Genomic DNA, 288,358 nt, shown 5'->3' with positions numbered 1-288,358 from the left:
GTATAGACAAATCGTACAAAATCGTACGAGTGAGGTTGTACAAATTTGTACGAATCAGCCACCTCGTAAAATACGTATAAATTGGTCGTGAGATAGCGTTGGACACTAACCACAAACAAACACATGCACACAACACCGGCTTTATTGTTAACACTATATATTTTGATTTAGCATTCTACAAACTCCTTTTTGTCAAACATTTCACCTGAACAGCTTTTTCTGTGTTTGATATGTAATTCAATGACATTCATACATTTTTAAGTGTGTCTTAAGCGTCCAAATACTTCTGGGGCTGCTGTATGGAGACAGAGAGACAGAGAGATGTGCTCTTGGGCTGGTGAATTATTAAGGATTACTAATATGTCCTAAAATGTCTCTTTGCCCTGTCCATTAACAACCTGTCACATCTATTCCATCCCTCACTTACACTAACACACAGGATAAAGGTCAGAAAGGTCATGCTGGTGTCCACCTGGTGGATGAAGTTATAGTGCATATCTAAATGTGTGTGGAGGTTTAGATTCTTCTAGAGTTTCTGAGTTTCTCTCTGCTTTTCTTTTTGGGCTTTTAGCTGTATCTCTCTCTCTCTCTCTCTCTCTATTTGTCTCGCTTGGCTTCGTGCCTGCCGGTCTATCTCCACAGCCGAGCTGGTCGTTGCCGCAAGCAACGAGAAGCTGTCATTTCTTGTTAACATCTTTGCAGTGACCATGTTCCTTGATTAGAGCTTGTGTGTGTGTGTGTGTGTGTGTGTGTGTGTAGGGGGTGTTAGTGATGGTGCTCTTCTGCCCCCACCCGAAACTCGCCCTCACCCCCCCAAACACAACCCCCAGAGCTAGTCTTAAAGATCAGTGATTTGGTCAATTGGCCTGGCACATCCTATAGCACTCAAACCCTGTGACACGCCAGCAGACCAGTCACTCACACAGACGGTCACGGCCGCCCGCGCCAGCATGTGTGGAGCTGCAAGTGACGCTTTCTCAGAGCACATATGCACCAGTTTATGATGGAGCGAGGGACAAAGACACGAAATAAAGACCTTGAAAAAGATAGATAGATAAAATGATAGAACGACAGACAGATGGATCATTAAAGATAGATAAAAGACAGACAGATAGATAGAACGGCAGGTAGCTAAAACAATACATAGAATGATAGAACAATAAGAGATGGATGGATGGATGGATGGATGGATAAGTGAAAGATGGATGGATGGATGGATGTACGGACAGACAGATAGATAGATAGATATCTATTAGAAAAATAGAGAATGATAAAGAAAAAATAGAGATTCTGAAACTTTTTGACACAAATTTGGCAAAAAAATCTCAACATGAAAAGCAGATGTGTGCTAACCACTAGACAATTGCAGCACTATCTGAGGCATCATAGCTGCTCAAAGAAAAGAAAATAAAAAAGCAAAAAGGCCTCTTAAAGGGATAGTTCAACCAGAAATGTCAAAGAATTCTGTCAATAATTACTCACCATCATGCCATACTAAACCCGTAAGACTTTTGTTCATCTTCAGAACACACGTGTCATGGTACTCTCATGAACATGCATCTATGTCTGATACGGAAGAGAAGAAAATGTTGAATATAGTCGTTATTTTAGTTTTCTTTGGGCTTCATAACATTACGGTTGAACCACTGATGTCACTATTTTTCACTATGTTTCTGGGCCTTGGATGGGTAAGTAGCATTGCTGTCTGTGGAGGAGCAGAAAGCTCTTAGATTTCATCAAAAATATCTTAATTTGTGTTCCGAAGATGAACAAACGACTTACAGGTTTGGAACGACATTATGAGGGTGAGTAATTAATGACAGAATTTTCATTTTTGGGTGAACTATCCCTTTAAACAAGCAGTAAATTGGCAGAGCTTTTAATGAATGTTATTTCAATATGTTTCACTGAGAAAGATGCATGCAGATACAGGAAAAGAACAGGACTACAAACTGGCAAAAGGCGAACAGAAAAAGGGCAAAGGGAAAAGATAAAGAGAGACCAGCTGAGAAACACAGACGGAAGGCGGACAGAGAGGAGAGAGACAGAGTGAGTAATACTGCAGCATGGCTTCCCTCTAGCTATAGCTTCTTGACTTGTTTATGTATGGCGGAGAGAGGGGTGAACATATGGTGTACTAAAGCGTGGACTTGTCTTCCCCACACCCACAGGGGGTCTGTCTCCCTGTATCACTCACGCATGAGCAGACAGGACAGGGCGCTGTTTCCTGCATCTCTGTGCCCTGATTATCTCTGCTGCCTACTACATTTTGTTCAATTCGTTATCCAAGGTCGCCTTTTCTTATTTTGCAGAAGAAGAAAAAAAACACATGTACATCACAAAATATAACTATAATAGTTTCCTTGTATTATCTCAAAGCTCAGGTTGAATCCCTTGAACACTGTGCAACCACCAGTTACTCGTGCAAACACTCAAAACTCAAGAAAAATATCATTTTATATATCATTGCAAGGCAAAAAAAAAATCACTTAAGCAGCAAAACTTCAAGTAAATATTTAATTATCATTTCTTAAATTAAGTTTATATATAACATTGTTAACGTTTATATTATTGTTTGCATAATGCATACCAGTTTATTTCACTAGTTTAGTCTATTAGTCTGTTTCAACAGTCTAACTATCTTGCGGTAGGTTTAAAGTTAATCCGTTTTAATGCAATGCATCAGGAATCAATAAATAATCACTTCAAGGCAACTGCTTGATTCTTCTCCAATTCAAATTATTATATATATATATATATATATATATATATATATATATATATATATATATACCATTTTTACAAGCAGCAACACTAGACAGATGCAGCACAGCAGCATTAAAATACCTTGTTTAGGCCAAATTCTGAGGAATCATCACACAAATCTACAAAGAAAGAAATCCTAGAATGCATTGCAACAATCTGAATTAAATTAATACAAGAGTATGGATACATGAAATCAATATTTAATTTTTTTTATTAATAATAGTAATATATTAGTATATAACAATAAATAAATACATGTTAATATTTCATTAATAAATGATATCACATCATATTTATGTATAATAAATACATAAATTTTCATTCAAAACAGAAAAATATATAAGCAAATTATAAATTTCATTTATAAGCTAAACTGCATAAGATAATGACTTGTTAATAAATAAATAGAATTTCATTCCAATCAGAAAAAATATCAACTTAAATATTTTTCTTTCAGTAAAAAATATTAAATATCATCATAACCCAAGATAAATTTACAATAAAATTGCATAGGATAATACAATGTAATATCAGAGAATAAATATATTTGACATTATAGTAAATAACTAAATATTTTAATAATTAATACAAATTTAATTAATACATTTTTTCTTACTTAAAAAATCAGTCTTATTACATTAGAAAATTGCTAAATAACTGAAAAGAAAAGTGATGATAAAACAGAGAGAGAGAGAAAAAAAAGAGAGATGTGTGTATACAGTTTTTTTTTTTTTTTTTGGTTTAAGCATAAATAAATGTAAAAAAAATTAGGAGTATGAAATGTAAGCTTAATTCAAGATCTGTTTGTAACAAATCTTAGTGTTTCTAGAACACACATCATGCAAGGATGCATCAGACCAGCACCGCTGACACACAGATCGAGGAGAATTCGACAGGAACACACACACTCACTCACACATGACGTCCCTGAAGGTCGAAGCATTTACAAATACACGCACACACAGTTACTCCCTACAGGTCAGTGAATTCACACACAGCCGAACCCTGCAGGTTGTTTGCTGCTCGCACACACACACACACCACAGCGACACACACTCTCACCCTGCAGGGTGGGCTGATTGACAGCTCTCCTGATGGCGGGTGGCAGCAGCTGATGTTTCCCCTCATTTCGTCTTCCTGTTGCCTGGGTCAGGTGACACCCACAGGTGCAATGGTGAGCATCCCTAGAGCTCTGTCGTTCCACTCACATACGGCTGTGTGTGTGTGTGTGTGTGTGTTTGTGTTGATGTTTATATGCATGTGTTTGTCTCGGAGGAAGTAGGGGGGGTCAGTTATTCATAGATCAGAATCACAGAGGCAGAAAGCAGATGTTACCCATCACTGTCAGACAGACGAATACACTGACATTAACACCACACCAGCTACAGATCTAGTGTCTCCACCGCTCCTGGCCACACATACACTGACACAAATGCCACTTGGAGTTGACGAGCGAACACTGCTATTACTCATACTTACATGTATGCTATTTATGTAAATTGCTCAAATGTTGATTGCTGTCGGTTTATCATATATTTGCAACATCTGTTACGCTGATAGTCATGATCGAACTGCATTTCTTTCTTTGAAGAATGCTAGTGGTGCAAACACTTTCACCGTATGGATAAAAAACAAGATATTTTTCAAAATATCTTCTTTCATGTTCCGCAGAAGAAAGAAAGTCATACAGGTTTTGGAATGAAATGAGGGTGATTGACAGAACAGTCATTTTTGAGTGAACTGTGCCAAAAATGAAAATTTGCTGTAAATTTACTCACCCTCAGACCATTTGTATATTATTCTTTATTATCTGTGTCCTGTCCTGTTGCTGTCTCTCTGTTGCATTGTGGAGCTTCTGTCACTAAAACAAATTCCTCGTACGTGTAAACATACTAGGCCAATAAAGCTAATTCTGATTCTGATTCAAGGTGTAGATGAGTTTGTTTCTTCATCAGAACAGATTTTGAGAAATTTAGCATTTCATCCCTTGCTCACCAATGCATCCTCTGCAGTAAATGGGTGCCGTCAGAATGAGAGTCCTAACAGCTGATAAAATCATCCAAAAGTTATCCACACCACTCCAGTTAATGAATTTATGTCTTCTGAAGTAAAAAGTTATGTGTTTATAAGAAACAAATCCATCATTAAGGCATTTTAACTTTAAACCTTCACTTCTAGCTAAAATAATAGGAGTCCATAATCCATAAAAACGCTTCCTCCAGTGAAAAAGTCCATTGCCTGTTGTCCTCTCTACCTAAATCTACACACATATTTGTTTAGGACTATTCTGGACTGTTTTCACTTGTAATCTCTGCTTGATCTGTGCATATTTCTCTCCTGATTCAGACGAGACGACCTTTTCCACTGGACAAAGCAATATTATGTATAGAGGACTTGTAATTTAGCCAGAAGCAATGGTTTGGTGTTTCTTACAAACAAGCAGCTTTTTGCTTCGCAAGACATTAATTGATGGACTGGAGTGGTGTGAATTACTTGTGGATTATTGTGATGTTTTTATCAGCCGTTTGGGCTCTCATTCTGACGGCACCCATTCACTGCAGAGGATCCATTGGTGAGCAAGTGATGGAATGACACATTTCTCCAAATCTGTTCTGACAAAGAAACAAACTCATCTACATCTTGGACGGCCTGAGGGAGAGTAAATGTTCAGCAATTTGTTATTTTGGGGTGAACTATTCCTTTAAGATGTCAGAATTCCATTTGAGAATCTTTGATGATTGGTTGAAAATTGAAATCAGGTTTACACCTTCTTAACTGACAAAAATCTGGAATGATTGGAACTACGAAAGCAGAACCGTTGTGCGTTTCTGAGCAACAACAACTTGATTCCATTCAAACAGGATGCTACTCGAAGGGCTGTTCCAAACAATAAAACAACTGAATCCCTTTTATATGACTGTTAGTGAAGTGTGCATATGATGGCCTCTTGAAGAACATAATTTTGCAGGTTATGGACAGTGAATCCTCATGCAGGCCTTTGGATGGACAGAAATGACACACTCCAGCGTTAAAGTGGCCATCATCAGGAATGGACCCTCGTGAACAGATTCTATTGTTCACTCTTGCTTGTACAGAATAAAAAACACTCATGTGTAATTTAAAAATTCTGGTTGGGATGGTTCACTTCCTGTCCTTTAAAGCTGATATTTGGAATTTGAATGTAACAGTGAATTTTAAATATCAACAAAAGCAAAAATTCAAATCTAATCAGGTAAAGAATTGCTTCATTCTACTACTGATTAAAAAAAACATATAGAGGGATAAAAGGAAAAACACAGAGAGGGAGGGGCAGAGATAGGAGAGGCAAAGAAAGAAAGAAGGGTTAGTTGAATAATTGATATTTGCTGAGAGCGATATGAGTTTTCTTAATGTGCCTCACAGCATTAGCTAAGAGTGCCGCTGTTAGCATCCAACACCACAGGCCAAAAACAGACAGAGTCCCAAAAACACTTCAGCCGTGTGCTTAGTCTCACACACACACACTCTCACACACACACACACACACACACACACACACACACACACACACACACAGGAGCCCTCCCTAGAATATAAACTTATGCTTTATACTTATGCATTTAAGTGTGATCTTAATGTGTATGAACAATCACCTCAGGAACATTTTACAGACAAATGGTGAAAAAGTGAGGGAAAAACACAAGACATACAATTATTAAATAGTTAGAAATTAATAGTTTTACTCAGCGAGGGCATGTTAAATTGATCAAAAGATTTCCATTTCAAATAAATGTTCTTTTGAACTTTCTGTTCATCAAAGAATCCTGAAAAAAAGATCAGTTTCCACAAAAATATTTTCAAAATAATAAGAAATAATAATCAAAAAATGTTTCTTGAGCAGCAAATCAGCATATTAGAATGATTTCTGAAGGATCATGTGTAGCTTTAAACCCTTAATTGTGAGGAAATAAAAAAATAAATTGTAAGAAAAAGAACTTAATACAATAAATTAAATCAAAACATTATTTTATTTCAGATAATTGGCAAAGCAACATTTCTCTCTTTTTTAGTTTAACTTTATGTACTAAAATAACTAAAACTTAATTAAAATTGAATGAAAACTATATAGAATTTTTTTTTAAACTAATTAAAAACAACAAAATTAGTAAAACCTTTAACATTAAAATATCAACAGAAAATACAACAAAGAATAAAAATTTCAAAATTTTAAAATAAAAACTGTAATAGTACTAAAATAACACTAACACACACAATGGTTATGTAGAATTATCATTACACTGACTTATTATAAACTATGCATAGAGTTTAGGACCAAATCCTATATATATATATATATATATATATATATATATATATATATATATATATATATATATATATATGTATATGTGTGTGTGTGTGTACCTACTTAACGTGTGTGTGAGTGAGAGAGAGAGAGAGTGTGTGTGTGTGTGTGTGTGTGTGTGTGTGTATAATCTCCTTTGATAAATTTGTTGATATTAAAGTAATGATGTGCCCTGTGAAAATCTATAACTGCACAGCTGGATCGCTGCATTGACCCAGCAGCATGTGCCTGTGCACGTGTGTGTGTATTGGCCTAAGGTTGCTCTCTCTGACTCATAATGAAGTCGAGCTGTCATGCTCACAGATGCCTGAACATACGGACACACAATCTCCACTTTATCTTGAGGTTCATACACACAGAAATACAGTTCATTATCTTCAGGTACACACACTCATGAATCAGTGAGTGAGTTCAAATAATGTAGAAAAAAAGCCCTCAAGGAATTTTTGTTTTTTAGTGCTCAGAGGATGCTCTTTCATAGCTCAGGACACCCTGTGCGTTTCATTTAAGTACTTTGATTCAGTTGTTTCTTTAGGATAAATGAAACAGACACAAATGGGACTTTACAGTGGCTCAGATCCTGTGATCTTGGATTAATTTGAGTGCAAGATGTTTGAGTTCACATTGCAGATTTATTGTGACAAATCTGAGCACAGTTCGAGATATTTCTTCCTAAACTCCAGAGGAGATACATGTGAGATTAGCATCTTTTCTCAGATGCAACTCCTGAGTTATTTTCTTATTTGGTATTTTTGTCTTGTATCTAAACGTTCTTAAATCAAGATAAATTTACTTGAGAAGCAAAATGACTTAAGTCTTGTTTCAAATGTAACATGTATCATAATTAAGTGAGTTTTTGATTAAAACAAAGTATTTTCTATTAGTGGGGTAAGAAAAATGCACTTCAATCAAAAGAAAAAATACTTTTAAATTTTTTTCAAATTTATACATTTTTTAGAAAACAAAATTAACAAAAACAAATTATTTTACTAAATTAAATTATGATTTATGATATAATTATTAAATTATATCTTACATTTTTTTTTACATATTTGTAATATGAAGCAAAACAAAAAAATACTAAGAAAGAAAATATTTTTTCCAATGACTGTGAATATATCAAATATAAATCAAATGACTTTGTAACATTGAATAATATGTACAAGTCATGTAATTGACTTTTATGAGAAATGTTTTACGTAATTTTTGAATAACACCACAAACTGATATTGTTTGGAATGTCATGACAGAGAGTAAATGACAGAAATTGTCATTTTTCGATAAATTGTTCCTTATAAACACCCTATATTTTGCCCCTAACGGATGAAGGGTCTCTCTCTTTCACCTACAAGTTGTAAGTTTAGTATAATATAGCAATATCATAAACGGAGTGTCTATTTACACTAAATGCAAATAGCCCGCCTTGTTGGCAAAGGCTATTTACACTAACTCCGCCCACTAACGTGTGATTGGGTTAGTCAACACTGAAAAAAAGATGATAATTCAGCATCAGTTTCAGTGGTGTGTAGATGATAAGGCGCACGCTTTTTGACGGGATCAACCCGAGTTCGAATCCGCCTTTTGCCAAACTTTTTTCACCCTTTTCAAATCTCATAATCACATCAGAAAGGCATTTATTTATAAGTGTAGCTTTAATGCCTTAAAGATCAGAAAATTTATTTTAATTTTAAAGAAAAGTAGTTAGTAGATTGACATTCTCATGTGTACTAAAATAATTAATAAACATGAATAAATTAATAAATAATAATATGATACTGACATATTTAAAAAAAACTAATAAAAATGACAAAAGACAAACAAAATTACTATAAGTACAATTAAAATGAAAATGGGGGGGGGGGGGGTGATGTGACTACAGTGAGTCAATGACAGAAATTTCATTTTCAGTTCATAAACCTTATATTTCGCTCATAACAGAGGTAGGTTTCTCTCTTTCACCTATAACTTGTACATTTATTCTGTCTTTCTCAGTCCCCCTCCTCTCTCTCTCTCTCTCTGTTTCTACAGATGGTTAGCCCTACGGATCACGCTGTCACAGTTCATCTCCTCTCGTGTGTCTGACAGCACGCCTGATCCTCCAGGAAGGGCTCAACCCCCTACAAACACACTGACATTTCTCAAAGGACCTGTGCTCATAAACACTCACAAACCATCGCCGCTCTGCTTCCGCCTGCCACATATCGCTCACTGATGTGATGACATTCGCTAATTCCCCATTAAACCATCTATTTAATGTGCCCAAAACAAGGTTGCACTGCAAAAAATGTTTTAAACCCTTTTAAACTATATCTATACAATTTCTGTACTGTATAAATATAATGCAGTATATAACAAATTCACTTTGAAATCACATTTTAAAATTTTATTTTTTTAGTGTTACTTACTAAACTAAGTTGAAACAACACTGAACTGAATAATGACACTTATCTTATCAAAGTATAGTTACTTTGCAGCTGGAATTGAATTTGTTTCATAATTAATTTTACAACATTATTTCCTGTTTATTAACGTGAATCTGCTTTGAAACGGTTTTGAACAGTGTATAAAAAAATATGTATACAATTTTTGTTGTATAAATATAATGCACTATATAAATAAACACTTTTTGTCAATGTAATGTAACTGAATTCAAATTTAATTTAAACTTTTAATAATTATTACTATTACACTCTCTGAAAACAAGTCTTAATATATTATGCAATTTTGCGTCTCAAATACATGCATGCTTATTATGATCAGTAATTTTTCAGGAAACATGACAAAAATAAAGATTAATGATCATTTTGTGAGCTGAGACAGTTGAATTTCTACCAAAATCAATATAACGACTAACTTCTATAAATAAAAATATTAAAATAATGATTTGACTTGTACCGTTCTCATTTGTAAGTCACTTTATAATTTTTACTCTACATTTTGAATGAATGTAAAAAGTACTTCATTACTATTTCATTAACATCATATCTGTTTCCTCAGAGACACACCATGAACTTCTCACAGATATGTCTTTTTTAACTATTGCAGTCGTGAGTGAATTTTGTGGCTAGTTTGTGTTAAAGATATTAAATTATGCAGGTTGTGGAGAGAAACCACTGCACAGACTGACCCGACCACAAAAACACTGATGAGGACCGTACTGAACCATCTCAGAGACATGGATGGAGTTCTTTGATTAGTCAGAAAGCTTATTTTTCATCGCTACTTCCAAGCTTTCTACGTCCAAACCATATATATATGTTATGAATGATTGATGGTGTTCGGCCTTTATTTACCGATCCGTCAGGCACTGTTAGCAGTGCACATTAAAACTTGATTCTGCAGCTTCATGCTTTTCTACAGACACAAACTGGGTCAAACCGCGAATGCAGACTGAGAGACTTAGAGACAGAAGTCTATACGGTCAGGGACGTTTCTGATCGAGACATTCAATTCCACTCCAATACCCAACTGAAGGAATAGTTCACTCAAAAATGAAGCATTTAATCACCTTCATGTCGATCCACACACTTTTATTTTTTGAGTAATCTGACATTAGTGTTGAAATTTAAAATTGTACTGTATTGCTTGTTAAACTTACGAATTGTTAATATTATTAACACATTTTTAATTGATTTTAATTTCCTTTTGAAGCAAATGAATATATTTGTTTTATTCTATTTGTTTTATTTTAATTGTTAAATCTTTTTTGCACTGCTTTAGGCAACATTAATCTAAATTAATTTAATTCAATTTAATTTCAGTTGTATTTTAATGAAAATTTATGAAAACTTTTATGCACTGCTTTGAGGGATATTTAATTTTAACTTATTTTATTTATGAATAAACTATCACATTAAAGTCAAAATTATGTGTTGACACTTTTGCACTGTCTTGGGCAATATTTATTTTATTTTTGAGTAAATTATCAAATTCATATTCAAAGTTAACTAATTCTATTTAATTTAAATAGTTTTATTTTAATTGTTACCAAACTATTGCTTTTGGCTTTAATTTAATATAATTTGATTTAATTGTTAGTAAAGCTTTTTGCATAGTTTTGGGCAATATTTAATTTAATATTCATTTAAATATGGTTTTATTTTAATTGTTAAAAACTTTTTAGTACTGCTTAGGGCAATGTAATTTAATTTAATTTATTTTATTTAAAACTTTAATTTAATTTAAAGCTTTATTTTAATTGTTAATAGAACTAATTTGTACCACAATATTCATACTGCTTTGGCAATATAAATGTACAGGTCCTTGCTACGGCAATAAAACACACTAAATTGAAACTAAACTCAGACACAATTCCATAAAGGGCTGTGACAAGGCTGCTCAAGTTTCCATCAGCGACTTTAAATTGCACTCCGGCCCAATTAAGCAAACTGTCCCAGTACAGCGAGACTGAAGAGTCTTGACTACTCCTTAATGGACTGTACCGGGCCAGTTTCCTAATTTGGACCCACTTGAGCTTGTGCCAATAGCAGAGGAGGCAGGAGGGGCCTGTGCCTGATTGTACTGCCCCAAGGCATCCCTCCTAGAGAATATATATATCTGCCTCTCTCTCTTGTTCATCCATGAATGTATGAGAGTGTGTGTGTGCGCATCGCTCTCCCCTCATAAAACACCCGAACACACATCACCGGCCGCCTCTGGAAGGGAACATGACACAGACGTGCAGCAGGTAAGTCAAGCCGTTATCTGCGGATAAAAGTTATTATGACGTAAGAGTTTACAGCTGTTTAGAGCAGATTAAGCACTTTATGAGCAGTTAGTGTGATTGTGATGCAGAACTGAAGCCTTTCTGTGTTTGAATGCAGCGGTGTGAAAAAAAAATTCTTGATTCACTTTTTTTGAAAAGAAGCTCTATGGGATTATTTTATGTGACATTAAAATAATGCAGGATCAAATACAATCCATATTATGGATAATGCATTGTATATTAAATGTGTAAAATAAAAATTCAGATGGTTCACTTGTGTTATTATATAGCTTATAATATCTAAGGTTTTGAGTTAAAAGGCCAATTACACAATCTAGGAGTAGTTTGACTGTTTGTTTTCAAATTCAAAACTATCCTAAAATAGAATCGTTTTGTGAATTCTATGCGCAAAACAAACATTCCAAATGTCATATTTTTGTTATAAGTGTTTGTGAACAATTGAAGACCATTAAACTACACTTGAAATACAAAGTAAAATTACAAAAGCAATTATAAAATTGCAAAAAACTGTTCTTAAGACAGGTTTTTCTTTATTTTGAATTTTTTTGTTATTGTTAATATAAAACAGTCGGGCCACATTGCCAGATTAATATTGGGGCAAGTTGTCACATGGGTTTCAAATGCTGCCATGGCACTGAATTAAGTACAATACTTGTTATCTTTGTTACTGCTGTTTCATTGATTGTTTTGCATTTCATACTTGTCCTTCTGTTTAAATTTTGATATAAAAATCTATTATAGGCTGTTGAATGATAAGTTCCATTGTGACAACTCACCCCATATAGTGTCCCGTCACAAATGGTCAACTTAAACTGTATCTTTGTCTACAGGCAACAACAGCTTTTTATTGAAAAATGTATGTATATATATATATATATATATATATAATTTTTTTTTAACCCTTAAAAATATTTCAAGTTTAAAGTGTAACATCTTGCTCCAGACTCTTCGAAAGGATGCTATACATTAAGACATAAAATACAATATAAGCTTTATTATATTGCTAATAAACATGAAATTGAAATTGGATGCAAATTGGATTTTAACATTTCTAAAATTTCTAAAGTAATGCCTTGTTGATTATAATTTTAAAAATTAATTTTAATGATTAAATGTATTATTATTATCATTACATTTATTTAAATTAATAATTAATAATAAAATTATTTTAAAAATGTATTTTTTTGGACATTAGATATTGTCATTTAACATTTTTATTAAATGTTGACTAATTTTTTACATAAAATATGACAAAGCTGAAATTAATTTTAGATATTGTTTATTTTCTAGACCCTTCATCAAGAGTTATATTGAGAAAAAATCATGTGTCACCATCCAACTTATTCTGCTGAACTACTGTGGAGGTACGAGCCACCCACACACACACACACACACGGACACAAAATTACAACACATTCACATGTGCTTCACACAAAAGAACAATGATCTAATTTCAAATAAGAGTCGCCTAAAACTTTAAAATGCATTGCATGCCGATATATCTTAGACAGACGATTTGCTTTCCAATCAATCATCTGTTGTGTTCGCTGTTATAGCCCTGTGTTTGTGTGTGTTATCAGTTCTTGGATTTGTCGTAGCATGTCGATGCTTTTAGCAAGCGTCCCTATTTAAGCGAGGCAATACATATTTAACACACAACGATCAGAGTGTTCATGTGAGTGTCATCGACCAGCGTCCAGCCGAACCCCAAGGGCCTTAAAACTAACACACCACAAAGAATGTCCCGCAGTGAGAACAACTCTAAAATAATTGTATTGATTAACGCTAACAGCGCTGTTTGAGGTCCAGTTAAAACCAGAGAACGGGTCGAGGAGGGGGACGTAACCGCAATATGACCGAAACTCACTCACACACACAATGTTCCTGTAAATCATGCAAAAAGACGATGGTAAAACACTGGAGGATTTGCAGACAGACAGATTGCGGCAGATCATTGCAGATGTGATTTCATTCTTTCTTTGAATCCTGTAATAGATGAAAGTTTGGTGAAATTCATCGCCACTCGTCTTCTTTAAACCGAGATGACTTCGGGCTCTCATTGTCTCAACACCCTGAGATACAAGCACCAAAACTCATGCCTCACAGCGGGACATTTCATCCTCCCCTTCATTTCCTGTCTGTAATCTGGTCTATTTCTTCATTTTTTCTCTTTTTTTGTTCTCTCTTTCCACCCAAAGCAAAATGCCAGGAGCAAATAATAAATAATCAAGAAATAAGAGTATTTTTATCAGAGAGGCATTTGAGTGATATCTTGTGCTTCTCTTTTAATTATGCCATAATTTAATTGCTTTCACTGTGCCCTGTTCTTAATGCTTTTATTAATAATAAAAAATGATTAGTTAAATTACATCAACTTACAGTTTAGTTGGTTCTTTCTGAAAGACTGTAAAAATTAAATAGTTTTGATTAAATTATTTTCTATTAAAACAGACGTGTAAGAGGGAAAAGTAAATTTAAATAGAATTCTAAAGATAGAATTTTATATAATCTTTGCTCATGATAGGGTTTTAACAAATGTATGATTGTTAACCGTTAATATTTAAAATAATTAAAACTTATATAAAAATATTTAAAAAAATAAAAATGTAAAATATTTTTTCAATGTCTTTAAAAAAGACGTAAAAGTATAAATTATTTTTCATTAAGGAACATCTGTCAATAAAATAAATATCTGTCAGAGCAACAAAAAAGATTATTTTTAAATAAAGATTATTATTTTTGTTGCTCTATAAAAACTAATGTTAAAATAAGCAGGAAAAAATTTAAAATATAAATATAATACAATAAAATAAAAATATATAAAACTTAATTAGTACGATTACATTTATATAACAAATTTGAAAAACAATTCTGTTCATCTTAGAGTTTTTAACTTGTTTATTCGAGGCATTAATGCATGCTTCTATGTAATAATTTTGCATTAAAATTGCATTAACCAAACAAATTGTGAAAAGTGCTATAAAATAAAAAAAAATCACTTGACTTAGTAAGCATAGTATGCAAAAAAGTAATTGTAAGCAAATCTCTAAAATACAGTTATTCAGTCATTCATTTGAATTTTTAAAAAAAGAAAAACTTAAGTTTATTCTTATTTGATTCATTGAAATGTAGGATAAAGTCATTCTTTCTTTGATTGTAGAAGACAAAGAGTGAGAAACACACTGAGGCTGTAAAAGATAAAAAACTGCACAGGAATGATGAGATACAGTGTAATGTATGAGAGAGACAGATGACGGTCGTGGACGGACTGATAGAGCGGGTAAAAGAGCAGTCAATCTGCCTTGACCCACATTCCTCCGCTAATGATGCCCCACGGGCGTGATGCCAATCTCTCATTAACACACATACACGCGGGCAGCCTCGCGTCCCTCTGCCCTTTGTCAGGATGTGCCTACAGCTGACCTTCAGGGTCCTGCTGTAAATACAGGTGCAGCCGCCTCCAGAAACACACACACACACACACACCTCGCCGCTGCAATGCTGAACATAACGAAAGATGGCAGATAGAGGACTTTCGGCACTTCTAAGAAAACCACAACATCTCTCATCATCTCATTCTCTTTGCTGAAGTCTATGTGAAGTCAAAACTGACTCGATTTACTTTCTTATGATACGTTACAGGTCTTCTTACGAACAATTCATCAGTGCATGTTTGCAGTTTTCTATCAAAATTATGTAAAATATCTAAAATGACTTTTTATTGAGTCATCAAGCCTTCTCATTTTTACAGCCGCCTGACACTTTTTATCATCCAAAATATATTTACATCGTAATTAATATATTGTTCTACATTTGTCAATAAATGTCCAATTTCACATTATGAAATTAAAATGGGTTGCAAACATTGACGTTACCTGGCTAGCTTTTCTGATCATTCAAATATAAATATTTATTATTATCAATATATTTATTTATAAACATTTTATATTTACAAATACATATCATTTTTACTGTTATTTTTAATATTGTAAATTATTAAATGTAACTTAAAATATTACATTATTAAAATAAATATTTTGTTTACCTGTAATAATTCTGTAAATCATTAAATACAATCATTTAAAATAGTATTAAATTAATAATATTTGTAAATATATTTTTAATATATTACATAATTACATTTAAAACAATAATGTCCAAATGTGTCCAAATTTGACGTTTTTTAACCCTTTGTAGTAGAAACATGATTTTTTTTCTCATTTTTACCATTTAAAATATTATTACATTAATAAAATAATATTCTAAATTAAATATGATAATTTGAAATATTAAATTATTAAAATAATATAATTGTTTAATAATGACATGACATTAAATGATTTAAAATATTATTAAATTGTTCAAATATTCTTTGATAAAATTCTAAATGTAATACTTCTACTAATAACAATAATCATTTAAATATTTTAAATGATTAAAGTAATAATATTTTATATTCAAAGATGTAATCATATATTTTCTTGATTTTCTCAACAGCTGAAATCTGATGGCTGCGTTCCCAGTCCTTACCAAAAACAAGTTTGCAAGTTTCCACACACAATTCATCCTACAAACACACACTCAATGCAAAGCTGTCCTCAAATGCAAACATAACCATAAGCATACAAGCTCCTCAGATATCCAGCCTTGAGAGAAACCCGTTTTGTGACTGTTTTCATATCGCACCATGTCGAAGGACGACTGTAAGGTGGGCTGTAAACACAAAGAACGCAAGCCCAAAAAGCCGCACTACATCCCGAGGCCTTGGGGCAAACCCTACAACTACAAATGCTTCCAGTGTCCATTCACCTGCATGGAGAAATCCCACCTGTACAACCACATGAAGTACAGCCTGTGCAAGAACTCCCTGTCGCTGCTCATCGAGTCCGACTGGCCGTACAAAAAAGAGCAGCTCCAGCTCCGGCTCCAGCAGGGCGGCGTTCGCTCAAATAGCCCGGCTAAGGGGCACTCAGAGCGGGTCACGATGTCAGACGAGCCCTCGCATTCGGCGGCGAGTCTGGAGGAGGGTGAGAAAGGAGAATCCGAAAGAGAAGCAGAGAAAGATGAAGACGTTTTGGAGACAAACTCGTCGACGGTTAAGAATCCTGAATCTGTGGATTCGAGAGGAAGCAAGCGATCAAAGCAAGAAGCTGAACTCGTGATGGCCGACATGTTCTCGCTCGAGGAGCAACTTTTACGAGCACGTTCGGTCGAAGTGGAGTCAAAACTCAGACACTATAAATTGTCTAAAACGTGTCTTTCTGGACCAGCTGCTTTGCTTTCAGAGCAATGGCGCATCTTAAGCAACCAGACATCTGGTGCAAAGCCCAAATCAGATCCGGTGGCGTCTTCTCTGCCTTGCTATCCTCCACCGGCATCAACAGGTCAAATCGAATGCCCTGAAACACCGGGTTTCAATCTGTCTTTGCTCGGCGTTGGATATCAATTGGCTCCTGGACTCCTTTCGTACCTAAATCCAGCACTTAGCTTACCTGCCAGTACGGTGAACACAAGTGCACCGCTGCCGTTCCTGGCATCAACCCATGCACGAAGACACTCAGAGCGACCTTTACTTCCTCCTCACCTGTATTACCCTTTCCTCTGCGAGCACACTTTCGGAGCGACGCCTTCCTCGACATCCTCTGAGACCGGAAAGCTCATCAAAGCGCCAACCGTTAGCCTGCCGGCCCCTTCATACCCTCCCAAACTCAACCTGTGGAAGGTCCCAGCCCTGCGGCCCACATCCTCGCCCGCGACCTGGCCGTCACCCTCCTGTTCCTCCCCAGAACCGAGCCACGGCGAAAAGGAGAGGATACGGTCCAGGGAAGGGAAGAGCAGCTGGCCGCAGGACGCCTCCTTCAACAGAGAGAAAAGTCTGAAGAGAACTGCGGCATCCTTGGACTCCCATAGAGCACCAGTAGAGAAGAAACCAGCTCTTGAGTTTGCCCTCGACTCTCTGAAAAACATTCACAAATCTACGTCCATCGCCTCTCTGATGTCCAGCAGGCTGCCCATAAAAAACAGGTAAGATGACAGGACTTTATTTAAAACCTGTTGCATTATAAATATACACATATATTTTAAATAAATAATAATAACAATATATTAGTATTAATAAACATGTATTATTATTATTATTATTAATAATAAAAAATTATAATAACATAACCCTAACATACATTATATATATATATATATATATATATATATATATATATATATATATATATATATATATATATATAACAAAAAATATGTATAAAATTGTAGAAGTTTGTGTGTGTGTGTGTGTGTGTGTTTGTGTGTGTGTGTGTGTGTGTGTATACACATACACACACTTCTATAATTTTGTATATATATTTTTTGTTTATAATTTTATACATTGTTATATTTTTATGTATATTTTTTATTTATAGAAATAATTATTTATAATATTAAACATGAATTATGAATTACATGAATTGTGCATTATAATTCCATATTAAAATACTGAGTTATATATGCAGTATTATAGTGCATTATATAATATGCATTATAATACTATATTTTTTTTTAAATTATCACTGCTGTGATTGTGTGCAAGGGATCTGCAACTAAATAATAGCTTTTAATCTTTTATATCTGCCTTATGTTCAACTGTCCCAATACTTATGCTCACATCAATGAGTGGGATGAACTCTAAAAGTGCTGTTCTTTTTATTTGGTAAAACATGTATGTGTTGAAACGGCTAATAATAAAATGTGACATTCTGTAGTTTTGTCTCATATTCATCTTTTAATCATATTTGTAAATGTCTTGACTCCACAGCCAACAGAGCAATTTTGTCTTTACTGTTCCAATACTTATGGAGGGCACTGTATATATAAAAAACACAAACACACACTCTCTATTAAAATTAAATTTAGCTATATTGAAAATTAATATGTTGAATATATATATATATTTATTTATTTATTTATTATATACACACACACACACACACACACATATATATTTATTTTTTAATGAATTATTTCTTACTGAATACATAACCTACTTTGTCTTTTATTTTTATAAGACTGTCTTTTGACATGCTGTTTTTGCCATTTTAAAAAGCTATAAACTATCTGACAGTGTTTAAGTGATTTTATCATAGTTAAACCAATATTGTGGAGATACTTCACGTTTAGCCTAAGTACACCAATTACACCAATGTTGAAAAGCACTGTAAAGCATGACCTCTTGTGCTTATTGCTTTAGAAACTGTTACTACAGCTTTTTTATGAGAGAAAATAAGATTATAAGAACAGTTTTAAGATATCCAGAGAAAGACATACCAGATACACTGCATCTATATATAAATATACACACCAGATGCATTATATCTGGGATGTATTGCTTGAGTGTTCTCTCTCTCTGTGTACTACATGCTCAGATCTTGTATTTAGATACAATTAAACTGTGTTTTCACAGCCCCCGCAGTGACGTCTCGTCCCCGCCGCATATGTCTGAGCAGCTGGAGGCGAGACAGAGAGGAATGGAGAGAGACACAGACCCAGCAGCTGCGCTCCTGCAGGACTTCAGCACGTTACTGCAGGAGTACCAGAACACAGAGCAGCGCGCCGCATCTCTGCCAGAGCAGTGCCACCTGTGGGCGCACCTGGGAAAGATCCGGTCAGAGCTGTCGCACATTCAACAGGCACTGGAGCACACAGCACGCTCCAATGAAGGGCCACTCGATCTATCCGTCAAAAAAGACTCAGTGGGAATCACGAACGTCGCCGGAGACATTCTAGGAGAAACAAAAGACACAGGAGATGAAAACTGCACTGAGACAGAAGATGACGAGGAGGATGATACATACGATGGAGATGCGGTGGAGCGAGGAAGCGGTGTTAAAGAAAGCCAGAAGTGCTCTCTGGATGCACTGATGAAACTGAATCCATCCCAGGTGCCTGGGGTGAAGACAGAGGCGCTGTCTGACGCCGGGCTGGCGATTCGGCCCGGGACGGCTGAAGCTCTGTGGCACAGCAGAACCACGAAGTGTGAGGCCGACTCAAGTGTCCTTCTCTGCTCCAAAACACCCAACAGACCGTCGTCCATTCAACATCTGGACACGCTTTGTCCGACCAGCCCATTAACAACCACGACACACTGGTCTAGTGAACATGAGCAAGAAAGAGTTACACTACAAGATAAATGTTTGGACACACTTGGCTGAATTTATGCTAAAAAGTAATACTTTTACTCAGCAAGGACGCATCAACTTGATCAAAAATTACATTAAAAACATTTATAATGCTGCAAAATATTCCATTTCAAATAACTGCTATTTTTTATAACTTTCTATGCATAAACAAATCCTAAAAAATAAAATATATCACAGTTTATGCAAAAATATAAGTGTTTTCAAAATTGATAATCAGAAATGTTTCTTGAGCAGCAAATCAGTATATTAGAATGATTTCCGAAGGATCATGTGACACTGAAGACTGGAGTAATGATGCTGAAAATTCAGATTTGAATCACAGGAATAAATGACATTTTAAGATGTATCATCATATTTACCAGTTATTTGAGGTAGCAATAATATTTTGCAATTTTAATGTTTTTACTCTATTTTTGATCAAATTAATTTGAACCTTTGGTGAGCAGAAGAACTTAAAAAAAAAAAAAATACACTGTATAAAACACTATATGATTTATAAAATAAACTGTGAAAAACGCCAATACATAAATAAAGAATCAAGCACAGACCTAAATCAAGCAGCTTATGCCAAAAAGAACTAATGGAGGAAAATATGAAGGACAAAATACATGCACTGACTTAATGATCACAGTCATTTAATGAATTATTAATCCATGTATAGGATGAGGATGAAAATCAAACCCTTGTTTAAAAAAGGGTTAAGAAACTTCAACTGTATTTGTTTAGTATATTATGTCACATTTTATTTATTTTGCATTTATTCACTCAGTTCCTCCATAAGTTTGTGTTCCATAACTTGTTGTCTTCTATAATCAACGTTTCAAATAAGATGATTGTTTAAGATACTGCTAATCTCACATTACTGTTTCATCTGTGAATTTTGTGTTCATTTAAGATGCATAAAATGCAATAAAATTATCAAATGATATTAGTGCTTGTGTGAATGTCTTTGCTTCTGCATTGCAAGACAGTGGTGAAAAAAATAATTAGGTGAAGTGTGGTTTACAGTATGACTGCATAATAAATACAACCGGACAGATTGTGTAAAAGAGGTTAATGTTTCGGTTAGGAGGGCTGTAGGGTAAAGCGGTTTGCTCTAATACGTGGTGATACGGTGCTTACAGGTATACAGTATTGTTCCTGACGTGTTGCTCTGCTGTGATAAAGGTGAACTGTGACCGTGAGCTGTACCTGAGAAGAAGCTCCTCCACACTGAAAGGTCAAAGCTGCAAGGACGAGACGGTCGACGGGCCCCAGACAGAAAAACCGAACGGCGACACACCCCGAACCTTTCGCCCGCTTTCTTACACATGCATCTGAAAGGTCACCTGCCACAAACACAGGTGTCAAAATGCAGCTGGTCACCACAGACATGATTATTATTACAATTCTGCTGCCAGAGAATAAACTATTTTATAAAATAACTAAACTGATTGACATTTACTAAAATAATTTCTAGTTTCTAATAAGAAACACAAAAACTGAATAATATGCAACTTAATAGTGACCGGTTTAAAAATATAAATATTTGCACAGTAATAAAAACACAAATCTTACAATCTACTTGCACTGTGTTCAGAGTTTTCATTGCAAAACAAATCTAATTAGAATATTTTTGCTAAATATGTTCTATACTCTTTTCAATAACAAGTGTTCGCCGATTCAATAAAATGATTAGAGACTAATATAATTTGGTATGGAAGGACCTAGATGTGACATCATCTTCATTAAGTTAAATTAAATAGGCTAATGCAGATTAAATATATACACACACAGGCCTATACATAGGCTAAACTAATTTGTTCATTACGATCAGAAAATATTAACATTTAAAATAGCCTACATGTAAATACATGGGACAGGAATATTTCAACAGGCTGTTTATCAAACTCTGGAATATTTTCATGTTTAATTATTCAGTAATAGCCCTAATAATAATTTGTCTTCATATTAAGCATCAATCTTCCCTGACTGGACGACTCTTGTGGGGAATATGTGCGGCTCAATCGTGAACTCTAGTGGGCATGAAGTGAAGCGGTCCAGCAGTAGCACTTTTTAGATGTATTTTCACATGAAACGGCTTATTGTACATTGTACATTGGCTTATTGTAAAGGATATATCACTTTAAACATGTACAAACGTCTCTGCGTAACTGTGCGCGCATCTACATTTCTAAAACTTAACAAGTTTCCCAAACACATTAATCGCGTTACATAAAATGAAATTAAAGCCACAATCTGGAGCCACAAGAGATGACATTTGAACCATTAGAAGCATATTTCTGTGAAGCATGGTCTTCTATGAGCCTGTTATTCCATCGCAGTGCAGGAGGAGGCGCTGCAGGGATTAAAGCGCAGCTCTCGTCTTATTCTCAATAGTTCACTTAATTTCTTTAATATATAACACAAGCTCTTCATTGACAGTGTTGTCACAAAGGCGCACAGTACAGTTGATTAAAGTTGCAAAATGTTTGTTATCTTTTTTACAGTCTATGGTTGTGATGGAAAATGGCATTACATGAGTGGCGCAATCTTTGGATAAAAATGGTCTAATTTTCACACACACACACACACACACACACACACACACACATAAGGGGAAAGGGAAGTGGTGTGTGGCCAAGTATGGTGACCCATACTCGGAATTTGTGCTCTGCATTTAACCCATCCAAGTGTACACACAGTAGTGAACACACACACACACACACTTCAAAAATATGAACAGACACTGCAGTTGAAATACAGTGAGCTTTTACTGGTTACTTTTGTGAACTATTAGCCTACTTGCGGGCCCTTGCGGCTTTGTAAATCATTAAAACAGATTAATAGATTATAGAAATTGACATAACTGTGTGGATGAGGCAGTGTGAGATGTTGCACCTGATCAGAATCAGTTATCTTGTACCACTAGCACATCTCCATTAAGCTCATATTTGATGGTGTTCCAGTCGAACATGTTTCCCTTCGGCACATACGGTTCCTGGTTTGAATAAACCGCCTTAATCTGACTGCCAGAGAGAACATAGTCCCACATTTTCACATCTGTAATTTCTCCTACAAAACTCTGCTCTGCATCAAAGCCACCAACATGTTTATCAGCGTCTTGGCCGAGCAGGATGGTGCCACCAGGACGGATTGAGAGACCTTTTCTATAGATCTTGAACACACTGCGACGTCCATCCACCCAGAAGGCAGTGAGACCAGTCTCAGATTCCCAGGTGATGCACAGGTGGGTGTGGAAGGTGGAGAGAGGAGGCAGGTGGAAAACTGCTCCATTGCCACTAGACTGAATATACAAGGCCACACAACCGTCTTTCTCTCTCCACACACTGAGTTCATCAACCGTGGACGTACGGTAAGTGAACAGAATGATGTCCCTCGTGACCTGGAGCTCCGTCGCGACACGCATGCAGAGTGTGAATGCTGAAAGACTCAGTGGCTTTTCAGAAGTGAGTTTAACAAAGCTGGTGTTAGTCTCGGTCGGAAACAGAAGCACTTTACCACCGAGACCCACTGCAAAACAAAACCAGAATAAACTGTAAAAAATGTGATACCTTCAGTAGCCGCAAGTGTCACAGAGAGCAGACAGAAAAATGAAACCACTGGCATCAACATCATGATTCAGGTCTGAAGAACAACAAAATGATTGCACTTTGTTTGTAAAACAAAAAAGTATAATTTTGTCTGCATTTAAATAATGGAGTATATCCTCTGACTGGTAAAATGCAAAAACATTACTCCTAGTTTAATAGATCAATTCTTCACTGCTCCATTGTTAAATTAAATCACATTTTATATGTGTGAAAGTAAAACATTATTTTTAAAAGACAACGCTTAAGCTTAGTCCCAGACTAAAATGCATGTGAGCTTCTCTAAATGAAAGCAATCACACTGACAATTCTTAAAATACGTCAATGCCATTCATTTGTATCAAGATAAGGCACATTTAAAATATATATATACACACACTTAAATGGCCTAATTCTGCCAGTGAAACCAGGCCAAAGACAGGCCAACGTTAATACTTACAATGTTTAGTGTATCTTATATGAAAGAAGAGCTATTAGAATAGGGGTAGGGTTTCTTCTTTTTCATTAGTGCATTACTGGAGTGCAAAGCATCAATGCTTAGGTGAAAATAAAACTTAACAATAAATACTCAACTCTCTGTTTCGGAGTGCCACAGCTCTGCAGAGTTTAGCGTCATCCTTAATTAAACACACTTAATTGAACTAATCAAGCCTTGAACCAATGGGCCTGAATCAGTACACCTGGTCACTTAGTGTGTTTTTATCATTGTATTTTTTAATGAAATGCTGAACTTCATTTTTTTTTTTTTAATTCAACTTCTATGCAGTTTTTGATGAACTTGTTTACAGACTATATGAGAAACCATATGGAGCATGTGAGCTAGCATTTATACCATAAAATAACACCACAGGACTGTTTCACCCAAAACTGAAAACTTCCTCAGGCTATCCATGTAGATGAGTTTGTTTCTTCACCAGGACAGATTTTGAGAAATGTAGCATTACGTCTTGCTCACCAATGGATCATCTGGAGTGAATGGGTGAAAAGTTCAATTCAATTCACTCCAGCTGTTGCACTTACAGTGTGGGTCTGGGACAAGTGAAAAGCATTCAAATTTACATTGTGAATAAAATGACTTTTTCAACGAGTTTTAATGAGGAAAAAGCCTGGGACATATGAGTTAAAGACCCTCAGGTGTTGTTACTATTAGTTGATACCAAATTGTATATGCCAATCAATCCAATCGTTCAGGGCTGCGTTTCCCAAAAGCATCGTAAGCTTAAGTACATCGTAGACCCACTGAAACCAATACAGCTATGATCAATTTAGACTTAAGATGCTTTTGGGAAACGCCTTGGATGTCTTCAGAAACATCTAAAGGACTCCAGACATCTCATTTTTCACTTAAACTGTCTTCACATCAGATAGACAAAGAGCAAATACAGTTTATGTGAGAGTAGCAATGTGAAAACCATCAGGCAAGCTAAAGCAATCCATAACTCCCTATTCCTAATTCCTCACAGATTTAGCTTTCTGGATTCACATTACAAAGCAGCTTAACAGATGCCATTCTAAAATCACATCAAGATTCTGTGCACAAAACAATTATCATGTGTGTGTCCAGTTCAGCACACCAGGATTAAGACTATGATCCCATAAACAAACACACACACATAAAAACAGACACACACTATTATACAGATCTGCACAGCTGTGATGTTCAATCCCCAACAAATCCCTCAACTCCAGATCTGCAATATCAAGTGAAAGTAGACCTTTACAACACATATCTCTTTTTGGACTAAGTATACTTGTGCCATGGTAAGATCTTGTTCAGGTATTTGACACATGCATGCAGCGCTGTTGCTGTTGCTGTTAACTAAAAATAAAAGTCTTAAAAATTACTGGTCAACAATTAAAGTAAAATAAAATAAAATGAAACATTTAAATTGGAAACGTTGCCTTAGAAACTAACTAAAATAAGTCCTTATAAGTAAATAATAAGTAAATTACTAAAACTAAAAATAATAATAAAATGAAGCTATTTACTCAAAAAAAAAAAATTTCACTCAGAAATTGCTAGTAAATTTCAGTTAAATACAAAGAAATGGCAAATCACACACTGAATAGACATGAAATTATAAAGGCTGAAACAGTATTTTCTTCCAAAAATATTTATTTACCAAAAAAAAAAAATTAAGTGTAGAAACATTTAAAAAAAGAATAATATAAAAGCATATAACAAATTTTCTGAAACTTAAACTAAAATTAACTAACAAAACTAACTAAAAAAATACAAATAAAAGCTAATTCTCATTATAATATATGAATTATTATACAATTATATAATATATTATACAAAAATACTAAAATAACACTGGCAAAAAAAAAGTCATGAACGAATGTAAATGTTAAAGTAAATGCTAAGCACATTTGCTATTTATTGTGTAAACTATCTTTTGACTTCTATCATTTTTATACTGAACTAATAATATTTATCTAAATCAAAATTTTGCACTTTTTCCACATTTTAAAACATTTTTTAAAGTCATTTTCCATTTAAGCATTATTGACTGCATTGAAGGCTGCTGATTTTACTGTACTTATGGACACAATCTAGATTTTAAGACATTATTTAGGCCATATTTAGATCTTTCATATAGTGAGGACTACATTTGGCCCTCACAATGAAAGCAAAAGAAATGCACACACTCATGTTTAACTATCTAAATGAGGACACAGACTTTCAAATAAACTCAATTCCTTACCCAAAAAGAAGACTTTTGCAATTAAAATGACTTTTTCCATTTGAACACATCCCCAAAGTGCTCAAATTTGGGCCCCAAAGCATTGCTAAGCAAAAGCACGCACAATAACCTCCCGACTCCTGCCGCATTCATACTTTTGAACTTTTGCACACAGACGGTTTCCTTGAAAACTGGAGGAAGGAAAGAGAGAAGTTGGCACAGTTTCAGGTAATCCTGCTAATCTGAACAAGAGGTGCCACTTCACTGAGCAGGACGCTCAAGAGTCCCACAGTTACACTGTGTTTGCGCTTTGGCAGCCTGACAGAATTGGCGAATGCTTCATTCACTGACACCCATTCATAAGTATCAAAGTGTTAATTCACTGTAGGTCGGCGTGTTAGCGTGCACCAGTCATGCGCGTTCAGGCAAGAGTTTATCCTTCCTGTACTAGCGAGGGGTCACTCCTGCCCTCAGCTGCGGGGTCAAAGGTCACACACACCCTCTAATTAATGTTTCCTGTTTAAGGGGGTGTATAAAAACTCCCTGTCCTGGGGAGACGCTTTCAGTCACACCGCTCGAGCATTCACACTGCTTTATTAGTGAAGCTTGCTAAGACAAGCAGCTCTTTTATTAGTGCTCATATTTAGGGTTAGTGATTTGGACAAACCCCAGACCCTGATGATTCAATTCTGTGTAAAAATGCCTTCATCTGATCATTATTTCTGGTCAAAAATTATAAATCAATATACAGAATGATAGGAACTGTTTTATGTTTATGTTCAGGGTTTTTAGTGAAACAAAAAAAACTGTAAACTGTAACTGTTTTTATAACATAAAAATTAAAATGAATAAAAACTTATTAAAATGAATTAAAAAAAACATAAAATGTTTTTGAATAAACCCTATTGCCTGACAATTAAACTCTGTGTGAAAATTATTTTTATTAAAATCATGATGCAACATACAGAATGATGAAAAAGTTTTATTTTTTTACTATAGAGAAAAAAAACATTTTAAAAATACATATACCGAAAAACTTAAATGAATGAATTTATAAATTACTCAAATTAATAAAAAAAAAACATTTAAAAAATGTATGCAAGCTGCTTTCTGTGATGGGATAAAAAAAGACTAATTGAAACTTTATTTCACAATTTCTGACCCTGGACCACAAAACCAGTCTTAAATGTAAATTTTTTCAGAATTGACATTTCAAAGCTGATCACATAATCTTTGAATTGATGTATGGTGTGTTATTATAGGACAATATTTGGCTGTGATGCAACTATTTGAAAATCTGGAATCTGAGTGTGCAAAAAAATCTAAATATTGTACTTTTTCTATTTGCTATTTGTATTTTTGTAAACTTGAGGGTTTTTTTTTTTTCTTAATTTTGTTGGACAGTCGTACAATACATTTCACTACATGTCGTACTATGTATGTATATGTATGTGACAAATAAAATTTGAATTTGATATTGAGAAAATCTCCTTTAAAGTTGTCCAAATGAAGTTCTTAGCAATGCATATTACTAATCAAAAATGAAGTTTTGATATTTTGTACATTTCTTACCGTAAATATATCTTCATGGAACATGGTCTTTACTTAATGTCCTAATGATTTTTGGCATAAAAGAAAAATCGATAATTTTGAGCCAAACAATGTATTTTTGGCTATTGCTACAAATATACCCCAGCGATGTTTTTGCTGGTTTTGTGCTCCAGGGTCAAATTTGTACATTCTTCTCACAATTCTAAGTTTATATGTATGACTTTGTTTACAGAATTCTCATAATTCTCTGCAAGACATTAATTCTGAATTACAAGATAAATTATAATCATCTCACAATTCTTGATTTTTTTTTCTTTAAATTGCAATTTCCACTTCTGAGAAGAAGAGCTGTAAGATATAATATATTCTGAGAAGAAGAATTGATAGATATTGATGATAATATATGATAATAAAAAGATAATATCTTTTAGAAAAAAGTCAAAATTTTGAAATAAAATGTGTGGTTGGAAACAAAAACTGAACTGCAAGATGTAAAAGGCTTTTTTCCACTTTTGCTCAAACACATGCATGCAATCACATCATTACAACTTTATTACAATTAAAACACACTGTGCACATAATTACACACACTCATAAACACACCCATGAACACAAAGATGGCGGGATTCATTCACATAATGAGTGAAGGGAATTCCCTCTAAAACATGAGCCCACCTCCAACACACACACACACACACACACACACAGACAGAGAGAGAGAGATGAAATTAAATGATACACTCTTAAACTCAAAGGTTCCAATTAGAACCAAAGATGCTTCAAAGCCTGGTGCCACTTTTTCCCATTCTCAAGAAAACCATCTACTATTAGTGCCTTAAAGAAGCCGGAGACCACTGATCTGAAGAACCTGCGTAATGAAACATCAAGAACGAAAGACACTTGTATGACAAATAACCAGCAGATGCAACAAACCCCTTAAGTTAAGATGACCCTTAGTCCTAACACACAATTACACCGGCATTTCTTAAGGGGTCTGATGCAACTGTGCTCAGATAATTAAGAAGAACGCTTCAAATAATTAGGAATAATTTGATTTCTAAAGCTGAACCTTGAGAACTAATAAGAACATTCACAACAAATTTCTTAGAAAGAAAACTATTCTTAGAAAAGTGATGTTTTAAAGTTAAAATAAATCAATATAAATTAGTTGACAATAAGCATATGCATGCATTTTATCCCATTTCATACTTTCATTTACACAAACTATTTGTAGGAATGAAAACTCAAATATAATACTTCAGTACAAATGCAAGTGTTGTTATGTGGTGTATATTTTGCATTACTTTTTTTTATGATTCTTTGGTGTAACAAATGATTTTTTTATAGTACAAATATACCATTTAACAGGAAATCTGCATGCATTATAATTAAAAACATAATTATAAAAACAATGCATTTTTAAATGCTTTAAAACTGTTACTCAAATACAGCTGTAATTTGTTGAAAAAGCTAATTATATGTGACTGAGATGACCAAGTCAGACAAGAGTTTCATCATAAATTACACATTTCTGTTATATTATCACTTTGAAACAACTTCCAGACCTGCATAGGACATCATTTAAACTAACAATTCCTGATTTGTGTATTTGTTTGTAGTAAATGGTTCACACGGCACAAGCAAGTCCAGTCAATTGAGTTTCCACTCTTGTACATTGTAAATGTGACAAAGAGACTCTTTCAGTTTGCAATCTTTTCAGTGGTGTTTTCAGGACGAGTGGAGGAGGCATCTCTCCCCCGCTGTGTCTGCAGCGGTGAGCTCCTGTGGGGCTAAACACACAACACACACACACACCGCCGTCTAAAGTGTGTGTTTAGCCCCTGAGGGAGGCGGCCGGCCCGATGAATGAGAATAGAAATTTTGGAGGGAACTTCTTGTCGAGTCAGAGACACAAAACACACCCTCAAACACACACACACACTGTTGTGTCTGGTCAGACAGGGGTTTGACCCTGAGGGCACAGTGTGTGTGTCACAGATGTGCTATCAGTTTCCCTCCAAAATGTACTGATTTACAATGTATCAATGACAATAGAGTCAGTCACTCGCACAAGAGGAGTAACAGGCAGAAAACGAGGGCGAAACAGAGTCAAACATCTGAAATTCTCTGTTGTTCTCGCAGAACAAGCCTCGCTGTCAAACTTTATCACCGAAGGCTTTCCAGCTGTCAGGACATTCAGTAGGATGGCGAACTGTTTGCATTTTCATTTAATGATTGGGAATAAAAAATACTGGTCAAATTCTGGTCAGTTTGGAATAATTGCAGTAAAAACAGTGATATATCATTATAATTTGAAACAACTGCTTTCTATTTGAATATATTGTAAGATGCCATTTATTTCTGTGACGCAACGCTAAATTTTCAGCATTACTGCAGTCTTCGGTGACACATGACCCTTCAGTAATCATTCTAATATGCTGATTTGCTGCTCAAGAAACATATCATCAGTGTTGAAAACAAATGTGCTGCCTTATATTTTGTGGAATAAATGCTTTAATTCAAAGGCGTGAAAAATTACAACACCAGACAAAAATACTGAAAATTCAAAACAAATGACTTTTATATCAAAATCAAGTTGCTGTTGAAAATGTCTCTCAAAGTGAAGCTCAAATTGCTGATGAGGACATTCAGTGTGTTACAGTCGCCCGTCCGTCTCCTCCACTAGATCTGCTACATTACACGAGTCTCAGTGTGTAACTCTACACTATTAATGAAGATCCTTTGAAGAGCGTAAAGTCTGTCCAGGTAATTGGTGTTAAATGAACAAACACATCTAGTCCTTTTGAAACTTTTGTTCTCTAAGAACAGGTTTTCTTGTAGTGCAAAAGATGGGAAAGTAACGTTAAAATGGAGAGAAAAAAAATGTATATAAAATAAATAAATGTATATATATATATATATATATAACAAAATAAAATCAAGTATCAAAATAGGCATACAAACATGTAAAACAAAGTACACAAACTAAATAAAAATAAACAGAAAAAAATAATAAAACAAAACCAAACATAATAAAATAGACATATAAACAAAACAAAACAAACAACAAATAAAAAAATACACATTATATATACAAACATACAAAAAGTATAAAAAACCTAAACTATTTTAAACTAAAATAAACAAAAAAAATTATTAAATTAAAAAAATGTACTTTCATTTATGCTTCTCAGATGCAAAACAAAAGAAAAAGAAAATTGCAGTTATCTCAAAGTGATTAAAAATCTCTAAAATGTCTTAAAATGTGCTCAGATTTGTCAAGGTATCTAAAATCAGTCTCAAATTTAACTCAAAGGTGTCTCATAACATTTTCCCAGAACCAACTGATCTGAACTGCTATATTCATTTTATGGCTCTATAATTTTACTGTATGACACCTACTGACTCGTTATGTAACTACGTAACTGTATAGAAACCACCTTCTGAGCCTCCCAAACTATAAAAAAAACAACATCAAAACAAAAAAACTGTTAAATTTAGGTTGATTTAGCGACAACCTAAATATGAGGTAAATGAAAAACAGTGTTAAGCTTGGGATGTAGTTGATTGTGTCTTTGAAAGTGTGTAGATGTGCTGATGCATGTGTGTGAGGCTCTTTCAAATCTTCAAAAAACGCGGCACAGCCTGATTTCTGATTGGCTGATAATTAGATAAATGAAACGCACAAACAAGTGATCTTTGTGTGAGTCGGCCAGTGTGTGTGTGTGTGTATGTATGTGTGTGTGTGTTTGACTAATGATCTCAGACAACACAAACTCAGGGGTCAGTCGGGGTCAAGGCAGGAGGTCAAAGGGCAGCTTTTCAAAGCCACTCAATCGCACTCATATCATTAAATCGTGACATGCTACCATTTACCTATCCGTAAGCAAGTGTAATGTTTGTGCAATTGTTTTCACTCATCAATATGGTTAGTCTTCCTGCACTTCATATAGCATCCTCTAGTTTTTTCAATCTCAGCTCATGCATTTTAGCCGATCAGCTCTTTTGTGCTTTTATTGATCAACTCACACACACAAACACACACACACACAAATCCCCAAGGAATCCCGGTCAATATATTCCTGAATTCCTCAGGAACTCAGAAATGGCGGTAAAATTATATTTTGGCCGCGTACTGACTCAAACTGACTCTTTCAGTGTCTCGTCTTTGTATGTGATTCACATTACCATCACAAATGTCAGAACCTCGCTGACCTCATCACAAACGCATGGACAAAATAAGGCGGCTGATTAGAAAACACATACATATACAGACACACACACACACACACCAGCGAGGCTTCAGTTCTGAGTTTTTGTTGGTAAATCTGGTGGAAAACTATTTGGCTGAATTGAGAAGAAATGCCAACACAAGAGCTGCAGTTATGAGGCTCAGGATCAGGCGTGACTAAAGCAAATAAATGCTTGTTTTATGCATTTTGCCTTCATTTACAAAATCATGTCTAATGGTTCTCAAAAAAGTTGGAGTACCTTTTACAAGAAAATACTATTTTGAGCTTTCTACTTCAAAATTTCTTGTTAACTCAATGTGTTACTTGCAGATTTTTAAAAATTATTTATGAAATTTACTTGCAATTTCAGAGTAAAAACTGTTTAAAAGTGAATCCTATCAATTCTATGATCTTCTGGTCTCTTTCAATGTGCATCTGTGGGGGGTTCACACTTGTTTTATGGTCCAGCAGATGACAATGTTGCATTTATGACTGTGTAAATAATAGCACATCTTTCCTCAAATAAACACGTTTTGAGGAATCATTCACAATCACGGCAAGACGACGCACACTCAACTTAATACTATAGCTTTAATAGATACTAACGCTTTTCTTAGTGAAATTCTAAGTAATTAGACTGTCCTATTCAATGAAGACATGATTACTGCTTTCACAGAGGTCCTTTACAGCTTATGCAACACCCTATGGTCTATTCCTGCTTTGCTTGTGTGAAAAGACCACCAACTTACTAGGAAGTCCCTGCAATGACGGGTCCTATAACAGCTGATAAAACTCTCACATGCATGCTGCATTTTTAATAGACAAAAAAATGTAATGCATCAATACTACACTTTCAAAACGCATGAAAATGTTTACTGGGTTAAAAAGCTCAAATGCAATACATCTCCTACTGGAGTTACAACTTGGGTTATTATAGGGTTATACACATTTTTGTTACCAGAAATAAAAAAAATACATGTATATGAAAAAAAAAAAGAATTAATGTGATTTATTTAAGCTAGTCGCCAAAGCAAAATATTGAATTTTCATTTAGTTTAACTTGATGCGCTACAATAACTACAACTGAAATAAAATTAATAAAAAACTATGTACAAAAAACATAAAATATAATAAAAATGACAAAAACACACAACAAAATTATTAAAATATGAACTAAAATTTAATTAAATTCAAATGAAAAATAAAAATCTAATTCAAAATATTAATAAAATCTACAATAGTATGTTTTGCTCTTAATAATGGTATATTTAGTCTTTTCAAAACTTCCAGGGGACAGTATAGTGCATAACTTGCATTTCATTGAAGTATCTTAGTCTCAGATGTTTCTCCCAAAAATGCTGCGGAGACATAAAAACAGACACAACCGAGTCAGTACTCAAGCATAATGTAAGAGCAGAGATATTGAGATCTCTGACTTTTAGCTATCTTGGAAAATCTAAGCATATCATTGGAATCTCTTTTGAAACTCTAAATGAGATGCATGCGAGTCTTTCGCTCAGCAGGAACAAGCAGGACACTTATGCAAAAATGTGTCTAGGAGAAACAACTGAGATATTGAAAAGCTCTCATTTGTGCTATCATGATGATGCGGCCTGTTTATACAATCCTGACTGACTTTGGTCTGAAAGGACTGAAGATATTTCAGACGGCGATGTTGATGGCAGGGGGAGGAGAGGAGGCTCTCAGGGGTCAAATTGCACTGGCATGTGTTCATTGTTCGTGAATACGGCTGTGTGAGCGCGTATGCAAGAGGGTGTGAGCTAATCACGCTTAATGTGAACTGACACACAATGAGAGAGAGAGGAGTCGAGACGCGGAGAGAGAGAGAGAGCACAGAGATATCCGTCTGAGTCAATGAAGAAGAAAATGAGTGAATGCAGGAGGGGGAGGGAGAGAGGATGGGAGGATGGGTGGACACACTTAAACTGATGAGATGCAGAAATACGGCTTTAGAGAAAGAGAGAGAGGGGGAGAGAATGATGAGACACGCAATTAAACCGAAGGAAAACCCAAGGAGTTTTTCCAAGTGTTTGTCATGCTGTGTATGAAAAAAATACTGCAAGATAAATAAAAATGATGCATTAAATGGATCAAAAGTGACAATAAAGACATTTACAATGTTACAAAAGATTTCTATTTTAAATAAATGCTGTTCTTTTGAACTTTCTATTCATCGAAGAATCCTGATAAATGAAATGCATCACAGTTTACACAAAAAAATGAAGCAGCACAACTGTTTTCTACATTGACAATAATCAGAAATGTTTCTTGAGCAGCAAATCAGTATATTAGAATGATTTCTGAAGGATCATGTGACTCTGAAGACTGGAGTAATGATGCAGAAAATACAGCTTTGATCACAGGAATAAATTACATTTTACAATACATTCACATAGAAAACTGTTATTTTAAATTGTAATAATATTTAACTGTTTTTAATGCATTTTTAGCAAATAAATGCAGCTTTGGTGAGCAGAGGACTTTTCATAAACTTTTGAATGCCAATGTCCTTTGACTACACATTATAAACCCTTTTTTTTTTAATGATTATGCATAATGCATGTTATTGTATTTAAATTTAAATTATATAACTCTTTTAGGGGAGTAAGGGAAGGAAGGAAGTTTTCCTTCTTTGAAATTCTGTTAATCCCACTGGATTTGCAGACTATAAGGATTGTAAAACTGAATGCAATCTAAAATCAGAGGATGTACTGCAGCTGCTTGTGAAATCGTTTCTTCATGATTGACAGTGATGCGCTAAAGCGAGGTTAAATATTTCTACAACCTTTAAGAGGTAAAAGAGTAAAGAAACACGAGCACACAGCTGTAGAGCGCCTGTGAAAGTACACTATTACATGTGTGTTATTACGAGAGTGTGTGTGTTTAGAGTCGGTTGTGTGTACGGAGGATTCGCTTTCGTAACTCTCCCGAGCTCTCGTTTACACACTCGCTCATTTTCCCGAAACATCACAGGAGTTCTTTGACAAACTTATCTAAATGTGCTTCTGCGTCACTTTTGCTGTTGCTTAGGGTTATGGATTCAAACTAACTGCTAACATCAAGTATTGAACAGATGCAACTGCATAACTGTAATGAGACTTGCAATTAGAGACAAGCACCTAGCAACTACACAAAATACCCTAGCAACCACAAAAAATGCACTTTAAAGGCCAAAACAGCCACATCACAACATCATTTTTGAACAGGCAAGCATCAGATATTTTCTTCAAAAGTGTTTAACAAATGTTCTATTTTTAAATTGTGGCACAGCATTAATGCACACATGAAAGTACACTTTTTTTTAATAATGGTACATTTTAATTCAAACTACCAATCAAAAGTTTGAAGTTAGTATTATTATTATAAGAAATTCAAGCTTTTATTCAGCAAGGATGCATTAAATTGACAGTAAAGTGACAATAAAGACATTTATAAAAGATTTATATTTAAAAATAAAAGCTATTCTAAATGTTGTTCTTATATATATTATATAATATACAGTGGTGTGAAAAAGTGTTGGCCCCCTTCCTGATTTTTTTTTTTTTTTTTTTTTTGCATGTTTGTCACACTTTAATGTTTCAGATCATGAAACTAATTTAAATATTAATCACAATAACACAATGATGCTGAAAATACAGCTTTGATCAGAGGAATAAATTACATTTTAAAATATATTACAATAGAAAACAGTTATTGTAAATTGTAATAATATTTAGCTGTTTTTAATATATTTTGATCAAACAAATGAAGACCTCTTCTTTCAAAAACATTAAAAAAAATCTTATTGATACTAAACTTTATCCACTCTGCACAGTAATAAAGTGAACCATAAGCCAAAATGCATCACATAATGTTGCACCCGGTGTTATCTCCTTATGGTTTTCAACAAATGAATCAAAAATGTAAAAAATACAGGCTAGACGAGCTTGAGTTGAATCCTTTGTAACTTTACACACAATAGAAGTGAAGCTATAAACACAATCTTTCTGCCCTTTCTACTGTGTGACCCTTGTTCTAATCTCACTGTCTCTCTGTATCCTTTAATCTTTCCATTATAACAGCTTACGAAGTGCCTTCATTGAGGAAACACACACAATGCTGTATTTGCCGGCAAACCCCTGTGAGAGAGCTGTGAAAAATGACACTGTTGTTCTCATTGCTCTTTCTCATGTGAGTGTGTGTGTGTTGGTGTGTGTCGAGAGGAAAGACCGCAAACACAGCTGGATCAAGATCTGATGAGACCATCACTATCCCACCCCCAAAAGCACACAGAAAACGATAATCGGACTTGAGAAACATGCTTGAATGAGGGGGAAAAGACTGACCAATCACTTCATGGATCGCCGGAGAACCGCTGATGCAAAACAGTCATTCAGAGCTGAAATAAAGTTGAAGCAAAGCTGATTTGTTGATAGACTGATTAAATGAATGCTTATAGAAATATATAACACTGCCCTGCATCATATTTGCTGAATCAAATCCAATACTTGCTTTTGCTGATTCAAAAATAACTTGAGCATGTCCCTTTTTCACAAAATATGATGAATTTCATAGATTTTTTTTGCTTTCCACAACCATTTGTAAGGTAAAGAAATCTTATATTATCCTTTAATCAGCAGAAAAACTGCAACAGAGGTATAATTTCTCTCTTATGGAAGCCTTTTTCTGCCACTATTTAAAAAAAATCTAATAATTCTGACTTTTCCTTGCAATTCTGTGTTTATATTTCACAATTCGGACTTGGTTTCTTGAAATTCTGAAGGAAAAAAGTAAGAATTGCAAGATATAAACTCAGAATAATGACTTTTTTCTTGCAATTACATTTTTTTTTTGGTTCTGCCATGGAATAAAAAAATGCTAATTGCTACTTTTTATTTCACAATTCAGACTTTTTTTTCTGATTTTTTATTTATGTATTTGTTTTTTGTTTTTTACATATATGAATGATTCTGAAGACATTATTATTGTGCCTAATCCTGATTTCCACTCCTTTACCGTGTTAAATGTAAATGTTAATTTTGAATACCTCTTTCTGTCATTAAAACATTTGACATTTGGCTGCTTTTGTTATTTTGATGAGTGTCTATACACTGACAATCCAAACATAGCTTCACCATATTTCTTCATTTGCAAAAGGTTTATGCTTTTGGTGTGCAAATATTGGAAAAAGAGTCCATTCAAGATTCAAAAAGTCAATTCTCCTGCTATGCAACACTGCAACACCAAACATGCACATGCACATACATGCATATTCACGTTTGCTTTCATGTGTCTATTCTTTGAAGTGGCCACCAGAGAACAAAAGCCTCACTTTATACACAGCAGATCAGCAGAGAACACAAAACACACCTCAGCAGGGCTACTGGACATCAGGCTTTGAATATGTCAAAGGTCCTGTCATAACCACATCAAAGACACACGCTCACGTACGCACACATGCACACTATCCATAAAGATAGATTGCAGTGGTGATACAAAAGAATATTTGATTTGCTTATAATGCAGTGAGATGAAAGAGTCCCTCAGCATGGGCCGAACGGAGGGCAGGACGTCCTGCAGAGAGCTCCATTTACCCCCAACCACCACACCCATCCCCCTGGTCTTTGCCTCTCTCCATAAATTTAATAGCCTAGCACTGGAGTGGATTTATCATGCATTTATACGATTTCATCCTAGTTCTTCCCAACTTGATTCAGCTTTGAGCACTTCTTGCAGCCTGCTATTCCATTTTCTAGCACTTTGTCCCCTATTTTTAGACAAATATTCCATCACAAACATATATTAATCATTAGCCATCTTTAATTGGATTACAATGTATAATTAAGATTGATTGGATTAAAATGTAACTTTTGACTACAGGGTCATTTAAAATCCTTTAACCATGTTAATTAAGCTAACTGAAACTTTTTTTTTTAAGTATTTTCTCGCATTTCTCTGAAAAATTAATTGATTCAACAACGAATTCGAACGTTTTGTTTGTTTGTTTGAACCGACTCTATGAAATGATTCTTTTAGAACCGAATGGCATTTGTTTGTAAATCAGTGACTTATTTTTACTTATTTATGTATTTATTTATTTTTAGCAGTAAACAACACTGTGAGTTTGGGAAAATGCTGTTTGTAGAAATCATGAACTTTCTGGATTAAGAATATTAATCATAGCCTACTTGGAAAAACTACATTTATTTATTTTTATTATTTATTTTTTTAAACAATAAACAACACAAATACAACCCATTTTATATAACCTAATTTGAAAACAAAGACATAAACAGCGATTTGGGCTATGAAAACCCTGTGAATCATTTAATCGGTTCACTGACCGAGCCGCGCGAACCATTCGATTCGCTAAAATGATTCGGACGCGTTTGCCAACAACGTGTTATGTTTCAAAATCCTTCACATACATTCAGGCTGATTAAACATTCTTCTGTCGTTTTCCTTTACCCAGTGTGTGAATAGAGGAGATGCCATTCATTGGACTTTAACTGTGGAGAAGCCACGCCTCCTGCTGTGGGCGGGGTTTAAAGTTTGGTCCAGTTCTGAAACTCTTGCGCTGGAACTCAGTCAGTCTCTGCTCCCGCGGCACGGACTGATCTACAGAAAGAGAGGGGAAGTTTAGTTTAGACAGATCAGTGTTTTAGATCAGACAACAGCATGGAATCAGTAGGATTTCGTTTAGTTTAATTATAGATTTGGAAAAGCAGCGAAGAGAAGGACTTTACGCACGCACCTCTCTGGAGAAGCGCAGTGTCTCTTTACGCGGTGATGGAGGTTTGGGACTTTAGGAATTTTGCGCTTTGGATTTCATTCCTGACGGGTTTCACGATGGCCAGTTACTCAGAAGACCAGTGCAGCTGGAGGGGAAGGTAAATATTACCAACATGCAGAGTTACAGGCTTTATATCTGTTGATTTTTAAATAGATTGCGTATTATGTTTACGTTTTGTCCCAGAATGCATTGATTTTTTCTGCTATCTTGCATGATTTCTGTGCAATTAAAAGTGTGCAAAATGTATGCAATTAATTACAGTAAACATAAGTAAAATATTTTGTATAAATATAATGTGCAGTAATCATCTCTTACATTTGTGCATGAATTGAATTGCATATCTATCTATCTATCTATCTATCTATCTGTCGTTCGTGAATATTTCTAGTCAGTGTAATTTGAATAGTTTACGCAAATGCGCAAAAAGAGTTAATTAAGCGCTTCGTTTGTAAAGTATAAGGAAAATATAATTATAATGGAGTAAATAGGTGCAATATGAGGGTTGCAATTCTAATGCATGTTTAAGGATGTTTCCACTAGTGCAGAAAGTTTAAATGGCTGCAGTTAAAGTAACCAGTAACCAGTAGGGGGCGTTAACCTTTTCCTGCAACTTTATGCATGGGTCAAATGACTCAAGACTCAAGTTTTGAGAAAGCAGACCAAGAGAAATGACTGTTTTTCTGCTTGCACCTCATTTAATGTGGATCAACTGACTCATAGAGGTTTGGCATGCTCAGATTTCTCTGGTTAACCTCTGCTGGTTTCCATCTGTGCAGTGGTCTCTCTCAGGCGGTGAAGAACGTGGAGCAGGTTTGGTTGAGGTGTGCGGAGGGCTCGGTGGAGTGGCTGTACCCCGCCGGAGCGCTGCGTCTCACTCTTTCGCCCCGACTGCCGTGGAGCGCCATGGGTCCCGGCGAGTCCAGCAGGAGCCCGGTGTCGGCCTGCATCAAGCCGGATCAGCACTGGGGCGGGGCTCAGCTCTACCTGGAGCGGGATGGAGTCCTGGAGCTTCTGGTGGGAGACGAGACCTCCAACCCGGCCCGTGTGCGCTGCTTCAGTGCCATGCCTGGAGAGCGCCCGGCTCTCTTCCTGCAAGCGACGCCTCACCAGGACATAAGCAGACGCATCGCTGCGTTTCGCTATGAGCTGAGAGGCGATTGGACGGCGCAGCCGTCAGTCAACACGGATCCAATCGGCAGCGAAGGTGAATATTCTGGAAGATACAGCAGTGATTTATGTAACATATAGTATACAATGGTTGCAACCAAATTAAAAGCTATTTCATGCAACGACAACAAACATTGATTTTAGTCAAATTTACTTTCAATATTAAACAGAAATGTTTTCTGAATTTAATATTGGCCCAAAAATCATTTAAAATTTCCAAAAAATTACTACTAGCAACTCTTCTGGACTTTTAGGATCATCTATATGGGGTTGTTTCCTAGTAAACGAAGCCTGAATGTTTCTCTAAATCTACAAGAGTTGATGGTTTTGCAAAAAAGTGCAGTGTAAATGCTACAAAACTATGCAAAAACACTTATTTTACAAAAAAATAGTTTAAAATATTAAACACAAAGTGGGAACTAACATTTAGTTAGTTTAATATCTGCCCAAATATAATCTAAAATTGCAGACAAACCAACTCTTCTGTGCTTTTAGGACAATCTAAACAGATTAGTTTCTGAGAATTAACCTGCAGGCGAATCCTGAATGTTTCTGCAAACCTGTGAGTTGATGATTCTGCAAAAAAGAGCAATGCAAAGCTTTGAAACTATGCAAAAAAAAAAATTTATTTGACTAAAGAGCATTTGTAGATTTTGGAAAGTAAAAAACTGGGAACTAAAATTTAACAATTTGATATTATCCCAAAAATAATCCCAAATTTCCAAAAATGACTATTACCAACTCTATACGCTTAGGCTCATCTACATGGGTTCGTTTCTGAGAATTAACCTGCAGATTATGTTTCAGCAAACCTGTGATAGTTCTGCAGAAAAGTTCAGTGCAACATTATGAAACTATGCAAAGTAGGAGTATTAGTTCTCCGAAAATAAGTTGAGTTGGAGTCGAGTGACCTCTGGGTGGAGAACGAGAGGAGCAGCAGACAGACAAAACCAGCCATGAACAGAGCATTCATTCAAACTATAATGAGACTTGAACTTTAGAGTAATGCATTTCAGAGTAGAACCACCATCTGAAGACTTGTGCTTCTCGAAAAGCACAAACAAGCACTTTTCATGTGGATCTGTAATTGTAGCACTGCAGTTATTTAAATGTAACAGGTTTCAGTAATAGTTTTAGGTCGTCTCAGCTGGGAAGCTCCTTCCAGCCAGTTGTGAGAAGCGGAAAAGCCAAGAGCGGAGGGGGAGGGAGAGAAAGACAAAAGCTTCGTATGGGACGGGGGTTTGTCTCCATAGTGAGCCGTTTCGGAGACCTGCATGAGAGCGCAGTCGCTGTGGTAACGGTGGGGTGGGGGGATAACCGGACAACTGAAAAGCGGATCTTTTGTTGGGAGTTTTGGGAGCAGAGAGGAGACAGGGAAGGACGTTTAAAAGTTTTAAAGGGCCAACAACTTTCTTTCTCACACCCACACAGACACCTGTTGCTGTTTGAGAGCACACGGCATGCATTCGATAAACTTTCAGGAATGATGACTTTAAATAGTGCTCAACTTTACGTAATGTTCAACCATTATGACCGACATTTAAGGCGCAGGATGGCCAATATAATGCATGTTTTTAACAATACAAATAAATATGATGTACATACACATTTTTTAATTGAACACATTGTAACAGTTTTTTATTTACTCACAATTCACTAAACGTGAAAACAACTTAAAACCATAAAAAAATGTGTTACTTGAAATAAAGTAAAAATTAACTGAAATAAAATATTTAAAAAATTTGATTTATTTTATTTCAGTTAGTTGCCAAGGCAACATTTCTCATTTTTATTTAGTTTAACTTGATATAACTAAAACAAAATTGATAAAACCTATAGACATATTTAAAAAACAACACAAAAATGCAACAAAATTACTAAAATATTAACTAAAATTAAAAATATAAAAACTAGTTGAAAATATTAACAAAAATGTAATAGTATCTCAATAATCACTAGTATTGATTCAAGAATGTGTCCAAAAACATTAATTTGCTGTGATTTAAAAAAAAATATCACAAATTAACTTAAATACACTATAAATCTTATTTAAAATTATATTACAATTACATTTAAATTGATACATTTAATAAAATCTTAGACTTGAGCTAGGACATATTATTTAGTGCAGCCTATTGTCTCAAATTAATGAAGCCATCTACCCTGACTTGAAGTCTGACAGTTTTATTAGAAACTATAGTTAACGTGGAAAAACTTTGTAAACATATTTACAAGCATCCTGCATCTTCAAAATGACACAAACTTGAAGAATGAGAGACGGTTTGGTTTCTGTGTGGGTGGGTTTTGTGAGATCAGCTGTTCGGTTTTCTTACTTTACTAGCTCATACAGATCAGCCAGATGAAGGTTAGAGAGGAAGAGGGAAGTGTTAGGATCTTGATTGAGGGGAAACACACCTCTCTCATGAGCTTTGATCAGGTGACGTGGCTCACACCTATCAGGAGGTCATTTATCTCCATCACACATCCACCGAAGAGCCGTAAAGTAACTGCTGCATGTTACGCCTCATCTCTTGGTGTTCCTGTTCTTCTGTGTCTCATGTTCTTCTCTTCTCTTTCTTTCTTTCACAGGAGCCTGTAGGCCGTGCAATAACACCGAGATCCTGATGGCTGTGTGCACTAGTGACTTTGGTGAGTATTTGAATTGACTTTTTGTCTGCTTTTTAGGATAAATGTGCTTTTATTCCAAGCAATCAGCAGGACTTTTCCACTAAATTGTGTAAATGACTCTAGGATAGAAAGAAACTCAAACCTATAACCTTCAACTACCGATACATTTTCTAGTGGTTTAGTTAAAGATCTGGAGGTCACCGGTTCAAACCCAAGCCCTAATTTAGTATCATTAAGAAACTATCATGTTTTTATTAATATTTTGAATTAGATTTTTTATTTTTTTTTATTTTAGATATTTAGATAAATAATTTTTTCATTTTCATTTTATTTAAAATTTTGGTCATTTTGTTCCACTTTTTTGTATTTTTTTTTCAATTATTATTTTATTAGTTTTTTTTAAATATGTCTGTTGTTTTTATTTTATTTTTTTCAGTTTTAGTTATTTTAGTACATCAAGTTAAACTAAAAAAAAATATTTTAGTTTTAGTAGTTTTTTGGTTTTGCTATTTTTATTGGTTTAAAAAAATATATTTTATTACATTTTATTACAGTTATTTTAATACATTTTTTATCGTTTTTATTTTTTATTACTTATTAATTTTAGTTGTTTTAGTAGGCTACGCAAGTTTTTTATACTTTATTTTCATTAAGTTAACATTTATTTGAAATTGTTATTGCTTTAGAGGTTTCTTCACACTAGGTTACTCTTTGCACTCTTCTACTGTGAACTGCTTTGGATAAAAGTACATTTCTAATTTATTCACACCAAACCCAATTGGCATCAATCCAGAGAGTTAATTTAGCATCTTCCGATTGAATTTTCTGGTTTAGAAGGAAATCGTAAAACAACCGAAGCAGCAAAAGCTCAAGTCTGACACTCATTACTTATAATTCTAACAGAGTTTCTGTGTTTTTAGTTGTTCGAGGAAACATCCGTTCAGTGGATACAGACTCAAATCTGAAAGCGGCAGTGATCAAAGTGAGCGCGACGCGGGTTTACCGGCAGAAGTTTGCACTGTTCCCTGAATCCGGGCGTCTGACGCGGTCGGGCGAGATCCGGACACCTCTGCAGTGCGGCGTTCGGCCCGGCGCTGGCAGCTTCCTGTTTACCGGCCGTGTGCACTTTGGGGAGGCGTGGCTCGGCTGCGCTCCACGCTATAAAGACTTTCTGAAGGTGTACGAGCAGGCCAAACAGTCCCTGATGATCCCCTGCACTCTGGTCAACGACTGACGGGAAAACACGCTCACGCGCGGGCGAAACTCGTGATTCTGTCGCAGAAGATCTGAGAAACTCCTGAGCAAATGATAGAAACACAGACAGAAGTTTAGGAGAACAGAGACACTGGAGGAGCAAATCTCAGCAAAGATCACTGGATCAAGATGGATATCTGAAAAAGGACATTTGTGTGTCCATGTCTATCTAATTCCACCCAGATTTGGGGTCCTAAACTGGGCCTCTTTTCTAAACTCAGGAAATCTTGTCCTTGGACGCTTTGATATGAACATCATATCACTGAAATATGTAAAGTCCTCATGATGTTGAGTTGGTAAATAAGCTGTACGCAATGCATGTAGCACAGTCGTCTGTTGCAGTATTTGACGCCACAGAAAAACATTGATTTGTCAGCCTTTATATGAAAAGAAAATGTTTAAACACTCTGTTTTTGTATTGAGAGTATATATTTTCTTTTATATATATATATATAAAAAGCAAGTCTATTTTCTAAATTTGCACTGGTGAACGGAAGGGAAAGATGGCGATACCTGGATGCTGCAAGCACTGAGAACCAAAACGGATCTATATGTAGCATAGCAAAAGATGTTTTGTATAAATATATATTTCTATAATATGAAATCAGCTATGGTTTATATGCTAACAGGCTGAGGATAGCATGCAGCTAACATCAAGTAATGAAAACAATAGCAATAGTGCATTAATTATTTGGTGTCTACAGATAGCATGTGCTGATTACCTCATGGTTAACTAGTTAACATGGTTAACGTCACCACTAGTTTGCTTTGATGTTGCTAAGCTGATATAAACTTACCGTCACATTCAGAGCACTTTTACTCTGATGAAAAATGTTTTTATTTTCAACGCTGCATTCACACTGACAGCGATTTGCATCTGAACGACATTCAATTTCTGTTAATTTACCATCTAAGTCTTTTGCATTTAGACGAAGCTGAGCAGTTCAACTTTATGCAAATGAGCAGCGGTGCAATGACCAATGGGAGAGCAGAGTGTAAAGTCATGTGATGCTGAATATTTAATTGCTTTAATCTGACAGTTAAACTGTTGTCAGTGTGAACGCACATGAACAGGGTATCCTCGCAAATCTGGATTTTATTTGTTGTTTAAATATATGTACATCTTTATATAATCTATAAAGGGTCTGAAATATCGTCTCTTGCTCTCAGACTCTCTGTAAAGCTTGACAACACGCTCATACTGTGGACTTGTGTACCAAAACATTGACTGCTGGTCTCAGGCAAACACTGTCCTCCATCTAATTCTGCTTATCTGCTATTGTCTTTATTTTGTGCTTCATATCCATTTTTGTCAGCGATGTATGTGCACTAAACAAATGACCGGATCAACCAAATGTAGAGAGCGAGCCGAGATGCGAAGCTGCCATATTTTATGCTGCCAGTGTTTGTTACTAATGTCTTTACAAACCAATGTGACTGCTGGGTGTAAAATATATGTATATGTGTGGATATCAGTGTATATAAGATGTTTTAGAGTTTTAAAACTGGATGATGAAATATTCTGTTAACATTGTAGAGGTTGTATGAAATATTGGTTAAAAAATATACTTGTTTATAAAGAACAAAAATCATCAAATTTGCGTTTGTCTGGTCTCTGAATTACTTAAAGTAAAACAAGGTGTGATATTGTAAAAAGAAAAACCTGAAATAGATTATTTTCCAATATGAAATAGAAAATTAATTTAAATAAACCAATTCAAATTAAAATAGATACTTTTATTTAGAGCGTAATGTGAATATTATCAATATACTACATTACTGTTCAAAGATTTCAGTTTGACTTTAATGTTTTTGATCACTAAGGCTGCATTTATTTGATCAAAAATATAATAAAAATTTGAAATATTATTACAATTTAAAATAACCATTTTCTATGTGAATATATTTTAAAATGTAATTTATTTCTGTGATCAAAGCTGTATTTTCAGCATCATTACTCCAGTCTTCAGTGTCACATGATCCTTCAGAAATCATTCTAATATACTGATTTGATAATTTCTGATTATCAATGTAGAAAACAGTTTGTTTGTGGAAACTGATAGATGTTATTCTTCAGGATTCTTTCATGACTAGAAAGTTTAAAAACAGCATTTATTTGAAACAGAAATCTTTTTTTAACATTATAAATGTCTTTACTGTCACTTTTGATCAATTTTATGTATATATGAGGAATTTCTTTAAAAAAAAAACTCTGTGCTGTGCTGCTGTCATAGGCAATGTTTCACATTATTATTATTATTATTAGCATATGTATAACCTTATAATATAGTTGTAAGGTGAATAACAGGAAAATGAGGAAGGGTGTTGGTGAGCTATCGAGGGTGTGTGTGTGTGTGTGTGTGTGTGTGTTCAGGTGTACAGTGTGTGTATGTTTGAGCTCCAGAGATAGAACAGGAAATGAGCGCGACCCAACCCGCAGACAGGAGCTCTCTGACCTGGATTGTGTCCATTTATATCTACACACACACACACACACAGGATCACAAACTGCATTTCAACCACAAAACTCACAATTCAGCTCGATCTATTTCTGATACCAAAATAGCTCTGCAATACATTTCTAAATATAAAAGAGCACTAATAATATATAACGTGAAAAGATTGTAGATGTTTGACATTCTGTCATTATAGATCTTCAGAATACATTGTAAAAAACATTTTTCGAAGTATGTTTTGCAATACTAAAAACTTACTCCATACAATACTATTTCAGTCTGTCTACTTAAAATTTTATTTTGACTGGAGTAATGATGCTGAAACTTCATCTTAGATCACAGGAATAAATTACATTTTACGATATATTCCACTAGAAAACAGATATTTTAATTTGTAGTAATATTTCACAATATTATGTTTTTGTTTTCTGTATTTTTGATCAAATAAATGCATCCTTGGTGAGCAGAATAGACATCTTTCATTTAAAAAGCTTACTGACTTTTAAACACTATATAGTATATTAGTTGTGTATATTACTATGTTTGTCTAAAATGCAGTAGTTTTGTTGAGAATATTCATGATTTATCTTCTGAAGGCTGCAGATCCCTGCGGCGTGTGTTAGCATGCTGACATAACACTTCAACCCCCCGGAGAACACGACTTCTCCAGGAACACACACTTTTGTTCCTTAAGGGTCTGCAGATGGCCGTAATCCCATTCAAATGCGGAGGGAAGCCCAAGTGTGTGTGTGTGTGAGTGTGTGAGTGTGTGTGTGTGTGTGTGTGTGTGTGTGTGTGTGTGTGTGTGTGTGAGTGTGTGTGTGTGTGAGTGAGTGTGTAGAGCTGAGCTCCTCAGGTCGGGGTGGGCAGTGCCTTTCTTATTTCCTGCCAAAAAAATGACCCTAATTATCACCTCAAACAAAAACAATTGGAGTTACACAGAAAAGCAACATCAAAAACATGATCATATAATCCTAAAAGTCACGACATTAACAGCGTGAACAGACAGTTTTCTTCCAAGATCCCAACCATTAAACCTTTAGCTTTACACTTTTCCACCTCAACTTCATAATAATTTTGAAATCATAAACATAGTCCCTCTCCTTTTCTCCTGCGTTCACTCAGCACTGGTTTTAAACCATGAAAAATGAAATTTGTTCTCCTACTATTAAAAACAACACATGCTGTCACATGTCTTCCATCTTGCACAACACACACATATCAGTCAACGTCAAAACACATTAGCGTTTCATGTCCCTTGAGCTCCAGGCGTCTTGAGAAACCTCTCTGAGAAAAAACATTTGACTCATGTTACTCTTGCCACAATATTTCGATAAATAATAAGAAACATCGAACTAAATCATCCGGGACAGAACATGCAATCCAACTCCATTAAGAGTTCCCTAAACAGACCAAATGAATATCCACGTTACTAATCTTAACTACTGATTTAAATGTGTTCATTTAGCAGACGCTTTTATCCAAAGTGACTTACAAATGTGCAATACATGAGTGATTCGTCTTAATTAAAGCTATATGAGATTGTGTTTTGGTTAAAAAAATCTACAATTATAATTAAATATTAGTGATTTAATGAATGAATAATAATAAATAAATTAGTGCTGTCAAACGATTAATCGCATCCAAAATAAAAGTTTTTGTTTACATAATATATGAGTGTGTACTGTGTTTGTTTATTATGTGTATATATAAATACAAACACATTCAGTATATATTTGGAAAATATTTACATGTATATATATTTATATATATATATAATATAAAATATATTTAATATATAAACATAACATATTTTTCTTAAATATATACATGCATGTGTGTGTATTTTTATATACATAATAAATATATACAGTACACACTCATATATTATGTAAACAAAAACTTTTATTTTGGATGCGATTAATCGCGATTAATAATAATAATATCAATAAATCATGCAATTAATAATATAATAAAATAACAATATTAATATGTACATGTTTAATACAAAATGTAAAATAATATTATAAACAACATGAATAATTAATGTAATTAATAAATAATATATGCACAAATATGCAAATATCTTAATATAAAATCTAGAAATACATTTTTATAAATATATGTAGTATAATATAATATAAAATATCTATCTGATGACACTCTGTATTATTTATTAAAATATTGAATTTATGTGAAGATACCTCAGTTCATCCTATAATCGTTTGACAGCGCTAAAATAAATACATAGTGATATTAGGGTGTTATTTCTTAGTACAGAGATGAGAATAGTGTGTTTTGGTTAAAAAAATTACTATGATAAAATCGTACATGCACATATGCACAAAATATCTCAATTTAATAAATAAATATTGATATTAATGTGTTATTGTGTATCACAGAAATGGGAAAATATTGTGTTTTGGGTTAAAAAGACAGTACTATAATATAATTTAAGACTAGGGTCAATATTTGCAATTAAAAAATTTTATAAATACTGATATCAGTATATTATTTTGTAGCACATAGATGAGACTAGTGTGTTTTGGTTAAAAAATGTACTATGATATAATAAATTATTTTTGATTTAATTAATGAATAACATAAGTACATAAACAAATAAAGTGTGGCACAGACGCACACTTTTTTCATTATTTATTTATATATAATATAATTAATATTGATATTAGTGTGTAATTGTGTCGCACAGAGATGGGATTAGTGTGTTTTGGTTTAAAAATGTATTTTATAAAATAATGAAATATTTATAAAAATAAAATTAAATAAATACAGAGTGTGTAGTTACAATACTAACCAGCCAAACCTTGAGCTCTCAAAATAGCTTGACTAAAGGGAGACGAGTTGAAAAAACGGTCATTATTTTTGCTGTTTGGTGCACAAAATAAATGCAGTTTAAACCTAATATTATGGTTATTTTACAATATTTAAATCAACCAAATGGTGCACTAATAACTGTGATCCTGACAGGAAATGTGACCTGCTTCTCAGGTCAGAGAGACAGAGAAGTGTTTGCTCCTGAGATTCAACACAGTTTTATGCAGCTACACCTGAAAGCCATCAGTGCCAGCCCGAGGCAGATCTGGGTGCTTCCCTGAGGTACGATCAGCGGCTGTGATAATGGGCAGAATGTGTGAACACATGCAAATGGACTGTGAGAACAGGAACTGAGCCAAAACATGAGGAACGGTCCAGATACGGAACGGCTCGTTCATGTGAGAGAGAAAAGCGCCTGCTCTTTGTGTGGAGCGGCTACAGGAGGGCGTCTGAATTTTGTCCCAATCATGACACGGATTAAAGCACAGAACAGAGTGTGGGAAAAACTCTCGGGACCCCTCCTCTCCCTCTCTCAAACCGCTCAGCGTGTCATTTCTCTCTATCTCTCGGCTCAATCTCTTGATGTTTCTCTCAAACTCTTGTGCTTTTTTTCCCTCTCCTCCCCGCAGGTCCTTTTTCCACCCAACTCTTGCCTCTCTCTCACTCCTCCAGGCGCAAACTCTCTCCGAACGCTTGAAATCAGCCAGCAGGTGCTTCTGACAGAGCGAGAGAGGGAGAGAAATGAACATTGAGATTACAAATGACTACTAAATCAACATTTTTATCAACAAAAGAGCCATTTTTAGCTGAGCGTAATGAGAAAATATATATATTTGCATGGATTTATTCATTTCGAGTGGTGAAAAACACAATTTCCAGGTTATCAATATGACAATGCTCAAGCTAGCATGACAATTACAGTCATTTAAATAATAAAAAAGACTATTTAAATATAAATTGTATGCATTCTGGAAAGGTAAAAGTTCATTCATGTTGTCTGGCTCTCAGTCTGTCCTTCTGAATTCACACACTCATTAATTTGATAGTCGAGTTCTGCTCAAATTCCTCTCTCACGCGTCCCACATTCTTTCGCCTTTGTCACTTTTTTTCTTTCCTCAGTCTCACCCCTCCCCCAGCCTGTACTCATAAATTACTGCCGTTCACAAGGTTTGTCCCGTCCACTCACACACACACACACACGCACGCACACACACACACACACACACACGCTCTAACACGGCCTGCCAGAGTTTATTAGGCACATATCGCCTGAGCAGTAAAGACCAAACAAACGACTGAAGCAGCGGTTCTCATATTCAGACTGCATGCAGGTTTAGAAGTGTGAAGAACTAGCTGCTGCAGATGGACCCTGAGGCCCAGCTGGAATATTATTTGGCATTCTGAATTTTCCCACTGCTTGTAGTATCAGACACACATTCCCCAGCAGATCTCAGCATCACTGTGGGCTCAGATGATTCATGAATGACTACTGCATGGTGAAAACTACTATATTATACTATACTGATGTTTCACTGTTTATGCAAATTTAAAACAATATTAAAAAGAATAATATCAATAAATCATGCAATTAATAATATAATAAAATAACAATATTCATATGTAAACATTTTAATACAAAATGTAAAATAATATTATAAACAACATGATTAATTAATTAAATTAATAATATAATATGCAAATATTTTAATATAAAATCTATAAAATAATATATATATATATATAAAACGTCTATCTGTTGACACTATATATTATTTATTAAAATATTGAATTTATGTGAAGATACCTCAGTTCATCCTATATTACAAACAATAATGATAAATAATATTTTAATAAGTAATCATAAAATTTGAATATTAATATAACATAAAATTAATAAAATAAAATATTGACAAATATAACATACATTTATTATAAAATTATTACTTATAATGCTATATATTATTTTATAGTTTGATAATAGTTTGATATATACAGTATATACAGTGTATATATATACCATTAATTCAATTCAATATAATAACAAATTAGTGTATATTTGTATATATTTACATACACAAAATATGTTATGTTTGATATTGTTTTAAGCATAAATATAAATTAAATATATTTTTATGTAAATCATATATACAATAATAAATATAAATCATTATTATTTCAATTAAAATCTGCCTAAAACGGAGAGGTAAAGAGCTGAAAGCACTTTGTTCTTCGTCTTTCTTTCTCGTTCCCTTTGCTGTTATGTTCTCATGATGTCAACGTGCCTGTGCGGATGCCACCCAGTGTGAGCTGGCACACAGTCGGCCGCCCAGCCAACCCCCAGCAATTACCCTCACTACCCATAAGCCCCTCCCCGGCCCTGCTCCTTTCCCAGGGGTTCAGGGGCCACTGTACTCACTACACCCCGTTTCCCATACGCATAATCTTGAATTTTCTCCCCCGGCTCATAAAGAGGCGCTCGAAGCCTCTCAGTCTGCAGCCCATTTCCCAAACACTCTCCCTTTATCTGCCAAGCCCACAGCCTCTCTCTGTCTCGCTCGCTTTCTGTCTTTTCCACGCTCTCTTTTTGCGGATAATCCGTGCTATTTTTTTTCTTTCCAGTAATATGCTTTCAAGTTTTCCCTGCAGTATTTCCAACTTTAAATTCCTAGGATGAATTCGATTCTCATTCAGGTTTAACTTTCTCTTTGAAAATGAAGGTACAGGGCAGTTTTAAATTTTATAAATTTGAAATGTTTTATGTTAAACGTTTAGGAAACAAGTTTTATAGTAAAAAAAATAAAAAAATAAAAATATTTATTTATATTTTTATATTCTTTCTATATTATATATTTAGATTTAATTTATATATTATTTTATATAAAAAATTCTATACATTTTTAAAATAATAAATTCTATTAAAAAATACAGAATTTTAGATTCTAAGAACACTAAACTAAAACTAAAATGAATGAGGCATAAAGTGAATGAAATGCCTCTAAGCCTGAAAAACACTGATACGACTAGCCCATGAAACCACTGCAGTTGATACACGTCTGTCACTCAGTGTTGTATGTTTCTCAGGGATCAGCATGTGTGTGAACTACATGCTCTGTAATGAAATGATCTTAACCCGTCAGACAATTAATTGTCAGCAGCCTTTCATTCTCGCAGCCCGGAAAATTGACATAAGCTTTACAAACATTCCACACATAGTTTCTCAGGAAGGAAGAGCAAATTCAATCACACACACACACACACACACACACACACACACACACACACATACACACACACACACACATACGTGTTTCTAAAGGATTTAAACACATGCTGTACAAGTCATATTGCTGTTGCTTCATTTTGATGATTCAACTATTCAATTCAATTCAATTACACTTTATTGTTGAAATTTCTTCCAACATTTGACTTGCTATAAATCTAAAACTATAAATAAATAACAAATTATCAATCATTACAATAAACTATTTAATCTGAATCATACGTTAAGTGCAAAACCCAAACTTCTTGAAATGAGACATTTGTGAGTTTAGCATTAAACAGTAAAAATGCAAATGACGGCGTTAACGAGTGTTTACATGTACAACAAAACCCTGATAATGATCAAAAATCATCTATTCTATAACCCTGTTTTTAGGGTTTGCATGCAAAAACCCATATCACAAGAAAAAACACCTGAACGTAAACAGACAAGATAAAGGTGTTTACATGCTAAACAAAATCTAAATGTTAAGAGATTTAAAATGATTTAAATGACATTTCATGTCTTCTGGTGTACGATGTGCATGTAAACACACTTCATGATTGGCTAATGCTGTTTATGATTATTTTAATTAGGTTTAAAAAAGCTTATCACACCATTAGTTTCATATTATGAGCTGTAATTACTAACCAAATCGTGTTTTTTGCAGGCTGTTTAACAGCATTAGCACTATTTCAGTGGTTTATCTCATAACCGCCCTTGTTGATGGATTTACAGGGTGGGTGGAGCTTAAGTACTGCACTATAAACGTTGTTGCTGACTGATTTACAGAGTGAGGAGGGCCTATTATGTCCTACACTGTATTTAAAAAAACTGTTGCTTTTGATTGATTTGTGGAGTGGGTGGGGCTTGTAAAGTCCTGCACTATATTTTAACAATTGCTGTTTCTGAGTGAGGTGTGAAGTGGGCGGGGCTTACATTATTTTATAACTGCTATTTTAGAGTGACTTTTGGAGTAGGCGTGGCTTATGTAGTCATGCACTATATTTAAAAACTGCTGCCTTTGATTCATACCTGGGGTGGGCGGGGCTTATGCACTGCTGCACTATATTTCATTACTGCTGCTTTTGAGTGATGTGTGAAGTGGGCGGGGCTTATGGGTTCTTGCACTATTTGATCTTCCCTCCTGTGATCCCAGCAACCTGCGCAGCCGTGTTATCTCCAGTTTATACCTGCACAAAGACGCCACACTTGAGCATCACATGCCACCTAGAAAGTCATTTCCTTAATATCACAGGTGGGTGTTCAAATACCTGCCCAGGTGATTGTCCACATACTCCTTCAGCTCAGACACCTGCTCCTCTGCAACCGTTGCCCTTGTGATCAGCTGGGCGCGCTCCCTCTCTTGAACTTCCTGTTGGAATTTTACTGTGTTTACCAGAGCAATGATAGTAAAGCTGTTTTCATGGTTACATGTGGGGATATTTGTGTGTGTTTAGACAATATACTGCAATGTTTAATAGTTATCAGTTATGGTTAATTAACTTTAGTGGTTTCTTGCGGCAGGTATTTGGCCTACCATGGTGTCTACTACTAGTATCCCGGATCAACGTCATTATAAACCAATCAGATTTGATCTTGCTTGAATACGATCATTTTTTATGAACCAATCAGAGTTTTTGAACCAGTCAGAGTCCATCAGAGTTTTTGGCTTGAACCAACCATTTATGTTGGTTCCAGGACTAACTTGCTATTGGTTACCTGTGTGGAGTTGGTTATTTCTCTGATCTGCTTTTGAACATCATTCCCGGCATCTTGAGTTAGTCCAACCCTGTAGAATTTTTCAACAAAAATACATAAGCCAGTAAACAGTATTTTTACACATAACTCTGAATGATACTCACCTCTGAGAAGACTCTGTTGATAGAGCCATCTGAAATACCAAGCACATGATCAAGTCACAGAGCTAATCCATTAAATAACACACACACACACTCACACACACGCACACACACACACACACACACACAAACACACACCTGTTCTCGAGCCAGTTTCAGTTGGCTCTCCAGGCGAGCTTTGTCCTCTCTCAGTCTGTGTAGCTCTCTCTCGGTCTCTCCTCTCAGTTCTGTCCCAGCGGGACTGAAGTGGGCCTCAGGGGGTCCGGCCTCTAAAGTGTGTTCAGGGAGTGCCAGGATCTGCTCACGTTGCAGTCTGGGACACAGAGACATTACTTATCAGACCAAATCAGATATAGTGTGTGAGGGAGCAGGTTTCGCTTTAAAAGTATTTGTATTTTAGATTTAGCCTAGAATAATCATTTTACTGAGCATGTTTAATTTTCAAATAAAACTTCATTAGTATTTGATGACATTTTAGGTTAATTTCATAGTTGAAGCCACTATTAACTAAAACTAAACTTAAACCAAATTGTATAGGTCAAAAACTTGTGAATCCTGTGCTAAATGAACACATGTACTGTTAACTGTAAATAGTTTGTATTAAGAGCAACAGGTGCAAATCAGTGGATGTTCAAGCACCTGTAAGCAATGAGTAGTTGTTGATACGTGTTGCTCAGACTCTGTATGCGCTTGCGGTGCGTTCTGACGGCTTTAGTGAGCTGTTCCTCTCTGGAGCGATGGGATGTTTTCACCTCCTCCAGCATGGACTCAACAAACCCCTTCAACTTCTGTCCCAAATCACCATCACCGGCTGCAGTTACACACTCCTACAGCACATTACAGGACTCTTCTAACATCAGTTTGTTTGAAAATACATCAACTCAAGAAGCCACTATAAATATGTGTGTTAACCATACGTCTGTTGGCTTGTACACATACTGTAACGTCCTGAACGTAGCGTGTAAGTCGTGCCCTGTACTCTCTGTTGAGTTCCTTCAGATGATTTTGTAGTTTAGAGACCTCAGCCTCAGCCTCCTTCAGCTGATGTTGAGAAATAGTCAGTGTCTGCATGTAGAGGGAACAAATCAGCAGCTAGAAACACATATGTGACCCTGGAGCACAAAACCAGTCTTAAGTCGCTGGGGTATATTTGTAGCAATAGCCAAAAATAGATTGTTTGGGTCAAAATCATTAGGATATTAAGTAAAGGTCATGTTCCATGAAGATATATATTACAACTTCATTTTTGATTAGTAATATGCATTGCTAAGAACTTCATTTGGACAACTTTAAAGATGATTTTATCAATATTTAGATTTTTTTTTGCACCCTCAGATTCCTGATTTTTAAATAGTTGTATCTAAATATTGTCCGATCCTAACAAACCATACATCAATGGAAAGCTTAATTATTCAGCTTTCATATGATGCATAAATCTCAATTTCTCAAAAAACTGACACTTGTGACTGGTTTTGTGGTCCAGGGTCACATATACAGCATCTTCTGTGTGAATGAGTGATACTATACTGACTGCAGACTGCTGGGACAGCTCGTGTCGGGTGTTTTGAATGGCTCTCTTATTCTCCTGCTGTTCTCTCCCCATGGCCACACTATGAGAGAAAGATAAAACACACATATGTGCACACATCGGCTGACCTTCAGCGCCCACGCCTCATGACTAAACGAGCGAACACATGTATCAAAGCCTCCCCACTCATAAAGATAAAAGCTCCACCACATCACTCCTAATGCAGCAGGTGCACAGAGTTTGGTTTCACTCGGACAAACTTGGAGCAGACACCATTGTACCCTTTTCTGAGTGTGGCACTGACTCTGTGGTCATTTGTGATCAGATTTCGAGGGGAGGGTCTATGATTTTATGACTGTTATTTTAGTATTACAATATTATACAAAGTATATGCTATCATAGTATTTACCCATATTTTGAATTTATTTTTTAAGCTTATAAATATATAGCTTTTGTTATAATTCAGTCTTTATTTTCATTTTAGTTTTATTGTGTCATGTGCTCGTTATTTTTATTAGAGTTTTTTTTTTATATTTCTGTTTAGCTTTATTTATTTTTTTATGTCAGTTTTAGTTTTAGCAATTTTAGTACAGCTAGTTCCCAATGAATAATTTCTCATTTTCATTAAAAAATTTCCACCTAATATTTATATTTTATTTCAATTAACTATTTCAAACATCACTTACTATACCAACATGTTTATGAAACTCTAAAAGTGGGCAAGCAGCTGTTCGGTATATACAACAGATGTTTCCAATTCTCATTGTTATTTTAATTGAGCACCTGTTGTTTGCTGAACTTCAGGTGTGTGTGCTTCACATGATCTGTGTTGCTACATGTTGATATCAGACATACTGAAGATGTTCCTTGAAATCTTTTGCATCCTTTACAAATGTGCTTGCCAATCAATTTCAAAACCCTAGCGCAGTGTATGATTGACAGGCGAGCATTTGCTCTTTTGCTATCGTGGTCGTGTACACATGCACAAATGTGGTTTCAGTGATCACAAAACATTTTGGGCCCCATTTCACGAGTATTTAGTGCCGCCCACTAGTGTTTGGTAACCCAAGATGGGTCAAAATCTGAGCAGATGTCATGGTGTGTCTCACACTTTCTCCTCTAGCCGTCGTTGGTGCCCCTCGTAGCTTTTCCTCAGTTTTTCTAACTCGTCTCTCAGGTTATTCTGCACTCTCTGCATTGAAAAACAACATCACACATGTATAAAAAACACCATATTACAGAAAAATGATGGATAAGCTCATTACAACAACAAGAAATGTTATACTTGATAAATATATAGCGAATCTCTGCTTGATTATTTATCTATAAACTATATTATTGCCTGGATATTTATTAAAAGTAGGAAAAAAATAAGGGCATCCAGCTTTATCAGTTTATAAATACAGTACAGTCACATAAAGCAATATATCCTATATAGCAAATCTCATCAGCTTGACTGTTTATATTATCACAAAATGTAAAAATATTATTGTCCAGCTCTATATATATATAAAGTCAGATATCTAAGTACACCTTACGTCATCGGCATTCATACAGTATTTTGACATAAAGTGATATATGCTATGTAGTATATCTCAAGTATCTGATTGTTCATATTGTCGCAAAATGTAACTATATTATTGCCCAGCTTTATTCTGCTACATGCAACTATAAGGCATGAAGATTTTAAGATATTCTAAACATTAAATTCATGTAAATCTGCTTTGAAACTATGTGCATTGTGAAAAGCAATATACAACAATTAAGACATTGACTTGACTTGAAAAACTAGGGAATATATAATAATATACTGCTGATATTCTTACGTTTCTTTCCAGTTGGCTCTTGCTCTGTTCAAGCTCCTCTGGCTGTTAAAACAAACATCAAAAACACTTCAAGTTCATTAAGAAATAATGCTGTTCCCCTTTCATTTATAAGTGGATTTATAAAGGCAATCATTACTATTATCACATCACCCTGCGTCATATTTGCTTTCTGAAATCCAGTACTTGTTTCATACTAATTTTGGGGTGCTGATTCCACACTTTCTCACTAAATATGTTCATTCCATAGCATTTTTGCTTTCGATAACCATTTGTAAGGTGAAGAAGTCTTGTGTTATGCTTTAATCAGCAGAAAATCTCCAACAAAGACATCAGATTACAACTATTTATTCAATTCTCAGCCCATTTACACACGTATGAATGATTTTGAAGACATTATTTTATCCCTAACCCTGATTTCCACCTTTTCTGCTCCTTTGCAGATTCTAACATTCTACATTTTGAATACTTCTTTTTGACATTTGACTGCTTTTGTTATTTTGATAATTGCATTCAAGCTGATTCATATTGAGAATTCGAAAAACTGCGAGAAACTTGACGTGATGGAAACTCAGCATCATCAAATTAAGAAGGTAATATTAGACCTTTTTTTTCAAGATGCAAGGCTGTGTGATTGTTCATACATTCGGAGTGTGTTCAGCTTCAGAATTAAATTGAATTCAGTCCCTTCTAGAGCAACGCACATTACTCGAGGAAGTATCTGATGAGGATGAGCAGGTGTATGTGCGTCTCACCCTGACTCTGTTGTGGGACGTCCTGCTGAGCAGCGCTCGAACCCTCTCCACCTCCAGAGTGTGTCTGTGTGTGCGCTCTCTCTCCTGCAGGAGCGTGTCGTGTGTGTGTGCGAGGGCGAGCAGCTCGGCGCTGAGCTCCTCTGAGTGTGTGCGTTCTCTTTCATAAGCACCACTCAGCGACAGGAAGTTGCTCTTTAGCACGGCGTACTCTTCGGCCAGGTCACGCTCATTTCGCTCAATGACTTCTAAACGTGCCGATGCTGCCGACACTTCCTGTCTGAGCCGGTCACACTCTGTCTCAAGAGACGAGGCGGTGCCCTCCTGAGATAAAACCTGGGGATGAAAGCATTCAATAAATGTGTTAACCATTACTTTGCTCATCTGTGTGTATCGCACGCACTTACCATGTTTTTCAGTTTAAAGATCTCCGCTTCATACTGCTCTCTTATTTTATTAGCCTCAATCTGAACATCAACAAGGTCTTTTGAGATCTGAAACACATACGCATGAAATATGAACTAATGCATCAGACAGATCCCATATTTCCAGGTGCATTTCAGATCCTACCCTCAGTTTGTCTTCCTCACACTGGACCAGTTTGACTGACAGGTCGCTTTTTGACGCAGCCTGCTGGCCCAGTTTGTTCTGGGCTGAGTCTAGCTTACTAAACAGCACTTCATTTCGTTCCCGCAGCTGTACCTGTATAGAAATCACAACATTCAGTGTTTTGGTTAAGTGACCCCCAGTATATGTACATAAGTTTAAGATTTTATTTATAGTAAAATTATGAAAATGCATAAAATTAAATGGTTTTATGCACTACTGTTCAAAAGTTTGTGGTTGGTAAAAGTCTCTTCTGCTCACCAAGGCTGCATTTATTTGATTCAAAATACATTAAAAACAGCAATTCAACTGTGAAATAATAATTCAAATTAAATTAAATCGGTGTAATTTATTCTTGTAGCCAAAGCTGAATTTTCAGCATCATTAATCCTTCAGAAATCATTCTAATATGCTGATTTGCTGCTAAAAAAAAAAAAAATCTGATTATTATCAATGTTGAAAACAGTTTGCTGCTTCATTTTTGTGGAAACTATGATCGTTTTTATTTTTCAGGATTTATTGAGGAATAGAAAGTTCAAAAGAACAGCATTTATTTGATATAGAAATATTTTGTCTTTATACTGTCACTTTTAATCAATTTAATGCATCCATGCTGAATGAAGGTAATCATTTCTTAAATCAATCAATCAATCTTAGCCCAGACTTTTGAATGGTAGTGTATATATTTCTCAATTACCCTGATTAAAAACCCTGGCTTTTTACAACCCAATTATTTATAATGCATAAAAGAGAAATATGAATTTATATAAACTTTATAAACTGACATTATAATTGTTTAATAGCCTATTTTAACTACTATAATAAAAAATTGGTTAAACTTAAGTTAATTCCTTTCAGATGACAAGAAAATATCTTACATTTTCTTCAGTCAGAGAGCGAATTTGCTCCTGAAGTTGGTTAATTGAGCTCTGTTTATTCGTCGAGTCCATGTTCTGCAGCTGTCAGAGGTGTGTTATATCTGGTTTCTATAAACATGAGTCTCCATGGGCGTTCATAATGAACCTCACTCTCTGAGAAAGCTCCATTTGGCGTGTGAATCAAAGTAAACGATTCTTTCAGATGATTCAGTTGAATCATCAGAGTTGCTTAATTATTCAGATCCTGTTGATTAGACATGATTATATCAATCAACATTCGATGCTATTTCATGAACATGTTAAATATTAGAAATACTGAACACACTGAAAAAATATATATATATACAGAGATGTGCTGCATCTGCTCAACAAATGTTTTCTAAACAAATGAATCATTAACAACATCAAGTGTCAGCACAATATAAGACATATATATATATATATATATATATATATATATAGCCTGAGAAGCAGGCTATGGCCAAATCAGAAACAGCACTTCCATTGCCAGATCAGATCGGTTTTGTTGTGGAAACAGTTTTGCTGAATTGTTCTTTCTGTTTGGTAACTGAACCCCAGCAGCAGTAAACGTCTTTGTCCACTTTTATGGTTAAATACTAGTTCAAATTAATACTAAATTTATTAAACTCGAAATTCAAAATCGAAAACTAATGAAAGTGAAAATATAAGTCTGGCAATGCAATGTTTTGAATGAGTATAATGTTACGAGATGAAACATAGCTGCAACAAACTGAACTGAAATTACAATTAAACCCATTATCCATAAAACTTACCTCGAAAAAAAAAAATCCCCTTTTGAGACAAACTGGTGGGAAAAACGGCTAATCAGCGAAGATCAGGAACAAATAAAACACATTATGAATAATTAAAACGTCTTCCACAAAATACACAAAGCACTTGAACATTTAATTTTGAGAAAGGTAATGTAATTCACTCAATATGATTACGTAAACGTAGAAAAATTTATTAAAATGTATACAAGATATATGATACAAAGATAGCAGAACAAGTCTGGTCATTAAATAATTTGTAAATTGTACAAAATGACTTAAATATAATAGTCGCACGGCATTCTTGTAAAAAAACAAAAAAAAACACACATCACGTACGTAAGTGCATTCTGGGTATTCGCACACAAGCTACTCTACTTAAGGCAACCTGCAACGTGGCTTTAACAAAATCACACACCTATCAAAGACGTCCCATTTACTAGACTGGCAGTCCCATAGAAATATGGCACTTTTTTTTAAACCAAGACTCGAGCAGGCTTCTGTAGGCTAGTCGTGTGCGTTTTGTGTGCATTGAGAAAAGTATGCGATTTTCTCCAGTTATCTAGGACTTCCTAAGCAAGTCGTTCTCTCAATGATTGATGTTCTCATCTTCCTCCACCTCTTCATCATCCTCGGCAGCATGGGTGTTCGTCTCTCTGTAGACCAGACGGACTCCAGCAGCGTTCTGTAGCGCCTCCAGACTGCTTTGACTCACGTACAAGCTCAAGTTTATGCTGGGACGCGTTGATCTCAATTCCTCTATTTTACTCCAAGCCTAATACACATACAAAACAATATTTACTCAAAATTCTGGAAACAGATGTTAAAGAAATAGTTCATCCAAAAATGACAATACATTATTGACCCTCATGTCATTCCAAACAAGATAGTTTATAGCGACCAAATTTGTTATTCTCTAACTTTTGGGTCCATACAATAAATTTGTGTTAGGAACAGACTGAAATTTATGTTTTCAGACCTGCATAAAGTCTTCTGTTTTCCATAGAATAAGAAAAAAACAGCATTGAGAGGGATGTAAATGACATGAGGGCAAGTAAATAATGGTGAACACCATTCCTCCTGAGTATAGCATGGCTATGGTTTCTCTTGAATACTAAGGGGGCTTCCACACTGGCTAAGTTTTGTTGGAACAGTTCACATGAGAAACTGGTAATGTAAAAGCTGTCATTCGGACCCGGGAGTGCACAGCGGTATATCACATAACACACTATCACATTTCTATAATTCAAAACCGTTAAAAGATTGTTAGGCTGCATTAATTAGGTCAATCGGGAACACTTCCAAAAACACCCGATGTACTTGTTACATCATTAGAAGAATGGCATCTACTCTAATATTAGTCTGTTTCTTTATTATTCTGAGGTCACCGTAGCCACCCAGATCCAGACTGTGTCCAGATCAGATGGTGGATCAGCACCTAGAGATGACCTCTACAGCCCTGAACGTCAGCGGAGACCAGGACAACTAGATGAGCCCCAGAGACAGATCCCCAGTGAAGACCCTGTCTCCTAGACGGCCATCGGGACAAGACCACAGGAACCAGATGAGTCCTTTGCACAATCTGATTCTGCTGCAGCCTAGATTTTAACTGCTAATTTTGTCTGGCCAGAGGAGAATGACACTATTTCGACACACTATTTCCCCGTCTAAATACTGTAAAGCTGATATAAAGCCACCCAGTTTTATATCAAGCTGATGTAAAGCTGCTTTGTCACAATTTGCATTGTTAAAAGCGCTATACAAATAATATGGACTTGACTTGGACCAGAGCAATGCGTCTAGTGTGAAAGCGCCCTAAAACACAACATACCTGCTGAAAGTTGCCATGATGGCAGTAGTGCTCCACCAGGAACCCATACGCATCTCCAACACGCACCGCAGGGTCCAGATCCTTCTCTTCCAGCAGAGACTCACACACACGCACCGCTTCCACTGGATCCTCCTCATGCATCCTACACACACACAAATACATGTACAGATGTGACCCTGGACCACAAAAGCAGTCATAAGTAGCACAGGTATATTTGTAGCAGTAGCCAACAATACACTGTATGGGTCAAAATTATGGATTTTCCTTTTATGTCAAAAATCGTTAGGATATTAAGTAAAAATCTTGTTCCATGAAGATATTTTGTAAATTTCCTACAGTAAATTGATCAAAACTTAATTTTTGATTAGTAATATGCATTGCTAAGAACTTCATTTGGACAACTTTAAAGGTGATTTTCTCAATATTTGGACTTTTTTGCACCCTCAGATTTACAAATAGTTGTATCTCAACCAAATATTGTCCTATTCTAACAAATCATTCATCAACGGAAAGCTTGTTGAAAGGTTTTGTGGTCCAGGGTCACAAATGAAATAAAATAAAACAAAAATACTCCTTTTTCATCAGTACCTTCTTGCCTGAATGAATTTCTTGACGAGGCCGAGTCTGTGTGTCAGTATGAGGAGTTTGCTGTCAGCCTCGTGATCCTTTGCTTTAGTCAGACACTTGCACGCCTCCGTCAGAGCGCCATACGCCTTCTCATAATTCTGATAGTCGTCAATTTCCAACTGTGTGCATTCACAAAAATAGGGGTTCCAGAAATTGATTTTCACAGCAATGCCAAAGAAGAACCATTTTTGGTTCCTCAAAGAATCTTTCAGTGAACAGTTCTTAAAAGAACCATTCTTAGTGTGAAGAACATTTTAATAGTCTCTAAAGAACCTTTTACACTATAAAGAACCTTTTGTGGAATGGGAAGGTTCTATGGATGGTAAATGTTCTTCACGGAACCACTAATGCCAAGAAATGTATTTTTAACACTGAGTAAGATATTATTGCATGGTCAGTTTTCACAGTACCGTCGGACACACGTTCTCAGTACCTCAGCACAGGCCTCATAAAAGCCAGCGAGCAGATCGAGCGCACGTCCTTTTGTGTAGAAGCTGATGATGTTCTTCATGATCTCCGGGTCGTTCCTCCAGTCCAGTGACTGCAGGTAGTTGGCTGCCATCACGTAAATTTCCTTCTGTCTGGAAACACCTGCGAAAAACACTATTTTCTCGGTATCGCCGGATTTCAACAGCGCTCGCATCGCCTGTCAAAGATGAGAACAAGAACAGAGAAGAAAACTTGATATCTTTGCATTTAGACAAGCCTGGTGAAAACCTATTTCAGGATAAGTGAAGATATAAATAGGCAATAAATAAATATAAAATCGCTGGTGAAAACACATGCCTTTTTTTTCAGAACTAGTGTAGAAAATTGATGGGATAACCATCAATTCTATTGCTTGGCATCATTACACATAAATATCTGGCTGCAAATGCAGTGAATCAGAATCAAGTATTCACAAGAGCCATGTTATAAGATTACGTGAAATCTTTCTGTATGGGCAAAATGAAAGCGGTCATTGATTAGCCAATCAGCTGTTGGATTGTGCACAAGTCAAACCTTGATCTTGTTTCCAGCTTGTGTGTATTTTTTAGTGGCTAAGTGGTAGTTGCCCTGCCGCATGCAGCAGTCTGCGATTTTCTCCAGCAGCTCCTTTCTCCCGGCCTCAGACAGATGGGACGAGTCTTTTGGCACCGTCAGACTTTCGGCCAGATCTTCTGTGATGGTCAAACTCTGGTCCAAACACAACTGGAGCGCCTCATGGTACTACACACACAAATCCATATGCATACAGTTACGAAACACTGTTGTGATTTCTATGTAATTCTACTATTAGGGAATGACAACTATAAAGTTTTAATAATCATTCTAATAAAAACAGAATTAGACCACAACTATAATGATAATGACAAGAGGAACGATATGGCTGGCACAAATTTTCCCGCTGATGAATGATAAAAACATTGAAAGCCAATCAGAATCCATCTTGCTTCAAGAGATTGAGCATTTAAAGCAGCAGACAACAAAACTGCAGCTTGCACTTAAAATAAACAGAAAGTTATTGTGAGTTACAGTTATTGTTCTTGTTGTAAACTGCCTTTTTGTTCGGTTTGCATGCATGAATGTCATGAATATGAAATGATTGGCTGTATGAAAGCACATGGTGTGTTCACCTTTTTGGCAGCCACCAACAATTCCACAGCTTTCTGGTACTGAGCGTGTTTTATGAAGAAATCAGAGCAGCGTGTTAGTAGGGCAGGGTCACTGTTTTCATTCAGGTCCTCTGCGATCAGCTGCAGAGCTCCAAACTGCTCTGTGGCAAAAGCTAGCTCCAAAGCCTTAGACACATGACCTGCCTGGAAAGGTGGAATGAAGATGTCTTTTATAAGCGATCAGCACCACCTAGTGGTAAAGTTGTACGGTGCATAAACTTGTTTGGGTGTACCTTATGATAAAGCATAACAGCTCGGTCCATGTGCGTTCCTTTCTCTTCATAATACATTGCCGTGTCCATCATGTCCTCTGGATTACTAAGCAGTGCCAGATTCATGAGCTGCTCGTCCAAGTTATTCTCCTTACACAGTCGGATGGCGTTGTTATAGGCTTGTGCGCGTGTGTAGAAGTGCACCGATTGGCTGGTTTCATCCTGTCCCTCGTACTGCCGTGCAACGTGATAAGACGCTGCTCTGTTGCCCGTCTCATTGGCTATCTCACTCGCCTGTCAAATGTATAGATCATTGTGAAGCATTTGGTTCATTTTGTTTTGGACACAAAGAAAACTTCAATCAACACACCTTTTGAATGTTTCCTAGATAACAGTGCACGCGCACTTGAGACAGGTAGTCCTGAGCGAGGTCGTAGTAATGCAGCGCAGCCTCCATGTCTGATTGGCTCTCTAGATAATGACCCCACCACTTGTACAGTTCCCTGGCCAATCACACACCAGACATCAGAGAATATCAAAGCCATGTCAGACTGCAGTGACCAGAATCATGAATCAATAAATCAAACTCACTTGTCCTTCATTTTATTGATGTAGATCTCCAGCGAAAGATTGTCCTCCATCAGCATTCTCGGCACTTCAAACCGATGTGTGTCTGACTTCTCAAAACTATAGAATGGGACAGAAAAGAAAAGAGGTTTGTTTATATATAAACAAACAAACAAAAAACTACCAGTAAAAAAATTGTTTTTTTTACTTTTATTAATTAATTTTATTGATACTTTTCAATCAGAGATAAAAAAAAGAGATTACAATAATTATGAATTTTGAAAATACTTTTTAAAAATATTTTTGAAAGACGTTTCTTAATCTCACCAAGGATGTGTTTATTTAATTAAAAATAAAGTAAAAATATTGTGAACTATTATTATAATTTAAAATATCTGCTTTGTAATTTAATATATTTTAAAATGTTATGTGATGCAAAACTGAATTTTTATGCAGCCATTACTCTGGTCTTTAGTGTCACGTGATCCTTCAGAAATCATTCTAATTTGATTTAAAAACATTCAAAAATCTTAATTATTCCAAATATTTGATTGGTAGTGAAAATTTAGGGAGCAGAATTTTTTCGTAAATAAATACTGATACTTTTATTCAGTAATGATGTATTAAATTGATCAAACATGACAGTAAAGACATCTATTTCATGTGACACTGAAGACTGGAGTAATGATGCTGAAAATTCAACTTTGCATCAAATAAATAAATTATATTTTAATTTATATTACAACAGAAAACAGTAATTTTACATTGTAAAATATTTCACAATATTACTATTTTTACTGTATTTTTGTACCAAATAAATGCAGCCTTGGAGAGCAAAAGCCTTAAAAATGTGACTAACCCCACACTTTTGAACAATAGTGTTTATACTATAATAAAAATGACTGATATTTGTTGGATCTTGGATGTGTCTGACAGCAGGGATTGTGTGTGAACGTGACACTCACTACGCCAGCGCTAGGTTCTTGTCTCCCATGGCCTCCAGGTGTTTGGCGTAGCTGTAGTAAGTGGTTCGGAGGTGAATGCGGTCGTGCGTTTCTGCCGTCTCCACCGCCTGCTGCCACTGACCTGCCGCCTGATAAAACTTATTCAATAAATCAAACCTCCCGCTTGACTTATACAAACGCTCTGCATCCTCCTGCGAAAAAAGAGAGATGCTGCGATAAACCCAAACGTTTAAATCCAAATGTTTAGTTCTTGTTATTGTACTAAATGAGACAGAGAGGCTCCTAGTGCTCTAGGTTTATTTAGACAACGCTGTGTTTGTGCTTGTGTGCTTTAAACACGACATGAAACGTCATTCACAATGTATTCAGCTTCCATAATGTGACACACCTCAGAGTGAGACATATATATATTACATAAGAGGTGAATTTTGTGTTCGTGTCATCTTTAGGAATGTGTTTATGTGTCTTCTTACCAACATGCCCAGCTGTGTAGCCAGAACGGCCACCTGCGCCTCCACCTCCGGCTCTTTTTCAGCGTCCCTGAGAGCACGAGCGGCCCGGGCGTTTCCCATGTTCCCCAGACACACGCGTGCCACGTCCAGACGACGACTCTTCACACACATCCGAGCCATGTTCTCCCACACCGCCTCGCTGCAGATGCACATACACACACACACAACATACAAAACATTCAGTTCACTTCAAAAGCCAGAGATATCTCAAAGAAGGCCATAAGACAGAAACACTTGAAAGAAGAAAGTTTTTAAAACTCATCCTAACAGTCTTAAAACAGGTTCCACAGTGGCCCTTTGAGTTGCTATATGGTTTTAAATCAACTGTTTTTTTAAAGCAAAAGTATATAGAAGTGTCTCTAAAGAACTAGAGACTGTTTCCACGCTTTTTGACTTGTTACCTTCCATGGCTTTTCTAATATTTTGTGATCATTGAATGAGATTCAGATGCATCCGCTAATGATTCACTCTCAGACCGGTTTGTAAACTCAGCAAGAAGATCCTTGATCTCAAAAGTCAGACATTATTATGGCTCACAAGTAATATTTACTCTACATAATCTCTGCTGTAAAATATTTTAATGGCGAGCATAACATTAAAGATGTAATTCAAGTTCAATTTGTTAACTACTTTAGTTAACATCAACTAATAATGAGAAATACTGTACACTGTATAAAAAAAAAAAAAAAAGTTGCACAAACTTAAACGTTTACGGCAACCAGCTTCAGCAGATTTTTGAGTTCTCAACTTGTTGTTTTAAGTTTATAAAACTTAAGTTGAGAGAACTCAAATCTCCTACAAAAATAAGTTGAGAAAACTCAAAAATCTGCTAAAACTGGTTGCCGTAAACGTTTAAGTTTGTGCAACTTTTTTATTTTTTTTTTATACAGTGTACTTCTAAATCATTTTCTAATCTTAGTATTAATTTTGAAATTTACTAATACATTACTAAAATCAAAATGAAAACAATGAAAAGTTGTTTTTATAAGCTAAAATGAACAAAGATGAATAAATACAGTTACAAATGTACCGATGATTGTTGATGTAAGTTATTGCATCAACTAACGATAACTAATGGAATCTTATAGTAAAGTGATGCAGAATTCTTTATTGGGAAGATTGTATTTAATTCCATTATAAAAATTCCCTGATATTTACATGTTTTTTGTAACTTTGGGGACCCTTTAGAAAAAAGTTTTTTTTTTTCTTACCTTAAAAAGGTTTACAAAGATATCATGGTTTAAATTGATTTTTTTTTTGTCAATATTCCAATGACATTTTTCTTGTCTTTTTTCTCAAAACTTCAGATGCACCACTTTAAAGTGTGGAAAGTGCATTGAAACAGTGAGAGGGTGTTCAAAGATGATTTTTAAAGGGTGAGAGGATTTTTTAAAGATGATATTTGTGGAAACTCTTCACACTTCAGCACTTAGCAGCTGCTCTTTGAGTGTTTCTGCTGTTTCTCCCTCCGTTCCACCTCATGAGCGAACCGTCCCAGCTATGCATGGAATGACCCCATCAACACCCAACACTCTCTGGCCCACATTCCCTCTCTCCCACTCGCTTGGCCCTTCGTGCCCTCCCTGCTTTTTTTATCCACTCCCATCTGGTCTTTATTTATCCAAAATCCCCCCGTTCTTTCCATTTTTTCGCTCCATTCGGCTTTTAGTAGTTACAGATGTGGGCTGTTTATTAGAGCTAAGCAACAGGAAATTCCCTGAATATTTGGGGGCCCAGAACTGGAAAAGACACAACAGAGAAGTAGATAGAGAATTATGATAAAACATGGAAATAAAGTACATTTTTACATTGTTCTGGTTCTGTCCTTTTAGAGAGCCATTCTTAAAAGAACCATGTTTATTAGTTTGAAGAACATTTTAGTAGTCTAAAAGGACCTTTTCCCACTATTGCATTCTTAAAAATAAAGGTTTCAAAAGGGGGTTTGGCAGTGATGTCATAGAAGAACCAATTTTTGGTTCCTTAAAGAACATTTCAGTAAACAGATCTTCACCATTTTTTCTTAGTCTGAAGAACACTTTAAACAACTTTTTACCACTATGAAGAACCTTTTATGCAATGGCAAGGTTCCATGGCATAAAAAAAGAACATGCTTAAAAATAAAGGTTCTTTGTTGGCATTGATGGCTTCATGAAGAACCTTTAATCTCCATAGAACAATTAATTCCATAAAAGGTTCTTCACTTCAAGAACAATTGTTCTTTTAAGAACGCCATAGAAGTGGTTCTTCAAAATGGTTCTTCTATGGCATCTTTGTGAAAACGGCCTTTTGGAACCTTTAATTTTAAGAATGTGTAGAATGGAAAGATTCCATGGATGTTAAAGGTTCTTCACGGAACCATCAATGCTAATCAAGCACCTTTGTTTTTAAGAGAGAAACTGAACTTTAACATATAAGTGTAATTAGACCAAAGATATCTATGATATTTAATCTCCTGCTCCATTAATAAGCAACTCACTAATTCAAAGAGAGAAAGAGGACGGGTGTTGCATTCTGTTCTGTCTGCTTTCCTTCCAGGAAACACATCCTGTAGCTGGAGTAACGTGTTTGTCACCGACCGAGAGAGAGAGAGAGAACTTATTCCCAAGCACTACTACCCTCTCATCCCAGTCCTTCTGAGCTTTTCAGGGATAAAGCACACACATGCTCGCACGTGAACATGGGAAACTGGTTAGGACGAGTAATCTGAGATAAACGAGCGAGGAAAGAGTGTGGGAAAGAACGAGGAACAGAGACCGCATCACGCAGACATTCCTCAGCAGGGAGACGAGGAGAAAAAAACCAGCCAGCGCACATCTGGAGAAGAAAGGGGGAGGAACGGACGGGCAGAGATCAGCAGAAGAACGGAGCGATTTAACGAAAGCGTGTGTGTTTATGTGATGGCCTTGGAGGACCAGCGTGCAGCCTTACGAGCAGCAGTGACCCCCGACTCTGAGGAAGAGGGTTAGAGAATCCTGTCAAGACTCAAGAATGAGTGGCGATGTCCTCTAGCTAACCTCTCACAGCGTTCATGCCGCTCTGCGTTTCTGAATAGTGTGCCCGTGGACGTTTCAGGAATTCAGGCGCTCCGGTGGGTGTATGGCCGTGCGCAGACTGGTGGTGGTGGCGGCGGCGGTAGCCCTGCTTTCTTTGGTGCTCAACAACTTGGCGACGTTCAGCTCCAGCTGGGTGCTGCAGGTGCTGGAGGACGGACGGCGGCGGAGCGTGGGGCTCTGGAGAGCGTGTGCGCATGAGGACACACATGCTCACGAGCCCACAGCCTGCCAGAGACTCCGCTGGGGCTCGGAGCTCGCGGGGTATCAGGAGTCACGCAGCACTGTCAAACGTGAGTTTCCGGCGAATACATGCTAATACATGCCTCTGCAGTAAACTAATTTCTGCACATTTTAATGCACTGATACCCTTTATTTAACAGAGAAAGATAACATTTTTATTAAAATATATTTTGAACAGATCATTAGGTAATGTGCAATCAAACAGAAATGTTGCTAAACATAAAAATATAGAATTTCAGAGCCAAGCATGATTTTGTAAGCATATCTAAGAATGTCTTACTGAAAGTTATTGTGATGTAGAAAAGCAATGAAAATATGACTAAAAATTACATGTTTAGTACAAATACTGAAATACATAGAAATGTCATACAACTCTGATTAATATATTTTTATATGTTTTGATGTTATATATTTATTTACACACACATGTAATAATAAAAACTAAAAGTATATAAATAATATATAAATAATAATAATAAATATATATATATATATTTGTCTTATTATTCTTCATTTAGAAATAGTTTTATTTATTGCAATTTATTTAATTTAAGATCATTACAAGAATCTGTGATTACTCAGAAAATCAACAAGACAGTTTGCCAAAAAATGTCAAAATGTTTACAAATTTCAATGAACTGCTTTCATATGAATTGGCAGCCTTAAACTCTTATATACAATATTTATTTCTTTAAATCTGGATTCTAGATTTCTAGAGCTCATTTTTATTTAATTTGGCATCAACTTGATGTCTGGCTAGTATTAAACCATGGCAACTATCACTGGATGAACAAGCAAGCAGAGATTTGCTGGCCTGTATCATGCAGCTTGGCACGTCTGTCCATCTATCCTGATTTAGAAATAGGAAACGGATAGACACAGTGAAGGATTGTCTTTCAGGAAGTGACACCCACATTGGCACAGTTGTGTCTTATGGCCATCTGCAGCTGGATCTTCCTTACAATGATTCAGATCCTCTACCTACACACACACACACACACACACTCATACATGCTCATACATGTATCTGTGAATCAAATGAGTCACTGAATCATTTATGAATTATTAGAGCATTCATATTTCTGTTTTTCTGATTGCAGTTCAGTTTGACATGATGCGGGCATGTAACCTGATGGCTACGGTGGCTCTGACCGTGGGTCAACTAATCTTCCTGTTTGGGTTACTAGAGATAAGCCACATTACCCAGGATTCTCAGTGGTGGGAGGAAGCCATCGCTGCCCTGTTCCAGTTAGCCAGTGAGTGTTCAAACCCGCTTCTACAGTCGCTAACAAACACTAATAGCCCCTTTGAGGAGCGTCAAGAAGCCTGACACAAACACCACACCCCCACCTTCAAACAACACATTAATTCTTCAATATCAAGCCTGTCCTCAGAGATACGGTCTCTATTGTCCTGTGTTTGTTATTCTGCATTTTGGGAAAGGAAAGATGGAGCTTTGAGGATCTGTAACAGAACAAACATCAACAAAGCACAGCGGCCTGAAGCTACACACAATTCAACAGGAAACAACAGAGTCCTGGCCAAAGGCCCGCTCACAAATTAAATCCGCTCCAATTTGGGATGTACGCAGGCCTGCCTCTTCAAAACTCACTGTTGACGTCCCATGAAAGTGTGCTGGCTGTGATGTTATTGTGTGTGCTTGCTGCATAACTATACTATCTGCATAGATGTTTAAATGTTAACTTGCATACTCTCATAAACACATGCTCGTTGATGGACTATTAGTGAATGGACAGTTGGTGTGGTAGTTATTATAGAAACACCCAGAACATCCAAGCAACACCCTAGCAACTGCCCAGAACACCATAGCAATGACCTAAAACACCTTACCAACCACCTAGAACATTCTAACAACTAGGGCTGGGAGATATACTGGGCGATAGGCATGATTAACCAGTAGAAATTTGTCAAGCGGTAGAGATTTTGGACTATCGTCTTTATCGTGCTTATGCACTGCGGTGCGCGTGGTCATGAAAATGTATTGTTTGCACACATTTTTAAGCTTTTTTTGTGGTTTAAAAACAATTGATTTTAAGCCTTTTAAATGCAAACAACAGCGCTATATGCACATGCAGTCTGTGAGACCGTTTCAGAGTGCGTAAGCATTTTTGTTGCTTTATTGGCCTTGAACGATTAAATACACTTATGTGTGAAAATGCCCATCTTTGCAAGTATCCCCGTAAACACAGTCATTTAGGTCTTAAATGGAAGTAAACAGCTGAGAAAGAAAACGCATGTGTAACAGTATATTGGATCCAGGCAGTTCTTAAAGTGACAGCAGTCTAATTTTCCTGCTGTCTGTCATTCATGTTAATCAAACAGTGAGAGAAAATCTAAATTACTTTTGTAACTTTAATAACGAGAAATTTAATTTACACAGTGAAAACTATGCAGTGTCTTTTTGGTGGACTTTTGCCTTTATTATGATAGGACAGATCAGAGCTGACAAGAAGCGAAGTGGGAGAGCGATAAGGGGGCGGGATCGGGACACCCATATTGCGAGCTGCCCACAAACCTATTGGCCTATATTTATTTATTGTAGTTTTATGCCCTATCGCTTGTAATTAGTTACTTATCTTCAGTGAGCTTGAGTTTTTAAAAAATTTTCATGCTTGTATTAGATTTTTCTGTGATATTGACAGTGGTGACCAGGGCCACGTTATCCTAATGGGCAACATGGGCTGCAGCCCAGGGTCCCCCGAGTCAATTCTCTTTAGCATTTTATATAGTATTGCCAATCGTTCAGTATAATACAGAATCGTCCAGTATTTGCAGGCATATGCCGTATGACCATCTAGACCTTACAAATAACAAATTAATGATTATTTTTCCAAATCATTGTTTGAATTGTGAAAGTAGCCACTCAAGGAAGGCTTTAAGACCCCCCCAAAGCTGTGTAAGCCCAGGGCCCTGCAAAGGTTTAACATGGCACTGGTGGTGACAAGAATTATGAAAATTCTATGGTATCAAAAACTTTGATATCATAAAAACCTTATTAAAAGCAAACTAACTATATTGTGATCGTGATATAAAATTACTCCTATCATGATATAAGATTTTGGTCATATCGCCCACCCCTACTAACAACCACCAAGAACACCCCAGCTGTGTCCAACTAACCACCTACAAAACCCTAGCAACCATCAAACAATGTTATTACAACCACTGAGAACACCCCAGCAACCACCCAAAACGCCCCAGCGTTATGGAAGCACTCATGTTTTATTCATTCACTTTGATCACAGCGGTTGTTTTCTTAACCTCAGGTCATTTTTTATAGACACTGATCATTTCCTGTGTAAGATAATGAGCTCTAGATAGTCTTGTTTTAGAAAAATTATTTTCAGTTTCAGCAAAGCCGTCCATGGCTGTGTTTGTGCTACAATGGTCTGTTACTTCTGAAGTATATCAGTCCAGCTAATAGTGCACAATGTGTGTGTTGTTTTAAGTGTGACAATAGTTATATTTAGCTAACGGGGGTTCAGAGCACCAGTGGCAACCGCACAGCTCCAGAGAGCGACAGTCAGGCGCCAGGATATCCCTGCTCAGGACGAGGAAGTGTCTGTAACTACCTGTTATGCAAACCCAGAGCCGCAGAGGAAAGACGGGGAGGGGGAGTGTGACAGTACAGAGGGGGCCAACGAGTGTCAGAGTTATTAGACACGGACTTCAACGGGAATTGATGATATTTTAAGAAGTGCAGACCAATAGGGAAGAAAGAGATGTGGATGTATGTGACTCCACGGAGGAGCATGTTTCATCAGGATGGGTCTAGCATCTCCCACAGTGTGTGTGTGTGTGTGTGTGTGAGATGGGTGGAGGAAACAAGTGTCTTGATTAACTGTCCCCGCAATACTGTGTCTGTTTACACAATCTCTAGGGACAGACTATGTCTGACAAAATGAAAACAATTATGTCCTCATACTGCAATATAAATTATAAACAAGCACAAACTGCTTCCATGAAGTAAACCAATCAGATGCAGGCAAACCATCAACTCCTTATAAACATCCATATGTACATCAGACTTTCCTACTATATTCTCATAGTTTAAGTGCACTGACTAGATATTCACACAATGGTGCCAATGACCAGGGACATTCCCTCAGACACCTTAATCACAGCACTAAAGGACACAACGATGACGGCTCAAGGCTAGTTTGTGGGCCATTTAATTTGAATCTAAAGTACTTTGTGTTAATGAGAGTGAAAGCTTCAAGGGATAGTTCACCCAAAAATTTCATTTTATCACCAACAATCATTTTATCGCCCTCATGTTGTTCCAAACATGTAGAGTTTCATTCTTCTGTTGAACACAAAAGAAGCTATTTTAAAGAATGTGGGTAACCTAACAGTTGCTGTTAGCCATTGACGTATATTTTTTCTATACTATGAAAGTCAAATGGCATTTCTGGGTAAAGTACCCTTTTAATACAATAATAATACAAAATACAAAAATAATTTAATACAGATTTATACATCATCTGAAAGCTGAATAACTAATCTTTCCATTGATGTATGGTTTGTTAGGATCGGACAATATTTGTCTGAGATATATCTATTTGAAAATCTGGAATCTGAGGGTGCAAAAAAAATCTAAATATTGAGAAAATCACATTTAAAGTTGTCCAAATGAAGTTCTTAGCAATGCATATTATTAATCAGAAATTAAGTTTTTATATATTTACGGTAAGAAATGTACAAAATATCTTCATGGAACATGATCTTTACTTAATATCCTTATGATTTTTGGCTTAAAAAAATGTATAATTTTGACCCATACAATGTATTTTTGGCTATTGCTACAAATATACCCCAGAGACTTAAGACTGGTTTTGTGCTCCAGGGACACATAATTAATAGTTTTGGATCAAAAATCAGATTAAGCCACTTGAAAAGCTGTTGTAAAAGGGCAATATACACACAGATTTGTGACTGAACATCTTGAAATCTGTATTAATGAACCGTACCACAAGTACATTATTTGGTAACTGTAAATAACCTACTGTCTGTGAGGCTAATGAACATTTACGATCAAAACATTAAAATCATATAAGATGCAATTATTATACACTGAAGTTCAATGATTAATTAAATTAATAAATAAATAAAATAAAAATAAAATGTAATTACTAAATATTGATATGCAGTGTGACCTGTAGGATTTAAATTATAGTAATGAATTAAACAAAAATAAAAGAGGACTTACAACTTCAAGCATACACTGAAACTGAAATCAAACACTTGTTCACCAATTCACCGTTAAATACATACTGAATGCCACACGACTGCACTTTTTGAATACTTGAAAGACTGAAATGTATTTCTAAAATTGGACAAGGATGGACATATGGATGTGATTTGGATCAGGTCTGCAAACGTCACATTTTTCATGGGTGTTTTTTCTGTTAGACTACAAATAACTAAACAGATCTGAGAGGGTTTTTTTCTGGATAAACTAAAAATAAAAAAAATAATCCAAGAATAAACAGTCCATGAGAAAGCAAGTCAGAGAGAGAGCAATATGTGAAGCAGAGAAAAACATCTGTTCCTGAATAAATTTAATCGAGCCTGTTGTTGTACATCATGTTCCAGTTCAATTATACAAGTGTGTGTAAGAATCGTCTGATGGAACTGAATGAAACGGAGGGAAGGAAGGAAGAATGGAAGGATAGAGGAGAAAAGGAAGGAAAAGGGATGACACTGGGCCAAAAAAAGCTGCATTCAGAATAAAAACAGAACGAACGCCTCGCTCGCTCTTGTTTCTGCCTAAATAAAACACACACACACACACACGTGTAACGCGATCCGAATCCTGTGACTCTTTCCATTTCGTTGCTCTCCTGCCCTGAATTCATCTCACATCCTCTACAATCTGCATTTCTGGGAATCTGCTGTTGTGTTTTCAGGCCGCAGTTATTAATAACACATGTGCTTGGAGTCTTTACAGGAAGCGGGAGACGTACTACTCCTATTAGTCAAAACCAGCCAAAACCAACTCGATTCAGTCAAAAGGGAAGAAGATTGAGCTATTATTATGGTCGTGATGAATTAAAGGAATGTTTCGGGTTCAGGCTCTGTGGTCAGATATGTGACATGCTTTCAAAAACAAAAAAAAATCATTCGGATTGTAAAAAACAAAAACAAACGGTGTTTTTAGAAATTTAATTTCTAAATGCATGTTACTGGTTTAATTGTGAACAGTTACTCAATGCCTTTTTATAATATTATATCTAAAATGTCATGACCAAGCTTTTTAAAGCATAATTGAGGTTTTCTAAAGAGATATTTTCTAAAGTTTGGTTGTGATGAAAATGAAATATGACATGAGATCAGACTTTTTTCTTTTTTTTTCATTAGCTGCACATTTTTTTTTAAACCCTTCTGAAGCTCTTTCCTGGTTCATTAAAAAAAAGATTCTCTAGAAAAAAAAAAAGATATTTTAATTTTAATAAAAGCCAAATTTAGGTAGAATTGGATTTGTTTTATTCTATATAATATTAATGCTGATAACTGGGACATTAAATTGACATTTTACTGAATTAAAAAAATATTAATAGTAAAATTAATGCTGTATATTAAAAGTTTTTAAAAGCATTACTCTATTTTCTAAATGCATGTATCCCATAAATTTATGATTTCTTTAAAAAAAAGGATATTTAAAAAAAATTGTATATTCCTTAAAATATGTTCTAGAAATCATCCTAGAGGATAGAAAGTTCCCCTAACTGAAGAATCAACAATCAAATCAATATATATATTTTTTTTATTTAATTTCTATTTTTACTTTCTTTCTTTTTTTACCGCTTTTTTACTCTTGTTTAACTCTCGGTCAAAAATAGCAGCCCTACAAAAAAACATTTGAAAAAGATTGAATGCAAGATATGGTGATAATACAGCATTATGAGAGATTTATAACCAACACACCAAGCGTTTTCAGCACAGCACGCTGTGACGCTTTGGCTGGTTTTAAACCATCTTCTGAAACACTTAAGTCCTGTCTCTCTCTCTCTGCAGGTTTTGTGCTGGTGATCGGTCTGGTGACGTTCTACAGGATCGGCCCCTACACTCACCTGTCCTACGCCTGCTACTTTAACATTGCTGCTTGCTTGTTTGCCACGCTAGCGGCCGCCATGCTAATCTGGAATATTCTGCATCGCCGTGACGACTGCATGTCTCCGTCGGTCATCGTCATCAGCCGATCTCTGACCACACCCTTCAGGCCGCGCCTAGACAATGACTATGTAGAGTCGCCATGCTGACACAAAGACACACCTCACCTGAGACAAAACACAGGGTGGATATTTAGACGGACAGACATAAATGCACATGGAGAGGATTTCTATCATTTGAAGTGAAACTGATCTCCTGGGTTTCATGCTTAAGGATGAGGGCAGTGATCACGTGACTGCAAAAAGTGGATTCGGACTGAATGGAAGACTTTTGAAACGCATTTAAACACAGAAGCAGCACTGTGGATTGCGAAGAATACAACAGACAGATAAAGATCAAGCTGGATCTTGACACGCTTATGTTCATAAGTGCACTTATGAGAAAGTAGAAGCACATTCGTATGCACACATATCTGTTATAGTTCTACGAATCATGGAGTTTCAGATTTCAAAAGGAGTCCAGGCTTTGAATTTTGCTCCCAGGTCAATTGAACACAGTCCTTTACAGGCCGGAATGGAATCTGCACTTTATACATGCTCTCTGCTAATTGAAGGGGGGGGGGGGGGGGATTCTGGACAGATTTAAATTGAGAAATTTTACATGTCCAAACATTTTTTTGGTGTGTTTTGCATAAAGAAACCAAGTCTATTTTTAGAAACATTGCAATATTTTGCATTATGACATTCAATTTATTACATATGAGCACATTTGCCCCACGATTCTCAATATAATGTGTCCAGATGCTTTACTTTTGAGCTTTTTTTTATTTTCTTAAATTAAATTAACCAAAATATGCTAAATTGAAACCATGCTTAATTGCTTCATTTTGTTTGAGCAAAATTGAATTTCTTTTATTACTTGTCACATTACTCCAAAATATTTAATCTACCAATGTGAGAGGGAAATCATGGAGATCTTTTTTTTCAGTAATGACAACTGCAGGGAAAATTTGCTTAATTAATTACAATGAAAATTTGCTTAATTGCTTCATTTAGTCTTTTTTTTTAATTATTGTTTTATTTATATATATATGACACCCAAATATGGTAAAATGTGTTAAACAGAGTGAGAGCGTTATCAAATTATTCCAAAATATTAAATTTATGCATATGTGAAGGGAACGAGATGGAAATCTGGAGGTGCAGATTCTATGCAGGTCTGGTCATTTGGTACCAAAATTATTTCAATGACTTCTGCATGTGCATTCATCTGACAATTGACATCTGATATTGCATAATCTACAAGATGCCAATGAGGAAACTCTGTATAGTCACCAATACGAAGGAAATGATCTGAAAGTGATAGACTGGAACTATATCAGTTCAGTAAACAATAGACTTTAATATTTGCTAACCTGTGCCTGTGGTACCCATATATGAGTATAATATAGAGCTATATTAAGTATATTATTAAAATTTCACATTTCACCCTGAGTGGGACTGGTATAATATTATTAAAGAAATAAACATAAAGCCATTCAACACTCAAAGGGGATTTTCTGGGTTTGACTTTGTATGTGTGTGAGAGAGATCGGTGAGCACAGAAGAGAGTCAAGGACAGTCTGAATGAGAGGAAATGAACGGAGACACACATTATACTCCACTGTGACCCCTGATTCCAGACTGACACTTGAACGACGATAACATGAGCGTAATTCATTACATGCACAGAAACTATTGGCACAAATAAGGGATAGCTCACCCGAAAAGGGTCAAAGAATCATAACAATTTTGTTTTTTTACACAAAAGTATGAAACAGCACAACTATTTTCTACATGATTATTCTAAGAAATGTTTCTTGAGCAGCAAATCAGTATATTAGAATGATTTCTGAAGGATCATGTGACACTGAAGACTGGAGTAATGATCCTGAAAATTCAGCTTTGATCACAGGAATAAATTACATTTTAAAATATATTTAAACAGTTATTTTAAGTTACACAGATTTGGAATGAAAGGAAAGCTTTTGGGTGCACTAATCTTTCAAAGGTGAAAGGTTAAAGGTTATATAATCATATCCGACAGTCCGTGCCGCAGACAAACCCTACAGGGATCCGTCACAGTTCTTGAGAATGTGACTGTTAAAGATAGGCATCAATAGATTACTCAACTCAAGCTCTTTTCCTCTTCTCGCCATTTCATCTGTTGCTAAAATGAACTAAAACAATACAGCAGGAATGTACAGTACACACACCCCATACAGTCATGGAAATCTGTGTCTTTTACGGTAGTGCTCTCATACACTTCGGCGTCTTTTGGGAAGCCGCTACACACACCTACATATAAACATCAGTAACCTTACAAGCACGCGAAGTACAATTACAATTCCCATTCTAAACATGAAACGCACACACACCCTTCCCAAAAGCCGCTTCTGTACATTTCATTCGAACAGGGAGACGGCAGTGTGTGTGCGCGACTGTTTAGATCACTGTATCCTCTCTGGAAATATGACAGGGAATGCATTTTGATTCTGAAATCAATGTCAGCACTCATATACAATATAAATACCTGGCTCAACAGCCATTACCTCATTTATCAGTGAGAAATCATTTATGATGAAGATCTTTTTACATAGCATCTCCCTTTTCGCTGGAATGGACGGTAAATGTAATCATGCCATCTCACACGTCCGCCACATACACCCAGACCGCAGGCAGCCAGAGCACATGGGTGTTTCACTCACTCACAGTGACTCAGTCGAACACAAGGGGAATATCCGTGTTTTAAATCCTGGTAAGCTGCCTAACTCGGAAGCACTTTTAATTGTGATTAACCAAGAAATTTACCGAGGCATTAATTGACCAGTATTTCATTTTGAGATGACCAGTACAGTGCTGTTATTATTAACTAAAACAAAAATGATCAAAAATTTTAAAATAATATACAAATATATAAATAAAATATAAATATTAGATTAAATAAAAATACAGAAAACTTAGAAAAGTTGCATGGCAACTAATGGAAATAAAATAAGTTTAAGCTGAAGTTACTAAAACTGAAATAAAAATGTAAAACTAATATAGAAAATAATAAAAATGAAACAAACCCCTCCTGAAAATATAGAAATAAATGATAATTTACAATATTAATAAATACTATAAAATTATACAAATAATACTAAAATAGCACTGGATCAGCAACAGCTAATTAGCTTTCTATACGAACATTATATTTTTGTGAATTTTAACCAGCTTTATTTTAGTATTATTTATATACTATTATAGTTTTTATTTTGAATGAGCTTTTATTTTTCTATTTTCTATTTTCATTTAAGTTTTAGTAATTTTGTTGTGTTTTGTGATTTTTTTAATATTAGTATTTATATTTTCTTGATATTTGTTTTTACTAATTTTAGTATTTTACCTTCAAAATATATTTTTTTTCAGTCAGTGGCCAAGGCAGAATTTCTAATTTCTAAGTTTTTAAATTTCTGTTTTTTTTTTTCATTTCAATTAACTGTTTTTAATAGTTGTATTTAACAAAAACACCGTTTTTGAGTAATCAGCAATCGATCAACCTGCTCTATATATATATTAGTATCGATCAGTACAATAGTTTTTTGCCCATTTGATTCATGCTCAGAAATGCTGTCTATGAAGGCATTTTATTATGCAAATGACTGTTATCACAAACTATACACTTATCTAGTCTTTGATACACAAGCACAGAAAATAAGCGTTGACATCTGAAGGGGCCATTCACACAGAACACATTTTCTCTTGTAAAAACTACTTTTAACCTGACACAGTGCCTAAAAAATGCAGTAATCAAGTAAAAGATGCTGAAAAAGCAGCAAGACACAGCGGAATGGTCAAAGACGACCGTCTAGTGCATGTTCAGATAGAAAAACAATTAAAAAGCAGTGCAGTGGAACGCAGAAAGTGGCCGTAAAAGCACTTTCAAATGTTCAACCAATCTGATTTCTGACTTACACATTCACTTATTATGTACCTCATCGCTCTGGTGCATGATGATGAAGATGCGAGTGCATGAGTGTTTGTGTGTGTACCTCTTGATGAGTTTGATGGCTTTAAATGCTTCGTCCATGTCCCCTATAGTGAGGTAGAAGCTGAAGTTCAGCATGGCGTCTCGGGTCTGTTTCTCGCAGCTCTCTAACCCCACAAAGTCTCGGAGGGCTCGCCGTACCACCATCTGAGGGGACGAAGGCACCTGGGGTGCGGCGGAGGGAGTCAAGACCACCTGATCTCCACTCTCACCCAGCTGAGAAGACAGAGAGAAACATTTTTTAAAGATACACCTTTATCAAAACGCACACACTCTTTGTAGATTATTGAAACAAATTCAAAAATATGAATGAAAAGAGGAAGAGTGATGTGTGATGATTCTTCTCCCAAATGACTGCTGGGTAATTGTGAGGGTACTCACATCAGGGAGAACGAGGCCTCCCCTCCGAAATAAGAGCTTAGCAGTGGCAGAACAATCAGAATAGAATCAGAATGAGAAAAATAAAACAATGCATTCAGAAAAAATAAAGTAAAAGGGTGAGAAACAAAGCTGCATACCGAATGACAGAAAAGCATGGAGAAAGGGGAATGAAGGGTGTCTGTATCTTGTGTCTGTACCTTGCAAATATAATAGTAATACGGTGTATCTAAAGCCAGTAGAGAGAGCAGCGAAGCAGGTTTAGGCTGTGAGTCCTGCAGGAGGAAACCGTGTTCCTGTGTCACAAAGAACGTCACCACCAACACATCCTCCTGCCAGGAAAGACAAAAACCTTTTTAAACACTTTAACTCAATTAATGTATTCGGGTCTATTTTGGATACATAAACATTTCAAAAATAAAATGCATAGTTTTTAGTATGGAAACCACACTGAGGCAAGACTATGAAAATAAACCATTCAATTTTTTCTGATTTTTAAAGACTTTTTAAGAGAAAGACAATTTAACCAAAATGTTATATTTTTTGCATTTGTGTCTGTTCTGAACCAGGTATAAACTTATTTTAAATAGACAAAACAACAACATCAAAAAAACATGCAGAAGGGTCTTTTTTCAGTATTTGAGTCAAATTTGTCTCGCAAATTATTTTGTAAATTATTTAGCCACTTTTCCACATACACTCTTGGGACTGAAATTTTTTGAAAGTTAGAGAAGCTTAAGTTTACACTGCACTAAACTTCTTATTTTATACAAAATATTCTACAAAATAGGTAATAACTAATACTAGCCAAAACAAAAATCAAGTTCAACTAATAAAAAAAAAAAAAAAAAACCTATAAAGCTGAATCAAGTTTGAATCAACTGCTCCAAATTTGAAGCTGATATCACAAAAAATGAGGTTCCTATGAGATTTTATTTAGGCACTAGACCAAAAAAAAAAACGAGTGATGGATTGTATTTAAGCTTTTAAACCATACTTAATTTAGAATTACTTAAATATGATTTAAGAAATAAAAAATATATCAAATAAAATAAATATTAAAAACCAAATTAACTTCATATTCATTAGGTTGTGTTTTACCTTTTCTATTTGTGATTGGCTGCTGCTGTGGAGGTCAGAGTTCACGGGAACTGTTTCACACACAAACAGGCGCGACTCGTTCTCGTCCCAGAACTGAGAAACAGGGCAGCGGGCGGCCAACTCCCCCTCACATCGAGTTCTTAAATTCAAACACAATTTTTCTCAAAGAACGTCCATTTATCTTTATCTGTGTTCCTGTGAGACCACACAAACATAGGCACCTTTGACTGTCCTCAGACTGTGCGAGACTGCTCTCTGGCCTCCCTGTGAAGAAGTCGAAGTAAGACAGCGTGTCCAGCTCGATGTCATAGAAATACACTTTGTTATCCGGCCGCCCGTTCACCTACAATGCACAAAAGACAATTATCTGTTATATCTGCTATATACATATTTTGTAACACCTTATAATTTTACTTTTCTTCTTTTCAATAAATATTTGTAAAAAATAAGGGATCCAATTCATAATTTGCAAGTCATAATTGGGTTTTGACTGCAGTTCAGTTATAATATTTGATCTTGGTCGAAAAGGAAAGAGGCTTTTGCATTACCATGCATCCAACTTGTATTTCAAAAGAGCAAAACTGTCTTTTTTTGTACCTGTGTAATAAGGATGCTCAACTGACTTCCGCTGGCGTTGCATTTGACTGATCTCAGAGCGCCCAGGTCAGGAATGAGCTCAGAGAGGTTCTTCATGACACCCATGGCTTTGGCCTCCCTGTGCACACAAACACACATGTATTATACACACATGTATACATTTACACACGTTTGAGTAGATTAGTGTGTGTTTACCTGCGCGTGAGGTCAAAGACTCTGACGTGACACGTATCTGTTCCCACAGCCAGGTAAGATCCACACACACTCAGGAGTGTCGGGTTTCCTTCCGCTTCAGAAAACACCAACAACTGCTTCACAGTGCCCTGGACATTCACACACACACAAACATACACTTAGAAAACACAAACTTGAAAATGTAAACAGTCACTGTGTAAAATGTGTATTTTGTGCGTGTGTGTACCTGCGGCGTGCGGATCTGGACACGGTTTGGTTCGATGGTATAAATGTTTTCTTCATGTACCGCAAGAGCAGGAGACTCACACTGGAAAGAACCTGATGATAAAAACAACTAAATTAAAGAATTCAGAAAATGACTTGGTTTCTGTTATATGCCATGACATATAAGTAGGTTCTGATTGTGTGTGGTCCTGATAATGTGTTGTCTGGAAATATCACATGTGTTTATGGTACCTGTGCTGTGTAGGGTTTGTCCTGATGGCTCGTACACAGTGATATATTTCCCGTTCCACACCGCGACCATATCCTGTACAAACAGATATGAAAATAACGTAGAAAAATTTTAAATTTTAATTAATTTTGCAAAAATTAATAAACATATACATTTTATTGCAGATTTTAATATATCTTTTATACATTATAAATGTTAATTTATTTATAATTATTTAATTTAGCTAAATTAAAAAATATGTATTTAATCTTTTAAAATGTTAGAGAAAAAAATACATTAACTGAGGCAATTTAAATATATAGCAAACTGTTGTTATGAAATATTATAAAATACATATATATATGTGTGTGAAATTTAGCTATTTTTAACTGGCTCAGTTATTTTCCTTTCTTTTGGTCGCATTTTATTTCATCACATTTTTCACAGTGATTAAATAATTTAACAAAATTATTTATTGTTATTATTATTATTATTATTATGATATAACATATATTTAAATAAATAATACATAATATATGATTTTGTAAATAATTTAGCACAATTGGACATTTTTTATAATAATATTAATCAGTTTTAACATTACTCTTCTTTTCTGTAAAAGTTAGAAATAAATTCTACTGGTTCTGGTCATGTGGCAATAAAAAAAATATTGTGTCTACATTCATCATATGTTGTGAACAATGATGCTGTCTTGTGGGTTTATGGTAAAATCATTGGAGTACATTTTCAGAATGAGGTGGAACTAGAAAAAGGCTGTATTAAATGCTGCTGTGTGAATGTGCCACATTAAATGCATCTTACCTTGGTGACTTGCACGGCTCTGATGTGTGTGTCTGTGTGGAAGGTGATGTGTATGTTGGTGTTGAAGTTGGCCAGGCTGAGCTGTGCTGGTGTGAGCTGCACTGCTGCCATCTGCTGGCTGTAATGAGAACACATCACATGCTCTGACAGGATCACCACACAGCTGCTGCTGCTGCTGCAGACGGCCAACAGATGAGAACTCGAACCCCACTGCAGACAGACACGGGGAGACAGACTTCAACAAACTGAAGCAAGAATCAGAATTATTGTCTGTGGTATCCAATAGCATGTCACACATGATGTTGTAAATATCCCTAAATATCTAAAGCCACTGCTCACTTGTAGCTGTGAGATGTTTCCTTCCACCTCTGCTGGTGTTTGGAGTTTCCAGTGTATTTTCGTGTCTCCTTTCTGATCACTCACTGTCATCATGTGCCACAGAGCAACACGACCTCTGCTGGTACCCGCTGCAAGAACTTCTGCAGATGAAAACACAAAGATCCAGATTACTTCTGAACAGAAAACACACTTGTAAAATCACTTAAATTTGTGTTTTAGCAGATGCCTTTATATAAAATGACCTAAACTGTATTAAAGATATACATTTCATCAATACGTGCATTGCTCTGGGAATCAAACCTATTAGCGCTTTTGTCTTTTTGATAAGAATTTGCTAAGTGAGAGACAGGAAAGACAACAATGTTAAAAAAAAAGATTTCTGTTTCAAGTAAATGTTGTTCTTTTGAACAAAGAAAGAAAATACAAATCAGCACAACTTCGAGAATAATCAGAAATGTTTCTTAAGCAGCAGATCAGTATATTAGAAAGCAGGAATAACTGTTTTAAAATATATTCAAATAAATACAGTCTTGGTAAGCATAAAAGCCTTCTTTAAAAAAAATACAAAATAAAAATTCGTAGTGATTCCAAATGGTAGTGTTGAAAAATTATTTCAAACTGAAAACAATACAGAAACTCAGGCAGTATGTGTGTGTACATTGCTCAGAGTTGCACAGACTTGTAACAGTGTAAATCTTACGTTTCGAAGTGCAAAAGGAAACACAGTTGAGCAGTTCTCCTTTCTCAAAGCCCAGAGACTCATCCAGCGTCAGAGCGTAATGATCATCCAGCTCCACATCCCACAACCTACACAAACACACACACACACACACACACACACAAACACAACCACCATCAGAACACATGCAACATCTCAGGGCAACTGCTGAAAAACTATACAACACTTTTATATACAAGGTTTAAAATAACACTCACACAGACACACACACACACACAGAGGACTAAAATTTGTTGTTAACCTAATGTGTTGTTCTCCTGATGCTGTGATGAGCAAACCGTTTTCTGTCCACACAATGTCTGCGTGCTGCCCACCTCTGCCACTGAGCTTCACCTGTACATAAATCAGGGTTATTATAGTTAACTAAAACTAAACCATAAAACCATACCTTTTTTGTTACTTGAAATAATAATAATAATAAATGTTAACTAAAATAAAATATTTTTAAATATTTCCCATTTTCATTTAGTGTAACTAGATGTACTAAAATAACTAAAACTGAAATAAAATGAATAAAAACTATATAGACATGTAAAAAAAAAAAAAAAAACTAATAAAAAATGACAAAGACAACCAAATTTCCCTCATTTGCATGTGAATGGCAAGACATTGTGAATGATGTGTACAGTAAGGAAGTGCTGACACTTTCCTTAAAGGGATAGTTCACCCAAAAATGAAAATTCTGTCATCATTTACTCACCCTCAAGTAGTTCCAAACCTGTATGAGATTTGATGCATTATCTCACCATTGACTTCCATATTAGGAAAAAAATATCATGGAAATCAATGATGATTCTTCAGAATATCTTCCTTTGTGTTCAGCAGAACAAACACATTCATACAGGTTCGGAACTACTCAAGGGTGAGTAAATGATGACACAATTTTCATTCTATCCCTTTAAGACAACAATCTACTAGAATGTCATCATACTGGGGGAGGTTAAACTGTGTCATATATGTAAAACATAACATACTCTTTGTATGGCAGAATCTGATTGAAATCTAAATACTCATGAATGCAGTATATGTTGTATTTGGTGACCATTGTATGTCTATGTCTGTATACGTTGTTCATTGGAAAACAATAAACAAAAAACAACAACATTACTAAATGTCTTGATGTATTAATAACTACAATTAAAATAAAAACTATACAGACATTAAAAAACAAAACTAAAACAACAATTTTAAATGCAAAAACACAACAGAACTAAAACTTTAACTAAAATTAAAAGATAAAAATAAAGAACTTGTCTGGTTTTTGTGGTTTTATTCTGATATCTAATTGGACAGACATATGAGGTTGGATCTGTTACCTTACTGATCTCCTGAGCGACTCCTTCCGGTCCAAGACTGAACTGAGAGAGCAGCAGTGAGTCTGTTACCACGGCGAGAACAGCCCTCCTCTTGGAGTACCACATCTTCTGTACCGCACTCTCAACGGACAGCAACGGCACACTCCGTGCCTGCTCATCCACACTGTACACGCTCCCTAAATAACACACACACACACGGTTTGAACGAAACCAGAGCAACTGAACATCATGTCTAAACATCCAGTCACCTCTCACCATCCGCTGTACTGATGCAAAACACCAGTCCTTCCTGTGATCCCAGAGCAAACGCTCCTTTATTGCTCTTCTTCCAGTTAAACATGTCCAGAGCACTTTCATCTCCGCTGACAGCAGCACGGGCCAGCATCGCCACATCCCTACCAATAGAAACACACACTGTATGTCAGATAGTGTGCATATAAAAAGTAGCAACTCTTGTGAAAAATAATACTTATGAAAATAATATACTTTAAAAGGATATACTTAAGTGTGTTATGCGTTCTTAATTTCAGTTAAATTAAATTAAAATAAAATGTATTATTTAAATTTATATTAAATGCAATTAGCTAAACTAAAGTGGGCTTTCATTTTATTCATATTATATTATCTGCAAGTACAGTTTTTTTAAAAACTTTTAAGATTTGAAGTTCACTACAGGTGCACATTCACTACAATTAAGTAAAAATATCTAATAAGTTTACAGTAATCGCTCAACTGCAATACAAGAGTTTGACGTACTATGTACACATACTTTCACAACTCAAAATTTCCTCTCTAGTCCAGCTAGAACTTGCACTGCCACTAAACTGTTGAGAAATCATTATGGCACTGATGTGAGGGTAAAATGAGACTCACTCTGTAGGTGGTGGAGGTCTGAAGATGCAACACGTCAGTGGTTTACTGTAGTCATGTTTTATCAGAGGAGATCCCTGCAGTTTCCCTCTAGCATCCATCCTCCACACCGCCATTACACCTGCCTGTAACACACACACACATAATTTCACCTCAGTGCATATGAACCCTAAACATCAGCATTTATTATATTACATAGTGAAATGTGTGTAACCTGATCTCCCGTGACCAGTCTGCTGCCATTTCTGCTCCACTCCAGCACTGTGATGCAGGCGGTGTGTGTGTTGTTGGGCAGGGGTGTGTGTTCACCGGACGGGTGTGAGAGGAGCATGGTCTCACCCATTTCCCATCCCACCGCCAGCAGGGGTTTAGTCGGGTGCCACTGCAACAACGAGGGGCTGAATCCCCGCTCCACATGACACAGCTCAACATGCTCCCCCTAAAACACACACAAACACACAGATATTCCAGAACACATTAAAGCTCAATGTCATCACTGACACTATTTCATGAAAGAATACTGGATAACGTAAAATAACATTTGAATTTAACTATTAAATGTTAAGTGAACTATTAAGTTTGTTAGGTTACAACTAAAATGATTAAACAATACATACACTACCGTTCAAACGTTTGGAATGATTTTTTAATGTTTCTGTAAGATGTCTCTTATATGCTCACCAAGGCTTTATTTATTTGATCAAAAATATTGTTAATAGTTATGAAATATAATTACAATTTTAAATAACTGCCTTCTATTTGAATATATTGTAAAATGTAATTTATTCCTGTGATCAAAGCTGAATTTCCAGCATCATTACTCCAGTCTTCAGTGTCAAATGATCCTTCAGAAATCATTCTAATATGCTGATTTACTCAAGAAAAATGTATTCATATTATCAAGCTGCACTGCTTCATATTTTTGTGGAAATGTTTTTTCAGGATTCTATGACGAATAGAAAGATCAAATGTCTTCAATGTCACTTTTAAACAATTTAATGCATCTTTGCTGATTAAAAGTATTAATGTCTTTTTTTTCCCTAACTCCAAACTTTTGAATAGTTGTGCATCGCGGTTTCCACAAAAATATGAAGATGCACAACCATTTTCAACATTGATAATAATCAGAAATGTTTCCTGAGCAGTAAATCAGTATATTAGAATGATTTCTGAAGGATCATGTGACACTGAAGACTGGAGTAATGATGCTGAAAATTCAGCAATGCCTCACAGATAGAAATTACATTTTTAAAAATACTGAAATAGAAAACAGGTTTATGAAATTGTAATAATATTTGACAATATTACTGTTTTTACTGTATTTTTGTTTAAATAATTGCAGCAAAGACTTTCAAAAACATCTTACAGACCCCAAACTTTTGAACAGTACTGTATTGTGTTACTGAAAAGTTATATTAATGTATAACTGCATAAAAAATCATCTCTCACCTGTTGCAGGTAAAGATCCACGCAGCCCCCTGTGGAGGCGTTCACAGAGCCCACGGCCAGCACACACACACTGGAATGCCATGAGATCAGGACAGCCGCTCCACTGCTGTCAGGGGCCTCGACACGATGATCAAAATACACAGCCATGACCTACAAAACTACAGATATAATGATCAGACTGTATTAATATCATAAGGCACATTTTACAACAGCAACCTAACACTGACAATATTGATTGAGAACCTAAATATGACCACTACAATATAAAAAAAGCACTCTCTATATAGTTTACATAACACATTTCTGGTTAACATAAATTATTGTGATGGTACTATGGTACAGTGAGGGTCAGACGATGATACCATGGTATTTTGAGAAATACTATATTTTTACTATATGATTATACAGTGGTATTTAAATGATAATCCGAGGCACTTAACATAGCATAATACCTAAAACCATGTCATTACCATACTACTATGATCAAAAACATGGTATTTTTATGCAAGTGTGACTCCTCAAAGTTAACGGTTTGCTGCGCTGATAAAGTTGTAGATAAGATGTATTTCTAAAGCTGGGGAAACTATTGTGATGCTATTTTAAGCTATTTCAGCGTCAATGGTTAAGTGTAATGGTAAATGTTGTTTACATCTGTTTAGTAAATCTGTCGCTAGCTCTGTTAGCTAATCCACACCGAGGCCTGCCGCTTTTAAAACCTTTCAAATAACGACTGCTTAAAGAATTTACCTGGGAGCTCTTCCACTCAGCACTGCCGTTATGCCCGGTTTTTCGCGCAGCATATGTATGATTTAGACAATAAAAAGATGAAATTAGCCCTTCGATGTTTACGACGCGCCTTTAGCTGTGAAGCGTCTTTTTCGGTTGCCCAGACAACCCCAAGAAGAAGCGCGAAGGGGCGGAGCTAAAACGTGGGCGCTGCGTCTCAACCAATGAGGTGAAGCGAGTGGAATGGCTAATGTTATTATGGTTTCAGCACATGTGGGGGGCATTAGGGTAACTGCAGCTTGATTATTTTAACTTTTATTTATAATTTGAAAAGAGTTTGAAATTGAATTGAAGGGGAAAACAGATTTGGTAACCTTTATTAATGCCTTGACAGATTTGGTGACCCTGCTATAAAATGATGCTTTGTGAACAGAAGTCTTCAATGTCCCCAAAAAGCTTTTTATTTTACAGTCACTAAACATTAATAGTACAAAAATAACACAGTGCATGAAATCTAAGGAACAATGCCATAGCAATTAGGCATGCATCATGTCAGGATCATAAAATCTTCTCCAGATGAGTGTGAGATATTGTCAGCCCTCCTCAGGTCTCCATATCTGGGATCTTCAGTTGAGTTTTGAGGTTTTTGTCTAGCAGCATTAAACTCTGTACCGCCAAACTCCTGCAGTCTGCGTCACAATCATTCTCTGCCACATCTGCACATAATAAAACGTTTATGAATAACATATACATACTCAAACACATACAGAGTCAAACAAGCGCTGTCTACCTGCTAGCCAGGCTCTGGTCTCCATCAGGTCATCGCCGAGTTCTGTGAGTAAGTTCTCAGCAGGCATGCTCAGAAACACAGAACAGACAGCAAACATAACACCCCTCCGCACCATCCTACAGTTAAACCAGAGAGAGAGCATTAGATGTAGGCATGAAATATAATGCATCCTAGAACACAAACTTACTGGTCAGTGTGGAAGCGCACGGCCCAAACAAAATCCAGCAGAGCTCGGCCCATCTGAGACACAACCTGAGCAAAAACATCAGTGATTATATGAAGTGTGCATCACTCCTAATAAGGCTGCACCATATGGAAAATAAATCAAATTGTAATTTTTCTGATTCTAAATTGAGGTTTAAAATGCAATTTAAAATTTCAGGTTTGCTGTGCTTGTTTGTAGAGCTGCCAAAATGTTGTGATTATATATCAATATGACTATAAAATAATAATAGATATAAATAATATTATTTCTAAATAAAAATATAAAGATTCAAAATGAAAACAAAATAAGAAATATAACTATTGTAATATTTCACTGTAAAATAAATAGTATTTAATAATAATATAACAAAAATAATAATTTTATTTTACATTATAACGTTAAAATGACAATACTGATATTTATGGCTGTCTTCATTTCTCAGTTTTCAAACTTGCTCTTCTATTTGCATTCATAAAAAAGCTAAATTACTGCATTTATTTCCAAAATGATAACTGCATGCTTATGTGTAACATACTGCAGCATGTTTAATTCTGCATAGATTATGTAATGCATATTGTGTTTGTGTATCTAGTACCGGTGCATTGACGGCCAGGTGCATGAGCAGCCCAAGTGTGTGCAACAGCCTTCCCAGCACCAGATGATCACTCCCCAGAAGGTCAAAGGTCACCTGCGGCCTATAACAAAACATGAAATCAGTGCAATAATGTAATACAAGCTAAAAAAAAATGTGTCCATGCAAACAGACCTGTCATAGCTCCTGAGCAGCGGGAAGAAGAAACATCCAGCGACCGGAGCGTAACGGTTGGGAACGGCTTTAACGGATTGAGTCCCACCCTGAACAAAATGAATTAGACATCAATATTAGACAATTTCATTGTTAACGTGTAAAATGCACCTTTGTGAGGGAGTCTCACTTTGCTAATTCGCCTGGTTTTGCTCTGGATTCGTTTTTCTACGATCTGCCTCCAGTGTGTGATGTCATCACACTGCTCCCGATGCGTCACTGCACTGATTGGCTGAGCTCCAGTGTGCTTATTTGTGATTGGCTCAGACAGTTCCTGGGCAGAGAGAGCAAGGACCTGGAATAGTAGAAGTGATAGATTAGTGATTGAGAAGTCACATGATCCTTCAGAAATGATTCTAATATGCTGATTAGCTGCTCAAGAAAATTTCTGATTATTATCAAGGTTAAAACAGTTGTGCTGCTTCATATTTTGTGGAAAACATGACATTTTTTCAGGATTCTTTAGATTGGTCTGACCTCCAGAATGTCCAGTCTCTGTCTCAAGTTGTAATTGAGAGAGTAGAACTCTGTCGTCCAATACTCTACAACCTACAGAGGAAAAAAAGCAGCAGTAATTGCCATGTGCTTCTATGTAGAGATGAGCGTGTTTGTAATCATCAGTGTGATGTGTCACCGGTTTGACGTCTGTAACAGTGAGGGCCACCATAGCGTTCTGCCGGAGCGTGTGGAAGTGCAGAGTGTTGTATCTGTCCTCCAGGTGGAGCAACACTTTACTGAACTGAACACTCACCTGTGATACACACAAATTATTATGACATATGCAAGAGTTTTAGGCATTAAAATGCTGCTGCTATGACTTCTAACCTCTTGTGTGGCTTTCACGTTCTTCCTAAGAAGAGCTTCTGCCACTTGCAGACTGAGTTCAACCCTTTCAGCATCATCAGACGACATTAATGCTGCAAATAGAGAAGATCTGGTAAATATATATATATATATATATATATATATATATATATATATATATACACACATACACACACACACACACAGTGCCCTCCAAAATTGCTCTGTTGGCTGTGGAGTCAAGACATTTACAAATATGATTAAAAGATGAATATGGGACAAAACTACAGAATGTCACATTTTATTATTGGGTGAAGTCAATCCCTTCAACTGTGTCGAGGCAATCAATGAGTTGTGATGCCTTTGTGGATACATCTTCACAATGTTTCACGCGTAAGAATTCATCATAAAGTGTGTCACACTCTTCATCCCAGGAAGGAATAAAGTGACGACGGAAGCCTCGAGGAATGGAGGTCTTCGCTGCTCTGATAAAAAGGTTGCAGAAGGCTGAGTAGGCACTGTTAAGGTTTTGAGGGTCTGGTTTGGGGAGAGTTGATGTTTCTTTATCAACCATGTTGGCAAACTGTACCCAGTTGGCTTTGCGAAAATTCCAGCGTTTAACAGGCTTGGTTGGGATTGGTTGAATTGGATTCTCTGGGATGATCAGGGAAGGCCTGTGATGAGATTTTGGGAAAGGGTCTAGTATTATGCGATGTGGAGTTGTGCCTTTTATGTTAGTAAACGCAAGATCTGGGTTAGATTTAATATTCCATCTCCCTGAAAGGAAACTCGCTGGTTGCTTAGGGTTAAATAGAAGTTGAAGACCAGCCATTGAGGCCCAATACTCTAGGGCAGCACCATCAGGGTTGGTGGTACTATAACCCCATGTGGTGCTATGGCAGTTGAAATCACCAGAATAGATACAGGGTGTGTCAAAAACAGGAAGAGTGTCTACCTGAAGATGCGATGGAGGTGGCTTGTACACATTTACAACTGTAACTCCTTCAGTATGAATTGCTACCCATGAGGACTGCCTCTGGAACAGGCCCTCTCAACTTTACTGATGACTTAATGTATGATGACAGCAGCAGAATGAATTTGGAAGGGTACAAAACCATCTTGCCTACCAATATTCAAGAAAATGCCACCAGATTCATTGGGAAGTGCTTCATATTGCATCAGGACAATGACCCAAAACACCCTGCCAGTTCAGTCTGGATGAGAGCAAGAGTCTGGTGATGTCTATGGGTCACAGACTCACTGCTGTGATTGTGTGCAAGGGATCTGCAACTAAATAATAGCTTTTAATCTTTTATATCTGCCTTATGTTCAACTGTCCCAATACTTATGCTCACATCAATGAGAGGGATGAACTCTAAAAGTGCTGTTCTTTTTATTTGGTAAAACGGCTAAAAATAAAATGTGACATTCTGTAGTTTTGTCTCATATTCATCTTTTAATCATATTTGCAAATGTCTTGACTCCACAGCCAACAGAGCAATTTTGTCTTTACTGTTCCAATACTTGTGGAGGGCACTGTGTGTGTGTGTGTGTATATATATATATATATATATATATATATATATAAATAATGATAATTAAACTTGTTAAAGAAAACAAAAGAAAAAGTTAAAACTGAGAATATAAAAATGAAAGCTGCTTCAAAATATATTTAAAAAAAAACTATAATAGTAGGTAAATAATACTAAAATAACACTGATTGACTGTAGATCACCTTCCAGACAGTCTCTGACATAACGAGGTGGTGCTGATTTCTTCTTCTCCTGATCAGCTGACATGTCATATGGAGTCAGATCATCATCGCTTAGAGAACAGAGATGTCATTTCAAGAGAAATGTTATTAGCGAGCAACATCACTGAACTTATAGTTCTCATGCGTGTTTATGACAGTGTAGATGTACCTGTCCAGTTCAGAATCACTCCCGCGACCAGCCACAGACTCCGCTGACTGACCTGCTGAACCCTCAGCTTTAGACTCTGGTGGAAGACTGAAACCAGAGTTGTCACATAGAGCTAATTTTCATTTTAAAATAAGTTCAAAATTGCATGTTAAAAAAAAATTAATTACATCAGTCTAATTGTCACATTTTATTATTACAAAATACTGGTAAATATAACCAAACTTTTCCATACATTATAAACACTATAAATATATACTTTAGTTCCGCTCACTTCACAAAAAAATCCTTTAAATTAAAAGGTATTCAGAACAGGAATGAAAAATAATAGTATAAAACAAACTAATTATAGAGGCATTCCTTATAAATAACATTTATTATAAATGCCAAGTCTAAACATTTATTTAAAGTGAATGTGGGAACTGTGCACATATACAAATAAACTTTTATGCTGTATGAATCCAGATGTTTTCCTTGCTTGACATTAATCGCATAATATAAGTTGCTTTGGAATATAAGCTGCAGCATGTTTAATATGATTAAAAAATGTGCTAGAAAATACAGTAAACAAATTACTGATGTGAAGTGTGAATTTTTACCTGGTGGAGGTATCAGGGTGGTGTTGTTCATCATCCTCAACAGATGGAGACTCCATTAATGACTTCAGCTCTCTGATCTCCTCATCTGGCTCATACTGACACATAAAACAGCTTTGTTAGCATTGAAAGAGTCAAAGTTCACAGTTGTAGTAATAGAAATGTGAAAGGCACATCTGAAACTCTTGCTAGTTGCAAATGCAAGATGCTTTCAGGTTTGGTAAGGATCAGTAACAAGAGTAAAGAACAATGTTTAAAGGTCCAAATGGCTCACCTGGAATTTTAATTGTGATCCTGGTGTGTCTAATTTCTGACTAAGACACTCGCCCATGACCATTCCCATCCGACGAATACGCTCAATATTGCTGTCCAGGCGACACTGGACACCTCCCAGCATGCACTGCAGCATCTCTGTTGGACAGAAAACCTCATAATACACCAGAAAACTGCAGCTGTACATCACAAATGCATTTGAATGTATGCGTGTGCATTACCATGTCGTAGTTCTTGTATTTCAGAATGGTGGAGTAGAGCCACACACAGCAGTAGAACTTTACTGACGTACAGCTGCTGTTCCACAGACGTGTGTTTCACGGCACTGCTGTTACACCACACCTGACACACACTCCGAAGGACCTACACACACCAGTTAGGACTTCTCTTAAACAACTTATTTTGCATTACACACAAAAATGACTTTTTAGAACAAATATAGGACTAATACAACAGACCATCATCACACCTGTTTAAGCAGCGTCCTGCGCTCTGAATCCAGAGCCAAATAACCAAGAACAGACTTTAACAACTGAGTCTGAATTTAAGGAGAAAAAGGGAAAGAAAATAGAAGTTAATACTTTTATTCAGCAGCCAAAAACTAAGATATTATATTTTAATAAAGGATTTAAAATTAACATTCTTTTTTATGTAAATTTTTTTGTTGTTGTTTTTGTTAAAAGTTGTTGTTGATATTTGTATCACTACTCACTGGATGCTGGTACTGCTGTAATAACAGTTTATGAGTGAGAACAAACTGAGCTTTCTTATTGGTCACCACCAGGTTTCCCATCAGCCTGGACACAGCAGCCGCCCTGAAACACGCACTAGCGTTAGAGTCGACTAACAACTCATTCATTAAGAATTCATTACCGTTAATTACCCTCCTCTCTTACCCGCTGAGACTGCGTATGAGTCCCGTGATGACACACTCTGTGCATCTTTCTGGAACCTTCTCCAGCAGTCTCTGCGTCACACGTTGCCACAGCGGGTCCACACGGGTCAGGGATGAGAGCCGGGGGGCCAGAGTCTCAAAAATCTGAGCTACACACACACATACACACAGACCCTAATGCAGCAAACAGGTTGCAATCAGTGAAAAAAAAACTACATCAGTAACTTAAAAATGAAACTTACAGCTGTATCCCTGGATACACACTTTTCCCAACACTTGAGCCACAAACCCAAGAGAGCAGTCCTGTCCCGCTATACCAGAGAGATACACATGAGCGAGACCAAAAAAGACAGACGGACACCAAATATGCATTGAATTATGCGGTAGATGCAACAATGCATTAAAATATGCAGTGGTTAATGATCAATTTACATTTGCTGTTGTTATATAACAATGCATTAAAATATGCAATGGTTGCATCGATACATTAAAATTTCTAGTCTTTGCCCTCATACATTAAAATATGCAATTGTTGTAATGATGCATTAAAATCTGCAGTGGTTATTAGATTAGATTAGATTAGATTAGATTAGATTCAATTTTGTCACTGTGCAGAGTACAAGTACAGAGCCAATGAAATGCAGTTAGCATCTAACCAGAAGTGCAAATAACAAGGTTTATAAATAGATTTAAAAAATGTGTATATACATTGTTTTATGACATATAGTGCAAGTTATGAGGTAGATGTGGAGAGACTAGCTCAGTGCAAATGACTGTACATACGATTTAGGTTGCAAGGAAATATAAACAGAAGGTGCATTATAAAGAGAGGTATGTAAGTAGCATATGTATGGCCAATGACCTTCACGGCATCCGGAGGTAGAAATGTGCAAGGGAATGTGCAAATATCAGAAATGTGCAAAATAGCAGGAAATAAAATAACATTGTGAGTGAGGAGTGCAGACAGGTTGTTGAACAGTGCAGTTTTTTTATTATTTTTTATTATTAGGATTCATTCAAATATATGCAGTGGTTGCAAAGGTGCATTAAAATATACAGTGGCTGTAATGACGCATGAAAATATTCTGTGGCTGTTATGATGCATTAAAGAATGCAGAGGTTGTAATTATGCATTAAAACATAATGTGGTTGCAACAATGCATGAAAATATTCTGTGGCTGCAATGATACATCCATAATATATGTAGTTGCAATGCAGTAAAATATGCAGTGATTACAATGATGCAATAAAATGTGAGCAATGATTGCAGTGATGCATTAAAAAAAGTAGTTGCAATGGTTCTGTAAATTATGCAATATCTGCAATGACGCTTTAAAATATTAAGTGGATGCAATGATGCTTTAAGCATGTGCTTTATTCCTTTATTTACAAGTATTTCTACCCTGAACGTGTGTGATACCTCTGAGAGCGTGGCATGTCTTCTCCAGTGTGTCCAGTATGCTGGCGGCCAGCAGTGGGTAGTACTGCTGTGGAAGGAAGGCGTCAGGTGTGTTTGCATGCAGATGGTTGCAAGTAATGGAGGGTAAAGCTGCAAGGTGGCTGATGACGGTCTCTCTTAGCTGAGGAGAGTCTGAACAGGCTCCGCCCACCTCACATCTGGACCACAACAACACCTGGAGACCACCAGCAGAGAGGAACTTCTCCAGTACAGACGCACATTGCTCCAGACCCGCACTCTCTCTGTGGGTAAAAGAGACACAACACATCATTAGTGTAGATAGATAGATAGATAGATAGATAGATAGATAGATAGATAGATAGATATTTCATACCCTGTGGAGCTGATGGTGTCCAGCAGAAGCAGCAGTGTTTGGTCCGGTGGACCCTTGAGGAACATCTCAACCCAGAGCTTCTTGATCTCCTCATCTTCACACCACCTGCTGAACCAGTGCGCGCTCAGCAGCACCTGGACCGCGTGAGTGTAGTGAGGGCGCATGATCTCGCCGTCCTCCAGGTAGCGCGTGACTGCGCGCAGCGCGTGCACGATCTCTGCGGAGTCTCGAGAGGTGGAGAGAGTCCTCAAGCACGAGCCCACCTCGGTACCAGCGGAGCCCATGACGTCACGGAACCGATGCTTGGCTGAAGATTCAGTTTAATGCAGCATCACTTTTGCAACTTAATAAATAAAATATCAGTGCATACATTGTGCAGCTGGACGAAGGCTGGTCATAGCTCCATGTCATATCTGACCCTGGACCACAAAACCAGTCATTAGGGTCCATTTTTGACATTGAAATCTATACCGATTAGATTTTATAGCTGAATAAATAATATTTCCATTGATGTATGGTTTGTTAGGACAGGACAATATTTGGTCGAGATGCAGCTATTTGAATATATGAGGGTGCAAAAAAATCTAAATATTGAGAAAATCACCTTTAAAGTTGTCCAAATGAAGTTCTTAGCCATGCATATTACTAATTAGAAATTACGTTGATATATTTACAGTAGGAAATTTACAAAATATCTTCATGGAACATGATCTTTACTTAATATCCTAATTATTTTTGGCATAAAAGAAAAATCGACAATTTTGACCCAAACAATGTATTTTTGGCTATTGCTATAAATATACCCCAGAGACTTAAGACTGCTTTTGTGCTCCAGGGTCACATAGTCATTTTAAATGAATACGTAAGATGCAGTTGTTGACTTACAGTAACGTATTAGAGCTGCAGAACAGCAAAACCTCATGGGATACCTAGATATACCCTATATGAATATCATAATGTTATGTTTATAGCTATATAGTAAACATACTTGCCGATTTAACTTGGTTATAGTTTTAGTCATGCCGTTATATTAAGTCATGAAATAACAGCCAGCGTCAGTCGTGTTGACATGACTCCACGTGATTGCGCTCTAATATGTGTCCGTGTAGAAGCAGACCTTCAGAACAAAGGTTCCTATCAGTAACTCAGTCACATAATACTTCACTAGATGGCGCTACAGGACACGTAAACCCTCTTAGGATGGTTTTATTTTAGGATATAGTTAATCACTCTTTTATTATCAGCTAATGAAGAATACGTTAATCGATACTTACAAGGGCTTTTATACTTCCCAAAAACTGAATAGTACTTTAAAATATATTCTACATGTGAACAAAGAGCATAAATATTGATATTATTATATTATCAATATAATGAATTAATCACCTACATTAACTGCTATATGCACTACATCATGATGGACAACAGCATTATTTGACTGAATTAAACAGAATACATGTGACTTATGAAATCAAGCAACTGATCAGTATTATTTTAATGTAAACTGTCTGCTAATTCACCTTAATTTAACTTAAATGGACGAGACTTCTGGTGCCATTCCCTTCCAGTTATTTTACTTGTACAAAAACAGCCCATGGTGCTGCTTGATATTGCAAAATTATATTTGTTGTAGCATTGTTTTAATTTATTATCATAATCATAAACACACTGGTTTGTATCAGAAAAGGTTTTACCGTTTATGGCACTTTATTTTGCAAAATAAGGTGGATGACACAGGTAAAGGGTTAACAGGGTTGATTTCAATTATTGCATCAGCTTTTTAAAATGTCTTTAATTTTATTTTCTCATTTCCTTATTTGCATGATTTACTGTACAATCTCAAAAAAAAAAAATAGTATATGGATGTGTAATTTTGTAGTGTTAAGTTGTAGATAAGGCCCAATAGTGTCTCTAATGTTAAGCATAACTTAGTCCAAGTCCAAATATCTATCGGAGTTTATTGGTGACAATTTACACAGACCTAAGACCCTCTTCTGTTACTGATTCTGTGCTCAGTCCCCGTCAACATTTCTCCTGATGCTTCTGTATCACTGCGTAAACAATTCTGTACATTGTTTAGTGAGAAAACCATTCAATGAAGATCTAACCTGCCCTTGGGGAACTCTGTTCAACCTGAGAGATCAAGTGGTCCAGTGCCGTGGAACGATTTTCAACCTGTTTCCTTTGAATCCTGTAAAGGCATTGTTGAACATCTAAGATCAACTTCATCTTCTCAAGATATCATTCCATCTAGATTTCTAAAACAGATTTTCAATACCGTTGGACATGATCTTTTAACTATTTTTAACACTACTGGGGTTGTTCCTGGCTGCCTAAAAACAGCTACAGTAACTCCATTATTAAAGAGGCCCAATCTTGATTTTAATAACTTTAGGCCTATATCAAACTTGCCATTTCTTTCTAAGATGCTTGAGAAAATTGTGTTGACCCAGCTGCAGTCCCATTTGATGTCAAATAACATTCTTGAAAAATTCCAATCGGGTTTTAAGTCTCAACACAGCACGGAAACTGCACTTTTAAAAGTTGTAAATTATATTTGACTAGAAACAGGCTTTAGTGCTTCTAGACTTTGATATGGTTGACCATAATATCTTGATTTCCAGGTTGGTTACAGGGAAAGGTATTGAAATGGTTTCAATCTCTTTTGACAAACAGAAGCTATAGTGTTTCTATTGGCCAACATAGTTCGTCCTCACACCCACTTGCTTGTGGGGTGCCACAGGGCTCAATCCTTGCTCCAGTTTCATTTTCTATATTCATGCTGCCAATGGGTGCTATCTTTGAGAAATATGGATTCTTTATGCGGATGATACTGAGCTGTATTTTCCTTTGCAGCATAAAAGTAAAGAATTCTGTGGAATTGTCTAAACGAATTACAATTATGGTTAATGCAGAATCTTTTAGTGTTAAACGAGAACAAAACCAAAATTATTTTGTTTGGTTCAAAGTCATATGAAGACTATGCCCTTCATTTTGGTCATCTCTCTTACTACTTTACACCCTGTGCTAAAAATCTTGGTGTTCTTTTTGATTGCAACCTGGGTTTTGAGAAACAAATTAGTGCAGTGGTCAAATCAAGTTTCTTCACTTACGGCGTTTATCAAAAATCAAATCTTTACTCTGTAAAACAGTTTGAACAGATTATTCACTTGGTTGTTATATCTCGTTTAGATTACTGTAATTCACTATATTATGGTATAAGTCACTCTTCTATGCGTTTACAGATGGTCCAAAATGAAAAAGATTGGATTACAGACCACATCTCGCCCATTCTTATTTCACTAAACTGGTTACCAGTCAAATCTAGATTTATTTTTAAAATTTTAACTTTTGTTTTTAAATCTCTGCGAAATCAAGCCCCATCATATCTCTCCGAGGCAATCTCTATTTATAAACCAAATATCCCTAAAATCCAGTAATCTTGGTCTCCTCTCTGTTCCTAGATCTAGGTTCCCCTGCAGAGGTGATCGAGCCTTCGCTGTTGCTGGTCCTAGTCTTTGGAACAAATTACCAGCTTCTGTTAGAGCTGTGCCCTTTGCCTGTATTTAAATGCCGGCTTAAAAAACATCTTCTGTCAATAGCTTTTATCTAGCCATGTCAATTGTATTATGTTGTGTTTTGATGTCTCTTATTTGTTTTATTTTAGCTGTATTGTACAGCACTTTGGATCAACTGGTAGTTGTGTGAAAGTGCTTTATAAATGAAAGAAAGAAAGAAGCATAAGGACTTGCATATGCTTCATGTGAAGGCGGCTCGATGCATAAAAAAAAAAATTTCACAAAAGAACTAATTTGCACTTAATTTATTGTTGACTAATTTTATTTTCACTTTTCTTTTAACCTTCATACAATTATTTGAAAATCTATAAGACCCCCGAACAGTAAAAGATACATCTTATGGGGGCATCTTCAAAAGAAAGCAAAATATTCAACAGAAGACAATACTGATATTTTTCATTTATACAGTAACCTTAACAATTAGAGTAAACGTTTTTTTTTACAATTGTATCCTTCTTTACAAGGAGTCCTTTTTGTTTTATTAATATGTAATTTATAACTATTATTGGTCTTTTAAAGTCTAAGTGGCAAGCAGAACTCCTAAGCGGTGAAATGTTGTCTTTGGACACTGAAAATGTGTGTTGACATCTTAAATCATATACAACAGCTGTTTAACATCAGACAGATCAAGAGCAGTAGATTCAGGTCTTCCCTTATTAAGGAATGAGACAGCTGGCGAATTCAAAAGTTTACAGAAGCAGCGTTCCCGCGCTTTAAGGTCCATCAGTGTCATTACAGTAGCTTTAAAACAGCCATACAGACGTGACAGCAGCGGAATCATCTTCAAATGTTCTCCAGCATTGTCTTGTAAGAAAAACTGATAGGACGGGTCTTAAAACCAGAATGTGCGAGGCAGAGAAGAGGGAAAAAAAGAGAACTGCAGCGTGCTTTTCCACAATCCACAAAGAGGAAATGAGAAGGATTAGGTCTAATCTTTCATTTAAACTAATTAAATTCTCCACTGGATTTTCTGGAGGAAAAAAGTGAAAATCAAACATGCTTGTCCCGGATGAGAGGGAAGTAGATCCATAATGGCGCGCTGGAACAGACGAAGAGAGACCGGTCAAGTGGAAGACAAAATTAAACGGAATCTTAATTCCATTTGTCCATAAAAATACGATTCCAAGAACGAAAGATACAAACGTTCTAGATCGATATTTACACCTAATTTCACCAGAGAGAGACAGAAAGAGTTTTAAAAAGCAGAAAGAAGCAAAAGTCCTTTTTCCCGCATGTCTGTTAACGGTTCGATTTCCCTTTAGTGCTTCTTTCTTTTTCCCGCCAACGTTGATAGAACAACTTCACCTCATTTTCTTTCAAACTATTTAAATAGCAAACAATATTATCTCAAAATAAAATTAATCAGAGTGCAATGAACATTTCCAGTGAGATTTAAAGAGTCATCTGTACAGAAAATCAAAGTCTTTTGGAAAGAATCCAGGACAGGAGGCGGCTGACGAATATCCTCAGCAAGAAATCGTACAGGACCGAAAACCTTACCCACAATGCAACACTGCAAACTCCCTTGGTGGGCGTCGGCCTCCCTTGATCCTTTGCGTTCCGCATCATTGCAATAAATAAGAATTTAAAGAAAAAACTCGTTTACGAGCTAATCGTATGCACACGCTCAACCCTCAGGTCAGCAAATGTCCCTCACATGGGCTAACGGTGTGACTGCTTACCAGACTTACTGGTAAAACAAACTAGTTTCTTTCACTGAAATTCAATCTATGAATTGTGAACACATACACAGAGGGAATGGGCGCCTCAATCCCAAAAAACAGGGAAGTCACAGGTACCGGGCCAGACAGGGCCGTTCTCTCTCACTCACACACACACTCATTCAACTAACAGTGCTCTGAATTATTAAATTATTTGATCAAAATAATGATTGGATTCTTCACATCATTTGCAAGTCTGCTCTTTATGCCTCTCGCATCCCGTTTCAGTTCATAAAGCAGGTAGGGTCGTCGCAATGGTGATTATTTGACCTCCAGGATAGAGGGGTTAGACTCCATGATGGCGACGATTATGCGGTCGATGTAGTCCTGCAGGCGGAAGTTGATCTCCTCCTGTTTGTGGATGGCCTCCATCAGCTGTACACAAATACATTATCACAAAGTGTTCATATTAATAGCATAGATAAGCATAACAATGTGATATAGACCTCAGTGCGGGAGACGTTGTTGATCTCGGCGGCGAGTGACTCTGAGAGAGACTCTGTAAAAAGACTCTTTGCCCCCTGGATGCTCAGATTAATGATCTGACCGTTCAGCTCGTCGTTCTGCTCCTTCAGACTGCGGTTATCCTGCACACAGAGAGAGAACCACAACATAGATATTTGACCTGTTTTACCAGTTTGAGTCTTGGTTGTTATCTGTTCAGTCTATGTTGACTCATTTGAGTTTGTTTACCTGTTTGAGACTTCTGGGTTTGTGTTTACCAGTTTGAGCCTGATTTTATCAGTCTTTGTTAACCAGTTCAAATCTTGGGTCAGTCTTAACCTGTTTTTAAGTCTGTGTTGACTAATTGATGAACACAGTCTTTTAACAGTTTGAGTCTTTTGGGCTTGTGTTTACCAGTCTGAGTCTTGGGTGTGTAGTTATCTATTTGTTTGAGTCTGGGTTTACTAATTTTAATCTGTTTACCGGTGTGCGTTATTTTTGTTTGTGTTTAGCAGTTTGAGTTCTGCATCAGTCTTAACCTGTTTTTTTTTTTTTTTTTTAGTACGTGTTTTCCAATTACAGTCTGTGTTTACCAGTTTGAGTGTGTTTAGTAGTCTGAGTTTACCAGTCGTTGGTCAGTCTTTACCTGTTTTTTAGTCTGTGTTGAATAATTTGAGTCGGTTTAACTGTTTGAGTCTTTTGGGTTTGTGTTTACCAGTCTGTTTAGCAGTTTGAGTCATGCATCAGTCTTTACCTGTTTTTTTAGTATGTGTTGACTAATTAGCCAACAAAGTCTGTTTGTGTTTACCAGTTTGAGCCTGTGTTAACCAGTCTGAGTTTATCAGTTTGAGTCCTGGGTTGGTCTTTACCCGTCTTTTAGGTTTGCGTTTACCAGTTTGAGTCTGGTCTTTACCAGTCTAAGTTAACCAGTTTGAGTCTATTTACCTCTTTGGGTCTTGGGTCAGTCTTTACCAGTTTTTTAGTCTGTGTGGATTAATTTGAGTCTGTGTACCTGGTTTTAAGTCTATGTTGACCATTCTGAGTCTGTGTTTACCAGTTTGAGTCTTTGGGGTTTATGTTTACCCGTTTTAAGACTTAGTTGACTTATTTGTATGAATCTGAGTCTCGGATCAGTCTTTACCTGTTTTTATGTAAGTCTTTGTTGACATTTAAGTCTCTGTTTAAGTTTGTTACCTGTTTGGATCAGTATTTACCCATTTAAGTCTGTGTTTACCAGTGTGAGTCCATGTTGACCAGTTTGAGTCCACATTTAAGTCCGTTTTAAACAGTTTGGGCCTGTGGTTTACCTTTTTGTGTTTACCTGTTTTATTAAGAGTTCACCTTTTTTTGTATGTGTAAACCATTTTGAGTCAGTTTACCTGTTTAAATCTTTTGGGCCTGTAGTTGTCTGTTTTTAGTCTGTTGACCAGTCTGATTCTGCATTTAAGTCTGTTTTTTTTAGGCAGTTTTTACCAAACTTTTTTTTTGTTTTTTTTTTAAGTCTTTGTTTGCGTGTTTTTCTTGTTTGAAATTGTGTTTTACCATTTTGAGTCTGTTTTTAAGCCTATTTAAGTCTGTGCTTCAGTCGGTGTTGACCAGTTTAAGTCAGTTCCTACCAGTTTGAGTGCGTATGTACCTGTTTGAGTCTGCGTATCTCCTGCTCCAGTTCGTTCTCTCTCATGTGAGTGTTGTATTCCTGCAGGCCGGAGCTGGACGATCGGCCTCTTCTTGCTTCAGTCTCCAACTTAAACAGCTGCAGGTGTTCCAGCTGCTTTCTTAAGTCCTCTATCAACTACACACACAGAGAAGCCATTAACAGCCATGGCTGTGATGAACAACCATGTGACAGCACCTATAAAGACAAACAAAAGACATCTCACCCCCTGAGTGCACTCCTTCTCTTTCTGGTTTGTGTGACGGTCATGGCTCAGTTTGTCGGCCATTTTCCTGCGAGATTCGATTTCTTCGTTCAGTCGATCTGTGACGTCGTCTACCTCATCCTGAAGTTTCCTCTTTTCCTGAAAAAAAATTACTCCATCTTAGAAATCGTTTGGACTTTATTTTGGACATTCAGCAACAAAAAAAAAGAAAAAAGTGACTAAAACAACGAATCAAAATCATGTAAAAACAGGTTTGATGGTCATTAACTCTTCTTAATTCACTCAGCATTGGTAGATGTGACAAACAGGTCATGTTAGACCTCTGTATGTGATCTACAGACGTGTATGAGATTCTGCATGTGTTGGTACCTCTTCCAGTCTCTCGATGTTGGCTCTCAGACAGGGAACACATGACCTCAGCTCACTGTTCTCTTCATCCAACTGATGCAACCTGAACACACGCAGGCACACAGACAAAAATGCACCATGATATTTTCTTTTGGGGCAGAGCACACAGTGAAAACATTCAAACACAATACTGGGTGAGAGAAAACAAAAGTCATGTTAACACAGCCGGATTATATTAAACATCGAGCCAAGTAATCTCAGAGCTACTTCAAACCAAACCAATCAAATTTAATTTATGCTGTTCTCCACTAGATGGCAAACATCCTCACGCAGAAGAGTTGGACCAATAAAGCCGTCTTGAATTTGTTCAGCTGTAGGGTTATTTTAAATATACTGTTTATCAACATTTTGAATTGGCTTTTATTTTTATATTTCCAGTTTATGTTTTAGTAATGTTATAGTTTTTTTTTTAATATTTTTTTTATATGTACCTTCAATTTACTTTTATTTCAACTTTAGTTTTATTAAATTTATTACTTTAACTAAACTTACTTTATTTCACTTAGTTGAAAAAGCAACATTTCAAAATATTTTTTTTGCTTTTATATTTAAATTCTATGCTTTTATATTTCAGCTTAGTGTAAATTAAAAACATGTTATTTATTATTATAATTTTTTTTTTTTTTTTTTTTACATTTTATTAGTTTTAGTTAACAATAACAATACTAGAATCATCTAGGAATATATGAACAGTGAGAACCAGTGTTTGTTGCATGTGATGCATATGTCTTCATATTTCTCTACTATTATAAGACTCTGAAGAGACATTACCTGAGCTAATGACTTTCTCAGGAGGACCGCTAATAAAATTACACCTCCCCAAATGTGCTTAACAGCATGTGGCGCAAGACTTATGAAATACACAGTCGATGAACAGGCAAGTCTCTGAATTCATTTGATCTTGTAAATGTTTGGCAATTTAAATATTGTTTTTTGCAATAAAACTGAATGTAACATGATATACCTGGATAATATAAATGAAGATTTATCCAAATTAAAAGAAAAAGATAATCTTGGAATCATCAGTTAAAATGGGTCATATATTACTAACCTGTAACATTTTGCTGTATGCTTTATATTCCCAATATAAAGCTAATATTGCATATTAAAAACCTAGAAAATTGAATATAATAAATATTTTTCTGGGACATATAAAAAAATGTAATCTTAATTATTTATTTAGAATTATTTAAATTAGAAATTATTTATCATTTTTGTGGCAGGAAAAGTGCGAATCTAGCAGAAAAAAATCTTGTTGTTAAACCCTGATAAGTCTGTTGCAATTTTGTCCAAACTAGATATAAATAAAACATGTTGTTGGTGATGTATTGTCCGCCCTCACCTGGCCTGGAGGTTCTCGATCTCCAGGTCTCTCTCTCGCTGGAGTTTGTTCAGAGCATCTCTGTGTTTACGTGTGTGCGCGAGTAAGTTCTCCTCCGAATGCAGCTCCTGCTCCTTCAGCTGTTCCTCCAGAGCGTTTGCGCGGTGGACGAGAGTGAGGTTCTCCTGCCGCAGGCGTGCATGCTGCTCTTCGCTCTCCAACGAGTCCTTCTCCAGCTCACACACGCGCTTCTCCAACAGCAACACCTGCGGGACAGACACAGCCTTCATTCCTCATGCAAATCACTCGTGCATTCACAAAACATCAGTTATTGAACTGAATTCAATTAACATTGAACTGACTTAAATTCAAATTCTGCTGCGATTATTGAACTTGTCTCATATTTGCAGCATCATTATTGATTGTTATTTTCCTGTTTATTACTGTGAAACAATCTGTTCTGTATATAGTATATAAACAATCTGTTCTGTTCGATATATAAAAGTGGAAAAAATATTGTAGCATGGTAATATTAACATTTTAAACTACTTTTTGCCATTTGATGACAAAACTAACAACCTAATCCACATCAAATGCACCATTTGAACTAGTGACAAAATTTCCATATTAGTTTCTGAACCTTGTCTGTGATGTCACGATCCGCAAGGTCCAAAATGTCTCGAGTCAGATCTCCCATGACATCCAGTGTGCCAGACTGCTGCAAGTGTCTGAAAAACACACAAACATTTCAACATGTTCCCTGCTGAACCGTAAACCAGCTTGAATTTCCATGTTTGTCCAGCCTGTTTTTTTATTCTTGCTGGTGGACCAGCAAACTTGATGTTCCTCCTAGGTCTTGCTTTCTAAACATTCTTGACTGAAGATACATTTACTTGCAATATTTACAAGATATTTAGTCTTGTTAATTTTGCAAGCAAAATTACATAAGATGTAAGTCTTGTTTTCTGAAAAATTAATCAAAACTTGAAAAAGCATCCAAAATGACACGAAACACCACAAAAGGTCTCCATTGTCATTTTGTACTTAAAAACTAGTATTTGGTGCATTGAGAGGGAGGATCTCACCTTGCTGCTTTCTTACTGGACAGCCTCTTGCTGGAACTATAAAAAAAAAAAAAAAAGAGAGAAAAAACAGGAAACCAGTCAGGAAGAGAGAGCAGGAAAAGAGGAGAAACTCTCTTTCCATCCACGACCTGTGAACCGCAGGTCAAAAAACACCCAGCGAAGCGCGTTTGGGGCAGTCAGCTCTTTCTCAGGGTGAAGGCTGAATCAATGCTCTTCTTTCAATGGTAATGACCTCACGGCACACGGATATAAACACACTGTATTTATGGAGGTGTAACATGGATGCGTGAAAAGAGATTCTGTTCCTGTTGCGCAAGTCTGAACCCAGAGAAACGCTTTGTCCATTCTATTCAGTCAAAAAACAGACCCTCATCAATGTTCCCTACTGACACTTAAGACAAGCCAGGATTTTCCATGATCTTTTAAGATGTTATCACAATTTAAGGTTGGAGAAATTGTGTTTCCAAATTTAGGAAAAGGCTCTTTGACTTTCTTGGTTTTGGAAAAACTGACCAACGCAACATAACATTTAAGATTTTATGCAAACTAAGGTAGAATGTTAGCACAATGTTGTACACTTCTTAAAGGTACAGTATAACGCAAGTCATTCCAAACCCGTAGATTTTAACTTTATGACTTTTATGCTTCTAGACCTTATGACTTTTATGCTATATTTCAAGTCTTCTAAACATGATAGACCAAATAAGACCAAAACTTTACTGAAAAACAGCCCAATTCACCATAGCTCTCAAATCTCAATTGTGAAATCTACACATCCATTGATCAATGAATGCTGTCGTTCAATGGAAGAGAGCCAAGAAATATGTTTTTTTTTTGTTTTTTTTTGGTGTTGTACAGAAGAAGAAAGTCGTATAGGTAAGCAAATGAAGATTTTGAGTAGGGATGGGTACCGAAACTCGGTATTAAATCGGTCTCGGGGCTAAATTATGAAAGACCGGAGTATCGATAAGCTCTGACGTTATCGGTACTTCTGTCGGTATTGGAGAAATTAAGAAAACACACATACATTTATTGTTGCTCTCTCTCTCTCTCTCTCTCTCTCTCTCTCTATATATATATATATATGTCGCCAGCTGTTTTTATGTGCAATAATATTCAAACATTTGTCTATGATGCATTTTTATGCGCAATTCAGAAGCCAGATCGCGCTCACGCGGAGCTTCAGCACACGCAACATGAAAGTCCTGTTTAATTATGATAGAAGAGAGAACCAACTATTCAAACATCTGCTCACACTTTAGGCCTGTGGCTGTTATATTAAGCTAAGTATTTATTTTTTTTTTTTTCGATTTTGGCTTCCAAGGATTATAGCCGCATTTCTCCCTTCCCTTCATAGCGGCGCGGATTCGTTCCTCCGAACCAAAACTTATCTGAATCAGCTCAATCATTGATTGTTATAAAATGCCGTCTTTACTGTTGCTACATTGCAGGGCATATTTGATAGTAAAACGTTGAAAGTGCAATCTGAACAAGTGATGCTGTTCAGGCTGAAATGTGTGTGCGCGCGTGTGCCTGCGCTGCGGCGTGCTCCAAAACGGACAAGCAAAGTACACTTTGAGCTTCGGGCGCGTCGAAATAACACACAAAAATATGCCAAAAAAATACACACACAATGTGTCAAAATGGCCGGTTATGAGAGTCTTCACTTTTATGTTTTAAGTGGACGAGAACAGTTGGGAGAAAATCCGATGCGTGTCAGTATATTGTCTTAAAGTGTCAGACTGGAGCTTGAGCCATCAATGTTAATCAAAGAACAAAATGCAAAGAGAAAATCATCCACAGCTCTTAATCTGAACAACGTTATAGCTTTAATAAACATAAATCTATCAGTACATACAGTGAAAACTATGCAGTGCTCATTTACATTTGATTACTTTTGTAACTATTACTTACCTGAACATTAATATTAGTAGACCTTCATGGAAAAATGAAAGCACTGTTTATTTCATTTCGTTTGTGTGTTTGTTTTATTGTATTTGTCAGTTTGTTTTACTTTGTTTCTTTGTTCATGTTGTTACTGTATCTTATCTTATGTATATAAAACACTAAAAATACCTGCGCACTGGTGCATTTACAAATTGATGAAGTGCAGGCATTTTTAGTGTTTTATATACATAAGATACTGTAAGAATATGAACAAAGAAACAAAGTAAAACAAAAAGTACCGATAAGAATACCGTTAAAGTACCGGATCGATAAGCAGTATCGATAAGAGTAGTAATACCGTTAAAACCTTAACGATACCCATCCCTAATTTTGAGTGAACTGTCTCTTTAAGAAACTTGTTTACCTGTGAGTTCTAAGCTATCAACACTGTTTTACTTGTATTTATATTATGTAGCCTGTATTATATTGGTAAAATTTATCTCAAAAGCACTTAAAGACTATTGTGCATGCATCAAATACACACACAACACACACTACACCACAGCATCTACAGCAGAGCATCTATTTTCACCACAAACTTCACCTACAGAATGTACAGATGCCTTCACATCAAAACCAACACGAGTCATGCAACACTGTACAGATGTCTGCATGTTCATGAAGCACTCACATGCAGATGGTGAGTGTGTGTGTGTGTACACAGTGGTCAAATTCAACACACACACACGCGGGGGAGGCGTGCACATGCTGCAGGCGCGTTACCTATTCATCTCTAGAAACTGTAGTCGCGTGGACAGATCCTCCAGACGACTGATCTGCTTATGACAGTGAGTGCAGAAAAACTCCAGCGCCTCCGACTGAAGGAAACTCTGGAAACTAGCAGGAAAAGAACTGGGGCTGAGGAGACCAGAGGAGAGGAGAGGATACAATGGGGAAAATGAGGGGAAAATTAAAGAGCAGAGGAGAAATAAGCAGAGGAAAAGAGAAATGAACAGAGGAGAAATAAGCAGCGGGAAAGATGAGCAGAGAGGAAAAATAAGGAGAGAGGAGAAGACAGAAAAAATGAGTAGGAAAGAGGAGAAATTATGAGAAATTGGTGAAGGAAGGGAGAAATGAGGAAAGAAGAAAAGATACAACAGAAGAAATCAGTATGCGAGAGGAGAAATTAGAAATGGTTAGATAAGAGGAGAAATAAACAAGAGAGAGACGAGGAGAAATAAGGAGAAAAGAGCAGAGAAGAAATGAGCAGAGGTGAGGAGAAATCAGTAGAATAGAGGAGAAACGAGGAGAAACCAGTAGAATAGAGGACAAACAAGGAGAAATGAGTAGAGATGAAGAGAAATGAAGAGAGAAGATATGACAGGAGAAAGGAGTAGAACATAAATCAGTAGAAATGATCAGAGGAGTGTCGATATAAGCAGGGGAGTACAGAAATGACAAGATACAAGAGGTGACATTAGTAGAAGATAAACAAGAAAAAATGAGCAGAGGAGAAATCAGGAGAGAGGAGAAATAAATACAAAAATAAATCAGAAGAAATGAATAGAGGAGAGGAGAAATTAGGAGAGAGGAGAAGATATAATGGGAGATATGAGTAGAGGAGAAAAGGATGAGAGGAGGGAGGGAGAGAACGGGGAACATTCAATTGAGAAAGTGAAGGACGGAGGAGGATCTACACAGAGGTGAGCACTACAGTGCAGGATTAACGCAGCAGGAGGAGTGTGTGTGTTTATTTCAACAGGTTTGAGAGTGTGTTGTGTTTCCATGCTCTCTTCTCTAGTGTGTAGGTGTGTGCTGGAGCGCATACGCCTCACATCACCAGCAGTGCAGTTAAACAATAACCACAACAACTCGACCTTTACTCGCTGATCATAACACCTCACTAGAGAATTAATAGAGCAGTCAGCAGGACATCATGGCGGTTTCTCTTTTACCACATACACACACTGCTCAGAGGGATCATAACATCTCAAACAGTCTTACAGACACACGCACGTTTTGTTTTGTCTATCACACACAGTTTATAAATGAGACTATCATCTGTGGTCAGGAAGTCGCTCTACAAGGTCTCATTATGCACATGACCTTCGGTGCTGCACTGACTCACTTTCTCTTTCTCACTGTGTGGTATCTAGAAATAGTGTATTTCTATTTGTGCCAAGCCGCTCATTCAGTACAGCCCAGATAAACATTTACAGTGTCTATGTTTATACTTCTCAGGATAAGTTTAGCTCAGGATAAAGAATAATGGCACACTGTGTTCTATATATGGAGTGTATAAGCTATACAATACTTAAGCAGTGTGAGAATGTTTTTATCCGCTATTTGTAGGATGTTTGTTGTGTGTTACCTAGGCGATAGCAGCATCAGTGGGCGGGGCAGTGGGCTGTCTGGGTGTGGCTCTGTAGTTCCCTCCTCCTCTGGTCCCACCCCTCCATCCACCTGATTGGCCAGCAGCAGGTCTGAAGTGTTGTTACTCTCACCGAAATCCTCAAAGTGCTCCTCCTCTCCTCCAATCACGGCCACGAGGGTGTGGCCATTCAAATCAGAGCCCAATGTGAACCTATAACAGAAACACATGGAATATAATTGGTTATCAACCCACTGATTGGGTTAATTAAATGGTGTTGAAAATACCAGGCTAATATAATAATTTTCTTTTTAGTATGGTTTCTATAATTGAAACAATGGTGAACGATTGTAGCAAATTAATACATTAAAATGCATTTTTAGTTTTGTGGCCATAAATCTAAAAATGAATCCCAAAAGTTTGGAGATTTTTAAATGTTTTTAAAAAGTCTCTATGCTCTATAGGGGGTCCATTTATTTGATCAAAAACACAGTAAAAACAATGATATTGTAGAATATTTTTACTATTTAAAATAACTACTTCTATTTTAATGCATTTTAAAATTTAAAGGGGTCATATGATGCGATTTCAAGTTTTCCTTTCTCTTTGGAGAGTTACAAGCTGTTTGTGCATAGATAAGATCCCTAAAGTTGCAAAGACTAAAGTCTCAAACCCAAAGAGATATTCTTTATAAAAGTTAAGACTCGACCACGCCTTCTTAAAACGGCTCATTAAAACACGCCCCCACTTGTCTACGTCACGATGTGGAAATATTTGCGTAACGCCGCCCAAATGTTCACGCAAAGAAAGAAGGCGTGGTTTCAGTAACCGCAGTAGTGTTGATAAAGGCATATCAGCGAGACGCTGTGTGTTTCTAGGCGAAAGCAAAAGCACTATATTTGGCCTTCCGAAAGTAGATGCAATTAGGAATCATAGGTTAAGATTATTTACAACACAACAGCACAACCCAAATGTTCGAATTTGTGCAACACATTTTATGGATGACAGTTTCATGAACCCAGTAGAGTACAAGGCTGGCTTTGCACGAAGGCTATTTCTTCAAAAAAAAGAAAAAAAAGTCAATTCTGACTTTGCTATGACAATCTGGAGCTTCTGAATCAGCATTTTGTTATTAGTTAAAGTATTTGCTATTGACTGTTCAAATGCGGAGTTTTGGGCGTAAAGCATCGTGTGCGTGTGTGTGTGTGTGTGTGTGTGTGAGGGGAACAGGGTCACATCACAGCGGAGTGTTCAGCCCATCAGAAATAGTCTTAACCGCGGCTTGTGTACTGCAAATACATAAGAGCATCATCACTGTCTGTCACGCGACTGATAAAACTAACTTAAAAGCTGAGGCTTGCGATTATGGTAAGGGGCGTTACATTTCCGACGCGTGCTTGTGGTGTTCGGCCAATCACAATGCAATGGGTCAGTTGTCCAATCAGAGCAGACTGCAAGGAAGGAGGGGCTTTGTAGAAAACAATGCGTTTGAGAGAGGCGGGGCATAGAGGAACTACAATAATGTACAGTATTTAAAAAATAATGTGTTTTTGAACATTAAATCATGTCAACATATTCTGTTACACCAAATACACAAAATAATGATCTTTAAAATAGCATCATATGGTCATATCTTTAATTTATTCCTGCGCTCAAAGCTGAATTTTCAGCATTATAACTCCACTCCAACCATATTAATATGCTGCTCAAGAAACATTTACTATTATTTTCAGTGCTGAAAACAGTTTCATATTTTTGTGGAAACTGATCATTTTTTTTTTTTTTTTTGGAACAAAGTTCAAAAGAACAGCATTTATTTGAAATAGAAATCTTTTGTAACGTTACAAATTACTTTACTGCCACTTTTGATCAATTTAATGCATCCTTGCTAAATAAAAGTATTAATTTTTTTGAACAAGTATATATTGTTTTAATATTTATCATATTTATAGTCTCTCTGATAGCTTTACAATTTCAACCGATTGATTGTTTGATCAAAGTCTGCTCTTTTTTATTCTTACTATAAAAATATGAAACCACTTCCTTAAAAAACAACATCCTTGTGTTTTTGTGTGTGAGGCAAAACTTGAACAGTTTGTCTTGAGGATGATAATCTGATAATTCACTTTAATCTCTCAGCAGCCCTAAAAACGTCTGAAGAATTCCAGTTAGATGAAACAAAGAACAGCACAAAACCTAAACAACCCACACAAAAACGGCACAATGTCAGTGCTTTCAGAAGTGCTCGTGAAGATGAACAGACTCAAAGTAAGGCAGTGATCATGAGCAGGTCACGTGAAAACTAAACATTAATAATGAAAAACATCACAAAAGTTTCAGTTTATTAACCGCTGATTGGATCACTGGTTTCCTGACAGACAGACCAGTGTATGTGCTTGATTGGTGAACTCCGTGACCACGCTTTTAAAGTACTTTTAATGCATTAATTACATTACCGCTCAAAAGTTAGGGTCAGAAGTTTTGTTTTGTTCTTTTGAACTTTTTATACATCAAAAAATCATTCAAAATGTATCACAGTTTCCACACGATTTCCTCAACGATTTTCAACAATTTTCTTGAGCAGCAAATCAGCATATCAGAATGATTTCTGAAGGATCATGTGACACTGAAGACTGGAGTAATGATGCTGGAAATTCAGCTTTGTCATAACAGAAATAAAATACATCTTAAAATATATTCAAATACAAAAAAGTTATTTTAAAATCACAACATTTCAAAATATTACTGTATTTTATTGTTTATCTCAAATAAATGCAGCCTTGGTGAGAATTCTTTCAAAAGCATTAACAAATTGAACCGATGATCACAAACATTTGAACGGTGTAAAAGAAGGACAAACTAAGACCTAAGTATTTACATACACATGATAAAAAAAAAAAAAGAAAACTGTTACCGATTAAACCTATTTCTATTGTCGCATTATATTAGACATAACAAAAACACACGAAACCCTCAAATACTCACCCTCGTTTCACTAGAACACTGCGGTTGGTCACACAAAGCATGTGTGAAGGTGGCGACCTCATCTTAAAGCGATTCGGCCTTTCTTTGGCGATCCGGAGCAACTGGGCACACAGCGTGTCACACAGTGCAAACCAAACTCCCACGACCGATAATAAACACTGCTTACTCAGAACGAACTAGCCTAAACTAGCTTTACATGAGGTAACAAGTAGAGTTTAATCTGCCAGACATTTGTGACTCTGTAAATCTGAATCAATCTCCTGTGCCAGCAAAGTTACATATGCTTAAACCGTACAGCTGGGTGGTGATGTGTGTGCGTCTTAATCTGATTTAGAGCTCAGTAACGGTGACCCAGTGTGTGTGTGCTGGCATGCTCTATAATCAGTTTAATCTCCGTATGCATGAACTTATGTTGTCCAACTGACACACAAAACATATATTGAAAAGAAACACTTTACATTGATAATGCAACAAAATTGACTACCTTGAAACCTTGTAAGGGCGTGTTCACATTTGGTGTCTTTTTTGACTAGAAAAAGTTGACAAGAGCACTTTAGCTGGCAGCATTTTGGTAGCAGCCGAGGGCGTCTTTTGTTGATATAACAACAACTGCAATGTCAAAATGTCAGATTTTGAAGTTAACGTTGGCTTTTGAAGCTAACGAGGAGGGTTAAAGTCAGTTCACGACGAGGAGCGCGACATTATACGGGGAAGGAAACTGTATGGTGCTTCCAACAATTTAGTCCAGGAGCTCCGGTTGGATGATGCACGGTTTCATACAACTCAGCGTCAGCGTTGGCGAGACGGCGTGACCCTGACACAGCAGGAATGCTAAATCAAGAGAAACACACGAGGGCTGAGAGCCAGGATATTTTACAATGACAGAAGTGAGTAAGAGCCAGAGAGTAAACGGACCCTAGAGAGTGAAAGATAGATAAACTCTGTGCCGCAGGAAGGCAGAAAGAGCAAACACCACACTTCCTGCAACTGGACGACTGGACAATAAAGACTGACACTGATAACACGGGAAACAGGAACACCTCGGTCAGCTGAGCTGATGTTAGCGGCTCTTGGGAAATAAGAAACTCTAGTCAGCAGATTCTTGCATCTACACGAATAGACTTTCTTATGTACAACAGCGCACAACAAACACTGCACACTTACTGCACAAAATTGAGGACAAATGCAATCAAAAAATTATCAAAAAATTGCTTTTGTGAAAGTTAAAGACCAGAAAGTGTTTTTCCAGAGAACACCGAGACCTAAACTGATACATTGTATCAGTAAATTGTTTTATTTTGTGAGATTATTGCTGATACATTCAAGGCTACTGAAACAACAGTTTTTTAAGCTTTTTAAGTTTCAGCTTTATTTAAATAATTGCAATGATTTTTAATAGTTTTGGTTAAAAGAATAGTTCGCCCAAAACATACATTTGCTGAAAACTCACCCTCAGGCCATACAAGACATAGATGACGTAGTTTGTTTTTGTTTTTCATGTGAACAGATTTGGAGAAATGTGTCATTCCATCACTCGCTCACCAATGCATCCTCTGCAGTGAATGGGTGCCGTCAGAATGAGAGCCCAAACGGCTGATAAAAACATCACAATCCACACCACTCCAGGCCATCAATTAACATCTTGTGAAGCAAAAAAATGCATTTTTGTAAGAAACAAATCATCATTAAGTCGCTTTAACTGTTGCCTCTGGCCAAAAGTCCATAATCCTTAATAATGCTTCCTCCAGTGAAAAAAGTCCATCAAAATCCACATATTTGTTTTGAATTGCTTTGGACTGTTTTCACTTGTAAACATGCTTGATCTGTGCATATTTCTCTCATGATTCAATGGAGAAAGCAATATTATGGATTGGCCAGAAGCAATGGTTTGTTTTTTTGCTGCACAAGACATTAATTGATGGACTGGAGTGGTGTGGATTATTGTGATTTTTTATATCAGCTGTTTAGACTCTCATTCTGACGGCACCCATTTACTTCAAAGGATCCATTGGTGAGAAAGTGATGAAATGATACATTTCTCCAAATCTGTTAAGATGAAGAAATAAACTCATCTGCATTTTGAAAGGCCTGAGAGTGAGTAAATTTCAGATTTTTATTTCCGGGTGTGCTATGAGTTTGGGTGATTTACGAACCCAGTCTCTTTGGGCATGTTATTTGACACCTGTGCATTGGTGTGTTACCTGTTGCGATCGTCTCCATCCGTGAGCGTGTTTTCAATGCCGCTGTCGGTCTCCACATCCTCATGGAGTTCTGGATGGACCAGAGCCATCGTGTCCTCGTCCGTGAAGGTTTCGCACTCACTGTAGGCGCTCTCCGACCCGAGATAGGCGCTGTCTGAGACCTCCGCCTGCTGCAAACACACACCACACTGATTAGAAAACTTTTACTGCTTTTGGAGACATAAAGGCGTTCTAGCTTACATTGCAAGTATCAGACGTTTCTCCTAGAAGCAAGTGAATCAATAATTGACATGCAGTAAGAATTTAGAGTTATAAAATGAATGTATAACTGCTCATATAATTTGGTTTTGGAAGAATTTGTTGAGAAATTTTGATACATTTCAATGCAGATTTTGCAAAGAGTTTTTGTCCGTTTCACATGCAAACACACAGGGGCAGGAGGTTATTAAGGTTTGTGACGAATGTTTACAGAACAATATGATCTGATGCATTCACACATGACTACATTGCATTTGTAGTGTAAATGCTAATCCGTTCTGATGCTTACACAGCCTACTCACCTGTCAATCATCCACAGCACAAAAACAAGAGTTTAAACTTTAAAAAACCCTCACAAGAGAAACAATTGCTTTGTTGTAATTTATTGCCAAGTTTAAATGTACTGAAGATGCAATTTATCTAAGGCGGCTATTTACACAAGCATTTTTTTTTACTATGCATAATATATTTTTTTAAAAATCAAAAAGTTAAAAATAATACACAGAATGTTATACTGTTTATTTATCCCCATTTTCCTCCTTTTTAATACGACATAAAATATTTTCTTAAAAAAAATTACTAAATTATATAAAGTTAAAAAAATTATACTTCTTGTTCTACTTTTTTCCCCTTTTACTATTTTTCCTCTCATTTTTATTATGCAAAACATTTTCTTCTAAAAAAATTTTAAAAACAAGAAAAAAATTTTTTGCCCCTTGCTCCACTGTTTATTTTCTTCTTTGCCTGCTATGCAATACATTTTCTTTAAAAAAAAAAAAACTATAATAAAAATTTCAAATAAAGTCATAAAATGTATACACCTTGATCCACTGATTTTCTCTTTTATCCCCTTTATTTAACTATATAAAACATTTTTATTAATTTAACAACTAAAAAAAGTTACAAGTAAGACTCTTTGTTCAATGTCTTTACAGTCGTTAAAAAACACAAACTGGATTAACATCTTACATACTATGATGGCAATCACAAATCAATCACAAAAGTTCAAGACTGAATCTCAAACCTTCAGTCGGTCAGTAAGCTCTAACCAAAACAACAAACTCCGTCAGGAAATCTGTATCTCAGAGCCCGACATACCGGTGTGAGTCTGTGAGGAGCTCCTAAAACAGGAGAGGCCATTCCCAGAACCATTCTTCCTACTTGAGTACCGTCACACGGGAAAAACAGGTTCACTAACTAACCTCAAAACTAACAACAACTGTTTCCTGTCTCTCTCACAGTCTCCCCATAGAGTCCACAGAGAGAGAAATTACTCCTTGTCTGCTGCCTTGGAAAATGAGGACCAAAGTCTGAAGGGCACGAGGACCAGGAATGGGCGGGGTCTGTGTTCCTGACCCCACCCCTTTAATTAACATTACACTCACGTGCCAACAGAACTTCTCAGCACACCAAACAGAATGTGTGCATATATTATGTGGCTGTGACTCTAAGTCTAGTGCACTGCCTACTTAGACAGCATTTTTAATGTGTCTATGATTGCCAAAAATGCTGTTTAGGTAGGTGGCCCACTAGGTTTTAAGATTGGTGTTATTCATTTTGATCTGTTCTCATGTAGCAAATCATTAACACTTCACACCCAACACGCACAAAACACTTATTCATCTCAACACACACAAAACACTCATATGTTCTGATGAATGACAGGTGTGTGTGTGTTACAAAAAATCTATCACCATCTTGTCCTGTATATTGTCAACCATATGTGTGTGTAAGTGTGTTTGTTCCTCTGGACGAGGTGCTACACAAACCACCTCGGCCAGTGTGTTTTGAAAGCAAACATGGAAACAGTCCAGCTATTCATGACCCACAGGAAAACAAACAGGTGTGTGTGAGTGTGTGTTTCATTAGAAGTGACGGGAAGACAGAAATGAGGAAAGGGAAAATCAGATCGCAAAAGCAGCACATTTCACATTTCTGTATACAAAATTAATATTCTAAAGACTGCTGGGAATAATAAACCACATTTGCAGTTTGGAAAAGAGTTTCTGTGAACGCAATTTATGAATATAGTGCCGCAGTATATTAATGCAGATAACTATAAAGAGTTATGTAATTCTTTATTATAATTAAAGCTTTGGATAGACTGGGCCATAACCACATAGAAACTGAGGCGTACATATTAAGCTCAGAAAATATAAAAAAAAGCATTTAGTTATGCTATAAATGACAAAAAAGTAGTTAACCACACTGAAGGGCCAGCTTGATATAAATATTGAAAAACACATTTTTGAATGAACCTCATGAACAAATCAGAATTTGAAGGAAACTTACACTAAATACTATTTCTATCTTTTGCTGTAGTGTGTCAGTAGGAGATATCAGTTTACATTTCTTTTGCTATTAATTGTAATAATCCAGTGAGATTTTTATGTGCACATGGACTCTAATAACAGCCAGAGCTCCACAAGATCTGATCTTATCCAATCCATCTGGAATAACATTAACAAACAGAAAAAACTGAGACAGACTAAATCCAGAATGCTTCAAGAGACCTACCTGCAAAGCTACCTGAAGAACTATGTGCAAGTGTAAAATGTTGATTTGATTTAGTTAATAGAAGTTAACTGATGATTAAAATCCCTTTTTGACATTATTTTTGAAAGCACACTAACTTTACATAATTTTTACACAAAACTTTTCACAGTACTGTAGCTTTGCAGGTAGGTTTCTTCAAGTATCTTGAAGACCCTGCCACAGTTCTTCTAGATTTAGTCTGCCTCAGTTTTTTCTGTTTGTTAATGTTATTCCAGATGGATTGGATGAGATCAGATCTCGTGGAGCGCTGGCTGTTGTCAGACTCCTTGTGCACACAAAAAAAACACTGGATTATTGCAATCAATGGCAAAAGGAATGTTTGTAAACGTAAACTGATATTATTATATATCCTACTGACTCACTACTGAATATGTAGATAATAAATAATGACTGAACTGAACACACATGAACCAGCAGGAGGTGCTGTAGCAGAGCATGCACTGTTTCTCATGTTCTGAGCTCGTCTGTGGTCTTTCAATCTTTTGGGGAATGTACTGGTCTGGATTCCACGATTATGCAATAATAGGGTCCTGAAATGCTGATTTATTATGTTTTTCCTGACAAGTGGGGAGGAGAACTGGACCCAATAACCACAATGCTGGTGTGTAATACCTCGTCGTATTCCTCTGGAGGTCCATTGGCTTCCACTGCGCTGAGATGAGTCTTGTAGAGGTCTGGATCAGATCCTGATAAAGCATTTAAAATAGCATTATGACAATGGACTACTGATAACTGTATATTATAATGTTTAGATTAATATCTCTCTATCTATCTATTTATCTCTATATATTGGGTTGATCAACATCACTAGGACTTGGTAATTGAGCAACCGGGCTGCCTGGAGTCCAGGAAACTATATTTATGTAATAGTCTGTTTCAGCTCGCTGTAATATTTTCCTCCAAATAAATTATTCTTGAATCTGATAAATGCTATGGAGCACAAATAAACAGGCAGGGAGAGGTAGATGCTCCAGTCACTCATCCATTAATGAAGAGAGAAATCTGACTCGTGAAACACTGGACGCCCAGCAAGCCATTAGAAACATGATCTGAACATTACTGAAGTATTATCAGTAGAAAACCCAAGCAAAGTGCTTTAAGCTATTCCATCATCATAACAGATTTAAAGATAGAGAAGACTAGTTTATGGCTTTGCTTTGAAACATAGTGAGCAAGCATTCAACAAAGACCACATTTTCACCAAAATAAGCACTTGAAAACATTTGGCATCCAAGTTGTAGAGGAGTTTATTTCTGCATCAGAACAGATTTAGAGAAATGTAGCATTACATCGCTTGCTCACCAGTGGATCCTCTGCAGTGAATGGGTGCCGTCAGAACGAGAGTCCAAACAGCTGATAAAAACATCACAATAATCCACACCACTCCAATCCATCAATTAAAGTTTTGTGAAGCAAGCCAAAAGGTGCATGTTTGTAAGAAACAAATCCATCAATAAGGTGTTTTAACTATAAATATTCTGGCCAAAATACAAGTCCATAATCCATTATAACGCTTCCTCCAGTGAAAAAGTCCATCCCCTGTGTCTTCTCACATTAAAATACACCCATATATTCGTTTAGATCTGTTCTGGACTTTTTTCACTTGGCACCAATGTTTGATCTGCACATATTTCTCTTCCGATTCGGACGAGACCATGCTTTACTGCAGAAAGCATTATTATGGAATCATATTTTAGCTAGGTTTGAAGTTAAAAATATCTTAATTTGTTTCTTGCATACAAACACGCAGCTTTTCGCTTCACAGGTTGTTAATTGACTGAAGTGGCGTGGATTATTGTGATGTTTTTATCAACTGTTTGGACTCTCATTCTGACGGCACCCATTCACTGCAGAGGATCCATTAGCAAATAAGTTATGTAATGGTACGTACATTTCTCAAAATTTTCTCTGATGAACAAACAAACTCATCTACATCTTGGATGGCCTGTGGACAAGTAAATTATAGCACATTTAAATTTTTCGGGTAAACTATTCCTTTCCTAGGAAGAGAGTTTTCTACGTTTTTAAACATAGCCCATGATAACCGAACCCAGAATAACTATCCTGAAGGTTTAGAGAACAGACTGAAATATGTAAAGCATCTGTGTCTAGCAGGTGTCTAATCCAGGCGTTAGTAGGGCAGCAGACATCTGAGGATGATCATGTGTGTTTTGCCACATCATCTTTGCATTTACGACCAGGTTCTGTCAAGGTATGAATTCACTTTTCTTTAGTTTGAATGTTTAATGTAGTTATAAATCTAATTATATCAGTCATGTTAATGCTCCTGTGTGGCAAGTAAAAGCTCTTCTAAATGAGACTCTTTTCTTCAAAAGAAACTCAAATTTCCCATTTCAGCAGTGTGATTCACTGTGAGTAATTCACAGATGCTCTGACTCATTATTTTGCACTTTGTTTTTCTACACAGCATTTCAGGAGATGTGAACCATCAGGAAAATCATTACTAAATAGCATCAGATTATCACGCAGTCATCAAGAAATGTTTGTGTTACTGATTTGGCTATTGTTTTGAGGACAAAACTGATGATGAATTTCCTAGCCAAACCTGAAAAAACTCCTTTTGAAGATGTCCTTAAAAACTAATTTGAAAAAAAAATAAAAAAAATTATATATATATTTTTTATTTTTTTATTTTTTTTAATTTTTATATTCTTTTCTGAAATAGACAAGTTATATTTTAGGGTTTGGGATAGTCTGTAATATAATTAATCTATAATTAAGAGCAACATTTGAAGAGTTTATTTGCAAAAACAGATAATTGCGTTTTTGAAAATTTTCAAAAATCATGTTTTTTTTTTAATCATCATCATGTTTTTATTATGTTTTATTGTGTTAGTTAGCTGGATTTTTTTTAGTTTATTTTTAACCCAGTCAAAATAACCCAACTGCAGTTTGATTGAGACTAAAAGGAATGCACAAGGAAAAAACATGATTTCTGAGAATTGTTAAAAATGGAGTTACAGTCCCCTCCATAAGTATTGGAACAGTAAAGACAAAATTACTCTGTTGGCTGTGGAGCCAAGACATTTACAAATATGATTAAAAGATGAATATGAGACAAAACTACAGAATGTCACATTTTATTATTAGCCGTTTCAACACATACATGTTTTACCAAATAAAAAGAACAGCACTTTTAGAGTTCATCCCTCTCATTGATGTGAGCATAAGTATTGGGACAGCTGAACATAAGGCAGATATAAAAGATTAAAAGCTATTATTTAGTTGCAGATCCCTTGCACACAATCACAGCAGTGAGTCTGTGACCCATAGACATCACCAGACTCTTGGTCTCATCCTTTGAAAGACTTTTCCCAGCCTTTAATGCAGCCAATCCCAATTGTTGCTTGTTTTGGGGAGTTTCTGCCTTTACTCTCCTCTTCAGCTGGTGAAATTCATGTTCAATCAGATTTAAATCTGGAGATTGACTTGAGCAATCTAAGACTTTCCATTTCTTTGCCCTTATAAATTCCTTGAGTGAACTGGCAGGGTGTTTTGGGTCATTGTCCTGATGCAATATGAAGCACTTCCCAATGAATCTGGTGGCATTTTCTTGAATATTGGTAGGCAAGATGGTTTTGGACCCTTCCAAATTCATTCTGCTACTGTCATCATACATTAAGTCATCAGTAAAGTTGAGAGGGCCTGTTCCAGAGACAGCCATGCATGCCCATGCCATGACACCACCTCCACCATGCTTTACAGATGAGGCTGTATGCTTGGGATCATTTGCAGTTCCCTTTTTTTCCCCCTTTTTTTTTGGAGTTCCAAAACTCTTCTGGCTCACCTTTGTGCTTTTTTGCAAACTCTAATCTCGCCTTTCTATTTTTGGTGCTGGTCAGAGGTTTGCATCTTGCTGTGTAGCATCTGTAATTCTGTGTCAAAGTCTCCTGAGGACAGTAGATTGTCAGAGCATCACCCCAGCTTTCTGGAAGTTGTTGGTGATTTTACAGACACGTCTTTTAGGATTCATTTTCACAGCTTTTATGATTTGTCTGTCATCAACTACTGTTGTTTTCTCAGCCGATCAGGTAGTTGTTGGTTGTTTCCAAACTCTTGATTTCTCCATGCCCTTTGTTTTTGCTGCAGCTCTAACTGACTTCCTCTTTTCTTTTAGCATCCAAATTGCTTGCTTTCTTCTCAAAGTCAGCTCCCTCATCTTCATCCTGGTTTGTGTGTGTCATCATCGAATACAAGATTCAGGACACAGAAGTAATGGATATAACTGATACGACACATTCCCTGCTTTTAATATCTGAAGAATTAATGCAACAGGACACAGCTGATCACTTAGAAAGACCTGTGAGGCAACTGCTCCAATACTTATGCTCACATCAGATAGAGGGATGAAACTCTAAAAGTGCTGAACTTCTTAGCTGGTAAAACATGTATGTGTTGAAACAGCTAATAATAAAATGTGACATTCTGTAGTTTTGTCTCATATTCATCTTTTAATCATATTTGTAAATGTCTTGACTCCACAGTCAACAGAGCAATTTTGTCTTTACTGTTCCAATACTTTTGGAGGGCACTTTATCTGTTTTTGCAAATTAACTCTTCATTTGTTAACGGAAACCCCCCCATGATTTAAAGCATGCCTTGAGTGTGTTTGTATGTGCTGATGTACCTTCATTGCTGATTGCGCTGATGCCTCTGTGGAAATCCTCAAAACTGATCACACCCAGACCGCTGGGATCCAAGAACCGTGTCAGATCCTTCACCTGAAACCACAAACACACGGCACTCAACAAACATGAAAAAACACACAACCTATTAATTTTACACAAACTCACGCATCACAGACTACATTATCATACATTTAATGACACCAAAACAAACATGAACTGATTCTTCCACAAAAAGGAAAAAATTAAAATAGGAGTAAAGAAATTTGATATTATTTACACGTCAAGATGTTAAATTCTCCTGCACAAATTACAATAAAAAAATTGAGAGTAAGAGACTCAAAAACTATGTGGGCTCATTTTAGTATTTTTCCAATCTATTATCTTGTATTTAGGAACAAAATGTTTATATAAACTTGTTTGTAACTCAAGAACAGACAAAGGTCTGTCCATCTCTGATATATGCTGGTAAAACACACATTCTCTCTCACTCACACACACACACACACACACACACACACACACACAGAGTAATGTTACACTCCAGTGGACAGACACAATTACACACAGTCGGTAACCAGGCAACAGCAGAACTGATATCCAGCATGGCAGTCGTGAGTTCCAGAAACAGAGTTCTCAAAAGAAAAACACCAAACACCCTCAAATACCTCCAACCGAGAGATCAAAACATCAAACTGTTGCCTAAACATTCAACTCTGTTTGTGTGTGTGATATTATAGTCCTTAAAGGCATTAATTTACACATTGAAAAAAATACAATGCAAGTCAAAGGCTACTGTCAGTTGTTTTGTTAGCAACATTCTTCAAAACATCTTTAACAATATTGCTATAACAATATGCTTAACAAAACAAAGGAACTCATACAGGTTCGGAATGACATGAGGGTGAGTAAATGACGGAATTAGCACTTAAAATACTGTAGGAAACAGGGTTATTATTGTTAATCAATACAAAAATAAAACTACTAAAACTTTAAATTGAAATAAAGTTGAAATATAAAATATAATACAATAATAATAAAAAAATGAAACTACAACTGAAAAATAAAAATAAACTAAATACTAATATTTAAAAATAAATAGGCCTAATTTACCACAACTTAAATTAAATTAAAATGAAAACTTAAAATATTAAAAAAGCCAATTCAATATATATAAAAAAAATATAATAGTACATAAAATACTAAAATAACTGTATAATATGCAAGTTGTTTATCAAAACATTTCTGTCAGACAAGCAATCATTTAAAAGGTTATTCCTGGTATTTTATTAATTAATCAAATGACTGCTTCATGTAATGTGGGTCAGGCACGGAGCCGTTTCACCCCTTTATACAAAAGCATCACAAGTCAAAGTGTGAAAATTGGCAAGTCACGAATCAGTCACATGAGTGGCGTCACTTTGATTTCACACATCAAAAAAAATCTGTGACTGACTGAATCACATTAATAACATCTGCCAATTAAAGCAGAAACAACCTCAGGCCGTCGATCTTATAAAAAACACTGGGTATTGAGGTCTCCAAAAGCTAACTAACTCCATACAGAGAAAATATCCTTTATTCTTATTTACTCTTTTCACTTTCTAAATTTCTTACATTTTAAAATGCAGCCGTCACACACATGGACAGTTTTGCTCTGTTACCTGATGCTAATTACCAGTTCCTTCCTGGAAAACGCTACTTCTGGGTAAGAATTTGCATCTAACGTCACACAATCCCATAGCAACCGTATCTTACAGATAAAAAAAAACGACATCATAATGAAAAACAAATGCACAGACACAATATCTCTCCAATGTGTACTGAAAACATATCTGAGACCAATACAAATATCCACAGACAAACTCAGCATTTCTTTTTACATCATATCACTTTCTGTCTTCCTGATTCTTCATCATGTTTATTTCTCTCCACCCTTTTAGTCATAAACCATCTCAGTGAGCCAAACAGCTGAGCAAGCTCTTATACTATACACTTGTATCACGAGAAGAAACCTGTGCAAATGTAAGTCCAATCACAGTCACGCAGACAAAGGAATGACCCTCGAGGCTGAGATGGTGCATGGTTTGCAATTTCACCCCTGAAACCATAAACTACCTTATAAAGAACACACAAACTTGCTTAGTGTTGCAAATATGTTAAACTTTTCTCATAACAGGGCGGTTAAAGTTTAAACCTGTCACAAGCTTACTGCAAAATTAAGAAACTCAAAGACAAATGCAAAAATAAGTCATATGTATCTTTAACTATGTACACTTAAAGTGCATTTGAGAAAAGATGAATAGCAATGATGAAAAGACAAATGCAAGAGTTAATTTGTCCATGCACCCCTTTCTATCGTATCTGTCCGTTTAACCTTTCAGCTGATCAGATCAGCAGTTTTAACAGTCACAAAAGAGCCAGACTTCCGACATCAAATCCATCCTCTCTTAAACACACAATGGCGCCTGTCTGGGGGATCAGGAGTTAACAGGAACACAAATCTATATTCTCATCTGAATGGCAAAATAAACACACAGGGAATTTGAAATCGCATCAAAAGCTCTCAAAAGCTAATTGGAAATAAATACATCCTCCTCCTGAATATCTAGCATCACTTGTGTACTGACCTGCCAAATACATAACATAAAAAACCTATAAACACTAGTTCAACATCATTAACGCTCAAACAATACAGAGGATCATTACAAAAACAAAGAAATTCAAAGTTACAGCCATGAATTATCTATTATTGATGTGCCCTTAGTTCAGGTGGCAATCACAATGACATCCATTCTTACTAAAACGGTTCTTTTTTTCTTTTCTTTGTTTGAGTTAACTACCAGGAATATTCCTGTTCTAGTACAAATTAAGCTCAAATTAACAGAACATGTGACAATGTTGATTACAACAAAAATTAATTGCTACTTGTCCCTCTTTTTCTTTAAAATAAGCAAAAATCTGGATTCAATGGAATTCAGTAGTACTCGGTTTCAACATGACAATTTTTCCACAATGTTGCTCAGGCACTTTCCCACTGAGAATGGGTAACAAATTTCTATCTGGATACTTTAGATCAGTTGTGGGCCCTGTGCCTCACCTGGTTGCCCACTGACGGCAAAATTAACCAAAGTTGCCCAGCAACATTGCTCAAAAAGTTGCCCTGTGTATCATCGGCCTAAAAAAAAAAAATCCTACTAACCATTTCTATGCAAAATTATTCTACAACTTTGTCGCCATGACAATGCAATGCCCTAAAACAGCTGTAAAAAAGGATGATTTAAAAGGCTTGAAAGCTCAAATCAAACAAAACTTGAAACAGAAGATCTAATGCAAACAATTAATTCACATTTCTACTTTTAAAACCTCAAAAAAAAGGTCCCGTTCATTTTCATTGTAAACGTCTCACAGCAACCCCAGCTGTCAAAAATATCTGGAATTGTATTGAACCTGGAATATTCTTTAAACTGTTGATGTTCAAGTTAAGATACAGAAATTATTACAAGTTACTAGGTAATTAAATACTCCTTGCATAGTTTGTTAAAACTGATGCAAAACAAATTATAGTTAAAAAGGAAAGACACCATGAAAGACAAAGTGAGAGGACAAGAGTGGTTTTCTGAGTCTTTGAGGGTTTGAATAATAAAAGAGCAGTTCTTGGGTGTCACCATGATCAAGTTTCACTTTGAGTTTTGGGAAGCAAATGAAGACACACACTGTCCTGTAATTATAAAGCATTTTTATAACATTTACACCCCCCACCCAACATTTAGCCACCACAAACTCACACAAATAGACAAGGATACGCCGAAAACTGACCTGTTCAGCTCCATATGCTTTTGCAAACTCGATGAACTCCTCAATATGGACAAATCCATCCCCGTCCTGATCCAAAGCCTGGAAAACCGCTCGGAGAGCCGACTGCTCCTCGCTTTTATGGGCTGTTGAGGAAACTATAGGCACGTTTATCAAATCCACAGGGACCCTCTGGTCATGAAGTGATTTGGTCGGCAGAACATCTGAGGCTTTGCACAGATCCAGAGTCATTTCTGCATGTTTGGGAATGTTAGGAGTATCAGGATTATTCTCCATCAAGGTCAGGTAGGCCTCCCCATCCAGGCTGGCTCCACAGGGAGAGACATTTCTGTGTGAGGAAGGAGAGGTGGGGGCGACTGAGCTCACTTGTTGCTCTTGTGCCAGGTCTATCTGTGATGGTGTCAGCTGATGGAAATCCTCCTGATGTGTAAGCCGAGCAGGAAACTCTGCCTCTCCCTCTCCAGTAGCTTCACGCAATTGGCTGGGAGTCTCTGTAAGATCCGGCCCCACAAATCCACCCGTCACGGTCAGCTGATCACCTGCACAGGTGAAGGGAGTGGACTCTAAAGAATCAGGATTACTTGCACAATGAGGTATGACTTGATTCTGAGTAGACATACTGCAATCTGATCTCTCCCCTCCCTGTAAAGACACACAGTCAAGTTTCTCTTTGACATTCAGTGGTGTATTGTGACCGTCATTGTGAGCGGTTGCATTTTCTTCAGGTGTATCTACAACAATTGCACTTGAGTTTGCAGTCAAAGAGTCATTCATTTGGTGCAAAGTTCTGAGATTTTCCACAAGCGTGCTCTCTTTTTGTTGAGCACTGACTTGTTCCTGACAGGTTTCACTCACTGCATTCAGTTCTTGATTGTTGTCAGCTTTACGGATATCTAGGTTTAAATTAACAATTTGCAAACTGGTTGCCTCCTGATTTTGATGCATATCTGAGCTCCCTAAAACTTTGAGTGTGTCCGAGTCTTCTGTGTTACCTATTGTGGGTGTACCATCGGCTCGCTGTGTCTCCATAGCCTCAGGGTCACTGTCTATGTTGTCTGTTTCTACATTTGTTACATTATCCTGAAATTCAAGGGTGAGTGCATTAGATTCAAGATCGGGTGAGTTTGCATCACATTTGTCCTGTTCTGTTAGCTCAACAGCATCTGTCAAAGGGGGAATTACAGAGTCTAAAGATGGCACAGCTTCGCAAGAGATCCTGTCTGTGAAGATCTCAAACATGGAATCAGGAATATCTCCATCATAGGGCATCTCATATAAGGCTTCAGCTAAATGTGTGGGGTTGCTGTGGTCCTCAGATAAGATGTCATCTTCAGGTGAAAGGTCAATTAAGGCATTATGCTCAGATGTGCTGACTGGCAAGGCTGTTGTGGACTCTTTATGTTCATCTTTGTCAAGCAGGCTTTCAGTTGAAGGATCTTCTGCTTGTAAATCAACAAAAGCAATTGGTGTGAGTTCTGTTTTGGCTTCAGAAAAAATGCTATCAATTGTTGCATTGGACGCAACCTCCTCTATCTTTTCTCCAACCGTTTCCAAAGGTACATCAAATGTGCATTCTGTGGATAAATCACACACTTCTTCACAAAGTTCAGGTGATATGCAAGACTCACCTAATGGAGTCCTACAGACAGTCTCTGCTTCAGAAGATAGTTGTGTTGTTTCTATGTTAGCGTCTGTTGTCTCTTGGCTCTGAAGAGCATCGTCATGGGTCTCATTACTAGCTGAGGGCTTACTACTCTCCTGTTCAGAGTATAGACCTCCAACCAGCAGCCCAGGTAACAACATCTCTATCTCATCCATTGGAAGGGGGGCAATACCCTCGTGAAATGACAGGACAGTTGGTTCTGTACACGTCATCGGAGGGATGGCCTCACAGGAAAGGGCTGAGGATGAGAGGTAGATGTGTTCTGGTGTAGATAAAGTTGTCTGACGAATAACTGAAGGCTTGGGGTTTGAGTTCGTATCTGTACATGACAACTCCACAGGAGATACGGGCAACAAACCTTCAGATTCCAGAGTGAGATGAGTCCCGTGTGGAAGCAAGCACTGACTGTCGTTGTTCACAAATGTTCTTTCCTCTAAGGAATTATGGCTGAATTCACAGTTTGTTAAATGTGTGTCCTCAAGGAGGTGAGTTTCTTGTAGTAGTGTTTTGTCAGACTGAATTGTGGGGTCAAAAATACCCATCTCACCTGTGTACACATCTAGAGAGTTTGAAGTGGCAGTAACCTCCACAGGTTGCAGGAAATCAGGCACCTGTTCAGGAAGGTCATAAAAGTTGTTTTGGTTCTGCACAGGTACGTTTGAGAGCGTAGGACTAGTTGATCTAGAATTAAAACAGATGAGATCTCCAACAACAATTTCCGAACCTCCAGGAGAACCCTCTCCTTTGAGATCTTGGGAAGGAGGAGGCGGAGTCGTCCATTCGGGATAGACACATTCCAAGCCATTTTCCCAGGAATATGTCTGCCCAGAATACTGAGAGGACCAAAACAGGTCATCTAGGTTTATGGCATTTTCCTGAAAAATTTCATTAGTAGAATCACCAATAGAACTGTTTTCTTTATCCATAAGGAGAAATCCGAGGGGATTCTGCTCAGATTCCCACTCAGATTTCCCGCTCACCTCCCACTCAGAACACCCCTGAGGGCTGGAGAGAACTTGCTCCATTGAAAAGAAGAGTTCTCTCCTCTGACAAGCGGAAATATTCCAGAAATTCCAATCCTTTATGATCCCACAAGGTAATAATGTTCGGAATTCAAAAGCAGTTGGTGGCCTCTTCCAGCATACGCACCAAAAGAAATATCCTTGTCGAGACCCATACGTAAGCGTCCACCTCCCTGTAAATGATCAACTATTGTTTACTTTTGCGGACACAGGGATAATGTTTCTGCAGTAATACAGCTCATATGGGCTGAGATAGTTTTTCTGATATGCAAAACTCTCCATGAAAAAAAAAAAAAAAAAATGCTGGCCGTTTCCCTGTTCTGCATTCAAAGCCACATCTAATCCATTTAACATAAGACTTCTCAAAACATGCTGATCCACATCCTAATCAACACATAATAACAGGATTACTTCACAGTTTAAGATTGCTACTCATAAAAAAATATTTATGAAAAATACAATTTTAGAATTTATTGCATAAAATAGAAAGCTATATCATTGCCAATATCAGACTGCATGTCCAAATTCCATTTGAGTTCATTCATAATCCTGCCTGATTCATTAACAAATCATTATAAATTCACATTAATGGTACACTTATAACAGGCTTGACACTTCCCTGGATTAACTAGTAATTATTAAAGTCTGGTTATGATATATAAACACGAGGCAGTGTATTCAATCATTTTACTCAAATTGTCTCACTGCATATTTTATATGTTAAGCACAACAGACTGTTCTAAACGGCTGTCATTTTTTTATTAGACCCCCAAAAAAAACCGAAAACCCTTAAATGATAGATTGCTCTAGCGCTGTTAGCATCAGCATCCTCCACATCTGAGGTAAACCCAATAGCGGACTAGCTGGCCCATACGACCCCCGCTCATTTCGATATAAAAGACCACCCGTGATATGTTTCTGGTTCCCGTCAGAGTTTATTTAAATACTTAATTTGGTTTGATGCTAGGTGTTTTATTCCTCAGTTTATCTCTCTTAAAAACAGGCCAATATCCAGGTCGAGTCTCGCGAGTCATCCACCTGCGCTTGTTATTAGCCTGTTAGCGGGTTCAAATCAGCTCGAGACCACCGATAATCCCACAATAAAGCGCGGTTGCCTTTTTTAATCCTTCCGCAGCGACTCATCCGTTAACCTGAAATCCAAGATTTAAGATGAGACGTCCTGTGTTTAGTCGACGGATGATGTTTCAGTTATATCTGTCTCTCTCTCATCAGCAGCAATACACAACCTCTGCTGTCTCACACACACACACACTCGCGTGTACACACGGCAGCAACACGCATGCGCAGCGCCGCACCACAGGCGTCAAGAATCATTCCTCACGCACTTATCTGTGCTTTTGGTTGCGATGGTGATGATGGAATGCAGATTTATAACGGTATTTTTTTGAATGTCACTTTCCCGCGAATCAGTTAACTAACGGCTATCATGCCATCATTTGCTATTGACCACTGCGAGAGGTGAAATAGTGGTTAACATAATCGATAAAGTTCGCCAGAATTACAGTAAATAACGTTTACTTGGAAGAAATGCTGATTTGTTAAACAAACGGTGTTATTTTCAGGGATTCCCTGTGATTTTCTTGCGCCCCCATGTGTACGATCAAAGATATTACAGCTAATCCTCCGGAAAAGGTAATACAAGAATTATAAAAGATTTATTATTATAACTGTTAAAGAACACAATCATGTTTACATAATTTTTTTGTTTAAAATTTTATACATGTACTGTAACTGAAAATTAAAAAACGCCATTAATGTAGTGCTAAAGTGGTTATTTATGTTATCAGACATTATAATTACTAATAATCTGTGGTTAAACATGCTTGAAATGTCAATATAATGCCATGTAAGACAAGGGTGTCTATAAATATCTTACCAGGTGACTCTCATAAAATTCAAAAACATGTTCGTCATATTTCACCTCAAAATTAAAGAAAAATAGAAAATATATTTGCATAAAGATGCATTCATTTCTGTAATGAGACAAAAGAAACTATCATAAAGTAGGAAAACTTGATTAATTCTTTGTACTGATGTTTATTTATGCTGAAAATCCAATGAAAAGAATGAAAAAAAAGTACAATAGCATTATAAAACTTAGAATTTGGGTGGAAATGTTTAATTTTCTTAACAGAATATAATTCCTTTTTTTTCTTTAATTTTGAGGTGAAACGTAATATGGATGTTTTTGTAATATTTGACAATTATTATCCAGATGTTGGCATGATCAACTGGTTCATTGCTGTTGATTTCATCCTCTATATTCATGCTATTTATCCTTTCTTTTCTCTGCAGACCAAAAACCTAGAAACATAAGAGAAACAAAGTTAGAATGAGATTTTATATCCCAAAACATTACCCACATTTTCACAAGTCAGTCATACAGTAGTACAAAAATTAATCGGGAAACAAAAAATTGTTTTGCTCGCAAGGTCACAGAATTTAGTTTGAGCATTTTAATAATTATTGATTTATGTTAATCAGTTCAGTCCTATTTAACTAGCAAACACCTGTCTTCTAGCACAGGCACACACACCTGTGTGTGGTGCTGTCTGTTCATAGTTTTGCAGAGCGAGATGAGATAATACCCAGCAGCCGTTCCACGTCATTGGCCGAGGTAAGCCAGTCTATGCACGCACCTCTGTCTGCGACCAGTACAGCGCCGGTGACGTATGAAGACGTGTGACTGGCCAGGAAAAGAACCACATGTGCGATCTCCATCTTATTGCCGGCTCTTTGCAGTGGGATGCTGTGGAAAACCCCCGCTGACTCGGAATGTGAAACACCTGAAAAACCATAGTGATAGGTATGTTGCCACTAGAATGAGGATACATGCACACAAATGTCTTACCCAGTCTACGGTATCCCTCTGTGCCAGAGATGGGGCCTGGAGCCACTGTGTTCACCCTCACACCACTGGGGCCCCACTCAACCGCCAAATGCCTTGTCATGGCATCTACAAACACATACATATTTACATTTAGTCACTTAGCAGATGCTTTTTTCCAAAGCGACTTACAAATGAGGACAATGGAAGCAATCAAAATCAACAAAAGAGCAATGATATGCAAGTGCTATAACAAGTCTCAGTTAGCTTAATGCAACATATGCAGATAATTAGTCCTTATTTTAATCAGTTATTTTAGTATAACTTTTTTTTTTAAGATTTTTTAATATTTTGTTCTCACTTTTTCTTATATTTTATTTTTACGTTACCCAAAATGTGAATCCGTTTGCACATGCGAGCGTTATTAATGAAGTTTATTAAGTTGTTTTCATTTTGCACGATGGACTTCTGTACCTGGCGTGATACGTGTGACGTCAAACGAATATGCCCACGTATGGCATTATGGGAAATGTAGTCCGCTTTTTTCTATTTGAACGTTACGATAAAAACCAAAAAACTGTTCACATTATATTAAAAAAATAAACAAAAATGCTGAGCATTTTATTTTTTTCATGTTTTCTGAGACCTCAAAAAAGTACAGACGGCATCAGAATGATTAGCACTCGGACAGTCATATACAACAACCCGAATTCCAGAAATGTTGGGATGTTTTTTTAAATTTGAATAAAATGAAAACTAAAAGACTTTCAAATCGCATGAGCCAATATTTTATTCACATTAGAGCACAGAGAACATAACAAATGTTTAAACGGAGAAATGCTACACTTTTATCCACTAAATGAGCGCATTTCAAATTTGATGCCTGTTACAGGTCTCAAAAAAGGGCTGAAAAAGCAAGAAACTTTCAGAAAAGATTCAGCTGGGAGAACATCTAGCAACTAATTAAGTTAATTTGCATCAGGTCTGTTAGGATTAGCTATAAAAGGGATGTCTTAGAGAGGCAGAGTCTCTCAGAAGTAAAGATGGTCAGAGGCTCTCCAATCTGTGAAGGAATGCATAAAAAGATTGTGGAATACTTTAAAAACAACGTTCCTCAACATGAAATGTCAAAGGCTTTGTGAATCTCATCATCTACAGTGCATAACATCATCAAAAGATTCAGAGAAACTGGCCAAAGACCTTTGTTGGATGCCCGTGGTCTTCGGGCCCTCAGACGACACTGCATCACTCATCTGCATGATTCTGTCATTGATATTACTAAATGGGCCCAGGAATACTTCCAGAAACCACTGTCGGTAAACACAATCCGCCGTGCCATCTGCAGATGCCAGCTAAAGCTCTATCATGCAATAAGGAAACCATATGTGAACATGGTTCAGAAGCACCGTCATGTCCTGTGGGCCAAGGCTTATTTAAACCGTTTCAAAGTGTTCTATGGTCAGACAAATCCAAATTTTACATTCTTGTTGGAAATCACAGACACCGTGTCCTCCGGGCTAAAGAGGAGGGAGACCTTCCAGTGTGTCATCAGCTTTCAGTTCAAAAGCCACCATCTCTGATGGTATGTGGTGCATAAGTGCATACGGTATGGGCAGCTTGCATGTTTTGGAAGGCACTATGAATGCTGAAAGGTATATAAAGGTTTTAGAGCAACATATGCTCCCCTCCAGATGACGCCTATTTCAGGGGAAGGCCTTGTGTATTTCAGCAGGACAATGCAAAACCACATACTGCAGCTATTACAACAGCATGGCTTCATAGTAGAAGAGTCCGGGTGCTGAATTGGCCTGCCTGCAGTCCAGATCTTTCACCTATAGAGAACATTTGGCGCATCAAACGAAAAATACATCAAAGATGACCACAAACTCTTCAGCAGCTGGAAACCTATATCAGGCAAGATTGGGATCAAATTCCAACACCAAATATCCAGAAACTCATAACCTTGATGCCCAGACATCTTCAAACTGTTTTGAATAGAAGAGGAGATGCTACACCAGGGATCCTCAAATCTGGACCATTCCTGCAGAGTTTAGCTCTAACCCTAATCAAATACACCTGAGCATGCTAATCAGAGTCTTCAAAATCATTAGAAAATCACAGGTAGGTGAGTTTGATCAGGGTTGGAGCTAAACTCTGCAGCAGATTAGACCTCCAGTGTAAGATTTGAGGAACCCTGTGCTACCCAATGGTAAACATGCCCCCATCCCAACTATTTTGAGACCTGTAGCAGGCATCAAACTTGATATGAGCTAATTTTGTGCATAAAATTTCTCAGTTTAAACATTTATCTATGGTCTTTTGTGAATAAAATATTGGCTCATGTGACTTGAAATTCTTTTTTTTTTTTTTACGTCCCAACATTTCCGGAATTCGGGTTGTAATATGTTATTTACATCACTCAAAAACTTTTCAGAGAACACCAACGTAGTTGCATGGTCCTTTAACAGTGACATAAGCAAATTAGGTTTTTCAAGTAACGATTACTTTTAAATTTTCAAGAAAATGTCTGAGTTACTTGGTTTTCCCATTTACTGACTGACAGCTCTCCTGTCCCCATGTTAAGAAAAATCAGTAGTAAGTACAGAGGCGTTGTGCATGCTGTGTGAACATGATGCTTACTGTAGTTTTAGACTAAACATGCATTTACTCATCTCACTTGCACAAAAAGATATTCACTATTTCTAAAAACAAGTAAAAACAGTGAAATGCAATCTCAGAATATGATGCAAACCTGCAATTATTAAATATAAATAACAAATGTCCTTTATGTATTTAAGCCCATTTTATTAACCAACGTCTTTGCTGCTGACATTTGATGATCCAATTCAACCATACGATCAAGCAAAAATGAATTTAGACTTAAGATTCTTTCCATTTTTTTTTTTATTGCTGATGAGTGTTGAAATTTCTTTAAACTTTTTTTAACTTAATAAAAAGTAAAGCAAAATTACTGTAACACATTACTTTCCATAAAAGGTAAAGGTTACTTTTTAAAGGCAGTAATGCAATATTCGAATGCATTACTTTTAAAAGTAACTTTCCCCAACACTGTCAGTGAAATACTAAAAGATCTTTTTATAATTTTAAATGTGATTAAAAAACACAGCATACCCTATTGGTAGATTAAAAAAAACACAGCAATCATTTATTGAATGAAAACGTACAATGACAAATTCATACAAGCAGTTAATTTTGATGATTTGTTCAATATTCTGATCTATCACAGCAACTGGACGACCTGTTTGGCTCTCTGTTTTTTCTTTTCAGCATCCGCTGTATCTTCCTCTTCTCCTTGTCCTTCCCAGCGCACAATCGCTTCAGCTTTCTGCAATGTGATGCCTCGTTGCGATCCGCACAGACCTTCAATATACGCTAGCAACACTTTGAAATGATCGTCAGTCACCTGAAATAGAGAGAGAAATGCATGCATATGCAGTGAAAAGAGTTGAAACTGATAATGAAAAAAAAAAAAAAAGTACTTTTTTGGTACAAAAAAAGAAACCATATGCGTACATATGAGTAGAAAAGCCCAAGTTTTATTACTGTTATAAGTGTGTAACTCTGTAGAGCTCAATGATGATTAGGAAGTTTCTTGTACCTTTGTGGTGTCATACATGTGCTGCAGTAACCATATTTGCCTGGTTTTGTGAAACTTCCACTCCTCCCGTCTCTCAGACCAGCTAAACAAGCACACAAACATGAAGTAAATCCATTAAAACACTGTTTGACAATCTCTGGTAGACCTGGGAAACATATACATGCATAAAAATAACTATGTTTGTCTCACCATGCGAGGTAATCCAGCGCCTTCTTCTCTGCAATGTTTGACTGGATTTTGACTTTTATGCTTTTGCCTTCTTCCCATAGTCTCTTCTTTTCCTCCTGTATCAGAATCTTCATCTTTCTCTCCAGCACTCGTTTCTCCTCAGGACTCAGATCTTTCTCACCATCTGAGCCGATTGCTCCCTGCTGCTGTGAGGTGTCCATATCTCCAGTACTCTGAGACAGAAAATCATACGTTGCTTAATATTTGCATTTTCCCCCCAAGGATTCAATGAATAAAAAGTTCTAATGAACTTTTTATTTGAAATACAAATCTTTTGCAACATTTTAAAATGGAAAAATAAACAGAAGATCCCATTATAAAATAAAATCGGCAAGATTTCATGGTAAAAAAAAATAACGGCTCACAGAATTTTACAATAAATAAATAAATATGGCTACAGATTGAACTTTACTAAATTTAGGTTTACAGTAAAAAAAAGATTATATCATTAACTGATACAATGTTAATATACCAACCTACTGAAGTACTAAAATCTGTTCCTTTATAATGCACTGACAACCACCAAAAACACAGGGGAAAAAAAAATACATATGATAAATCAAAGTATACCACAAGACATTTTTCCACAAGCTGAGGTAAATACACAGTCAAACCAAAATTTATTCAGACACCTTCGACATCTCACATTATCACAGTTTATTCGCTGTAGCTTAAAAAAAATGGTAATAAAATATGACAAGAACTGAAACAGTCAAACTGTTAGAACAAATTTATCTTGATAATGTCAGATAACATTGACAGAAAGGTATGTAATGAATTAGTCTGAATAGTTGTCAGATGTTAAATTTAAGTTCAAAATTAGATAATACCAATTTAGGTCAACCAATTACCAAGCAATGCTTAATTGTGTTCAGTCTGTGGTGTAAAAAGGTCGAATTGGCAATTAAAGAAAAACACTTAAGCAAAACATGGTCAGGTCAAAGTGTATGAATCATTTTTGGTCCCAAATTTTGATCAATTTTATGGGTAGTTTACTGTATGGGTATAATGTGTCACAGTTTACTTTAGTTAATTTATGTAAGTGAGGATAGCAAAATATAGTGTCCTGCACCCACTAGTAAAAAAAAAATCAAATTATATCTGGTATCTGAATCATGTTTGGTTTAACTGTAACACTAATAAAATACCATAAACATTAATTTAATAACATAAGATGTAACCTAAAACCTTAATGTACATAACCAATCAGCAAAAACTAAGAAGAAACTGTTTTTAAGTGAAAAACCATCAAATGTGAAGAGCCACACAGGAAATTAGGGGAAGGTTACATTTTTTACCATAAATTTTAAGATGACAGTATTCCATTGTAAAATTACATGAAATGTCCTAGATAGATAGATAAATAGATCAAATGGCAAGTGTCACAGAAAGAATTCTAGGAGTTTTTTTATTGTGTATGTGTCAACCTCACAAGGGCCAGCGTCCTGCAGAGTTTCGCTCCAACCAGCTTCAAAACACCTGCCTGGAAGTTTCTAGCAATCTTGGGGCATGTTTCATAAAACAAGTTTACCAAATAAGCCAGGTTTATTTCAGTTAGGCTGACATATTGCGAGTTGATTTGGTTTAAAATAAGTCAGACTAACTAAAATAGCTAAAAAAAACTAAAAAAGCCTGGCTTATTTGGTAAACTTGTTTTATGAAGCAGCCCCCTGAAGACCTTGATTAGCTGGTTCAGGTGCGTTTAACTAGGGTTGGAGCTAAACTCTTCAGAACAGCACCCCTCCAGGAATTGAATTCGACACCCCAAAGGAACTTAACCACCAGTTAACCAATTAACAGGTTTTTACTGTAGCATTTTTACAGTGTTTCACCAGTAAAATTACAATGATTTTAGAGCAAGCTTTAAGATTCTCACTGAAGCATGCATCTTTCTGTTTTTTAGTACTTTGAAAAGTCAACAACATGCAGAAAACGGCATATTTCTACGCAATGTGACAACGGAAGTTATAGAGAGGAAGACGATGGAAGATCTGCTGGCTTTCCGACCGAATTCCTCCAGCCTGCACTGGTCCGTTATTAACATCAACGAAACAAACTCCACCTCCTCGGATACCTACGTCATAAGCCTCCTCCTCTCCTGCATCTACACCATCCTGGTCTTCCCGCTCGGCCTCATGGGTAACATCCTGATCCTGCTGGTGAACTTTGACCCTCGGCAGCGGATGAGCACGCCGGACCTGTACCTAGTGTTGGTTCTGGACTCACTAATTGAAGTGTTCAGTCTGAGCGCGCACTATTAAGACGATGCGGCCTTGTGCTCATGCATGGCGATTTTCCTACAGGTCAACATGTACAGCAGCGTGTTTTCCCTCACATGGATGAGTTTGGACCGCTGCCTTGTGCTAACCGGCCTCAGAACGCGAGCGCTACCTAAAAACGCCTCTATTTCGCATCGTTCATGCGTTGCACGCAGGGCTTGCGTTACCATATGGGTAGCGGCCACCTTGTGCACTCTAATTCTATTCGCTACTGCGCATGTGCATCACAGATGGGGGCGTGGCTTCTGTTTTGCAGGCGTGGCTGAGGAGCAATGGTGCAAAACGTCTTCATCAGCATGCATCTTTTGAACGGTGACACGGATGCCTCACGCAGACGTGGAAACCATACTCTGTGGCAGTGTTACCCGCTCACGGGACACGTTGTGACCTTAGCGGCCTGCGCCAACGGCTGTCTAAACCCGTTTGTCTACAGCCTGCTGGGAAACACCTTTAGACAGAAACTGCAGGTGTTTGTCGCGCACCACGTGCAGTGCCTGCATACGCAGAACACAAGAGCAACACCTCCCGGTCCGTGCGTAACATGCACAAATGTGCACCATTCGTGCTCGCACGAGAATAAGGAAGAGGAAGAACGTGACCTTCGAAGCGGCGAGGAGGGTCGAGAGTGTGTGTGTGAGACAGAGTGGGATAAACGGTCATGTTGTAGTGACGCGGGACAAGTTCTTTTGAAAGAAATTAACTTTTATTCAGTAATGATGCATTAAAATAGATCAATAAAAATAATTATTTAAGATGAACTTTCTATTTATCAAGGAATCCTGAAAAACTTGATCATGGGTTCTGCAAAGATACTGTTTTCTACATTGATAATAAACAGAAATGTTTCTTGAGCAGCAATGCAGCATATTAGAATAACTTCTGAAGGATCACGTGACACTGAAGACTGGAGTAATGATGCTGAAAATTCAGTTTTGCATCACAAGAATAACTTATGTTTCAATATATATTAAAACAGAAATCAGTTGTTTTAAATTGTGATAATATTTCACAAGATTACCATTTTACTGTAAGGGAAGAAAGCTGATTATTCTGACTCACCTCAGCTTTACTTTTCTTCGCTTCATTTTTTACTCTCCCTGTAGCAGCGAGTGTGTTTGTTTCATCGTTCTGTGGCGTCAGCAGATCTGATTCAGGAACAGCTGCTTTGGAGACCTGCAAGTTCAAAATAGGAATAAAAAATAAAATAAAAATCACTCTTTGCATTCAACTTGACGACAACATCAAAACACAGCAGCTTTAAAATTGTGTCAAACCTGACAATACAGACGTTTTGCATGTTGTAAAAGATTTCAATTTCAAAAAAACAAATCCTGAAGGCCAAGAAAACTCATGGTTTCCACAAAAATATGAATCGTTTTCATTTTCAACATTGAAAATAAGAAATGTTTCTGATGTAGGAGCAACTGCTTTAGAGTCCTGTAAAGCCAAAATGACAGCTGAATAGCTCTACTTGTGGACATAAACACTGTCGCCTGAGCAGATTATGAGACACTTGATTTTATAGAACAATAATGATATACATGACATAACCATATATTGTGACATACTGATTTTTTTTCACCGGGAAGACAAGCCTTTCAAAAGTTGCATGTTATAGAAAACATTATGCATGTGTTATTATAATAAATGCATGTCTGCTAGACATCACACACCTCATCTTTAGCCTCTCTTTTTGCCTCTCCTTGACTTTTTTTTCTTATCTTGTACAGGTGTCATTTCATCCATAATGCGTTTGAGGGTCAGTGTACAAGACCAAGTTTCTTCACTTTCTCACCAATTCTGGAAGGAAACAGCACAAGAGTTAGTTAAAGTAATTCATATTTTTATTCAGCAAGGCCGCATTACATTGATCAAAAGTGGCAGTAAAGACATGTATGTTTTCTGTTCGGTTCTACAAAAGAAATGCTCTTTTGAGCTTTCTGTTCATTTCCACTGAACATTAATAACAATGAAAAGCAAATCAGCATATTAGATCGACTTCTGAAGGATCGCGTGAACATAAGAGACTTCTTTAAAAAACATTGTAGCAGCAGATGTAGTCATGCACTGATAAATTAATATTATTAGTTAAGGAGAGTGATCATAATTGCGTTTATAGATGTATAAAAATGACTTACAAAGAGCTTCTAATATTTCCTTACAAACACGTGTGGACGGACAGCGCCATGGAATGGAATAGAGGTTTGATGACGTTGCTGTGGCTGTGTTTAAATCCGCATCTCTGATTGGTTGGTGCTTAGACTTCTGGGATATGTAGTCCTTAAATTTATTGTCACGCTATCTTAGAATAGGATTTTCGCTTCATACGATGACAATATTTGTAATATAATATACCACTTTAAAATATATATATGAAGTGATCAGACGAACAATTTTCTTTAAAAACGCCAAATATATCAAAGCGGAACTATATTTCAGTTCATTGTAGTTCTCCTTCCGGTCGGAATTTCCTGGGGAGCTCGTTACATGACCTGAGAGATTCACGCCTGTGAAGAAACTCTGAAGATGTCAAAAGTCTGCCTTCGTTTATCACGGTTTTCTTTAAGTCACAATGTTTTTACAAGAAGAACACATGCGAATTTAAGGTAAGTGAATAATTTTTCTTGTATAGATTATTAAATATCCATCATTTATCTCAGTTGAATTTATGCAACCAATTTGCTTTGAATGGTACATTACTTAAAACAAGCCTTTCATTAATTGAAACGAAATAGAATTGTTTTTGAACAAAATTCTGACTGATTTTTCTTTAATGATCTCCTAAATTGTCAGCTGACCTTGGCTTGAGGGATCTCTGTGTAAATGGCATTTTAATTGTTTTTTAGTTAATACAAGCTCCACAGAATATTAGAAGTAAACCTAGTGCTATTTCTGGCATTTTAAAAGTAATGTTTTATTAATTATTTATCTCTGTAGACTATGCGCCACAAGGATGCTGTCCTTAACATCACAGCTTAATGCAAAGTCCAGAAAACCTCCAGATGATACTGAAGCATCCAAGCCCATCCAGTTCTCGAGCAGTAAAGCCAGCCACCGAACCTGGAAAGTGGACCGTTCGATGGGCAGCACCTACCAGAGGCCCTGGTGGAAAGTTCTGCCTATCAGCCTCGTTGGAGTGGGCTTCGTCGTCTGGTGCGTTTTCAGGAGAGAGTCAGAGATCGATGAGTCTCTGGAGAAAAACCTCTATGTACATTTACCAGGACTGCTGTCCGATGAAGAACAGGAGGAAGTCGGCAACAAAGAAAAACCCTCATAGTGGCTTAAAAGGGACGTTTTTGATTTGGAATGTTTATTTATTGTTCAATGCATTCAGAAGATTTTCTCTCCAAACTGAGAATCATCAAATCAACCGTCCACATTCTTTTAATACTTCTGTTAAACCGGATCATCTGTAGCTGGATTTATATTGAAGATTGTAAAGCCAGTAGCATTGTATTGAAAGCATAAAGGAGAAAAGTCTGAATTGTAATTGTGGTGTGACTGCTAGTTTAAATGTAATCAGGGAACCATTATTGAACACACTGAAAGTCAACATTGACAACATCAGCTGCAAAAAAATATATATATATTTTTAGCATAATGTAATCAAAGGGGACCATGTAAAAAGTTACATATGGTTTACAAGCCATGAAAAGCCATTTTCAAAGCATGACCTGTGTAACAAATCAATCTAAAATTGCACTGCTCAAAGGGTTTCAAAAAGGTTTGCTATTCAGCCCGAGACAAATATTTAAATTAACTTGCTAGTACCTTCTGTCACTAAAGCAGCACTATTAGGACCTAAAATGGATTTAGCAAAAGTTTGTATAAGTCAAATAAAAGTGGGTCCAGCTGAATTTAAATTATTTGTTGGATTGGTATATAAAAAAAAGGTTATTATACCGCGGCAGCCGTCGTGTGAAGCCCTCTTAGTGTGAAGACCAAAGAGTGTAAAGTTCATCGACTCTACCGTGCGACTCCACGGGGCAGGGATAGTAGTATCGTTTTAAATTTTTTCATTTATGTTTATTGAAATGTTATATGCATGTGTCAATTTTATTTAATTTCTTTATTTTCTTAAATATGTGGGTATATAGTATTTATAGAGTTGTAACTTTTTAGTTACTTTCTTATTTGTAAGTCGCTTTGGACAAAAGCGTCTGCTAAATGACAGAAGTAAATAAAATACAGCACTTTAAACACTGCTAAAACCAAAATAATGAACGGCAAACAACACTGAGGTAGTGGAAAGTTTATTTACAACCAAATGGCCACAATAGAAGAGAAACCCTATATAATAACAATAGAAATAAAAAAGGACACATTCTAATTCATCATGAAGCATGCAGACTAGGCAGAGGTATATGAAAGTCTAAAATACAAATTTTAAAACCCTGAGGAGCTCCCGGAATGTTCTGACACTGCCCCCCTACTATCAACTTGAGTCACAAGATACCCTTCCCCTACCGCAACTACCAAAAAATAAACTTAAACTACACAGGCATTTAAAGTCAAGCGTGTAAGAACCCTGATGTCCCTCCCACACGTCAAACCCCACCCCCATATATTCCTCCACAAAAAAAGTAAATAGTAAAGAGTTTAAGCACGCTCTCCACGGATTCGACGTGCCAACTGGATGTCTTTGGGCATGATGGTGACACGTTTGGCGTGGATGGCGCACAAGTTGGTGTCCTCAAACAGACCCACCAGGTATGCTTCACTTGCCTCCTACAATCCAGAGCGAGAAAACATTAGGAGGGACCAAACAAAAAAGAAAAATGTGAAGTAGATCTATACACAACCCAGAACTAGAAGACACACCTGCAAGGCACCGATGGCAGCGCTCTGGAAACGCAAGTCGGTCTTGAAATCCTGAGCGATCTCACGAACCAGACGCTGGAACGGAAGCTTGCGGATCAGCAACTCTGTGGACTTCTGGTACCGACGGATCTCACGAAGAGCCACGGTTCCAGGACTGAGGGGGAAAACAAGCAGGAAACCATAAATTGAGTTGCTGTTATTAGGATAACGCATGAAATGCACCGAGGAGAAAGAAAAGTTGTTAGTTATATCATGCATATATGGAATACATAACTGTTACATTGGGTCTATACACAATATAAATACACATACACGTATATAAAATTCAGTATATACACAATACGAGTTTCCAAATATCTATACAACATGTACACAATGTATATTGTGTATAAACGCTTACATTATATTGTGCATCTACTGAATGTGTAGAACAGGGATAGGCAACGCCGGTTCTGGAGTGCCGATGACCTGCAGAGTTTAGCTCCAACCTTGGAAAATTAAAAAAAAAAAAAAAAAAAAAAAAAAAAAAAGCCTCACATGCCTGTAGCCCTAGCAATTCTGAAGACCTTAATTAGCTTGTTCAGGTGTGTTTGATTAGGGTTGGAGCTAAACTCTGCAGGACTCCAGGACCGACATTGCCTATCCCTGATGTAGAGTATGCATATGTAAAAAATAACTTATATATTCTACATCAGGTATGGGCAGCCTCAGTCCTGGAGAGTTTAGCTCCAACCCTAATCAAACGCACCCAAAGCAGCTAATCGATGTCTTCAAGATCACTAGAAAGCTACAGGCACTCAGGTGTGTTTGATTAGGGTTGGAGCTAAACTCTGCAGGACAGCGGCACTCCAGGACTGAAGTTGCCCATCCCTGTTCTACATATACAAAATTTCAAAAATATTTACATTGCATCATGTATATCTATACATAGATATGGTTTTATATCTATACACAAATTATACACAATTTAATACATTAATTCATTGTGTATACATTATATCACTTATAAGCTGAATATATATAGTGTTTATATAGCAGATTTATAGTTTGGTATAACAGTTTATAACAAATTACTAAATTTTTAATCTGCTAAACTAAAACTCTGGTTTAACGGTTAAAATCTCTTCAAAAGAGTTAACTGAGTTTCCTAGCATATAGATACTCCGCTTGAACACAATCCTTGTGTATATATAACTTATTTGTTTTTATATATACACACATGTACTGTAAATTTACAATCATACATTTTTAAACATTATATAAAATGCAGTATACAAAACCTCTATATACACAATATATAAAACCATTTAAATATATTGAATATCGTATATACACTGAATAATATATTCAGTGTGTACACGATATATAAAATCTCCATTGTTTACAGGAAATATGATAAACTATCTATTTATCTACTACTACTACTACACGTGTTCAGTGTTTCTCACCGGTATCTGTGGGGCTTCTTGACTCCACCGGTGGAGGGCGCACTCTTCCTGGCCGCCTTGGTGGCCAGCTGCTTCCTGGGGGCTTTACCACCGGTGGATTTACGGGCGGTCTGTTTAGTACGTGCCATGGCACTCTAGTGAAGGTCTAAAGAGACAAACCGATCAGAAAAAACAACAGCGGGGAATTCCGCGCGCCATGACGCAATCCACAACTAAACTCCCGCTTGTGTCCCGCCCAATAATACAGTCATGCAGAAACACAAGCACACCATGACAGCAATATCCTGAAGCAGCACTTTACAACTTGGGGGCGCCATTTAGGAGATTAAAGCTAAAAATTGATACTTCCAAGGTAAACGCTGAACTTATTAATTAAAGTACATACAAATTCGCATAGGTATACAAGAAAGCAGAATCGCATGTTGCTGTGGAGAATCAATAACCTGAACAACTCACAGTGGGACACTGGGTCTCACTCACACACACACACACACACACAGCCTGAAGGCAAAAATATTCAACGGCGGCGACTTTCATTCAACCATTCAGCAACTAGTACTACATATACGCCACGTTCCCTTCAATTACAGCGAAAGAGATGAGAAACCACCGGTAAACTGATGAGTGGAAGCTATGATTAATGCAGTAGTGAAGTCCACCATCTCAGGATGAGACACAGACACGTTTATATGTGTAACATGGCGCCCAAGAAAACCAATTACAGCCTTTTCTTTGTCTACACCGACAATTCAGTGTCTGTCGACTGAAAGCGGTTCAATAAAAAAACGACGCGTATTGTGAGACCACGTATTAAAAACAAAGATTTAAAAGTTAAAAAATATCAAACGAACTTCAGGGATAAAGCAGAAGTAAATACGAGCTCGTCCTCGTTAGCTTAGCTTCATGCTACCGCGACAAAATCATCTACAACCGCCGTCTATGAATCTAAACACAAAACACGGACTAAAGAGATTTCCAATGTCATAAAATGTCTTAAAACACGACACATAAAAGACTAAACACACCATAAGATGGTTTCTGTTAGTTTAAGACCGACCGTTAACGATACTTACGAGTTTTTGTTTCGGTTAATCCTTCAAACCCAAAACAAGGAACGTCGGTCGCGCGCAGAACGAGCTGCCCAAATTTATACAAATATAAGCCACGCCCACACCGACTCTCATTGGCTGGAGCAGATTTACTCTTTAGTATTTATTTATAATAGTTTTAGCGCGGTTTTAATGTAATTGTAAACGGCTTTCGGTCTGTTTCTGCAGACTGAAACTGTTTTTGAATTTCAAACGGCGTTATATGAACGTTTAATCAACAATCTTCGTGAAACATCTGTGTTAATGCTTTTAAAATCCTTGCATTTCTCGCCCTGGACCAGTTTGGTATGGATTACGTAACCATTTAAAAACAACCGTGCCATATGGTTCCTTTTAATACTGGTAAATTATTGCGATAATCGATGCTTCGCAAACAATGGCGAAAAATACATTTATTTTGAGCTCCAGTGTGTTTTAGTGCGGTCTTTGTGTCACCATTGCCTAAAAAGAAGGGCAAATTTTATTGCGCTGCAGTAGGAACCTATAGAATGGAAACGTGTTATCGGCGGAGCTCATTGTTTGGTGCACACATATGAGATATTCATGCGCAGCTAAATTCTGTAAATATATTTGAAAATCCAACGCAGCGTCTAAGCTGCCGCAAATCACACAAGAAGAAGAAAATCCAACGCTTGGAGTTGAAGTAGTCAATTGATTCTATCACATTTATATTTTCCTTAATGGTGATAGTTTGTGTTTTTCATAGGAAAGAACAGACAACTAGTGCATTTGTGTTTTCAGAAGATTAAAACCTCAGCTATGGCAGAGGAATCAACTGGAACAGGTAAGATTTCACTACCAATCATACCAGCTAACATATATTTAATTTGTAAAAGTGTAATATGGTTTGTATTTGAAAGTGTAATTTAGCAGAATTGCACTGTGTGACTTAATAGCATGCAATCTAAGGGGCAGAGAAATGCTTTGGAAATGCTCTAAATTTGTTCACGATTTCCAGAAACAACCGGAATACTGGAAAATGAGAAAAACACAGATGGCCAGAGTGGCGAGGACCCCAAAACAACAGCCCAAAATACTGGCACTCCTACCAATGCTAAAAAACACAAGAAGAAGAAAAAGAAAACAGGTGACGGAAAAGATAATCAACAGAAAGGGGGAAAAAGCAAGGAGGAAACACCCAAACAAGAGACCACAGAACTGGTAAGCACACACACACACACACATATATATATATATATATATATATATATATATATATATATATATATATATATATATATATATATATATACAGTGCTATGCATAAGTTTAGGCACCCATGCTAAAGTTGACTAAAAAGAGGAATAAAAAATCATCTTTTGGAAATTTAACTTAATGCCTTAATTAAACAAATTGGGAAAAATCCTACCTTTAAGGACACCAATTTTCTTTGTGAATGAATATTGTATCGTAAATAAATAAATGTTCTTCCTTAAAATACAGGGTGCATAAGTTTGGGCACCCCTATGTTAAATTCCCATAGAGGCAGGCAGATCTTTATTTTCAAAGGCCAGTTACTTCATGGATCCAGGATACTATGCATCCTGATAAAGTTCCCTTGGCTTTTGGAATTAAAATAGCCCCACATCATCACATAGCCTTCACCATACCTAGAGATTGGCATGGAGTACTTTCCATAAGATCACCTCTCAATGCAAATCAAACCAGCTATTAGGCTAACTGAAATAAAACCATGCCAATCTCTAGGTATGGTGAAGGCTATGTGATGATGTGGGGCTACTTTAATTCCAAAAGCCAAGGGAACTTTATCAGGATGCATAGTATCCTGGATCCATGAAGTAACTGGCCTTTAAAAATAAAAATCTGCCTGCCTCTATGGGAATTTAACATAGGGGTGCCCAAATTTATGCACCCTGTATTTTAAGGAAGAACATTTATTTATTTACGATACATTATTCATTCACAAAGAAAATTGGTGTCCTTAAAGGTAGGATTTATCCCAATTTTTTTAATTAAGGCATTAAGTTCAATTTCCAAAAGATGATTTTTTATTCCTCTTTTTAGTCAACTTTAGCACGGGTGCCTAAACTTATGCATAGCACTGTATACACTATTTATATATTTATTTACTGTTGTGTTTATATGTATAAGCTATGGCAAAGTCAAACTAATAACTTGACTTAATAACTGTGTGTGTGTTAGACTCCTGATGAGAAGCTGAGTCGGGAGTTAGATTGGTGCATCGAACAGCTCGAGCGCGGCCTTAAAACTCAAAAAACCTCCAGCAAACAACGTGAGTGAGACAACACAATAAATATAACATGTGTATATATATATATTACACAAGCTCAGGGCAAAAGAAAGTTGTTTTTATTGTTGTGATTGTTTGTTTTTGTGTTATGTTTTCTAATTTTTGTGTAATAGGACCTTGGAAAATGAGATGATGCATCTCAAGGGGTTTATCCAAAATAATACATTTGTTGAAAAGAAACCCTCACCTTGTGTTTTGTTTACACACATGCCTCCATTTAGGGGAAGAAACGAGCCGTGCTCTGAAGACGTTACACAGCTCCAAAGCTCCCTTGGTGAAGAAGAGGCAGGTAATGCGAGCGATCTCTGGAGACTACAGGAAGAAGATGGAAGAGGAAAGAGCCAGACAGTTCAAACTCATACAGTCAGGTAAGGCAGTGGCATAAATGTACATTCATATGTCTAAATTTTTTATTTAATTTTATGTTTTTTTTATTAAAGGGCAGCTTTGTATTTTCATGAACCAGTTAATACTGTGGAAATTAGTATTATAAATATTTATAATGAATATTTATGTAATAAAATTGTATAAGAATTAATTTATAATATTTGTAACTAATTAGTTTCTATTGTTGCATGATATTTTATTTTTAAACTATTTATTTATATTAAAATAAATTTATGATGCATTTATTTTAAAGTATATTTAATATATTTTTTTAAATGTAGAATTAATCTTAATATGTGTATTTATTTATTTAGGTAATTAGAATTGTTTTTATTTAAAATTATTTATTTTGGCATTTTTTACAGTTTTTTTTAACTTTCCCACAGAGTCTATTTAAAAAACCTGCCTTTCAATATTCTTACAAAAATTGCTTACACGATTCTTACAAAATTGTTGTCTCTTTCCACAGCAATGAGCTCTGCCCGGGTCACCAGTGTCTCTGAGTGCAAACCAGTGTTTCACCGGCGAGCTGAGAGAAACACACACCCCACAAACAAAACAGATAAATCTCAAGAGATGCAAACACTGCAAGGGCCCCAGGAGACAAATGAACACACAAAGACTGACGAAGACACAAAACCTTTTGTTTTCACTAAAACTCATGAAGAGTTTTGCTTTAACTTCAACTTATGATTTGACACTGTAACATCAACCAACAGGATTTGTGCCTTAAAGGGTTACTCCACCCCAAAATGAAAATGTTGTCATTAATCACTTACCCCCATGTCGTTCCAAACACGTAAAAGCTTTGTTCGTCTTCGGAACACAATTGAAGATATTTTGGATGAATATCGGGCGGCTTGTGACTGTCCCATTGACTGCCAAGTAATTAACACTGACAAGGCCCAGAAAAGTATGAAAGACATCATCAAAATAGTCCATCTGCCACCAGTGGTTCAATCTGAATTTAATGAAGCTACGAGAATACTTTTTGTACACAAAGAAAATAAAACTAACGACTTTATTTAACAATTCGTCTCCGTGTCATTTTGGAGAATATCCACTGAATGCAAACTGCGTAAGCTGTTCTGTGTCAGCCGCACCACACGGAAATGCTGTTTTCGCTCAAATCAAAGCGTAAATAAATGTAGAAAACGTATCTGTGTGCTGCGGTGACAGTGTTATTTACTTGGCAGTCTATGGGACAGTCACAAGCCGCCTGGTTTTCATCCAAAATATCTTCAATTGTGTTCCGAAGACGAACGACAGGGGGTAAGTGATTAATGACAAAATTTTCATTTTGGGGTTGAGTAACCCTTTAAGTAGATGCATAATAAGATATTATATACTTCTATTGCATAATTTTGCTATATGTTCTCTATGCATTTTATTAAGCATACATTATTGCTAGATTTAACTTTTTTGTTATGTTCAAAATGGTCATAGAAAAAAATCAAAATAAATTAATTATGCCCAAAACTTTGTGGTTTTAATTTTTATTATATTATTTATTTAAAATTGTACTGGGTTTTATTGATTTTTTTTTATTATTTTTTGAGTAATTCTGATGATTAAAATATAAATTAAAATTGTATGTGTAACTGATTTAATGTAAAAGTTGCTATGGTAACGTTTAAAAGGCTTATATTGCAAATGTCCGCTTTTTTCTCAAACAATTCATGCGCATTATTTCACCTCAAATCAATGCTCTCAGTGAAAACAAGCCTTTTGTTTTTAGATATTTTATTATGTGTATCATTCTTTTGCAGTTTATCAACAAACGTGTTGCTGTTTGATGTCGTCAGGCATGTTAGCTATGAGTGCTGACGCAGAGGCTCATGGGATATGAAGTCTTATATTGTGCACTAGCCGTTTAAATTATATTATGAGAAGCAGGCAAAAGACTACAACTCCCTATAAAACATTTAACAACACGCCCCGGCTGGAACAAAAAACTTCCTTTGAGTTGCCGCTGCTGTTGCAATTTCTGAACAAAACATTGATTTACCAGTTTGGAAAGTTGTAATTATTTTAAGGTTTGTACGCTTTTATTTGTCGAGTGCTTTATTAGGTTATGCGTTTGTGGCATGGACGGTTGTTGTAAAAGGCATTTCCATGTTAAGAGTTTGGTTATAACTTTACTAATTATAACTTTTCAGCATCATAACTATGTTATAAACACATGAATAAGAGTATGAGATAACATTTATCTGAGTTGAACTGACTGACGGATAATAGTCCTGATACCAGATAACGGTACATCATTTCTCTGAATAAACTGGTTATTTTGAGAGGGATCAAATAAATTATTTTATTTTGATATACATAAGTTTTAGCTAATATTATTGCACAGAACTGTAAATATTAAATATCCAACCTCATTTCCAGAGGAGTATGTCTGAGCTGAGCGACGAGGCGAGCAGTGAGTCGGAGCAGTTAGGCGCGAGTCTGTCCGTGTGGCTGGCCGACGGAGGAGACGCTCTGATCGGCCCGGAGGAGCTGAACGTGCCGCTGGATCTTCACACCGCCTGCTCCATCGGACAGTATGATGTGGTGGCTGAGTGCATCCGCAGGTGGAAGAATCTGCTGTTCATACTGTGCATGTCTCCCTCCAACAGTTTTTGACATATTTTAGTTCAGTGTGCTTGAACGTTTAAAGAAATATGACTATTTATAGAGAGAGAGAGAGAGAGAGAGAGAGTGGATGTATGGATGATAGTTAAATGGAGAGAGAGATAGATAGATAGATAGATAGAAGGATGGATGACAGATAGACAGATGTGTATATATATATATATATATATATATATATATATATATATATATATAAAATAACTTTGAAGATAAACCTCTCATGCTATTTGTAACTCTAAGAATGAAGATACATTTTTCTCATGTTATTTGTATGTTAAGTTTTTTTCCTTACATTTTTGCTGTCACACCATAGGACACAGTCAAATTTGTATTTGTCAACTACCCATATATAGAGAGAGCTGGATGGATGATAGACAGATGGATGAATGGATGGAATATATATATAGAGAGATAGATAGATAGATAAATAGATAGACAGATATCTGTTTCATTTACCAACCATAAGCAGTAACAGCAACACAAAGACTTTTGTCTGTCTCTGATGAATGGTTATTCAGGGGAGATGTGGATATGGACGGGAAGAACATCGGTGGCTGGACTCCTCTGATGTACGCTGCATATATCGGTCACGATAACATCACTAACCTGCTGCTGGAGACGGGCGTCAGTGTCAACACCACCACATCTAAAGGACTCACACCCCTGATGCTCGCCGCCAGCTGCGGAAACGAGAGCATCGCCTACTTCCTGCTGCAGGTCAGGTTTACATGAACAATTCATATTAACGATTTGTTAGTTGGATTATACAGTTTATTACAAGATTGCAAAATTTAGCAGAGCAAACAGCCAGCGCTCACTATACCACACTGAATGAAAGCTCTCTCTGTACAGCAAGGAGCGCAGCTGGAGTGTAAGGATGTGCGCGGGTGGACGGCTCTGCTGCACAGCACAGCTACTGGACATCAGCAGATGGTCAAATTCTTATTAGAGCATCACGCCAATGCAAATATCAAGTGAGTTACATTTGCATTCATTGATACAAAGCAAAACTTGAGTCCTTCCTATGTTCTTAATCTCAAGTGAAAATGTTATCTTTTTATTTCCGAGATGATAACTGGCCGCCACTCATGTTACAACAGCATCACAGTTTATACATTAACAATACTGTATTTACTACTTAGCATGCAATAAATGCTAGTATTTAATTCTGGGCATAATCTTGCTTAAACAGCTAGTAAACATCTTTGACCTTTGCCCTCACAGAGAGCCGCTGTCAGGATTCACACCGCTCATGGAAGCTGCTGCGTCCGGCCATGAAATCATCGTTCAGTACCTGCTCAACCATGCAAGTGTGACCTTACTCTGAAATGACTTACTTTAAATTAAAAATCTAATTATATGTAGAAAAATTACAGATTTGTATCGATATGACAATGACCACTCAATGCATCCATTATGAAAACTAATAGTAAATTATTAACATTAGCAATTGAAAACAAGATTCATACCTGATCCAAAACTACTTCTGAATATAAATTGACTCTCTAGTTAAACTAACTTAAAGCTTAGTTTTAAAAATAGCTGTACATCAAACTTAATTGTGGCCAAAATTTCTAATTTTCATAATCCCTAATGTTATTTACTACATAATCATAACTGAATTGTAGTCAGAGCACCTGTTTACACCCCTAATGTTAAAAAATGCTTGTGTGTTATTTTTATGATTCAGGGCATACGAACGGAGGAGAGGAACATGAACGGAGAAACGGCGAGAGCTCTGGCTATGATGTACGGACACACTAAAATCGCCAGCCTCATCGACATGCACGTCATGAGAGCCAAATCATGTCAGTCATGCACTGTAGCTTCTGTAATTGACCTTCTTTGTCGGGAATGCAGAAAATAACCCAAGCTGATCTGTCTCTCTAGCGCTGTATGAGGAGTTGAGCTCGTCTGAAGAAGAGAGTGTGACTCCTCGAGTCCGATCAGCTCGCAGCAGAACCAGAGGACCCAGCATTCACGACGGCCCTCAAGCTATCGCACGCTTCAGAGTCGGCTCCAAACACGGTACTCCCACTATAACCATTACCATTTTCTATTTCAATATATATTTTAAAATGTAATTTATTTCTGTGATCAAAGCCTTTCAATTTCCAGCATCATTACTCCAGTCTTCAGTGTCACATGATCCTTCAGAAATCAATCTAATATACTGATTTGCTGCTTAAGAAACATTTCTGATTATTATCAATGTAGAAAACAGTTGTGCTGCTTCATATTTTGGAGATAACCATCTATTTATTTGAAGAAGAAATCTTTTGTAACATTATACATTTCTCGCTCTCTCTATGTTGACTGTTGTATATATGTGACCCTGGACCACAAAACCAGTCTTAAAGGTCAATTTTTCAAAATTGAGATTTATACATCATATGAAAGCTGAATAAATAAACTTTCCAGTGATGTATGGTTTGTTATTATAGGACAATATTTGGCCGAGATGCAGCTATTTGAAAATCTGGAATCTGAGGGTGCAAAAAAATCTAAATATTGAGAAAATCGCCTTTAAAGTTGTTCAAATGAAGTTCTTAGCAATGCATATTACTAATCAAAAATGAAGTTTTGATATATTTACGGCAAGAAATTTACAAAATATCTTCATGGAACATGATCTTTACTTAATATCCTAATAATGTTTGGCATAAAAGAAAAATGGATAATTTTGTCCCATACAATGTATTTTTGGCTATTGCTACAAATATACCCCAGCGACTTAAGACTGCTTTTGTGCTCCAGGGTCACATATATATATACATATACATATATATATATATATATACATTTAGAGACAAAGAATTATGTTCTTTCATTGCATTAAACGCATTTAAATAGTTATTTTTATTAAATTTTAAACACATAGTATTTTATAAATATATTTACATTTATTTGAAGTTAAATATAAAAAAAACAAAGTATTCATTTTAATTAAATAAAATAGTGGAAAGGGATATATTTTAAATATTTAATAAATATTTACATTTATTTAAAGTTAAATATTCAAAAAAGTGCATTTTAATTCAATAAAATAAAAATACTTAATTAAATTTTATTGTTATTTTATTAAATTGGAAATGTGTTGAAATGATTTTATAAGTATATTCACATTTATTGTAATTTAAATATAAAAAAATAAATTTTAATAGAATAAAATAGTGGAAAGGGATGTTGAATCTATATAATGTGTTCTTTCATTGCAGAGGTTCCTGTGGCTCCACCTGGATATGTGACGTTTCGGGACGTTGGTGATCAGAGTGAGGGAATCTGCAATCGTGATGTCACTTCCCCCATCAATGAGCTCGACGGCCAGAGCAACAGCAGTAGAGGTGTGAAGTTCAGCAGGATGTCCATCATTCTTAGCAATGCATCTGCTGAGAACATGCGTTACAATGTGATTCTGTTTCCATTCTGCATGCAGATGAGCTGTTCTTTGATAACGACATGCCCACCATGAGGAGCAGCAGCAGCAGCAGCGAGGGTCTGTCTCATCTCCTCGGACACAGCAGGGAGGCGTCCCTGGAGAGCAATGAGGTCCGAACCATCATGCATCACTGCAGCTCACAGCAAACATCTCCAGCACACTGTTCTCTCAACGTCTCATCATGTTTGCAGGACTCTGATCAAGCAAAGAGGAGTTGTCCACGTCGATCCAATAAACTCCAGCATTTCAAAGGCAGGAGTCCCGGTAACAGCAGTGGCAGCACAGGTTACCGCGAGGCGCCGTCTTCCTCTGGAACTTCTCCTTCATACGCTGGACCCAAGGTGTGTGTTCTTCTAGTCACTTCTGTGTGTGTGTGTGTGTGTGTGTGTATGAGAGTTAAATGTACCAGTAAAGAGTATGTATACGTGTAGCAGGATCTCGCAGAGTTCCTTGAGCAGATCGGGTTCAGTAAGTACCTTCCCCTGCTGGAGGAGCAAGACATCGACCTGAGGATCTTCCTCACGCTTACTGAGAACGACCTCAAGGAAGTTGGCATCACGTGAGTCTTTGCACTATTTTTATTTTTTATACAAAATTGATCACTTTATTTTATTTTGTTTTATTCAAATTTTAAAATAATTAATATTTGTAATGTTTATATTTTATTAAAATTACATTTATTAAAATTTTATCACTACTTTGTCATTTCATTAATATTATTTTATTTTTTATTTTATTTATACAGTATTTAATTTTTTTTACCATTTGTTTATTACTGTTCAGTTATTTAAATTTTTTGTAAATATATTATTTTTTTATTTAATTAATTAATCCCATTAATTAACTCTATTTGATGTATTATATTGTATTATTTATACAATGTTTATTTTATTTATTTTTACAATTGCATCACTTTAAATTGTTTTATGTATTTATTAAAATGTATTATTTTATTTTTTATTTTAATAGTTGTGCTTTTATTTTATTTAGACAATTTTAGCACTTTATTTGAATAGCTTTATTTATTTTTAACTTTTTTTGTTGTTGTTATTTACATATTTGTGCTTTTCATTTTATAGTCTGTTTGGTCCTAAGAGGAAGATGACATCAGCAATAGCCCGTTGGCATAGTAACGCACGGCCACCCAGTGATGCGTTAGAGCAGGCGTATGCGGACCAACTGGAGGCCGAGATGCAGGAAATGGCCATTCAGCTTCATAAGGTGCTGACTGCATGACTTCCATTCACACCATCTTCACCTCATAAAGCTCATTTTCATGTGAGGAGGATTGTAGGACGGTAGCTAAAGTCAGGGAAGAGAACTGCTGTGCAATTGGCACCTAGTTTGTGATTAAGTGTGAACTGCAACATCAACACAGAATCGAAAAAAGTCTTTTGAATGTACGCAAAGTGACAAGACTGACCTGTTTCACAAAATAATGTTTTAAATGTTAACAGGTAGAGTTTTTGCTATATAACCAGGTTTTACCTTTTTGCATTTAAATGTATAAAATCTCAGAGCATTACTGGACTTATATCCATTTGGTTGTGTAATAGGTCACAATAAAATGAACAACATGCTATAAAATCAGTCCATTGAAATAAGTTGAGCTCAAGGGTTGCCATGCATAAAACTGATGTTGTAAAAAACAGCACTGTTCTGGCAACAACATTGTCATAAATTTACCACATCATAACTGCAAGTTTGCTGTAGTTATTGTGTGGTTCTCCTAAAGGTGCTTTATGTAATCTTTTGACTGTAATAAAGCATAAAAACATAATACCTTTGCAGATATTTAGGAAACATGCTACATTTGCATACTTGTTTCTCTAAAAACAATACTGGCTACAGCCAGTTATTTTACTTATAAATGTGTGTTCCGTGTCAGAATGTCTGTTTTTGTTTTGGTCTGTGTGACTCCGCCCACTGACAATTTACCCAATAGTATTTCAACAGTCTGGGTTGCCATTTGGTGGAAAACACAGGACTCCTGCCATGGAAGCCAGCAAACGAACTGGGTCAGACGTCACAGATTCTATCCGACCTAAAAAACCTTGGCATCCATCTAAAAAGCTCTATGACCAGAGACTTATTAAAACACGAATACATCAACTCAACAACTTACAATGTAAGGCTCATCGCCTTCCATTGCCAGTTGCACTCGTTCCTGTTCCGTGTCCTCAATCTGGCAACCCATGTGAGCTCTGAGTCTGAGGAGGAGGGATGGAGAAACGACTCTCTCCAATATTTTGAATTCGGACCGCAGTACCCATTTCAACCACTAGCTGTCAATATTAAATACTGCACCTTTAATCTTTTCTTTGTGTGTGTAGCGTTGTGTGGAGGTGGAGTCTCTGCAGGGTCAGGTGACCCAGGAGAAGGAGCTGCGTGCCGTGATGGAGGGATGTCTGATGGAGGAGAAGATGGCGTGGAAGAGCGTTCAGGCGGAGCTGCAGGAGAACAGCAAATGCATTCAGACACTGAGCGGGAAACTACACACTCTACGCAGCACTCTCACACAGGAGGACACTCGAGGTGTGCTGAACCTGCCAATGCTTTTATTTGCAGAAAATTAGAAAAAGGGAATTCGGTTATTAATTCCCAGAATGCATTGCAAATAATGCCCAGCATCATTAAAAGTGCCGTATTAAAAGTATATTTTAATGTAATTTAAGAAAACTACTACTGTCGGGTTGCCTAGCAGCAACCACCCAGAAGACCCTAACAGCCAACTTGCAACCAGTCAGAACACCTTAGCAACCATACATCAACTCTCAAGCACCCTAGCATGTTTTGCGCAGGCAAACTTTCTTCAAAAACAAAGCACAAATATATAAAACATGTAGTGGAAGTCACACCAACTTGTGGTTCCTGCAGTATGTATTCTTTGTCTTTAGTGTGCATTCAAAAATGCAATTAAAAATGTTTATTAAATTAGCACTATTCATTAATGTTTTAATAAAATTATATATTTTAATATCTTTTTTTACATTTTTATCATCACTACTTAATCACTATTTAACAGTATTATTTTAATTTTATTAAAATGTATTTTATGATTTTTGAAAATTTATTCACCATTTTATTTATCACTATTTGACTTTTATTTCTGCAGTATGAAAAGTTTTTTGTATCAAAAAAGTATATTAATTATATTGAGAATCAAAAAATGTTGAAAAAAAAAATAATTGGTGTTTTTGCTTGCCAGAAAAAAAAGGTGCACAAGACAAAATGAACAGCAAACCTCAGAAGCATATATTATCACTTGCTATATGCATCTTATGTTTGGACCATCTTGAAAGATGTATGTCATTAACACTATAAATCAATTTTTCGGTTGAGATTTGAATGACATTTTTGTGACTGTCTGTTGAGCTCTGGATGTAAGTGTAACTGTTGTAATGCATGGTCTGTCTGTGCTAGGTGACGGCTTGATGTGCTCTCAGCTGCTGTCTAAGATGGAGTCTCATATGGCGGAGCTCGGTAAGACTTCTGTTTCTGTGCATGTGTCATGTTTTTTCTTCACGTGGACGTGTGAATTCATATTGTGTTTCTCTGTCCAGCTGACGGTCTGAAGGAAATCCTTCACAGTCTCCAGCATCTCAGCGCTTCAGAGAAACACTCACACAACTGGGAAGAATCCTAGCGGCTGAGAATGGGTTGGTTGAACATCATTTATATAAAATCAAAAAATCACGGTTTCCACCAAAATATGAAGCAGCACATCTGTTTTCAACATTGATAATAATAAATGTTTCTTGAGCAGCAAATCAGTATATTATTATGATTTCTGAAGGATCATGTGACACTGAAGACTGGAGTAATGATGCTGAAAATACAGCTTTGATCACAGGAATAAATTACATTTTACAATATATTACAAAAGAAAACTGTTGTTTTAAATATTTCACAATATTACCATTTTCAGTGTATTTTTGATCAAATAAATGCAGCCTTGGTGAGTGGAAGATACTTCTTTAAAAACATTAAAATATCTTACAACCCCAAATGTTTGAAAAGTAGTGTGTGTGTTAAAATAAGACGTTTGAAACTTGAATTTTGCAAGATTACTCTCTGAATGACCGTTTAACTGATGTGTTTCTCCTTGCAGGACACTGGCTTTTACCGACGGAGGGTGAAAAACCACCCTGAACACAGGAGCGGGTCAGAGAGATGAGCCGCGCCGCTCCAGTACCACATGAGTTCAGATGGAGATGACGAGCCGAACGACGGCAGGCGGCCAAAAATGACAAGCGGGCGAAGAGCATCTCTCACATGTGCTCCAGTTACGTGGTATATTCACCATGAGAACTGACCAATCACAGACAAAGCTGTGTCAGACAGGGCGGAGCCAGAGGATTTGAACTTCCTGTCAGGAATTCAGTGCACACAGAAATACATCTGTGGATACCGCGAGCACAAATACTGTTTATTGCTGTACAACAAATCAAACCTCTTAGTAGATTAGATTTAAAATAAGCCTATTTAAAGCCTGAATAATGAAGCGGTTTCTTGCGTAAATCAAACCTCAGATGATCTTTACTCTCAATTGTTAGTCTAATCATCTTCTCTTAAATACTGTGTATGTTATAAATACACTCATTCATTTGTCAAAACCGCTGTTATGCAAACTGCCTTCAGTTCAGTTCATTCAAATAGCTTTATTGGTATGACTAAGTATGGCCAAAGCTGGGGTTATATGCAAAAAAAAACAATAGTATATTATTATTATTGCTACTCCTACATGACAACTCAACATAATCAAGAACAAATTAGAGCATTTTTAACATATTTAGTTCAATCCGATTACACAGAAAGGATGTCCAGGTTTATGGTAATATTGTTGGAGGAGCTACTGTCAATTTATTATTTTTAAATATTTGTTGTTTTTACCCTATCAATTATAAAATATTTTTTTATGTTAATCAGCTTGTCTGTCAATTATGAAAAAGTTTTTACTGTAATTATGTCACATAAATGTACAAAAATCAAGTTTTTTAAAGGTCTGGAAATAAAGCGTTTAAAGCAAATGTAGTTTTTTGTATTCTTGCGACTTTGAAGCCCCCTACAGTTCAATGAGTGGAATCCACTGTCGTAAATACATCAGTCATATTTTTAACCTTTTGGAAGAATACAGAGAAGAGGTGAAAAACGCAGAGATAGAAAATAGTCCTGTGCCTCCAAAAGCATTGAACCTTAAATGACACTTGGTTTAATATTATGTCAATATATATATATATATATATATATATATATATATATATATTAGTGCTGTCGAACGATTAATCGCATCCAAAATAAAAGTTTTTGTTTACATAATCTGTGTGTACTGTCTAATTTATGCATTTATAAATACACATGCATGTATATATTTAAGAAAAATGTTATGTTTATATATTAAAATATATTTATGTACAATATAAATTATATGAATATATATATACATATACATATGTGTTTGTATTTTTATATACAGTACACACTCATATATTATGTAAACAAAAACTTTTATTTTGGATGCGATTAATCGTTTGACAGCACTATTATATATACAATCAGCTTACATTTAGATCAAATTCTGCCCCCCAAAAAGTGGTTTTTAATATATTTTTGTGTATTCATGTACACAAACCCACAGAGATGATTAGTAAAGGCTGGTTTTATTGGCAAACACCAGTGTTTCTTTTGAAATAAATCTGATTTCAATGCAATGTGTTCTTCATTTTCAAGAATATTTTCACCATCACATTCCCAAAGCAAGTGCATCTCTTATGTACATTAGACTGTAAAAATCTTCAAAAACTAAAAAACAAGTTGGCTGATTGTTTTTAGCACACGTTTGATTGTGTACAGATTCCCTTTGTGTTTGATTATCATCTAATCATTAGTTATACTTATTTTTCCTCATAAGTAGCAGCCTGATCGCTCCTCTACGAGAGAGAGTCCAGTGTGTCGAGTGTGTGTGTGTGTCAGGTGTATTCACACAGGTGTCCGCAGCCGGCCGGACAGTGTTTGGACTGTTTAAGCCACTCCATCATATGCTCCAGGTGTCCTCCGTGACTGCAGCCCTGACACCACACAAACAAGCCTTTGACCACGTGATGACACACCGCACACACGCTCGCACACTGGTGGCACCTATGAAATACACACACAAAAGAATTTTTCAAATGATAAGATTTTAATTAACTTTTTTTTTTATTAGTTGATAAGTGATATAATATTAAATCAATTATAATAAATAAATAATATAATTATTTTATTATACTTTTTATTCTAAATATTACAATAAAATGCTTATAATTTAAAGTTAAATATATTAATTTTATTTATTTATAAAGTGTGAAATTCTCTAAAATCTTAGCAATTTTTCCAAATGATATTTAATTAGATTTATTTAATTTATAATAAATGAAATCAAATGAATTAATAAGTGATATAATAGTAAATTACAATAAACATATTTATAATAAATCATAATTATTTTTTAGAAATGTATACAGTGCCCTCCATAAGTATTGGAACAGTAAAGACAAAATTGCTCTGTTGGCTGTGGAGTCAAGACATTTGCAAATATGATTAAAAGATGAATATGAGACAAAACTACAGAATGTCACATTTTATTATTAGCCGTTTCAACACATAGATGTTTTACCAAATAAAAAGAACAGCACTTTTAGAGTTCATCCCACTCGTTGATGTGAGCATAAGTATTGGGACAGTTGAACATAAGGCAGATATAAAAGATTAAAAGCTATTATTTAGTTGCAGATCCCTTGCACACAATCACAGCAGTGAGTCTGTGACCCATAGACATCACCAGACTCTTGCTCTCATCCTTTGAAAGACTTTTCCCAGCCTTTAATGCAGCCAATCCCAATTCTTGCTTGTTTTGCGGTGTTTCTGCCTTTACTCTCCTCTCCAGCTGGTGAAATTCATGTTCAATCAGATTTAAATCTGGAGATTGACTTGGGCAATCTAAGACTTTCCATTTCTTTGCTCTTATAAATTCCTCGACTGAACTGGCAGGGTGTTTTGGGTCATTGTCCTGATGCAATATGAAGCACTTCCCAATGAATCTGGTGGCATTTTCTTGAATATTGGTAGGCAAGATGGTTTTGTACCCTTCCAAATTCATTCTGCTACTGTCATCATACATTAAGTCATCAGTAAAGTTGAGAGGGCCTGTTCCAGAGACAGCCATGCATGCCCATGCCATGACACCACCTCCACCATGCTTTACAGATGATGCTGTATGCTTGGGATCATTTGCAGTTCCCTTTTTTTCTCCACATTTTTGCTTTCCCATCACTTAGATAAAGGTTCATCTTTGTCTCATCGGTCCATAAACACAGTTCCAAAACTCTTCTGGCTCACCTTTGGGCTTTTTTGCAAACTCTAATCTTGCCTTTCTATTTTTGGTGCTGGTCAGAGGTTTGCATCTTGCTGTGTAGCATCTGTAATTCTGTGTCAAAGTCTCCTGAGGACAGTAGATTGTCAGAGCATCACCCCAGCTTTCTGGAAGTTGTTGGTGATTTTACAGACACGTCTTTTAGGGTTAATTTTCACAGCTTTTATGATTTGTCTGTCATCAACTACTGTTGTTTTCTCAGCCGATCAGGTAGTGGTTGGTTGCTGGTGGTTTCCAAACTCTTGATTTCTCCATGCCCTTTGTTTTTGCTGGAGCTCTAACTGACTTCCTCTTTTCTTTTAGCATCCAGATTACTTGCTTTTCTCTCAAAGTCAGCTCCCTCATCTTCATCCTGGTTTGTGTGTGTCATCATCGATTGTAGGATTCAGAATACAGAAGTAATGGATATAACTGATACGACACATTCCCTGCTTTTAATATCTGAAGAATTAATGCAACAGGACACAGCTGATCACTTAGAAAGACCTGTGAGGCAACTGCTCCAATACTTATGCTCACATCAGAGAGAGGGATGAATCTCTAGAAGTGCTGAACTTCTTAGCTGGTAAAACATCTATGTGTTGAAACGGCTAATAATAAAATGTGACATTCTGTAGTTTTGTCTCATATTCATCTTTTAATCATATTTGCAAATGTCTTGACTCCACAGCCAACAGAGCAATTTTGTCTTTACGGTTCCAATACTTATGGAGGGCACTGTATATAATAAAAACAAATCATAATTATAAATAAAAAATATTCTATTTACTTATAAAAGTGGACCCATATAGTGTAAAATTCTCCAAAACTTTGTGATTTTTTCCAATTGATAATATTTTAATTTAATGTATAATAAAACTAAATATATTAGTTTTACTTATTATAAAGTGGACCCAAATTGTGTAAAATTCTCAAAACTTTTAGCAATTTTTCCAAATGATAACATTTTTATTTATAACAAATAAAATAAATTGTGATATAATAGTACATAAATTATAATACATTCATGATAAATTATTATTAAAATTTATTATACAATTTTATAATAATACATATTTATTTATAATTATAATTGAAAATTAAATATATTAATTTTATTTAGTGGACCCAACTTAAATTTTATAATAAATATATATATATATATATATATATATATATTAATTTTAGTTGTTTATTAAGACATGTAAACATTTCCATAAATATTAAGAGAAAACAAATACACCTTTAAATGACCTTTAAACACATTAGATAAAGGACTGTAGGACTGAAACTCACAGCTTAGTTGATTTCTGACTTAACAAAGGAAAAAAAACAGATAAAAGTCAGGGGAGGTTACCTGTCACAAATCCAGCCCTTGTTGCTCATTGGTCTTTTGCAGTTGCTGCAGTTGATGTGTAAGGTGGTGGAGGCTTGATTCAGACACATGATGGCGCCGCACGTGCTCAGTTTGATCACCTCGTTGCTGACGTTCCACAGCTCGAAGCGCTGCAGCAGGTCGATGTAGGACATGTACCAGTGCTCCTGAAACACAAACAGAGTAAAACATCCCAAATTGCCCCCCATACCCTCATTCACTATTTCCTACACTTATCCACTCATACAGTTCACTTGAAGGAGTGAAAGAAAATGAGTGAGTGAATTCGGACACTGAGTGCACTGGAAGGACTGCCGCTTTTGCATAGTTTGCTTGCTGTTTAATAATCATTTGAAAGAGGCAGCTCCAGTAGTAAGAATGAAGGATTTATCTTGAGCTCTGTCACGGAAATTATATATAAAGCCTAGTTAAACAATTTAATAGTCAATTTACAATGAATTTGTACCTGTGTTGTATTACGCTGTGGACGAGCGCTTTTAAAATGAATGGATGATTCACCTGTGAGCGCCATCTTCTGGCGAGACGTGGGAATTCACTCGGCGCACGACTCTCACAGTGCATTATGGGTTATCTCTAGCCGTTGAGTGTACATTGGTTGTACACTCGTTTTTTGCAGTGCATTGTGGGATTGAATGAGAGTGCACTGAGAACGTCGAGATACAGCCCACATGAAGAAACCTACACTTCCTGTCAAAAGTGGGCGGTTTTCCTCACCTGCGTGAGCTCGTCGATCTCCTTACGGATGCGGTCGCCCAGTACGATCAGCACGGACACGGCCATCTGCACGTCGCCCTGCTCGGCGTAGTAACACAGCATCTCCTTCACGATGGGGCAGAAGAACTTGGGTGGCAGGTGAGGCGAGAACAGCAGCTGCGAGACGGAAATGAGACTGAAGGACTCCATAGGAGTCAGACACGTGCTTTCGGCTTCGCTCCCGCTGACGTGGGGCGACTCGGGCTTCTCCTGCACTGGCTCCGGGGCCGAGGGATGGTCCATGATCTCGTGCCGTAACGGGAATGCCTCCTGAGGGAGCAGGTACTCGGGTTCCTCTGCTGGAGAGACCACAGTGTTTTCATTTGACTTTTTACACCTATACCTGTGAGTTGTGTTTGGATGTGTTGACTTGACTTCATTTTTATTGCCACATCAGATTCACAGGCTATTTCATGGCAAACAACAGTCAATATTGACATTTCGGTGCTTCTTGTGTTGACCAACCTGCCTGGTTGTCGTGCTCCATGCTGTAGAGATCATCGTCGTCCAGCTCAGCGTCTCCAAACAGATACTCCGCCTGACCCTCGCTGCCCTCCGTCTCCTCGTTCTCTGCACACAGGAACACATCTTTATACACTGTTTTTCTGGCAGCTAAAAATCTGGACTGACAGCTGAAGACCATGGAGACACTGGAGGAGTAAGTACTACAGTATATATTATTACATAATCACAAATCAAAATCCATCTTTATAATAACTGTGAGGCAACTCATTAACCCTTAAGTGTTTAAAGGGTTAGTTCACCGAAAAAAATGACAATTCTCACATCATTTACAGTTCGTTCCCAATCTGTATGACTTTCCCCTGGTTTCACAGACAAGGTTTAAGCCTAGTCCCAGACTAAAATGTAAATCTGAGCTGTTTAAACTGAAAGAAACTTGCACTGATTGATCTTAAAATATATCAATACCTTTGTTTCGTCTCAAGAGGGACACCAGTAAGTGTTATTTTCTAAGGCACGTTTGTAAAAATTACTTAAATGTCCTAACTGAACTATGGCCCAATCCTAGCTTAGCCTTAGCACTGTCTGTGAAACCAGACCTTTATGTCTTCTGTGCACCATAAAAGCAGAAGTTTAGCAGAATATCTAAGTTGCTCCAAGTTGAAAATGCACCATAAAAGGACCCCATATGACTTGTGCAGTACTGTATATTCCATCTTCTGAAGTCATACGATTGGTTTTCTAGAGGAATAGACAAACTGAATCCGCTGCTCAATGTCAATCATATAGGTTTGCAACCATATGAGGCTGAATGATGAAAGAAACATTATTTTTGGGTGACCTATCCTTTCTCTTACAAATGTTTTGTGTTTTCCTTCTGCATTCGCTTGCAAAACTATTGAGCTGTTTGCGAGCAAAGTTTAATGGGCAAACAGAATGGTTTTGCGAGCAAATGTAAATGCAAAGTTTTGCTGGTAAAGGCAACGATGTGGAATGCAGAAGCTTTGAGAGAGCAAGCACAGAGTTTGCTTTGTAAACACAATCTAGCTGATTGTATCTTGGCACATTGCATTTCTTTTACTGGTGTCTCATCAGGATGTGCTGCGTGTTTATATGTCTGTGTCTCACCGTCATTGTTGTTGAGGTTGGTCTCTAGGCTGTGGAGGTTGTCTTGTCTGTTTTCTTTGTTTCTCTCATTGAGAGCAGCGCTCATCTCCTTCATACTGAAGCTGCAGTACAGGAAGCAGGTAAAAGATAAGAGTCGATGAACGGTATTAGAGATTGTATTCAGAAATGAAAAATCACATGTGGTAATATCAGTACCTGTTGACGAGCGGGAGGTTTCCTGATTTATTCAGATTGTGATTGGTTGACAAGGACGGATTAGCCGGCTCTGAAAACATGATTCGCAGCATTGTCCATGTGGTTGATTCCTGTATAGTATAAAAACATAACAAAAACCTTTGTAAAACAGGGTTTGTAAGGAAACTGTAGGGGATTTGTGAATTAATGAAAAGCTAATCTTTCAGTATTAATCATAAAAATATGTATTCAATTAAAAAAAATAAACATGGAAGCCTACATTAGATCATTTTATACTGGTCTTATGCTCTATATCAATTTTTTTTTTATTGCAAAATGTATTAATTTAATTTTTTACTTTTTAAAATATTTATTTATTTTAATAAGTTAACTTACATATCAGGAATATTTTTTTTTTAATATAAATATTTTTATTTATTTATTTTTATTAAAGTTTTTTTAAGAAAGTAAACCAATAACAGAGAACCATGAACATGCAAATGTGGTGTAAAATAATTGAGATATTAACTTAAAATATCAAGGGGGGACTTTAATATAATATTGTAGGTCAAAGAAGTTCAGTTGACAAAAAAGGTTAAAATACAAACGAACCCCATCAAAATCGATCTGTACCTGTGGTCTGTTGAGTCTCTTGGCAACTTGAGCGTTGTGCTCACAGAGTTCGGCGAAGGGTTTCCCGCTCAGCAGGTAACTCTGCGCAGTGTTAATGAACCAGTCCATCCCAACACCGCTGCCCGCTTCGCTCTCAAACACACTGAGCGCGCTCGACACCTGCGCAAACTGCTCCGTCACATCAGGCTTCTTGAAGAAGAAGATGGGGTACCGCCGATCGCCGCCTGGGTAGGTTTTACGCCCCACGTCCCCTACAGACTGGGGAGCTATAAAGAAATACAATGTAGTATTAACACCGAAAAAAGCATGAGAAACTAATAATTACACACTTACAAGGGTTTGAGAAAAAGACATAAAGGCAGAGGAAGTACAATAAATAAATAAACATCGTAACATAACATAAAAAATATCTGTGCAGCTAATTTTGAACGTAAAAATGTTGGTCAAACCGCACCCTAACACGATAGAAATAACACAATAACATTAGTGCTGTCAAATGATTAATCGCATCCAAAATATACGGTTTTTGTTTTGCATAATATTTGAGTGTTCTGTGTATATTTACACACACGTACAGTATATATTTTGAAAATATTTACATTAACATGTTTTTATTTATATGCATATGATTTATATTATACATAAATATTTAATATTTAAATATAACATTTTTCTGAAATATATATATGCATCCATGTGCATGTATTTATATGTACACACAGCATACATACATATATTATGTAAACAAAAACCTTAATTTTGGATACGATTAATCGTTGGACAGCACAAAATGAAATAGATGGGAATTATTACATTTCTCACATTTGATAGTTTTTAGAGGTTTTGAATAATAAAAAAAAAAAGGTAATTGCTAGTTTTTTTTCTCACAATTTTGACTGTTTTCTCAGAATTGCGTGCTATAAACTCGCAATTGCGAGTTATAAAGTCAGTATTGTGTGATAAACTCTGAATTCTGAGAAATAAAGTCAGAATTACGAGATAAAAACTCGCAATTACCTTTTTTAATTTTTTTATTCAGTGTCAGAAAAGGGCTTCCATAGTTTTCTGGTTTTACATTTACATGATTTTCGGTGAACTGCATGGAAATCAATGTGGTTCAATTTGACCCAAAACACCAAACCTGTACCCAGTTTTTCAACACCACAGGAGGGGTTACTGCAGTTCACCCGGGTCACTCACCGGTCATCAGACTCTCTTTAGCAGCAAACGCCAGGTCTCCGAACAGCCCAAAGCACAGTCCCTCAGGATTGGCGCGGTCCACGGGTCTGCTGGCGTCTTTAAACATGTGCTGGTACAGCGTACTGTCCTTGGACCCCGACAGCAGGAAGTAGGGGTCGTGCTGGTGCCGCCACACGATTCCTGTGGTCACGTCTTTGTGTTCCTCGAAGGTGGCGAAGGGGATGAACGGCCGGCGGACGTCCCACACGTAGATGTTGTGGTCCACCATCATGGAGCAGGTGGCCAGGTGATATCGGCGCTCCGGACGCCACTTCACCCTGGCCACCGACGCTATGGTCTGAACGCAGTAGATCTCCTTCACACGGTTGGTCGACATGTCCCAGACTTTCACCATCTTGTCACGTCCGCCTGTGGCGAGCCAACCCCTACAAGACAGAGACAAGCGTTATATACAAAACAGAGCCAGAGAGATTGAGCTAAAATCCAAGTGGATGAAAAATGTGTAACATTTACCAACTAAAATTAGGCAAACAAAGTTAGCTTTTGAGTATTTATTAAGTAGAAGTTTTTGTTTTGAAGAATTTTTTTAGAATTTGACTATTATCACTACTTTCTTCTTATTTCTTCTTTAAGTTTAGAATTTTATTATTGTTATTATTGCTATTATTATTATTATTTAAATGATAATTTCAATCATTTGTCTTCTTTTTTTAAATGTTCATTATTTATGTTTCATAAGTCATTATAAAAAATTCTTATAATAATAATAATTATTATAATGTATTAATATTATTAATAATTGTATTATTATTTCCCTAATTTTATTTTCCTTTTTAAATGTTCACTTCAAGTGTAAGTTTAGAATTTTTATTTTACTATAATATTATTATTATTACAGTAAAAATGTTACCTTTTAAAAATATTAACTTTCATTAAGTTTTTAAAGTTTTCTATTCAGAGTTTTTATTATTATCATCATTACTTTTACTAATATTATTATTTCCTTTTCATTTTATTGTCCTTTTTTAATTTTCAGTTTTCTCTTTTTTCTTAAATCATTATTTAGTATTTTACTGTAGTAATAATAATAATACCATACTAGTTATTATTATATTCTGAGCTCATATTATTATATTATATTATAATATATTATATTCTTATTTTATTTCCTTTTTAAATGTTCCCTTTTTTAAGTTTGAATCATTATTAAAAATTTTACTGTTGTCATTATTAGGGCACAAGCCACTAAGGCCCAAGGATTATTCTTATTATAATTTTTTTTATTTTTCCCTCGACTATCCGGGGGTTTTTGGGGGGCCTTAATGTGCTCAACAACTCTTCAAAATTGGCACACACATTGGAATCCGCGGTCATTAGGACCCCTGGAACACAGTCAGAAAACTTGATGTATAGCTCACACATACTTGCACGTATTCATGTGAAACTCGGTACACATATAGATCTCTTTGAGCCGAACAACTTTCATGCTGCATGTCATAGGCTCCGCCCAACAGGAAGTTGGCTATTCAGGGCTGTTTAAAAAGCGCATGCTCTGGAATTTGATATACTCCTCTGAGGATTTCCAACCGATTGCCATCAAACTCGGTCAACATGATCTCAAGACATTGGGGATGCTAAACTGCGAAGGGATTTTTGATATCTCGAACGGTTTGCCCGGGGCGAGGTGATGAAGTTATGGCGAGAAATGAGAAACAGGAAATGCCTAATAACATCCACATACATTGTCTAATTTTGATCAAACTTCAGGGGTTTGTTCGTTGTATGATGTCGATTGCATAGATGTGACTATTATGACAAAGTTATAGCGCCACCATCTGGCAGCAGGAAGTGTATTTTTACTCAATTTGCTTCAAACTTCATCGGAATAATGTCAAAACACGGCCGATGTAAAACAGTCAAGGGAATATTAATATCCAAAATACTGTTGGCATGGCAACTTGTCAAACTTGAATGTTATTTTACGATGATTTTGAGGCAGATAACATGTTTAGAATTTCATGAAACTCAACACACACATCAGTATTAATGATAGATAGACACTGGCAAAAGCTCATAAAAAGGCGGAGGAGGCACTCTATAGCGCCACCTTTTGACAAAACGTGGAGGGTTAGTTTTAGCTACAGTCACCAAACTTGGTGCATACATTGTTCTCATCAAGCTGGACAACTTTCTAATTTACAGTCATTAGCTACGACCAACAGGAAGTCGGCTAATTGATTTTTGATGTGGAATTTTGCCAAAATATGGCAGTGAATTAATGCATACTCCTCAGAGAAGAATTACACTATACACACCAGACTTTGTCTACATGATGCCAAAACATTGAGGAACTTAAATTGCGAACAGATTTTGGATAGTTTGAACGATGTTTCCGTGGCTATTTTTTTAAAATAACAGTAAAAAAGGAAACAGTAATTGTCTTATATTTTTAAAGTGCATTATCCAAACTCTTCAACACTTTTTACTTACAGAGAAAGAGTCATTCTGAGGAAACATGCTTAGTTTAAAAAAATGTATCATGCTCAGGGGCCACAAAAAAATGAAAACTATCACTGATAAATAGGTGAAGACTGTAATACCAAGGATGAACACCAGATGAAGTCAGAACCTTAATCCTGATGAACTATCTGATCTGTATCTCTGTGTATCAGAATGAAAAATAATGCACAGAATCAGTTGAAATGTTCTGTACTGTCAATATACTTTTACATGATTATTGTAGAAACTATAGAGCATTCAAAGCTTTTTTTTTAAAGGAAAAATAATTAAAACATTTATATATTCTAATATAGAATAAGAAATCTTTTAAGTCGGACCCTTTACTGCTCAGTTTAGTTAAGAAACATACACATAAAATAAGTTCATATGTATTTTACTGGTAATATAGTTTTATATTATTGTTTTACGAATGCTTATAGATAATTACAATTTTAAAATGGTAATAGATCATAAAAGTGTTGGCAACAATTTACAATAAGGTCTCTTTGGTTAACAAACTAACATGAACTAAAAAGGAACAATATATTTTTAAATCATTCATTAACATTAATAAATGTTATATAATTATAGTTCATGTTAACTAGTATAGTTCAATAAGATTAACATCAGTTAATTACAAACTAAAACTAAGTATAAAGAACATATTTTTACTGTATTTATTTGTGTTAGTAAAAAATAGTTTATGTTAATTCATGGCACAGTAACTGTTGTACATTAACTAGACATCTTAATTAATAATGTTGTAGTACATCATGATATTAACTAATATTAATAAATGCTATAAAAATATTGTTCATGTTAACTTATATAATGTTAAAAACTAAAATCTTATTGAACATTTTTATATATTATTCTCTTTGTTTGTGTGTTTGTGTGTGTGTGAGACTAATATTAATAAATCCTATACAATTATTGTGTATGTTAATTAAAATAGTTGATGTTAATAATTGTATATATTGGTGTGTGTGTGTGTGTGTCTTGATGGTTCGGATTAACCCTTTCATTACTGTATCCCTTAAATCCAAACTGCTACAGAGTTACTGTAATGCATGTGCCCGCTGGGCACCGTTTTCCTGATGCCACCGGGGTGGCGGTTGCACTAACAAGCCTGCCATCGCTGCTTGCAGCTATATTTATTATTATTATTATTTCCTGTCGTTTTATTTTTTAGTTTTAATGTGCTGACCTGTGAAGCTACATGCTATTCCAATACAAATGTTAGAATTTTAATAAAAAGTATTATTATTATTAGTTTAGTTGAGTGTGCACACACTTGTCCTCAGGGTGCCAGTCACAGCAGAAGACGGGTCCGGTGTGTGCGGTGAACATTCTCTCGTATCGGTCGGGTCTGCGAATGTCCCACAGCTGCACGTTTCCATTCTCAAACGAGGCCGCGAACGTGAAATAATCCTTAATACTGAACTGCACATCTCTCACGCTCTCAGACTGACCTGCAAAACACAGACTGGTGTTCACGTTGTGTACAGTCTCTGTGCAGCATCAGATTTAGTGTCTAAAATGCTTCAGATGTGCTTCTCATTAAAGTGCATTGAAAATAGGTTCTTGGATGATGTTTTGTGGCTTTATAATGTGTAAATCAAGCTTTTCATAAACATTCATCAAGCTTTTATTTTCTTTACAGAAAATTAAAGTTTCAACATTATATTTAGTAATAGCTTATGAGTGATGACTATGTCATGTTGATGTCCTTATGGCTGAAATGTCATGTATATATTTTTTGACATTTCAGCCTATGCACATGCTGTAGTAAAGTCAGAGACGCTCATCTGCACATACCAGAAAAGGTGCTGATGCTCTCCTTCTTGCGCAGGTCAAAACACTTCATGAATCCGTCCTGAGAGCCGGACAGCAGCATGTTGACCTCAGTGGGGTGAAAACAGACTTTATTGACCGTGCGCTTGTGTTCGGTGAACAGCTGCTCCTGTTTGTTACGGCAGGGCCGCGCCAGATTCCACGTCACCACGGCTCCGTTAGTGGCGGCGGTGGCCAGCAGGTTCTCCTCCATCTGATGCCACATGACGTCCGCGCAGCTGAAGTTCAGCGAGGGTTTGCGTCCCACGCGCAGGTTCAGCCGCTCCACGAAACCATCTTCCTCCAAACCGTAAATCTTGAAAATATTTCGCCCGGCAACCACCACCTGAAACATGTGGTGATCAATTACAAGTTAGACTGAATATTCATTTACATACTACTAATCATTTAAATGACAAATAATTACTAAAATATATAAATTCATAAATCAATAATAAAAATACATATAAATAATAATAATACATTTAATTTATTTAATTAACTATATATATATATATATATATATATATATATATATATATATGTGTGTGTGTGTGTGTATATATATATATATATAAATATGCATATATATAAACGTGTGTGTGTTCGTGTGTGTGTATATATACAGCAAACACCACCTGATCACCCTAGTGATTAATCCCAAATTAACTGTATGTAATAACTAGTATTTTGAATGTGAACATTTATTATTGACAATTATTTAATTGTTAATTTATATTAGTCATTGACTGATTGAATATTTATTTACATATTAAAATCATATAAATGACAAATAAATCACTAAAGTATATATATTTAAAATTAATTAATTTATAGCAATAAATATGAACAATAATAGATCTTTGAAAACTTAATGAACTTAATGACAAATTATCAAAATTAAAATATTTTGCACGGCAACCACCACCTGAAACATGTTGTGATCAATAGCAAGTTAACGGTCTCTAACGACATTACCCAAAAATAGTATTTTGAATATTAATATTTATTGTTGAGATTGAATTATTATTTATTTATATTAGTGATTGACCAATTTAATATCATTTACACATCATATAACGTACGTATATAAAATATTACATTATATACAATTAAATTATACACATTTTAAACAATAAGCTAAAAAAAAATTAATACATTTAAAATATTTTGCCTAGCAAACATCACCCGTAATATGTTCTTATAAAATTAGTAGTATCCAAAAATAGTATTTTAAAAGTGAATATTAATTATTGACAATTAATTATAATTATTAATACTGATATTAGTCACTGACAGATTAAATACTAATATTAATTTTCATATTAACATGATATAAATGACTAAAATATATACATTTAAGACATTAAATAATAATAAATATAATTTAAGAATTAAGAAATTATATAAATTTAAATACTGCTTTATTATAAGTTATATAAATATAAAAGTTATTGTAGTAATTTTATATTGATCATTTTGGTCGTGTGAACCATCACAAAAAAAAAAAAGATTGGAGTAGAAAAATCGAATTGGGCTTGTGTTATATCCTTTTCACCTGCGTAGCATCCCGACACACGCTGATGGCGTTGGCAGGTGCATCCAGGTGGCAAAACATGGTACAGCCACTGATAGTGCTGACCCTGGTCATCTTCTCCATCTCAAGCTGCAAAATCAAGAGAAAGAGAGCAAACAGAGGTGGAAACAAAGAAAGAGAAGAGAGATCGCTAAAACAGCTGCTGCAGGTCCTTCTCTGGCCAGCAATATGAATGAACATCTCATGGAGGCGATGTGACGAGGTGCATTTATATCTCCAGCAATACAGTAATAAAGCAAGAGGTTCACACTTACGCTTTGTGTCCAAAGCCTGTTCTGTTGAGTTCTTTTTAAATAACCTTTCTGTTCCTCATTCACCGACTCCAAACCAAAACCTATGAGAAAATGAGGCCAAAAACACATATTTCACACACACACACAAAATCTAATATATATATATATATATATATAATTATTCATTATAGATCCTATTTGTATAAGTACATAATCAGATTTTTTTTTTTAAAGCACAAACATCTTAGAGAATTTTAATGCTACTGTTTAATTCAGCGCAACACACAATTCAGTTTTTTTTTTATCTCACCATCTGTGTTTCTCGCTCACAGCTCGAGATAAAAATTACACCTCGCGTGACAGACACGCATACCTTCACAAGATCGCGGTTAACATCTTTATACGGAATTACACACCGACCTGCAGAAGAGAAACAAGGCAGCAGCTGCAAAAAATATCAACATATCAGCAAAAAATAAATAAAAACAGATTAAATAAATACATGAAATGTAAACATGTTATCAGCAAAAAAGAAATACAATTAATAAAAAAATAAGTGAAATGTAAAGGTTTATATTAATGCTGTCAAATGATTAATCGCATCCAAAATAAAAGTTTTTGTTTGCATAATATATATGCGTGTGTGCTGTATATATTTATTATGCATATATAAATACAAACACATGCATGTATATATTTCAGAAAAAGTTTATGTTAATATATATTAAATATATTTATTTATAATATAATATAAATTATATGAATAATATTTTCAAAATATATACTGTATGTATGTGTATTTATATATACCTAATAAATATACACAGAAATTTATATTTTTTATATATATACTTGTATTTATTATTATTTTGTCTATAGGTAAACAAATAGATACAATATAGACACAATAGATTTTATTGCTAATGCTATTATTATATTTATTAGTACAGTGCATGTTGTGCAAATATTTTATCTGCCAGTAATTTCACTGCAATATTAGTTTATAAAAATAAATGCATATAAATACCAATTAAATGTAATGATTTTATATAAGGGTTTTTATTCACCTCAAGCATACTGGGCGATTGGTGCTTCGAGATTATAAAAATGCAATACATTTTGCAACACGATGATACTACAGCTGTATCTTATTATGCATGAATATTATATATAGTAGTAAACACGATTGTGTTTCGGAGCTCGTGGCAGTCATAAAAGTGCTTTAAAAACAGCTCAATTCAGCAGTAATGACTCACGCAGCACGAGTCAGTAATACAGCCTTCGAACATGAGTGTTCAACTGTAATATGAGTTTAGATATCGCTGAAATAACTTACCCTTTTAAAAACAAACGTGTCCGTTCATCACGAGAGGCGGATGTAGAATCATTGTTTACCTTCGCGGCTGACGTCACCTCCGGTCGCATGGCGCGCTGCTTCAGTTCAGTCACACTTTAGGAGAGCTGCATGATAACTCCTCACACAGAAGCATATTTGTCATAACACATCCCGGTATGATAATATGCTGTTATGTCGCGTGCTATATTTGTTTGTTAATGTTATGAAGGAACTGTTGTGTTTGCATTCTCTCCGTCAGTCATGTCTGTGAATGAGAGCCTGTATAACTGTGAGGATCCAGCTGTGTGGAGAGCAGTTCATGGGAAATACTGGACTGTAGTAGAAGCCAAGGCAGCTGTGAAGGGCAAGACATCTGGAAAACTCTTGCAGCTGGACAGATGGTTCGAGTTCTTACAAGCACACACCAAAAATGTATTTTTATGATCATTGCAGCATTTGCATATTAATAATAATGGTATAAATTTAAAATAGCATGTTATTTTGTTAGATTATAAATATTGTAATAATTTTAATTAATAAATTTTTGCGTGCTCATCGAAATGAGCCATTATCATGCAGTTTAATTGTGTCTATTTGATATATGAACAAGTTTTCTCACAGATTAATACATAATGTGTTTTTATGTTAATTATTGTATTTACATCAGGATAGGATTGAATATTAATAATAGTAATGTAAATTACAAATGTAAAAAATAATATAAATACTAAAATTAGTGTTAAAATAAATTACTAACATATATACATTTAAAATAAATGATTAAAAAATATAATTTTATTTAAATACTTATACATGCATTTATAAAATAATTTATATAAATTGAAATATTGTTCAATTATATACATTTAAAATGATTGTATTTTTGCCTACTCATCATAATTAACCATAAACTTGCAAATTGACAAAAATTTAAATGCCTTTATTTGATATGGGCCACATTTAAACACCCAAAATGTGTTTTTATGATCATTACTGTATTTGTATCAGAATAGAATTTAATATTAATTTATATAGTAATAATCATAAATGACTAAAATTTTGAAACATAATAAACTATAGAAATTAAAATATTGTTACATTTAAAATGAAAAAAGCCAAAGAAATTAAAGTCACATGAACAATCACCAAAAAATATATATTTGAGTTCTCACAAACACATTTTATGTTCATTATTGTTTTTGCATCAGAACAGAATACAATTGTAGATGTAGTAAATCTTCTGTCAGGTTTCAGGAGGAGCTGCCAGCAGCGATCTCAGCCCGATCCGGGCGTTTCCTCACACACGCTGAGCTCGTCAAGATCATGGAGTGGAAACTGACTGTAAGCGCATTAGAAATAGATTCACACCCTACGTAATTAACAAGAACCATGATGCCGGAAATAAGCGAGTGGCTCACTGGTTGCATGCGGTGAAGTTCACACTTATGACATCAGATCAGTTGTGCACAAGTGCGTTTCCCTCTTTGATGATTGATGATGGATACTCTCTAACAGAAAGGGAAGTTCAGGCCTCGTTTGCAGCAGCTGATTGGTTCAAACAGCGAGGAGGCGGTTCAAAGCTCGACCAGCAAAGCTTTCGGTTTGTTGCCCGACGTCCAAGCGGCGATTACAGAACTGTGCAAACTCAAAGGTGTCGGGCCAGCAACGGCATCAGGTAAACACTCGCCCATCAAATCACACATGCATACAATAACTGTATTAATAATATGCACCTAACTGTCTCTATCAGCCGTGCTGGCGGCCGGAGCTCCAGGTGAAGTGGCCTTCATGGCTGATGAAGCAGTGGAGAGCATCGCTGAGCTCAGACCGGTCGAGTACACGGCCAAACATTATGCACTTTTCCTCCAGAAAATACTGAACAAAACATCCCAGCTTAATAAAGGTAAGAGATTTAAGATGCATGTTCAGCTTCAAGCGTTCTTCATGGGGATCTGACTGCGATGTTTGCTGTCTCAGCGGACGGCCAGCGGGACTGGACTCCTCACAGGGTGGAGCAGTGTTTATGGGCCTGGGCCGTGGCCAATCAGATTCAGCCCTCATTATTACAGGAGTTTCGTCTGATGGATGCAACACACACTGTGGCCAATCGGAAGCCAGAGAAGAGGAAGACAGCTGATGAAGAGCCCTCGAAGAGACAGAAGACGGAGAGATCTTGAAGAGCAGCACTTCTCTGTTATTATCTGGATAATATTATATTCAGCACTTTCCTTTGCAAAAGTATGTCTTTTTGAGATATTACTCCAAGATCTCAAAATGCACTTCACAAATGCTTTTCTGAATTTGTAATTGTATGAATGTTTTAATAACGCAATAAAACCTTTGTAAAGATTACAACAATTTAAGTGTTTTTTCTAGTGTTCGGAATAGGAATTATATGTGTGTGTGTGTGTGTGTATATATATATATATATATATATATATGTGTGTGTGTGTGTGTGTGTATAAATATATATATGTATAGTTGTTTTTTATTTTGTTTTTTACTATTTTTGAGTCTAATGCTCACCAAGGCTTCATTTTTCTGCAAAATGTCAAAGTGTCATTACAATTTAAAATATAATTTATACTTTAAATCTGTATTTTCTGCATCATTACTCCAGTCTTCAGTGTCACATGATCCTTCAGAAATCATTCTAATATACTGATTTGCTGCTAAAGAAACATTTCTGATTATTATCAATGTTTGTGCTCTTTGTATTTTTGTGTAAACTGTGATAGCCCAAACTTTTGAATGGTAGTTTTAGTAAGATATGGGTAAGGAAAAAAGAAATTGATACTTTTGTTCAGCAAGGATGCATTAAATTGAAAAAGTGACAGTACAGACCTTTATAATGTTACAAAATATTTCTATTTCAAATAAATGCTGTTCTTTTGAACTTTATATTCTTCAGAGAATCTGGAAAAACAAATGTTAAGCAGGACAACTGTTTTCAATCCTGAAATACATATAAATCAAATTTAATTATTCATTTTAATTCCCATCCATTTAGACTGCTGCTACTGCATGGCCAATTTATATATAAAAAAAAAATATATATATATATATATATTAGTTAAAAATATATATTTTCTTTCATTTATAATAAACCAATAATATGGGTTTTAAAATTTGCAAACCACTATCAGCGGTGATATTCTTGTGGGCAGTGTGCCAACATATAGCGCCTTTGCACTGCGGGCGTCCCGAGTTCGAATCCTGGCTTGTGGACCTTTCCCAATCCCACCCTCTCTCTCTCTCTCTCTCTCTCTCTCTCCCACTTAATTTCCTGTCGTCACACTGTCCTATCTAAAACAGAATAAAAGCAAAATTGCCAAAAAAAAAAAAAATCTTAAAAAAAAAAAATAAATAAATAATAAATTGGTAAACCATACATAAATCAAGAAATAATGAAAATATAGTGGGGGGAAAAAAATTGTTTGATCCCCTGCTGATTTTGTACGTTTGCCCGCTGACAAAGAAATGGTAGGTTTACTTTAACAGTGAGCGACAGAATAACGACAAAAAAATCCACAAAAAACGCATTTCAAAAAAGTTATCAATTGATTGCATTTTAATGAGTCAAATAAGTATTTGACCCCTTCGCAAAACATGACTTAGTACTTGGTGGCAAAACCCTTGTTGGCAATCACAGAGGTCAGATGTTTCTTGTAGTTACCCACCAGGTTTGCACACATCTCAAGAGGGATTTTGTCCCACTCCTCTTTGCAGATCCTCTCCAAGTCAATAAGGTTTCAAGGCTGACTTTTAGCAACTCGAATCTTCAGCTCCCTCCACAGATTTTCTATGGGATTAAGGTCTGGCTAGGCCACTTCAGGACCTTAATGTGCTTCTTCTTGAGCCACTCCTTTGTAGCCTTGGCTGTGTGTTTTGGGTCATTGTCATGCTGGAATACCCATCCAAGACCCATTTTCAATGACCTGTCTGGCTTCAATGCCCTGGCCCTGACGGTACATGGCCCCATCAATCGTCCCTTTGATGCGGGGCAGTTGTCCTGTCCCCTTAGCAGAAAAACACCCTCAAAGCATAATGTTTCCACCTCCATGTTTGACGGTGGGGATGGTGTTCTTGTGGTTATAGGCAGCATTCCTCCTCCTCCCAACATGGCGAGTTGAGTTGATGCCAAAGAGCTGAATTTTGGTCTCATCTGACCACAACACTTTCACCCAGTTCTCCTCTGAATCATTGGCAAACTTCAGACAGGCCTGTACATGTGCTTTCTTGAGCAGGAGGACCTTGCGGGCGCTGCAGGATTTCAGTCCTTCACGGCGTAGTGTGTTACCAATTGTTTTCTTGGTGACTATGGTCCCAGCTGCCTTGAGATCATTAACAAGATCCTCCCGTGTGGTTCAGGGCTGATTCCTCACCGTTCTCATGATCATTGAAACTCCACGAGGTGAGATCTTGCATGGAGATTGACAGTTATTTTGTGTTTCTTCCATTTGGGAATAATCGCACCAACTGTTGTCACCTTCTCACCAAGCTGGTCTACATGCCAACCTTGTGTAGGTCTACAATCTTGTCCCTGACATCCTTGGACAGCTCTTTGGTCTTGGCCATGGTGGAGAGTTTGGAATCTGATTGATTGCTTCTGTGGACAGGTGTCTTTTATACAGGTAACAAACTGAGATTAGGATCGCTCCCTTTAAGAGAGTGCTCCTAATCTCAGCTCCTTACTTGTATAAAAGACACCTGGGAGCCAGAAATCTTGCTGATTGATAGGGGATCAAATACTTATTTGACTCATTAAAATGCAAATCAATTTACAACTTTTTTGAAATGCATTTTTCTGGATTTTTTTGTTGTTGTTCTGTCTCTCACTGTTCAAATAAACCTACCATTAAAATTATAGACTCATCATTTCTTTGTCAGTGGGCAAACATACAAAATCAGCAGGGGATCAAATAATTTTTCCCCTCACTGTAAATCCATGTACATAATACTAGCCTATGGTGACCAAACAACAGTTTCTGAAGGATAAGCAGCACCTCCTGATAATTAGATGGAAGGTTATGCACCTCCTTCATATTTTATACCCCATCAGTGGAAAGTGTTACAGCGGGCACTGACACACACACACATCTCCTCACAGTATGGTCTTTATTTCATACAGCTGAGAAATGAAAGCAAACACAAAACCATACAAAATAAAACTACAAAAACAAAATAGCCTCAGGTCCCAATATTTCAGAAGTACAATACATCATGAAATGATAAAGAATTTGATCTAAACTATCAATATTTACATCTTTTTTATCATCATCTGATCAAGAGAAAACTATTAGCATTATATTATATTTTCAATTTTAGCTTCTTTTTTGTAAACAGAAACTTTTACTGCAACGAGTAGTAATCTCTCGTCTTTTGGCACCATTTTGAAATCTGTAAATGATATGATTCTCATTAGGACTACAGTTGTGGCGGCGACACAGAGGATCTCACTGGAACGCAGCGATGAGCTCAAAGCAACACTCTTGCGACCTACACCTACAACATCATGGAGAAAGTAAACGCATGACACCGTGATCTGTGCAGCTAGTGATGTGAAGCATGAGATTCGAGAGCAGCTATTGGCTGGGACGTAATGTGGTCGGGATTAAGGGGGAGGTCCTTGGGAAATGGATTTGTTCCCAGTTTTAAGTGGATTGACTGAGTACACTTCTTCACCCAGGATATGTTTGGAGTGGCATACTACCCATACTAGTTTTGCAGTATGCATACTGGCACATTATGCAAATGTTTGGTATAAACGGCATACGTGCATGATTTATCGGTAACATTTGCCAAAATGGGCAGCATACAACAGAGCACACTATGTAAAAAAACGTATCCCATAATGCAATGCGCTCAACCTTGCATTCTGAAACAGTTGTTTTTGTAAATTGAAGTATAGTTGATATATAAAAATCTAAATATTAGATGAAAAACTTAAAATTGCCTTGGCAACTCAAAACAAATGAAATAAAACTGAATAAATAAATATATAAAAATATTTATAAAAAAAGACAAACTTAAAAATTATAACAAAAAAAGAAACTTTAAAGTATATTAAAAATGTTGCTTTTGTCAACTAACAAATAAAATAATTTGAGGTATTAAAATGATAACGGCAAAACTAAAATAGAAAAAGAAAGGTACATAAAATAACTCAAAAAGCAGACAAAAATGTCAAAAGCTATAAATAATATAAATATATAAAAATAAAAGCTATTTCAAAATAATAAATACTATATGTATATATATATAGTACTAAAATAACAGTTCTGAAAATTAATCAACTACGATCAACTTTTATCATTTAGTTTGTCTTATTATTTGAATGCTACAAGATTTAATTTGACAATTTATTTTTCTCAAAATTGAATTAAAATTGAAAGAACTATTTCAAACATGACAAATATATGCCATTCGTTGAATAAATCAGTGATGTCACATGATCATCTTGTATGCTACTGTTATAAACATTTAGAATTGCAAAATGCATACTGTTTCACATAGTTTTTAAAAATATTACAGCATACAGTATAAAGTTTGTTAGTATTCCACTCCAAACACAACCCAACTGTTTTTAGACCGAGGTTCAGCATTTCCCACACTCACGTACCGCTAAAATACACACAGACTACAGTGTGTGCTTATAACAGTCTGAAAACCAACAATGGTCATATACAACACATTAAAGCATGACACACACACACACTTCCAGCATTCATTTGATGAGCGTTCAAAAAATAATACATCCATCATTCACTGCTCTCTCGCCATTTCCCTTCATTTTATCAGCTATCTTTCTCACCTCATTTTCTCCCATCACATAACATTTCTCTCTCTTTCTCACCGTTTATACGCGTGTCTGATAAATATTCATCAGAGTTTCATTTTTCACCTGCCTAAAAGTGCCAGCCAGCTAGATATTACAGGAACTCTATAAATTACACTTTTTTGGATGCTGGATCAGAACATTTCAAGTCAACCTGAAACCAAAATTGACATTATTTACTTTATAACTACTGAAATGTATTCACCAAGCCTTTGTTTTTTGCCAATTCTCCTCAAATATCCTTTTTTTACCTGCAAAATGTCACATTATGGCAGTAAAATGGGTTGCGAGTGGCGTTTCATGCTGACTTTAAAATATTCAAATAACTTGCATGTTCCCTGGAAAGCATTAATGTGTTTTGTTACATAAGCGTGACCTTTGGGCACAGCTGAATTTATTAATTATACATTTGTTTTCGTTAATATTTTTAGTTTTGCTTCCAGCACTTTCTGTTTCTGTGGGTGTAAATGCATTTCATTTCAGGGTTTGCATCATCATCATCATCACATCTCTCGGTTTAAGACAATCTTTACAGACGCCACAATCCAACACCGATAGCCACTCTGAATAAATAGAAATGTAGGACTATGGCATAAAAATCCACAATATTAAACTGACACACGGTCCAGCTTTTCGAAAATGAAAAGAAATCAACTCAGAACAGCAATCTTATACACATCTTTCCTTTAGCAATTCAATTAATTCCCTTTAATTATCTTTTAGCAGCTTAGCGAATGATAACTTGGCACTACTGAATTTTGTAATATTTGCTTTGTCTTCGAGTTATATGTCATGAAATACGCATCTTTAGCAGTCTTGTCTCGAGGATTTTGAGTTGTATTTTCCATATAAATCCAGTCATAATCATTGTTATATTAAGACAACCTTCACTGAAAATGTAGGCATTTGAAAAATTTCCCATGACTGGAGTTGCAAAACATTTGGTATTGGTGGTCGTGACACTCGTTTCTATGTCAAAAGCATCTTTAATCACGTTACGGCAGTTACCATAACAACTGCAATCTGCGCAGCAATACTGAAGTAATCATTAGTGTGTGGCTTGTAAACTCCTGACTCACTGGCTTGTGTTTGTGTGTTCACTGGAAACATTTTTAAAGCTCAAGATGAAGGGTCAGATATTCAGTCTGTTCCAAACCAAGTGAGCTCCAATTTTGTTTACTAGTGTGCTAGTAAGCCCCTTCATAACAGAAATGAAACCTGGTTTGAAACGCTCTACAAAAACATAATTCATTCAATAGACTGCTTACAAAACAATACTCTAATAAGCATAAAAATATTAGGTAGTCCATTTTTAAGTAGTTCAAAAGGGGTCAAAATTAATTTTATTCAGCAAGGATGCATTAGGCTGACAAAAAATGACAGTAAAAACTTTTAAAAAGTTGAATAAATGCAGTTTTTTACTTTCTATTCATCAAAAAATCTAAAAAAGAAAAAACTCATGGTTTCCACAAATATTAGGCATCAAAAACTGTTTTCTACATTGATAATAAACAGAAATGTTTCTTGAGCAGTAAATCTCGTTTTTATTTTATTGTAATAATATTTCACATTTTTACTGTATTTTTTTTATCACATAAATGCAGCCTTGATGAGAATAAAAGACTTCTTTCAAAAACATTTTAAAAAATTTACTTTTGAACGGTAGTGCATATTTCTAAACATTTTTGAATTTTTGGCGCTTGTTGCAATACATTCTGGAATTGCTTTTTTGAAAATTCTGTGTTCATATTTGGCAAAAAGGCAACACCTATTACATGCTGCCCACATAGAAAGCCCACTATGATTTGGAACAGAGTGAATGTTTCTGTTTCTGTTTGTTTACAGCTGAGGAACAAAGTCAAGCATGAAACATACTTTTTACCCTTTGTTTTACCTCATTTCAACGAATCCAATCCGTAATTATCCAAAAACAAAGCATCAAATGACATCAACATCAACCCCCTACCTCACTGAGGACTTTGCCGTGTCTTCAAGTGTAAGGCTTTGTTTTTAGTCAGCGAGATTCCTGGTGTTTCATCTACTACGGATGGTATCTGTAATGCATAACAGGCTTAGATGAGGCAGTCAAATCAAAACAATACAGAAAGGCATAATGAACGAGCCTCGGGCTGAAATACACAACAAATCTGATGTACGTGTGTGTGTGTGTGTGTGTGTGTGCATGTTTCTAGTGTACGACGTACTGACAGTCTGTTCAAATAAGCTTGCCGGACCCTTGAACTGCCTCCGAGTGTTCATTAAAAATACCACGCCGTTTGTGTTCGCTGCTTCTGTATGGAATGTGAGTATGCGTTCCCGTTTCACACCGCTGAAATCCTTCCTTCTGGTTTTTACGTCCGTGTCTCCGCTGCTGGTCGAGCGGAGTAGACTGAGGTCGGCCCTGTGTCGGACGGGGGGTGTGGCTTTTTGGGGCCATCGGAGGAGGGCGTGTCATCAGGGAGGGGGCGGGATCTGTACCCCGAGCAGCTCGTAAGCGAAAATGTTCCAGAAGATGGCGAAGAGGAGGAAGGTGATGAAGGAGAAGATGAGGACCCACCAGGAGCACTGTTTATGCAGAGATTCCTCATAGCTCCGCAAGATCAGCAGCCCCATGCTGATGCCCACCACTGCACCCGACAGATGAGCCATGAAACTGGGCTGCGGTCCGGAAGAGGGGAGGGGCGGGGAGAAACGCAGCCATACGGCACGCCCCACCTCTGAACTCACTGCCAAAGATGGAGAAAGAGCTTGGCAGATGTTTGGAATAGAATACTACTTCTGGAATATGTAATTTTTTGTATGCATGAAAAGTGCATTGCGGAAGTGCAATGTGTACCATTTTTAATATATCAGCAATTTTTCTTTTTTATTAAAGGGGTCATATGACATTGCTAAAAAGAACATTATTTTGTGTATTTGGTGTAATGCAATGTGTTTATGCGGTTTAAGGTTAAAAACACATTATTTTCCACATACTGTACATTATTGTTGCTTCTCTATGCCCCGCCTTTCTGAAATGCACAGATTTTTACAAAGCACATCGTTCTGAGAAGTTAGGCGTGCTCTGATTGGCCAGCTATCCAGTGCGTTGTGATTGGCCGAATACCTCAAGCGTGAGATGGAAATGTTACACTCCTCACCGTATTGGCTCGACGACACAAAAACAATAAAGCCCATTATAAAAGAGGCATTTGTTGCATCCAGTGGTGACATAATTACTGATTATAATGACTTATACTCTCTTTTTACGTGACACGTTGCATCACGCAAACATTATCATGTCTGCATTTGTGATCGGAGAAACGACAAACAAGCACTACTCGACACTGCTCAAAACTCACGTTTGAACAGTCAGTGGCAAATTCTTTAAATAAGAAAACATACTAACAGGCTGTGAGACAGAAGCGCCAGACTGTCCTTGCAAAGTTGGAATTGCCCCACTTTATAGAAACAGCCTTTGAGTACAGCTGGCAGGCTGATTTTATCCAGGTTCAAGAAACAGTCCTCCGTAAAATGCGCTGCACACATCTGAATATTTGGGTTGAACTGTTCTGGAACAGTGTTGTAAATACAACTTAACAACTGATTTCTAGTTGTGTCCTCTTTTGGAAGCCCAAACAAAGTACTTTAACAAGGAAACACAGCGTCCGGCGGCAGCAACAATACTACAGCGAGAATACTACGCCTTCTTTCATTGCGTATACATTTGGGCGGTGTTTTGCAAATCTTCCCACATCGTGATGTAGACATGTGGGGGCGTGTTTGAATGAGCCATTTTAGGGGCATGGTTGAGTCTTAACTTTTATAAAGAATATCTCTTTGGTTTTGAGACTTTAGTCTTTGCAACTTCAGGGATCTTATCTATGCACAAACAGCTTGTAACTCTCCAAAGAGAAAGGAAGACTTGAAATCGCATCATATGACCCCTTTAAAAATGTAATTTGATTTTTTTTTATTTAATTGTAAAAATAGTTACAATTTTAACATTTAATTAGATCAGTTTAAAAATGCAAAACAACCATGTTTATTTTTCAGATAATTGGAGACAAACGCATTGAATTAAAAATTGATGAGGTCGAGTAATAATGTAGCAAACAATTGTTTGAAATCATTGCATATTACACATAATACTATTTTTTAAATAGTATGCAGTATCTAGTATACACTCTACTATATTCTAGTCTTGCATTCTGAATATAGCACATGAAAAAAACACAATAGTACACAGTAACGTGCTAGTACGCTATTGAATTCAGCCACAGCGTAAAGTATGAGAGCTACAATAACTGCAGGTACTTACTGCAAACAAGTGCAAGAATCATCCGTAGCAATTTGTATGGACACTTCATACCGGCCCAGTTCTGAAACACAAATATATACGTGTTAAAAGGCATTATGAAGACTTTTACTAATCAGTCTATTTTGTAAATACATCTTATTGATCTTAGTGTATTCATCCATGCATGTATTTTGTTTAGTTTTTTTTTACATTGAAATGTTTAATAAAAAGTTCAAAATTCAATCTGGATAATCTGGAAAATTAAAATAAATCTCTGGAGATTTATGCTGGACTTCTGAGTTAAAAGCTAAAATGTAAAGCTAATGTGAAATGCCATCAGTGTTGTTATCGTTAAATAAAACTAAAAAGATAACCGATATAAAGTTATAAGATCTAAAATAAAATAAAATAAATATTAAATGAAACGTACACTTAGATCTAAAAGTTAGTTTAGGCTGAAGTGCTCAAATTTAAACAAAAAGAAATTAAAGCTGAATAGAAATGTTAATAGAAATAATAAAAAGGCACATAATAAAATGACTAAAACTGCCATTTGCAAATTGCAACCTATTTTACTTTCATAATATATTTTTGGGTAAAATAGAATATCCAGTCATAAAAATGTAAGACAGGACTTGATTTTATCCAGTAGGAATTGTGTGAATTGTGAAAAGTGAACATTATATACTATAATAGACTGTGTTTTCTAAAACAATGATTAATAGCTATTTGGCTACATGTGCACTGATGAAGTGTTCCCAATAAGACCCGATTTCATGACCAGTCACGTAGCTACAGTGTGGCCCACCCAATGAGAAGTTGGTAATTTTCCAAATGGATGTAATTTATTAAACAATACTAATAAACATCTTATTTCATATATTTATTAAAAAATATTAAACGCTTGTTTTCATGGTCAATTACAGGTCGTTTCTTAGTTTTCCCTCTTCCTATAGGTGCATCACGTTTGTCAATATGATGATGATTCGTCCGTTTCTGTTAGTCCCACCCACAATGTTATGTTTACGACGTAAGGATATGATACTAAAATGTGCTCGTTAAGTTAAATTTGAAAATATGTAGGACCACCCACTTTAACATTTCTGGCTACGCTTGTGGTGCTTACATTAATTCTTATGTATAAAAAGTATTATTTGAGCTGTAAAGTGTCTAAATCATCTCCTAGAGGTGGAACTACACCTCATCAAAAGTGGATTTTTTGCTTGCGGAACAAATTAAAATGACTTCCTGTGGTGACTGATGGCATCATACAGCTCAACCTGTAGCGAATCCAGAACATTCCTCAAATTCCACACACACTAAAAGGCACTTTAACAGGGACAGGAAGAGCTGAGACGCATCCATCAGCACAGCAGACTCTGAAGAGACTTTCTGAATCTCTGAGGGCTGTTTGTGTCTGTCTGTGTGCGACTGATTAGAGACACTTTGATCTTTAGGGAAGCCGCAATATAAAGCATCCGGAGAGATTTATCCCTCCGCCTGATTTCCCCTTTTCATTCATTCTGACACAAGTCGCCATGGCAGCAGTTAGTTTGGGTTACCATGACAACGTTGGCAAGATGTGCTGAGCAGAGTGCATAGACCCCGCCGGACCCTCCCACCACCGGAGCGCGCATATCCGTGATGGACACCGTCAGTGAACCTGAGGAGATACACGGTTAGTCTTCACTAATGACAAACAGTTGGATTATTCGATACATTTTGTCCAGCAAATCCCCCACGAAGCATGTGACAAAGCCCCGCCCACAATTAGTGACTCCATTTGGAATTATGACATCATGTGAATTGATACATTTGAAATTCTAGCATGAGATACGTTTCCTGCGACTCTCATTCTGTGTAAAGACCTTCGTGCAACATTAAAACACTGTGTTTGCTGATTTCAGACAGCCTCTATTGAGTAAAATTGTCCAATTGAGAAAATTTATATGCAAATTGAATCATAATATAATTGCCTCATAATGACAGGAGGGGGTCCCCGAATAGTGCATGCCAGTTTTTTCTGATTATTTGAAGCTTAATAGAGTGTCTAACTGTTTTACGTGCCTAAATTTAAGTTTTTATAAGGATTTTATTAATACAATATTTATATATATATATTTATACATGTGTATATATGTATGTTTGTGTGTGTGTGTGTATGTGTATATATATATATACACACACTGTGTGTGTTTTTTGTAATAAAATACATGTAATTAAATTATAATTTCTTTTTCTTCTACTTAATTGAATAAATTATTGAATAAATTGAATTTGATTTGATTTATTAACTTGTTTTTAATTAAATAAATGTAATTTTATTTAATTTACTGAATTGATTCCTTTAATTTAATAAATGTAATAAATTAAATATTTAATTTATTCATTTTATTTTTAATTTATTTTTATTTAATTGCGTATTTAATGTATTTTTAATTATATACTATTTTAATTAACTTTATTGAATATATTCATATTTGATTGAATCGAATTGAATAATTATTTCTTCCCCTGCAGGTAGTTTATTAATAAATCATGAAGAATGTTATGATAACAAAAGGTGTTTTAATTTTACTCAAATTTATCTGTCATCAAATGCAGATAATTGAATAAATTTAATAAAAAATTATTTTAAATGACAGAATTTGCATACAGCTCAGGAGGCATGATTTAGTCTTTGTGTTATTTTTATATAATACAAAAAATTAAGACATTAAACTGACGTGTAATATATATGCATATAAACCCCTCCTGACCTGTATTTCTGCACTACTGTCGTCACTATTGTCGACCCATTTAATGAATATAATAAAGGTAATTAATAGTTGTCATGTAATTATAGGATACAGAGCTGCAGTCTAAACATGTACTACAGAAACTACTTTTAGACATTTTATTTAAACCGAGTGCTATTTGTCTGTGCAAAACTTGCAGTCAGGATGCCAGGCTGTTCTGAGTGGTTTGCCGGGTACTGTAGATGCTCGTTAGGTGGCCACTACCAAGTGGACTTTAATTTAATACAGAACATTCAAACTCACAGCGGCACAAAGCACATTGAGTAAAGCTAATTCTGTACTCTAAACTACAATCTCACAGGAAAGCGAACAAGCATGCAAAATACAGCAGAAGCGGGTGAGATAATTGAATATTGGCATATCCTCTGCGTGCGTGTGACAGATTGTCTATATGGTGCTGCGCTCAGCACTCTTACTCCACCACCGTCTTCATCATTCTGCTCTTTTTATGTTGCATTTTCTCAATACTCTTTCCACTCGCACGTCCTCCACCCTCTCACTCTATTTCTCACATTTTCCTTGTCTTTTCATCTCTTTCTCACATATAGTCTCTGTGTGACTCTGCTCATTTTTCACTTATTTATTTTTGCATACTCTATTCTCTCCTTCTTTTAATCTCATGTTCTGTGTCCTCAGCATGGACACTTTCCTTTATAGATGTCAAAATGCTGGTAAGTTGCAGTATGCAGTAAATTTTGAGTAAATATGAGACAACATAAGTATTCATTTAATTTCAGCATAATTCTGTACATGTCATTTGCAATAGTTAAGTTGTATTGTGTTACATCATGGCTATTTGATTCTGTTCCTGGACAGGAGGGCCACGACCTGCAGGGTTTTGCATGAACTCTAATTAAACAGACCTTAGCCAGCTAATCAAGGTCTTCAGGATTATTTAATAATTACAGACAAGTGTGTTTGATTAGGCTTTGAATTCAAATTTAAGAGCGCTGTATGTCATCCATGTATCTCCTATTACACACAAACATACACATAACGAAAGAAGACATTGACTCAAAATGATTTTGTTTTCTTCAAATTAATACATACAATTTTTAAATGTATTCCTTTTATTTTATTTAATAAGTGTAAGTTTATTGAATGTATTAATTTAATTTAGATTTAATTTAATGATCAATGAACATTTTGTCAGAACCTCTAGTAAATTAGAGTTATTGTACATGTTATTTTGTTTAGTTGTCTAGTGTTTTTCTTCAGAATCATAATCTCTATTTAACAATAAATACATAAATAAAAATAATAAAAATTGTGATTCTCAATTTATCCAGAATCATGCAACTCTAATATATCCACACACACACACACACACACACACACACACACATAAAAACTGAAATAAATACATTTATTACAATTATTTTATATTTTTAATTAAATAAGAATTTCATTTGAAACATTTAAAAATATATTTTTAAATATTACTATGTAAAAAATAAAACAACAACATTTATTTTTAAATGAAAGTATTTACATACAGGTAAGGAGGGATTATTAAATGTGTATATTCTTTTTTTAATGTAATTATTAAAATGATATATATAATTAAATACACTTGCCCTGAAGACCTTGATTAGCTGTTTCGGCTGTGCTTAATTAGGGTTGGAGTGAAGCTCTTAAGGACGTTTTATAATAAGAAGAACATAGCTAGCATTAAAATGTAAATGTATTCTATTACACTACACACAGTCTCCAGAGGTGGTATATTTGCTGCTTTGGTGTGTATGTTACGAGAGAGAGATGGTGTGTGTGTGTGTGTGTGTGAGTGAATAATTCAGAGATTATTGATTAGGTCATTGCCCACTGGTGACATGTCCATCATAAATATGAGCACATTCTCCTGGTGAACTTGTCAGAGTGCAAGGACAGCAAGACGTATGCGGACACACACGCTCTAACTCACCAGCGACGACTCCTGCCATATACAGCAGACTGATCCTCAGGATCCCATGAACCATCTCCAGAGGAACTCCAATCATCAGCTGGAGAAGAGCGTTGAAACCCAGCTGCTCTAATCTGCACACACACACACACACACACACACACATCCAGAATGTAAAACATCAGCTGCGGCTACAGGTCTGTACAGCTATATTTAGACAAAGGAACACTATGAAATTCTCATCAGCCTTAGAAGTCGAAGTCAAACTTTTGTCTCTCATCTTAAAAGAGCCTAATCTTGCTCAAACGCTTACAAAACACATAAAGGCCCTATGGTATCCCAAACAGATTAAACCTGTTGAGTAATCTATTATCCATCTATTACAACAAAGTGTCATTTTTCTTCATAAATAGAGATTTGTCATGAAATAATAACATGTTGCCTGCATTAATGTGCATTTAAAGTCAACATGAATGCGAAATGGTTGTAGTTTTGTAATGTGATGTATTTCTCAGAAAAATGCGGGTGGCATTTCATTTTCTCCATTAGGAATTGATTGCACATTGAAAAGCATCTCAATATGACAGATGATTGAGGGGCTGAAAAATGCTTTTGCTGACATCATTTGATAAGCAAAATCATTTCAGAGGTGGAGTATTTTTATTGCATTTTGATAAAAGATGACAAAGACAAACAGTTTTCTTTAAAATAAACGAATCGTGCACAAAAAGACCAGGACCATGCACGAAGAAATATGTTCGTATTTCACTTTAAAGCTAGTAAAACTTTCTAATCATGTACATACACTGTTGATTCGAAGAACAGTTGCTAGTTGCATAATTAACCAAGTGCACTACAACTGATGCTCATTTATTTATAAAAGGAGATCTAAACAAGAGTGCATCTGGTCCTGTTAAACACTTACCCAACATGCATGAACATATAACTGAAGAACCTCCAGATTTGTGCTCGGTGTCCAGGATGATACACCAGCGGACTCTTCATGAAATCTGGCTGGTAGGTTTGCAACACCCATTTATTGAGCATCACGCCGTAACACATAAACACTATGATCTGAAACAAACACAGACACACTCAACAGTGTTAAAGCTGTAAATGTGTCAAACAAAATCAGAAAAAATCTAATGTTTGGAAATGGAACAATTTACTGAACGATAAAATCGATAAAAGTTTGCATATGTTGTTTTTGTTAAGTATCATATTTGATACATCGGCCTTTTATGGCTCAAATATCTGATATAGTGAGAATATGGAGTGCAAATTCTGAGCAAAAATATACAATTTGGTGTAGATGCTGATATTTATTTATTCTGAATCTGATAGCTTGTAATGTAAATCAATGAAATCTTTCTAATAATATAGCAGATTACTTACATTAAATGCATTTAAATATCCGTTGTCACTTTTTTATCTCATAAAATGTCCTAATATTATACTTTAACACTTAGTTTTATGACCAAAGCTCTGCAGTTTCATTTAAAACATAAAATGCAATGCAATACAACGATGATTGAGAGATGAACAAATAAACTCAATATCCTCATAAACCTGATGATCATATTTGAACATTATTTTTCATAAATGATGTATGGATAATTAAGTAAACCTATGTTGCTTTAGTCCAGATGGAGTTAAACTTGAAATATCACTAACAATATAAAAGTTATACTTGTTTACTTCATAAAAATCAGTAAAGATTTCACAGCAAAAAGACACATGAAGGTAGATGTTTGTACAATTATACTAAACATTTTACTGGCTAAAAAGAATAAACTATTAATCTGATGCCAGAAGGCATGTAGTAGATTGTGTGCAACAAGTTTTTTAGCAAAATTTAGATTATAATGATCATTTAGAGGAAATATGTGTATCAAATATGATACTTTATAGAGTTAAAAATAAAGGTTCTTCTAATCATATCCAAAAACATTTGAAAGAAAGTTTCGCTCAAGGTGTACTAATGAATGAAGAACCAAATGTGCTGATCTGAAGAACCCATAATGCAACATAAAGAGGACAGAGCCACACAGAGCTCGGTGAGGTGTACCTGTACAATGGTAATGATGGCCATGAACACAGGAGGAGGACAGAGTCTGCTCTGATGGAAGTACCATCGGCGGTCCGTCTCGCATGGCAGAATCTCATAGGCCACGTAGCGCACGAAGCGCTTGTACACGCCCAGTCCCGTCTCATCCAATAGGATCTCGCGCTGCAGGGTGTGACGCCCATTTGCAATGGCTCGGCGAAAACTACTGGAACGTTTACTGCTCAGCTGAGAGAGAGAGAGAAGTACATCTCATTAGCTGTTTATACAGTGAGAAGCAGTGTAATTCAACATATTTATGTCTGTTTCATAACCGTTTCAGTTTATAACCAAAACATTTATCATTAAATGATGATTAAGTTCATACACCAACAAAAATGTAACTGAACCACAATAATCTGCTCAGTACAGAAATAATAACAAATGCATCAACAGTAGACCACGTGATGATTTACAGTTTATCAATGTGGCATTTACAGCAAAAATTACACATACCGTATTTTCCAGATTTTTTTTTTTTTTTTATCAACTGAAATGAATTGCAACTTATATTGCAAAGCAATATAATGCAATTAATGTCAAGCATGCCAACCATGTACACAGTTTAACTTCATTCAATACATTCATTTTAGATTTGCTGTTTATAATAAATGTTGTTTTGTCATGACTGCCACTATTAGTTAGTTTGTTTTATACTTATACACTATATTGCCAGAAGTATTGGCACCCCCTTCTAATGAACATGGTTGACTACTTTAGTAATTTCTATGAGTACAAATCTTAATGTTTAAGCATATAATGATATTCTAGGGAATTGTGTGCTTCTAATTTTATAGCAACAGTTTGGACAGGACCCTTTTCTATTCTATAAGTATAAGACACGGTTCAGAAAGACATGATTGATTGAGTCAGTGTGGAAGAACTTGACTGGTCTGCAGAAAGCCAAGTCCTGATCCCAGCTGAACTCCTCTGGTGTGACTTTAAATGCAGACCTTGAGTCAAAAACTCATCACCAAACACCAGTGACTTGTTCATAAGGGTACTGTCATTTTATACACGTCCAAAACTGTTGCAACAGAGGTGGAAATGCAATTTTTAAATACATGAATTATGTTTCCATCTTTGTTGCCACAGTTTTGTTAGTGCCTTTTTCTGTTCTAAAGAAAGGGGTGTCCCAACACTTTTGTCCTTATAGTGTCTATACAAGTCATTGGTCAGAGCCAATAAATGACTATGCCACGTACTGTCTTTTAAAATACATAATTTTCACCATACATGGCAGTTAATCGTTTTGTATTTTAATATGAATTACTAACATTTACAATGTGTTTGTGTGTGGTTATATGTACATACACTCTTTAATAGACCCCATAATAGTCTCACACACACACACACACAGACAATCAGAGACATGGAGCAATTTAATACTGTGACTTTCTTACAGATTACTCCAATATATGTAGGATTTCTCACACTCTCTTCTTTTCCTCCATCTCCCACATGCCCCAGATTTACACTTCACCCAAATCCTTTTAAATTCATAGCTTTCTCTCTGCCTTTGCCTCAGTCTCTCTTCCTGTAGAACATGGTTTTAAATCATGGAATGTCTTGAATCCTAGCCACAGAAAGTGTACAGCATCCGTGAGCGTGTATCAGGGTGTGATTACGTGAGGGTTTGTATCACATCTCGGAATGAGTCTAGCTAGAGCACCAGAACTGTCAACACAGAACGCTGCAGTCATGTGTGTGTGTGTGTGTGTGTGTATTAAAAGAGCCTACGGCTAAATTGATTCAACTGTCTGTGCCAGAGTGAAAGCATTTACGCCCCCTCGTATCAAGTGTGAGAGAGTGAAGAAGGTCCTGAGAGGAACACGGCTGGATTTGTAAAGGAAACACGTGGAGGTTCAGAAATTACAGAGCTGAGACCTGCAGTCTATTACTGACTGTGGGAAGAGCTTTTCATTCATGAACACTCACACACACACACACACACACACACACACACACACACACACACACACAAAAACGGCATTCATCTGCTCCGGGTCTCATAGAAATAACATGACAATCAAACGTCACTCAGTATTTGTGCATCAAGGGATCCATACATTTACATGAACACACATGAACACGAACACATAAAATAAAACAAAATAAAATAAAATACCATTTAAAGGCTTTGGGCAGATTTGTTTTTTTTTATAAATTCATTGTATTGAGGAAGAACACATTAAAGACTGGAGTAATGATGCTGAAAATTCAGCTTTGATCACAGAAATAAATCAGCAAACAAAGCACAACATAGAGTTACAATTGAATATATATAGTATATTTGTGACTATTTCATGTCTCCAAATGAATGCAAACCATTTCAGATGTTACATTCATATAATTTCACATATATTTGGTCATTACAGATGTCAGTCAGTTACACTGGGATGCAGTTAATCAATCAAAGCAAATATTGAGGTACATGTAACAAACACTGAAGTCATGTAACCCATGAATCGTTTACACATACTAAATGCATTAATTAGAGGTAGATCTAATCGACTAGATGGTGCAATCTTCCTCAAAAGTGCTAATCTGATCAGCATGGTAACTTGTAAACACAATGAGTTTCTCAGTGTTCATATAGATAAAATGCTGGAGGTCAAATGCATGCTGCTCACCAGTTCTAGGAGTTCCTGGTAGCAGACGTGTCCGTGTTCGTTGCTCTGTACCAGCGCCAGCAGCATCTCCAGTTTACTGGGGTCCAGCTGTAACTCATGGTGCTCAGCTAGACTGGTGAAATTTTCCACTGCTATAAAACCAGTCTGCTCTGGGTCCAGCTGAACACCAACAGAAAGAGAGAACAAGCCAGTGTTTAGTTTATATGCATTCACATACAATACACATTCAAGACTAACATGTGTTTATTACACACACAACACACAAAATCAATGCAACATGCTACATGTGCTGTGCATTTGCTTGTATACTTGCTCTACAGAAACATCATGCTTTAAAATTTAACAGAGTAATTCAAGATTACAGTAAACTGGAATGACTCCCAGTGGGTGAGCAGTGAAATCTCTTTGCTGTACACGGATGAATCTGTGACTGATACAGAATGTTCTGTAATTGAGTAATAGCAAGATGCCTTTATACTACATCAAGCTGTTTGAGCAAGAAAATCCTTGGCCCCTTTAACACAGACACATACGCGGTATTAGGCAACACAATTGTGACTCAAACATAGTCATTCTGCTCCATTCATCTGTCTGCCACACACACACACACACACATGCAAAGATCTTTAAGTATTTCACATTACTGTGTGTTTGTGTGTAACTATGAGTCTGAAGCACTTCCCTAACAGATCCAAACAGCAAAGACAACCCAGGAGGACACACACGTGGCTATTTCTGCTGTCTGTGGTTACTCTGAATTACTTCTGAACGCTATATTTACATTTCAGGGGGTAGATAAGTAAAAGAGGAAAAGGAAATGAAAAGAAAGGAATAAACTAATCTAGGAAATGAAAAGAAAGGGAAGGAAGAAAAGGAAATAAGTAAGGAAGGAAAGGAAAAGAGAATAGGGTGGAAGGATGGCTGGACGGATGGGTGGACTGAAGGAAGGAGCAGAAATTCAAGAAATGAGAAGGAAGAAAGAATGGAGGGAAATAAGGAAAGAATGAAAGAAAAGAGAGATGAACAACTTAAAAGACAGAGAAGGAAGAACAGAGTGGAAAGAAGTGAGAATGAAGGAAAGAAAAAAATGGGAAAGAAATGAGAGAAAATAAAAGTATAGGACTGGGAAAGAAAATGATGGCAGGATGGACAGAAAGAAGGATTTAAAATAAGGAAGGGAGGAAGGAAGGAAAAGGAAGGGAAGGGAAGGAAATTATAGGAAAGAAAAAGGAAGGAAGAATAGAAGGAAGGAAGGAAGGAAGGAAGAAAGAAAGAAAAGAAGGAAGGAAGAAAAGAAGAAAGGAAATTAGAGGAAAGGAAAGGGAAGGAACAAAATGAAAGAAATGACAGGAAAGATGGAAGGAAGGAAGGAAGGAAGGAAGGAAGGGAAATTACATGAAATAGGAGGAATGAAGAAAAAGACTGGAAAGGAAAGGAAAGGAAAGGAAAGGAAAGGAAAGGAAAGGAAAGGAAGAGGAAATTAGAGAAAAAGCAAGAAAATTAGAAAGAAAAAGAAGGAAGGAATAAAAGAATGAAAGGTAAGAACAACAAGAAAGGAAATGAAAGAAAAAAGAAGATAGGAAAGCATGGACTGCAAGAAAACAAGAAAAAAGCAAGAAAGAAAAAGAAAGAAAGAAGCGCATAGAAACTAATAAATGATGTGCTAGCCTGTAATGATGTAGAAACAGACAGGAGGAGGAGGAAGAGGAGGAGGAAGAGGAAGGCGAGCGGGTGAATGCGAGGGCTCTGTGTAATGAGCGGAGGATGAAGGATGGAGGGATGAGAGCAGCAGACACATGTGGAGAGAAGGATGGAAGTGATAGAATCAGTTAGTGAGGCGATTCAGCAGAGGAGAGCTGCTGCCGTGTCACCATGGTTACAAATTACCAATGTGTCACCCCGAGAAAGACTGACACCACAAGTGTGTGTGTGTGAACACCGCCAGCGACTGATCTACTTCTGTCACTTCACACAACAAATCACCAAAACACAGCACAGATCTACAGTGTGAATACCATGGTGTTATCAGGGAAGGGTGCACAGAAGCATCAGTGTAGAGAGTGAATGCAGCTGATGCTCTGTTCATTGATTACATGAGTCTGAACAAAGCCCATTCCCTCCGCCTGTCGTTCGCTGCTAAAGTGTGCTAAAAAGAGCCTTACTGTTGCCATGGTTTCTGAAAATACACACCATATGGCTGAGCCCAGAAACATCTGAGCATTGATATGGTGTTAGTAGTAAAATATGTCAGCTTTCACATCACTAATGATCTTAGGTTTACACTGTAAACCTTACAAAGCAGCACTGGTCCATTACCACAGTACAATGACGGTATCAGCTAGGTGAAATATTAGAGTACTGTTTTCTATGAGAATATATTTTAAACGGTAATTTATTTCTGTGATCAAAGCTGTATTTTCAGCATCATTACTCCAGTCCTCAGTGTCACATGATCTTCAGAAATCATTCTAATATACTGATTTATTATCAAGAAACATTTCTGATTTTTATCAGTGTTGAAAACAGTTGTGCTGCTTCATATTTTTGTGGAAACCTTAATATATTAAATTTTTTTAGGATTCACTGATGAACAGAAAGTTGAAAGAACAGCATTTCTTGTGTAACATTATAAATGTCTTTACTGTCACTTTTGATCAATTTAATGGATTCTTGCTTTATGAGAAATTCTTCATGAATAGAAATACTGCATTGAAACTCTAGAGGAGACACATTACTGGGGTCTTGTTCTCAGGAGAAACATCTGAAGTGCTGAGAGGCAGCACACTCTCACTGCAGCTGGACACTGACGAAGAGTCTTAGAGGACGAACTGCTGCTATTTTATGCAAATATAATGCTAAATATGGTGCGGCAATCCAACTATCAACTGCCCTCTTTCTCTCTGAACAGCTGGTGCCAAAGCAAATACTGCTTACAAACAGACACACACACACACACACACACACATTGGTTTTTGTGGTTTATGGGGACTCTCCATAGGCGTAATGGTTTTTATACTGAACAAACTGTGTGTGCTATTGCCCTACACCAACCCTACACCTAAACTTAGCCCTCACAGGAGACTTTGTGCATTTTTAGATTTTCAAAAAAACACCATTTAGTATGTTTTTTAAGCCTTTTGAATTACGGGGACATAGGCAGTGTCCTCATAAACCACCTTCATATTGTAATACCTCTGTCATACCCATGTCATTATACAAATTTGTGTCCTCATAAACATGCACACACACACACACACACACAATATGTAACAAGATTTCTACATTTTCTGATCAAAATGTGAGTGGCGCCTGTGTAAAAGTTGCTGTCGAGATTCTATAGCTTTGCAGGTGGTTGCCAGATTGGTGCTAAAAATATTGATGTGTTTTTCAGCTAGTGATTTTATTATTTATTTAGCATGGAAATATTTCTTATTAAATGTTTAAAAAATGGTGGCTTTCGAATGCTTTAATTGCTCAGTTAATCCTTAGAAATTAAAAACATTGATATGATATTTATATGTATTTTTTCTGGATATGGTTCAAGTTCAATGTTTAATACTTAAAATTTGCGATTTTTTAGATTTTTATATAAAATATTTTTATATTATCTTTATATTTTAATTTATTTGGTGTTATTTGTCTTTTTTTATATATCTATGTAGTTTTTTATTATTTATTTATTTTGTTTTAGTTATTTTAGTATTTCAAGTTAAACGAAACAAAAATGATTAATGTTGGCAACTAGCTGAAATAAAAGTTTTTATTTAGTTTTATTTTATTTAACATTTATTTTATTTCAAGTAATGAAAATATTTTTTAGTTTAACTATAATTAACCTGATTTGAACAAAGCTTTAAGACTGAGTATAAGCAATAGCAATCCGTACTTCACAAGCTCCACTAACTAAACTCCAGTCAGTAAGAACAGACACTGGGTAATTCTGTAATTTAGAGCTGTCTTCCATTAATTCAGTTTATCACACAGAGCGTTAAGTGTGTGTGTGCGTGTGTGTGTGTGTGTGTGTGAACTGTGTACGTGTGCATTGCACCCAGAAATAGTCTGAGCTCAGCACTGCTTCCTACAGCAGAAAAAAAAATAATCATAATAAACTGAAAGGTTAAGCACACACACAGTAGCAGCAGCACATTCACACCATACGAACACTAACACACACACACCCACACAACACAAGCAAACCGTCAGGCATCGCTTCCGTCTGACAACACATTTACTGTACAAGCAAAATCAGAAGCACAGCGCATGTGAAAACCTATGAAACACACCCACACCATACCAACACACACACTCCACTGATGACTCTCAGATGTGTGTGTGTGTTTGTGTCCCTCATCTCCTGAGGCAAAGATCAATTCTGCCCCTCTGACTGAATGATTTCCTTTCCTATCCATCAATCAACCTAATCTCTCAGCATCAGCATAGATTAGACAACAAAATCAAACACACACACACGGATATTTCCTAATATGACTTCCAGCATCCTTAAATCACAGCTCTAAAAATACACAGTGCATTTACAATTCACAGGCTCTCGGAGGTTTATGAGAAAATGCATTTATTATATGAGTGATCATTTAAAAAAAAAAAAAGACAAGCTATGGATACATAAAGTGTCCAGGATTTCTAAGATTGCCGGGGTGTTACTATGTGGTTGCTATGGTGTTTAGAAGGTTTTTAGACATGGTCAACTTTGAGTTGTTACATTTTCAGCAAACTAATGAATTATGTTACTCAGAAGAAAAATACCTATTCTGATTATTATTATACTTTGGAGAATAGATGGATAAAACTATATTTTTACTATTTTAACATGATATATATATATACTCACACACACACACACACACACACATATATATATATATATATATATATATATATATATATATATATATATATATATATATATGAATAGAATCATAAATTTAAACTATATATATAGTTATTGATTATGATTATTTTTACTTCATAAGAACATTAATAATAAATATCTTACATTTAGTAATTTAGCAGACACTTTCATCCGAAGCAAATAAAAAAATAGATTTATATATTATGTGTGTGTATGTATTCTGATCATTTATTTCTTTATTTTTTAATTATTAATTTTTATTTTAAGTATGGAAGTAATCAGTCGAAAACACTGAACTGCAGATGAATAACCAATACAAACTGTTCATAAACCGAGACTAGAAAGCGTGACCTTTATTCAAGCACATTTAAATCGGGATTTTATGTCTGAGGAGCTGCTTTTGCGTCAAGAATGAACCTAATTAGCATACACTCATGCATATGTATTCAAACCAAGCTGTTGAATTTTTGAACTCTTGTGATGGGAGCTGCCAGGACTTGCAAAGAGTTTTGGGTTTTGCCAACGAAACTCAGCAAGAAGTACCAGACCATCCAGACCATCTCAATGCTAACACCTCCTCGTAAAGTAGCTGTTCAAACAGCAAAACTCTTACTAAACAGTTCTCACTGACCTCCTATTTCTACTTCTGTATGTAGAGAGTAATGCATTCTGCAAACTGGCAGGTCAGACTGAAGGTATACATAAATCACCGTTTTGCAGTGTTTGCACACAAACCAGCTGTAAAAGACAAAAACTAAACAAAAAAAACAATGTGCTATAAACATAACGCAACCTTTCATGACTAAACATATTTTGGTATTTCTTGGTTTCTGTTGCTTACACTACATGTCTTGAAGTGCTCAGCTCTTTTCTGATCAATGATGGCTTCTTTCGAGTATTTTTGGGTCTCCTCTTTGAGTCTCCGTTACAAAGGTTTCCTTCTTTTCACTGAAGGAGTTTTTCCTGTTTTTATCATCCAGTGGTTTGATCGGAGGAATATGAGTGAAGCAACTCAGAAAAATTCAAATGAAGCTGAACCGAAATACCTATATTAAAATGACCAATGAAGCTGAATTGAAATGAAACGAGCTGAATTTAACCATTTATATGGTCAAAACTAATAAAGCAGCTGAACTGATCAAAGTGAAAGTGACATGAGCTGAATGTAACAATCTAAACTGTCAACAGCAATAATGATGTTTAATGGAACTGATCTAAACAGAATCGAGTTGATCTGAACTGAACAATCAATACTGTTAAAAGCGTCAACCTGATAAGTGAACTGAATTGAATGAACCTGATCTGAAATTAAATTTAATTGATTTTACATCTGCCAGCTGCTGTTAAAAAAAAAAAAAAAAAAAGTATGATATTGAAATATAAACACTACTGTTCAAATGTTTGGGGTCAATGAGATTTTTTATCAAGAAATTAATACTTTTATTCAGCAAAGATTCAATAAACTGATCAAAAGTGACAGTAAATATATTTAGAATGTTAAAAAACTTCTTTTTCAAACAAATGCTGTTCTTTTGAACTTTCGATTCACCAAAGTATCCTGAAAAATTGTATTTTCACAAAAATATGAAGCAGCACAACTGTCTTCATCATTGATAATAATCAGAAATGTGAAATTCTTGAGCAGCAAATCAGCATATTAGAATTATTTCTGAAGGATCATGTGACACTGACGACTGTAGTAATGATACTGAAAATTCAGCTTTGATCACAGGAATAAATTACATTTTATAACATACTCACATAGAAAACAGTTTTAAATTGAAATAGTATTACTGCATATTTAATCAAATAAATGCATCCTTTCAAAGAATTTATGTTTAAAAATCTTACAAACTCAAAATCTATGAACAATAGTGTGTTTAATTTTGATTTAGGGTAATAAAATAGCATGCATGTATGTGTATAAATCCACATATTTCAATACATTAGCATACACAACCAAGGATGTGTTGTGCAGCAGTGCTGATGTCTAGTGTACTACTACTACACTAACAGCCACTGACTGAACATGAGGACCTCTCAAACACACACACAATCCAGTACTCATTCATTCCGACTGCCCATCTCGCTCCGTATCGGCCTAGAAGCACGCACACACACACACACACACACGCATGTCGATGCACGGGAGGATGCAGTAACCATAGCAACCTGCTGCTGCTTACCTGCTCTTGTATGAGCTGAAACATAGAGCTTCTATCCATATACTGGGCCCTGGTGCGCACACAGCCACAAAAAGAAGGACATAGGGGGATATGGCACGCAGAGACACGTACACACACACACGCCAGCGGTCCGTCCGTCCGTCTGCGTGGCACGCCTCCCCAACGGGGGAGAGAGACCCCTCGCCAGTAAAGGCCAGTGGAGTATCTGCAGGACGTCCTCTGGTGAGGGAAGACAGCGGAGCCGTCAGTCCAGGGTTCGGTTGATTCCAGCTGGGTTCAAATCCAAAGTCCCACTCACCGTCCAGAACCCACAGACCCTTGTGGCACCTTTGCACCCGCTTCCATCTACCTCAAAATCACCCTTAGCTTGCAGCCGGTCCAGTTTTCTCTCACTTTCCTTCCACAACCTGTCCGTCCCTCTCCGCTCGCCCGTCTTGTTCTGCTTGTGTCGCCTTTACCTCTGTAAATCTCTCCCTCTCGCCCTCTCTCCCTCCTCTGTCCTCCACAAAGACTGTACTACCTGAATACCAATGAAGATGGGGAAGGAGGCGGTGGTCTGCGGCCAATCAGAGGCGAGGGGGCGTGTCCAAAGAGCTGCAGCTCTCCATTTACCCTGCAGGAGTCTTAAAGAGAGACCAAACACACAAACACACACTCACTGCAGTGCACACACACACACACACACACACACACACACACACACACACGGCACGCAGGTGCACTTGGGTTTCCTAAATCAGACATTAATCACACGCAGCGGATACTACGGACCCTAAAACACATTCTCAGGGAGTTTAATCACTGGTTGTGCTTGGAATATGCTAATGATCATGTATATACTGGACTTTATTAATTAATGAAGTCATATGGCTTGGTTATTGTCTCTGAGGACTGTTTAACTGTAAATGTGAAGACGAATCTCTGAAGTACAAAATTATAATTCACGATATGAATAAATAAAAGTAATATATTTGGTGTTAATGGAAGCAAAATTTATCACAAAAGTGGGATTTTTTATTTTTAAATAACTAGGATGGCATATGGGGTGGATGTGGCCTGGTAAGGAGGTACTGACCCTTGTGCAAATATGCTGCTCTTCTTTTTAGGTATCTGGGTCATAATTTTAGCACAGTTAGTTTTGGATTGACTCAACCTGGACTGGGAAGCAACTAGACTGGCAAAATCAATAATTATTTTTTATTTTACATTAAGACCATGTCTGTATGCATACTGTAAAAAATAAAAGCGAAACGAAAAATCTCACCAGATTTTCACCCGAGGCTAAACAGGCGGTGCATATTTTCTCACACACGACTGTATGACAATACACTCTAATTGCTGTTGATTTTAAAGCTCACACTGATTTTGATTTGAGATATCATCCCATTCCCAGCAAAAAAGATCAAAATCTACACTGCTAAAATTATTTTTTGAAGCTGTAAATAGAACAGATTATTGGAGTCATGTTTAATTCAATGTTTTACTTGCCATTTTTTCTAATTGTTTGTGAAATTGTAGCGAAAACTGCTTCCAAATTTTTCAGTATATTGCTAATATAGATTTTAAAATATATTTCTATTTATAATTACCTATTTATCTTATTATAATTATCATATTTTCTAATTATTATTATAATTGTAGTATATTCATAATGTATTTATCATACATTTTTTTGGCCATTGTTTTATATATTTGCAATATAACTTTATATTGTTCAAAATATTTTCAAAAATTAAAATACTTTACCTTTTAAGGTTTAAATTAAAAATATTTTCAATTTTAAAAATATATTTACTTAAGCAGCACTATTTACAACATTTAGTATATAGTTCAAATATATTCAGGAAAAAAAAAATTCTATTAAAAATTAAGTATTAAAAAATATGTTTTGCTGTATGTGTTTCTGTAGCGCAAACAGAGTGGGGACGTTTGTTGCTTAGAGTTGGGGTTTGTTCAGATCTCTAACCCTAATTATGAGCAATGTTGTGATGCAAGCCTTCACAAACACAACTAACAACTGTGACAGATTTGAACCTGGAGCTAAACGGATGGTGCAGATTTTCTTCTTAGACACAAATGTGTATAATAACACGCTCTAATTGGTGGAAATTTCACAGTTCTCGTGGACATAAAACACAATTATGCGGGTTCACCATTTCTTATTCTCTTCCCAAGACCAACATAAACCAGAATTTCCATTATACTCTCATTTCTATGAATGCATCTGCTGTGCTGTCCACCTGCATGATGCAGTGATTCACAGTAACACCTGGGTGTTTCCATCTACAGCGTCTCCATCAGGATCCATCCATCAATGATGCTGACTGACACTTAATCATCTGAAGTGTGAGTCCTCAGATAGATATTTGTAACTCATGATATTCATTCTTACTGATACTTGTGTGCAATCAATCCATCACTGACCTTGTGCTTATGAACTCCATGACCTTTCTACACTGCTTAGCATAATATAAGACAGCACTGATATTGATCAATGAGTAGAAACCCCCACAGAATCTGTTTTTTCCCAGTAAGCATCAATCAATATCATTATTGTGTTATGACTATGAGGCGTGCAATCAGGTGTGGAATCTCAGTACATCAGCAAAATACCCAGATGTCACATTTATAATGCATTTATGTGCACATTTATTAATTGTTGTTTTGAAAGTAAACTAATTAAAGAGAAAAAACATGGTTATGGTTTTTTAATGTCCTTTACACACAGTAAACGGTGCAGAAGAGAGCAGTGCTGCCCTCTACTGGTGAAACATATGTACAGTATACTCTATACACATATAGAGACACAAAGACATTTATTCCACACCTGCATGCACACATTTCTCTCATTTGACATTTTAAAGACATACAAATATTATGTTGATCAAATCAAACTTTCCTTCTAATATTATGCTTAAAGGAACAGTGCATCCAAAAATGAAAATTTGCTGAAAATGTATTTACCCTCAGACCATGCGAGAAGTAGTTTATTTAAAAAGATGGTTCTCACAAACACACAACTTTAGGCTTCACAAGACATTAATTTATGGACAGGAGTGGATGTTTTTATCAGCTGTTTGGACTCTCATTCTGACGGCACCCATTCACTGCAGAGGATCCACTGGTGAGCAAGTGATGAAATGCTAAATTTATTTTCTAGCACATTTTCCTTTTGGGTGAACTATTCCTTCAACAAATGTGTATGATATGCTTTTGCACATAATGTGGAACTTGAATAGCATATAATGCAAATGACAAAGCACAAAACCATATGCATTCATAGAAAACATTTTATATCTAAAGTTTTAATACTGTATGCATAACAATTACCGTATTTAACAGGCGGCACACGTAAGAGGGATTCAGCCACCTTATAGTCTGACATCATGCATAGCTGCGACATAAGTACTGTAGACAGAAAAAAAAGCAAAATACAATAATTCGGAACTATAGTATTTATTGCTCAGTGCATTGGATTAATACATGAGTAATTAGTAGGCCTACTAATGAAAAACGAGCATGTAATTATTTCCTTGAGCAAGATTCTTATTTTTAGTCCTATATTGTAATTATGACAACATACAATATGTGCAATATAGATGCTACTCACAACGTCCAGGACAATCAATCTGTTATTTAGTTTTTCACATCTCAGCGGAAGCCTTAACAAACAAAAAAAAATGTTAATTTTAGTTAAAAACACACACAAAAAAAAACATTTTATCTGCATCTCAATGCATTGCATTGTGTGGCCACAAACTAATTTCTATAGTGTTTAGAAATATTTCAGAACACCACACTCTCAGCAAAAAGGTACAAAAGCTGTATACCCGATATACCTTTTTACCTCAAAATGTGCATTTTAATACCTTAAAGGTGCATGCTAATAGCTAAAGTGTACATATTACATAGATAGTACATTTTAAAAGAGTACTGCCCCAGTGACAGCTTTTGTACCTTTTTTAATTAGAGTGCATGATGCCTATGTATCTTATTAACATGGACTGAGTGAGGAAAGGTGCTGTTTTCAGCACTAGACACCTTACACAACATCACAATGAGGGGATGTACACTAGTCTGTATCACACACACACACACACACACACGTGCTTTGTGCTCCATACCAACTATATGCTGACATTCTGCCACAAAAGACGCCGTAGCAACAATCTTCAGGAGCCCACAGCTGTCTAGTGTAAAATTATTAATGTTATTCCTAATAAGTATTATTCCTGAGAGAAATCTGCCAGCGCGCAGGAGTTAATATGTCAAGCCTCAATCGCTAACTTAAATCAAAAAGGTTAATAATCTGCTTTATCAACTTGAGTTTAATTACAAATATCCAGTAGGCTAATTAAAAGTTCTGTAAAGGGTGCTTGCAGTAGATGTGAACAAAAAACCCTTAAAGTGAAGAGATTCAAAATGGCGTTCTGACTGAAACACCATCAAGCCTGAAAATGTGAATAACAGAACAAACGAGAGAAATAAAACTGTGCATCAGCCCGATAGCAGCCTGGACTAAATTGATGATTTTATAAGTGAACAGTGCAACAATGAGGGAAAATAAATAACCCGACGGGATACGCGTTTCACTGCCAACCGAGAGATAACAAAAGAATGCGCATCGTTTAAAGCATCAGTCCTAATGTGTTAATCGGAGCCATAACGCACAGATCACGGGGAATGATCGATATGATGAACCTGACCACGGTACCGGTGGGTTCTGGTCGGTAAAGCTGCTTTTTGGGTCGTTGGCAACTTTCCTAAGAGCCGAGCTCTTCTCTCAGATGCCTCAGCATAGCAGCTGCTGCTTTATATACTATAACGTTTTACTCGTTTAGATCTACAGCTCAAACATTACTCCAACACCTCTTGAAATGTGTCAATATGAGCCGCAATATGATAGCCACTTTATTCGGCGCACATTTAATTTATAGAAGGTTTAACAATAAATAATCGGAGAAACGTCACGCGGACTCGGTGGCCGGACTGTGTTAGTTCGTCAAATACTTCAGCTTATTAAAAACGAAAACGACGTTTTATATTAATCTAACCCGCCCTGTCCTCGAGTGTGTTGATGGGGCTTTCATAAACAGTCGGTGGTTTCCTGCTCGATTTCGTTGTTTTGGGCTAATTTTGCGCGAATTCTGCTAAATACATCACCGCGCTCGTCGGTTTGGGCTGATTTTCGGGGAAAAAAAGTTCATGGCGCAATGAATTCGGGATAAAACGGCACACGCACGCAAAGCCCAAAGCCTCCCCTCTCGGACCGTGGCGTTGGGAGGATCGGTACCGAACGAGCCTGGCTAAATTCGACCGCAGTTCGAGGAGGAAGAAACACAAACCAGCCCGCGCAGATTTCATGGAAGCCCGCTTGATCAGCTGCTGGCAGTTGGTGTTCTCAATCACGTCCGCGTGGATGCTTCATATATAGCACAGGCGCACTTCGGCGAATAATATACACACTTTCGGCAGCGCTCGTTGTGGGTTATTCAAATAAATATTTTAAGTGGGACCTGAACAAAGACGAAGGTGAGACGTGGTGGTAATTTAATCAGCTATTACTAATTTTCAAGCTGTTAAAATAATTTATTTTCAAGCAACTTTTTTTCGTGAGGGAGTTTTTGACAGTTCGCTTTTGTTTTTGTTTGAAATCCTCCAGGACGGACCATGGCTGAGACGGCAGCTACTCCCGCATGCAAGCCCAGGAAGACGAAAAGCTCCAAGAAAGCGACGTCGCATCCCAAATACTCCGAGATGATCAAATCAGCCATCGTATCCGACCGGAGCCGCGGCGGCGCGTCGCGTCAGTGCATCCAGAAGTACGTGAAGAACCACTACAAGGTGGGAGACAACGCCGACTCCCAGATCAAACTCGCCCTCAAGCGCCTGGTGGCCAGCGGGCTTCTGTGCCACACCAAGGGCATCGGAGCCTCGGGCTCCTTCAAACTCGCCAAAGCCGAGTACGCCAAGAAGCCAGAGAAACCCAAACCAGCACCCGTGAGAGCCAAGAAGCCAGCCAAAGCCCCTGCCAAGCCCAAGAAAGCCCCCAAGCCCAAGAAAGTGGCGAAATCCCCTAAGAAAACTAAGAAAGTCGCCGAGAAGAAAGTGAAGAAAGCAGCGGAGAAGAAGAAATCGCCTGTCAAAGCCAAGAAAGTTGTCAAGAAGGCGAAGGTGGCCAAACCTGCCAAGGCGAGCAAAGCCAAGAAGGTGAAAACGGCGAAACCCAAACCCAAACCCAAAACAGCGGCCAGGAAAACGGGCAAAAAGAAGTAAATTCAAACCGATAGGACTGATTCATTCGAAACTCAGTGTAAATACACTTTTTGAAGCAAATGTTTTTGGTATATTGTTATTTTTGTAAGGTCTTTGTGCGCGGACTTCAACCCCACATTTTTACAGCGTGTTTCTCCAGAAACTGTTTTTGTGCGCATTTGTGATTCTAGAAGAACAACCCAAACATCGAAAACTGTTATTTATTTTTAAGATTTTTTTTTTCTTTATAAGCTGAACTTTATTGCACACTATTATTATCATTCAGACATACTAATTAATTTGCCAATTAGATATGTCGCTAGAAGATATATTCCTACTGTAGGTCATTCGAGGACTGTGAAGAACAATAATAAAATGTCATTGTATGAAGAACGGTGCCGTATATGATGGCGATGTACAGAATCAACATGTAACGTGGACTGTTGTAGTCTAGTTCCATCGCTGTCCATATAATACTGTCGTTGCGCGTTATTCGCATTGCTGTGCATCAATAAACTTTTCTCATTGCAAACAGTACTTTGTCTAGTGTTTTATTGCAGCACCATGGAGAGCACGGTTACTTAATGCGAGTTTAAACGGGTACCATGGCAGTGGTCTTCAGGCAGAGGTGAGCAAAAGGTGAAGCGCATCTTTGGTTTAGACTCACTGCTGCCCCGCGGTGTTTGATCCGAGAGCTGCAGCTGTCTGTCATGCAAATGCTTAGTTGAGATGACGTGTCAAGCGGTGTGACATCGAAAAATATTTTATAAATGAAAGCAATTTAAAAAAATATATATTAATTTTAGCTTAAATATGGAGTCAATGCAAATTGGCTTCATTAAATATGGATAGTAGTTGGAAACGCTACAGATCCTTCTTGATATAGGTACTGAAACTAAAACAAAATTAATTGTACGCAATTATACTTAATTTAAAAGTATTTTAAATATATAGAATTTTCATGAACTTGTAATGAACTCGAAAAAGCAAAAAATGAACATATAAATAGTGGCCTATTTTAGCATCTATACGCTTTCTTTATGGTGTTTAAAAGTCTGAGACTTCATTAAAAAAATGAATTTTTTTCCAACTGACCCTGGAAATAATTTGAGACAAACGTTTTATTACAATATTATGAAATGTTTCAGATGTGCACCTTAAGATGCTCTTTAAAACATCAGATTATGCTGGAGAACATGATTACGCCATTAAAAAAGCACACAACTAAAACATTCCCAAATTCAAGTATTTCAATTCAACTGGCTTGTGAATATGTATTAAATTAAAAAGAATGCAAGCATTTTCACTAGCAGACACATTTTATCCTCTGTTGAAAACAAGTACCTACATTATTTGTTAACTAACCTCAAGCATCTCTGATCTGCTTTATGTATATTGCATAATGCTCCTGAAACGTGATGCTGTATCCAGTCTGATCAGTAATGAGATATGGGCTCACTGATACAGCAGAGCCTGCTGCAAACCTCCAGGACCTGTCTGACACATTCAGGCATTAAAACTCAATTTATTTTACAGAAATATATGAATTGGCTAAATAATGGGATAACCTAACCTAACAGGATAACACAATTGTATTGTATGAACTATCAGCCAATCAGCTGCTTGGGCTGAATCATGTGATCAAGCGAATTGCACAACATGCCGATGTCATAGAGCACAGTGAACAAAATCACCAGAAAAAAGATAGTTTATTACAAAATATTTCTATTAGAACATACTGGCTTCAATCCAAGCATCTCATGTGATATTGACGCTGGAAGACCACGGCTGATGAGACACAAGCCTGGGGGATTTTTAGGGTAAGTTAATACTGGGCATTAATACTGAACAAAATATTGGAATTATGAACATTAAACTAATAAATCAGGACCGCCACAGTCACTTCTTTCTTTTTGAAGGAATATCTTTACATGCAAATTCACATCAACCTGAAACTGGCTTTTGGGTTGCTGGGAGAATGTTTTTAGGCTGAAATAAAAGGTAACATGGTAACAAAGTTTTCAAGATAAATCCAGTTTGGACAATATTTCCAAATACAGTCAGCCAGGCCATCCTTTACTGTCCATCCTGACCATTTCAGTCCATTATAATGGTTGAAGTAACTGTATTCACATTGGTTATCTGGTTTGTGTAACTACAGGATGCTCTAAATAGCATCAGAGCAATTAATCTTACTAAAATATCATTTAAAATACACTTCTTAACACCATCCATCCCTACTGCAATTTTAAACATAATCAGAAATCATTCATCTCTACAATCAATATAGGCGAACAGAAAAGCAAGATTTTGCAAGTTTCGGTCCAGTTTAACTATTCCCAAAATCACCAATGGGTTTTGCTTCGGCTGTCTTAAAAAAATAACACGTACATTTGTCAGACATGGTCCATACATATAAATGTCCATCTGAGGAATATGAAATGGAAATTAATGGGGACTGATGCTTATTTCGCTTTAATTCACCCAATTTAGAAAATGCACTTAAATGGGTAAAATACATCTGAAAATCTGTGAATTCAGAGCCAAAATGATTATTTTCTGCTGACATCTGTAGCATTCAACTAAAATTTAAAGGAACAGTTCATTCAAAAATGAAAAATCTGCTGAAAATGTACTTATCCCCAGAAAATGTTTGTTTATCAGAGCAGATTTGGAGAAATGTAGCATTACATCACTTGCTCACCAGTGGATCCTCTGCAGTGAATGGGTGCCGTCAGAACGAGAGTCCAAACGGTTGATAAAAACATCAGAATAATCCACAAATAATGCATGCTTGTATATTTGTAATAAACAAATCCATCAATAATATATATATATATATATATATATTTTTTTTTTAAACATTCAAACCTTTGTTTCTGAATTAAATATCTCTTGTGAAAAACACATCTCGTCTGAATCAGGAGAGAAATATGCACAGATTAAACAGTTCACAGTCCAAAACAGGTCTAATCAAATGTGTGTGGATTTTAATGAGAAAAGACTTTTTCACTGGAGGAAGCATTATAATAGATTATGAACTCATATTCTGGCCAGAAATGAGGGTTAAAGCTAAAACGCCCCGATGATGGATTTATTACTAACATGACGCTTGTTTCTCCAGATGTTAACTGATGGACTGGAGTGGTGTGGATGATTGTGATGTTTTTATCAGCTGTTTGGACTCTCATTCTGACGGCACCCATTCACTGCAGAGCATCCACTGGTGAGCAAGCGATGCTAAATTTTGCCATATATACATCGCAGACGTCAATTTTCATGTAATGAACTATTTCTTTAACTTCTATTTAACCCAGAACTTACTTTAGAATGATAAATTACAGTTAAGTGCATTTCCTGAACTGGCGGAGGTAAAACTGAATAACCGTCCCCAACATTGAGATGCCTTTGAACACGCTTCAGAAACAGAACACGAATTCACATGGAATATATTTATGATCCACATTGATTTCCCAAGCTATTAAATACATTACAAACTCTGTACAGTTCAAAACGTAACCTTTTAAATCATTTCTTGATATTGTTTCCCTCAAAACATGATGAAAAAAAATGTCTCTTGGGGTCGACCAATGTCAGCCAAACAGTAAGATCGGGAACTTTTTGTAATGAAAGGAAAGCGTGTGAGCGATACTTTAGTCCAGCTGAGAACAAACAAACGTATGCTTAATTGTTTTGTAGTCACTGTAACTATTAGAGCTTCACGCCCTTGTTAAGCCACGGTGACTCAGTAAGGCCAAGACAGAGCGAGGGAGTGTGTTTATCTGCATGTATTGTGAGAACGCGAGTGTCTGCTTCATTTGTGTCGGCTAAAGGCTCTGTACAGAGCGAAGCCCAGCATGGTGGCTATTGTGGCGCCCAGAGTCACACGCAGCCAGAAAGACGTGCTGCTCATGTCTGATCCGTTCAGGTGCCTGCAGACAGGAAGTGACATAGATAGAGGTTTAAATACACTCAGTATTTCTGGTGACCTTGCTGACACACATCCAGCCAAGCAGGCTAATTTTAGTCTGGCATCTGCAAATCAACAGGCAAAGTTTGTAACCCATTTTATTCAACAGAAATATTTATAAGCGGCATATGATATTCAATGAAAAAAGTAGGACATTTTATTAAACAGGAATTGATTGGATTGTGAAAAGTGGGTGAAAGACTTGGCAACATCAACCCGAAAACAAAAGCAGTTTCAAAGTCGGAGGGAGTCATTACTTTTTATATTCAGCCTTTAAAACGGTTTAATTCAAATTTAGCAGCCTATAAATATTTTAAATAGTTTTATTTTGTACATATATATATATAAAATATATTTTTAGCAATTTAATTTAAATTACTTCAAAGGACTAATATATATATATATATATATATATATATATATATATAGTCATTTGAAGTTATTTAAATTTAATAGCTTAAATTAAATTGCTAAAAATAAAATTATATTTCATAATTAAAGAAATTTAAAAGTTATTTTGTTTTTAGCCATTTCATTTAATAAATGTTTAATTTAATTATTAATTTAAATTGCATATTTACATAAAGGAATTTTAAAGTAAATGAAAAAAATAAATAAAAATAAAATATTTTTTCAACTTTGCAGCTTAAATTAAATGGCTAAAATGAATTTAATCATAAAAATATATAAAATTAAAATTATATATATATTTTCTTTTTTTGTAAAACGTATGTACTTACGGGTACATGGCAGCCCAGGCGAGCTTGCTGTAAATGTGAGTGTGTGAGAGCAGCGTGGAGAAATGGAGAGGTGAAGGCAGCCGATGTTTATAACAAAACTCAGACGGGCTCATCCCATGATGCTGTTTGGCTTCTATCAGATCAGCTTTGGAGCCCACAACCACACACGGGATCCCACTGTCCATGTAGTGCTGCTACAGAGGAACATAACACAAAAATACTTCAATGGAAGTCACTGAAACAGACAGTTTGATCTTGTCAACTACTGAAGTTGCTGCATTTGTTCAATTAAAAAAGACAAATACAGTAAAAAGAGTAATTTTGCGAAATATTATTACAATATAAAATAACTTTTCTGTTGTATACATTTAAATTGCATCACAGAAATAAATTGCACTGATTTCCATGAGTTATATCAATATAGTGCAACTAAAAGTGAATGTTAGCCAAGCAGGCTTCAGGAGAAATAGATAACTTACATCATATATTATTCACTGACAGATATAAGGTTGTGCAAGGTCATTATGATGATTGGGATGATCCAAATTTAAATGTGGTTAATGAGTGAGGTGTTTGTCACACATTACTCCAGAACTAAAGCATCTTGTGCATGTGTGGTCGTTTCGTACCTTATAAATACTAGCGCAGTAGTTGAAGGAGTCCGGGTCGCTGACATCATACATGAGACACGCCACATCACATGCTGCATCTGCTGCTTTTAGAAACTCTGTTTCCACGTCCACCTCCTCCAGCTAAGAGAAATAGCACACGTCAGCCAGGAGACAATAAACCAGGGTTTGTGTAAAGCTCCAGATGGCACTTACGATCAGGTACTTGTCCTGATTGGCTATTGAGACAGTGTTGATGGCGTATATTGTGGGGGGACCGGGGTCGCGCTCGTTTCTCTGAAAATTAACAAAATAGATTTGTAAATATTTGGTAGATCTAACCAAGACTATTGGGAGCTGCAAAGCACATAAATATTACCTAGACAGAATATAAACTGTGGTTAGATACCAAAGTAAAGCATGAAAACCTCTTTCTAGAGTAAAACTGCCTTAAGAAACACAAGCACTATTTTGTAACCATATTAATATCACTGCTATTGTTTTACTGTAAAAGCCTTGGTTATTTTATGTGTTCCATTGTACAGCATGAATATATATAAATTATGATAAAGCAACCATTTTACTTTTTTTCACAGCATCCATAAAAATGTCATTGGTAAGTAAAAAATATATATATATAAAAAAAAAATAATATATAAAAATAAATATTTTCTGATTGTCTATATTTTCTTATAACTGGTATATAAAAACAATATACTAAACATGAAATATGTTCGGATTGTTTTTGAATAGATTGCATTTTTTTTTTTTTTTATTGTGTTCATAGAAATCTCATTAGAATTAGTGCCGTCAAATGATTAATCGCATCCAAAATAAAAGTTTTGTTTACATAATAAATATACACAACACACACACATTATGTATATACAAATACACTTACATAGAATATATATTTTGAAAATATTTACATGTAAATATTTATATTCATATAATTTATATTATATTTAATATAAACAATATATTTTTCTTAAATATACATATGCATGTATGTGCATTTACATATACATAATAAATATACACAGTACACACTCACATTATGTAAACAAAAACTTATTTTGGATGCGATTAATACAGAATTAAATGGAACATAAAAATATTAAATATTACATATGTTCTGATTGGCTCTGATTTGAAAGCAGTTTGCTCTGATTGGCTTCATGTAGTATTCTGTAAACTAAAATCGCAAACAGTGGTTTTTTAATATTCTCAGTGCTTTCAAATATTCTCTCACCTCAGTGCTTCGCTGCAGAAAAGCTCGGAGGAAGTCGGTCTTTCCTGTTCCGCGTGGACCGATCACTTTGCAGAGGAACACAGTGCGCTGGGTTTGTCTCTTCTCCAGGTCTAAAGCCTTTTCTCTTGTTACTAATATACCCACAGGAAAAGACAGAAAGACTCTTCAGAATCCATCTGATCAAACATACGTGGGGTTTTAAGCAGGACTGTGAGAGGATCTCATTACCGGTGATGGCGGAGGTCTGGGACTCTCGCTCCATTAGAATGGGATACCCGAGGTGACCGAGATGCTCCAAACACCGGTGGACATCCAGATAAGCGGATAACCTGCGGTTTATTCAATAACACATCGAATTTAAATCTATAACTACCAAATATGGAGTGCGTATTAATAATATTCCAATTAATTTAAGTGAATCATACATATACAGCGTGACATGTGACAAACACATGACTCAAGAACTGATTCTTTTTAGTGAATCATAATTAAACAGCACAACCCGTGTTGCATGATTCACATATAAATGACTCATACCGATTATTTTTAGAGAATCATAATTAAACAGCACGTGTAGTATGATTCAAATAAGATTTTTTATTTTTTTTGTGAATCGTCTGATTGATGAAAAAATGACTCGTATGAACCAGTACTTTTTAGTGAATCACAAACACTGCGATGCAACCCGTGTTGTCTGATTCACAAGTAAATTAATGTTATGAATGGGTTCTTTTAAGTGAATCAACCATGTAGTGCAATCAATTTAGCCTGATTCACAAACAAATGTCTCTTATGAACTGGTTCTTTTTAGTAAATCATAATCATACAACACAACCTGTGTAGACTGAGTCACAAACAAATGACTCTTATGAATCATTACACAGTGCAAACACTGTAGCAGCAAGGTCTGATTCACAAACAAATGACTCTTTCAATCAGGTCCTTTTAATGAATCATTCTAAAATGCTCACAAGAGCCGCTGTATGATTTAATCTGGTGATTTACTGAATTAATTCACCACATCAGTACTTCCAGGAATATTTTAAACTAAACAAATCAGAATTGAATCAAGAGGGGAAATGTATATTAATACCTACCAGAATATCATAATCAAAAACTAAACTGACTGTTTTTGACACATTACAGTGACTCCCAGTGAGAAAAATGATCTATTTTGACTCACATCCACTGGCAGAAGTACCCATGCTGTGAGATGTAGTTGTCGTCTGATAAGGGGACGTTACTGTATACCTCCGGGCCCCAGGGCATGTAGGGTAAAACACTAAACAGATTCTTCAGCTCTGCGGGAGAGAGAGCTGAATCTTTATCCTGCAGGAGGAGAGACGCAATCATCAGCCTGACAAACCTCTAATCACGCAAAGTTCATTAGAGGATCAGATGTGAGAGCTCACCTCGTCATACTTATCAAACAGCTTCTGGAGGAACTGATGGCCCAGATGATTCAGCTCCGTCGTGCAACCCACCGATACTCGTAACCTGCAAACACACATATATATAGGTCACCTCAATACTGGTTTGTGTTCATGCACTCACATGCACAGACGTACGGTGGGTAGAGGTAGTCATCGGTCAAATCTAGCGTATCATCGTAGCCGAATTTACGCAGGATGGTCCAGGTGGTTTCATGACGTCCCCTCTGGATAAAGAGAGTGTTCAAGAACAAGAAACCTATGGAAAACACACAAACACATGTGAAAGAGTGAGTGATCATCATTAATTATGATGTAGAAATATGAATATGTGTGTAAAGTGTGTTACCGTTGAGTGTGAGTCCATTGTCCTGGACTCCATCGCTGGTGTTCTTCCACACGACTGTCTTCACGTCCTCTAGAGCCTGAGGAGCCAGTGGATTCCCGAAACACAATTTCTACAAAAAAACAAAAATTCCCATACAAATCAATAGTATATTTCTGCATAATTATTTCAATAAATGTGTTTACTTAAAGGTGGGGTATGTAATTTTTCAAAAACTCTTTGGAAAACAGAGTCGGGGCCGAGTACCAAAACAAACTTGTAGCCAATCAGCAGTAAGGGGCGTGTCTACTCATGATGTGGAGGAGAGAGCGTTCAGTGAACAGCCGAACCGAGCGACAGAAAGATAGAGATGGTGAATAAAAAAACAAGAGGAAAACGTCTGTGGAACGATAAGCAGTGTTGCCAGTTTAGCAATTTTGTAGCTAGATTTAGCGACTTCCCCACCTCTTTTAAGACTTTTTTTCAAAAGTTTAGAGACAAATATAGCAACTTGGACAAACTTTATCTAAGTTCTCATCTTTCCCACTGATCTATATTCATCTTTATATAGATCAGTGAATTTGCCATTATGATGTCATCTAGTGACATTTAGCTACTTTCAATTGAAAGCAGTTGGCAACACTGAGGATCAGGCAAGAAGTAGGACCCGTGTAAATATCGGATCAGCTTTCCAGCGCTGGAGAGAACTCAAGGAGCGGAAGGCCTGCGATCGGACGCCGAGGTTGCTTTGTTTCTTCTGGATACACGAGTAACCCCGTGTTTACACCGGACGTGCCGCTACAGCTAAAATCTGCCTACACTGGACGTGATAAAGCGACTGTTGAAAATCATCTGAAATTTGTGTCAGCACGTCATAAATAGAAGGCAGCAGCAGTTCTCTGTCAGAGATTTGTCGCGCCGCGCAGCATCCAGTGTAGACGGCATCTCTGATTATAATGACTTCTATAGTATTTTTTCGCGTGTAGACACGGTGTAACACTGGTTTTGCTTTATTTCACAGAACTAATCGTTGCCTGGGTCGCGTAGGCTACATATATGTGGGGCGGATCTATCAAAATAGGGGCGAGAACCTTTTGGGGTAGGGGCATGTTTGTTTTGGTGATTTCAAATATCAACACTGGCTTCCAGAAATCACTTACCCCACCTTTAATGCTTAATTATAAGCAATTAACGACACTTCACAGGACAAGCGATTTGGAGAATTAATGAATTTAAGTAACTACAATGTATTTGTAAACTATGAGTGAAATTTTTTTATTTTAATGGTATATTATATAATAGAGACAGAGAGATACATATATCTCAAATCTACTGAAATAGTGTTGTTAACTAAAACTATAAAAAAAAAACAATTGTTAATTGAAAATATGTAAAAAAAATAAAAAATGTTAAATTCAAATTCAGAAACAAATCAAATAAATCAGAAAATGAAACATGGTCCCTTTGCAATTAAATGAAATAAAATAAGTTTAGATTGATTAAACTGAAAAAATAAAAACTCAAACCTAAATAGAAATATTACAAAAAACAATAAAAATAAAATAACTAATTTACTAGTGTAAACTATATTTAAAAATAATAAATGACTATAAATGAAAACTGAAAATCTAAAAACAAATTCAAAATACTGATAAATACTAAAATAGTACACAAAACAAAAATATCACTTAAAGACAACAAAACAATACAAACACAAAATTCTTTGATTTAATAAATCCATTTAAAATTCTTAAAGGCCTCAAAGAAGAAATAGATTAAATATTAATTAGAAATATCATTTTCATAATAATCCTTCACCTTACTTTAATACATTTGAGTACCTTTTAAACATCTTTTTGACTGACAGGTAGATGAGGAAAATATGTTGACTAAGCTAATCTGATCAAATTATCAAAAAAATCCTGCTTTATATTATTTTCTACTGTATAATCCATTTCAGTCCAAAGCCAGCCACATTAAGGAAGTTGCATAAATGTTGTTTGCTCACCTGAAAGCAGTTGAGTTCAGCATCACTGAGGATGTGATCATTATCCTGATCAGAGATACTGAAGATCCGACTCAGAGCTCGAACACACTGTGGCTTCAGCTACACAAAACACACACACATAAATCTTATATGAACTCATAAGATGAAGAGATGTAGCAGTGTGTGTGTGTGTGTGTGTACCCGTTTGTCTTCAGGGTCGTAGAGCGGAGCAGTCGGGTGCAGAACGGCCTTCTGGGCATAATAAAAGAGCTCCGAAATATTCTTCAGATTCTTAGCTGAGCACTGCAGACACAAACACATCATCATATATATTATAGCATACATTCATAAACAGTATTTTTGGCCATTTAGGCTAAAACGATGCTTCTTTGGAGTTCAATATAGACAAACCATAACATTCACAAAGCAAACCATAAATGAACTTGAATAATAAGACTTGTTCAGAACTGTTTTGACAAACAACATTCTGAGGAACGAGCCAACAAAGGTTTATATATAGAATATTTATATATAAATAGAACTCTTAAAGGTACAGCTGCAAAACAGTGTCAGAGAGAGCGTGAAAATGGTCATGAAAAACATCTAGAATTGATTTTCTATAGCGAGAAACCTTGACTAATTTTTAAAGATGACTTTAAAAGCATGTGATAAATGACCCCTTTCACACATTCGTATGTGAAATATATATGTGTGTGAAATATGATTCATTTGAGTTTGTGTGGTTAGTGGTTCGAACCTCTACACAGGTCTCAATCTCTGAAAACTGGTTCATGATTGGCAGAATGGTTTCCATGGAGCTGCCGGAGCGCAGGTCGGACTTGTTGCCCACGAGGATGATGGGAATCCTACGGCAACAAAGAGACATTTTTTTAATGGAACTCCTAAAAAATGCAGATGCATTTACATAAGAGCAGAATACAAGAACATACTTGCTTCCTTTCTCAGCTCCACCGTTCACCAGCGGAATCCATTTAGTCCTGATCTGAGAGAAAAAACAGGAGAAAATCAGTTTGGGGGAAATAAAAGAAAAATATACTGATAATGTTAAAATGATACCTTGTCAATGGTTTCCTCTTGTGTGACATCATAAACCACACACACAACATTGGCCTACAAATGAGAAAACAATCATATCAAATTTATGTATATAGATACACATACATACTTATATAAGTGCTGTCAAACGATTAATCGCATCCAAAATAAAAGTTTTTGTTTACATAATATATGTGTGTACTGTGTATATTTATTATGTATATATAAATACACACACATACAGTTTATATTTTGAAAATATTTACATGCCTATACATTTATATACTTGTATTTGATATTATATAAAAATATATTTCATATATAAACATAACATATTTTTCTTGAATATATCCATGCATGTGTTTGTATTTAAATATACATAATAAATATATACAGTATACACACATATTATGTAAACAAAAACTTATTTTGGATGCGATTAATTATTTGACAGCACTAATATATATGCATTTATTAAATCAAAAATACAGTAAAAATTTAATTATGTTTATATTTATTTAATATATAGTGAAATATTACTGATTCGATGCTCAAGAAATATTTCTTAACTATTATTACTATAAATGTCGAAAATTTATATATTTTTGTTGCATAAATATTCTTGTGGAAACGGTCATACACAACCATTCAAAATTGAGGTTTATTTGAAGTTAAACAAGTAACAAATAATTATTAACTAATTTTATTCAGCGGTGATGCATTAAATTGATCAAAAGTGCCAGGAACAACATTTATGTTACAAGAGATTTCTATTTCAAACAAATGCTGTTCTTTTGAACTTTCTATTCGTCAACGAATCCTGAAAAAAAATTACGTATCACGTTTCCATAAACATTTCCCAGTGTTTTCTACATTGATAATAATCAGAAATGTTTCTTGAGCAGCAAATCAGTATATTAGAATGATTTCTGAAGATCATGAGACACTGAAGACTGCAGTAATGATGCTGAAAATACAGATTTAATCACAGAAATAAATTACATTTTATATTATATTCATATAGAAAACAGTTGTTTTACATTTAAATAATATTACACTACATTACTGTATTTTTGTCAAATTAATGTAGCCGTGGTTTCAGCTGTTTAGGACAAAAACTAGTACACGTCATGAAAGAGATGTGTTTTATGGCTTGTTATACACACACAAGATCAGGAAGCTCCTCACCTTTACGATTTCCTCCCTCAACACTTCATCAGACTGTTCACTTTCTGTAGAGAGAAAATAAGTATTAATAAAATACTACAGGGCAAATATTATGTCATTCGACACACACACACCTGAATAGTCGACTATATGTGTGGGCACTTTCTCAGGCGTGACGTCGGCTGGTATGGTGATCTCCTCCGCCCGGAGAGGAACCTGGAGACACAAACGCATGAGCTTCCTCTTACTGCATCAGACAAACACACACCAGAGAGGCTCATGGATAAACTCACCTGCTCAGGAAACTCCTCTCCGACCAGACACATGATGAGAGAGGTCTTTCCCACTTTGGCTACAGGAAAAATATCTCAATAAGCACGTTCCCGCAGTTCATATAACGGTAGATTTGTGAAATGTCACATGATCAACGCTGCACCGCAATCACAAAAGTTTAATTTCTTTGGCAAATCAATTGTTTATTAGTGTGTTTTCAATCCTTCATGAGTGCTAAATCTTATATGTGATGTGTTGGGGTAAAATTGCACTGTACTTCTGTTCTCTTATTAATAAGCAAGTTCAGAAAGCACAAGACAACTGGTCACTCTTGCAGGTGTTCACCTTGAGCTTAAAAGGTCAGTTAAGAGATAAAACTAGCAACTAGTAAAGACATGAGCACAGCAGGCATGGAATAAATTAAACACTAAACATGTGCGCTGCCTAAAGAAATGACACATACTATATCTAACTCAAGACATCAGCTCACCAAGGCTTGTGAGTGAAAATACAGTAAAAACATTTATTATAATATTACAATTTCACAAAACTATTTTCTATTTTAATATATTTTTAAAATGTAATTTATTCCTGTGATGAAAAGCTGAATTTTCAGCATCATTACTCCAGTCTTAAGTGCCACGTGATCTTTTAAAATATAAAATTAAATAAAATAAGAAGAATATATATTTTTTTAAATCAGTAAGGCTGTGTTAAATTGATCAAAAATGACATTAAAGATATTTATAATGTTGCAAAGGATTTCTACATAATATATTATGATGTATCATGGTTTCCTTAAAAATATGTAGCAGCACAGCTGCTTTCAACATCAATTAATATTTCTTGAGCAGCAAATCAGAATAATTTCTGAAGGATAAATGTGACCCTGGAGCACAAAACCAGTCTTAAGTCGCTGGGGTATATTTGTAGCAATAGCCAAAAACACATTGTATGGGTCAAAATTATCAATTTTTCTTTTATGCCAAAAATCATTAGGATATCAAGTAAAGATCATGCTCCATGAAGTAAATTTCCTACCATAAATATATCAAAACTTCATTTCTGATTAGTAATATGCATCGCTAAGAACTTTTAAGGCAATTTTCTTAATATTTACATTTTTCCAGATTTCAGAGATTTGTATCTCTGCCAAATATTGTCCTATCCTAACAAACCATACATCAATGGAAAGCTTAATTATTCAGCTTTCATATGATGCATATATCTCAATATTGACCCTTATGACTGGTTTTGTGGTCCAGGGTCACATATTTACATCCACAGTATTATCCGACAGGCTGAAGTTTCTCTATAATAAGTGCATTGTGTCTCAGGTGCTGCAGGATCTGTTTACTCCTCAGGTTCATCTGATGTTTAACTAGGCACAAACTCCAGGTCAACACCTTCATTATCAATCACTGAGCGAAAAATCAATGAACAGATTTAGCTATTCATATACACAAACACAAAATAATATAGAAATAAATACATTAAATAGATTTGAGCAAAATTACTCTTCTTAAAACCTGCATGCAAAACAAATACAATGCACATGAAAGTGTGTACTGAGTTTTAATATGCATATATCTGAATATCTATTAAATAAAGCAGGTTTAATTAAGCAATATTGGCCTGAAATCTGTGCGAACAACTTGCTCGCTGTATAATAAAGTTGATTTTCGTGGGTTCTGATTTTGCATGGTGGCTAAAAACATACTAAACTTATAAATAAAGCACTAAATTAATCGATAATTCAAGAGTGCAGCTGATCATTTCTGCAGCAGCTCAAGGTTGAGGTTAGCGCTCTCTAATCATGCTAACTTTCATTAAACTCTCACATTTAATTCCCTTGACATTGAAAATAAATGATATCTTACGTTCCCCCAACAGCAGTATCCGGACATCGCGTTTCATTTCACTCCTCTTTCTATTGAACTCTCTAACAAGCTACGGCTCTTTTCGGAAAACTTCACATTCAATTCAAAGCTCAGTGCTAGTTAGTTTCTGGCTAGCCCCATTCCATCCAAAGAAACTGTCACCGCTACACACTTCCGGTTGGAGCCCAAATGGAGCGCCCTCTATCGTGCACTTCCTTCGTTTATTAATTTGCTGTTTATTACGGTTTATTTATTTATTGTCTACTTTTTTTCATTATAAGCACATTATACACATTAAACAGTAAATATGAAAAAAAATATTTATAAAAATAAAAAATAAGCTTGAATTAAAAAAAGCGGATTAAATAATATGACTACCTTGGATATATTGGTCCATATTTTTAGTAATTTGTGGAAAATACATTGTAATGCCATTAAAAGCGTTAAAATATAACAATTCATATAATAAAATGTCTATATATAGATGATAGATCGATAGACAGATAGATAAACATATAGCCAGACAGACAGATAGATAGTAATGGCCTTATTTAATGCAATGTGAGTACTTCAGTTTTTATGCATTTTATTTCTGAACATCAAAGTGCATAACAATTCCAGAGTCTTTCTTACTAGCAAAATAATTTTAAACGGTGTAAAAGTATAAAAACCGACAACTTTTTCCAAGTGTATCAAAAACATTAAAAACAAATTAAAAGATGAAAAAACTCCTATTATTTAAACTTCAAGTCATGCTAACTGGATGGCTAACAAGGCAAAACTGCTCTGCTACATCAATGCAACATTTCTACTAAACAGAAAAACTAACTCTGACAGCAGAGTAACTAGTGCAGTCCAAAATGAGAGGGCTCAAACTCTCAAACTCTAGCATTAGTGTTGTGTCAGCATTATAATCCGTGTACAGTCCACAGTAAGAGCTCATTATGAGCAGCGGTGAAGAGCTGAGATCCAGACCAGCTGAAGCTGCACACGTGAACCGAGTCACTGTGAGATGTGAAATCCTGAAAACGCCCGCTGGACGAATGAATCAGCTTCAGGACGCGCTCTGAAACACAAAGCATGACTATATAACTCACAAACACATTACTTTCATGTTTTCAAGTAAAACGGCACACTAACGATTTGATCCAACAGCAATCAGTCTTCCAGTCGAGCAGAGACCGAGACACAGCGCCCAATCGGCCAGAGAGATCGTCCTCAAAACCTATGAAACAAAAATACACACAGAACCAATAACATTAATTGGCCAATAAAAGTGTGTGGAGAAAAAAAAATGGGTATACAGTCATGGGTATAAAGTGTTTGAGTACCTGTTTTTTGTAAAGGCAGTAAAAGATGATCTCTTTTTCCACAGCGTAGCCGGTATAAACCACGGTTCCTCTCTCACTGGGGCTGAACGCAGCCAAACTGGGCGGTAATGCCAGTGCATCCTGATTAAAAAGACCAAAAAACAGTTTTCAACTACAATAAACGCATGAATAATCAGAGTAGCTTGATGAGACAGAAGTGTAAATAATATACAATAATATATGCCTTTGGTGTGAGAGACCCGGGTTCGAATCCACTGTGAGACACCAATGTGTCCCTGAGCAAGACACTTAACCCCTAGTTGCTCCAGAGGCGTGCGACCTCTGACATATATAGCAATTGTAAGTCGCTTTGGATAAAAGCGTCAGCTAAATGAATAAATGTAAATGTATATTTATTGGCCTAATACTCATGAATATTAATCACCTCTGGTGGGCTGGGTGCTGGAAACGTCAGCCAATCAAGCAGTTCGCATTTATCCTTCGTCCAATCAGCAGCCCAGATGCTGACACGCCTGTCTGCGCTTACAGCCAACCAGAGCTCGTTTCCCTCCAGTCCAAACTCCTTATACTAAAAGACATTTATATCAGCGCACACATTAAATCACTGCAGTAGTGCTACACGGTTTCGTTTTTTTTGTATGTAGAATTGCAAGTTTTTTGATTGAAATTTAAAATGCGATTTAAAATGCAATAAAAATATGCTGCAGGTTTGCTGGGCTTGTTTGTAGGGCTGCACAAATATTAATAAAAAATGATTATATATCAATATAACTTTATTAATTATTATGATTAACAATAATAACAAAAACTGTATGATTAATATTATTTATTTTGCATATAATTATTACTAAATAAAAAATATTAAACTATATTTTTGGCCAACAAAAAAGGGATTATATATTAAAATGACTATAATTAATAACAATAATAAATTATTATTATTGCTATTATGATGAAATAATAAAAATATAAAAACAAGAGTATAAAACAAAATAAGAAATTTTAATATTGTAATATTTCTCTGTAAAATAAAAAAACATTTAAGAAAAATGTATATCAATATAATTATAATTATTAATACTATTAATAATAACAATAATAAGTATTTATTATTCATTATAATTATAATCACTATTACTAAATAATAATATTAAACAAAATCAATTTTACTATTTGTAATATTTCACTGTAAAATAAAACAATAGAGTATTTAAAAAAAAATCATTTTATTTTACAGTACATCCACACAATACTAATATTTATGGCTTTGCTAATTTCTTCATGTTAAAATGTGAAACCCTTGTGAGCTGCTTGCATGTAGCTGCTTGACTCTGAAACACGCAGCACACAGCCTTTACGATAACAGCGCTAAGAGCTATATTGTGATCTTTCTTTTATTTCAGCTGCATTACATTGACCCTGTAAGTATTTGGACACTTAAGTCACTGACAAGACAAAATATGTCATTGAGTATCTGTATCTTTTTCCTTCACTAAATTTCCTATTTTCTTCTTCATATTTAAGATCTGTCTTTGGATCAAATTCATTTTTAAGCGTGACTTCAGTCTCCAAATATCATGCACAATGTCGAGTCATTGCAAAACAGAAATCCACAAAAACAAACACACAAGCACAAACCTGTTTGCTTGTGCACTGCACTGTAGTTATGGGCGCCCCCTTGTGGTCATGGATGGTGCGTACAGTGACTCCAGTGATGGGACTGCTGACAGTAACGAGACCATCACGACCACCAGACAACAGCACATGACCTACACATACACACACACATGCATATAGTGAACACAAACACACAAACGCTCACATAGACACAAAGCACTCACACACACTCACCGTAGTGCGAGTACTGCAGCGCACACACAGACACAGGCTGAGGTTGTAGTTTCAGCTCCATCTCGGCCGACTCCAGACTGAAGATCCTCACAGTCCCGTCACTGTAGCCGCCCGCAACACACACACGCTCGCTGGGCTCATACACACCCCTCGGAGGAGACCAACAAACACACTCACAGCTCTGCAATACAGAGACACATACAGAGACACAATTAATCAATTAACTGCAGTGGAAGATGAATTTGATATTTAGAGTTTGACTGGCGACCAGAAAAAGATTAGCCATGATTCCATTAGCCAAGTTACACTACCAATTAAAAGCCTTACACTCACCAAGGTTGCATTTATTTGATCAAAAATACAGTAAAAACAGTAATATTGTGAAATATTATCATCATTTCAAATAACTGTTTTCTACGTCAATATATTGTAAATTGTAATTTATTCCTATGATCAAAGCTGTATTTTCAGCATCATTACTCCAGTCTTCAGTGTCACATGATCCTTCAGAAATCATTCTAATATGCTGATTTGCAGCTTAAGAAACGTCTTATTATCAATGTTGAAAACAGCACTGATTTGAAATAGAAATCTTTTGTAACATTATGAATGACTTTACTGTCACTTTTGATCAGTTTAATGAATACTTGCCGAATAAAAGTATAAATTTCATAAAAAACATTTCACTGCTGGTTATACTCTGTATAATTGTGTATGTGACAAATAAAACTCTTGAATCTTGAAAAAAAAATAATAACTCCAAAGTTTGCATTAAAATGTTTAAAGGTGCCATAGAATGCATTGATACAGTATTTTAAATTGTTCTCTGATATCTACACAGAAGGTATGTGGCTTAGGTAAGGGCAAAAAATCTCCAGAAACGATTTTACATGTCCATTTACAACCCTAGGATTTCTGCCTAGAATGAAACGGTCTGTTATTGGCTTATTTGGCAGGGTCATGAATAATAATGAGCTCTGCTCTGATTGGCTGTTTCACAGTACGGCTCATCAGCAAGAAGGAAGCACAGGGAGGAAAATATATATTTAAATACTTTCTTTCGCAGTTATATCGTCGGGTAATTATACTGTATATAAAACGCGGGCATCAGGGAGCCGTTATTAATATGCGAGGCATTGAAACTGCTTTTGAACGATCCATCGATCGCGTTATAGTTTAACTTTCAAGAGACGCGATCACACAAACTATGTTTACATTATGGAGCAACAGTACTTACCACACATTTCACAAGATCAGATGCTTGTCAGTGGTGCTCAGGATCTGTAAGTCATTCGCCATCATCCTCATCTCTCCTTACTGAGAGTGAAATCGTATGTACTGTAACAGGCTACCGCTAGCAAGGAGCTAACCATGTCCCTTTAGTGGCTCGCGTTATTTGCTTCCTGTGCCTTTCTGAATACAGACACCAACCCATCCCTGCACTTCACACCCCCTGCACGGCCTGGAACATAACATTTATTGTGTTATTTTCGCTGTTGTCCGCGCTTGTTTATTTACAATACCTGCAGAGCTTCTGATGGATCGGCCGGCTTAGAACAAGGACGGGTTTATGCAAATGTTGGGGGCGTAGTGATCCCGACTGTTGCGTCACAGTCGGTGTTATGTTCTGATTCGCCTGTTTTTCAGTGGTCTTTTTTAATCACGAGATTTACATATGAAGGAGGAAACTATGGTGTTTGAGGCTCACTGTATGTCATTTCCATGTACAGAGCTGTTATTATTTAAATATGCCAGGGTAAAGACAGTTTTTCATTCTATGGCACCTTTAATGGCTCTATCGCATTAAAACAATGCTGGATAAAAAATGTGAATAAAATGTCCAAAATTATAATAACTATTAAATAAATTGCTGAAGTTAAAAAAACAAACAAAAAAAAAAACCTTGAGGTGGACACATTTATTATTTGGCAAGAAGTCATGCACATGAACAAGGATGAAAACACTTTTAGCCATTAAAAGAGTCATGTGACTGAATATTGTGCTCAGATGGTTGGCTACTAGGACGACACACAGTCATTGATTGAGCAAACATGAAATTTGTCAGTGCATTTTGTAATTTAATACATTTAATAAAAAAGCTCCGGTGGCTAGAGCATCCGCTTCTGTTCATCTGTGTGTTTATGCTCACCTGGTTCAGCACCTGAAACTGCACCAGCAGCTCGTGGCTCTGCAGCGCCCAAACTCTCACACTGCCGTCCTGCCCACAGGTGGCAAAATGCTGCTCATCTGGACTGCAAACCACACCGTTCACCTACAATGAGAACACAAACTTCAGCATTTTGGGCAGAAGTTGTGTTGCTTTATGAACCAATACAATCAATTTCACATCTGTTGATAAAAGCTTAAGCGTTTCAGTGTCGTACCTTGCTGTTATGGCCGCTGATCAGCCGTATACTGGTGCTGTCGGCCCAGTTGATGTACCACAGGGTTCCAGCTGTCGTACCCACAATCCCCATGTCCATGACATCATCAAACACTGCACTGACCACGGTCCCATCCAACAGCAGCTCTTGTTCCAGCTGCACCTGAGCGCTTCAAGAGTCAAAACAAGTGATGCTCTTTTAATTGTTTTTCCCAAAATGAAAGATAAGGAAATTAATTTGGTAATTCGGACAAAATATGGACAGCATGTCACCATGCAAGCCTGTTTCCACCTCGTTCAAAAATTAACTTTGTATTTCTCATAATTACAACTTTATATTTCACAATGTGACCATCTCTCACAACTTTGACTTGATTTCTATTCATTTTTTATTTATTTTCACGCAATTGCAACTTTATTTTCTACAATGTCAATTTACATCTCAGTTTAACCTTTATTTTACTACTTTTTTACATTTTTTACTCTTGAGGTGGAAATGTGTTCAGATGTCTTTTACACCGATTTTATGTTTATTCAGATGCTTTAAATTGAAAGTGACAGTACAGACATTTATAATGTTACAAAATATTTCAATTTCAAATATTCTATATTCTACATTCTATTCAACAAAGAATCCTAAAAAATGTAAAAAAAAGTTAAGCAGCACATCTGCTTTCTACATTGATAATAATCAGAAATATTTCCTGAGCAGCAAATCAGCATATTATTATGATTTCTGAAGGATCATGTGACACTGAAGACTGGAGTAATGATGCTGAAAATACAGCTTTGATCACAGGAATAAATTACATTTTTAAATATATTCAAATAGAAAACAGAATTTTGATATTATTTCACAATATCTCTGATTTTGCTGTATATTTGATTAAATAAATGCAGTCTTGGTGAACATATGAGACTTCTTTAAAAAACACTTAAAACATCTTACCAACCCCAAGCTTTTGACAAGCACTATATAAAAAATATTCTACATGTTTGCACATAGTTTAACTTTTTTTGGGCCTTTAAACATTCTTGAAGCAGATAGAGTGAACGGAAGCATGCTTACCCATCATCCTGTGTTCTGCGGCTCTTGTTATTTGCATTACTGAGATTCTGGACCGAAGCTACAGACCACAGTCTCAATTTTTTGGTGTTACTGCCTGTGACCAGCTTATTCTCACGGCAAACTAACACACCTACACAAATGCAAGAAAACAAAAAAACAGCTGGTAATTCTGTTTCCCTGCAACCAAAATCACAAATGTGCTCAAAAAAGCAAAAACCCAAACACACCTATCTCTCCTCCATCTGCTTCCCAGGTCACAAAGCAGCGCTGTGTGTTACAGTCCCACACACACACGTGGCCGCTGTTTGTGCCCGTGTACAGGATCCGGCGAGTGCTATAGCACAGTGATGTCACTTCCGCCTGCCCGACCGCATCAGGTAAGCTCACTTTCTGCACCTGCAGGAGAAGGAAAAGCTTATTTTGGCTTATGTGCAGCAGTGAATGTATACTTGATTTTCTTTCATACGGTGTCTGTATGTACCTGAAGTTCAGTGCTGTTATCCTGTGTTTGTATTCGAGTAAACACAACAGCACTGCTGCCGATGAGTGTCAGCTCATTAGCAGTGAATGGACAGAAAGAGGCATCATGCAGCGGGATGGATATCTGAACGGTACAGAGCAGCTCAAACGATCGTGTGCTCCACAGCGCCACCACCGGCTCTGAAAAATCACCTAGAAGCATAATATACTGCATCATTACAAGTTATTCATTATAAAAGATACAAAATGTACAATCTATATCTGTATTAAAGAAAATCATTACTTGAGGTGATTTTCATGGAATGCCTTGAAATGAATAACAGTTATACCATAATAATAATAATTATAATAACATTATATATATATTATTAAATTGAAAAAATATAGCTCTAAATTTTTTGTTTTATTTAAACATTTTTTTGACATGGTTGTCTTTCTAAAAAAAATAATGGATGCAAAGATATAATATAATGGATGAAAAAATATAATGCAAAGCATGAAACACTGACCCACTGAGAGCAGGTACATGTCATCCCTGGAAAAAGTTAGGCTCTGCACCGACCCCTTGTGGTAGGACAGGCGGTTTCTACAGGAGCCATCTGAAGCATTCCATATGCAGATGAGGCTGCTGTGAGAAGCTCCGCCCCCTGACGCAGACGCAACCATCTACCAGGCAAATCAGACAGAGGTTTCATTCAAAGGAGGCACCGAATTTCTGCTAACAGTCATTAGTAAAGTATTACTAACTAGTGGAAACACATGAAGATTGTGTGATTTATATAAAGTATTTGCAGTATTTACTAAATCATGCATGTGAGCAGTACCTGGGCATCATGGGTGACGGCGAGCGTTGAGATCTCCTCTCTGTGGCCAAACCACTGTTTCTGTGAGCCTGTGTGAAGATCCTCAACGACGACAACGCACCCACATGTGTACACAAATAAACCTGCACACAAACACACACAAGATGTAGCTACCAAACAAGTGTGTACAAATGCCAGGGTCGGAAATTATCAGTGGCTTGAGGCAAAAATCAACCAAAATGGCAGTTAAAGTATATTAATGCTGCCTTCACATGCTATCGGAATTATCGTAAATACGAGCTTCCTAGTGGGAAACTGGACGTGAACGGCCTCTCAAGTCGTATTTACTACTGGGAAATTCGGAAACAATCTTGATAATAATCTTAACTTTGAACATGGTGGAGGGGACAACCATTGCTGCTGTCAATACTGTTCTCACAACAACTACATTCGTTTGTCTAGTCGCTAAAATAGTGTATTTATAGGCTAGATATGAACGATCATTCGAAGCATATTGTATGTTTTATAAGCAGTGAAATAAACATGTATTTGACTGAAATTTCAGAATTGTCAGCAAACTGCATGTATAGCGCAGTGAATGTTTATATGATTGTCAACTAATGGGATGCTACTTTTTATTCTTTCCGACATTAAAGCACTTGAATATGACAAGCTCATAATCACGACTTCATAAGTGGGAAATAGGAAATTTCCGATAGCACGTGAAGGCAGCATTAGAGTAGCATTAAATTCGATCTGCTCAAGTTGCAAAGATTTTTTTTTTTATAAGAGCCAACTAGAGGGATATTTTATGTGATGGACATCATAAAAGAGTTTATACTTGGTTAGTATTTACCTGTGTCTGGATTCCAGACCATATTGTTACGCCCATTGCCATTATAGCCAATCACAGCCTTGAGACTTAGCCCCGCCTGTCCTGAGGGCGGAGCTACTGTGGTCTAAATACAAAATAATTGTTGAGGAAAAAAGTGGTTCAAAAAGACACATTATACAAGTGTTTTAAATACTTTAAATATTCATAAAACACAATTCACTTTGAGATTAACATATTAATGAATAATTGATAAAAAATATATACCTGGTCTAACATAGAAGTCTTAAAACGTGGAGTGAAGTGTTTATAACAGTCTGGACGGACTGCTGTGTGACTGTCTTGTATATTCTCTGTCCTTGATTGGTTAGCTGGGAGCGTGGGCGTGTCCTCGTCCTTCACCCACTCTGTCACTCTGAGGAAGGAGGTGTGTTTGGGAGGAGGGGAGTGGGTGTGGCCTGTCGTGGGACTGAGCTGTAGTTCAGCAGTGGAATCGCATAGGAAACCTATAGAAGTAAAGCATTTGGGATGTAATAGTGACTCATTAATGAGGACAAATGCTCATGAACACATACCTTCACTGTCCTTCAGAGCACTGGAAAGAAAATTCATGACGGGCGGTGAGGAGGGCTGAAACAATGCTTTTCGTGGACTCTCACTAGACAGCTCGGCTCCATTTAGCTCCACCCAACTGTGAGCTGAACAAAACGAACTAATGAAGAGTCATCATACATTTAAACCAACCCTAACTAAATATATATATATATATATATATATATATATATATATATATATATATATATATATATATATATATATATATATATATATATATATATATATATATATATATATACATACACACACACACACACACACACACACACAGAGTACACCTATGCAGACAAATTTTTTTAAATTATAATCGGCATAATTTAAAAGCAGTACAATGAATACTACCATAAAAAGAAAAAATCTATTTACATATATCTTTTTTTGCATTACATTAGTGAAAAATAAAAATGTTTAATTTTAATAATGCTAATTTAAATTTGAAGGTCATAAAACAGACATTTTCTTTATGGAAACATTTTATTCAAGGGCATTTGATTTTGTTTGATTTGTGAGATTGACCTAAGCATTCTTTAACAAAGACAAAATTAATATTTATCTTAACATACCTGATTTATGAAGGGAGACTTCTATATCTGTAGACCTGCTAGGAATAGAGAAAGAGTTAACAAATAAAAAATCCTAGTTACTTCTAACAAATAACTAGAGATGAGATCAAAACAATACTTTGATTAGTACCATGTACAGTATAATGGAAAACATGATAGAGGTCTTACTTGCAGTGTGCAGCTTCCTTTGGAGGTGCCAGGAAGTCCCAGAAGAAGAGGGCGTCACCCACAGTGACCACACCCATCTGATCAGGTGTGAACCTCACCTGCCTGATGGGCTCTGAGTGACCAATGAACACCTGAAGGGGAAACAGACACATTCTTGATCTCATTCATCATCTGAACATCATCAAGCCCAGCATTCAAGAAAACATACCTGTGAATTGATGTCCAGGTGCATGTCATAGTCCCACACCTTCAGAGAGTTCTGACCGGCCGTCAGCAAATAACAGCCATCTTCACTGACCGCCAGAGACACACACTGATGCTTATGCACCTCAGATACCTGTAAGTACATGAAAATTGATTCTGAAATCTGATACTTAATGTTCTCAGAAAGAGTTTTCCCTTCAGTCTTTCACCTGTCTGAGCAGTTGTCCTGTATGTGTGTCAATCCAGAGGATCTTATTGGCGGATGTGGTGACGAGCAGGTGTGACAGTGATGAGGGTGAGAAACAAACATTCAGGGCGGAGTCCAGCGTTGTGCTCTCAACATCCAGAATACTCACATCAACCCGGAGTAACTGTGACACACACAAGTAAACACTATTTAACACATACATTACGTCATAATTTGTTTTGTTATTGTTAACTTAAACTATTACAAATCATTTAAAAAATCTGAATAGAGCTGAAATAAACTACAAATACACATAATAAAATATAAATATTCCATGAAAAAACATCGCCTTGGCAATTAATGCAAATAAAGCTTAAGTTGTTAAAAAAAATGCTAAAACTAAAAGTGAAATAAAAATTAATTAAAGCTACTGATATATTTCAATTGATATTTATATAGGACAATATACACATTTAATATACTAATAGACATTAAAAAAAAAAACTAATAAAAATGACAAAAGCAAATAGCAAAATGATCAAAACTTAAACTAAAGTGAAAATGAAAATTAGACACGTTGCCTTGGCAAGTAAAAAAAAAAAACTGAAAAAATAAATGAAAGTTAAATAATAATAATACTAGATAATTAATAAAACTTAAAAGTAAAATTAAAATGAACTGAAAATATAAAAATAATATAATAGTATAGAAATAACACTGGTCATAAATCACTGTTTAAAACAATAAACTGAACTTGAAATTAGTACATTTCAATAATACATATTTCAATAATAAATATGAAAAATAAATTGAGCTTGAATTTAAAATTAAGTAAAAAAAGGTGAGATTTTGACCCAGATTCAGTGCAAAAAATAATGATGGGAAATTTGGCTTTCGTTCTTTTATGGGAAAGTGGTAAGTAGACAGGAAAGAAACAGTGTGAGAGACAATGGGATCAGGTCATGTGATGCTAATGCTCTTACATGTCCCAAGCATGTGCACAAGTCCACTGCGCCACAGCTCTGACAAAACATTATGGTTTTGATGTACCTCATTAAGTGACTGTGCCTCCATGATCGTGACGATGTATTCGGTCGGACCGACTATCGCTAGACAGCGGCTGTCAGAGCTCACTGCCAAAGTATCTGGGCCACGATTCACACTCCATGCAACCACATTACCTTAGAAAAAATAACAAGAATTCAGAATGCTGTATCTACACAGATATTTCAGTTCTCTTGAAAAGCTTGTCTAACAATTTGTTCATCTGAATGTGCTTTGAAGAGGAACTGACATCAAACGTGTAATTTATATTGTGCTGTAAGAGCGACTGTTTACTCACTCAGAACACGGACCACATTATGGTCATGTTGAGAAGAGTTATAAAGTACCAAGTGTCCAAGAGCACCAGCACTAAACAGACACTGGCCATCAGGAGAATAGATCACACACGCAACTGATCCACAGTGCTGCCTGCACACACACACACATTATATCAATATATCAAAAATATAAACAATGTATGTGTATTTTATGCAGTTAAAATAATAATGTTACTAAAACGTGTTGGTTTGTCAGAACAAATGAGTGTTTGAGAGTGTGTACGTACCTGTGCTGGGCAATTAGGCTTGATGTTTGGATATCAAACACTCTGACAGTTCCAGAGCTTGAGCCACAGGCGAAGAGAGGCATGCTGGGATGGAACGCAACTGAACAGGGACTTTCATCGTCATCAGAAACAAAATCATAGAGCTACAAGACAAATAAGAGATTGCTTTAATGTAACATCAGTCCATGTCTGGCGTCTATGTGCAGCCACCAGCATGTAAAAGCATACATTTGTGTGTCTGTGCAAGAAAACATTCCCATAACTGACCTGTTGCATGGTGTCCATGTCCCACACCCGTACAGTGCTGTCTCTGGACACTGTGGTCACCCGCCGTCTAATGCTGTCCACACTAAAGCCCAAAACATTCGCTGTGTGTGACCTCATGAGTGTATGGTAACCACGGCTACTGACATCCAGATACCCAAGATTCCCTGTGGTGGTGACAGCTAGAACTTTCGAGCCATCCGAGGACACACACACCAAACTGACTGGCCCCTCGTGCTCTACAAACACACCAAAACCTCAGTGATTCATAGAGTTAGTTTTCAGCAAGATAACTGATTGTGAGAGTGATTGACAGGAGAGTACCGACCTGCCTCTAAGAAAACAGATGAGAAGTCAAGAGGCCACAGACGCATGAATCCGTCCTCTGAACCAGTTACGCAGAATTCATCACACACACTGATGCTGTTCACTGCAATACCAGCACCTGAAAATGTATTTATAATACAGTCAATATTAAATAAATATATATATTTTTACTATAGTTCTCAATTATAATTAAAAAGTGCTTATAGAGAAGAAATAATAATAAAGACAATGACAATTTAACAATTTTTTATTTTCATTTAAATGTTTTATATTTTTAATGATCTTTTAAGGCAAGGCAAGTTTATTTATATAGCACACTTCATACACAGTGGTAATTCAAAGTGTTTTACATAAAAGGAAGTGAAATAGTCATTAAAATAATAATAATCACAACAATAAAAGAATTTAAAACAGTTAAAGAAAAACATTAAAAAAAAAAAAATATATATATATATATATATATATGAAACAGAATATTGCTATTATTATTATTGTGTTGCAGTCTTCCAGTAGTATGTGTTTAGAAGCTGATATTTTAAACATGTTGAGCATCAATAATTAATTTCACCATGCAAATTACATCTTTATTTTTAAATTCATTTAAATTAATTTATACTTTGCTGCAGCCTTCCACTGGCCTAGCTGTGTTTAGTAGCTGATATTTTTAATAATTAATAAAACAATATTTTTTAATAATTAATGAAAATCATTAATTCCACCATGTAAGTTACATTTTTATTTTATTTTATTTTATTCACACTGTTGCAGAAAAACTGAGATTCGGATTGAAATTGATTCAAATCGAAAAGTGTCTAAAGACCCGAGTCTTTAGAAAAGCATTATTATTATTGTTATTGCTGCTCACAAAGCACAAATTCTTACCTGTGCTAAAGGTCTGTTTCTCCCTTTGGTGGGCATGGGTCTCTTGAGTTGGGAGGAGCCTCCTGATGTTTTTTATCGCCACAGCAACATAATCAATCTCCAGGACGTGACCACTCTTACTGCTGACAAACCTGCTCCAATCACAAAACACCTCAAGATGAGATCAACATCAAATTACATCATTAATTTGAGCAGGTCTGTACACTACAGTAATTTAAGTGGACAGCGTAGAGTTTAATGTGTCTGGTCATTTGTCATGCTGTCACGTGTTTCTGCGTACTCACAGTGTGCGCTCATCCACCGGACGGTCCTGAGTGTGTCCCAGCTCGAAGGCTAGGTCAGTAAACTCTAAATTGTGATACTGTCCCAGATTCACCGGACAAGAGCGTAGAGAACCGCCACGCACACGCCACAGACGTATGTTACCTAAGCCACACGACACCATACTGCACACACAAACACATATTCACTTATAATCTGCCAATATGACTGAGGTTGACAACCCTGTTAATGATATTGATCATACTGTACATGCAATTGCATCAATATAAAATCCCACTCCACATTAAATCTCAAATATGTTCTGAATGGCTGTGATTTTGTAGGACACATAACAATATAATTATGCATGCACACCGTGTTTCATCAAAGAACGCTATCTTAATTGTCTGGATGTCCACATCTGTATGAGCTTTAGCCAAGACTGGAACCACACTTCCTTCCGCCACACGCCGAGTGTTCCAAAGGACCACCGTCTAAACGAGCAAATGAAAAAATTAACACAAACATACACAATATTTTTAAAAAGTACAGTTCCTTATATGCAAAACACTTACAGTTTTGTTGTGGCTGTCTTTCCCTACGCCACACAGCACTCCTCCACTCTGAGAGAAACTGAAACAACAAAAACATCGCCTGAGCTTGAGAAGTCCAGCTGGCATTGCACACAGTGACAGATCTGCAAATCTGTTGTATTTGTGTGTTTGTTGTACCTGAGCAGATTCAGAGCATGTGTGTGTGTAGGAATGATGGTCTGACACACTCCTCCGCTGTAGCTCCAGAGACGAATCAGACTGTTTGCACCCATCTGAGCCGATGCCAACAATGTACAGTTGGTATTTAACGCCAGAGCGGAGACCTAACAAAAAACAGGAACATATCAACACGAAAATCAGTGTCAGCTAAGCTAACTGTAAATTAAAATGTTATGTATGATAAGGTGACGACTGTTATTTTATAAACCATAATTATGTATATATACAATGTCGCTCATAAGTTTGGGATCAGTAAGATTTTTGATGTTTTTTAAAGAAGTTTCTTCTGTTCATTAAGGCTGTATCTATTTGATCAAGAATACAAAAAACAAATTTGAAATATTATTGCAATTTAAAATAACAGTTTTCTATTCTAATATACTTTAAAATGTAATTTATTCCTGTGATCAAAGTTGAGTTTTCAGCATCATTACTCCAGTCTTCAGTGTCAAATCCTTCAGAAATCATTCTAATATGCTGATTTATAATCAATGTTGGAAACCGTTGGGCTCCTTCATATTTTTTGGGAAGTCTCTGATTAATAAAAAGTTCAAAAGAACAGCATTTATATTTAAAAAAATAAATTGTGTGCTACAATATACAATGCTATTCAAAAGTTTGGGGTCAGTACATTTTTTCTTTCTTTTTTTTTAAAAGAAATTAATACTTTTATTCAGGAGGGATGTGTTAAATGAATAAAAAGTCATAGTAAAGACTTATATTGTTAGAAAATATTTCTATTTTGAACAAATGCTGCTCTTTTTAACTTTGCATTCATCAAAGAATCAAAGAAAAAAAATCACATGTTCCAAAAACAATATGAAGCTGCACAACAGTTTCAACACTCATAATAAATCAGCATATTAGAATGATTTCTGAAGGATCATGTGACACTGAAGACTGGAGCAATGATGCTGAAAATTCAGCACTGCGTCACAGAAATAAATTCCATTTTAAAGTTTAAAATAGGAAACCAATATTAGAAATTGCAATAAGATTTCACAATATTACTGTTTTTTTCTGTATTTTTGATCGAATAAATACAGCCTTGATGAGCAAAAGAGACTCCCTTGATCCCAAACTTTTGAGCGGCAGCGTATATATATATATATATATATATATATATATATATATATTTACATTTACAAATATATGTAATTTTATATATATGATAGTATAAATCAAACAATGTCTTTTTTTTTAAAGCAATAAGTCACTTATTGCTTGGTGGTGGATGAGGAGATACCCCCCTTACTATGTAAAGCGCTTTGAGTGCCTAGAAAAGCGCTATATAAATGTAACAAATTATTATTATTATTATTACTTAATAAGCAATAAGTACAGTGACTGTACCATTGTTTATTCCACTTTACATCATGCATTGCAAACCACCACCAAAACTTGGTAAAATGACTGTAATTTTGTAAAACTTTTAGTTAAGTGTGTGTTTGTTAAAAAAGACCTTATCTGTGTGCCCAATGAAGAATCTCTGTTGTCCGGAGGAAACGGTCATGCTGACAATAACGGCGTGACAAGGATACACAACTTCCTCTCCATCAGAACTCCACACAGCCTGAGAAATAACACAACATCAGGTAAAGTAATTAAAATCAAGTATTACATTCTATAATCAGTGCATTAAATGTTGATTTCCAGATGGTCCATTTTTGTACCCCTGATGGTTTGTGTTTGTGAGTGTGTTACTCACACATCTCATTGTAGCTCCTCCGAAGCCAATAATTCTGTTCAGCTTCAGAATGGGGTCAGGATACAACTTCTGAAATATAAACAGAGACCCTCCAAATGACCACAGCACACAAAAAGAGCCTAGTTGTACATATACACACATCTTTATCAGGTAAACCTTGCTTTAACATGCATTTATGCTCTGTTAGTCTGTGTTTATGTGCGGTTAACCTGAGTTTTCTTCACTGGTTGGTCAGAAGACAGAGAGACAGGCCGAGGAGATGCTGCATTGATGACCTAAGAAGAAAGATTTAGATTGATTCTTCCAAATTCTTTATGCTTTTACAAGAGCAAATGTCTTGTTAGGATTTCAACTGAAGAAGCTAATCTTGTATCTACTTTACTTACTGTGATTTCCTCCTCACTGTCTGTCGTGTGGGTATAGACATCATCCTCACAATGAGCGTATACATGTACTCCAGCATCATCTGCACGCACTACTGTGACCTGTTCGTCCGCCTGTGACCTTTGACTCGGTGGCCCCGGGCTCTCTGAGCCTCCAGAGTGTGTATAATTCAACTCAGGCAGACGCTTTGTCTGGTTCGCTGAACGCTGCTTAGTGCGCTACATAGAGAGAAAGAAGAGAAAGAGAGCGAAGAGCCATTAGGGCTTGCAAATGTCAACATTAGTTTCACTGGAATGAAGGTGAATTGAAGATCACACATAAACACTCACTCGTGCAGGTTTGGGGGTGGTGATCTGCTGGATGAGGGAGACCCTGTCTTTGACAGGTTTACTGATCTTTACAGCACGACTCTCTTCTCTTTGAGGACTTTTTTCGGCTGGGACTGTGGAGAGAGCATATGGTTTCATCAGATAAAATACACAGTGCTGTCTGCGACTGTGTATGTTTACATGCTCAAGACTCACTTTTAGTTTCACTGTTGGATCCTTTTTGTATGGAATCAAATGGTAACTTTGTTCCATCTGAGGGAAACCTGTCAAGTTACACACAAGAGGATTTACTGTATGTCTGCAATAAACATTCTGAAACAATGAAATAACATAGGTATGTGAATTACTGACTTTATTTAAATGCACATCAATATTATCTAAATACACATTGTTACAATAATGTAACAATATTCCAATTAGTATTCTGATTTCCACATTTATTATATAGACAATATCCTGATTCCACAAATTCTGGAATATGCTTCTTTTAATCAGAAATTTGTTGCATGTTATTATCTTATTCATAAAATCCACTAAAAGGACCTCAGTCCTTGGTATTCCTTGTCGGGAATTTTTTTTAACTGAAAAGTGTTCACCTATAATGACAGCATCTTGAATCTCCAACAGTGTTATTAAAGGAACAGTTACCCAAAAATGAACATATGAAACTATTCCTTTATGCAAGGTGTTTATTTGACAGAAATGTGTATTCCTAGTTCTCCACAACAGGTTGCACTCACCTAATGTAATCATATAAGTCGTGCCACCTCTGGCCTTTCGGTACAGGGAAACACATTTCTCTGGGCATCGGTGCAGTGCCATCTGGCAACATCACACCAGATTGCCTGAACTCAGAGAATGACAGACCTACGAAAAAAAAGATTATTGTGTAATAATAATAATAATAAAAATTTTAATTTATATAGCACCTTTCTAGAATGCAAAGATGATATACATTTAGCAAGACAGACACAACCACACATGCACAATCAAGATAGAAATGTACCGGGATCAAACAGCAGGTCGCTGGTGATGATGTTTTTAACAGACATATTGGCACAGAGTTTGATGCTCTTTAGGTGACTGTGGGTTCTGTTGAGGTAAACTGAGAGCACATAACGTAGATCCATTGTCAAGCACGTCCACCTCGTGCTCGGCGGCGCTAGGCCCACTAAACCTGAAATACACAAGTTATCAATCAGTAACTACAAGAAATGCTTGCTGCATGTAAAAACATCATAATAAAAAACAGAAAGTGCGAGATACCTTGTTTAGCAGTACAGGCCGTATTCTCATACACTGAACCGTGCACAGCTCCACATAGAAACGGGAACTGCAGCCATGTCGCCGTGGACTTGAACTCTTTGAACATGTTAGAGAATGACACACGGATCACCTGCCCCTCCTGAACAATGAACAAAACAACAAACAGAGATAAATCAAAATAAATATCATCATACGCACATGTGTAGATCAGTATAATTACATCAACCAGGTAAACGGAACAGTGTTTATATTGTTAGTTAAAACTAAAGAAACTAAAATTCATTTTTGGTCATTGAAAAAAGCTGAAAAAAATATATATATATATTAAAACTTAAAACTTAAAAATGAGAGATTTTTCTTTGGCGACTGATTGAAATAAGTTTAAGTTGAGGAACTAAAATGACTAAAACCTTAATAATAAATTAATTAAAACTATGTAGAAAAGTACAACATATAATAAAAATGTCAAATTATAAAAAAAAAATTTAAAATGAAAACTGAAAATATAAAAATATACAAATATTTTTCCAGAATGATAAACAAAGTAACAAAGAGTGATAAATCAAAAGAAACATTATCCAAATACAAGCATATAATCATTATAATAGCAATACTATCAAAGGCCTTATTTTTAAACATAGGACTGTACATGAAAGTCGGTATCAATACATAATTATTCACATAAAACTACACTTCACCTCAGCAGCAATGTCTAGGTGCACAATGAAGTGTTTGTTTGGGCTGGGTCTGAACAACAGGTAAAGGTACTGTCCGGTGAGACCCAGAGACTGGCTGCTGGTTTTGGGCACGAGGATGTAGTTACTGGCCGGTATGGAGCCGCGGATCCGGAACACAGAACATTTCAGGCTCTTATCCTACCAATAAACAATACAGTATAAAATGATAAATATATGAATACAAAAACTGAATGCTAATGAGAATCCTCTGCAGCAGCAGCAACATATTATAGTTTCATAAGAAAGGAACAACCTCCTACCATGTATGCGGTGACGTCTCCCTCTTTGCTGACTTTCTTCCATTCTTCTATCTTCGTGTGTTTGAAGATGTTCACATACGGCTGCTGCCACAGAGCTGATAGACAGATAGAGGTATATCAATCACTGCTGTATGTTTATTTTAGATACACCCCCCTCTGCATGTGTGCTGTACATAGAGAGGGGGTACGTTTAGATAAATCAGTGTAAAAAAATACTAAAAATAAGATTAAACTAAAAAAATATTAATATAAATGAATTGATTAAAATAAATATATAGTACAAAACCCAAACAGTACTAGAGTGAGCAAAAAATATAATAAATTATAAATAATATTAGTTATAAACGTAACATAATATAAAATAAATATTTTCCAAATAATATTTAACACATATTTATAATGTTAATCTCCCCCAGACTAAATTAATTTCAGATGCTTATTACTCATTTAGTGAAGTATTTTAATGGGTAATCTTACCTCTGGATGACATTATTGTTTACTTCACCTGTTGACAGCTAACGGACTATTAGCTCACAAACTACCAGGAATAAACTGACTTCCGTCTCCAACGAATCCAGAAAGATGTTATCCATCACAGCACCTCATTTTGTCGTCGTACTGAGTTTAATTTTGGATTTGGTCGCAGTTATGGGCTTTTTGGAGGTCTGTGAGTTTGTTGTGTTGTTGATGAATCGCTCTTCTGCTCGCGCTGCAGAGACCGCCGCGGCGCGTTCGAACGGCATGACGTAAGCCGTGCGTCAACGTGCCCAAAACCCACGTGAATCACCGAAAGACAGACAATGCAGAAAAAGATCATATTATTTGATTTATACGCATATTTTAGGGGGAAATTGCACGTATATAAGCAGAAGTGGACAGGGGATGTTTGAAACTCGCAAAATATACGACAGCTTTTGAGAAAATTGAGGGAATAATAATGCAAAGAGAATTTCGTTGCTGTTTAATATATCTTATTTTGTGTATTAACTGTTTATTGAATATTCTAGAATCTAGATGTTGTTTGTAGGTTTATATATAATATCTAAAAACCTCCACTAATCTGCTTTATGAAAAAACGTATGACTCTTTTATTATATACCTGGGTGCCAGGCGTAAATGGCTGTACTGTAATTTTGCAAGAAAATAATCTTCAGATGAACGTCCTCTAAAGACGCGTTTCAAAATTGCAATGTTGTTTGTCCTTCGTGTGCTCCCGTAGCTCCTTATGGCTGCCATAGTGACGAACGCAACAACAGACGCTTATGAAAGGCAAGTTTTCCGCTATTTTATGCTAATTATCTATTAACTTATGAATTAACTTATGTGACCAGATTTACGACTAAGACAGTACCAGTTTGTTATAATTCTCGATTAACAGCATATGTATATGAATTTTAGAGCGAACGATGATCATTGTTCATCAAACTAGCTAATATCGGATGTGGTTTGTTGTAATTTATTTGTTTTTCATTGAACATGAAGTTATTCATATACATAGTTTTTGAGATATATTCGCTTTCAGTTAGATTTGAGGTCTTATTAAGCGCGTTAACAACTGAATTGTATTGCTTTTAGTGGAATGTGTCGTTTTTCAACAGATGAAAGTCGTGTTTACTGAATAAAAGACAGCAATCATGTCCTTTAGAGATCTGAGAAGTAAGTGAACTAATAAGGGACTCTTATAACATTTATATATAAAACATGTTTCAGTATGTAGTCATAAAGCATCATAGAAATGAGTAGCTGTTGTGTAATCAGATACTGTTTCTGTAGAAATGTAGCTTATGCTAATGCATGCATGAAAAAGGTGTATGATTGGATATTAGTAGAACACTTACAGTATGATCTGGATATGTAGATTTTACAGAGATGATGAGAGCACTCGGCTACCCTCGTCTCATCTCCATGGAGAACTTCAGATCTCCAAACTTCCCTTTAGTAGCTGAAATCCTCATCTGGCTTGTTAAGAGGTAAGATATATTAATATATTATAAATATTGTGTGGTGGCAGAGAGACACCATGTTTTCTATGTCTGATATGGATGCTTAGCACTTTAAATTATGTTTTAATGATGATACAAATATAGACTGGTTTTGTGCTCCAGGGTCACATATAAAAATATTATGTACCTCAATATTAGATAATGTTAAATATTATGCAATTTTATATGAATCTTCCCGTAGATATGAACCTCAAATGGAAATTCCCAGTGATGTTGACACAGAGTCAGACAGAGTGTTTTTCATCAAAGCTGTGGCTCAATTCATGGTAAAATATATTATTATTATTATTAATGTCACCATGAACAAAGTATATGTCAAAATCACTGCATGTTCTGTGTTTCTCTAGGCGTCTAAAGCTCATGTGAAGCTCAATCTTAAGCGCCTGTATCAGGCAGATGGTTACGCTGTGAAAGAGATGCTGAAAATCACCAGCATCCTCTACAATGCCATGAAAACCAAAGAGAACACAGATGGGGAACAAAACAATGATGAAAACAGCAAGTTCAAGTTTGATCTGGGGTCAAAGGTTAGTGTCAAATGATTGATACGGTTTCATCATGAGTTCTGTCAGATTTATGAGTTATTATCATCATAATTAATCATTTGGATGTTTTGTGGCAGATAGCTGATTTAAAGGTGGCACGTCAGCTGGGATCTGAAATTACAGCAAAGGGAGCAGCTCTGTTTGACCTGCTGGGGCACGAAGAGGACCTGAGAGAGAGCAGGACGGCTGCGATAGCCCGACCGCTGGAGATCACTGAGACAGAGAGAGCTCTGAGAGCGGCTGTCAAAGACGTCACGGTAAAACACAAATCATCACTTAGTCAACCAGCAAGCACAGGTTCAGAAGATCCGGATTTTTATGATATGATCGCTTTAGTGCAGAGGGTTTTTTTACCCTTTTGACTTCCATTGTCAAAAAAAATGTATTAAAATAATTAGTAATAATTCAAATAATTAAATTCCAGATGTATCAGTAACTGAACATTCTTCAGGACAGTGTTATTTTGAATTAGATTATTATTTTTTTATTTTGTTTTCATTTTAATTGTAGTTAAACTTTAGTAATTTTGTTGTGTTTTTGTCATTTTTATTAGTTTGTTCATAGAGCAGGTTTTTATTCATTTTAATTTATTAGTTTTAGTTTATTTATTTTAATACATTTAAAATAAATTTAAAAAATCAGCAACTAGCTGAAATTAAATAATAATTTTAGGGGTTTTCATATTTTATTTCAGTTAATGATTATTTCAGAAAAAAAAAAAACATTTTTGTTAATGTTTTCAGGGTCATTTTGGATTATTTTTTACCTTTTTACTTACACATCGCAATTTCTACCCTATAAATATTTTAGAGCTTTACATAACTAGAACAATTTATATTAACTATAGAAATGCCCTTGACTTATGATTTTCTTAATTTCCATGACATTTCTAGGTCTTCCACACGTTTTAAAATTCCTACTATATCAAGGTTTTCCAAGACCCTGAAAATACTGGTACTTAAATAAAAATCCCAGTTATTGAGGGAATTAATTAAATAAGACATATGATTTTAGTTTAGTTCTCTTGATTTTTATCTTTTAGCTGATTGTAATGCTTGTTTTGTCTAATAACTCACCTTGAGGCTCGCTGGTTGAGAACCACTGCTTCAGTATTATAAAACTGAAAGAAGTTCTGAAAGAACTGCCTGTACTGAGAAATAACCTGAGGAAATTCATCCCTAAATATTGCATAAATGTTCTTGAAGGTTTGTTATGAAAGTCTCTAGAGGGCTACAAGAACTCAGTCACATTCTGTTTCAGGTCAGTTCTTGAAAAGTATGATTTTAGTGCATTCAGCGAGCAGCGTGCTTGAAATATTTACCAAGCAAAAGAACAGGAGGAGAATGGAGGAATGTCTTTGGAGGATTGTGATGTTATTTTGGGCTCTGAATGGCATCTGAATGTGTTTGCTCATCTGTGTTCAGGAGAGCATCCAAATGACAAAAGATCTGCTCAATAACGTATCGTCAGATGAGGCCAGTCTGGAGGCCAAAATCGAGAAGAAGAAACAGGACCTGGAGAGAAACCAGAAACGCTTACAAACTCTACAGAGTGTGCGGTGAGCTAATATTATTGAAATGCTATTATAGATTTAGTTAAAATATTGAATTAAGACTTTCTGGTTTCATTTTAATTTTAGTTAAAGTTTTAGGAAATATTTTGTGTTTTTATCATTTTTAATATTTAAAAAAAATATTTTATAGTTTGCTTATTTCGTTTTATTTTTTCAGTACTTCAACTTTATATATATAATTGCATATATGTTAATGTTTATTTTATTTAATGTTTTTATGGCTTTAGATGCAAAAAGGTTCAAATAATGCACAGACCATTTAGACACTGACATCTCTGACGCTGTTTCATTATGTAGTCCAGCGTTTATGGATGAATATGAGAAGATCGAGGAGGACTTGCAGAAACGGTACCAGACATACGTGGAGAAATTTCGTAACTTGAGCTTCCTGGAGCAGCAGCTAGACGACTATCACAGAGCTGAACAAGATCGCTTCGAGGTACGATCAGTGCAGATGCATCTCAACTTCGCTCTGGTACTCATGTATATAAACCATATTCATTTATCCAGATAAAAATAAAAAAAGACAAGTGAAACTTTTCAATTTCACCCAAATTCACTTTATAAAGCTTGTCCTGATGCTTCCCTGATTAATCCTTTTGCCCTTTTCTTCCAGGAAGCAGAGATGGCAATGAAAACTAGACAAAACAAATTAAAAGAGGAGGAGAAGAGGCTCATGAGAAGTGGAGGTTGGTCACACACTCTCAAACACACACATTTGAACACGTGTGTCAAAGATCTCATGAGTTCTCCTCCTCTGTAGCAAGAGATGAAGACTCAGATGTGGACATACCAGAGGATGAAGGCTCTGACAGTGACGTAGACGACGGACAGCAGCCTAGACCACACCACGCACAGATATCAGGTGATCAGCATGTAGCCCGTCATTATCTGCAGCCTCGCTCACATGCCTGTACTTGATTTGTGTTTCTGCTGCAGGTCGAGGTGGCGCTCGATTCATCGGCAGTATGGGAGGAGACAGTGAAGAGGTGAAAACACACTTTCACTCTCTATATTTCTAATTAAAACAATTTTATTTTATTACTTACTATAAGATGTTGAAATAGCTTTTATTTTTATATTTTCATTTTAAATTAATTTTTAGAAATGTTTTTGAGGTATTGTTGCTATGATACATGCAGTGGTGGCCAAAATTATTAGAACACTGGTATTTTCAGAAGCTAAAAAAAGGGTTTAAAGTCAGTTATTTCTATCTTTTGCTGTAGTGTGTCAGGAAGAAATATCAGTTTACATTTCCAAACATTCATTTTGCCATTAATTGTAATAATCCAGTGAGATTTTTGTCTGACAACAGCCAGTGCTCCACACCGAGATCTGATCTGATCATCATCCAGTCTGTCTGGAGTAACATGAAGAAACAGAACAAACTGAGACACACACACGAAAATGTTTTTGCCCCCTTCCTGTTTTTTTTTTGCATATCTGTCACACTTGAATGATTCAGAGCAAACTAATTTTAATATTACACAAAGATAACCCAAGTACATACAAAATACAGTTTTGAAATGATGATTTCATTTATTAAGGGTAAAAAGCTGTCCAAACCTGCCTGGCCCTACGTGAAAAAGTAATTGCCCCCTAAATCTAATAACTGGTTGTGCCACCCTTGGCAGCAACAACTGCAATCAAGTGTTTGCGATAACTGGCAATGAGTCTCACACATCTCTGTGGAGGAATTTTGGTCCACTCTTCTTTGCAGAATTGTTTTAATTCAGCCACACTGGAGGGTTTTCGAGCATGAATGGACGGTTTAAGGTCATGCCACAGCATCTCAATCAGATTTAAGTCCGGACTTTGACTTGGCCACTCTAAAACCTTAATTTAGTTTTTCTTGAGCCATTCAGAGGTGGACTTGCTGGTGTGTTTGGGATCATTGTCCTGCTGCATAACCAAAGTGCACTTGAGCTTGAGGTCACAAACTGATGGCCGGACATTGTCCTTCAGGATTTTCTGATAGAGTGCAGAATCCATGGTTCCATCAAGTCAAAGCAGCCTCAAACCATCACACTACCACCACCACCATGTCCGACTGCTGGTATGATGTTCGGTTTATGAAATGAAGTGTTGGTTTTAAGCCAGATGTAACGGGACACACACCTTCCAAAAAGTTAAACTTTTGTCTCATCGGTCCACAGAATCATTTACCCAAAAGTCTTGGGGATAATCAAGATATTTTTTGGCAAATGTGAGATGAGCCTTTGTGTTCTTTTTGGTCAGCAGTGGCTTTTGCCGTGGAACCCTTCCATGGATACCGTTTTTGCCCAGTCTTTTTGTTATTGTTGAATCATGAACACTGACCTTAATTGAGGAAAGTGAGGCCTGCAGTTCTTTAGATGTTGTTCTGGGATCTTTTATGACCTCCTGGATGAGTCGTCGTGGCGCTCTCGGAGTAATTTTGGTAGGCTGGCCACTCCTGGGAAGGTTCACCACTGTTCCAAGTTTCCTCCATTTGTGGATAATGGCTCTGACCGTGGTTCGCTGGAGTCCCAAAGCCTCAGAAATGGCTTTTTAACTCTTTCCAGACTGATATGTGTCAACTATTTTGTTTCTCATCTGTTCTTGAATTTCTTTAGATCGTGGCATGATGTGTTGTTCTTTAAGCATGCTTCACTTTGTCAGACGGGTTCTATTTAAGTGATTGCTTGATTCAACAGGTCTGGCAGTAATCAGGCCTGGGTGTGGCTAGTGAAATTTAATACAGCTTTCTAAAATACTGTGGTTAATCACAGTTCTTTCATGATTTAACAGGAGGGGGCATTTCATTTTTCATGTAGGGCCAGGTAGGTTTGGACAGCTTTTTCCCTTAATAAATGATCATAATTTTAAAAAGGCATTTTGTATTTACTTGCATTATCTTTGTGTAATATTAAAATTTGTTTGATGATTTGAATCTTTTAAGTGTGACAAATATGTAAAAAAAAACAAACAAAAAAACAGGAAGGGGGCAAAAACCTTTTCACGGCACTGTATCTATCTATCTGTCAATCTATATGTGTGTATGTATATGTAGTTTTAATTTATTTTTCACTTTTGGTTTGAGTAATTTTAGTACTTCAGTTGAAACTTATTTCAGTTGCTTGTTCAGTTGCATTTCTTTTTTGTTTTTTATTTCTACTATTTTTAATAGTTTTAGTTAATAATAAAACTGAACCAACATATTTTCTTAATTTCTTGTTCTATTCTTCAGAGTTTTCAGATTATTCAGCCAATCATGGTTTCCTAGGCTTGCTTTCTTCACGTTTTCATGTTTTTCCTCCATGATCTTATAAAACTTATCTACAGTCATTGTGCTTTCATTTTATTTTCTCTCTATATATGCCGCCAGCTCTCATTTCATTCACTCCGTTTTCACTCCATCTCTCTTTCTCTTCCTCTGCACTCGTTCTTCAAGCCCAGAGTAAAGGAACGAGTCCATCTATCCGGCAGCGGCCGGAAGAAAAAGAGAAGAAAGGTGGTGTGTGTGTCAGTGTTATTTTAGTATTATTATGCTATTATAGCATTTTTAAATACTTTTTATTAGCTTTTATTTTTTGTGCGTGTCATTTTGATTAGTTTTTTTATATTTGTGTTTAGCTTTATTTTTAAAACTTATTTTATTTCAGTTAGTTGCCAAGGCAACATTTCTAATTCTAAATTTACATTTTTCATCCAATTTTTATATTTCTTTTATTCAGCTTTTTTTTCCAATTATAAAAAACAATTTTAATTGCTTTAGTTAACAATAACACTGACGTGCGTGTGTCTAAATGTGAAAATCTGGTGGTTCTGCAATAATTAATTTTGATCATTCTTAATTAGGGATATTGATTGAGCCCCGTTTCAGTTACCCTCCGCTGAGTGCGGTGTGTGTCTTCGGCTGTAATTCACAATGTGCTTTGCTTTGCAGTCAGAGGATAGTGAGATCGACGTAGACGATGATGATGAAGATGGTGAAGAAGATGAGGAGGAAGAGGAAAACGAGGATCTGGATGAAGACAATGACAGTCTGGAGGGCTCCTCCACCAAACCAGGACGCTCAAAGCGATCGCTACACCCACAAATCCTTGAGGAGAGCGATAATGATTTTTAATGTGCAACCAGCATGCATTAAAGGAATAGTTCACCCAAAAATGAAAATTTGCTGAAGATTAATTCACCTTAGGCCATTCAAGATATAGTTAAGTTTGTTTCTTCATGGAAAGAGATTTGGAGAAATTTAGCACTTGCTCACCAATGGATGCTCTGCAGTGAATGGGTGCCGTCAGCTGATAAAAACATCACAATAATCCACAAGTAATCCAGTCAATTAAAACACTTTAATGATGGATTTGTTTCTTACAAGCAAGTAGTTTTTTGCTTCACAAGACATGAATTGATGCAGTGGTGTGGTGTGGATTATTGTGATGTTTTTATCAGCTGTTTGGACTCTCATTCTGACGGCACCCATTCACTGCAGAGCATCCATTGGTGAGCAAATGAAATCTGTCCCGAACAAACTCATCTATATCTTGGATGGCCTAAGAGTGAGTAAATTTTCAAAAAGTTAAAATTTTGGGTGAACTCTACCTTTAAATAACCATGCATTTGCTAAAAGGATAACAGACTTCAATTCTTATGTAAATTGCTGCATCGACCTGAATGTGACAATTCACATCATTTTTTTTTCATGACACGGGAACAAGATAAATATCTGTAAATAACAAAATGTAATTTCCAGTATATATGAATATACCTTCTCATCTGTATTCAAGTGTAGACGCCTGTTTAATTGCCGTTAACATTCTCAGTTACTTGAATTCATCTGAATGAAAGCTCAGCAAAATTGTTGTATGATGTGTTTTATTAAGGCAACGTCTTTGTCATTTCTGTTTTATAAAATAAACATTTATTATTACACAACTTCAATACATAAACTTTGGAAATATTTACATGAATAAGGCTCTAAATAAACATGCTGCGTGTGCTAGATATCCACCACACAATCTGGAGCACCAGCTTTGATGGCGTCTGAGACGACCTTTGCCCCTGACTCCCCGATGCCGTTACCCTGGAGACTGAAGCAGAAATAGGAAATCATGACACACATCACAGAATCTCACTCAGGATCTGAGGTGAAATGTGCCACTCACAGCAAAACTGAAATGATCAGTGTTCAGAATCACACCCACAGCCAGTGCTAAACATTTACCACGTGGCACGCAATCATGACACACTGTGGTTGAACCTCTCACACACAGACGGCGGTTCACACATAGACCCACACACACACACACACACAGACTGACTTGATGTAGGTGAGCTGATGGTTTCCTCTCAGTGCAGTAGCGATGAAGATCGCTCCATCCATCCCCAGAGAATTCTCCTGTAGACTACAAACACAACATTTTTTTAATCAGAGTATATGATTATATAGGAGAGTAATGTGTTCTGTAGACATACTTCAGACTTCTCAAGCTCCTGTTTTTCTTCAGAGCACTGGAAAACGCCTTCGCTCCTTCCATCCCAATGGAGTTTCCACGCAGACTAAACAAAAATGGGAAATATTGAGTAATATTTTAGTTTTTAAAGAGAGTTTATCATACACTGTGCCAGTTATTTCTTTCTTTTTTTCCTAGTTGTATGCAAAAATTATTTTTCTGTTCAAAGGCTTGGGGTCAGTAAGAATTTAGTTTTTTTTTTTAAAGCAATTAATAATTTTATTTAGAGAAGATGCATTAAATTGATCCAAAGTGACGGTAAAGACATTTATAATGTTTCAAGAGATTTTTATTTCAAATAAATGCTGTTCTTTTGAAATCAGCAAATCAGAATGATTTCTGAAGGATCATGTGACACTGAAGACTGGAGTAATGATGCTGAAAATTCAGCTTTGATCACAGGAATAAACTACTTTTTAAAATATTTTCAAATAGAAAACAGTAAAAAAAAAAAAAAAGGTAACAATATTTTACAATATTACTGTTTTTTGGGCTGGGTAAGCAGAAGATACTTACTCTAGTGTATGAAGGCTTTCGTTGACCACCAGAGCATCCGCTAGAGCAACAGCCCCTGATTTACCCGCTGATACACCCTGAAGACTTCACAACACACACATGCAAGATCAGACACAATCAGCTTTAGCAAACATAAGGACGAAAACTGAAGTGAGACTCACTAGAGCACACTGAGAGAAGAGTTTGACCTCAGAGCACTGGCCAGAGCAATGACACCGTTATCACCCAGAGCGTTCTCCTGCAGACTGACAGAGAAACACACAACGGCTCATCATTCAAGACACATATCACTACATTACAATATATATTTTTCAATGAGACATGCACTTTTTAAAAAAAAAAATATTTGTTTCATTCCAAACAAAAGTCGTTTTCAGCCTAATGCATTAGAGAGCATTTCATTCTGTAGTTCCTTAATAAACCTTCTATGTTGTAGCACTTTCCACAAAAACCAAAACATGGATCTGAAGAACCTGTGCATTCTTGAAAATAAAGTTTCCAAAAGGGGGGTTTCACAGTAATGAACCATTTTTTCTTAATGTTAAGAACATTTGGTCCAACTTTATATTAGGTGGTCTTAACTACTATGTACTTTTAAATTAATAATTTGGTACAATGCACTTATTGAGTACATACATGTGTATTTATATTTTTAAAAATACCTATATTGTAGATACATGTTACGTTAGTGCTCCCAAGACACGGCAGGCAGGGATATCCAAAACAATAAACTTTACTCACGACGATTCAGGCTGGTGTAACACATATAATAGCGGACAAAGCAAACAGGGGAGAACACATGCTTTAAAGGCTGAACGTAATCAAGGAAGAACAGAAACAGATGTGGAGCTAATTAACTAATAATCATAGGAACAAACTAGGTAGGAAGACAGAGACATAACTAAACAAAAACAGATCAGAAACACTAATTATTACACTGTTGACCCATCCCTTAAACCTACCCATACCACCAAACCTGTCCCTAACCTTACCCATATCCCACCTCAATAGCAGCAAAAGTGTTCTGCAATACAATATGAACACAATAAGTACATTATACTTATTTTTTGATGTAAGTACATAGTAGTTAAGGCCACCTAATATAAAGTTAGACCGAACATTTTTCCACTATAAAGAACCTGGTTGTTAAATGCTAATAAAGAATACTCTTAAAAATAAAGGTGCTTTATTGGAATTATTGGTTCCATGAAGAACCTTTAACATCCATGGAACCTTTCCATTCCACAAAAGGTTCTTTAGACTTTCAAAACTTAAAAAACAAATCGCTCTTCTATGGTACCACTGTAAAAACCCCTTAAAAGAGTGTAAGCTCTTATGGTTCTAAAATGCTTTAAAGCAGCATTGAAGAAACTTTTATTTTTAAAAATATGGAGTCAATGAGATAACAAAATATCAGTGATCTATGGAGATGATTTTGCACAGGAAAGGACTGCTAGCGTTTGATGCATGAGGATGTAAAAGTTCTTACTCCAGCAGCTGAATGCAGGTGTTGCTCATGAGAGACTGAGCTAAAGCTTTAGCGGCTCCAGCCTTTATGAAGTTCCACTGGAGACTGAAATACACACACACAGGAATATATTAGTCATTTATATTTGAAACGGATTTCTAAAAGCAACACCTTCATATGAAGTCAGTGTGATAGATAGCATGATCTCACATCCTAACATGGACAACATCACATCCTGACCTCGACGATTTCATTACCCGACCAAGAGTCATCTTTAAGGTTCTCATTAGCTCATCTCTTTTGTATTCATTTCTAAGTGTATGAATATGTGTGTTTTGTGTTGGTGTTTCTGATAGTTTCAGGAGTGTATATTATTGAGATGATGTGTGTTTTCTCACTGTAAGGATGTTATTGCTCTGTTGACTCTCATGGCTTCAGCGATGGCCGTCACTCCCTCATCGTGAAGAAGATTAGCGGTCAAACTTACACACAGATAAAAACACCGATAAATGATTTGCAATACATTCAGGGTGAGTAGAACAAAAGCTCAATACACGGTGACACAAAGAGTACTACATTTAATTTGAAATGACTTTGTGAAACAAAATGCTTCAGTTTTGAGGCAAGAAAGTTCATGTGATTATTTGATAGATTAACAAAAAAACTCCAAAAATTGATAAATTTGATTATATCGCTTCAAAATTAAAAACTGATTATATAACGAATATACATTTATAAGTTAATAATAAATGACGGTTTATTTTAATAGGAAATAAACAAAAAAAAATATTGCATGAAATTTCATATTTCTAGTCTATTACAATTAGCTTTTTACATATTATTAAATGTATTAATTTTTTTAATTATTACATTTTTTATTACATACAATTTAATATATATATATATATAAATGAATAAAGCTAATATTTATTACAGACTACATTTTTTATTTTACTTAAAAAATATTTAGAATAATTTACAATATTTATAAGTTAAATATTTATACATATTTAAAACATTTGTAGTATTTTTAATATAGATATGTGAAAAAATACATACACAAACATTATTTTTAGTCTTAATTAGCTTTATATAAAACCAGTAAAAGACAAAGGCATGTGTTCATTTTGACATTAAACATGTTTTTTGTGTGTACTTACTCGAGTTCTCTAAGACAAGTGTTGACTTTTAAGGCTTTGGCGATGTCTTTGGCTCCAGCGACTCCTATTGAATTCTCCCTCAGACTGACACACACAATCAGAATTATTCCTTAGCCAGAACATTCATGTTTAAATAGTTTAATACTGTGGCGTTAGACATTGACATACTTGAGACAGCTGAGTCCTCGGTTTGACTGAAGAGCGTGCGAGAGAGCTTTAATGCCTCTGTCACTCACGGAGTTACTCTGAAGACTGAAAACATGAGAGAAACAGATCAGACGTTTATTCACATTCATTGATTGGATTATTTGTAATGAGCTGGCTCATTTAATGTGTTTTACCTGAGCGTGTGGAGTACATGGTTGACCATAAGAGCCTGAGCCAGAGCGACTGTTCCCAAATCACCCAAATGATTGCTGGAGACACTGCAATAACATTCACACAGACAGAATTATTTTCAGCAGAGAGTTTAATCTGATCAGATTTTGAGCTGACACTTCAGCCTCTTACTTGAGATCTTGTAGAGTTTGATTCTTTGTAAGGGCTTCTCCGATTTTTTTCACTCCTTCTGGCCCGATGCTGTTCTTCTGAACGCTGCAATACATGCAGATTTGTGTTTATGATGCTCTGCTGAAGTGCACACACACACACACACGCACACACACTAAAACAAAGACCTACTTGAGTGTGGTGAGCTTTCGGTTTGATTGAAGAACCTCCGCCAGTGCACGCGCTCCTTCATCCTCTATGTGGTTATTCTGCAGACTGCATGAATCAACACGCACGCACATCCAGTCAAACAAAAACACACATACAGTATGCTCATATGTGCTCACAAGCGTGTACAAATTAAAGCAAATAATTGATTAAAGATTTGTTTATGCATTAAATTCAAAATGTATTTCTTCAAAAATTATTTAATAAATAAAAACATTCATTTTATTTATTATAAATATTTTTTACACTTACAGCTGTAACAATTTTATTATGTAGAATTCACTTGACTGACAGAAGGACCTCATTAGTTCTTTTATTAAATTTATTAAACAAAAAAAACTTAATTAGAAAAAATTAGGAAATAATATTTTATAAAAATAATATGAATAAATAAAATTATTTTTTATAAATATTACAACAAAAAAATAAAAAGCTGTAACAATTCTATAATGTTTGTCAGAACTCACTTGACTGACATGAGGATCTCTTTTATTATTGCAATTTAATCAATTAGAAATATATATTATTTAAATAATGTTTCATAAATAAATAAATAGATTTTATTTATTATACATATTACAATATTTTGAAAAAATTAAAACAATAACAATTCTATAATGGTTTATCAGAACTTACTGGACTGTCACGAGGACCTGGTTCATTTTTAGGGCCTCGCACAACGTCTTTGCTCCCTTGGCACCAATATTATTGCCACGAAGACTAAAAAAAAATCAGAGATCAGTTTTATTAAAATCTATTTTATTTTCTCTTGTTGATTCGGATTATAAGGATCAAGGACACAAGAAAAGACGTATCACATGAGTTTGCACCATGTTTTTAAATGACCTTGTAATTGCTAGTGAAAATGCAAAATGATCAATAAATTAAAAAAAAAAAAGTCACCGACTCCAGGGTTGTGAGGGTTCGGTTGACGAGTAGAGCCCGACTGAGCGGTTTAATGCCTTTGCTGCTTATGGAGTTATCAGCCAGACTAATAAAAGAGAGAGAAAGAGAGTTAAACAAGTTAAAGGTTGTATAAAAACATCCTAGCATTCAAAAGGTTGGGGTCTGTAAGTCTCTCCTGCTCACCAAGGCTGCAATTATTTCACAAATTACAGTAAAATCAGTTATATTGTGAAATATTATTACACATTATCTATTTGAATATTTTAAAATATTATTTATTCCTGTGATTCAAAGCTGAATTTTCAGCATCATTACTCCAGTCTTCAGTGTCATACGATCCTTCAGAAATCATTCTAATATTGCTCAAGAAACATTTGTTTATCAATGTTTTGCTAAACCGTTATCCGTTAAGTATTTGATTAATTAAAAGTTCAGAAGAACAATATTTATATTTATTTAGAAGCCATTTTTGTAACAATGTAAATGTCATTTTTGATCAATTTACTGTAATGCACCCTTGAATAAAAGTGTTAATTTCTTGCAAAATAATAAAACTTACTGTATACGGTAGTGTATATGTGTGTGTCCATACCTGAGCATTTGAATATGGCACTCTTTGGCACTCAGCAGACTTCCCAACAGCTCCATGGTGCCTTCCTTAAACTCATTGTTTTCCATTCTGCACAACATACATATACAGAGTTAATAAGATACACATTTAACATGAAAAATAACTCAAACTTAGGTGTGTTTCTCACACAAATCTGTAATATGGCTTTGGAAGTCTTTAAATATAGAACTCAAACTGTATATACTAACTTTATGCTATAGAGTTTTGTCTTTTAAGTATAAACATGCACATTTCACCTCAGCTTACTGCAGTACAGCAGCTGTGGGAGGAGCCTCTTCAAAGAGGAGGAGTCTAGGCAGTTGGACAGTTGTGTCTCTTCGGTACATGCGTCTGATACTTGCAACAAGTAGGCGAGAACAGCACAAACTCCGCCTTTCAGCTTTCCCCGCAGGCTGCAGTTAATTAGATCGTCCTCTACGGATCGTAGCCACTCTGCCTGCTGCAGCTCCGCCAGACACGTTACTATCGTGACGCTGCGCATGCTAACGGCGTCGCCTCCTGTCCCAGTCACTGCGTTTTGAAGCAAAGTTGTCGCTGTTGTGCGCTGGGTCACCTGCTCCTCGTGCCCAACGCCCAGCGAACCACCTAGCAAAGCAGCAGCCGCTGGAGACAGCAGCCCTGACAGGAAGCGCATAAAGAGGTCGAGGTTGCCTTGCGCCGTGGCGTCTGATTGGTTGGTTTTCTGCAGCGCAGCGCGGTAGTGGCTGTGGAAGCCAATGCGGGGCCAGGAAACACCGCTTTCGGAAAACAGATCGAACATCCCACGCCTCGACGAAACATAGTAAAAGAGCGCCCCCAGGAACTCCTGCACGGACGTGTGTGTGAACTGCCACGCCACGCTATTGGACAACCAGCTTTGCCTGCGCTGGAGGATGCGGTAGCTGAGCGCCCCACCCTGAGGTGGTACGTCGACACTGTAAGTTCGCAATTCTGTCTCGCTAAACGTATACCGTCGTCGTAAGAGGCTATAAAAAGCAAGGCGACCCAGAGTGCTAAGCGGCTTCCTGATGCCTCCACTGGGCGTGTCTGATCCAGAGAGGTGTGGCCAACAGTAGTGGGCGTAGACTTCTGTTAACGTTCGAGGAAGGGGCGTGGAATCCGAGTCCAACTTTAGAAGCCGCGATAGCGTAGTTACGATAATGTGGCAAACCGCGGGCACAGAAGACAAAATGAGCAATGGTTTCTGGGAATTCAGGTAAGTCCACACATGGGAGGAGACATCCTCAGGTGCGTTTGTTTCAGACGGTGAACTGTCTTGTGATATCGAATACGCATCTAGCGTGTTCATAATACAGTGATTAATATAATCCTTTATTTGCGTTCGGGAAAGAGGTGGGACTTCCGTCACACGGTCGACCAATCCTGCTGGAACTTTCGCACCAGTGCCAGGCCTTGACAAAAGCCAGAGCGTTGCCCCTGGCAACAGGTTACCTCGTACAATGTTCGCAATGAGATCCGACACGGGAATTTCACGACGAGGGTCGCTAGTGGACGGGGCATCTGCGAAATCCAGCGACTGGCGAAATTCTTCCAATCCGTCCAAAATGAGCAACACTTTGCAGGATTCGTTAAATAAAATTACGTCCATGTTATCATACGGCACGCACAGTCGCAGCAATCGCTCGACCGATAGCCGATCGAAACTGCTCAATTCCCAGCATGCAATAGGGATTGCGAGACTCAGCTCTGGATAGATCTGACCGGAGCTCCATAGCTGGATGAAACGGCGGACCAGTCGGCTCTTCCCGCTGCCGGCCACGCCCACCGTCAGTGTCACGCGAGGGGCGGTGCTAACTCTCGTCAAAGGAGCGATCAGCTTGTCCAATCCCAGCACTCGACCGTGAAGTGGCCCCGCCCCTCTGTTGACTGACACCTGTACGAGGTCGTGTTCTCGCTGCTGAAGGTCAGATACGCACTCTATGAGGAGTAAAGTGGAATTTGAGTTGCCAGCGACTTGCGCCAATAAATTTTCATCTTCTTTGAGTCGCTGAATGAGAGCGTCTTTATACGGTCGAACCACAGAGTCTGCGGAGAGAAAGAGACAGACGTGAGGAACTTTAAGGTTTACTTTAAACTTGTGAGGAATTTTAAAAGAACAAACAAATTAAGCACATAAACTAACCATGTACAGTTATAAGGTTGTATTCAGTCAGGTGTGAACTTTGAAGATAAGTCTGAAGGGCGGCGCCATGTGGATCAGTGACAGACAGGAACTCAACCAATAAATGCACTTTATCTTTCAACGACCCCATTTCCTGGATAAGCCCCGCCTCCTGTGCACTAAGCAGGTCTGCCTTTCTCATGTGATGGACTACATTTACCAAAATGGAGGTGGAGAAGAACCGTTGCAACAATGTCTGGTGTCTGCGTAACCACCCAGAATCTGAGGAACAAACACATAGATACACAAATATATAATTTAGTGTAAGGAATGCATAAAATGTTAAAAATGGGAATGCACAGATACTAAATTTTTGGCCAGCCCTGAGATAGATATATATATATATATATATTGATCTTTAATATTTATCATAATTATTTAATTTTATTTAATTGTAAATATATTTATATTTATACATTTCAATATTTAATATAAATGACTGATAACAAAAAAATGGGCTATATCTTTGTGGGCTGTATCTTCTTATCTCTACCTTCCATGCTTTTGCTAGTCTCTTGTTTTTGAGCATTGGACTTCAGATCCAGGTAGCAGTACTCCTGCCATGGGATATGGGAATGTCTATCCATCCCAGAGCGCTAGGAATCCAGCTCTGTGTGTGTGTCAGACCCTCAGTGTCATTCAGTGGCATCCATTTCCCTGTAACACAGACCGACAACACATCATCAATCAAACGGATACAGTCACCATCACAGCATCATGGTTTTGCACAGACAAACAATGCTTATCTTCTTCCAGATTCTGAACTCTGTTCAGAATTTAAAAAAAGTTCAATGTCCTTAAAACGTCTTGAATAAAACAAGTAGAGAAATGTCCAGAGGTGCACATGTCAGTTCTCTGGAATCCAAGACTGAACCTCATTACCCACATGCTTCAACAAGCACTGTGTCACCATGGTTACAGCATGACAGCGGTCCCAAACAGATGCGAGGTACAGTTTACAAGCCTGTAGCAACAAGACAACAATGACAATCTTATGCCACAATATGCCTCGTTTCTATTAACAAAACAACCTGCATGCCAGTTAGGAAATTAAAAGCTCAGGGGAGGTAGAAACTGCAGCATTGGCCTTCCCCTCAAACACATTATGAGTCCTATATGACAGACAGACCCGGGTAGATTACTTACAAATTGTAATCCATTACGGATTACAGATTACATGATGAAAACTGTAGTTAGTAACGTAATCTAGGTTACCCATTTTTGGTAATGTAATCTGACTGCTTTTTTAGATTACTTTTTTAACGTACCATATCGATATAAAAAAGCAAAGATAAAGAAAATATATTCCATGTTTTGATGTCAATGTCATAAAAAGCATTAAACATTACATTAATGAATTGATAGAGAGTGAATAGGGAGTTGATAAAAACCTAATAATTAATTAAATCATAAAAATGTAAAATAAAGCAATTTAAACACTTGGAAACTAAAACTACAAATATTGTATTTGTTTACCTGCATGTCAGTGTGACCATTAACCAGCATCAGAGAACTGTGAACATGCGAATGTGTTGTTACATGATTGAAATATTAACAGTTTCTGCAATATTTCAACAAATATTTTATTTTAAGGGGTGACAAAAACGTTTGGGAATCCCTGCATTAAACACACATTAATAAACACAAAAACGGCGACACGCAAGTCGTCCAGGATTGAAATATTTTCATCAAGGCTTCCAGAATCCATAAATTATGAATAATTTATTGCCACTGTGTGAATAATGTAATCATGTAATCCATAAAAAGTAAATATAATCTGATTACAAGTAAATCTGATTAACATGTAATATACTCTAATTACAAGTACTACATTTTTGGAATATGATTACATAATCCAGATTAAATGTGATCAGTTACTGTCCAGCAATGATGACAGAAACAGTGCAGTCAGCAGAAAGTTTTCAAGCCTTCGACTCTGCAGATGTTATGAGGTTAATGCAGGAAGCCCTGGAAACCTCATGCTTGAGCCAAAGTAGCCTGTAGACCTAAAAGACTTAGCAGCATATTTATATTCATAAGCATGTAATAATCAAATATAGCTGTCAGTTAAATTGAAAAAGGAGGCTACATGTAGTCATCGAATGAATTAATTCGTGGACAATGTTTATTTAATTGTGTGTGTATACATATGTATATAAGAAAGATTTCAATATAAAATATACATTTTGTTTTTGAAAGAAGTCTCACCACGGCTGCACTTATTTGATAAAAAAAAATTCAGTAAAACAGGCATATAGTAAAATATTATTACAATTTAAAATAACTGTTTTCTATGTGAACATATTTTAAAATGTAATTTATTTCTGTGATCAAAGCTGATTTTTCAACATCATTACTCCAGGCTTCAGTGTCACATGATCTTCAGAAATCATTCTCAAATAAGGATTTGCTGCTTAAGAAACATTTCTCATTATTATCAGTGTTGAAAACAGTTGTGCATCTTAATGTTTTCATGGAAACCATGATGCATTTTTCAGGACACTTTCACGACATTCAATTAATAAAAAAGAACAGCATTTATATGAAATAAAAATCGTTTGTAAGATTATAAATGCTTTGCAGTTACTTTTGATTATAAGTGTTTTTAAAACAAATCATACTGACCTAAAACTTTTTAATGGCCAAAATCAATTTAAGAAGATGTAAATGTTCACATACTGTAGGTTCAGTAAGAAACAGACCCGGTAACACAGAACAGCAGTGTCAATGTCATGTTACACTTGATGTGTAAATCGGCCTAAACGTGTTCAAACAACAGTAGGTCACTTCCTTTGTGGTATTTTAATAACAAATATAGCAAGAATTATTTTTTTCCCATGGTTGGGTTAAAAGTAGTTATCATACACCATATCTATATATAAAATAGGATCAAAACTGATTGACTGGACCCTTACAAATATCCAGAGCTTCTTCTAAAACATCATTTACTTTTAAATCTAGACAGCCAGAATACCCTAGCAACCACCATAATTATCCTAGTAACCCCTCAGAATACCCTAACAACCATCCTAAATACCCTAGTAACCCCTCAGAATACCCCAGCAACCAACCTTTATCCTAGTAACCACTCAGAATACCCCAGCAACCAACCTTTATCCTAGTAACCACTCAGAATACCCTAACAACCATCCTAAATACCCTAGTAACCACTCAGAATACCCTAGCAACCATCCTAAATACTCTATTAACCATTCAGAACATACTAGCAACTATCCTAAATACCCTAGCAACCTTCCTAAATACCACAGTAACCACTCAGAATACCCTAGCAGCCATCCTTTACCCTAGCAACCATCATAAATACTTTAGTAACCATTAAGAATACCTTAGCAACCATCCTTTGTCCTAGCAACCATCCTAAATACCTTAGTAACCACTCAAAAAAACCATAGCAACTATCCTTTACCCTAGCAACCATACTAAATATACATTTAGTCATTTAGCAGATGCTTTTATCCAAAGCGACTTACAAATGAGGACAATAGAAGCAATCAAAACCAACAAAAGAGCAACAAAATGCAATTGCAAAAGTCTCGGTTAGCCTAACGCAGTACACGTAGCAAGGTGTACACATATATATATAGAAAGCTAGTGTTAGAGTTTATTTTAAATACTTAAATACCTTAGCAACCATCCTAAATACCATAGTAACCACTCAGAACACCAAGATACATGTATATAAAAACGTTTTCTTAAAAAAAACCGAATGAAATAATGATTTTACAACAGCAATATTAATTAATGTAACTATGTTTAACATTTACAGTTTTTTGAAGATTGTGTGTTCAAAAAAATAGAAATTCTCCAGCAATTAACTACATACGGCTCATGTTTAAGGACAAACACCTTATACACACAAATTTATCATATAAAATATAGCTAATCCACTTGATGATGAAAGGAAATACTCACTGTTGATTAAGTGGTGTTGATCTTGTTGGTCTTCAGATCTGGAGGCTCCAAACACACAAACTCAAGTGCAGGAGCATCAGGTGTGTTTCTGAGCACAGGAAGTCTTGCTAGCATCTGCTAACCTCTGCTCTTCTCTACCCTACTTCTCACGAAACTCATCTTCATCCTCCATTCGACACTTTTTCTGTTTGAGTGTCTCTGTCACACACCGTCTGTCTTTTTCTTTCCCTCTCTTCTATCCTTCCTGTTGCACCTCCTTCTCTTCCTGTGCAGCAGGCCACAGATGCACTTTTGACGCGTAGCATTGTCTGACATGCTGTCACTATGTGCACAAAGCCACATACACATACATGCACAGGCTTCCACGCGCTCGCTTTACATAAGCATTAGACTGTAAAAATACTCACAACACAAAAACACATTTTCACACATGACTACAGCTGTGTGTGATGAATAACACAAGATAAGATCATGCATGTGAGCTAAAATGCATACAGAAAAAAATAAAAGTCAATGCAGGTCAATATATGTGTGACTTTGTCTTAAGAAGATGCATCTGATACAGACAGGACAGGAAGTGCTGATTAAAAGAACAGGAAGAGAAACAAGAGACTGAGAGATCAGACTGACAAATGAGACAAAGATGCAGACCACTAAAAAATAAATAAGTATACGGGGTCAGTTTGGGGTCAAGGATGCATTAAATTGAACAAAAGTGACAGTAAAAGACATTCATAATGTTACCAAAGATTTCTCTTTTAAATAAATGCTGTTCAAAGAATCCTGAAAAAAGGTTTCATCGTTTCCACAAAAATATGAAGCAGCATAACTGTTTTTAACACTGATAATAATAATAATAATAATAATAATAATAATAATAATAAGCATGATCTGAAGGATGATGTGACTCTGAAGACTGGAGTAATGATGCTGAAAATTTAACTTTGCATCACAGAAATAAATTACATTTTAAAATATATTCACTTAGAAAACATAAAAGTCGTTCAATTGTAATAAAATTTACTATGATTGCTGTTTTTACTGTATTTTTGTATAATAAATGCATCCTTGGCGAGCAAAAGAGACTTTCACAAACATTAAAAAACCATTTCAACCCCAAATGTTTGAATGCATATATTATAAATAAATTATATAAAATTAAATAAACACACATATATTCAATATTAACAAATAGAAACATTTATTGTGATTGTATTATTTTAGAAAATTTCCTCTTCCAAATGTACACAAGACTGATCATCAAAATCAAAGATGAAAGACTAAATCAATAATCAATTACATTAAAAATCCTATAAGGAACCAGTGAGAATGCAACATTTGCAAATTGTATTTTAGTTTTGCAAAACTGCAATAAAAAAAGAAAAGAAAAAAAAATGGACATAATGGAACACATTTCAATTCTACACTTCAACTCTGACAAAAATAGTAATCAGCTTTATACCTTTTCTTCTTGACACCTTTATTTCCTGTGTATGCTTCTGCTCTACGTCTTAGAGCCGAGCTGACTGTCTGGTTCAGTGTCAAGAGCGCTGCCAGTCCTACAACAACAGTTAAGTGACAGAACACTCTAATATCTCATTAAGCCATTAAGATCAACTAACAACTGAGAATGGAAATGAATTGAGTGGACAGTGAACTTTAAAGGGATACAGGTTTGGAACTACTCGAGGGTGAGTAAATGATGACAGAATTTTCATTTTTGGGTGAACTATCCCTTTAAGTAATGTTTTTTGCTCTAATGGCACTCTAGTTCTACACACAGAAATGTGTCTGTGGTCAGAAGCTCTTTACTGCACACAAACACTGCTCTGACGACCCTGAGAACAACTCATAATACTGTGCAGATGCATAAAAGAAAATCTGGAAACACAAAACAAACAACACCTGAAGAAAGACTAACGAAGGAGGAAAGATTCTGTACGGCAAATACGGCAGTCACAAACGGCCAGCAGACTTTAGCAGATGCACATGTCAAATACTGATAAAGCATGTATCAATATGCTAAGATTTAAAATAGCTAACATGAACTTTATGGTGGAATGACCTTGTTTGATTTTGAAAATTATAATTTTGAAGGATTTTTTTTTTTGTTCTGTTTGCTGATTTCTACTTAGTGATAACTATTATTGTGTTTTTTTTACTGCTAACTAATGCCAATTCAATTTAAAGTCACAATATGAAACACAAATACAATAAAAGAATGATTTTTGGAACATTTGATAAAACAGAAATCAAACATCCTGATGTCTTAATAACATTTTCAGAATATCAACATTGCATAATCAAAGTATTTCTGATAAAACTGTGGGCCTGCATTCATCTAGTAAAAACACAATCATCTTCATAAAAAACAACAACTAACAAGCACTCATGATCCTGCATAAATTCATCCAAACTCACACACACACTCATGCAAGCACACTAGAGATCGAGCGGCGTCTCGGCCTGTTCACTCAGCTGCATGGAGAGGTAGTCAGCAGGACGCCTGCCAAAAGAGCATGCACATAATGAGTTGCAATGAATGTTTTAACATAATTTATGTTTTTCAAATGCTAAAAATGCACAAGGACACTTTCATCCTACAAATGGGCCGATCCCACAACAAAGACTTTAAATGCCTTATAAATTATTCTTAGAATTAAGGGAAATAGCACACCATATGAGATGGTACTTTGAGATACACCATTGTACAGAATGATCATATTCATGGTACCATAGTATTTACCATGGTACTGCAACGTACTTAAAACAATGCTGTGGTTTTACTGCATTTATCATCAAAAAGACTATGGCTATACTATGTCTTAAAAGTGTAAAAAGTTCTCAAATGTGGAATTTTTCAGCATTTTGTGTGTTATCAAGATATTTTTATATTTAATTTTTTTTAAATAGTTTTCTACTGTATAATAATATTAATATGCAATTAATTGGCATGAATAATGTATTCAATATATTAAAATAAAACTGTAAACTGTATACTGGTTATTATTGAATGTATTAATTAGCATAAATAAAATCACATTATATTTAGAAACTAAAACAGAAAAAGTTGAAATTTTTTTAAACTATTTTGATCTTAATTCAATTTATTAATTGGCAGAAATAAAAAATAATTAATATTTAAAAAATAAAATAGGTTGAATTACTTTTAAACTGTATACTGAAATTTAATGGCATAAATAAACTGTATGCTGACTTTAATTTAATTTATTATTTGGCATAAAAATTATTTTTCAAATAAACTGAATGACATTTACAATATATTGACATCAAATCAATTGAACTATTTGCATAAATATTATTTAATATTTAAAAAATATTTTGTTATTAATTAAATTTATTAATTTGCATAAATAAAATTAATTACTTAATATCTAAAACATGAAATAGAAAAAGATTTTTAACTATTTTAAACCTTTGATACTAATTTGATATTTTAAATAAAATGTAAAAACTACAACTACTTTTAAATAGTACACTGGTTCAATTTATTAAATCAAATAAAAGTTTTAATTGGCACATAATGTACTTTTTTTTTTAAATAAATTTTAAACTTTCATGCAAAACACACAAACACAAACTGATCTGTCTTCACCTTTTTTTGTACAAGAAGACAAACAGAGCAGCACCCAGTGCGCACAGCAGGAGCGCCGCGAGCACAAGCCCGACCTGCAGAGCGACCGACGACCCTGCTGCACATACAAACACACGGTTACTTCCTTCAGACCAAAACATACCCTCAATATCCATAAGAGCTTAACATAATAATAGCATGTGTGTCTTGTACCTCCATGAACCTGTCTCTCCTGTTCAGCTGAACATGAGAGCTTGTTGTCACTCAGTATCTCATTGATTCGCTCCCTCTGTTGGTCAGAAACAGCAAGAACGGACCCCTGAGCGTACAACCGACCCGCCTCACAGGACACATTCACACCTCACACGGGGGAAAGACAAGAAATAACGGTCATGACCAAATCATTTCATGTTAACACCATTAATGTGTGTTTTCACGTGTCTTACCTTTAACATGTAAGCTTGAGATCCCACAGTTACACAGCCGCTCTAATAAAACAGCAAACTCCTCCTGGGCACAATCTGAGACAGAGAATTACTTTTACTGTTGATTTTATTTAGAAAAGTACATTTTGGATGCATCTTACACCAAGCGTCCAATAAAAAGAGATAAGGGCTGAATATGTGATCGTTTTAAAGCAGGTTATGCGAATTCATAAATGTGAGCTTATGTGCAAAAGACAGGGATGAGAAAATGAGAAAAAGAATAACTTTATATCATGAGTTCATATCATGAGGGATCAAATGTTTCTTTCTGGAATAAAAAGATACACGTTAACTCAAAACATCAGGGTTTTCACACTGTATGACCAGTTATTTTCCATATCTTTTACAGTATTTTGTGATGACGATTTGACAATTTTTTTTACACTTATAGACAGTGAAATAATAAAAATGGACCATAGCAGAAAAATACATACAGTGTTACTGAAAAGGTTTTGCTCAAGGCTGCAAAAAAACAGTAAAAAATTCAATTTTATTTTATTTTTTTTAACTTTTACACTCACCAAGGCAGCATTTTTTATCAAAACTGCAGTAAAAAAGTAATATTGTGAAATAATATTATAATTTCAAATAACTGTTGTCTATTTTAATATATTTTAAAATGTAATTTATTTCTTTGATAATTGTTGAAAACTGTTGTGCTGCTTCATATGTTTGTGGAAACCGTGATACATATTTTAGGATTATTTGATGAGCAGAAAGTTCAAAAGAACAGCATTTTTTTAAAAATAGAAATCTTTTGTAACATTATAATTGTCATAAGTAACTGTCACTTTTGATCAATTTGATGCATCCTTGAAAAAAAAAAAAAAAAAAAAAAATTATTAAAAAAAAAAATTCTAACTGACCCAAAACCTTTAAAGTGAAGTGTACATCGACTACTGTCATTCATACATGACTATTTCATGACCTTATAAGATTTTATTAATTTTGATGACAGCATAGAAATGTCTCTCAGTTTTTCAAGACCGTGGGAACCCTTTCATTTCACACCCAGTAAAAAGCCTGACAACCTGAAGGCCAATACAATAGAATAGAAGTCATCCAAAAACAAACATCTAACCTCTATCATAATCATGTCATTCCAGCAGGTTTCATTCTTTGGGTGTGTTCCTCATGTTTGTGCATGTAGGTTTTCTATAAACATAATTCTTCAAATGCTCTCGATGAACTGTTCGGCAAAAACCGAATACAAACTAGATGCTACTAGCCAGCATGAGAAAAATCTACTAATCTTACCCACAAACATTACACGTGATTATTTGTGTTCAACACTGTCATGTTTTAAAAATGTATGAAATGCATTCTGGCTTCTTAGTGGAAATTTAATATTTTTTGTATTTGATGTTTTTTAACAGATGAGCAGGGACAGATGTAGATTTTCTAGACCAGGAATCTCCAACCCTGCTCCTGGAGAGCTACCGTCCTGCAGATTTCAGCTCCAACCCTGCTCCAACACACCTGTCTGAAATTAACAAGTAGCCTTGAAGACCTGATTAGCTGGTTCAGGTGTTTGATTGGGGTTGGAGCTGAAATCTGTAGGACAGTAGCTCTCCAGGAGCAAGGTTGAAGACCCCCTGTTCTAGACTGATCTGTGACTAAAGGGACTGCTCCTAATCTCAGCTTGTTACCTGTATAAAAGACACCTGTCCCCAGAAGCAATCAATCAATCAGATTTCAAGCTCTCCACCATGTCCAAGACCAAAGAGCTGTCCAAGGATGTCAGGGACAAGATTGTAGACCTACACAACAGTTGGTGTGATTATTCCCAAATGGAAGAAACACAAAATAACTGTCAATCTCCCTCGGACTGGGGCTCCATGCAAGATCTCACCTCATGGAGTTTCAATGATCAGCCCAGAACCACACAGGAGGATCTTGTCAATAATCTCAAGGCAGCTGGGACCATAGTCACCAAGAAAACAATTGGTAACACACTACGCCGTGAAGGACTGAAATCCTGCAGCGCCCGCAAGCTCCCCTTGCTCAAGAAAGCACATGTACAGGCCTGTCTGAAGTTTGCCAATGATTCAGAGGAGAACTGGGTGAAAGTGTTGTGGTCAGATGAGACCAAAATCCAGCTCTTTGGCATCAACTCAACTCGCCGTGTTGGGAGGAGGAGGAATGCTGCCTATGACCCCAAGAACACCATCCCCACCATCAAACATGGAGGTGGAAACATTATGCTTGGAGGGTGTTTTTCTGCTAAGGGGACAGGACAACTGCACCGCATCAAAGAGACGATGGATGGGGCCATGTACCGTCAGGGCCAGGCCATTGAAGCCAGACAGGTCATTGAAAATGGGTCTTGGATGGGTATTCCAGCATGACAATGACCCAAAACACACAGCCAAGGCTACAAAGGAGTGGCTCAAGAAGAAGTTTCCAGATATAATATTAAAATTATAGACTGATCGTTTCTTTGTCAGTGGGCAAACATACAAAATCAGCAGGGGATCAAATAATTTTTTTCCCCCACTGCATACGAAAATTTCACTTTTTGAAATAAGTTACAAAAAATTTTTTTTTCCACGATATTCTAACTTTTTGAGATGCACCTGTATATATTTATATAAACACATTTTTTAAATCTTATTTCTTATTTTGTGAAAGAAACGGTACATGATGGAAAGTTGATATTTTTGAACTCAAATGAGGTAATATATGGGCCTTTTTTGCAACCCAGCAGAATGTTTTTTCCAACATGCAGGACTGTTATTTTCCACTGTGCAAAGATTTTCCAAAATAATGTTTTGCTACAGGGAAAAAAACTGCAGCAAACCGCTCTTGGAATGACATGAGGGTGAGATGATGCCAATGTTAATCAACTATTCCTTTAAAGATCACTTACTTCCTGATCCACTCTGCCAGTTGTTATCGTTCGGCTGCAGGCACAGATCCGCGGAGCTGGAGAAGGCGGGACTCGGGCAGCGGTTTGGCAGGCGTGGAGTCGGCTGGGATGCGATCCAGAGAACAGGCCCATCTGATGCACATCGAGATAAAGAAGCCGCACTAATCACACAAAAACACAGACAAGTAGTTATGTGCATGAAAACTTTTGTGAGTACAGTGCACAAAAGTGCTGATGCCAGCAAAAACACACTGGATTCACATTCAAAAAGCTCCCCAACAAACCTAAAGAGTGTGTATACGAAGTGTGTCATGTTGTGCTGGAGAATTCTCTGTAACTTTGGGTCATTGGAAAAAACTAGACAGTCCAAATGACGTGAGTTGCTCCCACACAACCCTGATCCTGATGGCTCAAAACACAACAGCACTGCACCCAAATGATCCAGCGCTGGCAAACCCTGATCTGCACAAACACAAAGATGAATGAACAAACAAATCAATTTTATTTTTTAGAATTGATCTGCTATTCAATTGAAATCACTGATTGCCTTAGAGAACAACTGTCTGAAGTCATAATCCAATTCATTTTCTCTATAGAAAAATGTTATATAAATAATTATTATATTTTATTTGAGGTTGACGATTTATCTCAGAGCTGGTTGATCTTTACTGACGAATTTTCAGAATGTCATTGAAGAAAAACAATGGGAAAAATACATTTTAGTGACCAATGATGATCTTTGGCTGTATATCAAGACACATCAGTCTATTTCTATTCAAGCAAATCAAGCTGTGTCTCACAAAGAAGACATTTCCAGATCAAACGCACGCACCTGCGTGAGAATCATTGGCGAGCAGATAGAGCCCGTCACTTCCTGTGCTGCCAGTGAGCGGGACGCTCCATTCTGTAGTGTCTTCCCCAAAAAACACCAAAACAAGTCCATTCAGTGGAGTTGACGGTGGGCCACTCAGCTCCACAAATAAACTCTCCTGTGACTGGTTTACCACCAAGGTCTTGCCCCATTCATTTATGATGAGACCCTCAGGAGGCGGAGGTATGGTGGGCTTGGGAGGACAGTTATTCTGCTTCCTTGGTGTGGGAGAAGTGACCTGTGGGCACATAGAGGGTTACTATGACACACACTTGATGGACAATCCTAAAAAAGTAGGGCTGGAAAATAAACTCTGACGGGCTACTTAAAAGTTTCCTGTTTGGAATGTCATACTATGTACCATTTTTGAATTATGTATAATCTGCATAGTAAGTAAATGATATAGACGACCCATTACCTTTGCCAAAATGTGAGGTTTGAAACCAGCACCCAGTGGGTGGAGGATAGTACACAATGAAATTTGCTCAACTTCTCTCACCTGTGATTTTTAACATGCTCAACTTGATTATTATATAACTACACTGCCAAAAATTTGAATTTTTTTAGTCTAGAATACAGTTTTTCTTTATTATAAAATTTGACTGCCAAATGTTTTTTTCTTTTTCCCTATTACCAATTTTTCCTGGTAATTGTTTTGCTGTTGACTTTGACAGTATGTTTGTTTTGCAACAATCCCTCTGTAAAAAAACTGTATTTTTTATTCTTCTTTCTTTAAAAGTTCGTTTTAAATGTTAATAAAATGTAAAAAAAAAAAAAAAAAATTCAAACAAAATCGCAGCAATAATGCTAGGAACATTTATACTGTGTATAATTAAAAAATAATATACATTATTTTGTATTAAACAGTAGGCATTTTAAAATATAAAATTCAACAGATCTCAGAGGAATTATGAATTCTTAACCCCTATTAAATAAAATAATATATGTATATGTATATATATAAAAAATTACTCACATGCAAAAAATAAATAAAAAACTGCAACACACCACAGAGGAATTATGAATTCATGAATTCTACTAAACTGAACTATACTGAACTGAACTAAACTAAACTAAACTAAACTAAACTAAACTAAACTAAACTAAACTAAACTAAACTTAAATTAAAAAATAAAATCGGCCATCATGGATGGAATTTAGAATTCCGCATTTTAAAGTAAAAATTTTGCCTGAAGTCTACTCAAAGCAGATGTACAAATGATTGAGAATTCTGCATGAACCTCAAATGAACAGAAACACTAGATCTCACCCTGAAAGCATTGAGGTTGAGTCTCTCGGGTCCACATCGACTCAGGGTCTCGTCAGCCGGTAGGGCACTGATGTCCTCCAGCAGAGAGAGCTGTCCTGGTGTCAGCGCCTCCGTTAGCTCCGAAACCTTTTTATCAGACCCACGAGTGCGGTAAACCACCGCATCCAGCAAACCGCTTTTGGGAATATTCTGACCCTCTTTAGAGGGCGGAGACTTTCTGCGATATAATACTATAGCGTCCGGCCCGTTCTGAATAGTGTTCGATGGGATTCTAATGTCAGGGCCGACCTTCGAACTGCCAATCTGGAAGAACAGATTCAGAAAGATTAACAGCTGAAACGTTATGTTTGTTGCTTCAACCGTTCAAAAATTTGGTCTCATTGAAGAAATGAATACTTTGATTCAGCAAAGATGCATTAAACTCAAAAAGTGACAGTAAAGACATTTATAATGTTACAAAAGATTTCTTATTCAAATAGATGCTTTTTTTCCTTTCTATTTATCAAAGAATCATTAAACAAATATATGTTATATATTAAACTGTTTTCAACATTGATAATAAATGCTTCTTGCCAGCAAATCAGCATATTAGAATGATTTCTGAAGGATGTTGAAAATTCAGCTTTGATCACAGGAATAAATTACATTTTATAATATATTCAAATAGAAAACAGATCTTTGAAATTGTAATAATTTTTCATAATATTACTGTTTTTACTGTATTTTTAGTAAAATAAATACAACCTTGGTGAGCATAAAAGGCTTCTTTCAAAAACATTGAAAAATCCTACCAACCCCAAACTTTTAAATGCTAGTGTACATAAACTGCCTTTACTTTTACAGCTGACACATACTTCTAACTGGAATTCGATCGTTTGACTGATTTGTGCCACAAGTGTCCAAGAATGCATCAGCTTACCAGGAAGTATCCGTCATCATCCGTGTAATATCCATTCAGCTCCAGCTCATAGTACACCCTTCCAGTCTGTCCATTGATCATCACCAGCCAGATGAAATCCAGCGACATCCGGAAGCCAGACGGATGCCACAACTCTATAAACTCCTCATCCTCGGCTCCTCCTGGTGAGTCAGTGTTGATCTCATTTAGCAGGAAATCAACATCGCTATGAATCGGAGGCTGGGTCCGTCCTGACACTGTGAAAGAGGCTGAAACGACAAGCCAGGCGAAATTAAAAACATGATAGGGACAGTTCACCCAAAAATCTAAATTCTGTCATCGTTTACTCACTCTCAAATTGTTCTAAACCTGTTTGAAGAATGTGCGTAACCAAACTGTTGATGGTAGCCATGGGAAAAATACTATGGAAGTCAATGGGTACCATCAACTGTTTGGTTACAATCATCCTTTAAAATACCTTCTTTTGTGTTCAAAAGCTGAAAGAAACTCTTACAAGTTTGGAATAACATGAGAATGAGTAAATTATGACAGAATTTTAATTTGGGGTGAACGATCCCTTTAACATGGAGGAGAAAATAAGTTGAACTGAACTGAAAATCAAGACGTACTCATGTTAAGCGGGCAGGACTGAAACCAAACGCAGTCGTTGGGTTTTCCGGGACTCCGGGGCCTTGTTACAAACAGTCCCGGATCTCTCGTCCATTCGGCAACACCACAGCGACTGACACGAAGACCTGCTGTGAGAAAACTGCAGCATACAAACATGGATGAGCACATACTATAATACACAGATGCCACAATAAATCATTCTGCATTGTATGGCACGTGCTGATCACCTCTCTGTGAGTATGAAAGGTTTTCTCCCTGGTATGAGTGTCTCTGTGAGGTTGTCACTGGGCATGTGTGCAGAGTCACTGTAAACAAAGGCATCGATTGGCTGTTCGTGGCTGAGGGGGCCGTCCTTAGGGAAGTCTGATACCGGACCTTTATACAACGCCAATGCTGCACTTTGTGACCCTAAAAGATAAAATATTATATTGCAAAATCATTTTAGTTGACGAAAGTTTTTGTAATATTCATATTTCATCACTACATCAAAAGATAAAAAGTAAATGATATTTTGCAAAAATATACATTTAATTTAAGACCACTATGACATTTTGGATTACAGCATTACTTTCGTGACATATAAATCTAAATACTCTTTAGCATACAATAATGAAATATTAATAATATACAGTCCCCTCCATAAATATTGGAACATTAAAGACAAAATTGTTCTGTTGGCTGTGGAGTCAAGATATTTGCAAATATGATTAAAAGATGAATATGAGACAAAACTACAGAATGTCACATTTTATTATTAGCCGTTTCAACACATACATGTTTTACCAAATAAAAAGAACAGCACTTTTAGAGTTCATCCCACTCATTGATGTGAGCATAAGTATTGGGACAGTTGAACATAAGGCAGATATAAAAGATTAAAAGCTATTATTTAGTTGCAGATTCCTTGCACACAATCACAGCAGTGAGTCTGTGACCCATAGACATCACCAGACTCTTGGTCTCATCCTTTGAAAGACTTTGAAATACACAGCCAACAGAGTAATTTTGTCTTTACTGTTCCAATACTTTTGAAGGGCACTGTATATCTATATATGTGTGTGCGTGTAGAAATTAAATATTAATAATGCATATTGTTTACTTAGTATACAAAATAAGATGTGCTGTATTGAATTTAAGTTTAATAAAAAAAGGGCAGGATTATTTTTATTTATTCATTACTGCTTTTCTTTCATCTCATTACAGTAACATGAATTTAGGGGAGAATATTAGTCATATTAGGATTCTATCAAAAATCCCCATGGCCCCGCCCTGCAACATCAAGCCGCGCCCCCCAGCACCCCCCAGATAAAATATGTTCCCACGGCAATGAATGCAAATACAATTATGCAATTTTTTTTTTCTTTTGATTTGGAAGTGATGTGACCTGGACATTACTGAGATTTTACTCAACAAAATCTGAGAAAAAAAAGACAAAAAAACACTAAATGGTTTAGAACAGTGAGATATATAAAAATATTAAAAAAATTATAATAAAAATGATGAAAGCACATAGCAAAATGACTTAAAATTTAAACTAAATTTAAAATGAAAATCATAAATATAACAAAAACTATACTAAACAAGTATAAACACTACACTAGTACATAACTTATAGTAAAAACTATTAATAGTGTCCTTAAATAACTTTATCTGCAATATACAATCAACACTACCTGACAAACTCGCAGTATTCACAGGTACAGCGAATATTCCAGGCTCTTTTGTGATGAACTCCAGACTCGTGCTAATCAGATCCGTAGTAACATCATAAACCACCAAAGAAAACGTTCCGGTTGCCATGCCAACACTGAGTTCCACTTGGCCCGACTGGTCCGACCCACCGAGGTCGACTTCATTGATCCAGACTTCTGCAGGGGTCGGCGGCGGGCAGTGATTGACCCACGCAGGGGTCGGCGGGCCGGTGTAGAACGACCACAGGTTTTCTGACTGCCAGCAGCGCTGAATGGACTCGTCCCCCTCTAGAGCCGCCTCATCCTCCACGTACGGGACCGAGCCAGGTGTCAGAACGGACGCAAGGCCGTCAGCACCGTCTCTGGATTTACCTGAAGTGTATACAACGGCGTCCAGCAACCCTACTCCTGAAACCAGTCCCCCTTCAGCAACCGGCACCCAGTTGGGGCCGTAGAGCGCGATGGCGTCAGGCCCGTTTTGAACGGAGTTGGGTGGTAGAACGATGTCAGGACGAGGAGTCAGGTCAGAAGAGCCAACTACGAAAAAACCTCGCTGATCCGTTTGGTGTCTACTCAGATCGATGACCCGGTACGCCGAGTCTCCTTTGCCGTTGTAGAACACAAGCGTGTATCCATCCAGAGAAGTAGGATTCGTACCTTCATAGAACAGCTCCACAAATTCCCGAGTGTCCAGTTTGGGATTGTCGCAGTTGACCTCGCTGATTATTAAACATGAGCTCGTCTGTTTGAAAATGCACATTAACGCCACACACACCAAACTCAGCTCCACACGCATGGCTAAAAACTCTCAGCATACCATAATAAACAAGGTCTGATGGGAAAAGGACCTGTGGAAGGAAAACAGAAGGTTCATTCCAGATGAATGCAATCACTTTCAAAAGATATTAAGTTTCGTTTCCACAAAATCTTGACACTGCTTCTCCAACAGTTGAGATATTGGCAATCTCAAGGACTAGCTATGAACTGGAAGGCATCAAAACACCCAACACGTCAAAACAATTCCAAGATATTTCACTCTCTGCATTCATTTGACACAACCCTAGGGATCAAAACAAAGAGCATGCCTCTCAAAACCAGGGCAAGCACCAGGAAAACAGTCCATGCAACTGTGTTACAAGTCATATGATAGCACTGTGTCAGGAAAGACACTAGTTTATAAATAAGTATTTGGGTAGTGAACTATTAAGAGTAGCACATTCTTTGTAACTGTGAAGGAAGTGTGGTTATTTAGTCAACTTAAAGAAACCATTCAACCAAAAAAGAAAATTGTCATCATTTACTCATCCTCAAGTTGTTATAAACATGTAAGTTTTTGTTTCTTCTGATGAAAATGTTGGTAACCAAACAGTTGACGGTAGCCATTTAGTTTCATACAGGGTGGAAAAAATACTAAGTGAATGGTTTCGGTTTACCAACAGGTAAAACTATCCCTTTAAAGTATTAACTATGGCCCCCATAAACTTAAAAAAACAACTGAACGAAATAAAATAGGCTGCGTGTGTATATATATATATATGTATTTTAATCCCCCAAATAACACTGGTTTAGGATGGCGTACTTAAATCTGTGAGTCTGTAAATCAACACTACCTCACAAAAAGAAGCAGATGAATATTTTTACATAAAATTTTTTGGGATTAAAAAAATTCTGGGAAACATATTCTTAACAGCTGTGAAGGAGGTGCGGGTTAGAACTGTGCTGCCAATAAAATTAACATTATTTTTTTTAAATAAATAAAGAAAATCAGAAATGTTGCTTTGGCAACTAAATAAAATAAAATAAAATATGTTTAAGTAATGAAATTACTAAAACACTAACAAATTAAAGCCAGACAGAAATGTAAAAAAAAAAACAAAAAAAAAAACACAAGCACTTACGCAACAATAGTCATATGAGGCTTCATCAGCTCTCCACAGACTCCATTAATCAGCAAATCCAGCTTCGGTCATGTGCTCAGAACTTTTAAGGTTACTCTGGAAATGTAATAGGTTACAGATTACAATTTAAAATGTAATAAGTGTCACTATTTCAATTACATTAAGTAAGTTAACTTTGATAACTTTTCTAAATTTGTAATGTTTTCAACTGTTAATCATTTTCAAACATTTAAACCAGGCAGGCAGTGCTCAACACTACAACCCCAATTCAAGAAAAGTGGGGACATTTTGATTTGTTAGTTGACAAAAGTACAAAGAAAAGACTTTTCACTGACCAACTTAAACAAATTTTGATTTTGATGGCTGCAACACACTACAAAAAAGTTGGGACAGAGGCAAAATAAAAGTGGAAAGGCTATAGAATAACCAAATTAAACTGTTCTGAAATAGTCCACAATAAGCTGGTGAACTGGTAATCGGTGAAGGGATCGTGATTTGGTGTAAAAGGGGCATCTCTGACTTTCAAAATCCTTCATCACTTGAATTAAGATCATAATCATTTCATTTTAAAGCACAGCCACCACAAAACCAGACTTACTTTGAGATCATTCTGACAAGATTTGACAAGAAATAGATACTGTTTTTGAAAACAAATCTTTGCATAGCTATGACAGGAAACACTGGAATCTAACAATTCCTTGGAAAAATAAAGCATATGCATAAACCCAAATAAGAAATAAAACAGTCATCGAATAAGCATGTGTCCTATTCTGTGTACTAAACTCCTGAAACATTAGTGTCTTATATTTTGCAGTCACTGCAACTTATGAAAGAAATCAATTAAATCTGCATGTGGGTGTTTGTGTGAAAAGAATTCAGATGTAACAGGAAAAACATGCAATATATTAAACATGATTATATAATAAAACTGGCTGATGGCTTTAATGACAGCATATCCAAGCGATTGACAATCTGCCAGTTTACAATAGATCTGTCTTTAAAAGTTACTGAATGGGATTTTTATTTCCAGAACCTGACTGTCGCACTCTATAGCCTAAATTGGCAAATCATAGACTGGACTCTTCTTGTTGCTACGGCAATGAAGAACTAGATCTTAAACATCTGCTGGATTTTGAGAGACAGACACTATAGCTGTGTCTCGTTTAGAAGGCTGCGTCCTCCGGGGGTCTCATTCGAAGGGTGCATATGTCATCGAGACTGTCTCATTTCAAAAAAAGCAAGTAGGACACTCCGAATGTGACCTTCTTTCACAGGAATTCGGAGGATGCATCAGGCGTATCCTTCGCTGCTACAGATAACCCACAATTCTTTGCGTCGCCACAAACAACCGGCGCCGGCAGATGTAACACAAGCGCAGGTGTGGTGTTTTCAACAACTTAAATTGCCTCCAGAAAAAAATATTCTTTTTTTCTCTAACAGATGTCTGTTGTACGTACGGCTGCAGCTCCTCAAACGTTGAGCAAAATGAAAACAAAAGCTTTTTTTTTCAAATTACGTTCAAATTTAGAAATAATTTCCCTTCATTTAAGCAGTGTGAGAGTGCAACGATGCTGATTTGATGTTGATTTGCGCAACGATGATACATGTGTTAGCAAATCAACGTGATACTTCCTGTTTCCTTTTACGCCCTACGAAGGCCATGTCGTTTAATTCTAGGTTGAGGACACTTTGTATACGTTACACATTCTACAGAGGATGCAACCTCCTGAGGATTCGACCTCCGGAGGACGCAGCCTTCTAAATGAGACACAGCTTATGCATGTTTAGAAAAGCATGCTACTTTTAATACTTTTGCAGTTATGTATTCTGTGCAAAGCATACAATTTCCAACTATAGGCAAAATCACAACACATTTGTGAATTGACATAATAAACGCATTTAGTAATCAGTTTTTTCAAGTCATTTGTTGAGATTTTTACATAGTTTGATAACTTTTTGATAATGAACAACTACTATTATTTTCGACATGATAACCAGACTGCACTGTAAAATTTTGTAAAAAAGCTATTATATGTTAACAGTGAGTTCCTGTACTATATACAGTGAAAAACTGTCAAAGATCCAGCCAGACATTATGTAATTTTGCAGTAAAATGCTGTTAATTGTACAGTTTTTAGAAGTAAAAATAACAATGTATAATTTACAGTCAAAAACGGTAGACTGATATTCCCAGAATCCCTGCGTGACACTCCACATTTGAAAGTATTTTGTTTAAATAATCATGTTTTTTAATAGTTTTTGTTATTGTACATTTGGACTTTATGTTACATCTTCTGTTGTTTAATGAAAGCTTATTGCATTATTTAAGTATCATGTGTGTTACCATGATGGTGTTCTGTGTTTGCATGACTCTGTGCACCTTCTATATATTTCTGCTTGTGGCGAAGGAGCTTTGATTCTTCATGCAGCTTTCTCTTTTACCACCTGCATTATTATGATGGTTGTGAATATGTTAAAGGTACAAAACAGATTTTAATAGCAGTGTGTGTTGTTGAATGCAGTGGTTTACATTGAATTTTCCCTGTTTGTATATTACAGTTTTGTACTGTAAATTTTACAGTTTTGTTGTATTTTTTACTAAATTAGTTTTTTACAGAATTAGTCTGGATTTTTTTTTACAGTGTGGTTGAATTAAACCTCCACGTTTCTCAGGTGACGTGACAACAATTAAGCATACTAAATGAATGTGTATATTTGCATACTGTTTTTAACCCTATGTATACTGCACAGCATGCAGTACGCTCGTATACCATTGCAAACATCGTGACTTCACATGTATTTAAAGCATTGTTTACTTGGACTCCATGCTGATGGATACAGCAACTTTTTGCACACTTCACTTTGTATAACACATGCAAAAGAGCTAAACGGAAAACATAAAGAGAAAAGTGACGACCGAGTGAAACTCTGTAAATTGCACAAGATCTGTTTCACAGAAAACATTGTTCATTTCTGAGAAAAAGCAATGCATTTAACCTACTGAAAACTGAGAGACTCGATCCCTTTAACTCGAAAACTACAAAGAAGACATGAGGAGGAGAAGAAGAACCGCAGTAAAATAATCCTCGCATGTCGTGTGGTTTAATGGAGAAGCGTTGCTTACCGTGACGCCCGACTGAACGCGTTTGAAAGTGTTTTGTGAAGTTTCAGTAAGTTTAGCAGCGCAGAGGAACCGCTCAGATCCGGTCAGTCTCTTCCAGGCGCGCGTGGGCGGCGAATCTGGACGAATTCAGTACATTCCCGGAGACACAACTCCTGCTTCCCAGAAAGATGCCTCTGTGCTTTGTGTGTAACTTACTCCTAAAACAGCGCATGCATCATAGCCTGTTTCTCAATCCCCAAACTATTTTGACATTTAAGTTACACTTAAAAAAATAAATGTAATTATTTATATCTATGGTTTTAATTGTCCCAGACTCTTAATATGAAAATATAATATACTTTATATTATTATATATTTGTTAAAAACTATGTTTTAAAGGCTAAACAACGAGTGAAATAAATGCAATATTATGGGAAAATGTTTTTTTTTTTCTTTTAGGAAGGAAAGGGAGCATTATATTGATTTTCTATTAAACAAAAGGCAATTAAAAGTTTGTAAACGCTTTAATATTTTTATATAAATCTGTATTAGTGTACAGCCCCTCTAGTGTATAATCATGTATAAAGTTTGTTATATGCATGCAACTTGTTAATAATAATAAAAATAAAAAGTGTAGCAAAACGTTGTCAGCGAAGAGGAGAAGAAAACAAAGAAAAAACAAGGTGCATATCACTTGTGAACAGAATGCTTTTAATTTAAGCCATTTTCAATCGCTATACTTTAGGATTTATGTGTAAATGTCAAATGTGACTAATGTTAGGGTTCTTGGGTAACGTTAATTAAATTCTTTTCGGTCTGGACATGATAGTTTATCAGCACTGTTGTTGTCCTTATCATACAAATGCATGATTAAATCATTCAATTCTTCTCTCCAGGATTCCTATGTGGCATTTATAACCCGTCACATGAAGAGGAGGTGCATTATCTGTGCATACAGTACATGGTAAATTTTCTAACCCCATTAATAAATGTGTATCACTTCAAACTGTAACCTGTGTGTGTGTGTGTGTGTGTGTGTGTGCTGTATGGGATTATAATTCTTCATTCCGCTGTATGAATACAGAATAGCATACTTTAAAACCCTGTTCACCTTACCAACTGTACCAACATTCATTCTGCAGTTCAAGGATATTAGAATATTTAAATCCTAAAGATTTTCTTTAAAGACATCTCCAAGGGTTCAAATCTACACCCATCAATTCTCACGTGCAACACCAGAGGTCGCTGTCCTCTCAATATTAGGTATATGTTGTATTGGGTTGTGTTGAGAATAGCATACCACCATACTACATTATCGCAGCAGTATATAGTATGCATATTGTCTACAGATTATGAATTTTCTATGCATGGAATACCCAGATGACCTACTAAATTTGACAAAATGTGTAGTACACAATAAAGTACACTAGGTAGAATACTGTACATCACAATGCAATGTGCTCGACTTTCTATTAATATGTCTAGTGTGATTTTTAACATTTCATACTATGTATGTTATATTGCTAAGTAAGTGCTGTACATATTCTATGCTGCCTATTTAAAAAATAGTATGCAGTGCACCTACAACCAAACATGCAAACAGTTTATGATAAATTGTTGTCATGTGACTCAGTTGTGTTATTTTGTATGTATAATTGTGTATAAAAATCATATGTGGATATTACTTCTGGTTCATTCATCACAATGGAGATTAAAAATAGGAAGGTCAAGTCGACCGCATTGCAGTGTATATAGCAGCAAATATAGTCAGTCAATCAGGTATTCATGTGTTATATGTTGCATAAACTGTCCTGCAGCACAATTTTGGTGTCTTACTTGTCTAACACACACTTTTCTGAAATTTGAAGTGTCTGCTAATAAACTGATGAGATGAATCAGGTGTGCTAGATAAGAGACACTTCCTAAATCTAACCCTGTTCTGTCTGCATCTCTCTGGATAGTATTTTATCTGTATCATTTCCTTGTTATGTATAATTCTTGCACTTTTGCCGGTTTCTCGTGTTCTACAGAGTCTGCCAAAAGCTGTTTTTGGCAGACGCATCACACCCAAACCAGCCTACACACAGCCACAAGTAAATACAGCACATGTTTTTGGCGGTACAGTGAATTACGCTGAGGTTTTTTAAGGTCTTGCATGACATGTGAGCTGTAATTATCACTTGCCACTGGAACTGTTATTGTAAAGTGGAGTAGAGCTGTTGAATCTGTTTATATCTTGTTGACCAAATTAAAGCAATCGTTCATCCCAAAATGAAAATTTGCCCTCAGGCCATCCAAGATGTAGATGAGTTTGTTTCTTCATCAGAACAGATTTGGAGAAATGTAGCATTCCATCACTTGCTCAGCAATGGATGCTCAGCAGTGAATGGGTGCCGTCAGAATGAGAGTCCAAACAGCTGATAAAAACATCACAATAATCCACACCACTCCAGTACATCAGTTAATGTCTTGTGAAGTGAAAAGCTGCTTGTAAGAAACAAATCCACACAAATGCATCATTAAATCTAGTCTTTATTTGTTTCAGATGCATATTAGTGTCAGCTAAATTACTTTTTTTTTTATTTGTTGTTATTCTCAGCATTTCTCTTGCATTTGCATTTTACAGAAAAAATATAATAAAACATCTGCACGATAAGGAAAACAGAATGCGGCATGGCTCACGGTAATGAGATGTTTTCAGAAGTCATGTAGAGAAAGTATAAGGTAGTTTAGAGAGAATAAAGATGGCCCAGTTTTTCCGCTTCATTCATCTGGCTGTGTTAAATCATCTTGTTGTCCTGTCATCCTTGCTAGGTTACAGATCATATCAGAATGGGTTTGAGCTCCATTTAACTCTTATTCGCTCTCTAACACAGGTTTTGATGGCAGTTTGAGAGCTGATGGCGGGGCATCTGGACTCTTATGCGCCATTGATCCACGTTTGAGGAATTAGACTGGAAGATCTCTCTCTCTCCCTCAATCCTCAGTACTGTTTCTCCATATGGTGTCTGCAGGTAAGCTCGGATCACCTGGGGAGTGTTTGACAGGCTGATTATAAGAAAGTGTTGTCATGTTGAATGGAGAGGCTTTGAGGCATCAGCGGAGGGTATTTCAGGATGTGTTTGGCTCATTCCTCAGCGTGCGTATGCAAGCATCTGTTCATTTATTTGTGAATGAGATGTTGACTCACTCTGGCAGACAGGATGTTTGAATCATCGACTTGTAACATAACAGACTGCTGTAGTGATACATGCAAGTGCAATGCTCTGCAGACCAGGCAGCTGTAGTTGCACACACATGCATGTGAAATGGTTGAGATCTGCTTTTTTTTAAATAAAAATGTTTAATCATGGAAAACAATAAAGAAAAACAACCTTATTTTGAACGTTTTTTGACCAGTGATTATACGTCACTTCAAAATAAGTATTAAACTTCAAACTATAGTTGATATTTGACCGCTAGATAGAGTTACAGACCAATCTGTAATTGACTGGTGTGTGATTTTGTTCTATAATATTTTAGGACCTTTTATGCATAAAATGCAGCTTTAATTTAAAATTTAATTTAAAATAAATAAGTTAGCATAAACGCACACACACACACACACACAAAAACTAAAATGAATTAGTATTAAAAAATAATTAGCATTAAACTGTTATATAAAGCTAACATAAATGATATATTAAATAATATATTTGTAATATATACGCTTTCATGGTATTTTAATTATTAAATTAACATTTAAAAACTTAAAATTGAAGAATATCTAAAACATTAAATATTAAAATTTAGGAAAATGTAAAAATATTTCGAAACTTATTTAACTTATAAATAAATAAATTTATAAAATAAATTTAAAAAGTAGTGTACACACACACATATACTTATAAGCAAAACAAAAATATATAATATTAACCTAAACAATAATATA

General features: G+C 36.1%; 22 protein-coding genes across 46 annotated transcripts; 9 read left to right on the top strand and 13 right to left on the bottom strand.

The window, feature by feature from the left end:
* The first annotated feature begins 11,762 nt into the window (after positions 1–11,762).
* On the top strand, positions 11,763–20,955 carry LOC306864776 (proline-rich protein 35-like). The gene is made up of 4 exons (XM_079408994.1): positions 11,763–11,798; positions 13,128–13,201; positions 16,335–17,861; positions 19,291–20,955. Exons 3-4 carry the CDS (start codon positions 16,525–16,527, stop codon positions 20,036–20,038), a joined length of 2,085 nt encoding a protein of 694 aa, XP_079265120.1. The 5' UTR covers positions 11,763–11,798; positions 13,128–13,201; positions 16,335–16,524; the 3' UTR covers positions 20,039–20,955.
* Positions 20,956–22,916: 1,961 nt separating this feature from the next.
* On the bottom strand, positions 22,917–23,641 carry LOC306865325 (C-reactive protein-like; the record flags this gene model as incomplete). Its single annotated transcript, XM_079409871.1, has 2 exons — positions 22,917–23,539; positions 23,581–23,641. 2 exons carry the CDS (start codon positions 23,639–23,641, stop codon positions 22,917–22,919), a joined length of 684 nt encoding a protein of 227 aa, XP_079265997.1.
* A 15,084-nt stretch (positions 23,642–38,725) lies between these two features.
* LOC306865139 (meteorin-like) lies at positions 38,726–44,105 on the top strand. The gene is made up of 4 exons (XM_079409542.1): positions 38,726–38,976; positions 39,656–40,083; positions 42,636–42,695; positions 43,595–44,105. The coding sequence occupies exons 1-4, from the start codon at positions 38,876–38,878 to the stop codon at positions 43,906–43,908; spliced, it is 903 nt and encodes a 300-aa protein (XP_079265668.1). The 5' UTR covers positions 38,726–38,875; the 3' UTR covers positions 43,909–44,105.
* Positions 44,106–53,544: 9,439 nt separating this feature from the next.
* Positions 53,545–59,999, bottom strand: LOC306865324 (coiled-coil domain-containing protein 78-like; the record flags this gene model as incomplete). The annotated part of the gene is made up of 14 exons (XM_079409870.1): positions 53,545–53,671; positions 53,753–53,853; positions 54,201–54,270; positions 54,344–54,372; positions 54,479–54,653; positions 54,980–55,167; positions 55,280–55,405; positions 55,872–55,950; positions 56,978–57,060; positions 57,695–57,736; positions 58,447–58,779; positions 58,851–58,937; positions 59,014–59,145; positions 59,928–59,999. The coding sequence occupies 14 exons, from the start codon at positions 59,997–59,999 to the stop codon at positions 53,545–53,547; spliced, it is 1,644 nt and encodes a 547-aa protein (XP_079265996.1).
* Positions 60,000–60,835: 836 nt separating this feature from the next.
* On the bottom strand, positions 60,836–90,727 carry LOC306864778 (intraflagellar transport protein 140 homolog). Of its 2 annotated transcripts, XM_079408996.1 has the most exons (30): positions 90,569–90,719; positions 89,822–89,979; positions 88,587–88,811; positions 88,376–88,497; positions 87,758–87,897; positions 87,503–87,678; positions 86,428–86,519; positions 86,148–86,254; positions 85,448–85,587; positions 85,109–85,318; positions 84,310–84,382; positions 84,080–84,171; positions 83,854–83,981; positions 83,659–83,776; positions 83,283–83,404; positions 83,062–83,200; positions 82,161–82,292; positions 81,964–81,999; positions 81,587–81,798; positions 67,049–67,226; positions 66,576–66,766; positions 65,635–65,730; positions 65,414–65,546; positions 65,065–65,337; positions 64,793–64,975; positions 64,179–64,385; positions 63,610–63,822; positions 63,138–63,295; positions 62,550–62,691; positions 60,899–61,493 (listed from the first exon to the last, which is right to left on the bottom strand). In XM_079408996.1, exons 2-30 carry the CDS (start codon positions 89,966–89,968, stop codon positions 61,308–61,310), a joined length of 4,371 nt encoding a protein of 1,456 aa, XP_079265122.1. In that variant the 5' UTR covers positions 89,969–89,979; positions 90,569–90,719; the 3' UTR covers positions 60,899–61,307. The 2 variants fall into 2 exon arrangements, with proteins under 2 accessions (XP_079265123.1, XP_079265122.1); XM_079408997.1 differs by lacking the exon at positions 81,964–81,999 and having other exon boundaries at positions 60,836–61,493; positions 90,569–90,727.
* LOC306865229 (transmembrane protein 204-like) lies at positions 69,562–79,060 on the top strand. The gene is made up of 3 exons (XM_079409707.1): positions 69,562–70,430; positions 71,481–71,636; positions 77,419–79,060. The coding sequence occupies exons 1-3, from the start codon at positions 70,184–70,186 to the stop codon at positions 77,661–77,663; spliced, it is 648 nt and encodes a 215-aa protein (XP_079265833.1). The 5' UTR covers positions 69,562–70,183; the 3' UTR covers positions 77,664–79,060.
* A 130-nt stretch (positions 90,728–90,857) lies between the features above and the next one.
* LOC306865133 (telomere length regulation protein TEL2 homolog) lies at positions 90,858–99,730 on the bottom strand. Of its 9 annotated transcripts, none has more exons than XM_079409525.1 (21): positions 99,513–99,729; positions 98,628–98,934; positions 98,255–98,535; positions 97,077–97,145; positions 96,836–96,983; positions 96,652–96,754; positions 96,409–96,477; positions 96,161–96,302; positions 95,941–96,077; positions 95,670–95,764; positions 95,074–95,160; positions 94,887–94,975; positions 93,173–93,264; positions 92,982–93,098; positions 92,825–92,896; positions 92,478–92,642; positions 92,309–92,397; positions 92,138–92,237; positions 91,525–91,589; positions 91,338–91,453; positions 90,858–91,263 (listed from the first exon to the last, which is right to left on the bottom strand). In XM_079409525.1, exons 1-21 carry the CDS (start codon positions 99,547–99,549, stop codon positions 91,151–91,153), a joined length of 2,493 nt encoding a protein of 830 aa, XP_079265651.1. In that variant the 5' UTR covers positions 99,550–99,729; the 3' UTR covers positions 90,858–91,150. The 9 variants fall into 9 exon arrangements, with proteins under 9 accessions (XP_079265651.1, XP_079265652.1, XP_079265656.1 ...); XM_079409526.1 differs by having other exon boundaries at positions 90,898–91,263; positions 98,237–98,535; positions 98,628–99,046; positions 99,616–99,730; XM_079409530.1 differs by having other exon boundaries at positions 90,898–91,263; positions 99,616–99,730.
* A 2,706-nt stretch (positions 99,731–102,436) lies between these two features.
* Positions 102,437–133,750, bottom strand: LOC306864702 (rab11 family-interacting protein 3-like). The gene is made up of 13 exons (XM_079408864.1): positions 129,788–133,750; positions 125,971–126,064; positions 121,935–122,008; positions 118,509–118,678; positions 113,323–113,535; positions 109,065–109,100; positions 108,620–108,707; positions 108,001–108,245; positions 106,620–106,701; positions 106,251–106,388; positions 106,007–106,162; positions 104,373–104,513; positions 102,437–104,301 (listed from the first exon to the last, which is right to left on the bottom strand). The coding sequence occupies exons 1-13, from the start codon at positions 132,470–132,472 to the stop codon at positions 104,188–104,190; spliced, it is 4,236 nt and encodes a 1,411-aa protein (XP_079264990.1). The 5' UTR covers positions 132,473–133,750; the 3' UTR covers positions 102,437–104,187.
* A 73-nt stretch (positions 133,751–133,823) lies between these two features.
* LOC306864614 (uncharacterized protein) lies at positions 133,824–143,114 on the top strand. Its single transcript, XM_079408730.1, has 3 exons — positions 133,824–134,122; positions 135,012–135,296; positions 141,068–143,114. The coding sequence occupies exons 2-3, from the start codon at positions 135,163–135,165 to the stop codon at positions 141,423–141,425; spliced, it is 492 nt and encodes a 163-aa protein (XP_079264856.1). The 5' UTR covers positions 133,824–134,122; positions 135,012–135,162; the 3' UTR covers positions 141,426–143,114.
* On the bottom strand, positions 138,113–143,667 carry LOC306864615 (protein cholesin-like). Its single transcript, XM_079408731.1, has 6 exons — positions 143,582–143,667; positions 143,117–143,243; positions 142,503–142,616; positions 139,126–139,337; positions 138,937–139,018; positions 138,113–138,741 (listed from the first exon to the last, which is right to left on the bottom strand). The coding sequence occupies exons 4-6, from the start codon at positions 139,323–139,325 to the stop codon at positions 138,559–138,561; spliced, it is 465 nt and encodes a 154-aa protein (XP_079264857.1). The 5' UTR covers positions 139,326–139,337; positions 142,503–142,616; positions 143,117–143,243; positions 143,582–143,667; the 3' UTR covers positions 138,113–138,558.
* A 2,013-nt stretch (positions 143,668–145,680) lies between these two features.
* On the bottom strand, positions 145,681–149,110 carry LOC306865145 (histone H3.3A). Its single transcript, XM_079409553.1, has 4 exons — positions 148,786–149,110; positions 147,713–147,857; positions 146,265–146,418; positions 145,681–146,171 (listed from the first exon to the last, which is right to left on the bottom strand). The coding sequence occupies exons 2-4, from the start codon at positions 147,838–147,840 to the stop codon at positions 146,043–146,045; spliced, it is 411 nt and encodes a 136-aa protein (XP_079265679.1). The 5' UTR covers positions 147,841–147,857; positions 148,786–149,110; the 3' UTR covers positions 145,681–146,042.
* On the top strand, positions 147,956–152,955 carry LOC306865143 (UPF0488 protein C8orf33 homolog). Of its 6 annotated transcripts, XR_013783845.1 has the most exons (7): positions 147,978–148,064; positions 149,528–149,605; positions 149,780–149,982; positions 150,985–151,075; positions 151,315–151,461; positions 151,950–152,279; positions 152,739–152,955. XR_013783845.1 is itself a non-coding variant. In XM_079409550.1 (6 exons), exons 2-6 carry the CDS (start codon positions 149,581–149,583, stop codon positions 152,171–152,173), a joined length of 690 nt encoding a protein of 229 aa, XP_079265676.1. In that variant the 5' UTR covers positions 147,956–148,064; positions 149,528–149,580; the 3' UTR covers positions 152,174–152,955. The 6 variants fall into 6 exon arrangements, 4 of the variants coding, with proteins under 4 accessions (XP_079265676.1, XP_079265677.1, XP_079265674.1 ...); XM_079409550.1 differs by having other exon boundaries at positions 147,956–148,064; positions 151,950–152,955; XM_079409551.1 differs by lacking the exon at positions 147,978–148,064 and adding an exon at positions 148,920–149,163 and having other exon boundaries at positions 149,563–149,605; positions 151,950–152,955.
* A 470-nt stretch (positions 152,956–153,425) lies between these two features.
* Positions 153,426–162,586, top strand: LOC306865142 (ankyrin repeat and SAM domain-containing protein 3-like). 2 transcript variants are annotated; one of them, XM_079409547.1, is made up of 16 exons: positions 153,426–153,516; positions 153,869–154,053; positions 154,633–154,831; positions 154,967–155,088; positions 155,339–155,420; positions 155,805–155,922; positions 156,005–156,142; positions 157,333–157,458; positions 157,551–157,663; positions 157,745–157,894; positions 157,988–158,112; positions 158,633–158,774; positions 159,887–160,088; positions 160,977–161,036; positions 161,117–161,212; positions 161,665–162,586. In XM_079409547.1, exons 2-15 carry the CDS (start codon positions 153,875–153,877, stop codon positions 161,197–161,199), a joined length of 1,839 nt encoding a protein of 612 aa, XP_079265673.1. In that variant the 5' UTR covers positions 153,426–153,516; positions 153,869–153,874; the 3' UTR covers positions 161,200–161,212; positions 161,665–162,586. The 2 variants fall into 2 exon arrangements, with proteins under 2 accessions (XP_079265673.1, XP_079265672.1); XM_079409546.1 differs by having other exon boundaries at positions 157,985–158,112.
* Positions 162,587–163,194: 608 nt separating this feature from the next.
* On the bottom strand, positions 163,195–178,262 carry LOC306864790 (GATOR2 complex protein WDR24). Of its 5 annotated transcripts, none has more exons than XM_079409022.1 (14): positions 178,188–178,237; positions 177,162–177,271; positions 176,873–176,952; positions 176,580–176,687; positions 175,007–175,367; positions 174,483–174,660; positions 170,690–171,114; positions 169,490–169,755; positions 168,878–168,987; positions 168,683–168,783; positions 167,558–167,662; positions 167,054–167,388; positions 166,301–166,485; positions 163,195–163,691 (listed from the first exon to the last, which is right to left on the bottom strand). In XM_079409022.1, the coding sequence occupies exons 4-14, from the start codon at positions 176,679–176,681 to the stop codon at positions 163,523–163,525; spliced, it is 2,337 nt and encodes a 778-aa protein (XP_079265148.1). In that variant the 5' UTR covers positions 176,682–176,687; positions 176,873–176,952; positions 177,162–177,271; positions 178,188–178,237; the 3' UTR covers positions 163,195–163,522. The 5 variants fall into 5 exon arrangements, with proteins under 5 accessions (XP_079265148.1, XP_079265147.1, XP_079265145.1 ...); XM_079409021.1 differs by having other exon boundaries at positions 163,196–163,691; positions 167,054–167,391; positions 177,225–177,271; positions 178,188–178,262; XM_079409019.1 differs by having other exon boundaries at positions 163,196–163,691; positions 167,054–167,391; positions 177,162–177,296; positions 178,188–178,250.
* Positions 178,245–180,543, top strand: LOC306864791 (uncharacterized protein). The gene is made up of 6 exons (XM_079409023.1): positions 178,245–178,361; positions 178,447–178,588; positions 179,435–179,528; positions 179,703–179,862; positions 179,938–180,090; positions 180,165–180,543. Exons 2-6 carry the CDS (start codon positions 178,449–178,451, stop codon positions 180,362–180,364), a joined length of 747 nt encoding a protein of 248 aa, XP_079265149.1. The 5' UTR covers positions 178,245–178,361; positions 178,447–178,448; the 3' UTR covers positions 180,365–180,543.
* Positions 180,544–187,479: 6,936 nt separating this feature from the next.
* LOC306864681 (rhomboid-related protein 1-like) lies at positions 187,480–205,834 on the bottom strand (the record flags this gene model as incomplete). The annotated part of the gene is made up of 8 exons (XM_079408840.1): positions 187,480–187,751; positions 189,326–189,386; positions 190,867–190,967; positions 194,024–194,136; positions 194,928–195,076; positions 196,071–196,295; positions 198,740–198,898; positions 205,796–205,834. The coding sequence occupies 8 exons, from the start codon at positions 205,832–205,834 to the stop codon at positions 187,480–187,482; spliced, it is 1,119 nt and encodes a 372-aa protein (XP_079264966.1).
* A 4,455-nt stretch (positions 205,835–210,289) lies between these two features.
* LOC306864642 (histone H1.0-B-like) lies at positions 210,290–212,584 on the top strand. Its single transcript, XM_079408777.1, has 2 exons — positions 210,290–211,327; positions 211,458–212,584. Exon 2 carries the CDS (start codon positions 211,466–211,468, stop codon positions 212,069–212,071), a length of 606 nt encoding a protein of 201 aa, XP_079264903.1. The 5' UTR covers positions 210,290–211,327; positions 211,458–211,465; the 3' UTR covers positions 212,072–212,584.
* A 1,157-nt stretch (positions 212,585–213,741) lies between these two features.
* LOC306864971 (mitochondrial Rho GTPase 2-like) lies at positions 213,742–226,901 on the bottom strand. Its single transcript, XM_079409294.1, has 20 exons — positions 226,739–226,901; positions 224,879–224,937; positions 224,720–224,801; positions 224,607–224,650; positions 223,440–223,493; positions 223,313–223,365; positions 223,120–223,228; positions 222,564–222,665; positions 222,384–222,482; positions 220,400–220,508; positions 220,189–220,309; positions 220,033–220,117; positions 219,804–219,949; positions 218,849–218,949; positions 218,621–218,751; positions 217,585–217,665; positions 217,390–217,512; positions 216,761–216,954; positions 215,320–215,982; positions 213,742–214,765 (listed from the first exon to the last, which is right to left on the bottom strand). The coding sequence occupies exons 1-19, from the start codon at positions 226,773–226,775 to the stop codon at positions 215,865–215,867; spliced, it is 1,848 nt and encodes a 615-aa protein (XP_079265420.1). The 5' UTR covers positions 226,776–226,901; the 3' UTR covers positions 213,742–214,765; positions 215,320–215,864.
* A 363-nt stretch (positions 226,902–227,264) lies between these two features.
* Positions 227,265–246,761, bottom strand: wdr90 (WD repeat domain 90). 2 transcript variants are annotated; one of them, XM_079409293.1, is made up of 42 exons: positions 246,505–246,757; positions 246,028–246,122; positions 245,729–245,905; positions 245,031–245,169; positions 244,771–244,941; positions 244,505–244,631; positions 243,960–244,027; positions 243,765–243,877; positions 243,438–243,653; positions 243,261–243,326; positions 243,052–243,120; positions 242,806–242,916; positions 241,302–241,447; positions 241,146–241,203; positions 240,946–241,064; positions 240,594–240,755; positions 240,310–240,440; positions 239,429–239,545; positions 239,104–239,339; positions 238,837–238,979; positions 238,570–238,700; positions 238,278–238,408; positions 237,250–237,411; positions 237,045–237,173; positions 236,837–236,967; positions 236,669–236,703; positions 236,063–236,185; positions 235,755–235,993; positions 235,512–235,614; positions 234,677–234,798; positions 234,362–234,518; positions 233,854–234,044; positions 233,600–233,768; positions 233,373–233,502; positions 232,305–232,473; positions 232,070–232,192; positions 229,921–230,101; positions 229,708–229,838; positions 228,494–228,637; positions 228,070–228,189; positions 227,879–227,963; positions 227,265–227,804 (listed from the first exon to the last, which is right to left on the bottom strand). In XM_079409293.1, the coding sequence occupies exons 1-42, from the start codon at positions 246,515–246,517 to the stop codon at positions 227,647–227,649; spliced, it is 5,541 nt and encodes a 1,846-aa protein (XP_079265419.1). In that variant the 5' UTR covers positions 246,518–246,757; the 3' UTR covers positions 227,265–227,646. The 2 variants fall into 2 exon arrangements, with proteins under 2 accessions (XP_079265419.1, XP_079265418.1); XM_079409292.1 differs by having other exon boundaries at positions 227,272–227,804; positions 236,669–236,706; positions 246,505–246,761.
* Positions 246,762–246,780: 19 nt separating this feature from the next.
* LOC306864969 (clusterin-associated protein 1 homolog) lies at positions 246,781–255,056 on the top strand. The gene is made up of 12 exons (XM_079409291.1): positions 246,781–247,296; positions 247,626–247,683; positions 247,886–247,997; positions 248,212–248,296; positions 248,378–248,557; positions 248,653–248,832; positions 250,000–250,133; positions 250,446–250,587; positions 250,765–250,837; positions 250,912–251,013; positions 251,088–251,137; positions 254,056–255,056. The coding sequence occupies exons 2-12, from the start codon at positions 247,662–247,664 to the stop codon at positions 254,236–254,238; spliced, it is 1,263 nt and encodes a 420-aa protein (XP_079265417.1). The 5' UTR covers positions 246,781–247,296; positions 247,626–247,661; the 3' UTR covers positions 254,239–255,056.
* On the bottom strand, positions 254,972–267,510 carry nlrc3 (NLR family, CARD domain containing 3). 2 transcript variants are annotated; one of them, XR_013783827.1, is made up of 19 exons: positions 267,118–267,354; positions 263,678–263,841; positions 263,146–263,406; positions 261,260–263,048; positions 260,985–261,071; positions 260,394–260,477; positions 260,123–260,206; positions 259,451–259,534; positions 259,280–259,363; positions 259,111–259,194; positions 258,938–259,021; positions 258,770–258,853; positions 258,008–258,091; positions 257,631–257,714; positions 256,303–256,386; positions 256,142–256,218; positions 255,588–255,671; positions 255,434–255,517; positions 254,972–255,202 (listed from the first exon to the last, which is right to left on the bottom strand). XR_013783827.1 is itself a non-coding variant. In XM_079409290.1 (19 exons), exons 2-19 carry the CDS (start codon positions 263,769–263,771, stop codon positions 255,112–255,114), a joined length of 3,414 nt encoding a protein of 1,137 aa, XP_079265416.1. In that variant the 5' UTR covers positions 263,772–263,841; positions 267,118–267,510; the 3' UTR covers positions 254,972–255,111. The 2 variants fall into 2 exon arrangements, 1 of the variants encoding a protein (XP_079265416.1); XM_079409290.1 differs by having other exon boundaries at positions 256,142–256,225; positions 267,118–267,510.
* A 786-nt stretch (positions 267,511–268,296) lies between these two features.
* On the bottom strand, positions 268,297–284,671 carry LOC306865298 (uncharacterized protein). Of its 4 annotated transcripts, none has more exons than XM_079409838.1 (14): positions 284,449–284,647; positions 281,325–281,420; positions 279,409–280,274; positions 277,963–278,143; positions 277,735–277,874; positions 277,127–277,374; positions 276,208–276,510; positions 274,899–275,175; positions 274,351–274,528; positions 274,067–274,227; positions 271,159–271,233; positions 270,926–271,072; positions 270,734–270,830; positions 268,297–269,623 (listed from the first exon to the last, which is right to left on the bottom strand). In XM_079409838.1, exons 3-14 carry the CDS (start codon positions 280,220–280,222, stop codon positions 269,560–269,562), a joined length of 2,685 nt encoding a protein of 894 aa, XP_079265964.1. In that variant the 5' UTR covers positions 280,223–280,274; positions 281,325–281,420; positions 284,449–284,647; the 3' UTR covers positions 268,297–269,559. The 4 variants fall into 4 exon arrangements, with proteins under 4 accessions (XP_079265964.1, XP_079265963.1, XP_079265965.1 ...); XM_079409839.1 differs by having other exon boundaries at positions 268,304–269,623; positions 270,734–270,827; XM_079409837.1 differs by lacking the exon at positions 281,325–281,420 and having other exon boundaries at positions 284,449–284,671.
* Positions 284,672–288,358: the final 3,687 nt, after the last annotated feature.

Source organism: Barbus barbus (genome assembly GCF_936440315.1).
Source record: "Barbus barbus genome assembly, chromosome: 46".
In the NCBI taxonomy this organism is placed as follows: domain Eukaryota; kingdom Metazoa; phylum Chordata; class Actinopteri; order Cypriniformes; family Cyprinidae; genus Barbus; species Barbus barbus.
Note: the sequence above shows the minus strand (reverse complement) of the source record. Positions and strands in the feature narration are given on the sequence as shown.

Excerpts from the sequence above, each read along its gene's own strand:
- LOC306864615 (XM_079408731.1), bottom strand. The coding sequence starts at position 139,325 with ATGGACACCTCACAGCAGCAGGGAGCAATCGGCTCAGATGGTGAGAAA. Across the intron at positions 139,019-139,125 it reads GCGCTGGATTACCTCGCATG|CTGGTCTGAGAGACGGGAGG; the intron begins GTGAGACAAACA and ends GTGCTTGTTTAG. Across the intron at positions 138,742-138,936 it reads ACATGTATGACACCACAAAG|GTGACTGACGATCATTTCAA; the intron begins GTACAAGAAACT and ends TCTCTATTTCAG.
- LOC306864778 (XM_079408996.1), bottom strand. The coding sequence starts at position 89,968 with ATGGCTGTGTATTTTGATCATCGTGTCGAGGCCCCTGACAGCAGTGGA. Across the intron at positions 87,898-88,375 it reads AGACCTCCACCACCTACAGA|GGATGTGGCGATGCTGGCCC; the intron begins GTGAGTCTCATT and ends TTCTATTGGTAG. Across the intron at positions 81,799-81,963 it reads GAGGCCTCGTTCTCCCTGAT|CTGGGTGAGAGTGGAGATCA; the intron begins GTGAGTACCCTC and ends CTGTCTTCTCAG.
- LOC306864791 (XM_079409023.1), top strand. The coding sequence starts at position 178,449 with ATGTCTGTGAATGAGAGCCTGTATAACTGTGAGGATCCAGCTGTGTGG. Across the intron at positions 179,529-179,702 it reads TCATGGAGTGGAAACTGACT|AAAGGGAAGTTCAGGCCTCG; the intron begins GTAAGCGCATTA and ends ACTCTCTAACAG. Across the intron at positions 179,863-179,937 it reads CGGGCCAGCAACGGCATCAG|CCGTGCTGGCGGCCGGAGCT; the intron begins GTAAACACTCGC and ends TGTCTCTATCAG.
- LOC306864614 (XM_079408730.1), top strand. The coding sequence starts at position 135,163 with ATGAAGACGTGTGACTGGCCAGGAAAAGAACCACATGTGCGATCTCCA. Across the intron at positions 135,297-141,067 it reads CTGAAAAACCATAGTGATAG|TACTTTGAAAAGTCAACAAC; the intron begins GTATGTTGCCAC and ends TCTGTTTTTTAG.
- LOC306865133 (XM_079409524.1), bottom strand. The coding sequence starts at position 99,549 with ATGAGGTTTTGCTGTTCTGCAGCTCTAATACGTTACT. Across the intron at positions 98,935-99,512 it reads TGCAGCTCTAATACGTTACT|CCAAGCATCGGTTCCGTGAC; the intron begins GTAAGTCAACAA and ends CTGAATCTTCAG. Across the intron at positions 93,099-93,172 it reads ACGTGAAAGCCACACAAGAG|GTGAGTGTTCAGTTCAGTAA; the intron begins GTTAGAAGTCAT and ends TGTGTATCACAG.
- LOC306865143 (XM_079409548.1), top strand. Across the intron at positions 149,606-149,779 it reads AGAGGAATCAACTGGAACAG|AAACAACCGGAATACTGGAA; the intron begins GTAAGATTTCAC and ends CACGATTTCCAG. Across the intron at positions 151,462-151,949 it reads GTTCAAACTCATACAGTCAG|CAATGAGCTCTGCCCGGGTC; the intron begins GTAAGGCAGTGG and ends CTCTTTCCACAG.
- LOC306865145 (XM_079409553.1), bottom strand. The coding sequence starts at position 147,840 with ATGGCACGTACTAAACAGACCGCCCGTAAATCCACCGGTGGTAAAGCC. Across the intron at positions 146,419-147,712 it reads AAGAAGCCCCACAGATACCG|TCCTGGAACCGTGGCTCTTC; the intron begins GTGAGAAACACT and ends TTTCCCCCTCAG. Across the intron at positions 146,172-146,264 it reads CTGCCATCGGTGCCTTGCAG|GAGGCAAGTGAAGCATACCT; the intron begins GTGTGTCTTCTA and ends TCTGGATTGTAG.
- LOC306865142 (XM_079409546.1), top strand. The coding sequence starts at position 153,875 with ATGTCTGAGCTGAGCGACGAGGCGAGCAGTGAGTCGGAGCAGTTAGGC. Across the intron at positions 154,832-154,966 it reads TCGCCTACTTCCTGCTGCAG|CAAGGAGCGCAGCTGGAGTG; the intron begins GTCAGGTTTACA and ends CTCTCTGTACAG. Across the intron at positions 155,923-156,004 it reads CGTCATGAGAGCCAAATCAT|CGCTGTATGAGGAGTTGAGC; the intron begins GTCAGTCATGCA and ends CTGTCTCTCTAG.
- nlrc3 (XM_079409290.1), bottom strand. The coding sequence starts at position 263,771 with ATGGATAGACATTCCCATATCCCATGGCAGGAGTACTGCTACCTGGAT. Across the intron at positions 259,535-260,122 it reads CAGGTCCTCGTGACAGTCCA|TCTGCAGAATAACCACATAG; the intron begins GTAAGTTCTGAT and ends TGATTCATGCAG. Across the intron at positions 255,518-255,587 it reads AGGAGCTTGAGAAGTCTGAA|TCTACAGGAGAATTCTCTGG; the intron begins GTATGTCTACAG and ends TTGTGTTTGTAG.
- LOC306865229 (XM_079409707.1), top strand. The coding sequence starts at position 70,184 with ATGGCCGTGCGCAGACTGGTGGTGGTGGCGGCGGCGGTAGCCCTGCTT. Across the intron at positions 70,431-71,480 it reads GTCACGCAGCACTGTCAAAC|TTCAGTTTGACATGATGCGG; the intron begins GTGAGTTTCCGG and ends TTCTGATTGCAG. Across the intron at positions 71,637-77,418 it reads TGCCCTGTTCCAGTTAGCCA|GTTTTGTGCTGGTGATCGGT; the intron begins GTGAGTGTTCAA and ends CTCTCTCTGCAG.
- LOC306864776 (XM_079408994.1), top strand. The coding sequence starts at position 16,525 with ATGTCGAAGGACGACTGTAAGGTGGGCTGTAAACACAAAGAACGCAAG. Across the intron at positions 17,862-19,290 it reads AGGCTGCCCATAAAAAACAG|CCCCCGCAGTGACGTCTCGT; the intron begins GTAAGATGACAG and ends GTGTTTTCACAG.
- LOC306865139 (XM_079409542.1), top strand. The coding sequence starts at position 38,876 with ATGGAGGTTTGGGACTTTAGGAATTTTGCGCTTTGGATTTCATTCCTG. Across the intron at positions 38,977-39,655 it reads CAGTGCAGCTGGAGGGGAAG|TGGTCTCTCTCAGGCGGTGA; the intron begins GTAAATATTACC and ends CCATCTGTGCAG. Across the intron at positions 42,696-43,594 it reads TGTGTGCACTAGTGACTTTG|TTGTTCGAGGAAACATCCGT; the intron begins GTGAGTATTTGA and ends CTGTGTTTTTAG.
- LOC306865298 (XM_079409837.1), bottom strand. The coding sequence starts at position 280,222 with ATGCGTGTGGAGCTGAGTTTGGTGTGTGTGGCGTTAATGTGCATTTTC. Across the intron at positions 276,511-277,126 it reads ATGATGACGGATACTTCCTG|ATTGGCAGTTCGAAGGTCGG; the intron begins GTAAGCTGATGC and ends CTGTTCTTCCAG. Across the intron at positions 274,529-274,898 it reads CGCCAATGATTCTCACGCAG|ATCAGGGTTTGCCAGCGCTG; the intron begins GTGCGTGCGTTT and ends GTGTTTGTGCAG.
- LOC306864642 (XM_079408777.1), top strand. The coding sequence starts at position 211,466 with ATGGCTGAGACGGCAGCTACTCCCGCATGCAAGCCCAGGAAGACGAAA.
- LOC306864971 (XM_079409294.1), bottom strand. The coding sequence starts at position 226,775 with ATGAAACGCGATGTCCGGATACTGCTGTTGGGGGAAC. Across the intron at positions 220,310-220,399 it reads CAATGGACTCACACTCAACG|GTTTCTTGTTCTTGAACACT; the intron begins GTAACACACTTT and ends TGTTTTCCATAG. Across the intron at positions 216,955-217,389 it reads ACTGCGCTAGTATTTATAAG|CAGCACTACATGGACAGTGG; the intron begins GTACGAAACGAC and ends GTTCCTCTGTAG.
- wdr90 (XM_079409292.1), bottom strand. Across the intron at positions 236,968-237,044 it reads ACCTGGACATCAATTCACAG|GTGTTCATTGGTCACTCAGA; the intron begins GTATGTTTTCTT and ends TTTCCCCTTCAG. Across the intron at positions 233,769-233,853 it reads ATAACAGCACTGAACTTCAG|GTGCAGAAAGTGAGCTTACC; the intron begins GTACATACAGAC and ends CTTCTCCTGCAG.
- LOC306864969 (XM_079409291.1), top strand. The coding sequence starts at position 247,662 with ATGTCCTTTAGAGATCTGAGAA. Across the intron at positions 247,998-248,211 it reads CTCATCTGGCTTGTTAAGAG|ATATGAACCTCAAATGGAAA; the intron begins GTAAGATATATT and ends ATCTTCCCGTAG. Across the intron at positions 250,134-250,445 it reads CAAACTCTACAGAGTGTGCG|TCCAGCGTTTATGGATGAAT; the intron begins GTGAGCTAATAT and ends TTCATTATGTAG.
- LOC306864790 (XM_079409021.1), bottom strand. The coding sequence starts at position 176,681 with ATGGAGAAGATGACCAGGGTCAGCACTATCAGTGGCTGTACCATGTTT. Across the intron at positions 168,988-169,489 it reads AGAGACTCAACAGACCACAG|GAATCAACCACATGGACAAT; the intron begins GTACAGATCGAT and ends TATACTATACAG. Across the intron at positions 166,486-167,053 it reads AGATCGACGAGCTCACGCAG|GAGCACTGGTACATGTCCTA; the intron begins GTGAGGAAAACC and ends TTTGTGTTTCAG.
- LOC306864702 (XM_079408864.1), bottom strand. The coding sequence starts at position 132,472 with ATGGAGCAAGTTCTCTCCAGCCCTCAGGGGTGTTCTGAGTGGGAGGTG. Across the intron at positions 113,536-118,508 it reads GATGGAGACGATCGCAACAG|GTTCACATTGGGCTCTGATT; the intron begins GTAACACACCAA and ends TTTCTGTTATAG. Across the intron at positions 104,514-106,006 it reads AGATACGCAGACTCAAACAG|GATAACCGCAGTCTGAAGGA; the intron begins GTACATACGCAC and ends CTCTGTGTGCAG.